Raw genomic sequence first — 288,358 nt, 5'->3', positions numbered from 1 at the left:
AGTGCAGTGGACTTGTGTGTCTGCAACTGGGAGCAATGAAGAGCTGCAGTTTAGATGGAGTACATTTAGCTCACTCAGTCTAGGAACGGTAGACAGAAGCCCTTAGAATAGATCGTACCAGGCTTACGTAAACAGTGTTGTGAGGATTTGGGCTGTGTTTGATGTCTCTTCCTCTCCTCTCCTCTCCTTTCTTTTTTTTCTGTTCACTCTCTCCTTTCAGAGAGGAGAGATAGCAGGTTGTGTTTCCGTGGATACTAGGCCTCTGTGGACGTGTTTCTGGTAGTAAGCTACTGATCGATGTGCTCTGGTGAGGAAATTCTGCTCAGTAACTCGTCGTCATGGCAGAGACCCTGCGTAGTGATTGGAGGAGAGCCGTCGCCTGGGGGGCTCACTCTGTGATTGCAGTGCATTTTTTATTTTCTCCCCCCCTCCCCTACCCTCCCCAGCCAGACCAAACAGAGCTAGCGCTGTGGAGGGAGCCGCCGTTGCATAACAGTCCCAGTTTCATCCCTTCCTCAGTCTTTCTTTCTTTCTCCTCACCTCTCTCTTTTTTCTGTATATTTTCCTCTCTCTCTCTCTCTCTCTCTCTCTCTCTCTCTCTCTCTGCCTCGACTCTCATTTCTCTCTCCCGTCTTTCGCTCTCCATTTCACATCTCTCCTCCAGTCTCTGCCCTGTCTTTCTCTCTCTCCCTCCTCATCCCTCTCTCTCCTCTCTTTCCATTCTTGCGGTGTCCTCAGGGGTCGTCCAGCGGAGACTTTTATACAATTACCGGTAGTGGAGCAGTATAATTTCATCGGGAGAGGGGGAGGATGGAGGGAGGAAGGAGACGAAAGTAAAGGGGGCACGACAGCTCGAGAATACATAATGGATCAAAGGGAGAGGAGGATAAAAATAGAAAGGATGGGGGTAGGTGGCGGAGGAGGGGAGGAGAGAGAAAGGACGGAGGTAGGTGGCGGAGGAGGGGAGGAGAGAGAAAGGGAGTGAGGGAGGTAGGGATAAAGATAAGGGACGACAGGGAGACATAAAAAGGGAGAAATCCTTAGTTATGGCTAGGTTGTTGCACCGGTTTATTTTAGTCTTATAAACCACCAGTCCGCCACAGAAGTGTTTTTGGACGGTGGTTCATCCTGGTAGCCATTACTAAAAGCTCACTGTTGGCTACCTTACGAAAACATCACAGAGCTTAGAAGCACTACCTCATGTTGAAACCAGATGTGGTTTGAAGATCTTTGCCGAGGCCAAATATACAATCAAGTTACCTCAACCACTTCAACCGAAGTTGATACAGAATTAACTATGTCAACGTACTGTATGAATCGACATTGGGATACAGAATGTTCTTAGAAAGCTGCTACTTAAAGTGTCGAAATTCAGTATGCTAGCTTGTAGGCTACATACTGGCCTTAAGCAGGGTGAGACATATTTTATGCAAAGAAGACATGGATATATATCATAGTTTGTGTCAAAGGTTTGAGCCACCACTGTTAGTCAATGTCTGTAAAAATACAGTTTCAACTCAAGCCTAATTAAAAATAGCCCTTAAAAAGATTTATTTCATTAACCTACTGGATTTTGACTCGTTTCCTGAGTTTTCACTTGAAATGGAATTGATCCCAACCCTGCACCAAATATCAATAATCAAATATTCTCTGTCCTCCAATGGTATTGTTAATAACAACATTTCTCAGTAGCAAGAGGATTTCTGAGTGATTTGGGTTCGCCTCATTTTTATTTATGCTATCATTTTCCAAAGTAACAGAAAAAGGTGAGTTGATGGTACAGGATTATAGAATGGAGGCTTGTTGAAGAGCGGATGATGAGAGCTGGCAAGGGAATAGCTAACACCATTCTATTTTTTGAACTGCCTCATTAGCGAGCGCTGGATTCCACGTCACAAATGACTGAGTGTTAATGATGGTGAAATTTGAAGTGACACATTTCTAAAAGTAAAAGGTGGCCTATCTTTGAAACATATACAGTATATAGATTACAGTGAGGGAAAAAGTATTTGATCCCCTGCTGATTTTATACATTTGCCCACTGACAAAGAAATGATCAGTCTATAATTTTAATGGTAGGTTTATTTGATCAGTGAGAGACAGAATAACAACAACAAAATCCAGAAAACCGCATGTCAAAAATGTTATAAATTAATTTGCATTTTAATGAGAGAAATAAGTATTTGACCCCCTCTCAATCAGAAAGATTGTCATGATTAAACTGGATTTGAACCCAAATGCAGACAACTACACCGAGCCAGAGAAGGTTTAACAGGTTTATTTACAATGTTCAATTTGTCCAGGTTTCCAATAATAGGGGAAGAGCAAGTCCAGGTTACAGGGAGGGTAACAGATCCAGGTTCAGAGCAGGTGTGGTACCGTAATGTCCTAGTGTCCGTGGTGAGTCCAAAAGGGAGGTCCGGTAGTGGAAAGCAGGATGGTGGTGGCAGGAGTGAAGCGGAGGCAGGAGTCAGGTTCCAATAATCTGTGGCACAGGAGAAAAGTAAATAGAACAGGCCAAAAACACAAAGAGCGAAAACAAGCAGGTTGAGTCGGCAGCGAGACTAACATGGTCGTCTTGACTATGATCTGACGATGAGTGGTAAGTTTGACCGGGTCTTAAAGGCTGAGGTGATTATGGTAAATGAGCTGCAGCTGGAACCCTGACTCCCGCACACCAGACTTCACTCCTGCAATCAAAAACAGACAGAGGGGAGGGGGAGAGCAGAGAGAGAGCTACCTAGCAGCAGTATGCCTAACAGTACCCCCCCCTCTACGAACGCCACCCGGCGGCCGACGGAGTTTATCCGGATGTAACCTATGAAAATCACGGACCAGAGCAGGATCCACAATGAAGCTCCTGGGAACCCAGGAACGTTCCTCAGGACCATAACCCTCCCAATCCACCAGGTACTGGAAACCACGACCCCGGCGGCGAACATCCAGAAGTCGCCGGACAGTGTAGACAGGACCCCCACCCACGATCCTGGGCGGAGGAAGGGGACGAGAGGGCGGGCACAGAGGGCTGACAGACACAGGCTTGATCTGGGACACATGAAAAGTGGAGTGAACCCGTAGGGAGGCAGGAAGCTGTAGTTTAACCGCGCAGGGGTTAACAATAGACAGCATCTTGAACGGTCCTATAAAACGCGGCGCCATCTTCTTAGATTCTACTTTCAATGGAAGATCACGTGACTTAAGCCATACCTCTTGACCAGGAGAGTAACCGGGAGCCTGGGACCGGTGACGGTTGGCTTGCCTCTGCATGTACGATGAAGCTCGGGACAGAGCTACCCTGGCCTTCCTCCAGACCTTGAAGCAGCGGCGCATGTGGGACTGCACCGAGGGTACCGCCAGTTCCCTCTCTTGAGAAGGGAACAGGGGAGGTTGATAACCCAGAGCACACAGAAAGGGAGACAAACCAGAGGAAGCGTTAGTCAAGGTGTTATGAGCATATTCCACCCAGGGGAGCATGGAGCTCCAAGACCCAGGGTTAGACCCTGTGACACAGCGGAGAGCGGTCTCCATCTCCTGGTTCACTCTCTCGGCTTGCCCGTTGGTCTGGGGGTGATATCCAGAGGACAGGCTGGATGTGATGCCCAAAGCTTTGCAGAAAGCTTTCCATACCTGGGAGACAAACTGGGGACCCCTGTCAGAGACAATATCAGTGGGTAGACCATGAGAGCGGAACACATGTTCAACCAAAATATCAGCCGTCTCTCTGGCAGTGGGCAGTTTAGGTAGGGCCAAAAAATGAGCAAACTTAGAAAAACGATCAATCACAGTAAGAATGACAGTCTTTCCAGACGAGGGGGGAAGTCCAGTGACAAAATCCAATGCAATGTGGGACCAGGGCCGGCTGGGTATTGGCAGAGGTCCTAGATGACCAGCGCTGGCCTGGGTGGAGTTCTTACTTCGTGCACATACCGTACAAGCAGCAATGAAGGCTCGAGTGTCCGCCTCCATCCTGGGCCACCAGAACTTCCGTCGCACAAAGTCAAGGGTCCGAGTAACTCCAGGGTGACAGGTAAGGGGAGACGAGTGAGCCCACTGAAGTACCTGGGAGCGAACAGACTCAGGGACAAACAACCGGTTAGGAGGACCGCTCCCAGGGTCAGCTTGATGATGTTGAGCCTGTCTAACAATCCCTTCGATGTCACATGTAATGGCCGCAATACTGCAGGTAGGAGGCAAGATGGGTTCAGGGTTACTACCAGTATCAACAGCAGAATGAACACGAGACAGGGCGTCAGGCTTGACGTTACGTGACCCAGGACGGTAAGACAGAGAAAAATTGAATCTCCCAAAAAATAGTGCCCACCTGGCTTGACGGGGATTGAGCTGCTTAGCTGACTGGATGTATGCCAGATTCTTGTGATCCGTCCAAACGATGAAGGGTTGTTCCGCCCCTCCAACCAATGCCGCCACTCCTCGAGAGCCAGCTTAACGGCGAGCAGTTCACGATTTCCAACATCATAATTCCTCTCTGCCTGAGAAAGCTTCCGTGAAAGAAAAGCACAGGGATGCAGTTTGTTATCTTCAGGAGAACGTTGTGACAACACCGCACCTACCCCAGTGTCGGATGCATCCACCTCCACGACAAACTGGCGGTCGGGGTCCGGCTGCATCAGAATGGGAGCCGAGGCGAAGCAATGTTTCAGTTCTTCGAACGCTGATTCGGCCCCTTCATTCCAAGCGAACGGTAGTGAGATGGAGGTGAGAGCGGTGAGTGGTGCCGCAATGCGGCTGTAGTCCTTGATGAACCTCCTGTAGAAGTTCGCAAACCCCAGGAATCGTTGAAGTTGTTTGCGGGTGGAGGGGGCTGGCCAGTCCGTGACCGCGGAGATCTTAGCTGGGTCCATCCACAACTCTCCCTGAGCTATTATGTAACCCAAAAAAGAGGTCTCAGACACATGAAATTCACATTTCTCCATCTTCACAAATAGTTTGTTCTCCAACAACCTTTGCAACACCTGGCGCACATGCAGTTCATGTTCCTGGGAGGACTCTGAGAAAATCAGGATATCATCCAGATAGACAAAAACAAAACGATTCAACATGTCCCGAAGGACATCATTCACGAGTGCCTGAAAAACAGCAGGGGCATTAGACAAACCAAAAGGCATGACCAGATACTCAAAATGTCCCAAGGGTGTGTTGAAGGCAGTCTTCCATTCATCACCTTTACAAATGCGCACCAGGTGATACGCATTACGTAGATCCAGTTTCGTAAAGATGGTAGCACCATGAAGGAGGGGAAAAGCAGAATTAATCAAAGGCAGAGAATACTTGTTCTTAATGGTGATGTTGTTGAGTCCACGGTAATCAATACAGGGTCTGAGGGTTTTATCCTTCTTTCCAACAAAAAAGAATCCCGCTCCTACAGGTGACGAGGAAGGACGAATAATACCTGCCGCCAAGGAGTCCAGCATGTAGTTCTCCATAGCCTCCGTCTCCGGGCGGGAGAGATTGTACAGGCGACTGTTAGGGGGAGAGGCTCCTGGCTGGAGGTCAATGGCGCAGTCGTATGGCCGGTGAGGAGGAAGAGAAGTAGCTCTGTGTTTGCAGAAAACGGATGCCAGGTCATGATACACGTCAGGGACAGCAGAGAGATCCATGGACTCCAGTGGAGGTTGAGGCACAGTGCTGGCAGGGGTCTGAGCAGAACACAAACAGTTCACATGACAAAATGTGCTCCATGAAACAATTCTACCTGTCACCCAATCAATGTGTGGATTGTGTCTTATGAGCCAGGGAATACCAAGGACCAGGGGGGTCTGTGGGCAGTCAATTATGTGAAATTGAATGCTCTCCTGATGATTACCCGACACTCTGAGACAAACAGGGACAGTCTGATGAGTAATACGGGTCAACAATTGTCCATTTAGACCCTTAGCCTGCAGCGGACGGTCCATAGGAACAGTTTTTAACTCCATTTGTTGAGCCAACTCTCGATCCAAAAAGCTTTCATCGGCACCAGAGTCAACCAGCGCACTAACAGGGAAATCCTGGACCTGCCACTGGAGGGATGCCTGGAGCAGAATGCGGGGAGAAGAGGAAGAATCCGCTGTTCGGCTCACCAAAACTTCTCCCATTAATGATGAGCCGGCCCTTTTCCCGGACGAACTGGGCAGGAAGGAATGAAATGACCAGCTTCTCCACAATACAGGCAGGCCCGAACCTGAATACGACGTGCACGCTCCTCTGAGGACAACCGTGCACGTCTCACCTCCATGGCTTCGGGTTCAGTGCTCCTAGTATCGACTCGGGAAGACTCGGCCTTCTCCGTAGGGAAGAGGCGGGGAGGAGTTGGTTGACGACAGACAGGTTGCTTAGGACTAACACTCCTCTCCCGGCGGCGCTCCCAAATCCGATTATCCAACCAGATGGTGAGTGAAATAAGGTTATCCAGCGTAGGCAATTCATCATATGACACCAATTCATCCTTCAAAGTCTCAGACAAAGCATTAATGAACACTCCTTGTAATGCCTCGTCATTCCAACCACTCACTGCCGCTAACGTCCGAAACTCCACTGCCATCTCCGCCACACTGCGAGACCCCTGCCGAAGAGACAAAAACCGTTTAGCAGCCTCCTTGCCCCGTACGGGGTGGTCGAAAACCTTCCTCATCTCAGTGGTGAAGGCAATGTAAGCGTTGCAAATGTCCGACTGACTCTTCCAGACCGCGGATCCCCAGGAACGAGCGGAACCACTAGTAGAGTTGATAAGGTAGGCAATACGGGCTCTCTCTGAGGCGTAGCTGAGGGGCTGTTGTTCAAACACTAGCGAGCATTGAGTCAAAAAATCACCACAGGTTCCCATGTTCCCGTCATAGCGCTCTGGAGCAGGAACAAAAGGCTCTCTGATCTGGGCTGGAGGAGCAGTTTGTATGCCATGAACGAGGGGTGCATTATAAATTTGGGTAGTAAGGACAGACACTTGATGGGTGAGTAATTGAATCTGATTAAACAGCATCTGACTGTTCTCAGAAATAGTCTTAAACAAAGTATCATGTTGGCCAAGTAAAATGCCCTGATTGGCTATGACAGTCCGAATTTGAGTGCACTCTGGGTTGGTATCCGAGCTACAGTCTGCTGGGTTCATCATGGTCAGATCATACTGTCATGATTAAACTGGATTTGAACCCAAATGCAGACAACTACACCGAGCCAGAGAAGGTTTAACAGGTTTATTTACAATGTTCAATTTGTCCAGGTTTCCAATAATAGGGGAAGAGCAAGTCCAGGTTACAGGGAGGGTAACAGATCCAGGTTCAGAGCAGGTGTGGTACCGTAATGTCCTAGTGTCCGTGGTGAGTCCAAAAGGGAGGTCCGGTAGTGGAAAGCAGGATGGTGGTGGCAGGAGTGAAGCGGAGGCAGGAGTCAGGTTCCAATAATCTGTGGCACAGGAGAAAAGTAAATAGAACAGGCCAAAAACACAAAGAGCGAAAACAAGCAGGTTGAGTCGGCAGCGAGACTAACATGGTCGTCTTGACTATGATCTGACGATGAGTGGTAAGTTTGACCGGGTCTTAAAGGCTGAGGTGATTATGGTAAATGAGCTGCAGCTGGAACCCTGACTCCCGCACACCAGACTTCACTCCTGCAATCAAAAACAGACAGAGGGGAGGGGGAGAGCAGAGAGAGAGCTACCTAGCAGCAGTAGGCCTAACAAAGATTTCTGGCTCCCAGGTGTCTTTTATACAGGTAACGAGCTGAGATTAGGAGCACACTCTTAAAGGGAGTGCTCCTAATCTCAGCTTGTTACCTGTAAAAAAGACACCTGTCCACAGAAGCTATCAATCAATCAGATTCCAAACTCTCCACCATGGCCAAGACCAAAGAGCTCTCCAAGGATGTCAGGGACAATATTGTAGACCTGAACAAAGCCGGAAAGGCTATCGCCAAGCAGCTTGGTGAGAAGGTGACAACAGTTGGTGCGATTATTCGCAAATGGAAGAAACACAAAATAACTGTCAATCTCCCTCGGCCTGGGGCTCCATGCAAGATCTCACCTCGTGGAGTTGCAATGATCATGAGAACGGTGAGGAATCAGCCCAGAACTACACGGGAGGATCTTGTCAATGATCTCAAGGCAGCTGGGACCATAGTCACCAAGAAAACAATTGGTAACACACTACACCGTGAAGGACTGAAATCCTGCAGCGCCCGCAAGGTCCCCCTGCTCAAGAAAGCATATATACATGCCCGTCTGAAGTTTGCCAATGAACATCTGAATGATTCAGAGGAGAACTGGGTGAAAGTGTTGTGGTCAGATGAGACAAAAATCTAGCTCTTTGGCATCAACTCAACTCGCCATGTTTAGAGGAGGAGGAATGCTGCCTATGACCCCAAGAACACCATCCCCACCGTCAAACTTGGAGGTGGAAACATTATGCTTTGGGGGTATTTTTCTGCTAAGGGGACAGGACAACTTCACCGCATCAAAGGGACGATGGACGGGGCCATGTACCGTCAAATTTTGGGTGAGAACCTCCTTCCCTCAGCCAGGGCATTGAAAATGGGTCGTGGATGGGTATTCCAGCATGACAATGACCCAAAACACATGGCCAAGGCAACAAAGGAGTGGCTCAAGAAGAAGCACATGAAGGTCCTGGAGTGGCCTAGCCAGTCTCCAGACCTAAATCCCATAGAAAATCTGTGGAGGGAGCTGAAGGTTCGAGTTGCCAAACGTCAGCCTCGAAACCTTAATGACTTGGAGAAGATCTGCAAAGAGGAGTGGGACAAAATCCCTCCTGAGATGTGTGCAAACCTGGTGGCTAACTACAAGAAACGTCTGACCTCTGTGATTGCCAACAAGGGTTTTGCCACCAAGGACTAAGTCATGTTTTGCAGAGGGGTCAAATACACTGCTCATAACACATCCTAGATCTGAATGAATGAAATAATATTATTAAATACTTTTTTCTTTACATAGTTGAATGTGCTGACAACAAAATCACACAAAAATTATCAATGGAAATCAAATGTATCAACCCGTCTGTCACGTGCTCAGTGTGAACCTGCTTTCATCTGTGAAGAGCACAGGGCGCCAGTGGCGAATTTGCCAATCTTGGTGTTCTCTGGCAAATGCCAAACGTCCTGCACGGTGTTGGGCTGTAAGTACAACCCCCACCTGTGGCTGTCGGGCCCTCATACCACCCTCATGGAGTCTGTTTCTGACCGTTTGAGCAGACACATGCACATTTTTGGCCTGCTGGAGATCATTTTGCAGGGCTCTGGTAGTGCTCCTCCTGCTCCTCCTTGCACAAAGGCGGAGGTAGCAGTCCTGCTGCTGGGTTGTTGCCCTCCTACGGCCTCCGCCACGTCTCCTGATGTACTGGCCTGTCTCCTGGTAGCGCCTCCATGCTCTGGACACTACGCTGACAGACACAGCAAACCTTCTTGCCACAGCTCGCATTGATGTGCCATCCTGGATGAGCTGCACTACCTGAGCCACTTGTGTGGGTTGTAGACTCCGTCTCATGCTACCACTAGAGTGAAAGCACCGCCAGCATTCAAAAGTGACCAAAACATCAGCCAGGAAGCATTGGAACTGACAAGTGGTCTGTGGTCACCAACTGCAAAACCAGTCCTTTATTGGGGGTGTCTTGCTAATTGCCTATAATTTCCACCTGTTGTCTATTCTATTTGCACAACAGCATGTGAAATTTATTGTCAATCAGTGTTGCTTCCTAAGTGGACAGTTTGATTTCACAGAAGTGTGAATGACTTGGAGTTACATTGTGTTGTGTAAGTGTTCCCTTTATTTTTTTGAGCAGTGTACTTATTTCCCTCATTAAAATGCAAATCAATTTATAACATTTTTGACATGCGTTTTTCTGGATTTTTTTGTTGTTATTCTGTCTCTCACTGTTCAAATAAACCTACCATTAAAATTATAGACTGATCATTTCTTTGTCAGTGGGTAAATGTACAAAATCAGCAGGGGATCAAATACTTTTTTCCCTCACTGTACACTGCTGTAAGAAGCCTGCTATGGTCCTTTCTACCAGTTCACGAAGCTGCTTTAGTCTGATAGTAGGATAGTAGAGAAGTAATTTCAGCAGAGTTTTCTCTAATAGTGTTATTGCTCAAAGGGGGATTTTTGTACAAGACTGGAACTTGGCATATCCCACATTGACTGGAGCAGCCTCAACCATAAAACCATAAACATTCTCATACGCCAACATAGCTCCCTCAGTCCAAATCCGAACTCTTTTCCCCCTTCTCTCTCATAAGTAATGGTTCACTTCTGGGTTTCATTTTTGTGTGGCCTCCAGTTCTCCATCATTTGGAATATAACAAAACGGGACAGACTGTGTAACCAGAGAAATTTGAGTATCCGCTCTGGTCATTAAAGCGGGCCAAATCAGAAACAAATGTTCCTCCTTAGCCATCTTTGGCCCGCTTCCCGGAGCCCTTGTCCTCCGGAGTCTGGCGTCCATTCCCTTAAGAAAAAAAGGAGCCGGTGAGAGCACTTCCGTTCACAACGTATCAGATGGCCCGTCTGGCTTTATCAGGTAGGACCCATCTCACTGACGGAGGTCGCTTGCCAAAAAAAGACTGTAGAGTGCAAGGTTTAGCGGAAGGGGGGAAAGTGGGGATGTCTCAGGTATTTTATCTCCTTGTAGCCTTTGGCCTTTTGTTTAGTGGGCTAAATTGAATTGGCTGTGCAGTGAGTTTCATTTGTCGGGGTGTAGTAGTGGCGCTTCTTCCAAAATGTTGAAAATGCCTGCAAGGGGGATTTGTGGGCGAAAGCCTATAAGAGGGTGAACTTTGTGTCAATTTTCAGTTCTGCAAAATTGAGATGAACTCAAACCGGTATACCAGATAAAGTTAAACAGTTATCAGTATTATCCAACGTTGGCCATTTTACACCGGGGTCGTGTTCAGGCACATTTTCCAAGTTCAAAACGCTGCACTCCCATTTCAAAATGTCTTCTCACTACAGAAGAACACAACCGTGATTTTTCCTCTAGGCAAAGCGTTTTCAAACCTTTCCCAAGTTCAAATAGTAAACCTTGTTTCACACCATTTCTAAACATTTTCACCATGCTGAACACAACCCTGATTTGTCTTGATTTATCTTGACTTTGCCACAACAGCCTCTTGACACGTACGCTGGCCTCTGACTGACTGACAGGGATGGGATTGGAGTTTAAGATCAATAGTCTTCTTATGGGCCGTGGTTAACTAAAGACAAAAGATGATTAGCCCGGGCTCCAGGTACCATCGGTCTGACATATTGGGAAAGGTCACCAAAGGTCAACGGTCACCATGTGATACGGCAGGTGAAGCATGTGACACAGGCTGGTAAATGGATTGTGATGTGGCCGTGGTGCGTGTGGGTTGTAAATGAGGACTATGAGGCTGGAATCCACCAGTCATGCACTCTAGAGAAGAGCCAAGACTTTAAATAGCAAACCCGGTGCACATGGCCCTTGGAATCAATTACGTACCCCATAGAAATAGAATGACTAGATTGACTATGTCTATGGGGAACATCATAGATTCCAATTATATTTCTATGGGGAACAACATGGATTCCAATGAAAGGGCTGTTAATGGGTTGGCACGTTAGTCTTCCCAGCTAGCACATAACATTCTGAGAACCATATGTTTCTTAGAGCTTGGTGAGAGCATGGTTGTCCTGTGTTTATTTTACATACAACCTTCTCACAACTTTCTGAGAATGGTGCCGGATAGTTGGTTGGCTTTGGAACATTCTCAGCACCTTTAAGACACTTGACAAAAAAATTTGATTTTCTTGGTATTTCATTACTTTATCAGAATGTTTCCTGAAAGTTCAAACATGATTACATTTAATTTCAATTTTGGTCATGTTCTAGGAACGTTCTCAAACTGGTTTGACATTGGGAATGTTCTCAAATAGTTCCGAAAACGTTAAGGAACAAGGAACAATTCTTCTGTGGGAATTTCAGTACTTTAGCATAACGTTTCCTACAGGTTTCCTCATGGTTCTATTTAAAGTAATGTTCTCAAATTGTTCTGAGAATGTTAAGGAAACTTTCCATAAGAAACACTTGAAAACTTTAGTAACATTTAAAGAACATTCTAAGAATACCGTTCTCAGCGTCAACAAAACTCTATCCTCTAGTTTGTTAAGTGTGTTCAGGTGTGTTGGCCGCGCCCACTAATTGATCTTAATGAGTGCTTGTTTCCTTTAAAATGAGGTCTGTTTGACTAGACAAAAATTAACAGGTTTGTATAATAAATAAATAAAACATGCCATGCTTGCTCCATCCTGGTGGCACAGTGGACTAATTCCATGGATAGAGAACAGACGAGCGGTGCCATAATATAAAATAAATGTGTTTGCGTGATTTAATGAATTTCCATGTGTTCTATCTGTGCTTGGAGTTCAAAACAGTTAACCCAAACTAAGCTAGCAGTGTTATTAAAAGTCTTATTGAAACATTTTCTCAGAACGTTATTTAATTACCTTCAAATAAACTATAATTTTTGTTCTCAGAACGTTAATAAAACCTCCAAGGAAAATATTCAAAGGTTTTCAGAACCTCCCTGCAACTTTAAAATGAATGTTCCCAGAACAAGCAAACTTTCAATTTTATCAGTCAGGAAACATATGGCTTCGTTCCCAGAACCAATGGAAAACCAAAAATGTACGTTCACACAACTTCCAAGGAACTAAAGGTGCTAGATGGGTTTTCTCTCCTATAGTGCATGAAATACAATCCAGTGATTCTATATCTGTGATGTTCCCACCGTCAAGGAGTCTCTGTAACAAAAACAAAAATATGATTTAATTCATGACGCATTGTAGGGTCATTTGGGACAGGAAACTGAACAAAAGACCTAAAGTAAGAGGAAATGGACTCTTCACGGGAGGCCCCACCTTTCTTCGGCCGACACGAAGTGAAAGTTCAACCGTCCTACTGTCCCTTGATATCTCAGAGAAAACTGGATTCGCTATCTTAGCCTAATTCTGTTTCTCTAACCCCGAAACGAAAGGAAGTGTGTGATAAGCGAACCCAAGACTCTTTCATCTATTTGGGTCCGTGCTCGCCCCTACTGTGATCGCCTGGCAGCAGAACAAAGTCTTCGCTCCTCTCTCCTGGGAAACGGCATCAGGAGGATTACTGGGAAACGGCTCTGCCCCGCCGTTTCCCAGTAATCTTCCTAGTGCAGTCAGTGGCGGCTGGTGGCTGGCTGGTCCATTTGCAACGGGCCACTGGGGTTTATCGATTCACTGTTTGCCACAGGGTATTACTATTACCCAAGATTACTTAGTGGGCTATGGCCTACTTAGACGCTCATGTGGCGTGTGGCCATTCATGTTCTTGACTGTTTGCGATGGCAGGAAGAGGAGGAGGAGGTTTCAACCATCCTGTTCTCTCTCTCTCTCTTTTCCTTTCTCTCTGTCTCTCTTATTAAGAGCTTAGCCTACCTATCCTGATCTTTAACCCCTTAACGAGCACAATCCCTTGAAGGCAGTCTGGTAAACATACTGTAGGTGTAAAGATGCTTACGGTCGCCACTTACGCTCGTACCCGTATACGGGTTGAAAATGACAGATTTGGGCACTAATAAGTGCCTCAATTAAACGTAGTGGCTGTACACGATGTTAAAGCCCTGGCTCTGCACTTCACAGCACTGTATAGGTTTTGACTGACAGCAGGTGCACGACAAGAAGTTGCCCCCATCCCTCCAGGTAATTGGGCAACTTTAGCAAATGTTTTGTTGTCTGAGTGAGGTAAATTATGTAAAATAAAATGTCTCAATGTATTTTAAAAGATGAGACATGAGGATTATAATAAATACCGCTTTGATGTCATACAAGCAAGCCAAACACCCAAATGTGCACTTCACATCTCCAAATCATAAAACGGATGTCATATACAGTGTCAACATTTATGATCACTATATTTGATGTACAGTCACAAGATGACATGTCGTCATACCCTAGGTTGTTCTGAACAGAATGAGCCTATGTTTGTTTATTGTGTAGAGAATTTGCCGCTGCACACACACCTGAATGCACTCATGACTCCTTTCTATGCGTACCAAAATTACGATCTGTTTCTCTGAATTGCTTTGTGAAAGCCTAACACTGTAAGATCGTATTTTATAACTTAGCTAGTTATGTTGGCAATAGAACAAGCTTTCAAATCATGCCCACCTGACCCAGATTGGCATTTATAATGCACCGTCTTTGGATTACGTAAACAACAACAGCAATTGTGTGAGGGTGGGTATGCAGGGTTGTGATCTAAACGAAATAACTACAAGTGTGCTTGCTCTAGTTCCTCAACGGCACAGCTAGGAGAGCTCAAAAAAGCATCTTATAGCTCAAGACTCTTCTTTGAGTCATAAAAGTGCATTGAAATTGCTTAGGAACTGTGCACACTTTAGAGAGGTGTGTGGCCACTTGGAGACACTAGTTAGTCCTCTCACTCAAACCCTTGTCATTTCTTTGTCTTGTGTTGCACCTACCTCACGTTTTCCAGGAATAGTCTTCTCAAGTTACTCAATATATCCACAATGTATTTTCAGATTTCGTTATCAATAACTGCAGCGAAAAGTAAAGTAAATGTAAAATGCAGATAAAGTCAACAGTGTAATGGTTGGATTCAGTCTTGTGTCAGGTGAACTGTTGTGTACTCACCTTTGGTCTAATAATTTTCCCATAATCTCCAAACTGTTCCCTTTCAATTGCTACCATGGTTATGCATATGCTTTCATATTTCTTCTGTATAAACATTTCAATTTAGTCCTATCCATATAGGTCAATTCCCACGACTCAAGTTCAAGGGCCGGTTCACCTATAACTACAAAATGACCTATACTGTATGTTTTCATTAGCTGTGAGAGTTGTCTATGGGCCTGGGGAATTGTTATTCACACTCTTTGGGTTTGTAAACATAACACAGTCACTTCATGCTAACATGCTAACATTAGCATCTAGCTAGCATTGACGATGGGAATGAATTAACCTACGTTTCAAATCACTTTAAAGAGTGTGTGCAGCTACTTAATGTAGTGATTGGAATCTTTTACCTTTTTTTATAAATAAACTACACCACACAGAGGGACAGATACTTCCTATATAGACTGATACTGATTCAAAATCATTAAATAAATTAAACAATCTGCAAAAAGTGCCTGTCAAACATCACAAGCAAAAATCAGTTCAAATCTCTGTTTTCACCATAAGGCTTGACCTCTGCTTGCTTGCACAAAAGAAAACAACACTTCTGTCAGTCTCCCAAGTAAGTCCCTCTACATAAAAATGAAAATGCAGAATTTGTTCAGGTCCCAGATGATATTGACTGCAGGGGGCCCGAAGAGGTAAAGTAAAAGCAATAGTGTTGTAGGTTGCGTCCCAAATGGCACCCTATTCCCAACATAGTGCACTACTTTTGACCAGGGCTATGTTGGGAATAGGGTGCCATTTGGAATGTACGCTTAGACTTTAATCGCTGCTCTGGGTTTGTGGTCAGCCAAAGCCCTGAAGAAAATGTAGCGTGCGTGAGAAAGATTACACGGGCCGCTGTTGTGGCTTGTTTCTTAGCGTGACCCTCCATGCACCATGGATTAGCTCCAGTTACCATTAATGGAAAGTAGAGCAGACTCCTGGCTGGACTGTCTGTGTGTGAGAGGCCTCTCTCACTCTCTCTCTCTCTCTCTCTCTCTCTCTCTCTCTCTCTCTCTCTCTCTCTCTCTCTCTCTCTCTCTCTCTCTCTCTCTCTCTCTCTCTCTCTCTCTCTCTCTCTCTCTCTCTCTCTCTCTCTCTCTCTCTCTCTCTCTCTCTCTCTCTCTCTCTCTCTCGCTCTGAGTGTCCCCCCTTCTTCTCCTACCTCATGTACTCAGTGTGTGTATGTATGTGTGTGTGTGTGAGTGTGTGAGTGTGTGGGGCTGTGTGTGTGTGTGTGATTGTGTGGGTCTGTGTGTGTGTGTGTGTGTGTGAGTGTGTGGGTCTGTGTGTGTGGGTGTGTGTGTGTGTGTGTGTTGGATGACGGGGGGCCCATTTAACATCACATTTCCTCTAATCTGGGCTCTGTTTGGAGAGGGGTGATGTGGCTGGAAAACAACCTCTCAGACACCTTGCTCAGCTCTGTCTTACCGACTAACTGGGACCTTGACTGGGGGGCACATGTTCTGTTGTGCTAGCAGTTATAGCATTACGTGTGCGTTCTGGTGGTGGGAGGGGGAAGCTAGTGTGTGTGTGTTAGTGTGTGTGTGTGTGTGTGTGTGTGTGTGTGTGTGTATGTGTGTGTGTGTGAGTTGGGGGCTAGGGAGTGCATGTGTGTGTGTAGACTGTGTCCATGTCTGTGGCCCCCAGACAAAGTCCAAATGAAATACCAACACAGATCACCAGGGAGAAAAGTAAATGTACAATTTCCTGGAGACACACATTTTCAAAATCCCCAAAAGCCTTAGCCGCAGACTGTGTGTGTGTGTGTTGTTGAAAAAGCAGTTATATCAGAGCAGCTGAAAAGGGCAGATATGCAGACACAGCCACACACACACCAGACACGCAAACACACGCACATTAACCCCCCCCACACACACACACAAAAACACATTAAACCCGTCTCACCCCACCCCCCGACAAACACAACACATACCATGAGGCTTGTCTTTTGAACCAGGGCCTCAATTAATGCTATCCTGCCTCCAAGAAACTCCCTCTCAGCACCAGAAACCCAATGCCCTCAGGAATGGACGGATGTGGAGAATGTGTGTTTGTTGGGGAAGGAGGGAGAAGAGAGGTGGAGGGAAGGAGGGAAAGAGGGGTGGAGGAGTAAGGGAGGCCCATTGAGAAGTAAGCCCCAAACAAGGGCATCCTTTGTGCGAGCTAGAGGCTCATGTGATGAATTAGCACTAGCTCGCTGCTGCTGGAGAACATTTTTCCCCTCCCTCTCTCTCTCTCTCTCTCTCTCTCTCTCTCTCTCTTGCTCTCTCTCTCCCTCTCTCTTTCTCTCCCGCCATCTTCTCTCTTTCTCTCTCTCTCTCTTTCTCTCCCTCTCTTTCTCTCTCTCTCTTCTCTCCCTCTCTCTCTAAACTGTGTGTTTCTGATAACTAAGAACTTGTGTTTTGCTTTACGGTGAATGAATGTGGCTCCCCATTGATGACTATGGTAAATTATGAGAGTACAGTGTGTACACACACACACACAGTACACACAAGGTACACACAGTAGTACTGTGTGTACCTTGTGTGTACTGTGTGTGTGTGTGTGTGTGTGTGTGTACTGTGACAGTACACACACACACACACACACACACACACACACACACACACTGTGTATGGTACACACACACAGTTTTGTATTGTTGTCCTTGTGGGGACCAAATAATTGATTCCCATCCAAATTTCTATTTTCCCTAACCCCTAACCCTAAATCTAACCCTAACCTTAAACCTAAGCCTAAAATAGCACTTTTCCTCGTGGGGATGATAGCACTTTTCCAAAATGTCCCCACTTGTCTGAATTTTCCTTATTTTATTGTCCTTGTGAGGCCTTCTGGTACCCACAAGGATAGTTAAATAAAACACACACACACAAGGAATAGAAACCAATGCTGGTACAGGCACCCCAATCTTTTAGACCGACACCTGACTTGTCAATTTCGCAACAAACATCCTGACTCGTGGGGCCTTGATTGGGTGAGGGGGAAACACGAACTGTGACCTAAATCCTCCAATGACATTCCTGGAATAGCATTTACAACCATGTCGTTTTTCAGGGGATGCGGGCCAAATGGCACCCTGTTCCCTATATAGTGCACTACTTTTGACCAGGGCTTTTCCAATATAGGGCCTATGGGCCCTGGTCAAAAGTAGCTCATATGGAATATTGTGCCATTTGGGACATAACCACAGCCTATTTAGGCGAAACAAAACCTCTCTCACTCCCATGACATACCGTCGACACTATGAATACGCAGTAGCATTTTGTGTTGTGATATGATAGACAAATATCACAGGGATTAGGTTTAGGCTTAAGCGTATATGGTTGACACATGCAGCTTACTTTTATGTGTGTGAGTGTGTGAAAAAAGTATGGAAATGGATGCACTCTACTGTAAGTCGCTCTGGATAAGAGCGTCTGTTAAATGACTAAAATGTAAATGTAAATGTGTGTGGGTTTGTGTGTGGACCCCTTTTGTTTGTGTGGGCGAATATTGCTTAGCTTTCCGTTGACATAATCTCTTTGCCAAGCCCTTCGTGAAACAAATCCACAGATCGGGATTCCACAGAGAATGTCTTAGAGATGTTTCTTTTTCAGGCATCTGCCATGCATGTCTGATTAGACAATTATGGGTATTTTGCATCATTGATGTGGGCCCAACCAGGGGAAGGGTACAGCTTGCGTTGCTGTGTGCTGGCAGGAGTAACGGCTCTACTTTTGTTTGTGTGTGTGTGTTAGTGTTGTCACGATACCAGAATTTTGACTTACCGATACCGATACCAGGTTTAGTATCACGATACTCGATACCATCACAACACTTGACACCAAAATGATACCAAAATGATACCACGGCAAAAAAAAGAAGGCGTATTAGTCAAAGTCACAGAATGGTACTTGACAGATCGTTTGAGTTCGATATCATTACATTGAGTATTTTAGATTTTTGAATGTACGCATTAATTAATCAATTATAGAATCATACAATAAATTAGACTAACTACATAAAAACATAATGGTAATCTTTTATTTGAATGGTGAATCTCTATTGATAAACTGGGTAAATCAAGATGTAGCCTAGGCCTATTCACAATACAGGTGAATGCATATTCAATGTGTGTGCATGCATGAGTTATTGAGCTAGTTTTGGCTGATTTCATGAGGCAACAAAACATTTTGACCTGTTTACCTTCTATTTGGGATGCAGTTTTTGTTACTAATTTTATACAAAAGCTGGATCCCTTCTTTATTTAACTAGGCAAGTCTTATTTACAATGACGGCCTACCAAGAGGCAAAAGGTCTCCTGCAGGGATGGGTGCTGGGATAAAAAAAAGTAGGACAAAACACAAGACAACAACACAACATGACAGCAACACATGACAACACAGCATGGTAGCAACACAACATAACAACAACACGGTAGCAATACAACATGGCAGCAGCACAACATGGTACAAACATTGTTAGGCACAGACAACCGCACAAAGGGCAAAAAGGTAGAGACAACAATACATCACGCGAAGCAGCCACAAGTGTCAGTAAAGAGTGTCCATAATTGAGTCTTTGAATGTAGAGATGGAGATAAAACTGTCAAGTTTGAGTGTTTTTTGCAGCTCGTTCCAGTCGCTAGCTGCAGCGAACTGAAAAGAGGAGCGACCCAGGGATGTGTGTGCTTTGGGGACCTTTAACAGAATGTGACTGTATGTGGAGGATGAGGGTTGCAGTAGGTATCTCAGATAGGGGGGAGTGAGGACTAAGAGGGATTTATAAATAAGCATCAACCAGATGGCCAGTCTACAGATTACAGATAGGTGGAAATTCTGATGGCTGAATGGTAAAGAACATCTAGCTGCTCGAGAGCACCCTTACCTGCCGATCTATAAATTATGTCTTCGTAATCTAGCATGGGTAGGATGGTCATCTGAATCAGGGTTAGTTTGGCAGCTGGGGTAGAAGAGGAGCGATTACGATAAGGCAAACCAACTCTAGATGTAACCTTAGCCTGCAGCTTGGATATGTGCTGAGAGAAGGACAGTGTACCATCTAGCCATACACCCAAGAACTTGTATGAGGTGACTACCTCAAGCTCTAAACCCTCAGAGGTAATAATTATACTGTTGGGGGGGTCATTCTTATTACCAAACCACATTACCTTTGTTTTGGAGGTGTTCAGAACAAGGTTAATGGCAGAGAAAGCTTGTTGGACACTAAGAAAGCTTTGTTGTAGAGTGTTTAACACAAATTCCGGGGAGGGGCCAGTTGCGTATAACACTGTATCATCTGCATATACTGTAAATGGATGAGAGAGCTTCCTACTTCCTGAGCTATGTTGTTGGTGTAAATTGAGAAGAGCGTGGGGCCTAGGATCGAGCCTTGGGGTACTCCCTTGGTGACAGGCAGTGGCTGAGACAGCAGATGTTCTGACTTTACACATTGCACTCTTTGAGCGAGGTAGTTAGCAAACCAGCCCAAAGACCCCTCAGAGACGCCAATACTCCTTAGCCGACCCACAAGAATGGAATGGTCTACCGTATCAAAAGCTTTGGCCAAGTCAATAAAAATAGCACCAGATGGAGGCCACTGTGTTCTTGGGGACCTTCAATGCTGCAGAAATTGTTTGGTACCCTTCCCCAGATCTGTGCCTCGACACAATCCTGTCTCGGAGCTCTACGGACAATTCCTTCGACCTCATGGCTTGGTTTTTGCTCTGACATGCACTGTCAACTGTGGGACCTTATATAGACAGGTGTGTGCCTTTCCAAATCATGTCCAATCAATTGAATTTACCACAGGTGGACTCCAATCAAGTTGTAGAAACATCTCAAGGATGAGCAATGGAAACAGGATGCACCTGAGCTGAAGTTTGAGTCTCATAGCAAAGGGTCTGAATACTTATGTAAATAAGGTATTTATGTTTTTTATGTTTAATACATTTGCAAAATGTTCTAAAACCTGTATTTAGATTGATGAGATGTTTTATTTTTTAAATCAATTTCAGAATAATGTTGTAACGGTAACAAAATGTGGAAAAAGTCAAGGGGTTTGAATACTTTCTGAATGCACTATGTAGGCTATGCCATATTTATTGGTTAATATGCTTATGCAGCTGTTGTTTTTAAACCTCCATTCTAGCATACATGACACACATCTTTCTATCTACATGCTTTTATTTGGGTTTCTATGCGAAGTATATGATTTAATGTTTCTTTAAGCCTGCAGCTAGTTACTTGAAATGAGACATATAATCATGCCAAAACATGATTAAAAAAATGCAATTCACTGACAGAGAGATAGCTATTGAAACACTAATTTGCATTTACAGTAGCTGGCTAGGCTAGTCAAACCGTAACATTGTCTAGCTTTCAATAAATTGGCTAAATGGTCTCTCTTCATACGATCAAAACCATTCATATTGCATACTTCATATTTCAAGTGCACTCGAAAACAGATACATTATGTATCTTATATCAGTCTTTGGGAGCTAGATATATCTGTATATCTTCATCAGACAGCAGCTCGCGTTTTCACAACAGGCTGTGTTTACATTGTAGATAGAAGCAGGCCATTGGCTGCCTTCATCACGAGGGGTATGTACGGAAGTTCTGATTGTTTCCAAGTTTAGCAGTTTGTCAAATTTGCCTGAGCAGATAGTGTTGAAATATACTTTTTATGAGAAAATGTGCAAGAATTTAAGGTGCCAACAAATTTTAGAGTCATCATAAGAATGTTTTACTGTCATATACAAAAAATCTGCTCCTCCCTCGACGGGGATCGTTCAACTTCACTATTTTCGGCTACGGCTGGCCACCTATCAAGCAAAGATGATCTTGACTGGGAGAGATGTGAGGCGTGGGAGATGAAGTGAATGAATAACGGTTTTGCTGACAATCAGCCATGTAATCAGCAATATTTTGCAGTATTGTTTTCATATTATCACAAACAAGGTACTAGGGTAGTGAAAATGATGTTGGCTTGAACTGTAGCTAGCAAGGAAAGTTAGCCTACAAAGCTGAAAGCTACCGGTATCATCTTGCATTGTAATGTTCTAGCCTGTACTGGACATTGTTTTGGAAACAGTAATTAGCAATTTCAACATTTCTACATGCCGTGTTGCATTATTCAAGTGCGTTAACTTCTGTGAGTTCAGTGGTTCCTCATGGCAGGCTAGAGCTAGGAATGAGTAAGCGGAGCAGGCACGGTGCTCTCGCGCTATTAGGGGACATTGACTGTGCTGATAGAAAGACTTGATCCTCTCTCAATCAGTAGACGATGTGAGATACATTTGACAGAACTAAGTACCGAAAGTAACACAAATTTAGAAAAAGTAAAAAAAAGTTTTTCATGTTCTAGTATCAAAAAAGTACAGAAGTTTTGGTATACCGTGCAACACTAGTGTGTGTGTGTGTATCCATCTCTGTTGTTCTTGTGTGTGTTTGTGCAAGTGTTTATGTTTGTGTGTGCATGTGTGTGTGTGCGTATCAATGCATGCATCTGTGTGTACATGCCAGCAGGGCTTTCACTTGGCCGTGGGGCATGCCGGGCCTGGAGGATCATGGGAAGCATTGTGAACTCAGGATGATTCAATTAAACACTGTAAATAATTGAGCTAATGGAGAAACTCTAGCCGGCGACTGCATGGGAGAGCTGACATCATGAGGTAAAGAGAAACCATACACCCCCTCTAACCGGAGACATAGCAGTCTGTTTGTCTCCCGATCAAACCACCCGATCTGATTACTCACACACATGCACACACACGCACACACACATACACACAGTGGTATATCCCCATCCCAAGTCAAAATAAAAGTAAAAGGACAGTGTACAATCGCTACACTGACTGAAATAGCAGGGTTTATTTCGGGACCTGTACAGAGGGCAGGTCAGGCTCCAGGGATGGAACTCTCTGATCCTCACAAACAACATGAAACCCTAACATGAGTCCCATATCAATAAATTATCATTCACTTTACATAATCATTATGAAAAGCTTGACATCTCATCCAAATGATGTAAGCTCATATAATATATGATATGTTGTAATTATTAAATTCAACTATTTCCCAGAAATCTAAAAGCATTGGATTGATGGAGGTATGGGCTAGAGCAGGGGTATCAAACTAATTTAGCCCCGGGGATCATATTCGGATTTCACTGAGGTCAGGAGGGCTGCATTTAAAATGTATTATATTTCCTTACGTCAAAAATAGTCATCTATCCATTGCTTTTTTTCGATGCTCCCTGACTGTCTAGCTTTCATTTTGATGACTGTTAGCAAGCTGGACATAGTGAAGAGACTATACATGTAGGCCATTATCATTTCTACCCTGTTTCAAATTGATTTTTGTCATTTCATTGTCGATTGAGATCATTCATTTACTCAAACCACTCCCTGGCCGGATTGAATGGGATCGTGGGCTCATGTGTTACAAATTTTCCAACATATATTCCATCTGAAATTCCCCATCTTTTGATGTTTCTCCTCCCCGCACATGTGATGTTGGAAGCGGTGGCCCGGTCATCTTGAATCCACCGAAGCTCCCCTTTAAGTCTGGGGTAACCACCAGAGCCCTCCTTTAATGCGGTGGGTAATCATTGTCATGTGCTAACGGGAGGTCGGAGGGCACGGGAAATGTTAGCGCACTCAAGGCGGCCATGAGGAAAGGATAGAGAGATGGTGGAGGGAGGGATGGGGGTGACTGTCTGAGAAGAAGGTATTTTCTTTATTGTGGAGGAGGGGATGTGAGTGGAAGGGAAATGTGGTTAGGGGAGGCTGGGCTTTGCTGGGATGTAGAAGTCAACCAATGACTTCTACAGAGACCATGTGACAGTCAAATGAAAGGTGTCAAGATCAAAAGAGAGGCGGACCAGTCCAATTGTTTTCTTTCTTTCTTTTGAGCACTCACTGGCTGGCGGTGCCCCTTTCAAAAAAGGTCACTGTCCCAACCTTTAAAGTAGGTCTACCTCCTTGGTATGTACTCTACACCTCTCAAGCTCTCTCTTCTTCTCTTCTCCCACTTTTTCACAGGAGTCCCGTCATGCTCCCATAAAGCCTCTTTTCTTTTCTTCCCCACGATCCCGATAAATCAGAGTGGGAGGTTAGGGGTCAGACTCTGACATTCCTGAGCCCCTGGTTAACCCCTCTATTCTACCCCCCCCCCTCCCCCTACCACTTCATTGCTACATATCCCAAGCTATGACTGGGCTATTACACATGTTAGACATATACATTCATTTCTATTGGCCACAAATGTAGTCAGATGACCCATTTCTATTGGCCATCGGTGGACGCTATTGCTCACATATCACTCTGAATCGAATCATGTCTACACTATTCTGAATCATACTTATGGGTACGGTGAAAATGACCTTGCATTCGGAAAGGGGGTTGGGGGCGGGGGGGGGGAGCATGACACTGGCTCTGCAATATCCTTTTGCAACAAACCATGTAAAAGCTTTGCATTCCTGTCACCAGTAAATGAACACATGCCCATGACTAAGGTAAATAACATTATATGACCCCAAGCAATATGGCCGCCTCCGTCACTACACAGCCACAACCATGTTTACATTTTTCTCCTGCCACTGAATCCCACAGAAAAGAGAGCGAAAAACAGTTGCTGGGGAATCCAAACAACAGCTTGGCATGTGTGTTGAGAAAGCCCAGAGGTCCGTCATAATTTCCTGAACACAGCCCCTCTTTAACACCCCTCTAGCACTCCTCCCCCTCCTTTCTCCTGGTTCAGTGTGCTAAACTAAAGGCAACGTGTCTGGCTACATCCTTGACGACAGGAAACTCCGCTAAAAGCTCACAGACAACCTCATTAATCCCCCCAACGACTTATCCCGGAGGAGTGCAGAGATTCGCTGCAAGTGACTGCATGGTGGGTTTCCCACGGCGATGCTAAGGCCTACTCTGGTTTTAAATAGTCATCTACTGATCCTTCTGCTTGTTTGTTTGGTTTACCTGCCTCCAGGCAGGCTGGGACAGGTCACCTTTTCAACCAGACTGCTACATGCCAAGCTTCCCGACACACTTCCTCCTCTTGTGCCCAAATTATTTCCTTTGTTTGACGACTTCTCGACACAGAGAGAAGGAGGACATTTGTGGACAAAACATTTGTGGACGTCGACCTATACTCAGTATTCTCACCACAAAGCAAAGAGGTTGAATTTAAAGAAGATTCCCTCTTAGCCATGTGCATTTATTCAACCCTTCCTTTCAAATATGGCTGATGACCCGACAAAAACAACAATTATATGTTCAACCGCTAAGACAAAAATAACACTATAGCTACATTATATAGCGACAACACGATAGCTATATTTCAAAGAAGAGTGGGACCTCCCAGGCCAATTGGTATGCTGAGAGAAGAGCCTCCATGTAAATGGATGTCTATCTCTTTCAAAGAGGGTCTAATCATCAGAGGCATCTAAGGCGGAGGCGTCACACTGAGCTGCCATCCCCGGCCATCTGCACAGACAGCGGACACTGCCAAGGCCTTCCTACGGGCGTGCTTGGCCAGGCAGCTGTGATGGCAGAGAGACAATATAGCTAGCTAGCTTGCTAACCAGGCTACAGCAGACAGGGACGTTATAGCTAGCTAGCACGACTAACCAGGTGCCGCAGAATAGGGTTGAGGGTAGATGTATGCTGCCACCCAAGAGCAGATCTAGGAACAACTTACCAGGACCCAATCTTTGTTCTGACCATAGGAGATGAAAACTAAAATGACCATAGATCAGTGCTTAGGAGAACTGTCTCCCTATATGTCCTGCAACTGCAGTAGGCTGTCATGGAATAGACAGCCAAGAAAACAAACAAACATACACAGATTGACACTGAAAGTGGCTTTATAGGTTGACCTGTGCTAGATTGCAATTACCCAAGTGTAAGAATCTGTATTTTGTACTAAACTGCAGCAATGACAGAAAATAATCTACTGTATACAAGGAATACAATCCTGTTTAGTTAGCAACACTAACTTGCAAAGCCTTGTTTTGTCCACTCTTACACTTCCCACTGGGCAAAAACGGGTTGAATCAACGTTGTTTCCACTTCATTTCAACCAAAAGATTCTATGTGATGACGTTGAATCAAGATGGAAAACTGATTGGATTTGCAAAAGTCAACTTAAGGACATTTTTAACCTAAATCCAATGACATGGTAAAATGTTTTGTTGATTTCACGTTGAATTCATGTTAGTTGACAACTCAACCAAAACTAGACGTTGAACTGACATCTGTTCCCAGTGGGTTGTGTGTATTGATATAACCTACTCGTAGACTACTACTTTTTTAGTGTCATTCACCCATTACTTCAGCTGAAAGTTATTTTGTTTTGGGAGAGTGTGTGTTTCTCTGAGTGTGGGTGTGTGTTAGTGTTTGAGTGAGCGAGTGTGTTTTTCTGTGTGTGTGGGGTGCTGTGAATGTTGTGCTGGAGCAGCAGCTACCCCTACTGAAAGCCAAATGGTGGTGGGCTGTCTGCCTCAGCTCAGCAGCCTCTTAATAATAATATAATATAATAATAATATGCCATTTAGCAGACGCTTTTATCCAAAGCGACTTACAGTCTTCTCTCTCACTGTGCCAAATAGCTCCCTCCATCTTCCACTCTTTTATCAAATCCCTCTCTTCCTCCCTGGCTCCCTCACAGCTCAAACCCTAAACTATGTCTCAAGTTCTACAACCAAATTATAATCCTTGAGCTAACTCAGAATATAGAGGTAATTCTGCCAACCTAATGTTTGAAGATAAAATGCTAAATAGCCTGAAAGCTAACTCTTGGTACTGGAACTAACTCAGCTAACTTTTGGAGATAAAATGGTAGCCAACTCTCACTGGCCAGAACTCTGTTGCACTCATATCCATCCAGAGATTCCACTCACCCAGAAGGGTGGAGGAAAAGGGAAGGAAACTGGCTGGAGCTGTAGCCAGCCACCACCGCCGGTGCTTACTTTCCCCTTACTGACCCCAGAGGGAGGGAGTGGTGATTTCAACATGGAGGACTAGTTGGAGCACTGCAGGGAGGGAGACATGGTTCACTTACAGCCGCCGATAAAACCTCCACCGCCAATGCCGATGCCAAGAGCTGAAGAGAGAGCTAGCTAATGGGGTCCTGGGGCGCAACGCCATGCTAACACAAGCGGTCCTCTTTACCTCTCTCTCTCACTTCCCTCTCTCTCTTACTTTCCATTCCTTTTCAGTCAGCACTCTCTCCCCCATTCAGACAACCTAAACAGAAAAGTCTCTCTCTTTCTCCACTTGGCTCAGATACTTGTCAAGCCTGGCATCCTACCTCCTCCCTCCATTCCTGGTTCCACTACGTGTTTCTCGCTTGAAAACACATCTAATGACATAGCCTTTGGAATGGGGAGAGCACAGGGTTCATGGAAAATACAGGGTAGGCCTGCCATTTCCAGTTTTATGGGACGTTCCTGGGCCGGGATTCAAAACGTTCTGTATTTTATTCCAATGGTAAGAGAGGGGGATTTTTTCAGCTCCTGTCTCCTGGCCTGTCTCTCTGCTGCTGGAGCCAGGGCTGCCAAGACACACAGAAAAACAGCTGCAGCCAGGGTAAAAATAATTACTTCTCTGTTTGTCCCTGCAAGCTTTCTTTCACTGGAGCCCTTGTGCAAATCTCCACTCAAAACACTTGCTTGGTCTGTGTGTGTGTGTGTGTGTGTGTGTGTGTGTTTGTGTGTGTGTGTGTGTGTGTAGGTGTGTGTGTGTAGGTGTGGGTGGGTGTGAGCATGCGTGTGTGTGAAGCATCAGTGGGAAAGACCTGTGGCAGTGTGTGCATATCTGCCTTCTTCAGCTGCTCTGAAATAACCGCTTTTTTAAAATCCTGTCATGTTTGAACAGCTTTCTCTCTCTCCTTCTCTCCCCCTCTCAACAAGCCCCCCCCAATTGGGGAATACCAACAGTGTTGCCATGGTTACCTCGCTGATCCGAAACCATGGCAACGGAGGAGTACGAGCACCATTCCAAGGAAGATGATAGGGCAGAAGAAGATAATTGCTTTTGCACTCACAGACGCAAGTCGCCGTGACAGGTTTTACAGTAAATGTGCCGAGTCAGCATGGCTGCAAACGTCATATAGCAATGAGCTCACCGTGCAGCATCATACACACTGATTGGATTATGAGCCCAAGCATGCTAATTACCTAGCCTTTATGGAGCATGCTTAATTAATTTAATACTGCTATGTGCACAGCCAATAAAGGTATACAGTATGGCTCGTATACTGCACAATAAGCAACTGCAGGGTGTCTCCTGTCTTTTTGCCAACCTTAGCACACCCAGGAGAACAGTAAAAGTTATACCCATATAAATGGTTTTAAGAGAGATATGTAGGAATCAGTCGGTAAAGCATCCGCATCGGTTGGTTCTCTTTATAAACCCTAAAGTCTTACATAATACTACTATCTGATTGAAAGATAGTTTTGCAACAACCATTATTTGTACAACACCCCTAAACAGTCTCTGATGAGTGTGTCATAGTCTCTCTATCCAAACCTCCAACCCACATTGACACAAGGACATGAGATCTGTCTGAGTCCCAACAAATGACAAGTGTACTTGTTTTCTAGGGAATTGCTACCGACATGTATAATGTGGCCTGGGATGACAGCATGGATTAGAAGACCTCCAAACACACACGCACTGGGATCACATTCAGTAGGGCTTCCAAAGCAGCTTCCAGGAACGATTGAGTAATGGTAATAATACCCCACCGCCGCGAGACGACGAGCCTTTGGCTAAGCCGCCTCACATCATGCCCGGGCACCGGCGAAGCTAGATGTCCCTGAGGGGCGGATTCTTTGCCAACCCCCAGCCAGCTGCATGCCAGGTGCGAGCTGCTAAGACGCTGGCGAGAGAGACGACAGGGCAGACGGATAATCCTCCTACCATGTAAACTGTCCACAGACAAGTGTACACACGTACGCACATACACATACATGCCAGTGGAGGCTGCTGAGGGGAGGACGGCTCATACTAATGGCTGGAATGGAGTGTAATGGCTGGAATGGAGTGAATGGAATGGTATCAAACACATGAAAAGCATGTGTTTGATACCATTCCATTCACTCCATTCCGGCCATTATTATGAGTCGTCCTCCCCTCAGCAGCCTCCACTGATACATGCACACACACACACACGTAAGTTTGAAGAAGAACACATGCAATGCATGCTCACATTCACACACATAGAGACATAAATAAGGGTATGAAGGTGTACACACACTTGTTCAAACACATTTGGACACACACAACCACACACCCACAGCTTAACTGGAAACCCCCCAAAAGCACACACACCCTTCCAAAACCCTGTCAACCGGCGACGTGTGGTCAGTGACGCCACTCTCTAAGGTTCAGTTATCCCTTTAATAAACTGTAACCACAACAACCACCCACAGAAATTGTGCAAGGGTGCAGAATGGCTCGGTTGCCATTTAAAGGCAAAGGTGCACGTAATACCAGACGCAGTCTGGTGATGATGTAATCCATGCAAGGATGTGCATGCCTGATGGTTTGCATTACTGCAGGTCTGAGCATGTGCCCTCAGAAGCCTAATAGTCAAGGTGGTATATTTTTGCAGCAGTCTGGCCTTGCACATGTAATGCAGTCGACCATCTGTTCTGTTGAGCAGCACTTCTAGGGATTAGCTATCATCTGGGAGATGAGAAGTGCCAACTAAGGCCAGACAGGCATATGAGCAAGGCTCAGAGCAACTTGCATAATTTTTGGTAAATGAATTGGTCATAGCGAAAGCAAAATTGTACATGTTTTCTTACTAGTCTAGATGATTGTGCCACCCACCATGTATCCTAATGTTCTATATTTCACTTGGCCATTGTTTGCTGCTGTGTGGTCTACCCCAGATAGTCAAAATACCTAGAATTGTAGCTAAATTCTTTCTATTTTTGTTACTTTGGGGAAAATACTGTTAAATTGTATCAAACGTTATCACTAGCCTGCTGCTTCTTTTTTTAATGAATTGCTACTGCCCCCTTGTGGCACTTACATTTCAATGCGATAGACTACTACTTACATTGATTTGAAGAAATATGAATACATTTCTTTTTTCCGATCTGAGTTCAACAACATCCAACATATGCACTCAAAATACATACGTTATCGGAGATATCATGTGATTGGAATTAAAGTTTTATTATTTTTATCAGGCGATCAATGCGGACACCCTAGCTGTCAAATTTGCCAGTGGTCCTACTGGTCCTTTTTGCTGCGAATTTGCGCCTGTGTGAGGTCATGTACCGTCGCTGATATAAACCAACATTGAAATATACTCTTTGTTAATACAGAAATATCAACCATTTCGGAAGTGATGATGGGCGGTAAATCGAGCACGATAGCCGCCGGTGTTTGCGGGGCTCTGTTCGTCGGCTACTGCATCTACTTCGACAGGAAAAGACGGAGTGACCCCAACTTCAAGAACAGGCTACGAGAACGTGAGTGTTGTCCGAGTCCTGGCTGTACACCCTGCTCCGGTCTCTGTTTTGGAGACCTGAGGTGCAACAAAGTGCCCGAGACAGGCCGAACTCGTTTAACTATTCCCAATTGGCGAAATATGAAAGCTTGAATGGTAATGGTTTGTGCAATAGATCTAATTAATTCATTGTCAGTGCACTGCTAACCCATAAAGCCTTGAAGCTAACTAGCCAGTGCCAGCTCCTAGCGGAGGACCGTTCAACTCTGTTCGATTATATCGAGGAGTTGAGCGTTTCTCAGCTAACTCGCTCCTATATCATGTATTAATGTACTGCATACTCACTCACAGCAAGCGTTCTGTCAGTTGAATTCAGACATGGAAAGCTGCACCTACCCTGATTCATTCATGATAGTGTGTTTTCATCTGTTATGTAACCAAAACCAACCATTCTAGGCTACTAGCCATATCAGACATAGAGCTTGCCAAGCAGGATTAAAAGCAACCTGGATATCCCTGCTGTTCATAATCATAGTAGGATTGCCTAATGAGAAACTAAGTTGTCTAAGTACAAACAGGAGCAGTCCCCAAAGCTATTTATGTTAACAGTGATTGTGTTTACCTCTGCCCTAGGGAGGGGAAATCAGGCAGTTGCAAAACAGGGGACAGGACTGTCAAAGGTGAGTAAAATCCCCTCAAGGTACTATTGAAATTCTTCCTCAATGAACACATGTCTAAAGAAGTCATGTCTAGTACACGTCAGATGGAACCATGTGGAAAATAATCTTCAATGACCTCCAGTGTAATAAACAAATGAGACTGATCACTTCACTCGCACAAGAAAGGTTCTGTGATGAACAAGCCATAGTTTCCCAATGGAGGAAGTGCAAACTCAGCAAGAACTGCGGTGCGCACCACAGCGCTTTGGGTTCAGCACCGTTGCACTAAAAGTTCACTTAAATTGAACTCTGACCTTGCACCTGACGAAGTGGCACGCTTCGGCGGATTGCCCGAATCATGTGAATAGGCCTTTTATTCCTCCAGGAGCATAAGCCATCTACAACAGCTTTTCCACCAGTCTATTATGTTTTACTTATTTCTTTACCTATGGAAAGTAAAGTGTGTGTTGTGGGACTCTTGCAGCTCCCAGACCTGAAGGATGCTGAGGCGGTCCAGAAGTTCTTCCTGGAGGAGATTCAGCTGGGAGAGGAGCTGTTGGCTCAGGGTAAACCAGTCTTGCTTACATTGACATCACTTAGGCTGTGTGTGACACTCTATGCCCTATATAGGCCTGCTAGTGCACTACTTTTTACCAAGCGATGACCCCCTATTCCCCATATAGTGCACTACTTTTTACCAAACGATGACACCAAATTCCCTGTGTAATGCACTACCTGTACTAGTCTTACTTTTACTGGCATAGACTGTTTCAAATTACACCCTATTTCCCATATAGTGCACTACTTTGGACCAAAGCATTGACATCCTCCCCCACTACTTTCGACCAGTGCAACAACACCTTGTGCCCCAGATAATGCACTACCTAATTTACTTTTGACCAGAGTAACGACGCTGTTCTCCATATAATGTACTACTCGTTTTGTCGATCTAAACCTCTTTGCGCTTGGTGTTCCGGTATAGGAGACTACGAGAATGGCGTGGAGCACCTGACCAACGCCATCGCTGTGTGCGGCCAGCCCCAGCAGCTGCTCCAGGTGCTGCAGCAGACCCTCCCGCCACCAGTCTTCCAGATGCTACTCACCAAACTGCCCACCATCAGCCAGGTACAGTCCTTTTCTCCACTTCAAGGTCATTTAGCAGACACTCCTACCCTGGGCTGCTTACAGTAAGTGCATACAAGCAAGGAAGCTAATGTATGTAATATGTAATGTATCTAATATGTAGTCAGAACTGCAATCCTATTCAAAATTGGGCTTATGCAACAACCCCAACACTAACCATCAACCAGGTACAGTGCCTCTCTTACATTTCAGGATCAGTTGCAGGTACTGAAAAGTTATGTTGCGCTGTGCTATTAGCAGAACCATTGCCACAATGTGTATGCAACACTGCGCTCTGTCTCCAACAGATAGTTTTTGTGACAAACGTTTTAGTGTCCGCAACTGCAGCAGGTGCGCTTCTATTCAGAGCAACTTACAGTAAGTGTATTCAAGCAAGAAAGCGGAAACAAACTAGGGTTGGTTGATATGGCCTAAAAATCATATCTTTATTTTTAAACATGGGCGATTCACAATATACCTAGATTTTATTTTTAAACATTTTCACTAATAAGCTTTTTTGCACAGTTAAAGGTCAATACACTGCATTTAAAACGGTCAGCAATAATCTAATGAATTCAGGGCTTGTAAAATTATACCTAGGCTAAATATAAGCCTTCCACAACCATAAGACTGACTAATAATTACTTTTTTTGATCAAAATAGTTTAACCTGCTTTTTTGAAATTATCATTGATCTGGCTTTCAAGTCTGGCTCTGAAAATGCAATTTTTGTTACAAATTTAACCAGAACCATGCACAATGACCAACTTCTTGTAGCAGGCATTATAGAAAATTAACACAGGTCTCATAAACAATCTCTCAAGCACAAACCCATGTGCTAGTGAGTAGTCAGCTAATGTTTATATTTCAGGTCTAGCCAACTTGGATCTATTTGCTAGCGAACAAGGTAGAACAGTTGAACTGTTATGAATAGACCCTCCAAATCAGTCTCCAACTGTTTGAACAACAGCCTGTCCACTTTATTTAGATATATAAACCAATGCTTATTTCTCAGAATGTGAACGAGTTGCCAATTCCTAATATAAATGCGTCTTATGCTCATTGCACATTTATAAAAAAACAGACTAGACAGCTAGCACATAAGTCTGTGGCAAAAATGCTGCAAGCGGTCCACAATCATGTTCATTGATACTCTCGTTGTAGTAGGATCTGCTCTTTATTGCATTTTGGGAGTTGACACATAAAGGGTATCATTAGAAAGGTTAAGTTCTCGTCTATTATAGTAAAAATTAGAACAAAATATTAAACGTAGATTCTTGCAATACAGGCATTTGAACATTGCACAAAAAAACCAAATTCAAATTAATTATTAGATATCGCCCAGCCCTAAAACCAATTGTATAATATGCTAGACAGAAGTAAAATCTGGTTCAAGAATGAGTTTAGGTAACAAACATGTCAATATGAGACTGAGACACCGCTCATGACTTTGGTGTAGCTGTAGGTGCCTCAAAGTACAGATCCAGGATCATTTTTTACAAGGCAACCATCTTCAGTCCGTTCAGGGGCTGCATGTCTCTACCATAGAGTAGGAGTGCTGATTTTGGATCAGTTTTTACCTTGAGTAAGATAACATGGACAGGTGACCTGAGCCTGTATTCATAAAGCATCTGAGTAGGAGAAGATGCTTTTTGAATACGGGCCCTGATCCTAGATCAGCACTCTCAGGGTTCATGAACTCCTGAGTGGTCTAAGGCACTGCATCGCAGTGCTAACTGTGCCACTAGAGATCCTGGTTCGAATCCAGGCTCTGTCGCAGCCGGCCGCGACCGGGAGACTCATGGGCGGCGCACAATTGGCCCAGCGTCGTCCAGGGTAGGGGAGGGAATGGCCGGCAGGGATGTAGCTCAGTTGATAGAGCATGGCGTTTGCAACGCCAGGGTTGTGGGTTCGATTCCCACGGGGGGCCAGTATAAAAAAATAAAAAATGTATTCACTAACTGTAAGTCGCTCTGGATAAGAGCGTCTGCTAAATGACTAAAATGTAAATGAGTATGGGCCCAGATCAAATGGGACACATTTCTAAAGCATGTTTATGGCTTTAGAATTTGACTATTTCCCTCTCTTTCCTGCAGCGTATTGTGAGCGCACAAGGTAGCTTGAATGAAGACGACTTAGAATGAGGATCGTCGATGGAAATTTCCCCTCGGAACGCTCTTCCTCTGGACACTCCTATAACAGAGTAGGGTGAAGTTGCCCCTAGATGCTGATCTTGGGTCAGTTCTGTATTTTCCCCACTAATGGTTAAGGTTAGGATTGGGGGAGGAGAAGGTGATCCTAGATCGGTATCTAGAGGAAAGTTCATTCCGGAGCTCCTGTAACCCATTATCCTGACTAGTCTAGAAAATTGGTAAACTTTTTTTTATTCACTTTTTGGAGGGTATTGAAGATTCTTTCGCTTCTGTCCAAATGAAAGAAAGAAACATGAACCCGTCCAATTCCCACACGTTGTGTGTAGTTATTGGTCGCATCAAATGACCATATAATCTTGATTTGCAGCCAAGCTGCGGTAACGGCAACCAATCAAAAATGCCTATCGGCAGCATTTTATTGGATTCATGTGCAGTTAGAAAAATGTATTGTTTTGCTTCTCTTAATGTCTGTCTCTGAAAGGTGTAGCAAAACATTTCTCAGCATTTACAATACCATCCCTGCAATCACTCCCACGTTTACACAAAGCTCTGGGACCATATGTATTAAGCGTCTTGAGTAGGAGTGCTGATCAAGGATGAATGTTTAGTTAGGTCATTAAGAGGTTGTTCCTCTTTGTAAGAAATCTAAATAAAAGGTAAATGACTCAAGACTGTTGCTTCTTCTAAAAGTTTATTTAGACTCAGATGTTGGATGTCCAGAATAGTTAATGAACAATGTTTTCCCTACCATTAGGTGGGACCATAGACATACAGTGAGGGAAGAAAGTATTTGATCCCCTGCTGATTTTGTACGTTTGCCCACTGACAAAGACATGATCAGTCTATAATTTTTCTGGTAAGTTTATTTGAACAGTGAGAGACAGAATAACAACAACAAAAATCCAGAAAAACATGTCAAATTTTATAAATTGATTTGCATTTTAATGAGGGAAATAAGTATTTGACCCCTCTGCATAACATGACTTAGTACTTGGTGGCAAAACCCTTGTTGGCAATCAGAGGTCAGACGTTTCTTGTAGTTGGCCACCAGGTTTGCACACATCTCAGGAGGGATTTTGTTCCACTCCTCTTTGCAGATCTTCTCCAAGTCATTAAGGTTTCGAGGCTGACGTTTGGCAACTCGAACCTTCAGCTCCCTCCACTGATTTTCTATGGGATTAAGGTCTGGAGACTGGCTAGGCCACTCCAGGACCTTCATGTGCTTCTTCTTGAGCCACTCCTTCGTTGCCTTGGCTGTGTGTTTGGGTCATTGTCATGCTGGAAACCCATCCACGGCCCATTTTCAATGCCCTGGCTGAGGGAAGGAGGTTCTCACCCAAGATTTGACGGTACATGGCCCCGTCCATCATCCCTTTGATGCAGTGAAGTTGTCCTGTCCCCTTAGCAGAAAAACACTCCCAAAGCATAATGTTTCCACCTCCATGTTTGACGGCGAGTTGAGTTGATGCCAAAGAGCTCCATTTTGGTATCATCTGACCACAACACTTTCACACAGTTCTCCTCTGAATCATTCAGATGTTCATCGGCAAACTTCAGACGGCCCTGTAAATGTGCTTTCTTGAGCAGGGGGACCTTGCGGGCGCTGCAGGATTTCAGTCCTTCACGGCGTAGTGTGTTACCAATTGTTTTCTTGGTGACTATGGTCCCAGCTGCCTTGAGGTCATTGACAAGATCCTCCTGTGTAGTTCTGGGCTGATTCCACACCGTTCTCATGATCATTGCAACTCCACGAGGTGAGATCTTGCATGGAGCCCCAGGCAGAGGGAGATTGACAGTTATTTTGTGTTTCTTCCATTTGCAAATAATCGCACCAACTGTTGTCACCTTCTCACCAAGCTGCTTGGCGATGGTCTTGTAGCCCATTCCAGCCTTGTGTAGGTCTACAATCTTGTCCCTGACATCCTTGGAGAGCTCTTTGGTCTTGGCCATGGTGGAGAGTTTGGAATCTGATTGATTGATTGCTTCTGTGGACAGGTGTCTTTTATACAGGTAACAAACTGAGATTAGGAGCACTCCCTTTAAGAGTGTGCTTCTAATCTCAGCTCGTTACCTGTATAAAAGACACCTGGGAGCCAGAAATCTGTCTGATTGAGAGGGGGTCAAATACTTATTTCCCTCAGTAAAATACAAATCAATTCATAACATTTTTGACATGCATTTTTCTGGATTTTTTTTATTGTTATTCTGTCTCTCACTGTTCAAATAAACCTACCATTAAAATTATAGACTGATCATTTCTTTGTCAGTGGGCAAACGTACAAAATCAGCAGGGGATCAAATACTTTTTTCCCTCACTGTACATATTTACATACATCATTGGGTGGGACAGCCCCAACCTAAAACAACCATGTTTCAACTGGAAATTATGAGGGTAGGCCTGGATGTTACGTCAGGAACGTTTACCCACCATCTCATGATATAGCTCCACTCACATTTTAATTGTACAACTGTTATCTGCTTGTGAACGATATGAAATACATTTACATTACACAACAGTCGAAAGGCGCAAAGCACAGACCATCAAATGTGTACAACCTGATTCCTTTTCCTCGGTTTGAGTTTCTTCTTCAGTGCTTTCGCCTTTGCTTTTTTGCTGTTCGGGTCAGCCATCTCACCTTTGAAGGAAGCGGGGCCTGTGGTGGCTTTCGATGCCTCGCCTGGACTTTTCTTGAATGGCTTCCCCATCGATTTCATTTGGGGCCCCTTCCCCTGCGGCCTCCCGAAAGATTTGTTTTGGGGAACGCCCTGGCCCGGTCTCCCCTTAAAGCCCCCTTTGGTAGGCCCCTTCTCCTTCCCTGCACCCTTAGTCTCTCTTTCTTTCCCTCTGGGACCTCTGTGCACCACTTTCTTCTTCTCTTTCTCCTTCTTCACTGACCTCTTCACCCGGACCGACCTGCCAAGGAGTTTGGAGCTGTCTAGTTTCAAGGCCAGCTGGACAGAATCGATGCTCTACAACAAAAACGTTAGCCGTTAGCGATGATGCAGGTATGGATGGAGGGGTGTAGTTAGGAAAGAGGTGTCGTAATACTATAATACGGATTAGTAGTAGTCTACGGCCAAACTGTGTGTTGTTGCTATGCAACGCGTTGGCTGCAGTATGGGACTTGGCCAGCTCAGTAGTAGGAAGCCTGCTGAAAAGCATACATAACTGCTTCACATGAAATGTGTGTTCTTTTTCCTCACCTCGAATAAGATGTAGCCGAAACCCTTGCCCATTCCAGAGTTCTTGTCCCGCACCAACCGCACCCCCTCCACCTTGCCACACTCCTCAAAGTGCTGTCGCAGTGGCAATTCGTTTATATCTACAAGTTAATACAGTATGAAATGTTGTTTTCCTTTTGACTGACAAGTTCACAGTAAAGTAAACCCTCTTAAATAGTTACTCACCGAATGGTAGATTTCCAATGAATATTGACCTCTTGTGATCGTGCTGAAAGACGAAACAATGTTATTCAATAGATGTGTAGCAGCATCCTTGCTCAAACAAGTTTATACAAAATCAAAAGATTAAGCAAATGTCAATTTATCACCGTAACTTTCTCAAACTGTCAGCATGTGCATTCTATTGCCACCAAGTATACCGGTCTTAACGCTAGGCAGGTGCTTTGTAAAATATCAAGTGTCATGGGAAACTTACCGATGAACTTTTGGAGATCCTGTCCACCCGGATGTGAAAGTCTTTCTCAATCTCCATGCCGTTCCTGCAAGAATTAAAGTAATACATATTAATCCACAAGGGCCTAAAGATAACACTTGATATATTCATCTCTCGGACAGACGCACGTAACACATGGTATCGTAGTGTCTGTCAACAGACTGTGGGATGTAACGACTAATGAGGAACTTTGTTCTGGTACGCTGATTTTTTGACTGATCATTTGATCAAATCACAATTTTGCAGGTGCTCACATCTTTAGAATTTCTGAAGGGAAATGTAATAGAGCATCTGACGCAATTAAGCAAGACTTTAGTTCTGGGTTTACGAGATTATGATATATAATTTAAAACAGTCACGGTAAAATTCAAGTTGAACGCTTGCCAGTTGCTGTACCTTTCCAATGCCTTCTCGGCTCCTTCTTCAGCTTTGAACACCACGTAGGCATTGATGCTCTGCTTCTTGGGGTGAACCTTACGTCTGGAGAGGGAAAGCAAAAAAACAAAAAAAGTACTCTAATGCATGCGTCATGTTACCATGGATAAACTCCCATTCAACCAGTGTTAGCATTTCTCATGGTAAAAAAAAAATCTGGGAAACTTACTGAATAGCTGCTACTTTGCGTGACATAGATGGATCCTCTCTTACCTGCAAGAAAAATGACATGTTTTAGCTTCACCGATCAGGGTTGAGTCTTCAGAAAGCGTTGTATCACTAAGATCATCTTTCATCCATTACTATGAAGCATTCAGGAAGCTCAACCCTAGTGGAAATGAGCACTCACATTGTCTGATGATGGGAATTAGATTAATCTAATACAGTGAATGGAGTACTTACCACTGATCGAAATCGAATGCTTTCAATGGCTCCCTGATCCTTGAAGACAAGCTGTAGTGTCTGAAAAACCACACACAAACAACATATAAGCAACATAACAGGAATATTTGCTATTTGAACCCAGGTCTGCTTTCTACATACCTAATCAATGAGATTATGTTCACTGCTTATAACACAACTGGGGCTGCTGTTACCTTCTTTGTGCAGCTGGCAGGTAGGTTGCCGACAAACACTGTTCGTTTCTGTTTTACTCTCTCCTCTGCCATTTGGGCTCCAGTCCTCTTTTTTGTCTGCCTCTCCTCCTCCTCTGTTGCACCCCCTTCTTCCATCTCAACAGCTTTCCTTTTAGACTTCTTGCGCATCTTTGGGACCTGTTCATCTTCGTCAGCATTTTGTAATGCACTTTCTCTGAAAGCGGGAGAGCGAGAATGGGAGAGGGAGAGAGAGAGAAATAAAGCTTTGTTATCTATCAATCTACATCTCTTGCATCACAGCACTCTTTTGCATGTCACAAATATTGTTTAATTTTTATCGCTCACCTGTTTTCTAGATTTAGGTCTGCAGCTGATTTGTCCTTTGCTGCTTTGTTTGTTTGTTTCTGGTTGTTCAGGCCTTTTGTGACCGCGCCTTCCTTCACCTCCACGCTCCTCGGTTCAAGCTATGCAGGGAAGAACCACACAGAAAATAACAAACGTAATTTCACTCAGTTGGCAAATAGATTCTAGCAAGGGTACACGACTCAGGCCCTCAAGCTCTGTAGTCCGGTTGGTTTTGCAAGTAATACCTCCCGATTTCAAAACATTATCTCCCAACTGGACACTGATTACTGTTTCTTAGTGGACGGGTAGAAACTCCCCGTTTCACATTATTTCTAAACCTTTTCTCTACTGAACATGGCCTTGGTTTCCTGGAAAACAAAAATAAGCTGGGCTGCACCATTAAAAGACCCGAGCTGAGCATCCTTGCCTTGGACTAATGGGCTTACCTTGGGAGCAGGAACAAAGAACAGAGTGTCAACTACTGGTGCAGCTTGGAACAAGGCTGATAATGATCCGGAGCTGGATGCAGACTCCTTTGGAAACAAGCTGCCTGATACTGATCCCACTACATAGTCCATGGACTGTTTGTCCACAGATGGCCCCTCCTCACTAAGGAAAAACAAATACATTGTTAGACTTATAGTAGATACAGCAGCAGTTTGTTCACTACAACAGTGCTGTGTTAGGTAGCTAGATGTGCATGAATGCCATGGTATGTGTAATATTTATTGCTACAAAGACATCACATAAGGGCAGCAAGCTATCTTCATAAGCATTTCCTCAACATCCATAGAGGTAACACACAATCAAAGGCAGGCTATCCAGTGCCAATGAGCTGCCAACCTAATTGGTTGCTAACAACCAGAAGCAATTTACTGAACAAAAATAGAAAACGCAACATGCTAAAATGTCTACGATTTCACTGAGTTACAGTTCATATAATGATAGTCAATTGAAATAAATGTATTAGGCCCTACTCTACGGATTGCACATGACTGGGAATACAGATATGCATCTGTTGGTCACAGGTAGGGGCGTGGATCAGAATACCAGTCAGTATCTGGTGTGACCACCATTTGCCTCATGCAACGCGACACATCTCCTTCGCATAGAGTTGATCAGGCTGTTGATTGTGGTCTGTGGAATGTTGTCCCACTCCAATTCAATGGCTGTGCGAAGTTGCTGAATATTGCGGGACCTGGAACACGCTGTCAGAGACTGCTCAATTGGTGACATGTCTGGTGAGTATGCAGGCCATGGAAGAACTGGGACAATTTCAGCTTCCAGGAATTGTGTACAGAGCCTTGCGACATGGTGCCGTGCATTATCATGCTGAAACATGAGGTGATGGTGGCGGATGAATGTCACGACAATGGGCCTCTCGTCATGGTATCTCTGTGCATTCAAATCGCCATCGATAAAATGCAATTGTGTTCATTGTCCGTAGTTTATGCCTGTTCACAACGTTGACATCAGCAAACTGCTCTCCCACACGATGCCATTCATGTGGTCTGCGGTTGTGAGGCCGGTTGGACATGCTGCCAAATTCTGTAAAACGACGTTGGAGGCAGCTTATGGTAGACAAATTAACATTCAATTCTCTGGCAACAGCTCTGGTGGACATTCCTGCAGTCAGCATGTCAATTGCACGCTCCCTCAAAACTTCAGACATCTGTGGCATTGTGTTATGTGACAAAACTGCACATTTTAGTGGCCTTTTATTGTCCCCAGCACAAGGTGCACCTGTGTAATGATCATGCTGTTTAATCATCTTCTTGATATACACCTGTAAGGTGGATGGACTATTTTGGCAAAGGAGAAATATTCAATAACAGGGATGTAAACAAATTTGTGCACACAATTTGAGATAAATAAGCTTTTTGTGCATATGGAACATTTCTGGGATCTTTTATTTCAGCTCATGAAACATGGGACCAACACTTTACATGTTGCGTTTACATTTTTGTTCAGTGTAATACACGGTGTGCGTTTCCCCAACTACCTTGTATTTCCAACAATGTACAAATTCAACATAATTATTATTAGTTACATGCCGATACTCGTGTGAAGGGCGACTAACCTCTCTCCAAAACGTTTATTTTTCATGGTCAGTTCACTTCAATATTCTCGATAGTCGATTCCAGCTGGTTTAAATGATGAGACAATCTTATAAAAACGTGCTTTTTATCATGGAAATAATTAATCAAATAAGTTGGACGCGAAGTTATATTGAACACATCTCATTAGAACAATTTGTTGATGCCAAAAATAAATGTAGTTATTTACTCACGTTTTACTCCATGAAGACCTGTCCTTCACCTAATTATGTCCTACCATGCACAACGCAATTGTAAATAGTTCCTAGCTTTAACATACGAATGGGCTTTCATCCAGGGATCTAAATATAGATGCATTGATTGTTACTTGTTAATAACGATGATAGCTATTTAAATAATTATACTAAAATAAAGTTTATTGCTGATAACTTCATCATTAATAATCTATCAAACTTGTACGGCAAACGTGTGCATCATCATATTCGGTTACTTCCTGTCAGGGTGTGTGAACTGTGGTTATTTACGCTGCTGCGAAATATGACCAAAACTCTCTGATTTAAGGTAACTTTCAAAGCAATATTTGGAAATAACAGCATATACATTCTGTGGATACGTGGTCCTCGTGTTTAGTTGACAGTGAATATATTTGTTGTAGCTCATCTAGCTAGCCAAGCAAATAAAGCTAAACAACATCATCGTTTCTTGGGAGTTGACATGACAGCAAATATTTTAGCTAGCTATTACCTAACGCTTTCTTAAGTAGCACTGTCAAAGTACAGTAAGTACAGAAGGCTTTAGCTGCTCATTATTTTTCATTGTCAATATATAGGTAGACTTATAGCCAACGTTATAGATACAGTGAGTTCAATGAGAGTCCCTGACCAGACACAACCCACCACCATGGACGAGGGCCTTACATCAGACGCAGTGGGCAGACGTGTGGCTTGTGAGGGGGAGCGTGGCACGGTACGGTTTGTTGGCTCTGTACCACCAACTGCAGGTAAGCTATTTAGCTAACTAGCTACAGACCGCGTGGGATATGGATATAATAGGCAAAATAACATAAGCGTTATCCACAGTGGGTGTGGCAGCACTGTTTGAGTGAAATTCTCCAATATTCTTGGTGATGCACTATAACCAAGTACTTATTCAATGCCTGTACTTACCAATGCCTCTGTGCTTAGGGTTGTGGCTTGGTGTGGAGTGGGACAACCCTGAGCGTGGCAAACACGATGGCATCCATGAAGGTGTCCACTACTTCACGTGCAGGTAAAGTAAACCCTATCTAGTATCTCCATGATGGTAGCATGAAATGAATCTTGCGTAATTTGGTCAGCTGCGTGATTACATTCTGTGTTCATACGTGTTAGAAATTGAGAGTTCTGGCAAAAATGAAGTCTCCACCCTCGCAGAAGGAAACCCCCCCCGCCTTCACCCAATCCTAATGCGTCCAAATAATCAGTGATGAAAACCCCAAAACCGGAACTAATGCTGCTCCGATCTCACGCATCCCATTCCGCCCAGGCAGATTCTCTTGGTCTACATGCAGAATCTGCGCACGGGAGATTAGTGTCATCCTTCCTCTGGAGATCCTCAGGTCCAGATCTACACCAGGCAGCAGGTTGTTTTTTGCAGTGAGGGGGAATCATCAAGGAGGAACGGGGAGACGTTTTTAGTTTGGAATCTGGCCATTATGAGTACTTCAAGTGCTGCTCTCAGACCAAGGACATAGGAAAAGGGGACACATTTTAAATTTGGAATGTGTCCTTAAAGTGCTGCTCTCAGACCAAGAACATACGGAAAGGGGGGGACATTTTTTAGTTTGGAATGTGGCCATTAGGCCTATGTGTTCTGCTGCTCTCAGACCAAGAACATAGGAAAAGGGGGAGAATTTTTTTTGTTTGGAATGTGGCCATTATGTGTTTTGCTGATCTCAGTCCAAGGTTCTCTACCCCCTCCACCCCGCCTAAGGCACCCGAAGGGAGGCTCTTTCGTCCGGCCCAAGAAGGCCAGCTTTGGGGTGGACTACCTGACGGCCATCAGGCGGCGTTACGAAACAGAGGTCCAGCAGGTCTTGGGAGAGGAGATCCAGATCTCCACGAGGACAGTGGAGATGGTGGGCTTCGAGGCCATCTCAGAGAAACAGAAGTAAGGGGACAACAAGGCTTTGGAGCCCGAGAGTGAGAGTGCATTTTAGTCCAGGACTAGGCTTTTGACTCAGGGAATCTGTCCCAAGGTGTGCTTATTTGTACGGTCAACTCCGTATGTACTGTTTGAAATAGTTAAGGAATATTGTGAAAGCATGCCACGTAAACCAGAGGATGCCAGTATCAGGTCCCCCTCGCAAAAGAGGTTTCTAACCTAAAGGTTATTCCCTGGTTAAATAAAGGTTAAATAAATAAATATTTAGTAAAGAATGGTTACAAAATAGGCTAATGCACTTGAATTGGGACTGTTGAACTGCACCACACTCCAACAGAGTTTGCACAATGCCGATGTGCAGTCATCTGTACTTATTCAGTGATGCGTTGTTGTCATCTGTGCTTCTCCGCAGGGTGGAAAACCTCACCGATGTTTCACTGAGGTTGCGTGAGGTTTCCAGCCCGGGCCCTGCAAACGAAATCCGAAACACCACTCCCCGTATTCTTTCATTTAGTAGCTTTTAATTAGTTAAATAAGTGCCCATGTAAAAAAAATATACTATCAATCATATGAAATTGTTCATGTTAATAATACTTGACTGCACTTCTCTGACCTGGAGTTAATGTGATATGTAGCTACATTACACCATGGTTGCGTCCCAAATGGCACCCCTTTTCCCTATATAGTGCACTACTTTTGAATAGGGCTCTGGTCAAAAGTAGTGTACTTTATGGAATATGTGTGTTATTTGGGGCACAGCCCATGTGTCTTGTTAGTAAATGTACGGTCCAGCCACCCGATTGAATTAGCTTGGGGGAAGCGTTGATTGGACATTTAGCTGATGGTGCTCTACTACTACATCCTTAATGGCCACTGTCAGACGTGCTGATGCTGGACCTGTGTGGGAACCTGCTGTGCTGCTGGGACGACGTGATGGCCATCACGGAGCAGATGGAGAAACTCAAAGAACTTCAGCTCAGGTAGATCACACTGAATAATGGTGTGTGTGTGTTTGTGCCTCACTTTTCTCAAACTCTGATCCCCTCACTGACTGTCTCTCGTCCTCTGTCCCCTCAGCCACAACAGACTGCGTGTGCCCTCCAACCCTACGGTGCGACCCCGGGCCTTCTCCTGCCTCAGGGTCCTCTCCCTCACCAACTGTGCCCTTACGTGGCTTCAGGTGACAGCCACCACACTGTACCCTTCCCTTAGGCATTATGGGGCTCTTTCTCAATTAATCTTTCCTCAATTCCTCGCATCCTCTATCCTTCCATCCTTCTCAAAACCCATTGGAGAAGAAGGCTGGAGGGGATGAACCTTGGACCTTATCCTCCAATATGGTTGAGAAGGAGGCGAGGCGATAAGATGCGAGGAATTGATGAAAGATTAATTGAGAAAGAGCCCCAATTTTGTAGGGTGATTTAATTTTAAAGTTGTTTTTGTACCAGTTAATATGGTAATAGATAATTAAGTTGCAGTGCACAATATGTTAATTAATGAGCTGGTGCAAACCTATGAATGCCTAATGAAATGAGAAGAACTTATGTAGATGCTGACTCTCTTTACATTTCTCCCCTCTCCATTTGGTGTTGGTCTGTTAGCTGCTTGAGTGCGCCCCCATGTGGCCACTGCTGGAAGAGCTCTACGTCTCTGAGAACGATATCACTGAACTGCAGAGGTAAGGTTTTAGCCATTTTGGGTCTAAGTTCCGATTGAGTTATTTTATTTCTAAAACAACATATAGAACTGACTTGTATTTCCGCCTCTTTCGCGCAGGCCAAACAATGTCTTACAGTCCTTGACAGTTTTGGATCTCTCAACAAACCCTCTGGTTGATGGAACCGTACTGAGTATTGCCGAACTGCCTAGGTAAGTACGGGCATAACCGTATCAACAAATACACTTTTCATAACCGTTCACTACGTCTTATGACATAGCCCTGTCGTTAGCTTCGACTTGTGCGTTGATAGTGTAAACACTACTGTTCTTGGGAGTACTTTACTTTCATGAGCACTAATCGACAACAACAAAAAATTGGATACATACTATTATCCTAATAAATAAATCTAAACATTATTAGCGTTTCAATGAATAAGCATTTGTAACATTTATAATAACTTATGTAGCACTTACAAGCATTTATAGTGGAATTTACCAAAAGTGTAAGCTTTTACATCCATGCTTTTCTTGAATTTCAGACTGGAGAATCTAAATATGTCTAAGACTGGTTTGTCAACCTTGCGGTTTGATGATGCGCTGCCTGGTAAAGTTTACGTCCGACATTGTTTTGAAAACGTTACATTTAAAAAAAAAATGTTTGTTAATGGAGGTCAAGTTGAATTAACATATCAGTAGAGGTAGTTGAACAAGATTTCAGAATGTGGATATGTGTTTTGATGACAGGCATTTCACAATGTGTAAAACTGTAAGAGCAAATGATCGGCATTGAGTATACTGGTAAGAGTCTGTAAATGATTATTTTCTCACGTCTTCTGTAGGTTGCAAAACAGCAATGTTTCCTGCCCTGAAAATTCTCGCAGTTAATAGCAACAACATTTCAGAGGTGAATATTGTCTGTGAGTAAGGTCTCTCTTCTAAGAGAGATTTTATCTTAATGAAATGTATCTGGATATATAAATGATGAATTACTAAACAAATTTGATGAATATCACTAGTCTGCAAAAAGTTAATACTTGTTCTTTAAAAATAGATAGTAGGGGAGAATATGTGAAAGCTTTCTTCTAACTCAACCCTTTATCTCTCTCTCTCTTTCTCTAAACCCTACACAAACACTCACTTGTGCTTACATACAAACACACTGACACGGCAATACATACAACAATAACAATCGCACACAAACACACACTCACTGACACACACTCTTACAATCTCATTCACTCACTGACACGCTCACTCACACACAGTGGTGGGTAATAAACGAGCTAGAGAAGCTGCAGAGCCTGGTCCGGTTGTCGTGTCGGCAGAACCCCCTGCTGAGCCGGGAGAGGAACCCCAACACGGCCGTGCAGTTGCTCATTGCCAGGGTTGGCCGGCTGGAGGCCCTCAACAGGTGCACGGTGAGGCCCCGTCCTCTGTTTAACGCTACCGCCAAACCTGGGTGTGTTCATTAAGCTTCGTTTTAATTCACCCGGGTCTGAACGACAGACCCAGCTGCTTACAGTTGATCCCCACATGGCCGACATGCAATTTATACTGGTGCGATTAATGGTCAGCCACTGCGCGCGCAAACGTAAAGTGATAGCAGTGGTAGATCCAGCTATATGCCTCCATCCCAAATAAATGGAAAAGATATGCACCAAAGAAAACCAGGAAATTAGACGGTGCTTACTGTTATCTTCATTCCAGATTGAGGCGTATAGTAGCTGGATCTACACAACTGATGTCGTGGGACGTGGTTCCATCTAGACATTGTGAAATGTTCCTTTAAAGCTATATATGTTTTCTTCTCACCCTATGAATACATCAATGTTTGCAGATGCGCTTGCTGTAATCCTCCATTCTCTTACCCTATTACCATGGTTACCTGTAGATCCTGCCCGAGGATAGGAGGGGGGCAGAGCTGGACTACTGCAAGATGTTCGGGCTAGAGTGGCTGGCATCCGGGGGACACCGAGACCCCCAGCAGAACCGCCCCAGTGCCGAATTCACCGCACAGCACCCCCGCTATCAGAGTCTCATACAGAGTGAGTCAAGAGTGGTACATTCCTCCTGAGGTTTCCCCGGCACTCTGCTGCAACACCCTATTTCAGACTGAGAAGTGGTACAGCCCATCCTATATCTACTCCACTATAGGCATTTCTGAAGAGAAAAAAAAAAGAAAAAACATTTAATGCCTCATTATCTGCCATACTACTACACAGGGCAGGTTAAAAAAAATCTGATGCCACCACAACATAACCATATCCCGAGAAATAAGTGATACAACGCAACCCATGTCACCATGCCATCAATCTTACAAAGAGACAATGGCAATCCTAATTCCTGCCCTGTAGTCATTATGAGTTCAATGAATCGACAGAGGCTCGATTTCTTTTTTGTTTTTCAGAATACGGAGCTCCAGAAGACAGCGAACTGAAGAAGCAGGAGCCGTTTGCACTGAAAAATCAGCTCTTAAGTGAGTCCTCCTCACTTCTCTTAAGCCTAATTGATACTGTACGCAACGCAATTAGCTAAGAGAAATGGTGATCCTGTGTAGTTGCGTCAAGTTACAAATTCCGGGGCTGCACACATTTGCGTAAGGCAGTGTTTCTTAGTCCTGGTCCTGGGGATCCAAAGGCGTGTCCATTTTGAATTTTTGCCCTAGCACTACACACCTTGTTCCACTAATCAACTAATCATCAAACATTTAATAAGTGTAATCAGGTGTCTAGGGCAACAAAAAATATGTGCACCCCTTTGGGCCCTCAAGACCAGGATTAAGAAACAGTTAAGGAATGAATTTGAGAGTTTTGTAATGATTTGCTACTAACCTATAATAATCTCTTTCCCAGAACTGCATGTGCTGTGAACACATATACATATTTACTCAGGAGATGAGTCAGAGTATATACATTTCATTAGTTCTTAAGAGTAATATAGAATTTCAAACCTTTCCTCCCACCAGGCATAACATTTGTTTGTCCGGATGAGACAGACCGAAAATCTGTGGTGAAGAAACTCCCAGGTAAAGGCTCCCACCTGGCTTCATCAGCTAGTCAGATGGTATATAATATTATTATAATATTATAATATGTTCAGTAGCTAAGCAAATGATTTGAGATGTGCATGGATGTTAGATGACTTTTCACATGTGCCGGACTCAGACTCCAGACAGACCACATATACCACCTGGCAAATTTCTGTCCCTCATAATGTTTCTCCCTCTGTCATTTCTGACTGTGCTTTCAAATAACAATACAAAATAAGTAAGGAGGTTAGGACCCTTAAATCTCCTTAAATAAAATAAAATAAAAAAATACTTTTCGCAATACTGAACCAAGCTGAGCCAAACCAAGCTGTACTGAGCTGGCCTGGTTACTCATCTCCATCGTAGTTGCTGGAACCGTACTGAAAAGGACAATGTGAAAAGAAAATATCAGAGCCAGCGCAGTCTGGTTCCATTCAGCACGATAGTGTGAAAAGGATATACATGTGCCAAAGTCTTTTCTCATTGAGCGGCTGGAAATGAAAGAAAATCTAGATAACACCCTCGATACCTGTGTTGAATTATAGTAGATAATTTACTAGGCAATAGGACACGTGTTGGACGTGTTTGAACAGTGTGTTTTGGCCTCTACAACCAACAACTGCAGACTTTGGAATGTTTGCACTTGTCAGGCAATGTTTTGGGCAGCATGTACACTGCATAAAGTTGTCTGCTGTTGACCACAGGCCCACATGTGAAAATGGCATGCCAAATCATGAAGTGTGGTTTGGATAAGGAGTTACACTTATCAACTGTTTTCATACTCTTCAATCATGTTGTGCCAATGGGAGATCATGCATGTAAGATGTTAATGAAATGGCACAATCTGTGTGTGACCTGTGTAAGGGCAATTGAAGTGACGGTAACCTATTGCATTTTACAAAAGATATTCAGCGGTCCCTCCACTCTTTTGATGTGTTTTAGATTCCATGATCGTTCAGAAAGTGAAGGGGCTGCTCTACAGACTGCTAAAGATACCGGGTGCTGAGTTGAAACTCTCCTACACTAGCTCAAAGGTAAAGGCGTTTACTGACAACAGCAACTGCTCTATACTACCTCAAAGGTAAAGAGGTCTAAATAGGCTAGGTGAAATGGTCTTACTCACCTAGCCTTGCCCACAGGCTAGTTTTATTTCTGTGTTGGTGTAGCCATACTCGTCCACTGCCACTCCTAGGTGAATGTTAAATAGACCAATGGTACAGTCCCACTTTCTTAGCAGTGGAAGGGACTCCCTAAAATGGCATTTGTCTTTCCACAGATGGAGGGCAAAGAGATTGAGATAGACAACGACCTGAAACCGCTGCAGTTCTACTCCATCGAAGATGGAGACAAGGTCCTTGTCCGCTGGTTGTGATCCGCAAAGGTCCGGATTGGTTGCCTGATGACTCAAACTGAATTCTTCCGCTTCCGTGGCGTAGCGTTTGGCCGGAGCAAGGAGTTTGGGTAGCCAGGCAACCGGATTGGAAGTTTAAGCAATATTCTGAAATGCATGAGAAAAATGTACAGCACTAAGACTGGGACGAAAACACAGTGCACCCCCTATTCAGCCAGAGGAGACCAATCGATGTATGAGAAGGAAACAGGGTTGTGTTCATTTGGCACGAAACGTAAGATAACTGCCCAAAATGGAGTGAAATGGGACGGGAACATCTGAACTTGTCCAATAAGAGATGCTAGTGTCGTGTGCCCTAATGAACACAACCCAAGTGTGCACTATGTGAACAATTTGTGTGTTTGTATTTATTAGGATCGTATCAACAGCTTACATCATAAATAAAACAATTCATCATACAAGACATTATTACAAAATTACTCTTATTACTCTCACTCAATGAGGCACCAGGCAAAAGAGAACTAGGAGACATTTAGGCCCACGATGGGTGGAGTTTCCCCATCCCTGATCTATGGTACCTTTCATAGCTTGGCCTTTAGTGAATTAGCAGCAGATAAGGTGGCAGGTGGGGTCAAATTAACCTAAAACTTTCCAGCAAATATAGCTCTGAATATGTGGATATGATCCTACACTTGGGCTGACCCCATTTAGTCGATTGTTTGGTCGATAGGCTGTTGGTCGACCAAGATGTTTTTAGTCGAGCAGTCGCAAATATATTACTTTTTTTCATGCCACATGAGACATCTGTATGATTGCCGCCTGTCTCAGTGGACTAATCCATTGAGGAGGCCACAGGGATGCCACGGTCCAAGAAGAAAAGGAATGTGGCTAAGATGCACAATGTACATCTCTCTCTATAATGCGCTCTCTCCCACCATTTCATGCGCATTCATTGTGTGAATTGATTGCCCTTTGATTGTTAGTGTCTATCAATTCCCCATTACATATCAGCAGTAGTAGCCTACATTTACTGTTAATTCCCATAATTTCTAATCTACAATGTTTCTTTGGTTACTGTAATTTCTGTTAATGCATTCAATATATTATTTTTACAGTCGTTTACCGTTCTCATTGTTGGAGTGGACACGTTTGCATCCCCAGTGCCACTCCCAATCCCATGGAGATGTCCTCCGGCTCTTCAGTGAGTAGCGCCTCTCCATCCAGGAAGAGTTGGATTTGGCTCTCATCCGCAAACGGTTTTCCCCTCTATTCTTATGGTAGGTGATGGAAACTTTACACACTGTAAGAAGTAAAAATATATATAATTAAAGTTACTCAAGTCGTATTTCAAACAGTACGTTAACTGAGCACAGCACACCTTACACGGTACTACTAACTTTGCATTTATTTGTCTGCTGGGAAATACATATCCTGTCTGTGACGTACAGCTCACTTGGATCTTCTTTGAAGAGGTAGGGGAGGGGCAAAATGGCTGCAGTGACCTTGAGACACTGGCTGGATTATTTTTTTTAATTTTTTTTATTTCACCTTTATTTAACCAGGTAAACCAGTTGAGAACAGGTTCTTATTTACAACTGCGACCTGGCAGTTGATTAGAGTCAATAGAATTAGAGTGGCTGCATAATGTAAAGGGTACATTTTACATTGGAGAAAAAAAATCTTTCTGAGCCTCATCTGTGTGTGAGAGAAGTGCCGTCTTGTAGAGATTCAGCAACTCAGTTTCTGCAATGATTTTGTCGGCCATTGTGCCGAATCCGGACAGAATGTTTCTGTCCACATCCATACTGAATTTGCTTCCCATCTCTGAGAATCTAAAAGACAATTTGTTTGTAATGCATCATCAATATATCTTGGATTCAGATTACAGCACTTGGCTATGCTACATTAGTTGTGCTTTTTACCATTTATTTCTGTTAGACTTTACAATGGCTGACAAATGGAGTGCTGGGTACTGTTTTAAGATGTCCTTGGTGCCTTGTTCATTAAAAAGTTATCTATTTTTCAGTCCTTTTCATTTTGTCTTGTAGGGAACTTATGTTCACTCTTTTTTGGCACTCCTGCATCTTTTCAACATGGAACTTCTGACTGAAGGAATCCTCACCAGTCTCAATCTAAAAATCTAATATAAATATCAAATATTGATACATACAGCATCAAACACGAGTTCTGATCTAGGATCAGGTCCCCCACCTGTACAATCTTATTGATCATCTTAAAAACTGATCTGGGATCAGCGGTTCGACTGACTATGGACCATTCTTTTTATGCAGATACCTTGGCTATTTTGGTCGGGTCTTCATTTTCGGTGTCATCTGGATTTATTTTTTCCCTTGCCTCCCAAACCTCTTCTGCATTTTCTCTACTTCTTTTTTGTATTCATTCTTTAAAAAATTTACTCCTTCAATAATAAAATATGGAGAGGATAAATGTCATGATGGATTATTGGGATTTACTGAGGTCAGAAGAGAAGACTGGAGATGGGCTTGTTACGCTGCTGGAAATGTGATGGAATAACAATGTGAGAAGAATAATATATCCAAGCCAGCACATTATGGTCTGGGTAGGCACAATGATGTAAAAAGGTTATTAGTGTGTGAATTAATGTGAGTAGGAAATTTGAAGAATTCTTACATATCCCTTCCCTGTGTGGTCTCGCAACGAGGGCTACTTTTGAATGAGCGCTGTGCACACATCCATGTATTGCCAGGTAATGGATTACATAAAGCAAAAGAGAAACAATTTACAAGATTACATTTAGACTAACAATTCTGTTTGTAATACAAATGACAGTGATTGATGGCGTTGATTATCATCATATAAAAGTTGAGTATGTGCTATGCGATCAGCTGCAGTGATGAAGACAGTATGGAGAAGGAGACAGGAGAAGGGCTCAGGGTGACACACACACAAGCATTATGATTCATAACTGAGGAACTTATATCAATAACATTGAGCTAAGATCAGTTCACTACATAACTATACTCACCAAGTGTACAGTTGAAGTCGGAAGTTTACATACACCTTAGCCAAATACATTTAAACTCAGTTTTTCACAATTCCTGACATTTAATCCTAGTAAACATTCCCTGTCTTAGGTCAGTTAGGATCACCACTTTATTTTAAGAATGTGAAATGTCAGAATAATAGTAGAGAGAATGATTTATTTCAGCTTTTATTTATTTCATTACATTCCCAGTGGGTCAGAAGTTTACATACACTCAATTAGTATTTGGTAGCATTGCCTTTAAATTGTTTAACTTGGGTCAAACGTTTCAGGTAGCCTTCAACAAGCTTCGCACAATAAGTTGGGTGAATTTTGGCCCATTCCTCCTGACAGAGCTGAGTCAGATTTGTAGGCCTCCTTGCTCGCACACGCTTTTTCAGTTCTGCCCACAAACTTTCTATAGGATTGAGGTCAGGGCTTTGTGATGGCCACTCCAATACCTTGACTTTGTTGACCTTTAGACATTTTGCCACAACTTTGGAAGTATGCTTGGAGTCATTGTCCATTTGGGAGACCCATTTGCGACCAAGCTTTAACTTCCTGACTGATGTCTTGAGATGTTGCTTCAATATATCCACATACTTGGCACCAGCTGAGAGCATCAGCAATATCCCCGGTGAATGCGCATATTCACTGTTTATCATTTTTGGGTCAGTGCTACTTAAGTTAGTTTTTTGACAATATTTTCCTCCCCCAGTTTAGATGGACGTCATATTATACTTGTGTCACCCCTTCTCGGGGTGTCAGCAGAGTAGGCTACCCTGTAATTTGTCATATTAAAAAAGATTCTGCTAATGTCTCTAGTCATATATATATATACAGGTAAAAGTCAGTAAATTAGAATATTTTGAAAAACTTGATTTATTTCAGTAATTGCATTCAAAAGGTGTAACTTGTACATTATATTTATTCATTGCACACAGACTGATGCATTCAAATGTTTATTTCATTTAATTTTGATGATTTGAAGTGGCAACAAATGAAAATCCAAAATTCCGTGTGTCACAAAATTAGAATATTGTGTAAGGGTTACATTTTGAAGACACCTGGTGCCACAAACTAATCAGCTGATTAACTCAAAACACCTGCAAAGGGCTTTAAATGGTCTCTCAGTCCAGTTCTGAAGCCTACACAAACATGGGGGAAGACTTCAGATTTGACAGCTGTCCAAAAGGCGACCATCGACACATTGCACAAGGAGGGAAAGACACAAAAGGTTATTGCAGAAGAGGCTGGCTGTTCTCAGAGCTCTGTGTCCAAACACATTAATAGAGAGGCAAAGGGAAGGAAAAACTGTGGTCAGAAAAAAGTGTACAAGCGATAGGGATCACCGCGCCCTAGTCAAGATTGTGAAAAAAAACCCATTCAAAAATGTGGGGGAGATTCACAAGGAGTGGACAGCTGCTGGAGTCAGGGCTTCAAGATCCACCACCAAGAGACGCTTGAAAGACATGGGTTTCAACTGCCGCATACCTCGTGTCAAGCCACTGTTGACCAAGAAACAGCGCAAGCGTCTCACCTGGGCTAAGGAAAAAAAGAGCTGGACTGCTGCTGAGTGGTCTAAAGTCATGTTTTCTGACGAAAGCAAATTTTGCATTTCCTTTGGAAATCGAGGTCCCAGAGTCTGGAGGAAGACAGGAGAGGCACAGGATCCACGTTGCCTGAAGTCTAGTGTAAAGTTTCCACCATCAGTGATGGTTTGGGGTGCCATGTCATCTGCTGGTGTCGGTCCACTCTGTTTCCTGAGATCCAGGGTCAACGCAGCCGTCTACCAGCAAGTTTTAGAGCACTTCATGCTTCCTGCTGCTGACCTGCTCTATGGAGATGGAGATTTCAGGTTCCAACAGGACTTGGCGCCTGCACACAGCGCAAAATCTACCCGTGCCTGGTTTACGGACCATGGTATTTCTGTTCTAAATTGGCCAGCCAACTCCCTGACCTTAGCCCCATAGAAAATCTGTGGGGTATTGTGAAAAAAGGAAGATGCAGAATGCCAGACCCAACAACGCAGAAGAGTTGAAGGCCACTATCAGAGCAACCTGGGCTCTCATAACACCTGAGCAGTGCCAGAAACTCATCGACTCCATGCCACGCCGCATTAATGCAGTAATTGAGGCAAAAGGAGCTCCAACCAAGTATTGAGTATTGTACATGCTCATATTTTTCATTTTCATACTTTTCAGTTGGCCAACATTTCTAAAAAATCCCTTTTTTGTATTAGCCTTAAGTAATATTCTAATTTTGTGACACACGGAATTTTGGATTTTCATTTGTTGCCACTTCAAATCATCAAAATTAAATGAAATAAACATTTGAATGCATCAGTCTGTGTGCAATGAATAAATATAATGTACAAGTTACACCTTTTGAATGCAATTACTGAAATAAATCAAGTTTTTCAAAATATTCTAATTTACTGACTTTTACCTGTATATATATATATATACAGTGGGGAAAAAAAGTATTTAGTCAGCCACAAATTGTGAAAGTTCTCCCACTTAAAAAGATGAGAGAGGCCTGTAATTTTCATCATAGGTACACGTCAACTATGACAGACAAAATGAGAATTTTTTTTCCAGAAAATCACATTGTAGGTTTTTTTATGAATTTATTTGCAAATTATGGTGGAAAATAAGTATTTGGTCATAACAAAAGTTTCTCAATACTTTGTTATATACCCTTTGTTGGCAATGACACAGGTCAAACATTTTCTGTAAGTCTTCACAAGGTTTTCACACACTGTTGCTGGTATTTTGGCCCATTCCTCCATGCAGATCTCCTCTAGAGCAGTGATGTTTTGGGGCTGTCGCTGGGCAACACAGACTTTCAACTCCCTCCAAAGATTTTCTATGGGGTAGAGATCTGGAGACTGGCTAGGCCACTCCAGGACCTTGAAATGCTTCTTACGAAGCCACTCCTTCGTTGCCCGGGCGGTGTGTTTGGGATCATTGTCATGCTGAAAGACCCAGCCACGTTTCATCTTCAATGCCCTTGCTGATGGAAGGAGGTTTTCACTCAAAATCTCACGATACATGGCCCCATTCATTCTTTCCTTTACACGGATCAGTCGTCCCTGGTCCCTTTGCAGAAAAACAGCCCCAAAGCATGATGTTTCCACCCCCATGCTTCACAGTAGGTATGGTGTTCTTTGGATGCAACTCAGCATTCTTTGTCCTCCAAACACGACGAGTTGAGTTTTTACCAAAAAGTTCTATTTTGGTTTCATCTGACCATATGACATTCTCCCAATCCTCTTCTGGATCATCCAAATGCACTCTAGCAAACTTCAGACGGGCCTGGACATGTACTGGCTGAAGCAGGGGGACACGTCTGGCACTGCAGGATTTGAGTCCCTGGCGGCGTAGTGTGTTACTGATGGTAGGCTTTGTTACTTTGGTCCCAGCTCTCTGCAGGTCATTGACTAGGTCCCCCCGTGTGGTTCTGGGATTTTTGCTCACCGTTCTTGTGATCATTTTGACCCCACGGGGTGAGATCTTGTGTGGAGCCCCAGATCGAGGGAGATTATCAGTGGTCTTGCATGTCTTCCATTTCCTAATAATTGCTCCCACTGTTGATTTCTTCAAACCAAGCTGCTTACCTATTGCAGATTCAGTCTTCCCAGCCTGGTGCAGGTATACAATTTTGATTCTGGTGTCTTTTGACAGCTCTTTGGTCTTGGCCATAGTGGAGTTTGGAGTGTGACTGTTTGAGGTTGTGGACCAAATACTTATTTTCCACCATAATTTGCAAATAAATTCATTAAAAATCCTACAGTGTGATTTTCTGGATTTTTTTCTTCTCATTTTGTCTGTCATAGTTGTCTCATTTAGTCTCATTTTGTCTGTCAACGTAAATGTAAATATAGTTGACGTGTACCTATGATGGAAATTACAGGCCTCTCTCATCTTTTTAAGTGGGAGAACTTGCACAATTGGTGGCTGACTAAATACTTTTTTTCCCCCACTGTGTATGTGTATATATATATATATATATATATATTGTTAACATATAGACTAATATGTTATAAATTGTGTTCTTACACTGGTACAGTTATGCCCTATGAGAGATGTACAACTGCGCATGTGCGAAAAAAAAAAAAAAAAAAAGGCAATTTTCCCGCGTTCTGGTTGAAACACCAACGATGAACATGTGTGTTTATTCCTCCGTTAAGTAAGCCGGTATTCCTGTCCTGAAGATGACAGAACCAACATATATAAAATGTATGCACTCACTATGTCACGCCCTGGCTCTAGGGACTCTTTTATGTTGAGCCAGGGTGTGTAGAGTCTATGTTTTGTGTTCATTGTTTCAGTTTCTAGTTCATGTGTTTCTATGTTGGCCGGGGTGGTTCTTGATCAGAGGCAACGTGAATCAGCTGTTGCTTGTTGTCTCTGATTGGGAACCATACTTAGGCAGCCGTTTGGCACTTGTGTTTTGTGGGATCTTGTTCCGTGTTGGTTTGTGTATGTACCCAAGGACTTCACGTATCGTTTTGTTGTTTTTGTTCGTGTGGTGAATAATATAAAAGATGTTCGCATTCCACGCTGCGCATTGGTCCACTCCTTTTGACGCTCGTGACAGAAGATCCCACCAAAACTGGACCAAGCAGCGTGTGTCGGAGCAAACGCCGGGTAGGGAGCTGGAGAAGTTGGCGATGGCCCAGGTGGGCCAATGGTGGTCCTGGGAGGACATGTTCGAGGGCAGAGGACCATGGGCAAGGGTTAAAGCCCTGGCGAGAGAGGAGGTACGGCGCCAACAGTGTCGTCGTCGGACAGACGAGAGGCACCCCCAATAAATGTTTAGGGGGGGGCACATGGCATGGGCGACGGGGCTGCTGGAGGCAGAAAAAGGGCGAGTTAGTGGACGAGGACAGAAGATCCCACCATAACAGGACCAAGCAGCGTGTCCAGGAGCAAACAGCCTGGACTTGGGAGGAGATATTGGACGGGAAAGGGTCCTGGACTTGGGAGGAGATCCAGGCCGGTATGGATCGCCGTCCGTGGGAGGAGACGGTGGAGGCGCGCCGCAGAGAGGAGCAGCGGCGCCAACCGGGCCGACGTCGGACACGCAAGAGGCAACCCCAATAAATTTTTAGGGGGAGGCACACGGCATGGACGACGGGGCTGCTGGAGGCAGCTACAGGGCGAGTTTGGGGATTAGGAGAGGAGGCCACCGTGTTTGGGGGGCAGAAGGGAGGTTGGCGGAGCCTAGAGGTAGAGCAGAGCCAACTCCCCGTACTCAGGCTAGGCAGCGTGAGACTGGGCAGGTTCCGAGATATGCGGAGCTGCGTACTGTGCCGCGAGTGGTCCGGCACAGTCTGGTACGTCCTGTGCGAGCACCACGCACGTGTCGTGCTAAGGTGGGCATGCAGCCAGGACGGAGTGTGCCGGCTCAACGCTCGTGGCCTCCAGTACCCCTCCTCGGTCCCGGATATCCTGCGCCAGTGTCACGTGCTGTTGTGCCAGTACGTGTACACAGCCCTGTACGTCCTGTGCTGATGCCTCACACAGAGTGTTTTAAGATAGGCATTCAGCCAGGACGGGTTGTGTTAGCTCTTCGCTCCAGACCTCCAGTCCGTCTCCACAGCCCGGTCGGGCCTGTTCCTGCCCCTCGCACCAAGCCAATGGTGCGCGTCGCTAGCCCGGTCCGGCCTGTTCCTGCCCCTCGCACCAAGCCAATGGTGCGCGTCGCCAGCCCGGCCTGTTCCTGCTCCCCGCACCAAGCCAATGGTGCCCGTTGCCAGCCCGGCCCGGCCTGTTCCTGCCCCTCGCACCAAGCCTATGGTGCGCGTCGCCAGCCCGGTCCGGCCTGTTCCTGCTCCCCGCACCAAGCCTATGGTGCGCGTCGCCAGCCCGGCCCGGCCCGTTCCTGCTCCCCGCACCAAGTCAGCGGTGCGCGTCGTCAGCCCGGCCCGGCCCGTTCCTGCTCCCCGCACCAAGCCAGTGGTGCGCTTCGTCAGCCCGGCCCGTTCCTGCTCCCCGCACCAAGCCTGTGGTGCGCATCGTCAGCCCGGTCCGGCCCATTCCTGCTCCCCGCACCAAGCCAAGGATGCGCGTCGTCAGCCCGGTCCGGCCCGTTCCTACTCCCCGCACCAAGCCAGGGGTGCGCGTCGTCAGCCCGGTCCGGCCCATTCCTGCTCCCCGCACCAAGCCTGTGGTGCGATTCGTCAGTCCGGCACAGCCCGTGCCCGTTTCACCGGTGCCTGGTCAGGTACCGGTCAGCTGCTCCACACCGGAGCCTAAGCAATCCGCTACACCGATGTCCAGTCCAGCTCCAGCCAGCAGGACCAGACCAGGGGCACTACGGGGGGGTTGTTAGAGGGTGGTGGTCACGCCCGGAGACGGATCCGCCTCCGAGGAGGAATGCCCACCCGGCCCTCCCCAGTTCGGTTTATGTTGGCGCGGTCGCAGTCCGCGTCTTTGGGGGGGGGGGGTACTGTCACGCCCTGGCTCTAGGGACTCTTTTATGTTGAGCCAGGGTGTGTAGAGTCTATGTTTTGTGTTCATTGTTTCAGTTTCTAGTTCATGTGTTTCTATGTTGGCCGGGGTGGTTCTCGATCAGAGGCAACGTGAATCAGCTGTTGCTTGTTGTCTCTGATTGGGAACCATACTTAGGCAGCCGTTTGGCACTTGTGTTTTGTGGGATCTTGTTCCGTGTTGGTTTGTGTATGTACCCAAGGACTTCACGTATCGTTTTTTTGTTTTTGTTCGTGTGGTGAATAATATAAAAGATGTTCGCATTCCACGCTGCGCATTGGTCCACTCCTTTTGACGCTCGTGACACACTAACTGTAAGTCGCTCTGGATAAGAGCGTCTGCTAAATGACTAAAATGTAAAATGTAATTATTTTCCTTCCTCATGATTCCATCTATTTTGTGAAGTGCAACAGTCCCTCCTGCAGCAAAGCACCCCCACAGCATGATGCTGCCACCCCCGTGCTTCACGGTTGGGATGGTGTTCTTCGGCTTGCAAGGTACCCCCTTTTTCCTCCAAACGATGGTCATTATGGCCAAACAGTTATATTTTTGTTTCATCAGACCAGAGGACATTTCTCCAAAAAGTACGAACTTTGTCCCCATGTGCAGTTGCAAACCGTAGTCTGGCTTTTTTTTATGGCGGTTTTGGAGCAGTGGCCTCTTCCTTGCTGAGTGGCCTTTCAGGTTATGTCGCTATAGGACTTGTTTTACTGTGGATATAGATAATTTGGTACCTGTTTCCTCCAGCATCTTCACAATGTCCTTTGCTGCTGTTCTGGGATTGATTTGCACTTTTCGCACCAAAGTACGTTCATCTTAGGAGACAGAACGTGTCTCCTTCCTGAGCGATATGACGGCTGCGTGGTCCCATGGTGTTTATACTTGCGTACTATTTTTTGTACAGATGAACGTGGTACCTTCAGGCGTTTGGAAATTGCTCCCAAGGATGAACCAGACTTGTGGAGGTCAATTTTTTTTTTACTGAGGTCTTGGCTGATTTCTTTTGATATTCCCATGATGTCAAGCAAAGAGGCACTGAGTTTGAAGGTAGGCCTTGAAATACATCCACAGGTACACCTCCAATTGACTCAAATGATGTCAATTAGCCTATCAGAAGCTTCTAAAGCCATGACATCATTTTCTGGAATTTTCCAAGCTGTTTAAAGTCACAGTCAACTTAGTGTATGTAAACTTCTGACCCACTGGAATTGTGATACAGTGAATTATAAGTGAAATAATCTGTCTGTAAACAATTGTTGGAAAAATTACTTGTGTCATGCACAAAGTAGATGTCCTAACCGAATTGCCAAAACTATAGTTTGTTAACAAGACATTTGTGGAGTGGTTGAAAAACGAGCTTTAATGACTGCAACCTAAGTGTATGTAAACTTCCGACTTCAACTGTAGGTACACATGAAGTCGAACAACACCTGCACAAACTGAGACCTCCACTTTGAGCGCACAGTAGAGTGATGAGATCGTCACGTTTTTTTTATTTTAATACGTCTGGAAATTCTGGATGTCTAAACAGACTCTTTGACTGATTGGTGTGTCCTGTTGCTGGCCAGTTGATATGTTATGCTGAAGGCCAATTGGGTGTGACATTTTGCTGGACAGATGCTAGGTCATTTTGCTGGGCCGTTTGCTGCAGCTGTGAACTAACAATAATGTTTTTTTTTTGCTTTCAGGCTCAGAAAGAAAGAAAAAAAAAGTGCAGAGAATTGGAATAGGATCAATTTGATAAAATCAATGATGCAGATAACAGTCATACATTGACACCTATTTACAGCTTTTAGATTCTCCATTCATTTTGTGAATTTGATTCGAACTTTGATTATTGGAACAAGTTGCTCCACCATTCTTTGGTCCAATGACAATGTCTCTTCATCAATTTGGTGTTCTGTGGGAAAAAAATATACAAAAGAACATGTCAGTGTTCTGGTCAGGGCATATCATAATAGGAAAAGCATATGAAAATGTGAAATCAAAAGTGCGTTGTGCTTAATAAGTTAGTCAATTAATTTTAACTAACTGCAATCCAGTAGCGGAGTGGAATGGACACTCTTCCCTCTGGGTCCTTGTATCCATCTAACCCATAGAAATCTATCTCCTCACCAGGCCTTATAGCAATCCATTGTTGACTGTGTTGAACCATGTATGCGTGTTGATGGCTGTTGAAACTGGCTGGTAGTAGTATTTTACCACACAAGCACCAAGGAAACTGTATATTCCGCACATTTCCATGAACACGGGGATCTCTTCTGAATGGACAGTGTTGATGACCAGATAGTCTCTTACATTGTATCGCTCATTGTTCACTGCAATGGACTTTGTCTTGGTGACACATTTTGCTCTGATGGCTTCTTCGAATTTGGCACTTAATACTGCACGGCAGAGTTTAGAAGTGCATGCAGTTGGATGTCTCTTGTGTCCGCACAGTGTGTTGTTGTGCTGCCAAGGCAGTTGTTGTTGGTTTGCTCCCAGCTTTGTCTGAGCTGATGAATTTTTGCCAGGGTCTTCGTTATATTTTGTACGTTTCCCACAACTGCTGAGAGCTTCTTGAAAGATTGGTGTTCAAATCGCATGGTGGGACTGGTGGATCAAAGGTCCATAGGCAAGTAGCAGGCTAGGATAATAGACGAGGTAGTGCATCTTTGGGATTGTCTTCCCTGGAAACAGCTCCTGGAAATTTAGTGATTTTTCTTCTGCCATATATTGGATCCAGAATCTTCTTAAAACTGGGGCCAAGATGATGTCTGATATCTCTCGAAGCAGAAGATAGATGTCCCAAGTGCTGCCATTTTGTATTTGACTAACAGTCATTTGGGGGAGTAAACGTAAAAGTGTAAATTTTTCTGATGCACTTCTGGATAGATGGCCATTCTTCCTTAGGACTCTCTCGGATAGTGGCACAGGTTTAGAAGACATATCTTGTTTGCCATAAAACAAGTTCTCAATCTCAGAGTTGATCTGGGCAAGAGTAATTTGCCTCTCTTGAACCAGTTGTTGCAGCACTAGTCCGAGCACTGTGGGTATGATGCCCTCGTGAAGGTCATGCATGACGTCTGGTGGAAACAGCTAGGTAATTGGAGATGGCACATGATTCAGCTAAGAGAATCAACATGCTTTTTTGATGCCATACATCAATGCATTGTCTAGATTTCCTTCCACAGCTTGCAGATGGTACTTGTAGTTGTCTAGGTCACGCATGGTGAATTCCTTTTTTGATTTTTTTTTTAGCAAATGTCCCCCTTGGTAGCCAAGCAGAAGCGACAAATGTGACCAGAGGAAAAGTTTTTGCTCAACCCTGCAACTGCATGTGCGGAGAGGTTACCTGCTGAGATTGCTGTGATTGTGCCTCGGAAGGTTTTGTTTTCACCATTGCCTGTTAACTTCACACCCTGTGTTTCCAATTCCTGGATGTCACGTACAGTATCAAAGGCTCTAATACTTCTTCGTAAGTGGTAACTTGATTTTGAATGAGGCGGTGATAAAGCAGTGTGGAGAGGTATTTATTTTGGAGTTGGGAAGTATCCTTGTGGTCAAGATTTCCTAATCTTAAGTACACTGTGATCAATTTGTGCTTGCCTTTTTTAGAAACCAGTGGATTGACAACTTCAAATTAATCTACATAGAACTGCAGACGGAGGCTCTGCTTTGTTAGGTTGGGATTTGATTTTAACAATTTACCGTCAGTAAAGCATTCCAGAATTTCATCATTATGTGGCTTTTGGTCTTGATTCAAGATGGCCCAGACCTCTTAATTACTTGCTATTCTTTGCAGTATGCTGACCAATGGGATGTATTGAAATGACCTTGTTTTATAACCTTCTTTGTTGCTCAGGGGCACACTCCAACACACAGACATAATTTACAAATGAAGCATTTGTCTTTAGTGAGTCAATCAGATCAGAGGCAGTAGGGATGACCAGGGATGTTCTCTTGAGTGCATGAATTGGACCATTTTCCTATCCTGCTAAGCATTCGAAATTTAGCGAGTACTTTTGGGTGTCAGGGAAAATGTATGGAATAAAAAGTACAATATTTTCTTTAGGAATGTAGTACAGATACCCCAAAAAACGACTTAAAAGTATTTTTACTTAAGTACTTTACACCACTGCTCACAGCCAAGGTAAAAACCCTCGATTCCAACATTGATTGTACAAACCAAAGCATGCGTGAAAATCTAATATTTTCACGGGGAGACAATCCATAATATAAATCAGCTGCCCTCAAGAGATACTCTGGCAACTCCTGCTCCTGCACCTCCATGAAGACCCTGTTTCCACTACGGTAGCCTACATGAGGAAGCTCTCTCGACCCCTTCTCCAGTAGCTTCTTTCTCTTTGCAGAATCCATACAGTCACATTTACATTTACATTTAAGTCATTTAGCAGACGCTCTTATCCAGAGCGACTTAAAAATTGGTGCATTCAACTTAGGATAGCCAGTGGGACAACCACCACTGGGGGAGGGGGGGTGTAGAATGATTACTGTTAGACTATTCCAGGTATTCCTTAAAGAGATAGGGTTTCAAGTGTCTCTGGAAGGTGGTCAGTGACTCCGCTGTCCTGGCGTCGTGGGGGAGCTTGTTCCACCATTGGGGTGCCAAAGCAGCGAATAGCTTTGACTGGGCTGAGCGGGAACTGTGCTTCCGTAGAGGTAGGGGGGCTAGCAGGCCAGAGGTGGATGAACGTAGTGCCCTTGTTTGGGTGTAGGGTCTGATCAGAGCCTGAAGGTAAGGAGGTGCCGTTCCCCTCACAGCTCCGTATGCAAGCACCATGGTTTTGTAGTAGATGCGAGCTTCAACTGGAAGCCAGTGGAGTGTGCGGAGGAGCGGGGTGACATGAGAGAACTTGGTAAGGTTGAACACCAGACGGGCTGCAGCGTTCTGGATAAGTTGTAGGGGTTTAATGGCACAGGCAGGGAGCCCAGCCAACAGCGAGTTGCAGTAATCCAGACGGGAGATGACAAGTGCCTGGATTAGGACCTGTGCCGCTTTCTGTGTAAGGTAGGGTCGTACTCTACGAATGTTGTAGAGCATGAACCTGCAGGATCGGGTCACCGCTTTGATGTTAGCGGAGAACGACAGGGTGTTGTCCAGGGTCACACCAAGGTTCTTTGCACTCTGGGAGGAGGACACAATGGAGTTGTCAACCGTGATGGCGAGATCATGGAGCGGGCAGTCCTTCCCCGGGAGGAAGAGCAGCTTCGTCTTGCCGAGGTTTAGCTTGAGGTGGTGATCCGACATCCACACTGATATGTCTGCCAGACATGCAGAGATGCGATTCGCCACCTGGTTAAGGGGGAAAGGAGAAAATGAATTGTGTGTAGTCTGCGTAGCAATGATAGGAGAGACCATGTGAGGATATGACAGAGCCAAGTGACTTGGTGTATAGAGAGAATAGGAGAGGGCCTAGAACTGAGCCCTGGGGGACACCAGTGGTGAGAGCACGTGGTGCGGAGACAGATTCTCACCACGCCACCTGGTAGGAGCGACCTGTCAGGTAGGACGCAATCCAAGAGTGAGCAGCGCTGGAGATGCCCAACTCGGAGAGGGTGGAGAGGAGGATCTGATGGTTCACAGTATCAAAGGCAGCAGATAGGTCTAGAAGGATAAGAGCAGAGGAGAGAGAGTTAGCTTTAGCAGTGCGGAGAGCCTCCGTGACACAGAGAAGAGCAGTCTCAGTTGAATGACCAGTCTTGAAACCTGACTGGTTTGGATCAAGAAGGTCATTCTGAGAGAGATAGCAGGAGAGTTGGCTAGAGACGGCACGCTCAAGAGTTTTGGAGAGAAAAGAAAGAAGGGATACTGGTCTGTAGTTGTTGACATCGGAGGGATCGAGTGTAGGTTTTTTGAGGAGGGATGCAACTCTCGCTCTCTTGAAGACGGAAGGGACATAGCCAGCGGTCACGACATATGCCATACAACTGATCTGATTGACTTCCCCTGCTCTGCTACATCATTTGACACTCTTTTTAAAGTGTGGAGAGGTACTCCTGTCTTTATTTTCCATGATCTAGGCATGCTACAGTATGGTTGCAAGCATCCTCAGTCATGGGATGAGACTCTATGGCGTGAGCAGACTGGTTCTCATCTTACCTAAAGCGGCACCCTACTCTCTCCATTAGGAGTGCTGAAGCAACTAGTCTGTCACTGGCCACAAGTTTCAACAGAACAAATGTGGCAGAGTTTTTCAGCAAACTAGGAGAGGTGATAAATAAATACAGCTTTGATGGCAATGACATATGGAATGTTGACGAGACAGGAATAACCACAGTACAAACACTTGATAGAGTGGTCGCGAAACGTGACACCAAACAGCTTGGAGCAATCACCTCAGCAGAAATGGGTACACTAGTGTCAATGGCATGTGCTATAAATTAATTAGGAAACTCAATCCCCCCAACTTGTGTTTTCCCATGATAAAGAGACCACGATCAATTTGGTGATTTGGACCAATTATGGAAGTGGAAATGGCTCTGGCTGGATGCAGGAGGATGACTTCCTAATTTTCCTTGAACACTTCGCCATACATACCAAGGTCAGCCTGGAAAAGAAGTTGGTCCTTCTTCTTGACAACCACAGCTCACACCTGTCTATCAGGGCCATTGATTTCTGTAGGCAATCTGGCATAGTCTTGCTTTCTTTCCACCCACACTGTTCACACAAGCTCCAGCCCCTGGACAGGAGTGTGTATGGGCCATTGAAGAAAATTGTGAACTCTGCCAGTAATGCCTGGATGAGGATGAACCCCGGAAAGACCATGACCATATATGACATTCCAGGCCATGTCAAACAGCACTTCCAGAAACGTTCAGGTGTTTAGTTTAGCCTAGTTGTTGTTTGGTTGAGAAAGACCGGTAAAATGGAGGGTAAAATAATAAACATTTTATTATTTCTATTTATTATTATTTCTGCCAAACAAAATGTTAAACATGGCAATGTTGCTCTCATGGTCTCAATAAAGGCATTCAATAACTAGTTGGATGTCATGATTTATGCACTTTTTCATTCTGTTAAAATTCACGCCAAGCACTGTTACAACTAACCCAGACCATGGGTTAAAATGTAACACTTCACTCCATGTATTTAAGACAACACCATGATTTGCACTTTGATTTACATACGGTGCATTCGGAAAGTATTCAGACCCCTTGACCTTTTTCCACATTTTGTTACGTTACAGCCTTATTCTAAAATGTATTACATTGTTTTTTCCCCTCATCAATCTACACACAGTACCCCATAATGACAAAGCAAAAACTGGTTTTTAGAATTTTTTGCAAATGTATTCAAAATAAAAAACGTAAATATTAGATTTACATAAGTATTCAGACCCTTTTCTCAGTATTTTATTGAAGCATCTTTGGTAGCGACTACTGCCTCAAGTCTTCTTGGGTATGGCGCTACAAGCTTGGCACACCTGTATTTGGGGAATTTCTCCCATTCTTCTCTGCAGATCCTCTCAAGCTCTGTCAGGTTGGATGGGGAGCGTAGCTGCACAGCTACTTTCAGGTATCTCCAGAGATGTTTGACCGGGTTCAAGTCCGGGCTCTGGCTGGGCCACTCAAGGACATTCAGAGACTTGACCCAAAGCCACTCCTGCATTGTCTTGGCTGTGTGCTTAGGGTCGTTGTCCTGTTGGAAGGTGAACCTTCGCCCCAGTCTGAGGTCCTGAGCGCTCTGGAGCAGGTTTTCATCAAGGATCTCTATGTACTTTGCTCTGTTCATCTTTCCCTCGATCCTGACTTGTCTCTCAATTTCGGTGAGTCTCTTATTCAATGGGTAAAAGTAGTGTATTGCAACCCCAGGTGTAAAATAGTAAATAGCGGATACTTCTCAGATAATTTTGAACTGTCAAGAGGAGTTAAACAAGGGTGCCCGCTGTCACTATATCTATTCGTTATGGCCATCAAAATGCTAGCTATTAAAATCAGATCAAAAAACAACAATAGAGGATCAGAAATCCAAGGTTTAAAAACAAAGGTGTCCATGTATGCCGATGACTCAAATGTTATATTAAGTCTGCAAGCTAGATCCCTGCAATGTGTCATTGAAGATCTAGACATCTTTTCTGGCCTCTCTGGACTAAAACCTAATTATGTGTATTAAGTGTACCATATTATGTCTTGGATCTTTAAAAAACACAACCTTTACATTACCCTGCAGTTTACCTATAAAATGGGCTGACGGTGAAGTAGACATAGTTGGTATTCATATCACAAAATATATAAATGAGCTCTCCACAATTAATTTCAATAGAAAACTAGTAAAAATAGACAAGATCCTGCAACCGTCTATTTATGGAAAAATTATTAACTCCTTAGTCATATCTCAGTTTAACCACTTACTTATGGCGCTGCCTACTCCTGATGATTCGTTTTTCAAATCATATGAGCAAAAAATGTCGCTTTATCTGGGATGCTAAACCAGACAAGATAAAGCGTGCCTACCTATATAATAAATATGAACTGGGTGGGTTGAGATTATTAAATATAAAAGCGCTAAACCTCTCTCTAAAAGCTTCACATATACACAAGTTTCACTTGAACCCAAAATGGTTCTCAAGTAGATTGCTAAGAAAATCTCATCACTTGTTTAAAAATGGCCTTTTTGCCTTTGTGCAGATTGCCATGTCTCATTTTTGATGAATTGAAAAAGAAACCTTGTTCAAAGTACAGTATCTCTCTTTTTCAAACAGACAATGCAGAAGTGGTTTTGTTGCGAGGATACAGAATCAGTAGACCATTTGTTCTGGTATTGCCCTCAGGTAGCCTGTTCCCACTCTTTCCAGACAACTACCTGTCCTCCTAATGTTTATTTATGGTTGTTCCATAACGAAGCAGAGCTTGTCAGGAAAGGTGAAGATGTCTCTCTTATGTATCTGACGCCATATTTCTTAGTATGGGACATTATGGGATTCTGCAGTCCCACATTTAAGTGTTGACTCAGATAATATGATGCTCCAAATGCGGAATTAAGTTATTCTTCCATGTTAACCCACATTGGTCTATTAGAGTTCTCAATAAAGAGAGAGCCTATTTGGACAGTTATAAAGGCTTATTTTTTGTCTAAGAAGTTGTACTTTTAACTCATCTGTCCATATAACATTCTTCCAAGAGTCTTGATGACCATCCAGGTGCTTCCAGGTGCTTTTGGGCAAACTTCAGTCAACTTTTTGGACATTTTACATTTTAGTCATTTAGCAGACGCTCTTATCCAGAGCGACTTACAGTTAGTGAGTGCATACATGTATTTTTCATTTTTCATACTGGCCCCCCGTGGGAATCGAACCCACAACCCTGGTGTTTCAAACGCCATGCTCTACCAACTGAGCTACATCCCTGCCGGCCATTCCCTCCCCTACCCTGGACGATGCTGGGCCAATTGTGCGCCGCCCCATGGGTCTCCCGGTCGCGGCCGGCTACGACAGAGCCTGGATTCGAACCAGGATCTCTAGTGACGCCGCAACACTGCGATGCAGTGCCTTAGACCGCTGCGACACTCGGGAGGCGAGATGGGTCCCATTATGTCTGGTGAAGACCAGTGGTGTAAAGTGCTTAAGTAAGAACACTTTAAAGTACTACTTAAGTAGTTTTTTGGGGTATCTGTACTTTACTTTACTATTTATATTTTTGACAACATTTACTTCCCTACATTCCTAATGAAAATAATTTACTTTTTACTCCATACATTTTCGCTGACACCCAAAAGTACTCATTACATTTTGAATGTTTAGCAGGACAGGAAAAGGGTCCAATTCACACAATTATCAAGAGAACATCCCTGGTCATCCCTACTGCCTCTGATCTGGCGGACTCACTAAACACAAATGCTTTGTTTGTAAATTATGTCTGAGTGTTGGAGTGTGCCCCTGGCTTTCCGTAAATTAAAAAAACAAGAATATGGCGCCATCTGGTTTGCTTAATATAAGGAATTTGAAATGATTTATACTTTTACTTTTGATACTTAAGTATATTTTAGTAATTACATTTACTTTTGATAGTAGTATTTTAATCAGTGATTTTCACTTTTACTTGAGTAAATTTCTATTAGGGTAACTTTACTTTTACTAAAGTATGACAATTGCGTACTTATTCCAACACTGGCGAAAACCAAACACTGCATTCCACAGTAAGAACCTCATACCAACGGTCAAGCTTGGTGGTGGTAGTGTGATGGTTTGGGGATGCTTTGCTGCCTTTGGACCTGGACGACTTGCCTTAATAGAAGGAACCATCAATTCTGCTCTGTATCAGAGAATTCTACAGAAGAATGTCAGGCCATCCGTCTGTGAGCTGAAGCTGAAGCGCAGCTGGGTCATGCAGAAAGACAATAATCCAAAACACACAATCAAGTCTACATGAAAATGGTTAAAAAGCAACAAATTTGAAGTTTTGGAATGGCCTAGTCAAAGTCCAGACCTAATCCCAATTGAGATGTTGTGGCAGGACTTGAAATGCGCAGTTCATGCTTGAAAACTCACAAATGTTGCTGAGTTAAAGCAGTTCTGCAAGATTGGGACAAAATTCCTCTGATCAACAACTACAGGAAGCGTTTGGTTGCAGTCATTGCAGCTAAAGGTGGCACAACCAGTTGTTGAGTGTAAGGGGGCAATTACTTTTTCACACAGGGGAATTGAGTGTTGCATAACTTTGTTAATTAAATAAAATAAGTATAGTTTTTTGTTGTTATTTTTAAAACCAGGTTCCCTTTATCTAATATTAGGTTTTGGTTGAGTATCAAAAATAGAGAAAATCAGAAAGGGGGCAAATACTTGTTCACAGCACTGTATAATTACATGTTAGGGAGCTTTAATCTTCCCTTCTTTGCCTGTAATCTAGCTAGGTTCATCCTTGCACTTTTAATAGTTCAAATAAACTGAGTAATCAATTGGTCTATGGTGTTAAAGGTGTAGGCAGGTATGGACAGTGGAAACATGCTGATGACATAATTGAGTTTAGGAGCTATAACCATCTTTATAACATGTGGCCAGCCCCACAAGGAGATTTGTAGCTTATCCCAGTTCTTAAACTGGAGTTGAATTTAGTTCAAATATACAGAATGGAAAAGAAACATGTCCCTTCCCTTTCCCCTATGAAACAACTTCTATTCTCACATACAACAAGAAGACAAAATGACACAAGACATTCACCATTCAGTTAGTATTGGAAAAGACAAAGGAATTACACGGAACACACAATAATCACACTGGATTGATTGATCGATTGACTGTAAATACATTCATTCACCATTCAGGTAGTATTGGAAAAGATAAAGGAATTACACAGAAGACACAATAATCAAAATGTATTGATTGACTGATTGATTGATTGATTGACTGTAAATACATTCATTCACCATTCAGTTATTATTGGAAAAGACAAAGGAATTACACAGAACACACAATAATCAAAATGTATGTATTGATTTATTGATTGATTGACTGTAAATACATTGTCACCATTCAGTTAGTATTGGAAAAGACAGACATCGTACTAACAGAACAAATAATAATAATATGCCATTTAGCAGACGCTTTTTTTAATCCATACATTTTTACGTATGGGTGGTCCCGGGGATCGAACCCACTACCCTGGCGTTACAAGCGCCATGCTCTACCAATTGAGCTACAGAGGACCACAAACAATCACACTGTAACTACACTGAACAAAAATATAAACACAACCTGCAACAATTTCAAAGTTTTGACTGAGTTACTGTTCATATATGGATATCAGTCAATTGAAATAAAATCATTAGGCCCTAATCTATGGCTGGGAATACCTTAAAAAACACGTAGCTCCAGAGCATCCCAAACATGCTCAATGGGTGACATGTCTGGTGAGTATGCAAGCCATGGAAGAAGTGGGACATTTTCAGCTTCAAGGAATTGCGACATAGGGCTGTGCATTATCATACTGAAACATGAGGTGATGACAATGGGCCTCAGCGATCTCGTCACGGTATCTCTGTGCATTCAAATTGCCATTGATAAAATGGAATTGTGTTCGTTGTCCGTAGCTTATGCCTGCCCATACCATAACCCCACCGGCCACCATGGGGCACTCTGTTCACAACTTGACATCAGCCAACCGCTCGCCCACACAACGCCATGCACGCCATCTGCCCGGTACAGTTGAAACTGGGATTCATCAATGAAGAGCACACTTCTCCAGCGTGCCAATGGCCATCGAAGGTGAGCATCTGCCCACTGAAGTTGGTTACGACACCAAACTACAGTCAGATCAAGACCCTGGTGAGGACAACGAGCACGCAGATGAGCTTCCCTGACACTGTTTCTGACAGTTTGTGCAGAAATTCTTCGGTTGTGCAAACCCACAGTTTCATCAGCTGTCCGGGTGGCTGGTCTCAGACAATCCCGCAGGTGAAGAAGCCGGCTGTGGAGGTCCTGGGATGGCATGGTTACATGGGGTCTGCAGTTGTGAGGCTGGTTGGACGTACTGCCAAATTCTCTAAAACGACATTGGAGGCGGATTATATTAGAGAAATGAACATTAAATTATCTGGCAACAGCTCTGGTGGAGATTCCTGCAGTCAGCATGCCAATTAAACGCTCCCTCAAAACTTGAGACATCTGTGGCATTGTGATGTGACAAAATTGCACATTTTAGAGTGGCCTTTTATTGTCCCCAGCACAAGGTGCACCTGTGTAATGATCATGCTGTTTAATCAGCTTCTTGATATGCCACACCTGTCAGGTGGATGGATTATCTTGGCAAAGGAGAAATGCTCACTAACAGGGATGTAAACAAATGTGTCGCCTAAATTTGAGAGAAATAAGCTTTTTGTGGGTTTGTAAATATTTTATTTGGGATCTTTTATTTCAGCTCATGAAACATGGGACCAACACTTTACATGTTGCGTTTATATTTTTTTTCAGTATAGTTTGTTAACACCATCTGCCGTAATTTGCTCTTGAAACAGTAATTCAAGAAGATCTAAATGCATATTCCAATGAACCTGATTGAGATCAAATTATTAGCATGCTGACGCAATTTAGACATCTCACTGGTAAAACGTGAACTATTATCATTCATGATTGACTGTAATGATGCCATGGCCTATTTTGAAATTAGGTATGCCTAACTTGGTGTTTGAGGGTATTAAAAATTGTGTGGGCATTGGCAGATGTAATTGGAGGATGTATTTTATGCATATTCTATAATGATAATCAATAGGGTACATCTGTCGGTACACACTTTGAGAAATGATGACGACATTTACATTTGTATTGCTCTCCGGCAACTAAACAATTAGCACTACACCATGAACGGAAGGGGGATTGTTGTTTGTGTGTGTCCCGCAAAATCATCCTGTTGTCCTCTATTTGGGTATTTTAAATGTGGTCACCCAACTGCCATCAACCATTAATATTAGTATTTCCTGTGCAGAGCCTTGGTGTAGTGGTAACACTCCCCGGCACATGTCGCTTACAACTTTCCACCTGAGAACAGGGATCAATCCCTGCTTCCAACCTTCCCACTGTTTCTCCCATTTCCCTGTCTCATTTCATTACAGTCTGAAAAAAGTGTCAAACCACCTAATAAAAAAGTTATTAGCATACTTAAAATGTAATCTCCCCCAAATCTTGAATTAACAAAGTTGTTTAATTTTTGGTGTTAATTTCATGTTCAAAGCATCCTGAATACACATGACCTGTGGTTTTTTTAAATAAATTGTCCACCCTGGTCATAGGCCTAAGCCATGCCAAAATACATAGAAGTGCAGGGGTTGTGCAAGAGGGCAATGAAATTCACATAGCAAATCTCACTCCAAGGTTTCTTCAAAAGTTGCCAGCCCTGATTTTGGTAGCCTTGTGAAACCAGACTGACCGTTGCATTCACGTTTCGTAACAGTTCATGTGAGATGAGGCTGGTTTAACATTTACGAGGCTAACATTTTGGCAATGTTCATTGGCTTTCACACGACTCTGTTCAAAATGTATATTGACGAAACCAGTTGATTGGTTTGGTCCCCAGGTATAAGTCTCCAAAATGGAAGCTTCTCCAACACTGTCCCTTCCTTCCTGGCAGTAAATCACAAGCCTGCTTAACGTGTCTACTGCAGACCTGGGTCAAATAAGTATTTGTTTTCTTTCGATTAGCCAAGGTTTGTTTGATTTCGCTGACTGGGCAAGCAAAATTACCTAACAAACACTGATGTTTGGAGAGATAAGAGCTGCTGGGAAATTTGGTTTAAATGATCGATCAGTTATACTAACACAACACACACACACACACACACACACAAATCAGCTAAATCCCAGGTATTGGTATTCCCAGGTATTATTAGGTAAGAAGGGCTCAATCTTCTGTTTGATCGAGGTTGATAGTTAAAATAGACATTTTGCATCTATCAACAACCTATGTATCCTATTGTTTTTCTCTTAAAGATGATCCCAGTTGAATGTCCAGTGTGCTGGGTCCATAGTAAGGCTTCTACAATAGCAGGATAGCTCATTTGTATTGCATGTGCACTGAATAAAGGTACACAATTGCTGTGTCAACATTTTTGTTTGGATTTGTGTCTTTCAACGTATGGGAGGTCGTCGTCGGGTGAGGTCGTCAGGTAAGCTTGGCTTTATACATAGTTTGGGCTTTGTCGAGTAAGGCTAAAACTATGTATTTAGATTGTAGTTAGGTATTGTAGGAAGTTATCGTGGGTTGTTGTATGTAATTATTGTAGGTTAGTATTGTATTCGGCTGAGCACGAAGCTAGCTGTATTCGGCTGAAGCTAGAAGCTAGCTGGCTAACCCACCACCTGGACTAGCTGGCGGATAGCTACTGGCAACTATTAGCAACGGTATAGTTGTTTCACGCCTGAGAGTGCCTGTAATTACGCCAGCTGGCTGCCTACAATAGTTACATACAATAATTGCCTACCATTCAGCTGTTTTCTAACCTCATTGTCTGAACCGTTAACGCTAACTGGTAAACAATAGCTGGAACGACCGAGCGAGTCAATTCAGTGGCTAGCTTTGCACTTGGCTAGCTAACAGTAGCTGCTAGGGGTAAGTCATAACCTACATATGTATTTAGATTGTAGTTAGGTATTGTTGGTAGTTATCGTGGGTTGTTGTATGTAATTATTGTAGGTTAGTATTGTATTCGGCGGCGCCGGGCGTAGCACGAAGCTAGCTGGCTAACCCTCCACCTGGACTAGCTGGCGAGTAGCTATTAGCAACGATATTGTTATTTCACGCCTGGGAGTGCCTGTGGTTACGCCAGCTGGCTGCCTACAATGATTACATACAATAATTGCCTACCATTCAGCTGTTTTCTAACCTCATGTCTGAACCGTTAACGTTAGGTAGCAAGTGGCTACTGTGCTTGAAATTTAGCTAGCTTGTTGCTACCTGGATAGCTACTAGTAAACAATAGCTGGAACGACCTAGCGAACAGACGCGAACTGGCTGAGTCAATTCAGTGGCTAGCTTTGCACTTGGCTAGCTAACAGTAGCTGCTAGGGGTAAGTCATAACCTACATCTGTGTTTTGTTTTTTACATATTGATAGCCCGAGTCGTTCAGGGAATTCGGGACATGGGTGGCTAGTTAACGTTAGTTTGGCTCTCTCTGTGTGTTCGTGCCGTTCGTGCTGCGCCTAGTTAGCTAGCTGAGTTAGTCTATTCCTAGAAAACATTGAACCGCTGTAGTTTACAACAATTATAGTTTCTGAGGTGGAAGTTGGGAGAGTTATATTTGGGAGTTGTGGTGAGGGAAGCCCCCCTCTCTCCTTTCCCAGATGTTTAGTTCATTTCATTCCGATCTCCTCTGCATTATTGTAGCCATTTGCTGCAGCCTGTCAACTATGCCTCTGCCTATCCCTGTTCTCTCCTCTCCGCACAGGCTACACAAACGCCTCACACCGCGTGGCTGCTGCCTCTCTAACCTGGTGGTCCCTGCACGCACCACTCACCTGGAGTTCCAGGTCTCAGGCAGCCTCTGGAACTGCCGTTCTGCTGCCAACAAGGCAGACTTCATCCCAGCCTATGCTACCCTCCAATCCCTCGACTTCTTGGCGCTGACGGAAACATGGATTACCACTGAAAACACTGCTACTCCTACTGCTCTCTCCTCGTCTGACCATGTGTTCTCGCATACCCCGAGAGCATCTGGTCAGCGGGGTGGTGGCACAGGAATCCCTCATATCTCCCAAGTGGACATTCTCAATTTTTCCCCTAACCCATCTGTCTATCTCCTCATTTGAATTCCATGCTGTCACAGTCACTAGCCCATTTAAGCTTAATATCCTTGTCATCTATCGCCCTCCAGGTTCCCTTGGAGAGTTCATCAATGAGCTTGACGCCTTGATAAGCTCCTTTCCTGAGGATGGCTCACCCCTCACAGTTCTGGGGGATTTCAACCTCCCCTATGTCTACATTTGACTCATTTCTCTCTGCCTCCTTCTTTCCACTCCTCTCCTCTTTTGACCTCACCCTCTCACCGTCCCCCCCTACTCACAAGGCAGGCAATACGCTTGACCTCATTTTTACTAGATGCTGTTCTTCTACTAATCTCACTGCAACTCCCCTCCATGTCTCCGACCACTACTTTGTATCCTTCTCTCTCTCGCTCTCCTCCAACACTACTCACTCTGCCCCTACACAGATGGTAATGCGCCGTCGCAACCTTCGCTCTCTCTCTCCCGCTACTCTCTCCTCTTCCATCCTATCATCTCTTCCCTCTGCTCAATCCTTCTCCCTCCAATCTCCTGATTCTGCCTCCTCAACCCTCCTCTCCTCCCTTTCTGCATCCTTTGACTCTCTATGTCCCCTATCCTCCCGGCCGGCTCGGTCCTCCCCTCCAGCTCCGTGGCTTGATGACTCATTACGAGCTCACAGAACAGAGCTCCGGGCAGCTGAGCGGAAGTGGAAGAAAACTAGACTCCCTGCGGACCTGGCATCTTTTCACTCCCTCCTCTCTACATTTTCTTCAACTGTTTCTGCTGCTAAGGCCACTTTCTACCACTCTAAATTCCAAGCATCTGCCTCTAACCCTAGGAAGCTCTTTGCCACATTCTCCTCCCTGCTGAATCCTCCCCCCCTCCTCCCTCTCTGTGGATGACTTCGTCAACCACTTTGAAAAAAAGGTTGACGACATCCGATCCTCGTTTGTTAAGCCAAATGACACTGCTGGTCCTGCTCACACTGCCCTACCCTATGCTTTGACTTCTTTCTCCCCTCTCTCTCCAGATAAAATCATGCGACTTGTGACGGCAGGCCGCCCAACAACCTGCCCGCTTGACCCTATCCCCTCCTCTCTTCTCCAGACCATCTCCGGTGACCTTCTCCCCTACCTCACCTCGCTGATCAACTCATCCTTGACCGCTGGCTATGTCCCTTCCGTCTTCAAGAGAGCGAGAGTTGCACCCCTTCTCAAAAAAACCAACACTCGATCCCTCTGATGTCAACAACTACAGACCAGTATCCCTTCTTTCTTTTCTCTCCAAAACTATTGAGCGTGCCGTCTGTAGCCAACTCTCTTGCTATCTCTCTCAGAATGACCTTCTTGATCCAAACCAGTCAGGTTTCAAGACTGGTCATTCAACTGAGACTGCTCTTCTCTGTGTCACGGAGGCTCTCCGCACTGCTAAAGCTAACTCTCTCTCCTCTGCTCTTATCCTTCTAGACCTGTCTGCTGCCTTTGATACTGTGAACCATCAGATCCTCCTCTCCACCCTCTCCGAGCTGGGCATCTCCAGCGCGGCTCACTCTTGGATTGCGTCCTACCTGACCGGTCGCTCCTACCAAGTGGCGTGGCGAGAAGCTGTCTCCGCACGACGTGCTCTCACCACTGGCGTCCCCCAGGGCTCAGTTCTAGGCCCTCTCCTATTCTCGCTATACACCAAGTCACTTGGCTCTGTCATATCCTCACATGGCCTCTCCTATCATTGCTACGCTGACGATACACAACTAATCTTCTCCTTTCCCCCTTCTGATAACCAGGTGGCGAATCGCATCTCTGCATGTCTGGCAGACATATCAGTATGGATGACGGATCACCACCTCAAGCTAAACCTTGGCAAGACGGAGCTGCTCTTCCTCCCGGGGAAGGACTGCCCGTTCCATGATCTCGCCATCACGGTTGACAACTCCGTTGTGTCCTCCTCCCAGAGTGCGAAGAGCCTTGGCGTGACCCTGGACAACACCCTGTCGTTCTCTGCTAACATCAAGGCGGTGACCCGATCCTGTAGGTTCATGCTCTACAACATTCGGAGAGTACGACCCTGCCTTACACAGGAAGCGGCACAGGTCCTAATCCAGGCACTTGTCATCTCCCGTCTGGATTACTGCAACTCGCTGTTGGCTGGGCTCCCTGCCTGTGCCATTAAACCCCTACAACTCATCCAGAATGCCGCAGCCCGCCTGGTGTTCAACCTTCCCAAGTTCTCTCACGTCACCCCGCTCCTCCGCACACTCCACTGGCTTCCAGTTGAAGCTCGCATCTGTTACAAGACCATGGTGCTTGCCTATGGAGCTGTGAGGGGAACGGCACCTCCGTACCTTCAGGCTCTGATCAGTTCCTACACCCAAACGAGGGCATTGCGTTCATCCACCTCTGGCCTGCTGGCTCCCCTTCCTCTGCGGAAGCATAGTTCCCGCTCAGCCCAATCAAAACTGTTCGCTGCTCTGGCACCCCAATGGTGGAACAAGCTCCCCCACGACGCCAGGACAGCGGAGTCACTCACCACCTTCCGGAGACATTTGAAACCCCACCTCTTTAAGGAATACCTGGGATAGGATAAAGTAATCCTTCTACCCCCCTTACCCCCAACCCACCCCCACCCCCCCCGCCCCCCACAAAAAAAAAATAATAAAAAATAAAAAATACATTGTAAAGTGGTTGTACTACTGGCTATAAGGTGAATGCACCTATTTGTAAGTCGCTCTGGATAAGAGCATCTGCTAAATGACGTAAATGTAAATGTAAATGTATGGGAATTTATGTGGAAAAGTGGCGACTTGATTTTAGCTTTGTAGTGTGGTGTGCGTGTTAATATACTCTTGAACTTTGTGTATTTAATCATCAAAATCAATAGTGGTGATCGTGTTCGGAATAACCTGACAACCCTCTGCAGCACCCTGGCCTGCACCCCTGCCTCACTACTTTCTGAAACCAGGAGTTGCTACTACTGTACTTAGGCCAGGATTCAATCTGAGCCGCGTTATAACGCAGCTGCTCTAGACAGCCAACAATTTGCCTTTTAAAGCTAATTTCCCCTGCTTTCACTCAATTTGCATTCATGGTAATCGCTGTGGATGTCGGCTTAAGTTTACATTTCCTTTAATACATGCATTGTCGGCTGCCTAACGCAGCTGTGCTGTAGTGCGGCTTGGTTAGAATCCCGGCCTTACACTTACTAGGCTAATGGCCAATCAAAAAAGGGCTTTAGTTTTTTGAGATACCCCTACCCGAGGTAGAACAAAACACAACCATGTCTCTTATTTCTCCCATTTATGAGATGGATGGTTGTGTAAAACACCCCCTAAACAAAAAAAGTGCTTAATAAGCTCTTTTAACCCAATATTGCAAGCTCTGATATTGCTCAAATGTGGAATACAAGTATTGTAATCTGCTATAAGGAAAACAAGTGGGCTCAGACATCAGAATTAGATTTATTGGGGGTTCAAGGTTCCTTGAAGGATTTTGTATTTTCTTTGGGGCCAACATGGTTAAACCATGTGTAAATATGAATTTGTACAACTCATGCCCAGAAAGACTGTTTTGGTGTAAATAACATTTATTCTGAATCAAATATGGCCAACATAATTACACTTGATTACAACATGATTACACTTGTTTATTTTGTATTGTGTATTCTGTCTTTAAAAGGGTTTCATAAGGCTCTTGGTATTACTAGGACCATGAGTGGCACTGTCATGCCTCTGGTCTGCTTGAATAGCTGAAGCCAACTAGCTTTTCAGTGTGTATTCATGTTTAAATCTCATTCACACACTTACAGCATATCAACAATGGGCAATTCCGCAAAATATAATAACAACCTTTAACAACACAAGCACATACAGTGCCTTCAGGAAGTATTCATATGCCTTACTTTTGTTGTGTTAAAGCCTGAATTCAAAATGGGGTTTTCTCACCCATCTCCACGCAATACCCCATAATAAGTGAAAACATGTTGTTAGGAATTTTTGCAAATAAATTAAATAAATAAATATCTCATTTACAAATAAATGTTAGAATCACCTTTGGCAGTGATCTTTCTGGGTAAGTCGCTAAGAGCTTTGCACACCTGGTTTGTACAATATTTGCACATTAGCCTTTTTTTAATTCTTCAAGCTCTGTCAAATTGGTTGTTGATCATTGCTAGACAGTCATTTTCAAGTCTTGTCATAGATTTTCAAGGCGATTTAAGTCAAAACTGTAACTGAGCCACTCATGAACATTCAATGTCATCTTGGTAAGCAACTCCAGTGTATATTTGGCCTTGTCTTTTAGGTTATTGTCCTGTGAAAGGAGAATTTGTCTCCCAGTGTGTAACGTATACACTGGGAGTCAGGAAGCAGGTGAAGAAGGTGAGTTTAATGATAAGAATAAGGCAGATTAACAAAACAGTAGAAGCGTACTGAACGTGACTAAAACCAATACTGACTGAGGCTACTGAGGGCTAAATAGAGGGAGAGTAATCAATGTGATGATGAGGTCCAGGTGTGCGTAATGATGGGGAGCAGGTGTGTGTAATGATGGTTGCCAGGACCGGTGGTTAGTAGACCGGTGACACCGCGCGCTTGAGCGAAGGAGCGGGAGTAAGCATGACAGTACCACCCCCGACGCGCAGCTCCAGCCGCAGGACAACGCCGGCCAGGAGGACGGCCGCCGGGACCCAACAGCACTCCTCTGGGCCGTACCCCTTCCAGTCCAACAGGTACTGGAGTCGACCCCCACGACATCGGGACTCCAGGACGGACCTGACGGCATAGGCGGGGTCCCATCGATGTCCAGGGGAGGCGGAGGGGTGTCGCGGGGGACGGCACCAGCCAGGGGACCAGGAACCACTGGCCTGAGGAGGGAAACATGAAAAGAGGGTGAGATCCGGTAGTTGGTGGGGAGTTGTAATCGATATGTTACCTTGTTGACCCTCCGGAGGACCTTGAAGGGCCCCACAAACCGGGGGCTCAGCTTCCGGCAGGGCAGGCGAAGTGGGAGGTTCCTGGTGGAGAGCCAGACGCGATCACCAGGATGGAACACGGGAGCCTCACTGTGATGGCAGTCCGCCTGCTCCTTCTGGCAGCGGACAGAACCACTCGTCCACCGCAAGGGCTTCGGTCTGGCTCGGGGTCCATGGGGCCGGCTGATATCCCAGGACGCACTGGAAGGGAGTCAGCCTGGTGGAGGAGTACTCCGCCCAGGGAAGGAACTGGGCCCACTTCCCCTGCCGGTCCTCGCAGTGACTCATGGGGACTGGCCATGACCTGACTACCTCGACCTTCCTTTCATCCATCATCACTCCCTGCGGGCTGATCTGGTATCCCAGAAAGGAGACAGTGACCTGATGGAACTGGCACTTCTCCGCTTTAACATACAGGCGATTCTCCAGGAGGCGTCCCAGGACTACGTGGGCGATGTGATCCTCCAAGGTGACCGAGCAGACCAGGATGTTGTCGATATACATGACTACCTGGCGTCCGAGCATGTCTCGAAACACCTCGTTCACAAACGCCTGGAACACAGACGGAGCATTGGCTGATCCATAAGGCATCACCAAGTACTGATAGTGCCCAGACATCGTGCTGAAGGCCATTTTCCATTAATTTTAATTTTTTTTATTTCACCTTTATTCAACCAGGTAAGCCAGTTGAGAACAAGTTCTCATTTACAACTGCGACCTGGCCAAGATAAAGCAAAGCAGTGCGATAAAAACAACAACACAGAGTTACATATGGGGTAAAACAAAACATAAAGTAAAAAAATACAACAGAAAAATATATGTACAGTGTGTGCAAATGTAGCAAGTTATGGAGGTAAGGCAATAAATAGGCTATAGTGCAAAATAATTACAATTAGTATTAACACTGGAATGATAGATGTGCAAGAGAGTATGTGCAAATAGAGATACTGGGGTGCAAATGAGCAAAATAAATAACAATATAGGGATAAGGTAGATCATACCCCTCCCGGTTACGGATCAGATTGTAGGCACACCGCAGGTCCAGTTTAGTTTTTTTAAACGGGCCCTGCGGAGCTGTTCGACAGCGGCCGGCACCAACGGGATAGGATAGCGGTACTTGGTGGTGATGGAAGTGAGGCCTCTGTAATCGATGCACGGACGTAGACCTCCGCCCTTCTTTGCTGACGTAGAGGAGGTGAATGGGCGGATGAAACCCTGTTGGAGAGCCTCCTGGACGTCCCAGCACGCCAACTCCGTCTATACCTCCTCGCGCAGTCCTCTTCGGAATAGGGTGTAGAGTGCCGGCTCATTCCATCCTCTGGAGGCTGCCATGGTCCGGAAGGTGAGGGCGTAATCCGCAGCGGTCTGGGCACCCTGCCGGAGTTGGAGTAATCACTCACCTCCCTTTCTGCCCTCCGGTGGATGGTCGAAGACTGCCATGAACAGAGCCATGAACATCTCGTAGGAACCCAGCTCTTCCTCTCCTCTCTCCAAGACGGCCGTAGCCCACTCCAACCCTCACCCAGTCAGCAGGGAAATGACCGTGGCAACCTTGGACCTGTCGGTGGTGGGGACTCCCGTCTGATGTGCGAAACAGAGGGAGCACTGGAGTAGGATGGAGTCCCGTCATAGGGACAGTCGGGCATCGCTGACCTAGGCGGACTGCTGTCTAGGCTGGGGGGCTGGTTCGCTGGGATGACTCGTGGTAGGAGGCCCTCCGCTAGTTGGAGGTAAATCCTCTCGGGTGGTGTCGAGGCGGTGGAGGATGCAGAAGACCTCATCCATAGCCACACCTAGTTGCACCAGCTGATCGTGGTGTTGACGGAGTAGGTGTCCCTGTTCGCCAGTCGTCTGGGAGATGTCTTTCTCTTCTTCTGCATCCATATTTTGGGAGCAGGAAGCAGGTGCAGAAGGTGAGTTTAATGATAAGAATAAGGCAGATTAACAAAACAGGAGAAGCTTACTGAACGTGACCAAAACCAATACTGCCTGAGGCTACTGAGGGCTAAATAAAGGGAGAGTAATCAAGGTGATGATGAGGTCCAGGTGTGCGTAACGATGGTTGCCAGGTCCGGTGGTTAGTAGACCGGCGACATTGAGCGCTGGAGCGGGGGAGTGGGAGTAGGCATGATACAGACTGTTGGAAAGCAGACTGAACCAGGTTTTCCTCAAGGATTTTGCCTGTGCTTGGATCTATTCCGTTTCTTTTTCTCCTACAAAACTCCCTAGTCATTGCCGATGACAAGCATACCCATCATGATACAGCCACCACCATGCTTGAAAATATAAAGAGTGGTACTCAGTGATGTGTTGTGTTGGATTTGACACAAACATAACGCTCTGTATTCAGGGAAAAAAAAGTAATTTCTTTGCCACATTTATGCAGTTTTTATGCAGATGAGGTAGTCATTCAAAAATCATGTTAAACACTATTATTGCACACAGACTGAATCCATGCAACTTATTATGTGACTTGTTAAGCACATTTTTACTCATTAACTTATTTAGGCTTGCCATAACAAAGCGGTTGAATACTTATTGACTCAAGACATTTCAGCTTTTCATTTGTAATTACACTGAACAAAAATATAAATGCAACATGCAACAATTTCAAAGATTTTACTGAGTTACAGTTCATATAAGGAAATCATTCAATTTAAATAAATTCATTATGCCCTAATCTATGGATTTCATGACTGGAAATACAGATATGCATCTGTTGGTCAATGATACCTTTAAAAAAAAGGTATGGGCATGGATCAGAAAACCAGTCAGTATCTGGTTTGACCACCATTTGCCTCATGCAGCGCGATACAGTACATCTCCTTCGCATATAGTTGATCAGGCTGTTGATTGTGGCCTGTGGAATGTTGACCCACTCCTCTTCAATGGCTGTGCGAAGTTTATGGATATTGGCGGGAACTGGAACACGATGTCGAACACGTCAATCCAGAGCATCCGAAACATGCTCAATGGGTGACATGTCTGTTGAGTACGCAGGCCATGGAAGAACTGGGACATTTTCAGCTTCCAGGAATTGTGTACAGATGATCCTTGTCACATGGGGCCGTGCATTATCATGCTTAAACATGAGGTGATGGCGGTGGATGAATGACAATGGGCCTCAGGATCTCCTCATGGTATCTTTGTGCATTCAAATTGCTATCGATTAAAATGCAGTTGTCTTCATTGTCCGTAGTTTATGCCTGCCCATACCATAATCCCACTGCCACCATGGGGCACTCTGTTTACAATGTTGACATCAGCCAACCGCTCGCCCACACTACGCCATCTGCCCAGTACAGTTTAAACTGGAATTCATCCATAAAGAGCACACTTCTCCAGCATGCCAGTGACCATCCAAGGTGAGCATTTGCCCACTAAAGTCAGTTACGACGCCAAACTGCAGTCAGGTCAAGACCCAGGTGAGGACGACGAGCACGCAGACGAGCTTCCCTGAGATGGTTACTGACAGTTTGTGCAATTATTCCTCGGTTGTGCAAACCCACAGTTTCATTAGATATCCGGGTGGCTCGTCTCGCAGGTGAAGAAGCCGGATATCAAGGTACTGGGCTGGCGTGGTTACACTTCGTCTGCAGTTGTGAGGCCGGTTGGACGTGCTGACAAATTCTCTAAAACGACATCGGAGGCGGATTATATTAGAGAAATGAACATTAAATTCTCTGGCAACAGCTCTGGTGGAGATTCCTGCAGTCAGCATGCGAATTAAACGCTCCCTCAAAACTTGACACATCTGTGGCATTGTGATGTGACAAAACTGCACATTGTCGAGGGGCCTTTTATTGTCCACAGCAAACGGTGCACCTGTGTAATGATCATGCTGTTTAATCAGCTTCTTGATTTGCCACACTTGTCAGGTGGATGGATTATCTTGTCAAATGAGAAATGTTCACTAAGAGGGATGTAAACAAATTTGTGCACAAAATTTGAGAGAAATAAGCTTTTTGTGCATATGGAAAATTTCTGCTATCTTTTATTTCAGCTCATGAAACATGGGACCAACACTTGACATGACATTGCGTTTATATTTTTGTTCAGTATAATGTGTAAAAATGTCTAAAATCACAATTCCACTTTGACATTATGGGCTATTGTGTGTAGGCCAGAGACACAATATATCAATTGAATACATTTTTTATTCAGGCTGTAACACAACAACATTTGGAAAAGGTCAAGGGGTGTGAATACTTTCTGAAGGCACTCTAGTAGCATAACTAAGTTACAGGAAAGCAACCTACTCTTGTACTAAGTGAGCCAAGTTGATTCAAAGTCTTTGAGGTGACCAGGACATGAGTGTGTCCTAACAGGGTGAGGAGACAAAGTAGCCAGTGGTGGTTGTATTTCTGGGGCCTGACCAGCTTGCACAGCTAACTGGTCATTTTGGGCAAGCTGCAGCGACAAGGCCAGTATCCTTCCTGTATGACTGGCGGGTTATTGGGGCTGTGTGGTGATCAGTTTCAAATTCTACAACAGTTGGGTGCAGGCACTCAGCAGATGCAGCTTGCATGCCAACGATACCCTTTGACTAACTGGAATGTCAACTCAGCCTGAATGATGCTGGAGATTCTCCAGTAGTGCAGTGGTGGAAAAAGTACCCAATTGTCATACTTGAGTAAAAGTAAAGTTACCGTAATAGAAAATGACTCAAGTAAAAGTGACCCAGTAAAATGCTACTTGAGTAAATGTCTAAAATTATTTGGTTTTAAATATTCTTAAGTATCAAAAGTAAATGTAATTGCTAAAATATATTTAAGTATCAAAAGCAAAAGTATAAATTATTTCACAATCCTTTAATTAAGCAAACCAGACAGCAAGATTTTCTTGTTTTTTAAATTTACCGATAGCCAGCACACTCCAACACTCTAAACGAAGCATTTGTGTTTAGTGAATCCGCCAGATCAGAGGCAGTAGGGAATACCAGGGATGTTCTCTTGATAAGTGTGTGAATTGGACAATTTTCCTGTCCTGTAAATGGTGTCAGAGAAAATGTATGGAGTTAAAAGTACATTATTTTCTTTAGGAATGTTGTGGAGTAAAAGTAAATGTTGTCAAAATATAAATAGTAAATTAAAGTACAGATACCCCAAAAAACTACTTAAATAGTGCTTTAAAGTATTTTTACTTGGGTACTTTACACCATTGCAGTAGTGGAATTGTTGGTGGTAGTGGAATGGTTTTGAAGGAGACTATCACAACAGACCTGTCCTTAGATATTTCCAATGCCTAATTTACCTGTGGGTGGTGATTTTTGTTGAATGTGGCAAAAGGTCCTGCAGGTCACGTCCTACATATCTCTTTATATTCCTTTGGAAGTCGGGTAGGATGATAATTTGGCTGATATTAACTGTGGGAGGTTGGCTGTGATACCGGTCTGGGGCCGACCCAATAGAAGATGAGGGGAGTGACAGAACCAGCGAGCTGTTCTTGCCATAATATGGACTTGGTCTTTTACCAAATAGGGCTATCTTCTGTATACCACCCCTACCTTGTCACAAGAAGCATTAAGAAGGAAATAATTTCCACAAATCAACTTTTAACAAGGCACACCTGTTAATTAAAATGCATTCCAGGTGACTACCTCATGAAGCTGGTTGAGAGAATGCCAATTCTGATAAGAAAAAATACAGGGTGGGAGCGTGTTGTGTGGCACCCGTTCCAATGTGGAGGTTCAAGAGCAGAACTGAGTTAAGGTCAGGAAAATGCAACTATAAAAGCTTGAGCCTGGGTGAAGCTATTTAAATTGGACTTGAATCAGACTGCCATGATGCGGGTGGAGCTGGTGTTGCTGGCCGCTGTGGCTCTGTCTCTCCCTATGCTCTCCAATGGTGAAGCGCTGTGAGTACATCATAAATAAGATAGTTTACAATGTGGTAGAACATTTGGTCCCACAATTGTAAAGGCAATACATCAGCCATCATTCCTAGAATTGTCATGGTTAACGTGTCATAGAAACATTGATAAATAATAAATATTACTCCTAAAATTTGTAGTATTAATAGCTAGGTTTCCATCCAATTGGCGACAGATTTTCATTTGAATATTCTAGAATCCGCATAACGGATTTGTTGCGGATAAAATTGACTTGTACCAAATCAAAATCTAAGGTTCAATATGTTTCCATCGCATTTTCAACTCTACCAATAGTTTTGTCACAAAAACTGTTGCGTTAAATAGCAAATGTGCCTACTCTGGTCTTGGCACGTCCGCTCTAGCCAACAGCTCCCAGATACAGTGCGGGTAGGATAGTCTAGATGATGAGATTATTATGGATATAAGAGCGAGAATATTTGTATTTGTCAAACGGCAGTCAAGCATCGATCATCATATCGCCAGAATAAGACCCTCAATATTTATTGGAAAGGAGCATCAAGATCACTGTGCATTTTTAACCACCCTGTGAAGTTCATCATAACTTCATAACTGAATCTGTAGCCTAATAAACTGCATGGTTTCCCGGATCGTAGTGGGAGGACCACACACCATATCATTGCGTGACTCCAAGTTTAGTTCGATATGATGGTTATTATATCAGTATTTGTGCATAAAGGCGTTTCCACCGCCATTTCTCGCATAACTAATTTTACCGATACAAAAAGATCAAACAATCATGTCAAACGAACAAATGATTTGTCGGCATTTATAAAATTGTACCGAAACTTTCAGTTTACATCACAGCTGTCGTGATTTTATTTTATTTTATATGATAACTTTACTGTGGATGGAAACATGGTTAGTGCTATACAATTTATTGTTTACCAGTTACTGTGCATGCGTTGTGGATTTATTCATGTTTTGTTTGCATGGTCACTGCAGGTACCATAATGTTATGACACACCAATTGAATTTTTTAACCCTTGCAATTACACAAAAAAGTCAATATATATTTTTTAAAAGGATGGGGGAAATCCTTAAAGGGATTGTTCACTTTTTAAATCAAAGAGGAAGTTCAGGATTTTACAACTTGATGTTAAGAAGTTCCTCACCCTGAAAGTAGTCTATTGGCCAGGAGAAACTGTAATCTATGGTTTGGTTTTCTTTAAACAATCTCTACAAACATCAGCTTCCTTTAGCCACCATCTCCACCTCTGCTGTCACCACCTCTGAATGCTCTGCTATGGAAAGCCAACTGACATTTAGGATACTAGGGGGTAACTAGCCACCCCTAAGAACAATGTCTAATTGCTGACACAAAAAAGCAACCTTCGGAAAAAAATTGGTATGTGAATGAAAGTCATGCTTATGTGAATAAACTATAAAGGGAAATAAATGGCTACAGTTACACTTCTTTTAGTTATTTCATGAAATGTTGTTTATAGTAAAGGGGCGTTTTTTTTAAAGTACCTGTCACGCCCTGGCTCTAGGGACTCTTTTATGTTGAGCCAGGGTGTGTAGTGTCTATGTGTTGTGTTCTATGTTCACGATCTAGTTTATGTGTTTCTATGTTGGCCGGGGTGGTTCTCAATCAGAGGCAACGTGAATCAGCTGTTGCTTGTTGTCTCTGATTGGGAACCATACTTAGGCAGCCTATTGTGCAATTGTCTTTTGTGGGATCTTGTTCTGTATAGGTTTGTGTTGGTGAACCTTTTGACTTCACTTGTTGTTTTGTTGCATTGTATAAAGTACTCATTAAAAGATGTACGCCTATCACGCTGCGCCTTGGTCCGGTTCTTACGACGATCGTGACAGTACCGGGGTAATATTCATTGAAATATAATATTGGAATGGAATATAACATTGGAATTAGGGCTGTCAAATGATTAAAATTTTTAATCAAATTAATCAGAATTTTCAGTGGATTAATCATGATTAATCACTATTTGCAATTACACCTGAATCCTAACCATTTTTTTTCTGAAATGCATACCAAAAGATAAATAACAGGACACAGATACATAATTTTCATATTATGTCTGTTTATTAACACAGCCAAATAATGGTGTTTTAAATCAAGCTGAAACATACTACACACCATAATATTTGTCTTTGGCTGTGGCTCTTGACGGTGGCTTATAGAATGAGTCTTGAGACGCCACTTGCAAAACATCAAGGAAACCTGAGTCTTCTACAATGCTAATGGGTCTACAATCCTTTGCAATCCATTTTGCTATTGTGTTGGTCAAATTATCTGAGGTTGATTTTGTTAATTGCCTGCAAACATTCAGCGTGGTCTGGCGCAAACCACTTGCTGAATCTGACGGCCCAGCAAACGCATGTTTGGCGTTGACATGGTACTTCAAGCTTGAACAGCTCCGGTGAAATTGAAACTCCTTCTTACAAATCTTGCAAATAACCTTGTACTTGTTAACTGTACCATCATCATTCTTTTTATATTTGAATCCGTCAATAGGCCCACCTTGCTCCATCTCGCCTCTAGCTCCCAACCACTTTCCTGACCTGAATAATTTGTCACACTGCGCATGCGTGAAATGCGTTAAAAAAATTGACGTAATTAACAGCAAACAACTAATTAACGTCGTTAACGCGCTATTTTTGACAGCCCTAATTGGAATATAACATTTAATAACAATAACTTAACTAATTAATTCAGTGTAACATTGATGTGGCAATTGTCTTATGCTCTGCTATTGCACAATTCTAATTTGTACATAGCCTACTAGAACCTTGTTCAGGGAGTAATACATTTCTAACACACAATGATGTTCTCTGCAGTTTACTAAATGTTGCTATACTTTATGAATGGCGTGAGAAATGGGAACTAAAAAATTATAATTATGCTGCTCCAAACACAGCATGTTTCTGCAGACAGATGCCCAATAAACACACATGCAGACAGATGCATGTACACATTGATCAGATGTCAGTCATTCCATAACAAAAAGGTCTAGGCCGTGATTCAGTGCAAGGTGTGTTATAGTGTGGTGCACTATACAGCCAACAATATGCCTTTTAAAGGCATTTTCCCCAACGTTCACAGAGATCACATTCATGGTAAACGCTGTACATTTCAGCTCAACTGTAAATTACCTTTAAAGTCTGTTATAGTGTATTGTGCTATGACGTGCCTTGAATTAAATCCCAACCTTAGTCAAATACAAATCAATCTTCCACCCTCCATATTTTTCATCTTCCTTTCTCCTCTCTTCACCACTGCAGGTATGTCATGTCTGCTCCTAACCTTCTACGGGTGGGTGGCATAGAGAGGGTCTTTGTTGAAGCACAAGATTACTCAGGGGCTGACTTCGATGTCCAAATCATGGTGAAGAACTTCCCTGCGCAAGATAAATTGCTCGCATCCACACGTGTGTCCCTGAATTCAGTGAACAAATACCAGGCACTTAAGGATGTTAAAGTAAGTATTTATACATACTGTATTCCCTCGCATAAATTAAATGTACAGTGGCTTCAGAAAGTATTTACACCCCTTGACTTTTTCCACATTTTGTTGTATTACAGACTGAATTTAAAATGTATTACATTTGATGTTTTGTCACTGGCCTACACACAATACCCCATAATATCAAAGTGGAATTATGTTTTTTAGAAATTTTTACAAATTAAAAGCTGAAATGTCTTGAGTCAATAAGTATTAAATCCCTTTGTTATTGCAAGCCTATATAAGATCAGGAATAAAAATGTGCTTAACTACTCACATAATACGTTGCATGCACTCACTCTGTGTGCAATAAAAGTGTTGAAAATTATTTTTGAATGACTACCTCATCTCTGTACCCCACACATACAATTATCTTTAAGGTCCCTCAGTCAAGCAGTGAATTTCAAACTCAGATTCAACCACAAAGACCAATGAGGTTTTCCAGTGCCTCGCAAAGAAGGACACCTATTGGTAGATAGGTGAGAATAAAAAAAGCAGACATTGAATATCTCTTTGAGCATGGTGAAGTTACAACTTACACTTTGGATGGTACAGATGAAGTCGGAAGTTTACATACACTTAGGTTGGAGTCATTAAAACTCGTTTTTCAACCACTCCACAAATTACTTGTTAACAAACTATAGTTTTGGCAAGTCGGTTAGGACATCTACTTTGTGCATGACACAAGTAATTTTTCAAACAATTGTTTACAGACAGATTGTTTCACTTATAATTCACTGTATCACAATTCCAGTGGGTCAGAAGTTTACATACACTAAGTTGCCTGTGCCTTTAAACAGCTTGGAAAATTCCAGAAAATGATGTCATGGCTTTAGAAGCTTCTGATAGGCTAATTGACATCATTTGAGTCAATTGGAGGTGTACCTGTGGATATTTTTCAAGGCTTACCTTCAAACTCAGTGCCTCTTTGCTTGACATCATGGGAAAATCAAAAGAAATCAGCCAAGACCTCAGAAAAAAAATTGTAGACCTCCACAAGTCTGGTTCATCCTTGGGAGCAATTTCCAAACGTCTGAAGGTACCACGTTCATCTGTACAAACAATAGCATGCAAGTGTAAACACCATGGGACCACGCAGCCGTCATACCAACTCAGGAAGGAGACGTGTTCTGTCTCCTAGTGATGAACGTACTTTGGTGTGATATGTGCAAATCAATCCCAGAACAACAGCAAAGGACCTTGTGAAGATGCTGGAGGAAACAGGTACAAAAGTATTTATATCCACAGTAAAACGAGTCCTAGATCGACATAACCTGAAAGGCCGCTCAGCAAGGAAGAAGCCACTGCTCCAAAACCGCCATAAAAAAAGGCAGACTAAGGTTTGCAAATGCACATGAGGACAAAGATCGTACTTTTTGGAGAAATGTCTGGTCTGATGAAACAAAAATAGAACTGTTTGGCCACAATGACCATCGTTATGTTTGGAGGAAAAAGGGGGTTGCTTGCAAGCCGAAGAGCACCATCTCAACCATGAAGCACGGGGGTGGCAGCATCATGCTGTGGGAGTGCTTTGCTGCAGGAGGGACTGGTGCACTTCACAAAATAGATGGCATCATGAGGAAGGAAAATTATGTGGATATATTGAAGCAATGTCTCAAGACATCAGTCAGGAAGTTAAAGCTTGGTCGCAAATGGGTGTTCCAAAAGGACAATGACCCCAAGCATACTTCCAAAGTTGTGGCAAAATGGCTTAAGGACAACAAAGTCAAGGTATTGGATTGGCCATCACAAAGCCCTGACCTCAATCCTATAGAACATTTGTGGGCAGAACTGAAAAAGCGTGTGCGAGCAAGGAGGCCTACAAACCTAACTCAGTTACACCAGCTCTGTCAGGAGGAATGGGCCAAAATTCACCCAACTTATTGTGGGAAGCTTGTGAAAGGCTACCTGAAATGTTTGACCCAAGTTAAACAATTTAAAGGCAATGCTACCAAATACTAATTGAGTGTGTGTAATCTTCTGACCCACTGGGAATGTGATGAAAGAAATAAAAGCTGAAATAATTCATTCTCTCTACTATTATTCTGACATTTCACATTCTTAAAATAAAGTGGTGATCCTAACTGACCTAAGACAGTGAATGTTCCTGAGTGGCCGAGTTTCAATTTTGACTTAAATCTACTTGAAAATCTATGGCAAGACCTGAAAATAGTTGTCTAGCAATGATCAACAACCAATTTGACAGAGCTTGAAGACTTTTGAAAAGAATAATGGGCAAATGTTGCACAATCCAGGTGTAGAAATCTGGAGACTTACCCAGAAAGACTCACAGCTGTAATCATTGCCAAAGGTGCTTCTACAAAGTATTGACTCATGAGTGTGAATACTTGTGTAAATGAGATATTTCTGCATTTAATTTCCAAAACATTTACACATGTTTTCACTTTGTCATTATGGGGTACTGTGTGTAGATGGGTGAGAATTTGTTTGTTGTTGATCAATTTTGAATTCAGGCTGTATTACAAAATGTGGAATAAGTCAAGGGGTATGAATACTCTCTGAAGGCACTGTATCTGAGATCACTTTATATAAGATATTAAATTCACTATTTTACCAGTGGTTGTGTACTTTGCACAAAAAATCCTCATCACTTGTGTTTTCTCAAACTTGTCAGATCCTGCAGGGACGTGGCTTCTTTGATGAGGACTACACAGGGAACCAGTATGTGTACCTGCAAGCCGTGTTCCCAGGCCTCATGCTTGAAAAAGTAGTCCTAGTCTCCTTTCAAACCGGCTACATATTTGTACAGACGGACAAAACCATTTACACGCCAGAAAGTGAAGGTATGGTTTAGCCCACTGACCTAAAGCCTTCGAATTAGCATCGCTCAGCAACCACCTCTGCTCAGGGGCGGACTGGGACCAGAAATCGGCCCTGGTATTTCTAACACCCCGGACCATTTTTTTTACTTGAGGCCCCCACACGGTCATGTTTTCTTCTTGGGTACCCCAATATTAGCCAAATAATGATCATTTAGTGCAAAAACAACTAGTTAGACCGGCCGGAAATGCCAGACGGCCAGTCTGCCCATGTGAATCAATTTGATTCATTTGGGGTCAGGTCGAAACTCACATGAAACATTCATGGACATTTAGCTAGCTAGCTGGGAGATGAACATTGGGGTGCTATTTTACCTGAAATACATATGGTTCTTTTTTTGCCAGATCTTTGTAGAATTTTGACCCAGAGTCAAAATCGTGTTTCTCTACTTAATCCACAGATAAAAGGGTGTTACTCTATATAAACCTAACATCTTAAACTACATTCTTAGTGTATTAATTCAGTAATATATGTTTCAGTTAAATACAGAGTCTTCGCCTTAAACGCCGGTCTAGAGCCTGTAACAGATATCATCAACGTGGAAATTATGGTAAGTAGTCCTCATAAAAAATTAAACTGCATTGACAATGCTTCCTTAGTAGTGGTTGATGCATATGGCCAGTTGACAAAATAGGTATTTTCTGACATCACTCATGTTTACTACTGTCAGTCCTGAGTAGTAACAGATTCATTATCTGTGATCCATCCATGTTAGTCTTTCACATTTCATGTATATTATTTATTTATAGACCCCTGATGGAATCACCTTACTGCAGCAAGATGACAAACCAGATAATGGGATGAAATCTGGAGTCTTCGCTGTCCCAGAAATCACCAGGTTTGTTTTTGTTATTCTATCATCCTAACACACTTATCAGGAAAACTTTTTCCTGTGAACTCTTCTGCTCTCATTCTCTCTTTATATAGCTTTGGAAACTGGAAAGTGGTGGCCAAGTTCAAGAATAACCCACATAAGAACTTCACGGCAGATTTCGAGGTGAAAGAATATGGTAAGAAGGGTATTGGTTTGGGTGGACTTTTATTAAAGGACAATTCCGCCACTTTTCAACCTCATATTCATTATCTCCAGAACCATACTGTACCAGTCTAGATATGTGAAAACGGCACGTTTCTATGATCTGTGGTTAAAAGGATAAGAAGAAAGGTCCAATAAAATGCTTCTCTGTGACATCACAGGGTATGATTAAAAGTAAGAAAAACAGTGATTTTCAAAACCTGCAACGAGTTTCTAGCCAGAGGGAGGGTATTTTCTTTCTCCCCACGTCAATGCAAATCTCATAATGTTTGAAAATTACTCTTTGTTTAATGTTTTAATCTCTGACAATGTCATTGGGTAGAACATTTTAGTTTATATATTTTTTCTATAAAACATAGAAATGCGCCATTTTCAATGAGATGAAAAGTGGTGGAATTGCCCTTTAAGAGCAGGCTTCACTAGTCTAGGACTTGGAGTGTTTGTACAGTGTTTGTACTGAATAAATAAGGCTTATATAAACTACATAAACTGAAAAAATATATAAATGCAACATGCAACAATTTAAAATATTTTACTTAGTTACAATTCATATAAGGAAATCAGTCGATTGAAATAAATTCATTAGGCCCTCATCTATGGATTTCACATGACTGGGAATGCAGATATGCATCTGTGACCAACCTTAAAAAAAAGGTAGGGGCATGGATGAGAAAACCAGTTAGTATCTGGTGTGACCAACATTTGCAGCGCGACACATCTCCTTTGCATAGAGTTGATCAGGCTGTTGATTGTCGCCCGTGGAGTGTTGTCCCACTCCTCTTCAATGGCTGTGCGAAGTTGCTGGATATTGGCGGGAACTAGAACATGCTGTCATACACATCGATCTGGAGCATCCCAAATATGCTCAACGGGTGACATGTGTAGTGAGTATGCAGGCCATGGAAGAACTGGGACATTTTCAGTTTCCAGGAATTGTGTACAGATCCTTGCAACATGGGGCCGATGGCAGCGGATGAATGGCACGACAATGGACCTCAGGATCTTGTCACCGTATCTCTGTGCATTCAAATTGCCATCTATACATTTTACATTTAAGTCATTTAGCAGACGCTCTTATCCAGAGCGACTTACAGTTAGTGAATACATATTATTATTTATTTTTTATATATACTGGCCCCCCGTGGGAATCAAACCCACAACCCTGGCATTGCAAACGCCATGCTCTATCAACTGAGCTACATCCCTGCCAGCCATTCCCTCCCCTACCCTGGACGACGCTGGGCCAATTGTGCGCCGCCCATGAGTCTCCCGGTCGCGGCCGGCTGCGACAGAGCCTGGATTCGAACCAGGATCTCTAGTGGCACAGTTAGCACTGCGATGCAGTGCCTTAGACCACTGCGCCACTCACACGACGCAATACATGCGGTCTGTCATCTACCCGGTACACGGGGATTAATCCGTGAAGAGCACACTTCTCCAGCATGCCAGTGGCCATCGAAGGGGAGCATTTGCCCACTGAAGTCGGTTATGACGCCAAACTGCAGTCAGTTCAGGACCCTGGTGAGGGCGACGAGCATGCAGATGATTTTCCCTGAGACGGTTTCTGACAGTTTTGCAGAAATTCTTCAGCAAACCCACAGTTTCATCAGCTGTCTGGGTGGCTGGTCTCAGACGATCCCGCAGGTGAAGAAGCCGTATGTGGAGGTCCTGGGCTGGTGTGGTTACATGTGGTCTGCGGTTGTGAGGCCGGTTGGGCGTACTGCCAAATTCTCTAAAATGACGTAGAGAAATGAACATTACATTCTCTGGCAACAGCTCTGGTGTACATTCCTGCAGTGCAACGCACCCTCAAAACTTGAGACATCTGTGGCATTTTGTTGTGTGACAAAACTGCACATTTTAGAGTTACTTTTTATTGTCCCCAGCACAAGGTTCTTGATATGCCACACCTGTCAGGTGGATGTATTATCTTGGCAAATGAGAAATGCTCACTAAATTTGTGCACAACATTTGAGAGAAATAAGCTTTTTGTGCCTTTGGAAAATGTTGAGGATCTTTTATTTCAGCTCAAGAAACATGAAACCAACACTTTACATGTTGCATCTATATTTATGTTCAGTATATTAATTCATAACTAACTTCCTATCTAGTTCTACCCAGCTTTGAAGTCAAATTGAAAGTGAGCAAGTCCTTCTTCTACGTTGACGATGATAACCTAACGGTCAACATTGATGCCAGGTTGGAGCCATTGTAGAATATCAAAATATATTTATAGTTCTTATTTCCATGGTAACTAGTGGTAGAATTGCTACTTACAGTGGGGGGAAAAAGTATTTAGTCAGCCACCAATTGTGCAAGTTCTCCCACTTAAAAAGATGAGAGAGGCCTGTAATTTTCATCATAGGTACACGTCAACTATGACAGACAAATTGAGAAGAAAAAAATCCTGAAAATCACATTGTAGGATTTTTTTATGAATTGATTTGCAAATTATGGTGGAAAATAAGTATTTGGTCACCTACAAACAAGCAAGATTTCTGGCTCTCACAGACCTGTAACTTCTTCTTTAATAGGCTCCTCTGTCCTCCACTCGTTATCTGTATTAATAGCACCTGTTTGAACTTGTTATCAGTATAAAAGACACCTGTCCACAACCTCAAACAGTCACACTCCAAACTCCACTATGGCCAAGACCAAAGAGCTGTCAAAGGACACCAGAAACAAAATTGTAGACCTGCACCAGGCTGGGAAGACTTAATCTGCAATAGGTAAGCAGCTTGGTTTGAAGAAATCAACTGTGGGAGCAATTATTAGGAAATGGAAGTCATACAAGACCACTGATAATCTCCCTCGATCTGGGGCTCCACGCAAGATCTCACCCCGTGGGGTCAAAATGATCACAAGAACGGTGAGCAAAAATCCCAGAACCACACGGGGGGACCTAGTGAATGACCTGCAGAGAGCTGGGACCAAAGTAACAAAGCCTACCATCAGTAACACACTACGCTGCCAGGGACTCAAATCCTGCAGTGCCAGACGTGTCCCCCTGCTTAAGCCAGTACATGTCCAGGCCCGTCTAAAGTTTGCTAGAGTGCATTTGGATGATCCAGAAGAGGATTGGGAGAATGTCATATGGTCAGATGAAACCAAAATAGAACTTTTTGGTAAAAACTCAACTCGTCGTGTTTGGAGGACAAAGAATGCTGAGTTGCATCCAAAGAACACCATACCTACTGTGAAGCATGGGGGTGGAAACATCATGCTTTGGGGCTGTTTTTCTGCAAAGGGACCAGGACGACTGATCCGTGTAAAGGAAAGAATGAATGGGGCCATGTATCGTGAGATTTTGAGTGAAAACCTCCTTCCATCAGCAAGGGCATTGAAGATGAAACGTGGCTGGGTCTTTCAGCATGACAATGATCCCAAACACACCGCCCGGGCAATGAAGGAGTGGCTTGGTAAGAAGCATTTCAAGGTCCTGGAGTGGCCTAGCCAGTCTCCAGATCTCAACCCCATAGAAAATCTTTGGAGGGAGTTGAAAGTCCGTGTTGCCCAGCGACAGCCCCAAAACATCACTGCTCTAGAGGAGATCTGCATGGAGGAATGGGCCAAAATACCAGAAACAGTGTGTGAAAACCTTGTGAAGACTTACAGAAAACGTTTGACCTGTGTCATTGCCAACAAAGGGTATATAACAAAGTATTGAGAAACTTTTGATATTGACCAAATACTTATTTTCCACCATAATTTGCAAATAAATTCATAAAAAATCCTACAATGTGATTTTCTGGATTTTCTTTTCTCATTTTGTCTGTCATAGTTGACGTGTACCTATGATGAAAATTACAGGCCTCTCTCATCTTTTTAAGTGGGAGAACTTGCACAATTGGTGGCTGACTAAATACTTTTTTTCCCCACTGTAACATGTCATCTCATTTACAGTACTCCTCTATATTTCCCCCTCCCCCTCAATTCTCTGTGTTGATATTGCTGTATGGTTTGGGTCTGAAGGTACCTGTTTGGGGAGCCTGTGAGAGGATTAGGTTTTGTGGTGTTCGGGGTGATCCAAGGAGATGACAGGACGAGTTTTCCTAGCTCTCTCCAGAGAGTGGAGGTTTGTGCATGTAATATGGGAGGGAGTTTATTTGTATGATTCGGTACACATACAGGTATTCACAAACATTCACCATGGGTAGTCTATATTTCATGAGCTTTATAGCTAGAATAACACAAGAAGTCTGACAGACGGACATCTTTGCTTTGTTTCTTATGAATGCAGCTTATGGAAGGAGTTGGCAACGCGGTACTGAAGATGCAGCACATTAAAGCAACTTTTCCAGACATCAATAACCTATTGCAGAAATCCCTATACATATCAGTCAATGTGTTAACAGACACAGGTAAGTAGTGTCTGTTTGTGGTACGCGCATACTTTTGCATCTTATGAAGTGTGTGTTTGTGTTCAGTCTCAAAACAGGGAAGGTGTTGGTTTTATCCCTCAGGTAGTGAGATGGTAAAAGCAGAGAAAAGGGGAATCTACATAGTCAAGTCACCGTATAGCATTCACTTCAAGAAGACCCCACCGTACTTCAAACCAGGAATGCCGTATGATGTCTCGGTACGTTTAAGAACATTCAATCACAGTGTTCTACATTCTACATTAACTCAAATTCTATGCTAATCCAAAGTGTTGCCCAGTTCTTTTAAACATGGAAACCAACCAGCTAACTGTGGTCAAGGGGTAGGATGGTATATTGGGATTGCACTGTCTTTCCCACCTATTGGTCTAATTGTACCTCTTTCCATTTGTACCATTAGGTGTATGTGACCAATCCAGATGATTCTCCAGCCAAAGGTATCGATGTGGAGTTTTTACACAAAGACGAAAAAGTGCAGAGGAAGACCCATGACAATGGTATTGCCAAAATGACCATTAACACGGAGGCAGGCACTGCTGAGCTGCCAATCATGGCAAGTTCAAAACCAAAACTTGGTTTTTAATTGTGTCAAGAACAGTGTTGAAGCCTTGTAGTCATTCATTTTGTTGCTCCATTTCAACACAGGTGAAAACCAACGTCAGTGGACTTGGAGATGACAGGCAGGGTACACAGAAGATGACTGCCAAGCCCTATCAAACAAAAGACAACTCAAAAAACTACATTCACATAAGCATCCATTCTGCAGAGGTCAAAATCGAAGATCAACTCAAAGTAGACCTAAGCCTCGGCAGCAGACCTGTGATCCAAAATGACAAACATGAGATAACCTTCCTGGTGTGTACCAGTCAACTTTAATCACTTAGACTTGTGCATTTGACCTAGCTGGGGTGCATTGGTTGGCAACATTACAGGGCAAAAATTATGCATGGTGTGTATGTATTTTACTCGAGTGTGGTATGTAAAAAAAAATATATATATATATTTTTTTTTTTTTGAAAAACTTAAAAGTGCAGAGGTGCCGCTTTGAGCAAGGAACAATAACCCTGGGTCTTGATCCTTACTTAAACCTGGAACTCTCTGACTCCACCAATCACTGGCTGGCACTCTTTTCCAGTTGGAGCCCGTTTGTCGTCCCCGTAGGGATGAATACTGACAATTACCGGTCTCTGTGTTCACAGACCTTGAGCAAAGGACAGCTCATTTACTCCCAAAAGTTAGAGTGGAAGGGAAATGAACTGATGTCACTGCAACTGACGGTGAACAAGGATATGATCCCCTCCTTCCGTGTCGTGGCGTATTACCACGTGGGCCAGACAGAGGTTGTGTCTGACTCTGTATGGGTCGACGTCAAGGACACGTGCATGGGATCGGTAAGAATGTTGCCTTACTGTGCAGAGCCCATCGTCTAGTGGTAACACTCTGCTCTAGTCACATCGTCCACTCTCCACTGGAGATCGGGGTTCAATTCCCGTGTCCACCCTTTCTACTGTTATACCCATTTGCCTGTCTCCCCCTCTTAAAACTGTTGCCTTACTGTGTTAGTATTTCTATGTGAGGTATTGCATTCAAGACTTCTCAAACATTACCTCCGTCTGTGTCCCACAGCTAAATGTGGAGGCTGTCAGACCCAGTGCTAGTTATGCACCTGGGGAAGTAGTCACCCTGTCTATCATTGGTGATCCAGGGGCCAGGGTGGGACTTGTGGCCGTGGATAAGGGGGTCTACATCCTGAATGACAAAAGCCGACTTACTCAGACTAAGGTGAAGATCTGTAGACTAAACATTCCCTACTTCTGCCACCTAATTAATATTCTCATCTAAATTGTGCATAATTGTTTATTTATTGATGTTAGTCCATACCTACAGTGAGTCCGACATTATTGACACGCGTGAAAAAGATGTGAAATAATGACTGTATAAAAGAAATACTGAGCTACAGTGGGGGAAAAAAGTATTTAGTCAGCCACCAATTGTGCAAGTTCTCCCACTTAAAAAGATGAGAGAGGCCTGTAATTTTCATCATAGGTACACGTCAACTATGACAGACAAATTGAGATTTTTTTTCTCCAGAAAATCACATTGTAGGATTTTTTATGAATTTATTTTCAAATTATGGTGGAAAATAAGTATTTGGTCACCTACAAACAAGCAAGATTTCTGGCTCTCATAGACCTGTAACTTCTTCTTTAAGAGGCTCCTCTGTCCTCCACTCATTACCTGTATTAATGGCACCTGCTTGAACTTGTTATCAGTATAAAAGACACCTGTCCACAACCTCAAACAGTCACACTCCAAACTCCACTATGGCCAAGACCAAAGAGCTGTCAAAGGACACCAGAAACAAAATTGTAGACCTGCACCAGGCTGGGAAGACTGAATCTGCAATAGGTAAGCAGCTTGGTTTGAAGAAATCAACTGTGGGAGCAATTATTAGAAATGGAAGACATACAAGACCACTGATAATCTCCCTCGATCTGGGGCTCCACGCAAGATCTCACCTCGTGGGGTCAAAATGATCACAAGAACGGTGAGCAAAAATCACAGAACCACACGGGGGGACCTAGTGAATGACCTGCAGAGAGCTGGGACCAAAGTAACAAAGCCTACCATCAGTAACACACTACGCCGCCAGGGACTCAAATCCTGCAGTGCCAGACGTGTCCCCCTGCTTAAGCCAGTACATGTCCAGGCCCGTCTCAAGTTTGCTAGAGTGCATTTGGATGATCCAGAAGAGGATTGGGAGAATGTCATATGGTCAGATGAAACCAAAATATAACTTTTTGGTAAAAACTCAACTCGTCGTGTTTGGAGGACAAAGAATGCTGAGTTGCATCCAAAGAACACCATGCCTACTGTGAAGCATGGGGGTGGAAACATCATGCTTTGGGGCTGTTTTTCTGCAAAGGGACCAGGACGACTGATCCGTGTAAAGGAAAGAATGAATGGGGCCATGTATCGTGAGATTTTGAGTGAAAACCTCCTTCCATCAGCAAGGGCATTGAAGATGAAACGTGGCTGGGTCTTTCAGCATGACAATGATCCCAAACACACCGCCCGGGCAACGAAGGAGTGGCTTGGTAAGAAGCATTTCAAGGTCCTGGAGTGGCCTAGCCAGTCTCCAGATCTCAACCCCATAGAAAATCTTTGGAGGGAGTTGAAAGTCTGTGTTGCCCAGCGACAGCCCCAAAACATCACTGCTCTAGAGGAGATCTGCATGGAGGAATGGGCCAAAATACCAGCAACAGTGTGTGAAAACCTTGTGAAGACTTACAGAAAACGTTTGACCTGTGTCATTGCCAACAAAGGGTATATAACAAAGTATTGAGAAACTTTTGTTATTGACCAAATACTTATTTTCCACCATAATTTGCAAATAAATTCATAAAAAATCCCAATCTCATTTTGTCTGTCATAGTTGACGTGTACCTATGATAAAAATTACAGGCCTCTCTCATCTTTTTAAGTGGGAGAACTTGCACAATTGGTGGCTGACTAAATACTTTTTTCCCCCACTGTATATTGCGTGTCCCAAAAAATTGGGAAATTATATTATTTTATACTAATACAATTGCTCAGAGAAAGAGATTTTGTTTAACAACTAATAAAAATAAGGTAGGGGTCAAAAGTATTGACACCCCTAAAGATTCTTATAAATAAAATAGTCAAATGTTTAGTATACATTAGTTGATTTATTATTTTATACAGTCATTATTGCTAATCTTTATCAATGGTGTCAATTATTTCAGACCCCACGGAATGTATTTCATGTGGGTATAAAAAAAGTGACGTGCTTTTTAAAATGCATTTAAAAAAAGAATTCCCATGTGGGTACAGTGCATTCAGAAAGTATTCAGACCCCTTGACTTTTTCCACATTTTTCTACGATACAGCGTTATTCTAACATGGATTAAATAGTTTTTTTCCCTCATCAATCTACACACAATACCCCATAATGACAAAGCAAAAACAGGTTTTTAGAATTTTGGGCATATTTACATATATATAAAAAAACGGAAATATCACATTTAAATAAGTATTCAGACCCTTTACTCAGTACTTTGTTGAAGCATCTTTGGCAGCGATTACAGGCTCAAGTATTGTTAGGTATGACACTGCAAGCTTGGCACACCTGTATTTGGGGAGTTTCTCCCATTTTTCTCTGCAGATCCTCTCAAGCTCTGTCAGGTTGGATGGGGAGCGTCGCTGCACAGCTATTTTCAGGTCTCTCCTTCGATCGGGTTCAAGTCCGGGCTCTGGCTGGGCCACTCAAGGACTTTCAGAGACTTGTCCCGAAGCCACTCCTGCATTGTCTTGGCTGTGTGCGTAGGGTCGTTGTCCTGTTGGAAGGTGAACCTTCGCCCCAGTCTGAAGTCCTGAGCGCTCTGGAGCAGGTTTACATCAAGGATCTCTCTGTAGTTTGCTCCGTTCATCTTTCCCTCGATCCTGTGGAACCTTATATAGACAGGTGTGTGCCTTTCCAAATCATGTTCAATCAAGTGAATTTACCACAGGTGGACATCTCAACATCTCAAGGATGATAAATGGAAACAGGATGCACCTGAGCTCCATTTCAAGTATTATAGCAAAGGGTCTGAATAGTGATGTATGTTTTTTTTATATACAGTGGGGAGAACAAGTATTTGATACACTACCGATTTTGCAGGTTTTCCTACTTACAAAGCATGTAGAGGTCTGTAATTTTTATCATAGGTACACTTCAACTGTGAGAGACGGAATCTAAAACAAAAATCCAGAAAATCACATTGTATGATTTTTAAGTAATGAATTTGCATTTTATTGCATGACATAAGTATTTGATCACCTACCAATCAGTAAGAATTCCGGCTCTCACAGACATGTTCATTTTTCTTTAAGAAGCCCTCCTGTTCTCCACTCATTACCTGTATTAACTGCACCTGTTTGAACTCGTTACCTGTATAAATGACACCTGTCCACACACTCAATCAAACAGACTCCAACCTCTCCACAATGGCCAAGACCAGAGAGCTGTGTAAGGACATCAGGGATACAATTGTAGACCTGCAAAAGGCTGGGATGAGCTACAGGACAATAGGCAAGCAGCTTGGTGAGAAGGCAACAACTGTTGGCGCAATTATTAGAAAATGGAAGAAGTTAAAGATGACGGTCAATCACCCTCGGTCTGGGGCTCCATGCAAGATCTCACCTTGTGGGGCATCAATGATCATGAGGAAGGTGAGGGATCAGCCCAGAACTACACGGCAGGACCTGGTCAATGACCTGAAGAGAGCTGGGACCACAGTCTCAAAGAAAACCATTAGTAACACACTACGCCGTCATGGATTAAAATCCTGCAGCGCACGCAAGGTCCCCCTGCTCAAGCCAGCGCATGTCCAGGCCCGTCTGAAGTTTGCCAATGACCATCTGGATGATCCAGAGGAGGAATGGGAGAAGGTCATGTGGTCTGATGAGACAAATATAGAGCTTTCTGGTCTAAACTCCACTCGCCGTGTTTGGAGGAAGAAGAAGGATGAGTACAACCCCAAGAACACCATCCCAACCATGAAGCATGGAGGTGGAAACATCATTCTTTGGGGATGCTTTTCTGCAAAGGGGACAGGACGACTGCACCGTATTGAGGGGAGGATGGATGGGGCCATGTATCATGAGATCTTGGCCAACAACCTCCTTCCCTCAGTAAGAGCATTGAAGATGGGTCGTGGCTGGGTCTTCCAGCATGACAACGACCTGAAACACACAGCCAGGGCAACTAAGGAGTGGCTCCATAAGAAGCATCTCAAGGTCCTGGAGTGGCCTAGCCAGTCTCCAGACCTGAACCCAATAGAAAATATTTGGAGGGAGCTGACAGTCTGTATTGCCCAGCGACAGCCCCGAAACCTGAAGAATCTGGAGAAGGTCTGTATGGAGGAGTGGGCCAAAATCCCTGCTGCAGTGTGTGCAAACCTGGTCAAGACCTACAGGAAACGTATGATCTCTGTAATTGCAAACAAAGGTTTCTGTACCAAATATTAAGTTCTGCTTTTCTGATGTATCAAATACTTATGTCATGCAATAAAATGCAAATTAATTACTTAAAAATCATACAATGTGATTTTCTGGATTTTTGTTTTAGATTCCGTCTCTCACAGTTGAAGTGTACCTATGATAAAAATTACAGACCTCTACATGCTTTGTAAGTAGGAAAACCTGCAAAATCGGCAGTGTATCAAATACTTGTTCTCCCCACTGTATACCTTTGCAAAAAAAATCCTAAACCTTTTTTCGCTTTGCCATTATGGGGTATTGTGTATAGATTGATGAGGATTTAAAAAAAATATCGGATTTAGAACAAGGCTGTAACGTAACAAAATGTGGAAAAAGGGAAGGGGTCTGAAAACTTTCCAAATGCACTGTATTTAACAAAATTGTACTTGGGAAACTGGTTGGCTTGATAAATCAAATTAATGTATGATGAAATTCAGCTTGGAGAATCTTTCAAATAAAAACAATATGCTAAATGGGTTTTTGATAGATGCAACATTTCCGTTCGTATTATGTCCTCTTAGACTTAAATACATTTGGACAAAAGATAGCACCCTCCTTGCCCACCAACACTTGCGAATGTTTTGGGACTTAGCTGATTTGTGTGTATGTGTGTTTTTGGTTTTACTATCCTTGTGCGGACCAGAAGTCCTCACAAGGATAGTAAAATAGGAAAGTGGGGACATTTCGCAGGTCCCCACACGGAAAAGGTTATTTTAGGCTTAGGGGTTAGGGTTAGAATTAGGGTTAGAGGTTTAGGTTTAGCGTTAAGGTTAGGGTTAGGGTTGGGTTAGTGATTAGGGAAAATAGGATTTTGAATGGGAATCAATTGTTTTGTCCATACAAGGATAGTAAAATGTGTGTGTGTGTGTGTGTGTGTGTGTGTGTGTGTGTGTGTGTGTGTGTGTGTGTGTACATGGCATGGGTATGTACATGAATCCATCCTTAGATCTGGGACATAATAGAGAAACATGACACAGGCTGCACTGCAGGGAGTGGAAAGGACAGTATGGGGGTTTTCTACGATGCTGGGCTGGTGTTTGCATCCAACACTGCAGGGGGCACCCCTCAGAGGACAGGTATGTGAAGCATAAGGCCTCTACATAAAAGCTGCAATACACATTCAGGCCTGCCTGGTCTTGTGTGGCCAGCCTTCCAAAATCCTTTCTCGTTCACTTGACTATTGGAAGTCAGGCGAACTTCACATTTGGATTTCTAGTTTGAATGGGAACGGTCGGAGTCAATTGCATTCAGCGCTCTGATTTTATTGCCTTAGTAGAGGCATTTCCTTGTATTTCGTTTTTTTCCTTGTTTTGTCCGTGTCTCTGTTATGGTAGCCTATGCGGCATTTGTTTTGTATCTTATGCATTCTAGCTTGTTGCAAGTCAGAGGTATTTTTTAAAACTCAATGTCTCTTTGGAACTGCACCTATTCAAAATACTTTATTGGTTTGATAGAAGCAATGCGTCACTACCAACTGGGCACAAACTGGTTGAATCAATGTTGTTTCAACATCATTTGTAAACATATTGTAATGTTGAATCAGTCCCCTCCTGTACTCTCTGTTCACCCATGGCTGCATGGCCAGGCACGACTCCAACACCATCATTAAGTTTGCCGACGACACAACAGTGGTAGGCCTGATCACCGACAACGATGAGACAGCCTATAGGGAGGAGGTCAGAGATCTGGCCGTGTGGTGCCAGGACAACAACCTCTCCCTCAACGTGACCAAGACAAAGGAGATGATTGTGGACTACAGGGAAAAAAAGAGGACTGAGCACGCCCCCCATTCTCATCGACGGGGCTGTAGTGGAACAGGTTGAGAGCTTCAAGTTCCTTGGTGTCCACATCACCAACGAACTATCATGGTCCAAACACACCAAGACAGTCGTGAAGAGGGCACGACAAAGCCTATTCCCCCTCAGGAGACTAAAAAGATTTGGCATGGGTCCTCAGATCCTCAAAAAATTATACAGCTGCACCATCGAGAGCATCCTGACTGGTTGCATCACCGCCTGGTATGGCAACTGCTTGGCCTCTGACCGCAAGGCACTACAGAGGGTAGTGCGTACGGCCCAGTACATCACTGGGGCAAAGCTTCCTGCCATCCAGGACCTCTATACCAGGCGGTGTCAGAGGAAGGCCCTCAAAATTGTCAAAGACTCCAGCCACCCTAGTCATAGACTGTTCTCTCTGCTACCGCACGGCAAGCGGTACCGAGTGCCAAGTCTAGGTCCAAAAGACTTCTCAACAGCTTCTACCCCCAAGCCATAAGACTCCTGAACAGCTAATCATGGCTACCCGGACTATTTGCACTGCCCCCCCACCCCCTCCTTTTTACGCTGCTGCTACTCTGTTAAGTATTTATGCATAGTCACTTTAACTCTACCCACATGTACATATTACCTCAACTACCTCAACTAGCCGGTGCCCCCGCACATTGACTCTGCAACGGTACCCCCCTGTATATATAGCCTCCCTACTGTCACTTTATTTTACTTCTGCTCTTTTTTTCTCAACACTTTTTTTGTTGTTATTTTATTCTTACTTTTTTTGTTTAAAATAAATGCACTGTTGGTTAAGGGCTGTAAGTAAGCATTTCACTGTAATGTCTGCACCTGTTGTATTCGGCGCATGTGACCAATAAAATTTGATTTGATTTGATTTTGATTTGATTTGATTTGATTTGAATCTATGTGGAAAATACATTGGATTTGAAAAAAAGTAATCAACGTAAACTGTTGTTTTGAGGGTGAAATTTCAACCACAGGATTATGTCATCATGGTGACCAAATTTCAACATAGACAAACCTTTGAATTTGTACCTTTAAAACAACGTCAGATCTTCAACGTTATATCCAGTATCAGAAAAAAAAACTATAGGCTGGGCAGCACCTCCAACTGGAGACTTGATCTATCAACAGCTACCCTTTGGTCTCCCATCTAGGGTTTTAACCAAGCCCTGCTTAGCTATGATATGTGGCACTTACTATTACTATGTATTTTATTTTTATATAACTAGGGAAGTCAGTTAAGAACAAATTCTTATTTACAATGACGGCCTACCCCGGCAAAACCCTCCCCTAACCCGGACGACGCTGGGCCAATTGTGCGCCGCTAGCACATTAGACCGCTCCGCCACTCGGGAGCCCAATTATTACTAATGTGCTATCATGAGAATGATTGTTGTAAGAGCTCCACTTAAAAACGAAATAGATTCACTTTTGCTATCGAAGTCATTCCAATGGGTAGTTTTAACAGAGCAAATGAAATGTGACCATACTTTATCACTCATATACAGTGCATTTTGTTATGTTACAGCCTTATTCTAAAATTGACACACACAATACCCCATAATGACAAAGTGAAAACATGTGTTTAGAAATGTTTGCAAATTAATAAAAAATAAAATACAGAAATACCTTATTTACATAAGTATTCAGACTATTTGCTATGAGACCCGAAATGTATCTCAGGTGCATCCTGTTTCCATTGATCATCCTTGAGATGTTTCTACAACTTGATTGGAATCCACCTGTGGTAAATGTAATTGATTGAACATGATTTGGAAAGGCACACAACTGACCTGTCTATATAAGGTCCCACAGTTCACAGTGCATGTCAGAGCAAAAACCAAGCCATTAGGTCGAAGGAATTAACAAAATGTGGAAAAAGTCAAGGGGTCTGAATACTTTCTGAATGCACTGTATCATGAATTTGCAAAGTCATCAACAGCTATTGTTTCAATTCAACACAGGATTTAACAACAATTATAAACTGGGTCGTTCGAGCCCTGAATGCTGATTGACTGACAGCCATGGTATATCAGACCGTAAGGCACCTCAGGGGTTTGTGGTATATGGCCAATATACCATGGCTAAGGGCTGTATCCAAGCACTCCGTGTTGCGTCGTGCTTAAGAACAGCCCTTAGCCTTGGATATTGGCTATATACCACACCCCCTCAGGCCTTATTGCTTAAATAGACAATACATATTGTAGGACTAGGGTTTCAAGCTCTGGTTGATTTCAAAATTAATTATATTTATTGATATTGAATTATGTTTGGTGGTCAACGCTGTATCTTCTGCTTGGTAGTTCCATCTTTGCCACTGACTTAGTCTGTCTTTAATTCCAGTTTGTCTACAAATTAATAATATAAATATTGGATTCACGCCTCCTTCTCAACCAAAAATCAAAGATGAAGAATAGGACTAAATCAAATCAAACTTTATTTAAAGTGCAAATTAAGTTTGATTTGATTTAGTCCTATTCTTTCATTTAGATTTTTGTTTGGGATGGAGACCGTAAATTGTCTAAAGGTAAGGCTATTTTACAAACTAATGTAACATTCAACCTTAAAATGAGTAACACATCCATGGCCACATATTGAGGTTACTGTAACTATAAATGTCTTCTTATGTAATCATATAAAGCATGCATGTTCAAGATAGCATGCATAGGTCGTCGCAGCTCTGTGGAGATCTTCACATTGCTGTAATAATCTGCGCAGAATCTCAAACAGCAATAATCATTTGGACCATGTACTTTTAACCTTTATTTAACTAGGCAAGTCAGTTAAGAACAAATTCTTATTTTCAATGACGGCCTACCCCGGCGACACTGGGCCAATTATGCACCGCCCTATGGGACTCCCAATCACGGCCAAATTGTGATACAGTCTGGAATCGAACTAGGGTCTGTAGTGACGCCTCTAGCACTAAAATGCAGTGCCTTAGACTGCTGCGCCACTCGGGAGCCCTAGTAATCTCAACTGCAATCCAGGTGATTTGGTTCTGCTATTAGATGAAGCACAGTGATAACGCATTAATCTGTTGTATAAATAAACAAAATATCTGACATTGTATTCCCATTTGAACTTTGCTATGTTTTTAAATGGTTGAAAGCGCAGTGATAGACATTTGGGTGACAACTAAACCAAAAATCGGACATTGTTTTTCCATTGGAATTTTGCTTTTAGATGTTTGAAAGCATAGTGATAACACATTAGAAATTCAATAACTGTCGGCTGTTTTTTTGAGTGGGTGAATATAGGTTGTAATCTCATTGATCAATGCTAGCAATTTCCTTCAAACTGCACGCAGAGACATAAAAATGGTATCCTTGAGTTAATCTGAACATTGACAAATTGACAATCTCTTTAACCTGATCTGAATGTGTGCAAAAGATGTGTTGGCCGAAAATTGGATGTTGTGTGTCTCCCAAAACCACAGGCAGTCAGCTTAATTCTACTTCTGACCTCATAAGGGTTGATACCTTGGTTGGCCACGCAGAGTTGTTAGCATTTCTAGACATTTTGTAAAAGTCTTACAACATAGTGTCACGGTTTCGGCCGAGGCTGCTCCTCCTGTGCAGTAAAGTCGGTTTGACTTAGCTTCTGTGTCCTGCGTGTGACTCCTCCACCACATCCACATCAGCCGGTTCTGACACATAGCAAAAAGATACCAAGGACTACTAAGCGTTTGTTTTCGGACACACACAACACCTGCTCACTCATTCGTACACTGATACATCACTCTCTTTCCCTTCGTTGAGCCCTCCCTTTACTTTGTTTCATGCTTTTGTTTAGTCTGGCTTTGTTTTGTTTTGATTACTGTTTTTTTTTTTCATTTCTACAATTGTAAAGCGACTTTGGTTCTTTGCAAAGCGCTATATAATCCTATGTATTATTATTATAATTGTTATTATTACTTAAGTTAAAAAATACACTATTGGCAGATTACAATATCACATTTCAGCAGGTTATCAGCTGATGTATCATATATCACTTCACCATTGTATCTGAGTTTGGTTGATGTAGGCCTAATACATTTGTCCTTAATATTGTCTTGCCAAGTTTTCCAGGTATGTTTTGTGCATTGAAATCAGTCTTGTTCTTCGTGTGCTTTAGTCTCCGGCTGCCCTGTCAACTCAAGGAGACGACAAGCAGTGACTATAAATGATGTCGTAACCACACTGGGTAGGACAAGAGTTTCTCTGCTTTCGATGCCTGATCATAAAACTGGATGTTTTTGTTTTAACTATGTACTGTATGTATCTATGTACGCATGTACATATGTATTTATTAGTAGAACTTAGTACTACTTTCTTACCAAATAGACATATGTTGCAAGGATGTCAAATAGTGTTTTATTGTTTATGTTTTCAACCTCTGGGAATGAGAACCAATTGTGAAATAGGAAGACCGCTGTCCAGATTGGCCACTAAACAAACTTCAAATGATGTTCAGATGTTCGTATTTTTATTCATTGAATTGTATTCATTTAAAATTCCTTTAACTCTCAGCAATGGGTTTCCCCAAAGCTTTTGCAGATCACTCTGCCATCCCACTGACAATGCACTTCTCTCTGTCCTAGCGAGCCAGTACACAGGCATGGAGAGACAGTGCTGCATGGACGGTATAAGGAAGAACATTCTAGATTACACTTGCGAGCGGCGTGCCCAATACATCAGCGATGGAACAGATTGTGTGGAAGCCTTCCTGAAATGTTGTAGAGAAATGGCCACCAAACGCGAAGAGACCAGGACTGACCAGCTCATATTAGCCCGCAGTAAGTAAAACAACTGTAGTGGACTGGAACACTATGGAAATCCAGTGTGATAAACAAAACCAGTGTGAATGTATAAAATATTCTGGTATTCCCTTCTATGTAAAAGAGAAATACATTCACAGTGATGTGAACTGTCTGACTTTTTGTCACTCTTGGTAAGGTGAGGATAACGATGACGATTTTGAAAGTTTTTACAACATCATTTCCCGTTCCTTCTTCCCTGAGAGTTGGCTATGGAATGAGGAGAGTCTGCCACAGTGTCCTAACAAAAAGCAGTGGTAAGATCAGTATTTAGTGAGATCGTTCAATGCACTACAGTAAAATGCCTTCTTATGCATATCCCTTTTCCCTTGTAAAAAAAATCCTACCTATTTTCTTTCTCTTTTTACCATTTAGTGCTAAACAGAAAAATATAAACTTACCGGAATCCATCACCACCTGGCAGATCACTGCCATTGGCCTGTCCAAAACACATGGTACTGTCACTTATTTGTGCCCCTCTTTCTATGTTGATGCCTACTCTTTCTACATCTTATGGCAACTCTTGCTCTTGCTCAATAGGAATCTGTGTGTCTGCACCCTTTCCGCTGACTGTTTGGAAGAAGTTCTTCCTTGATCTGAAGCTGCCCTACTCTGCCGTACGCAATGAGCAGCTGGAAATCAAAGCCATTCTTCACAACTACAGGGAGGACACTATAACGGTAAACTTATTGTAATTTAAAAGCAGGCACGCAACCCAGACCGTCTTGAGTTGAACCTGCAGATGCAGGTATACAGAGTAAATGGCTAGATTGCCCAAATATTTCATTCTAAAATCAGTATGACCCCTTCTGTGCCTGATTATTATTATTATACCATTCAGTGTGGTATTTATCAGATTAGATGCACGGTGATGTGACTACACCCTCTCCACCTTAATGGCAGGTCCGTGTAGAACTGAGGAAGACATCAGACGTTTGCAGCTCTGCCAGCAAGAAAGGGAAGTATATTGTTACTGTTATGGTGGACGCCAGGTCCACACGAAGTGTCCCCTTTGTCATCATCCCCATGAAGCTGGGCCTCCATACCATCGAGGTGAAGGCCTCCGTCCGAGGTTCGGATAGTCAAGACGGTGTTAAGAAGGAGCTACGTGTGGTGGTAAGGCAAACCATCGCTTCTTGACAGATGAATCTAGTATCTACCCTGAGGATGATATGGAATTTATATATGAACATGTGTCGATCAGTGTGAATCTGATTGATTGAGTCTGAAATCCCAGTCCTTGAAAAATAAGGGCAGCCATCTTACCGTTATGCTAATAGGTAAAACCTGGAGAAGAGTAGAAGGCGCTCAACCAATTTGAGATGAGGTGCCACATAAAAAAATTATAATCCAATTGTAACCAATAAGTGGGGTTCTCTGGGCCAACATAGGGAAGAGGCCCTTGCCCTTCACAGAAACATCCTGTAGTCAATGTAGCCGTTTTCAAATGACTAAGTTATTGAAACAAGGTTTTGACTCATTAAGAATGTGACCTTTCCCAACCTATCCGAGGTGCAGGTTGGCAATATTTGGTGCCATCCATGTAACCTTCAGTCGAACTACACTGTAAGAGGGCGTCAAACTTAAAATAATTAGTGTTGCAGGAAAAGAGGAAGGTAGACTGGTATCAGTTCTTAAATCAAGATGTTCTGGTACCTTGAAGTTACCTGTCTTTATGATAAGATGGCAGAGTAGAAAGCTCCCAATATCAAACACAATGGGTCTGCCTGTCCAGGCCCTTGTGGATCTTCAGTTACGTGTAGAAGAGGGGGATGTTGGACATACAGGAATACTCTCATTTTCTCCTCAGTGATTTAACGCTTCCACCAATGTCTCCTTTGACCCCTTTTTCGTGATATCCAATTGGTAGTTACGATCTTGTCTCATCGCTGCAACTCCCAACGGGCTCGGGAGAGGCGAAGGTCGAGTCATGCGTCCTCTGAAACATGAACCGCCAAGCCGTGCTGCATCATAACACACTGCTCGCTTAACCCGGAAGCCAGCCGCACCATTCAACTCACACACAAGGAGACGCTAGAGCGCGATGAGCCAAGGAAAGCCCTCCAGACAAACCCTCCCCTAACCTGGACGGCACTGGGCCAATTGTGTGCTGCCCTATGGAGTCCCCGGCGGGCTGTGACACAGCCTGGGATGGAACCCCAGACTGTAGTGGCGCGTCAGCACTGCCAGTATCCATAATCACTGTCGCCCACCCTGGTCCACTTGATGAAAATATTGAGGGTAGGATCAGACTGTAGTTTTTTCAGGCACTCCTATTGGCTCAGATTTTTTGTTTTTGTTTTGTTTATTCTGCTCACACCAGACTTTTACCTCGTCTTCCACAAGGTATTAATGGGTTTGAACTGCATCTCTTCAAGACAGGTGGATTGGGTAACACTTGTGAGGGTAAAAAACACATACTCTGGTAGTGCTGAACATTTTCTGGTCAATAGAAATGTTAAAGTCAATAATAGGTGTTTTGTAACAAAATATGAATCTTGATTAAGAAGGGAGATTTCAGCTGGTGCAAGGTGCTTTTCGAAGAGGTTGACTATTTGGCTCGTCTGGCGTTGTACTGGTGCGTCAAAACCTGTCAGCAAATACAGTAAGCTCTTCTTTAATGTAAAATATACCCAATGGGACTCCTTGTACTAACATCTGATGGTCCATGAGACCATTGTCCTCATTTTTGATACCAAAGTAATGTGGCGGTTCTTGAACCATGAATCTTTGGTAACTGGAAAGCCCAGCTATTTTACTATGATTCCAGACTATTCCCATAAGACGTAGGCCTATTTGTTGTTCAAGTAAATACTTTATCGCCCCTATTTGGATAACCTAGGCCACCAGGTGAATTGTTGTAATTCAAGCAAAAAACATGTATGTTGAGTTGATAAATAAGCATAAGGGCAAATTACAGTGTTTTCATTCTAACAATGACAGGCCGAAGGGGTGCTGACAAGGCTTCTGGTGAAGAATGTGGAACTGGATCCCGCAAGACATGGTAAGTGTAGCATATACAGATGTAGATCATCTATAGTTCCAGTGACAATGTTGCCATTCGTTGCACTGATGAGTATCATGATGGTTGATAATATACAATTTCCTCTCTTAATATGCAAGTCAAATTGTATGGCTCTACCTGTAGGTGAGACTGAATGGAAAAACTCGTAACAACTGTTTACATTGTTTGCTCTCTCTCTCTCTCTCTCTCACTCTCACTCTCACGCTCTCTCTCTCTCTCTCTCTCTCTGTCTCTCTCTCTGTCTTTGTCTCTGTCTCTCTCCGGTTAAAAGGGGGGACTGATACTGTGCGTGTTAGGAGTGGTGCACTGACTAACCAGGTTCCAAATACACCTGCCAGAACACACATAAGTGTGACAGGTGAGACAGCATGATCTGACACACACATGGACCATTTAGAAATGTACTGTGAATACGTGTTAACAACATTACTTGAATAAGCTAGAGTTGCCCTAGGCTCACTAGTCTCGTCTGGATTCACAAAGCTAGATGACCACAGAGTGGCAAATGTATCTGCCATGGCTATTAAGATCATCAGTAGGTCTATAGAATAAAACATTTTGTGGAGCTTCGGAAGCTTACACTCTTAGAAAATGGGTTCTTCAGCCTCTGGGGAAAGGGTTCTAACCTGTAACCAAAAGGGTTATTCTATGAGGACAGCCGAAGAACCCTTTTAGGTTCTAGATAGCACCTTTTTTCTAAGAGTGTAGTGTAGGGATAAGTCGAGATCCGTAATAATGCTGTTGTAGTGTAGGTCTATTGCTCATTTTCTGCTATGAAAATATCTTTGTCATGTTGTCACTGACCATTGAGTAAGTCATATTCCAGTTATTATTATGTTTAATTGTCTGTATTTATAATGTTTTAATGTCTGCATTTGTTATATTTTACTGTCTGCAGATATTATTATGTTTTACTATCTGCATCTTTTTAGGTGAGCAGTTGGCCCAGACGATAGAGGCTGCCATCAGTGGTTCACCCCTGGGCGACCTCCTTCGCCAACCAGGTGGCTGTGGGGAGCAGAACATGATAGGCATGACTTTACCTCTCATCGCCACACATTACCTGGACAAGACCAAACAGTGGGATAAGGTGGGATTAGAACGCAGAAAGGAAGCAGTCAACTACATTGAAAAAGGTGAGAAAGTTATGAATGGAGTATTTAGCATTGATAACATTGATTGGAGTATTTGCATTATAGTTATGCTATTGGCCTAATGTTACAGTGAAGTTTTAGCAATTCATGTTTTTGTTTATCACATTTGATTTGGTTAACAACAACACAAAAAGCAATAGTTAGATTTTGGAAGTTTTTTTATTTTTATGCTTGAACAGATCAGGGGTGGGTTTCCTAGACTTTGTAGCGAACTTGGTACTTTATCTCTCGACAATCAGTGATGTAGGTGTAAATTAAAATAGGTGGGTAAATGCCCACTTTGGGGTGAGTAACGCGCCCTATATTTTCAATGCATTTTTCCGCGATTCGTGGGTAAACGCCCACTCAAAATAAGTGGGTTTACTTCCACTACACTACTGTCGACAACCCAGGCTGTACGCTACTAGTACAAAAGAAAATTGCTTCATTTGTCGACGTTTGTTTGTAAACGCACAGAAGATTGCCAGTTAAACATAGATTTGTATCATTGTTACTCTCACACTGCTTTGTGACTGAGTTGTGGAACGAAATAACTTAACACGTTAGCTACAAAGGCTTTGGGAAACTCACCACACTGCCTGTGGTGTTATCAGCACAAATTCTTTCTTATCAACACAAAACCAATCAGCTTTGATTATCTTCATGGTTCTTGGTTTTCTTTTGTTATATCAAGGTTATAATCAGGAACTGGCCTATCGGAAAAATGATGGATCATATGCTGCCTTTGACCATGAGCGTAGTGGTACCTGGTGAGCCACACCTTCCCCCACTCCCACTCAAACGTTCTCTATATCCTCCAATGTTCCACAATACCAGGGACACAACATTAGATATACAACAGATAGGCCTAGGTCTAATGTATGTTAAAGCAACAGTCTGCGATTGGTACATCAATTTGTTTTACAAAATTAATGACATTGCCATTGATTCAAGAAGAATTTAACAGCTGTTTTACCCCATTAGAACCCAAAATATAAGCTCATTTTTACTAAATTGTTTGTAAAAATGTTTACTGTTTTTTATATCATGAATGGTCAGTCCTTGCATCCACTGTTCCCCGGATGCCGATGACGTGGATGTCGATTAAGGCAGCCCTCCGCACCTCTCTGATTCAGAGGGGTTGGGTTAAATGCAGAAGACACATTTCAGTTGAATGCATTCAGTTGTACAACTGACTAGGTATCCCCCTTTCCTTTTCCCTTTCATAACTCTGTCTGCAAATTTGAGAGTGGTCAGTCCTTGCATCCCTCAGCTGTTTACCAAAACAAGTAACAGCCATTTTGTTGTTTTTCGAATTGCAGACTGCAGCTTTAACTGAATTGTAAATATAAACAAAAAAGATGTGAAAATGTTAAATGTTTGTTCATACGACTCTAACCTATAATTGAGTTAAAATTGTTCAGAGAAAAAAATCTTGAAATTATTATTTTATTCAAAAACATGTGTGTCACAGTTGTTGGCAGCCCAAGAAATTCTTATGAACAAAATCTAATTTATATATATTCCGATTAAAGATTTTATTTTTTAAAGTTCATCTGAGTCTTTGGGAACTCTTAAGTGGTCAATGACTTCCTGTTTCACTGGGGTATAAATATGAAGTGACACACAGGCTAAACTCCCTTAGTCATCCATCAGTGTGGGAAAGACCAGAAAACAGATAAATGAAATAAGACAAAAGGATGTTGGCCTTCACAAATCAGGCAATGGCTATAAAATAGATAGCTAAATGCCTGTTGTCTCCACTGTTAAGGCAATAATTAAGAAATGTAAAATAACTGGAGCTGTGATGAACATGCCTGGAAGAGGACGCAAGTGTATTTTGCCCCCACGCACAGTGAGAAAGATGGTTCAAGTGGCAAAACAATCTCCTAAGATCACAGTTGGAGAATTGAAGAAGTTGGTTACATCTTGGGGTCACCAAGTCTTCAAAACTACAATTAGACGCCACCTTCATGCCAACAAGTTATTTGTAAGAGTTGCCAGAAGAAAGCCTCTGCTGTCACCAAACCACACATTTAAGCACCTGGAGTTTCCTAAATGTCATTGGAACTTTGATTGGAACCAGGTTCTGTGGTCTGATGAGACTAAAATATAGCTTTTTGGCAACAAACACCAGAGGTGGGTTTGGCGTAAAAAGAGCCATGTTCATGCAGAAAATAACCTAATCCCCACTGTGAAGTATAGTGGCGGATTTGTGATGTTGTGGGGCTGTTTTACTTCCAAAGGCCCTGGCAACCTTGTTAGGATACATGGCATCATGGACTCCATCAAGTATCAGGAGATTTTAGGCCAAAACCTGTCTGCCTTTGCCAGGAGGCTAAAACTGGGTTGTTGTTGGATCTTCCAGCAGGACAACGATGCAAAGCATACCCCCAAATCCACACGAAAATGGTTCACTGACCATAGAATCAAGCTTTTGCAATGGCCATCCCAGTCCCCTGACCTAAACCACATTGAAAACCTGTGTTGTGAGCTGAAGAGGAGAGTCCACAAGTGAGGACCAAGGAATCTGAAGGATCTGGAGAGTTTCTCTATGGAGGAATGGTCTCAAATCCCATCCTATGTGTTCTCCCACCTCATCAAACATTATAGAAGTTGACTCAGAGCTGTTATCTTGGCAAAGGAAGGGTGCACAAGGGACTAAATGCAGGGGTGCCAATAATTGCGAAATGCATGTTTTTGAATAAAATTATTATTTCTTGATGACGATTTATTTTATTTTCGTAACAATTTTAACTCAATTAAAGGTTAGATTCATATGATAGTTTAGTGTAAGATCAAGCTGATAAACAACAAATACATTTTTCACAGCCTTTTTGGTTCATATTTACCTAGGGTGCCTATAATTCAAGACAATAAGACCTCATAATGGTGAGAAAAGACCAGAAGCAGGTTACACTGTGAGGAATCCACTTTAAGGAATCACAAATTAAGGCAATTTACAGTGCCTTCGGAAAGTATTCATACCCCTTGACTTATTCTCAATTTTGTTGCGTTACAGCCTGAATTCAAAATGTAATCAATATTTTTAAAAATCTCACCCATCTACACATAATACCCCATATTGACAAAGTGAAAACATGTTTTTTGAAATTTTAGCAAATATATTGAAAATGAAATATTGAAATATCTAATTTACATACACTACCAGTCAAAAGTTTGGACACACCTACTCATACAAGGGTTTTTCTTTATTTTTACTATTTTCTACATTGTAGAATAATAGTGAAGATATCAAAACTACGAAATAACACATATGGAATCATGTAGTAACCAAAAAACTGTTGGAACCAGGTTCTGTGGTCTGATGAGACTAAAAAATAGCTTTTTGGCAACAAACACCAGAGGTGGGTTTGGCGTAAAAAGAGCCATGTTCATGCAGAAAATAACCTAATCCCCACTGGGGGCAGCGGCGTCAGGAAGTCCAGGACCCAGTTGCACAGGGCGGGGTTCAGACCCAGGGCCTCGAGCTTAATGATGAGCTTGGAGGGTACTATGGTGTTGAATGCTGAGCTATAGTCAATGAACAGCATTCTTACATAGGTATTCCTCTTGTCCAGATGGGATGCAGCAGAGGTAACTCTGGGTCTTCCATTCCTGTGGTGGTCCTCATGAGAGCCAGTTTCATCATAACGCTTGATGGTTTTTGCGACTGAACTTGAAGAAACTTTGGACTTATTTGAGCTGTTCTTGCCATATTATGGACTTGGTCTTTTACCAACTAAAAGCGGTGAAGTTGTCCTGTCCCCTTAGCAGAAAAACACCCCCAAAGCATAATGTTTCCACCTCCATGTTTGACGGAGGGGATGGTGTTCTTGGGGTCATAGGCAGCATTCCTCCTCCTCCAAACACGGCGAGTTGAGTTGATGCCAAAGAGCTCGAATTTGGTCTCATCTGACCACAACACTTTCACCCAGTTCACCTCTGAATCATTCAGATGTTCATGGGCAAACTTCAGACGGCCCTGTATATGTGCTTTCTTGAGCAGGGGGACCTTGCGGGCGCTGCAGGATTTCAGTCCTTCACGGCGTAGTGTGTTACCAATTGTTTTCTTGGTGACTATGGTCCCAGCTGCCTTGAGATCATTGACAAGATCCTCCCGTGTAGTTCTGGGCTGATTCATCACCATTCTCATGATCATTGCAACTCCACGAGGTGAGATCTTGCATGGAGCCCCAGGCCGAGGGAGATTGACAGTTCTTTTGTGTTTCTTCCATTTGCGAATAATCGCACCAACTGTTGTCACCTTCTCACCAAGCTGCTTGGCGATGGTCTTGTAGCCCATTCCAGCCTTGTGTAGGTCTACAATCTTGTCCCTGACATCCTTGGAGAGCTCTTTGGTCTTGGCCATGGTGGAGAGTTTGGAATCTGATTGATTGATCGCTTCTGTGGACAGGTGTCTTTCATACAGGTAGCAAGCTGAGATTAGGAGCACTCCCTTTAAGAGTGTGCTCCTAATCTCAGCTCTTTACCTGTATAAAAGACACCTGGGAGCCAGAAATCTTTCTGATTGAGAGGGGGTCAAATACTTATTTCCCTCATTAAAATGCAAATCAATTTATAACATTTTTTACATGCGTTTTTCTGGATTTTTGTTGTTGTTATTCTGTCTCTCACTGTTCAAATAAACCTACCATTAAAATTATAGACTGATCATTTCTTTGTCAGTGGGCAAACGTACAAAATCAGCAGGGGATCAAATACTTTTTTCCCTCACTGTATGTATGGCAGGACCAAATCAGAGAGATAGGTAGGAGAAAGTCCATGTAATGCTTTGTAGGTCAGCAGTAAAACCTTGACCTCATTGACTCAAGATGTTTCAGCTTTTAATTTTGTTATTCATTTGTAAAAAGAAATAAAAATAAATTTAAAAAAAAGAAATACATAATTCCACTTTGACATTATGGGGTATTGTGGGTAGACACGTGACAACCCCCCCGCAATTGTATTAATTTTATCTTCATGCTGTAACACAACAAAATATGGAAAATGCCAAGGGGTGTGAATACTTTCTGAAGGCACTGTACGTGTTGACATTTAATTCAAGGCAGGGCAAATGATACCTAACTGTACCTAAATCTCATCCTTCCATCTAGGCTCACAGCTTATGTTGCTAAGGTATTTGCCATGTCAAACTCATTCATCGTTATTTCGGATGATGTCCTGTGCAGTGCAGTCAAGTGGCTTGTCATGGAAAGACAGCGTCCCAATGGCATTTTCGAGGAATCTGGCAAACTCCTACATCCCACCATGATGGTACTGTTTGTGTTGTTGGCAGAAATTCTATTTTAAAAAATAATAAACATTTTATTAATCATATTTTATTTCAGCTCATAAAACATGGGGCAGACACTTTATATGTTGCCTTTATATATTTTTTCAGTGTATTTCTCTGTTGTATCTTGGGTTTTTGAGAATGTAAAATATTCAACAACAAACCCAGATATCTACTTAGATATGGTCATTTCTGTCTGTGCCTGTCTACAGGGAGATGTACTGGGGAAAGACGTGGATGACACACTGACAGCGTTCGTGCTCATAGCCATGCAGGAAGCACACACAATATGTGAACATTACGATGGTATCAATGTAAGTGAAATGTATACATTCTCATGTTTTCCTATTCATTCTTTCATACCCATGTTTTCTATGGCCATGCATAGTCGAACAACAAAGGCAGTATTTTAAGAAGTCTATTGAGTAGTTTTTGAATGCCTTTTAGGATACTTTAAGAAGTTAGCAATTGCCTCTCTTCCTCTCTCTCCAGAACCTGCCAGACAGCATGAAAAAGGCTAAGCAATACCTGGAATCTCGGAATCAATACCTGACCAACCCTTATTCAGTGGCTATGACCTCATACGCCCTGGCTAACGAGGGCAAGCTTAACAAGGATATCCTATTCAAACACTCATCTACAGGTGACAGGATACATCCTCCTTTACACCAGTATAGTAGGAAATATTGAGCAATTGAAACCTATGATGGACAGTATTATGTAGCCTAACCCATTTCTGACTCTTATAGCCCGGTGCTCTCTGCATCAAAGAGCTACATTTTGCCAGTGTAGCAGATGTGTTTTTGTACATTTTGGTTTTGTAATAATAAATAATGTTTGTGTTTCCCCCACAGACCGTACCCACTGGTCTGTTTCAGACAATCACCTTCTCACACTGGAGGCCACAGCTTACGCCCTGTTGGCCCTGGTGAAGGCTGATGCCTTTGAGGAAGCTGGTCCCATCGTCAGATGGCTCAAAAGCCAGGGGTTTCAAAGAGGAGGTGACTCATCCACTCAGGTACAGCCAGACACATGTAACACGTAACATCAAGCATCCAACAAGGGCAAACAGGCTGGCTAACTAACCTTGGCTAAGATGGGCTAATGTCCATACATCATTTGAAACAGGCTGCTTCGGGGTCATGCAACATTATAATACAATATATGGAAATATGCCGTGTGGAATGCATAATGTTGGAGAAAGCTGCATTTAGGATACAACAAACACAACACTTAAGAGCCATTTTGTTTTAAGTATAAATTTTTTTCTAAAAAAGGTAGGGGTCAAAACAGGGGAGGTTAGCAAATAAAATCAAGTCAAATCAAATTTTATTTGTCACATACACGTGTTTAGCAGATGTTATTGCGGGTGTAGCAAAATGCTTGTCTTAGGGATATGATCTTTGACCCTCAGTAACTTTCTCACTCATTGTGATTCATGATTAATCCAGGATTATCCGTAATCATGGTAGCATCCCCATTAATGTAGAAGTGTTTAGAAATATATTATATTCTTATTTACAATAAAAGTGACTCCAAAATGAGACCAAACATTATGTACCATTCATTTCTATTGGGCACAAAATAATCTGAAACACAACCAAAACTAACTGAAAATACATCCAACAAGTTTGTAGAGTCCCAACAAGTTTGATGTAGTCATTACGTGCTAGGACTATGGGACCAAATACTAAACTTTATTTATAAGAATCTTTAGGGGTGTCAATAATTTTGACCCCTACCTTTTTGAGAAAAAAAAGTATTACTTGTAAAAACAAAAATCTCTTTTTCTGAGCAATGGTATTACAGTGGGGAAAAAAAGTATTTAGTCAGCCACCAATTGTGCAAGTTCTCCCACTTAAAAAGATGAGAGAGGCCTGTAAATTTCATCATAGGTACACGTCAACTATGACAGACAAATTGAGAGAAAAAAATCCAGAAAATCACATTGTAGGATTTTTAATGAATTTATTTGCAAATTATGGTGGAAAATAAGTATTTGGTCACCTACAAACAAGCAAGATTTCTGGCTCTCACAGACCTGTAACTTCTTCTTTAAGAGGCTCCTCTGTCCTCCACTCGTTACCTGTATTAATGGCACCTGTTTGAACTTGTTATCAGTATAAAAGACACCTGTCCACAACCTCAAACAGTCACACTCCAAACTCCACTATGGCCAAGACCAAAGAGCTGTCAAAGGACACCAGAAACAAAATTGTAGACCTGCACCAGGCTGGGAAGACTGAATCTGCAATAGGTAAGCAGCTTGGTTTGAAGAAATCAACTGTGGGAGCAATTATTAGGAAATGGAAGACATACAAGACCACTGATAATCTCCCTCGATCTGGGGATCCATGCAAGATCTCACCCCGTGGGGTCAAAATGATCACAAGAACGGTGAAATCCCAGAACCACACGGGGGGACCTAGTGAATGACCTGCAGAGAGCTGGGACCAAAGTAGCAAAGCCTACCATCAGTAACACACTACGCCGCCAGGGACTCAAATCCTGCAGTGCCCTGCTTAAGCCAGTACATGTCCAGGCCCGTCTGAAGTTTGCTAGAGTGCATTTGTATGATCCAGAAGAGGATTGGGAGAATGTCATATGGTCAGATGAAACCAAAATATAACTTTTTGGTAAAAACTCAACTCGTCGTGTTTGGAGGACAAAGAATGCTGAGTTGCATCCAAAGAACACCATACCTACTGTGAAGCATGGGGGTGGAAACATCATGCTTTGGGGCTGTTTTTCTGCAAAGGGACCAGGACGACTGATCCGTGAAAAGGAAAGAATGAATGGGGCCATGTATCGTGAGATTTTGAGTGAAAACCTCCTTCCGTCAGCAAGGGCATTGAAGATGAAACGTGGCTGGGTCTTTCAGCATGACAATGATCCCAAACACACCGCCCGGGCAACGAAGGAGTGGCTTCATAAGAAGCATTTCAAGGTCCTGGAGTGGCCTAGCCAGTCTCCAGATCTCAACCCCATAGAAAATCTTTGGAGGGAGTTGAAAGTTCGTGTTGCCCAGCGATAGCCCCAAAACATCACGGCTCTAGAGGAGATCTGCATGGAGGAATGGGCCAAAATACCAGCAACAGTGTGTGAAACCTTGTGAAGACTTACAGAAAACGTTTGACCTGTGTCATTGCCAACAAAGGGTATATAACAAAGTATTGAGAAACTTTTGTTATTGACCAAATACTTATTTGCCACCATAATTTGCAAATAAATTCATAAAAAATCCTACAATTTGATTTTCTGGATTTCTTTTCTCATTTTGTCTGTCATAGTTGACGTGTACCTATGATGAAAATTACAGGCCTCTCATCTTTTTAAGTGGGAGAACTTGCACAATTGGTGGCTGACTAAATACTTTTTTTCCCCACTGTATACTTAACAAAAATATAAACGCAACATGCAACAATTTCAAAGATTTTACTGAGTTACAGTTCATCTAAGGAAATCAGTCAAATGAAATAAATTCATTAGGCCCTAATCTATCGATTTCACGTGATTGGGAATAAAGATAATTTCAAAGCAATTTGCAGCATACAATATGGCTCAGTATTTGAATTCTTTATTTTATACAGTCATTATTGCTCATCTTTATCAAGGGTGTCATTCATTTCGGACCCGACTGTATATAGGTGTGGTACACTTTTAACCCCCTCCTTCTGTTTCTTCCAAAATAGGCCACTATCATGGTGTTCCAGGCTGTGGCAGAATACATGACGAAAGCAGGAAAAGTAAAAGACATTGATCTGAATGTGGATATTGATATCTCAGGGAGAGCTCAAGTCATCAAGTTGTCATTTAACAAGGGTAACGCCTTACTCACACGCACCAACAAGGTAAGGACCTATGTACACATAAGCCCCTTTGTAACACGTGACAAGTACAAACCTATTGTCCACGAGCCTAGAACACAGTATTGCCAAACTTTTGGGTCACTCGAATCACCCTTCTCAGTCAAAATGTTGTGGGTGTGAACATGGTTCCCTGAGGAAAGGAACAAAGCAACCTGCATCACATAAATGTATGTTAGAGGAAGTGAATTAAAAGAATAGTTGATCACAGTGAGAGACAAAGGAAGGCTATTTTGTCTGTTAGGCAGGTCTTAAATGAAAGTTTGTATTCTGTATAGGTCCAACTGCATGAGAACTTCACAGTAACTGCCAAAGGAACTGGTCAGGGGGAATTATTGGTAAGAATAATGTTTGAAAACATTTGATTGATAACATAAAGATAAAATGAGTACCCAAGGCTAACCAAGTAACACCAACCCTCTCCTTGCCTATCCGTGTCAAGGTTACAACCTTATACTATGCCATGCCCAAGGAGAAGAACCAAGACTGCAAAAACTTTGTGCTTAATGTGGAACTAGTAAAGCAGGCTAAAGGTAGGCTACTTGTCATGGCTATTGTATTTGAACTTGTTTCCACTCAACAGTGATAATTGAAGTTTTGTTTGTTTTGTTTTATTTCATTGAAATGGGGAAGTGCTAATAGTGGCAGATTTAAGTTTTGTGGTTGTTGATATCTGCAAGGCTTTAGTTGCCCCACTGTGTATGATGATGTCATATTGCTAAATCTACCTTCAAAATTACATCTCTTGTTTTTTAAGTTTCACTCAATGGAGCTAAAGAGACATATAAACTCTACATTGACGTGTTGTAAGTAAAAGAAAAACCTGAATTCTCAGGATATACTGTAATCACTGTCATACTGCCATAGGCCAATATTGTTATATTTGATTCTTATCTAGTGAGGAATAGGAAATACATCCAAAAATGAAATCAGCTAAAATCAAGTCTTCCTTATGGACACTCCCATTCTCTCCTAAGGTTTAACTCTGACAGAAAGGCCACCATGACCATTTTAGACATCGGCTTGCTGACTGGCTTTGTAGTTGACTTTGAGGATCTGAAAGAGGTGAGTGATCAATGTTGATATAGCAGATGGCTTGTGGTGCATCGCTACTGCCTTTCTGAGGCCTAGAAGTACTGTTGCCCAGGCCTGTATCCAGAAAACGCATTGGCATGTACTGGGTCAGTAGTATTGACTGTGCTTCTTGCAGATAGCCTCGACTCCAGGCATTCCAGCAGGTTTCTCCAGAACGCCTGGATTCATTGGATGTCAGAGAGGGATCACAGTGCTCCTTTTGGCTGAACAATTTCTGTGATACATACCTAGCAAAACAGCTTGCAGATATGCTATCTTAATTTGATCGCTCCGTTGTCGCAGAGAAATGCAAATTGTACTGTATTTGAGGTTTAAAAAGGCTTCTAAAGTTTCCACAAATCAGACTTGATTTGCCCTAATGAAAAATTTATCAACCCCTACAAAAATGTTCAGTAGTTATAATCCACATGATAATTCACATTTCTTGTTGCTACAGGATTATCTTCCTGCTGTGAGAAACATGGTCAAATTAAGATAGCAGATCTGTACAGTGGGGAAAAAAAGTATTTAGTCAGCCACCAATTGTGCAAGTTCTCCCACTTAAAAAGATGAGAGAGGCCTGTAATTTTCATCATAGGTACACGTCAACTATGACAGACAAATTGAGAAAAAAAATCCAGAAAATCACATTGTAGGATTTTTAATGAATTTATTTGCAAATTATGGTGGAAAATAAGTATTTGGTCACCTACAAACAAGCAAGATTTCTGGCTCTCACAGACCTGTAACTTCTTCTTTAAGAGGCTCCTCTGTCCTCCACTCGTTACCTTGAAAACAGAGTGGCAAAAAGTAAAGCTTAGATACCGTACTATTAACACATACTGGGTCCATCTTTATGAACATTTATTTTCTGTCTCAAAATACACATCAGGCAATTCAAATCATCAATGTAGTTGCACGTGATACATGTACATTTTAGTCAGTTATCCAGAGCGACTTACAGGAGCAATTAGGGTTAAGGGTATATCAACAGATTTTTCACCTAGTTGGCTCAGGGATTTGAACCAGTGACCTTTCGGTTACTGGCCCAACGGTCTTAGCTGCTAGGTTACCTTCCGCCCTGTATAGCTGTTCCCATAAGATAACCTGGCACATTTAGCCCTATGCTAACCTGACAAGCTCGCCGGTGATTATTTCCTGTGACAAATTCTTAGACTTTATATCCACCAACCAATGGCATTTCTTAAAATAGGTCGATTTGGCCACCAGAGGGATATTTTAAACCTCCAAATGTAAGGTTAACTTTTGTTTCACTTGGTTTGTAAAGTGTAGTGTCCCAATATTGTATGATCCTTGACCAGGCTACTAGCTACTAACGTTAGACAAAACTAAAAAGGCATGTTTTTTCCCAAATATGACAAAATCGCACATTTTTGCTTATCCGTTTCACACACATCCATGTGCTTTTACAGGGAAAAGATAAAGGAGGTCTATACAACATTTAAGTTTATCGTACATAGTAAAAAAAAAGTCTAAGAGCCTTATAGTCTTGTTAAATAGCTGTCATGTACCTCCATTACAATCGCTGCCAGGTGGCATACACGCTAAACCGGTTCACTGTGAATCTGCGGGGTACAGTATCAGTGGGTTCGAGGCCCCCTTGTGTCAAGCTTTTTTGTTAAGGAAAACATTGTTCTCTGCTGGTCCTCAATGATCGATTCAAATATGTGACGAAATAGATGATTATAATAATGCATGTAAAACGTTGTACATGTACAGTGGGGAAAAAAAGTATTTAGTCAGCCACCAATTGTGCAAGTTCTCCCACTTAAAAAGATGAGAGAGGCCTGTAATTTTCATCATAGGTACACGTCAACTATGACAGACAAATTGAGAATTTCTTTCTCCAGAAAATCACATTGTAGGATTTTTAATGAAGTTATTTGCAAATTATGGTGGAAAATAAGTATTTGGTCACCTACAAACAAGCAGGATTTCTGGCTCTCACAGACCTGTAACTTCTTCTTTAAGAGGCTCCTCTGTCCTCCACTCGTTACCTGTATTAATGGCACCTGTTTGAACTTGTTATCAGTATAAAAGACACCTGTCCACAACCTCAAACAGTCACACTCCAAACTCCACTATGGCCAAGACCAAAGAGCTGTCAAAGGACACCAGAAACAAAATTGTAGACCTGCACCAGGCTGGGAAGACTGAATCTGCAATAGGTAAGCAGCTTGGTTTGAAGAAATCAACTGTGGGAGCAATTATTAGGAAATGGAAGACATACAAGACCACTGATAATCTCCCTCGATCTGGGGCTCCACGCAAGATCTCACCCCCGTGGGGTCAAAATTATCACAAGAACGGTGAGCAAAAATCCCAGAACCACACGGGGGGACGTAGTGAATGACCTGCAGAGAGCTGGGACCAAAGTAACAAAGCCTACCATCAGTAACACACTACGCCGCCAGGGACTCAAATTCTGCAGTGCCAGACGTGTCCCCCCTGCTTAAGCCAGTACATGTCCAGGCCCGTCTGAAGTTTGCTAGAGTGCATTTGGATGATCCAGAAGAGGATTGGGGAGAATGTCATATGGTCAGATGAAACCAAAATAGAACTTTTTGGTAAAAACTCAACTCGTCGTGTTTGGAGGACAAAGAATGCTGAGTTGCATCCAAAGAACACCATACCTACTGTGAAGCATGGGGGGTGGAAACATCATGCTTTGGGGCTGTTTTTCTGCAAAGGGACCAGGACGACTGATCTGTGTAAAGGAAAGAATGAATGGGGCCATGTATCATGAGATTTTGAGTGAAAACCTCCTTCCATCAGCAAGGGCATTGAAGATGAAACGTGGCTGGGTCTTTCAGCATGACAATGATCCCAAACACACCGCCCGGGCAACGAAGGAGTGGCTTCGTAAGAAGCATTTCAAGGTCCTGGGTTGGCCTAGCCAGTCTCCAGATCTCAACCCCATAGAAAATCTTTGGAGGGAGTTGAAAGTCCGTGTTGCCCAGCGACAGCCCCAAAACATCACTGCTCTAGAGGAGATCTGCATGGAGGAATGGGCCAAAATACCAGCAACAGTGTGTGAAAACCTTGTGAAGACTTACAGAAAACGTTTGACCTGTGTCATTGCCAACAAAGGGTATATAACAAAGTATTGAGAAACTTTTGTCATTGACCAAATACTTATTTTCCACCATAGTTTGCAAATAAATTCATTAAAAATCCTACAATGTGATTTTCTGGATTTCATTTTCTCATTTTGTCTGTCATAGTTGACGTGTACCTATGATGAAAATTACAGGCCTCTCTCATCTTTTTAAGTGGGAGAACTTGCGCAATTGATGGCTGACTAAATACTTTTTTCCCCACTGTATGTACTCTTATCCTTAGTAGTCTTTCATTAGCCTAACTGTAATATTTCCCTGTAAAATCAATTGGGTCCATACTTGCGAACATAAAAAAAAGTGTTTGTTTAAGATTAAGCATCAACCAATTAAAATCGTTGATGTAGTTGCACGTGATCAAAGGCTACATGTTAGCTGTTCCCATGACATAACCTGGCATATTTAGCCCTATGCTAACCTCACTATATGGCCATGATTATATCCTGTTCAAATTCCATATTAGCCAATTAAAATCGTTGACGTAGTTGGACGTGATATTACACTTTTCCTTAACAGCAGTCAAACGGCACCATCTTCTAATCAGTTACTAAAACGCTCACCAATTTCTAACTGGACAATTAGCTCACCTGGTGAGGTTAGCATAGGGCTAACGTGCGCCAGGTTATCTGATGGGACCAGCTACAATGTAGCGTTCTATCACGTGACACTACATCAACGATTTTAATTGGCTGATGCTTAACCTTAACCTTGAACTGAAACTTTTATGAATGTTCGTAAGTATGGTCCTACGTATTTCTATTTCACATAATATAAACATGTAGCTATACATACAGATGAGAGGAGGCTGGTGGGAGGAGCTATAGGAGGATGGGCTCTTTGTAATGGCTGGAATGGAATAAATGGAACTGAGTCAAACACATCAAACATATGGAAACCACGTTTGACTCTGTTCTAATTATTCCATTCCAGCCATTACAATGAGCCCGTCCTCCTATAGCTCCTCCCACCAGCATCCACTGATACAGAAAGAAACAACTGAGTGTGGCAGAATATGGCCAAAATGCATAAAACTGTTAAACATTACATTCAGCGTCACCAGATTATATAAACCATTAAATTGTGTCTATAGTCTTCTGCAACCATACCGTCTGCACTAAAGTCCCTTTGTAGCAGACAACCATACCGTCTGCACTAAAGTCCCTTCGTAGCAGTTAAGTACCTTACTCTTATAGTTTCCCATTAAAATGGTCAAAAATAAGATTATTTTTTTTAGCATTTGAGCAAAAAATAATTTCCCAAGCAAGGATTTTGCTAGGACTATCTGGGAGTGGTCTGAGTGAGGGGCCTAATTGGAGTGGCCTAATAGGAGGGATATGTAACCTGAAAACTAGCTGTTATTTATTAATGGTTTATTAACTTATATATAAGCCAAAACTCCACCCATGCAAAACCTCTTGATTACAAGGTCCTGTGTACATTTTATTTTCAACCAGCAACTACAGTGGGGGAAAAAAGTATTTAGTCAGCCACCAATTGTGCAAGTTCTCCCACTTAAAAAGATGAGAGAGGCCTGTAATTTTCATCATAGGTACACGTCAACTATGACAGACAAAATGAGGAAAAAAATTACAGAAAATCACATTGTAGGATTTTTAATGAATTTATTTGCAAATTATGGTGGAAAATAAGTATTTGGTCAATAACAAAAGTTTCTCAATACTTTGTTATATACCCTTTGTTGGCAATGACACAGGTCAAACGTTTTCTGTAAGTCTTCACAAGGTTTTCACACACTGTTGCTGGTATTTTGGCCCATTCCTCCATGCAGATCTCCTCTAGAGCAGTGATGTTTTGGGGCTGTCGCTGGGCAACACGGACTTTCAACTCCCTCCAAAGATTTTCTATGGGGTTGAGATCTGGAGACTGGCTAGGCCACTCCAGGACCTTGAAATGCTTCTTACGAAGCCACTCCTTCGTTGCCCGGGCGGTGTGTTTGGGATCATTGTCATGCTGAAAGACCCAGCCGCGTTTCATCTTCAATGCCCTTGCTGATGGAAGGAGGTTTTCACTCAAAATCTCACGATACATGGCCCCATTCATTCTTTCCTTTACACGGATCAGTCGTCCTGGTCCCTTTGCAGAAAAACAGCCCCAAAGCATGATGTTTCCACCCCCATGCGTCACAGTAGGTATGGTGTTCTTTGGATGCAACTCAGTATTCTTTGTCCTCCAAACACGACGAGTTGAGTTTTTACCAAAAAGTTCTATTTTGGTTTCATCTGACCATATGACATTCTCCCAATCCTCTTCTGGATCATCCAAATGCACTCTAGCAAACTTCAGACGGGCCTGGACATGTACTGGCTTAAGCAGGGGGACACGTCTGGCACTGCAGGATTTGAGTCCCTGGCGGCGTAGTGTGTTACTGATGGTAGGCTTTGTTACTTTGGTCCCAGCTCTCTGCAGGTCATTCACTAGGTCCCCCCGTGTCGTTCTGGGATTTTTTGCTCACCGTTCTTGTGATCATTTTGACCCCACGGGGTGAGATCTTGCGTGGAGCCCCCAGATCGAGGGGAGATTATCAGTGGTCTTGTATGTCTTCCATTTCCTAATAATTGCTCCCACAGTTGATTTCTTCAAACCAAGCTGCTTACCTATTGCAGATTCAGTCTTCCCAGCCTGGTGCAGGTCTACAATTTTGTTTCTGGTGTCCTTTGACAGCTCTTTGGTCTTGGCCATAGTGGAGTTTGGAGTGTGACTGTTTGAGGTTGTGGACAGGTGTCTTTTATACTGATAACAAGTTCAAACAGGTGCCATTAATACAGATAACGAGTGGAGGACAGAGGAGCCTCTTAAAGAAGAAGTTACAGGTCTGTGAGAGCCAGAAATCTTGCTTGTTTGTAGGTGACCAAATACTTATTTTCCACCATAATTTGCAAATAAATTCATTAAAAATCCTACAATGTGATTTTCTGGATTTTTTTTCCTCAATTTGTCTGTCATAGTTGACGTGTACCTATGATGAAAATGACAGGCCTCTCTCATCTTTTTAAGTGGGAGAACTTGCACAATTGGTGGCTGACTAAATACTTTTTTCCCCCACTGTATCAGGTATAACACAGATCAATTTGTTTCACACTTTTACAGTGTCAATTTCATCAGCTGTTGTACAATAGAATACAAAACACAGGAAAAACATAATTTTGAGTGCACTGGGCCTTACACGTGATTACACCTTTGACGGAATTGTTACTGAGGAAATTATAACATATTGTTTTTATATACATGCTTTTACATACCTGTAGTAGTCGATAACCGGACACAAAAGTTACTGTGTTTGCAGTTCTGGCGCATTCTTTATTCTGAAGAATCTCGTGCGTGGCCAGATCTTCTTCCATCCCTACTACCGCTACAGAGTAACAGCGGTATCTATTGGATTTATGGTAGAACTACAGCTACAGCTTGAAGGAGATAAATACGAAATTGATTAGACAGCTTAACTTTAGGTTTAAAAAATATCAAAAGCGTGTCTCTTTTTCTAGTATCTAATTTTTCAACCATTGCAACTGCTTAATGCAGCTCTGGTGTAGTTATGGCAATACTCTTAATCACTCCTAAGAACACAGTTTTTCTTCATTTCAGATTTTTTTGTGGATAATACAATAAACATTAATGGTTCAAAGTTCACTCTTGTGTTTCTGCTTGCAGTTGTCAACCGGGAGGGAAAGGTACATTCAGAAATTTGAAATGGACAAAAAGTTGTCTGACAGGGGCTCCCTCATCATCTATCTTGACCAGGTATCTGTTTGTGACTGCATGCCACACTGGTATTGAAATGGATTTATTCTTCTCAGTGACATGTATACAATGACGTAACTTCATTTTATTATTCAACTTTCACTATATCTCCGGTATTCATTAAGGTATCTAATAAACTAGCAGACAAGGTGGCGTTCAGAATACACAAGGTACAAGATGTAGGTCTGCTTCAACCTGTTGGGGTCACCGTTTATGAATACTATGCTCAAGGTATGCTTTTTTGAGAGGGAATATGAACCAGACCTGGTTTAAATAGAATTCACATTTGTTTAAAATACTTAACCTGTGCTTGATTCAGCTTGTCTGGTGGAATGGAACCAATGGAATAGTCCCAAAAGTATAAACCCTGCCCATCTAGCATTCCAGGCAGGCTCAATCAAACACTCAAAGTATTTAAAAGAAAACAAATACTATTTGAACCCAGGTCTGATATATGCACACACACTCACATGTACCTCATAGACTACAATGCATTCACTAGAAATGCCAACACACAGAAGAAATAGTCTTGAATAGGGACTTTTGTCATTTTAGAGAACCGCTGTGTGAAGTTCTACCACCCAATGAAGAAGGATGGAACCCTGAAAAGGCTTTGTCAAGATGATGTGTGTCGTTGTGCTGAAGGTACCATGCCTCGGTTGCCAAATTGCTGCCAAAAAGTAGTTGCAGTTATAGGATGAGCTTACCCTACTCTGATCCTTTTACCATTGTCAACAATCCCTCCATCATCCATTCAAATATCATGTTCTATTTTCACATGGAATTATCACTTTGCCTGTACAATAATATGTTAATGTAGCCTGGGTACCAGTCTGTTTCTGCCATCAATCCACGCCAAACAATGACACAGAGTACAAGGAGTGGAATGTTTGTACAAAACAGGTTCTGAATTTCAGCCTAATGTTAATATACTGTATGCCAAAGTAATGCTGTTCTCACTATATAGATTGGCTGGTTACTTTGACATTTTCATACTCACACATGATCTTTCTTTCATAGAGAGCTGTAGCTACCAGAAGAAATTTGGAGACGTGAGTGAAGTGAAACTGTTGGACAAAGCCTGCGAAGCTGCTATGGATTATGGTAAGTCTCTAGTCTTTTGAGACAAACAATTGTGTTCAGTAGTATGGCACAGCGATGCAAAGTGCTTTGCAATGGAAAATGTGTGTTTTCTCCCTACTGGACATGACTCAGGTATTATTAAAGTGAACAAAATTATATGTTTACTTATTCATATGACTTTGTATTTTTCACAGTTTTCAAAGTCTCCTTGGTTAATGCAACACTGGAGTCCTACATCGATACATACCGCATGAAAATAGAAAGGATTATCAAAGAAGGTAGGATAAGTCCTTAATGTTTAGTCATGAGTTTCCACACGATAATCATTCATTGCTGGATTATATGGAGTAGGACTATGAATATCAACAGTGACTGTTGATATTTTGTTAACATTTTCAAATGCTCCTCTCACTTTAACGCAAATGTGTCATTCCACAAATAGAGTGCCTATTGAGTAGTGTAATTTGTCAAAAATATATTTTTTGAATTTTTCACCTAATTTTCACATTCTGTTCAACTTTTAAAAAATAACATGTTTCCCCATCTCAAGGTTTAATTAAGAAAAATAACTATAAAAGTAACAGGGTTGATCGTAACAGTGTTCACGATTTCATCTTGAATCAGCCATAACTTCCCTTGTGACAGGGCAAATGGAAGCTTGTTGTGTGCAACAGGGAGGGGCAATTTAAATCAAGCTTAATAAAAATATTTTACTTGTTTATCGATGGGTAACAGTGTTGACTTGTTATGTTCAACGTGCTCAGTTTTCCACCATTAAACACCAGAAAATGGCCAACTCACATGCTTTTACACTTTGATTTGACTATTAGACATTCTTTTGAAAAAATATTAGTTTTACCAGGTTAAAACGAGACTTCAGTTCACATTACAGGGTTGACCTTAAAACTGAGGGACAAATGTTAATGAATCACTAATCACATGAAATAAGTAAACATCTTCAGAAATGACTTTCCCAAAGCAACAAAATAAATAGGGCTTTACACTTATGGTGAAAACTTGTGAAAATCTTGGGGTGATGTGGGTTAAAATTGGACAAACATGATGTGGGACATGCCAAAATGGTGATTTTCAGAGAAAACAAATCACTTATTTGAATAAAAACACATTGCTATTGGAATTTTTAACATTGTTAAGTTAGAGCATAGATGTTTGTGATCCAACTGGTAAATTGAGTGTTTTATCAACATTTACACACATAATGTCTGAAGTACATAAAAGGCAATCTATTCATAGAGCGACCTAAATATTTCCTAGACGGTTTTGCACACACATGCAAATGTTTTTGTTTTTCCAGAAAGTTTAAAACCAAGTTCTTTAGAAATGAGATCAATGTTAATGTTCAATTTCTCTTTAGGCACTGACCATGTGTTGGACGGGGGAAAGCGTTTGTTCCTGGCCCACCCCTCCTGTAGAAATGCACTGGATCTGAAAGAAGGCCAGAGCTACCTGCTCATGGGAGACACTGCAGATCTTATCCAGAGTGGTGACAGGTAAGAAATGTCTCTCATCATTTCAGCACTTTGAGTCATTTAGAACCTTTTTACACTACGCTAGTTTCAAAACGGTTTTGAAGAGAAATCTTGCCCACAACTCATATTTTTGCGGTGTTAAAGAGTAACTTTCATGAAGAAAAAAACTATTAATCGAAAACCAGATGTTTTAGGCTCAGTTACAGTGGGGGAAAAAAGTATTTAGTCAGCCACCAATTGTGCAAGTTCTCCCACTTAAAAAGATGAGAGAGGCCTGTAATTTTCATCATAGGTACACGTCAACTATGACAGACAAATTGAGATTTTTTTCTCTCCAGAAAATCACATTGTAGGATTTTTTATGAATTTATTTTCAAATTATGGTGGAAAATAAGTATTTGGTCACCTACAAACAAGCAAGATTTCTGGCTCTCACAGACCTGTAACTTCTTCTTTGGCCCACTATGGCCAAGACCAAAGAGCTGTCAAAGGACACCAGAAACAAAATTGTAGACCTGCACCAGGCTGGGAAGACTGAATCTGCAATAGGTAAGCAGCTTGGTTTGAAGAAATCAACTGTGGGAGCAATTATTAGGAAATGGAAGACATACAAGACCACTGATAATCTCCCTCGATCTGGGGCTCCACGCAAGATCTCACCCCGTGGGGTCAAAATGATCACAAGAACGGTGAGCAAAAATCCCAGAACCACACGGGGGGACCTAGTGAATGACCTGCAGAGAGCTGGGACCAAAGTAACAAAGCCTACCATCAGTAACACACTACGCCGCCAGGGACTCAAATCCTGCAGTGCCAGACGTGTCCCCCTGCTTAAGCCAGTACATGTCCAGGCCCGTCTGAAATTTGCTAGAGTGCATTTGGATGATCCAGAAGAGGATTGGGAGAATGTCATATGGTCAGATTAAACCAAAATAGAACTTTTTGGTAAAAACTCAACTCGTCGTGTTTGGAGGACAAAGAATGCTGAGTTGCATCCAAAGAACACCATACCTACTGTGAAGCATGGGGGTGGAAACATCATGCTTTGGGGCTGTGTATCGTGAGATTTTGAGTGAAAACCTCCTTCCATCAGCAAGGGCATTGAAGATGAAACGTGGCTGGGTCTTTCAGCATGACAATGATCCCAAACACACCGCCCGGGCAACGAAGGAGTGGCTTCGTAAGAAGCATTTCAAGGTCCTGGAGTGGCCTAGCCAGTCTCCAGATCTCAACCCCATAGAAAATCTTTGGAGGGAGTTGAAAGTCCGTGTTGCCCAGCGACAGCCCCAAAACATCACTGCTCTAGAGGAGATCTGCATGGAGGAATGGGTCAAAATACCAGCAACAGTGTGTGAAAACCTTGTGAAGACTTACAGAAAACATTTGACCTGTGTCATTGCCAACAAAGGGTATATAACAAAGTATTGAGAAACTTTTGATATTGACCAAATACTTATTTTCCACCATAATTTGCAAATAAATTCATTAAAAATCCTACAATGTGATTTTCTGGATTTTTTTTTCTCATTTTGTCTGTCATAGTTGACGTGTACCTATGATGAAAATTACAGGCCTCTCTCATCTTTTTAAGTGGGAGAACTTGCACAATTGGTGGCTGACTAAATACTTTTTTCCCCCATTGTATCTGCAATATTAAAGCTGATCTACCCACACAAAAAAAAATAAAAAAAAAGAATAGATAAAAAAAAAAAAAATTAAGAATACAAAATAAACATCAAGCCAAATATGGAGTTGATTGTAATTGATTTCAGGTGATTTGGAGAAATAATTTTTTTACATGCTCACATGCCCCCATCACTTTCAATGTTTTTTTGCTAGCGGTGCCTAAATTTGTAGTGACTGTTTAAAGAAAACTGAACCATGGATTACAGTTTCTCCTGGCATATAGAATACTTTCATCTAACATCAAGTTGTAAAATCCTGAACTACTCCTTTAAGTAAAAGCTATAAATGAACCATTTCATTATTTGTAACTATATTTCCTCACACTACTAGACGGCACCCTGCTAAGAGCTATGTCTTTGTTTCTAGATTCGAGTATGTTTTGGGTGAGCGGACATGGCTTGAATACTGGCCCACAAGTGATGAGTGCAATAGCCGGGGTCCGATCAGGAGAAGATGTTTGGAAATCGAGGAATTTCTTAACGAAATGGAAAGCGTGGGATGTGTAAACTAGAGTGAACATGTGTTATTCTGTTGTTTTCATTTTTCACAGTACATTTTTTCCTTGCAAAATAATGTATTTGCACCAAATTTAGCCTATATTAGCACTACAGTTGTCAATCAAATGCTTTGTTAGTTATACTGGAAGATGCTTGCAAAGAAATCATGAATAAAGATGTTATACACATTTTCTGGGTTGACAGCAGTCTCAGTCCAGGGGTTAAACCAGGGTCATCCATGTCCCTACCTGTCCCATGTGGTCCTGTGTGGCTAAGTTGGTAAAGCAATTGACTTGCAACGTCTGGGCCCACCCATACGAAAATGTATGCATGCACCAGTTAAGAGTAAAGACATATATCCATGAAGGCCTGGCTGGTTGGTGTTGTAATGCCATGCAGTACTTTTTGAAAACCAACTTTTAAATAGATCCAAAAAACAAACTCTACCAGTAGGTGGCCCACTTCCACAGACGGACGAAATCACTTTGTGCTTAAAGCTGAGGTTATAACGAGTCTGCACACATTTTAATGGTGTCTCTTCGCTGCTCAGTGGACGTTTAGGAGAAAATGATGTCGTCAGTTATATGAAATGGTGCCAATATTATACTGTCACTAAGTATGATCATATTTATTTTACATTTATAAAGTGAAATCTTATAGTAAGTCATTTATAATTTGATTGTTGTTATATTTAGAAAGCATTAGTCCCACTTTTGTTGAATAGGAAAATCATACGATTTTTTATTATATGTGTACTATGTACTTGAGATTGTGTCCTCAAAAGTGTGTACACCTCAGCAATTTATAACAATTTTTACCAGAAAGATGAGTTCCAGACCTTCTAAAACTATGCAACATTACCAGTTATTGTTTATGGCCATCCCATGACAAATAATTACGTTTAGGTATGTCTATGTAGGCGGAAATCAACATTTTGCCCTATCATACAGTGCATTCGGAAAGTATTCAAACCTCTGGACTTTATCCATATTTTGTTATGTTACAGCCTTATTCTCAAATGGATTAAATCGTTTTTTTCCCCCACTCATCAATCTACACACAATACCCCATAATGACAAAGCAAAAACAGGTTTTAGAAATTTCTGCACATTTATAAAAATTTACATAAGTCTTCAGACCCTTTATTCAGTCCTTTGTTGAAGCACCTTTGGCAGAGATTACAGCTTCGAGACTTCTTGGATATGACGCTACAAGCTTGGCACACCTGTATTTGGGGAGTTTCTCCCATTCTTCTCTGCAGATCCTCTCATGCTCTTTCAGGTTGGAAGGGGAGGGTCGCTGCACAGCTATTTTCAGGTCACTCCAGAGATGTTCGATCCGGTTCAAGTCCGGGCTCTGGCTGGGCCACTCAAGGACATTCAGAGACTTGTCCCGAAGCCACTCCTGCGTTGTCTTGGCTGTGTGCTTAGGGTGGTTGTCCTGTTGGAAGGTGAACCTTCACCCCAGTCTGAGGTCCTGAGCGCTCTGGAGCAGGTTTTCATCAAGGATCTCTCTGTACTTTGCTCCGTTCATCTTTCCTTCCACCCTAACTAGTCTTCCAGTCCCTGCCGCTGAAAAACATCCCCACAGCATGATGCTTTCACCACTGTGCTTCACCGTAGGGATGGTACCAGGTTTCCTCCAGACGTGACGCTTGGCATTCAGACCAGAGAATCTTGTTTTCATGGTCTGGGAGTCCTTTTAGGTTCCTTTTGGCAAACTCCAAGCGGGCTGTCATGTGCTTTTACTGAGGAGTGGTTTCCGTCTGGCCACTCTACCATAAAGGCCTGATTGGTGGAGGGCTGCAGAGATGGTTGTCCTTCTGGAAGGTTCTCCCATCTCTACAGAGGAACTCTGGAGCTCTGTCAGAGTGACCATGGGGTTCTTGGTCACCTCCCTGAGTCTAAACTTCTTCCATTTATGAATGATGGACGCCACTGTGTTCTTGGGGACCTTAAATGCTGCAGAATTTTTTTGTACCCTTCCCCAGATCTGTGCCTCGACACAATCCTGTCTCGGAGCTCTACAGAAAATTCCTTCGACCTCATGGCTTGGTTTTTGCTCTGACATGCACTGTCAACTGTCTGACTTTATATAGACAGGTGTGTGCTTTTCCAAATCATGTCCAATCAATTGAATTTACCATAGGTGGACTCCAATCAAGTTGTAGAAACATCTCAAGGATGATCAATGGAAACAGGATGCACCTGAGCTCAATTTCGAGGTCTCATAGCAAAGGGTCTGAATACTTATGTAAATAAGGTATTTCCGTTTCTAAAAACCTGTTTTTGCTTTGTCACTATGGGGTATTGTGTGTGGATGGATGAGGATTTTTAAAAAAATCAATTTTAGGCTGTAACGTAACAAAATGTGGAAAATGTCAAGGGGTCTGAATACTTTCCGAATGCACTGTATAAGAGGATAACTGGCCAACTCAGTGGCCTCGTTGTTAGTGTCTCCTCTGAGATTGGAAGTTTAGGGGTTCAATCCCCTGTTGAGTCATACCAAAGACTTACAGTGGCTTGCGAAAGTATTCACCCCCCTTGGCATTTTTCCTATTTTGTTGCCTTACAACCTGGAATTAAAATTGATTTTTGGGGGCTTTGTATCATTTGATTTACACAACATGCCTACCACTTTGAAGATGCAAAATATTTTTTCTTGTGAAACAAACAAGAAATAAGACACAAAGACAGAAAACTTGTGTGTGCATAACTATTCACCCCCCCATGTCAATACTTTGTAGAGCCACCTTTTGCAGCAATTACATCTGCAAGTTTCTTGGGGTATGTCTCTATAAGCTTGGCACATCTAGCCACTGGAATTTTTACCCATTCTTCAAGGCAAAACTGCTCCAGCTCCGTCAAGTTGGATGGGTTCCACTGGTGTACAGCAATCTTGAAGTCATACCACAGATTCTCAATGGATTGAGGTCTGGGCTTTGACTAGGCCATTCCAAGACATTTAAATGTTTCCCCTTAAACCACTCGAGTGTTGCTTTAGCAGTATGCTTAGGGTCATTGTCCTGCTGGAAGGTGAACCTCCATCCCAGTCTCAAATCCCTGGAAGACTGAAACAGGTTTCCCTCAAGAATTTCCCTGTATTTAGCGCCATCCAACATTCCTTCAAATTCTGACCAGTTTCCCAGTCCCTGCCGATGAAAAACATCCCCACAGCATGATGCTGCCACCACCATGCTTCACTGTGGGGATGGTGTTCTCGGGGTGAGGAGAAGTGTTGGGTTTGTGCAAGACATAGCGTTTTCCTTGATGGCCAAAAAGCTAAATTTGAGTGTCATCTGATCAGAGTACCTTCTTCCATATGTTTGGGGAGTCTCCCACATGGCTTTTGGCGAACACCAAACGTGTTTGCTTATTTTTTTCTTTAAGCAATGGTTTTTTTCTGGCCACTCTTCCGTAAAGCCCAGCTCTGTGGAGTGTACGGCTTAAAGTGGTCCTATGGACAGATACTCCAATCTTCACTGTGGAGCTTTGCAGCTCCTTCAGGGTTATCTTTGGTGTCTTCGTTGACTCTCTGATTAATGCCTTGTCCGTGAGTTTTGGTGGGCGGCCCTCTCTTGGCAGGTTTGTTATGGTGCCATATTCTTTCCATTTTTTAATAATGGATTTAATGGTGCTCCGTGGGATGTTAAAAGTTTGGGATATTGTTTTTATAACCCAACCCTGATCTGTACTTCTCCACAACTTTGTCCCTGACCTGTTTGGAGAGCTTCTTGGTCTTCATGGTGTCGCTTGCTTGGTGGTGCCCCTTGCTTAGTTGTGTTGCAGACTCTGGGACCTTTCAGAACAGGTGTATATCTACTGAGATCATGTGACAGATCATGTGACACAGATTGCAGACAGGTGGACTTTATTTAACTAATTATGTGACTTCTGAAGGTAATTGGTTCACCAGACCTTATTTAGGGGCTTCATAGCAAAGGGGGTGAATACAAATGCACGCACCACTTTTCCGTTATTTATTCTTTTGAATTTTTTTAAACAAGTAATTTTTTTCATTTCACTTCACCAATTTGGACTATTTTGTGTATGTCCATTACATGAAATAAAAATAAAAATCAATTTCAATTACAGGTTGTAATGCAACAAAATAGGAAAAACACCAAGGGGGATGAATACTTTTGCAAGGCACTGTACAAAATGGGACCGATGCCTCTGCTTGGCACTCAGAATTAAGGAGCTGGATTGATGGTATAGCCCTTTGATAGACTAATGACGTGTGATTTCACAAACCTCAAACTGGTATTATAGTTACTGTATGCTTTAAAAAAATACAAATAGCTTTCTGATAACTAACATGTTACTGTACTAACAAGAAATAAGACACAATGTACACCAAACTTGTAAAAAAAAAAGTTTAATAGGACAGCTGTACAGAATGTAAATGTTCTTGTTTTTTCTCTGTCACCGCACAGCTGCACACACAGTACATGCATTAACCTTATGTAAAACTCCTATGGTGGGCTGTCAACCCTCTTATGGGGAGAATGAGGTCATCAAAAGGCGCTGGGCCAACTTCTCTCCAGGTGGGCTTGTGGCTACCAAACACCAACAACCTGGCGTTATGCCCAACAACCTGTACACCTTCACAGTAATAATCAGCTATAACTGGTCATCAAGAGCACCACTGGAAACCTGTACTTCAGATAATACGTCTATATTTCAGGTATTTATTTACAATACAAAAAAATAAAATGTTACTTTTTTTCAAATGTATCAGAAATCAGTAAAATAATTTGGGAGGTTTCTAATACACACCGTAACAGTAACAAGGTCAAAGGACTAGATGTGTAAGCGATAGGATAACAACTCCACCTAACCAACCAGAGAACTACAGTAGAGATCACCATCATATCTTTACAAACTACCCAATCCTCTCAGATCTGCCAGAGGGGAACTGAGCAGTAGAGGCCTAGCAATCTGAATGGATTTGGCCACAGAGTAACCCCCAGCCGGATGCAGCTTATCATTCTTCCTTTAAAGAGGAAGTTGGAAGGCACACGTGTCACAACCCCTTTGTGCAGTTAGCAGGAGAATCTACTGTTCTTTCTTCCGTCCTTACAAGTTCCTCTCCACACAGCTTCCGTCCACCACGTCTGGACACCGGCACGTGAAGCCGCCGCGGCGAGGTAGACAAAGGTGTGAACAGCCTCCGTTGTTCGAGCAGTAGTTATATGCTGCGGGAGACATTTGGATAACATTACCATCATTTACAGGAGTTTCTAGTCATTTGGCACAATTGTACTTTGAAATCAAATAAAATGTTTTTCATATGATCTGAATAAGAATAAGAGCAAACCCCACCAAAAGCAGTAGTAGGGATATTCAGTGCTATAACAACATACAGGCCCTCCTGTAGCTCAGTTGGTAGAGCATGGCGCTTGCAACGCCAGGGTTGTGGGATCGATTCCCATGGGGGGCCAGTATGAAAAATGTATACACTCACTAACTGTAAGTCGCTCTGGATAAGAGCGTCTGCTAAATGACTAAAATGTAAAATGTAATACACAGCTACATACACTTACACTAAAAAGTGTTTAATTGATAACATGGGACATTTCACACACCCAAAAAACATTCACTGTATGCTTTGGGAGGGATTCAGGCTCCCAGAGTACTTTGAAAAAGACAGTCAGGACAGATCTACGCTGTTCATATATCTAAAATTGGATCTGCGGTCTTGGTTCTGCAGTAACGTAAACCAGACTGAGGGATTCAATCAAATCAAATTGTATTTATCACATGACTTTACAGTGAAATGCTTGCTTACAAACCTTTCCCAACGATGCAGAGTTTTAAAAAATATAATCAAATATGAAATAGTAACTTACACAAGGAATTAAATAAAATACACAAGAATGGAGCTATATACAGGGAGTACCAGTGCCAGATCAATGTGCAGAGGTTTGAGGTAATTATGTACATGAAGGCAGGGTAAAGTGTCTAGGCATCCTGATAGATAATAATAAGAGTCAGATAAAGAACAGTAGCAGCAGCAAGTGTTGTGTCTGTTATGTGTATGTGTGCATATGTAGTGTTTGAATGTGTGGGAGTGACAGTGTAGTGTGTGTGGGTGTGTATATATAGTGCGTAGAGTCAGTGCAAATAGTTTGGGTACCATTAATTAACAATTTAGCTGAAGCGTTACAGAATGCAGTCTCCGCTAACGTGGGAACATTGCCTTTAAATTTCAATCACACTGTAACGCTGAACTTCCGCGATACGGATTAAATAGAGCCCTGAGAGAGTCTTTCACAGGGCTAAGTACAGTCCAATCAAACCATTTGTACCTCTACATTAGCTTTAATGTAAGGCAGGGACTGCTGTATGTTTAAACCTAAAACACCTTGAATCCAAATGAAAACAGACTGTCTTGATGAATGGTTAAAAGCAGTTGGCCGACGGTTGGCTGTCCTAAAGCCTTTGATCACACAACATCGGCTGTCATTTTCTGTTCATTTCCCGACAATTCTGCATGTTGAATGGCCACCGTTCGTCGACACTCAACAGGCGATCTACTGCACACAGCCGACTATCTATACTATAAGTACTTACTGTACTACTCATACTGTACACAAAATAAGAACAGCCCCCCATGGTGGATTGGACCAGACCAGATAAATCCAGCGGGAGCGCAGATGTACGAATATGGCAGGCGGTGCACATTCCACCAGACCCGAGTAATTGCATCCAGACAATGTGAGGATATATATGTAGGAAGGGGGGGTGGGGAAATCGGAGGTTGCTGAGTAAAGTGAATCTCTGCATAGCCAGCTGTAACATTACGATTATGAGACTCTCAGCTGTACCCTTGTACAGCTGTGTATTTAAAGCTATGTATCCAACTTCACTGATTCTGCTTCAGTGCTATATAACTAGTCTAGAACCACAACCATTAGAGTTGGGATCAATTCCCTGTCAATACAGGAATAGAATTGGACATACATTCAGAACACATAAGTATGTGTTTATTGTATAGACCTAGACCAGTGGTCACCAACCGGTCGATCTTCAAGGCATTCTTAGTCGATCACCAAACATTCTGTAGAAAAACCGAAGATAAATGCATAAAGGATTGCGGTCCCTTTGTTTTGTGTTGGCTGTTGGTGCACATGATTTAGAAGCCCTGCGCACCAGTTTGAACCATTTAATTTGTCTGAAAAGATCAACTCTGCCTACCCGGCGGACCAGGAGATCTTTGCCTAAATTGGATAGCTCAATTCACCGTGCCTACCTACAGCTTCCACAACCCCGGACACAGCAAAGGTTGATACTAGCCTATAAGAGATTTCATAACTTTTAAAACCATGTCTGAAACTGTTAAAGACTACAGAAAATCGCTGCTGTTTTTATGAGTGAGTTCATGTCTAAGTTTTATTCAGCACTGTCAACAGTTTTTATTCAACACTATTACAAAACATAAAATGCGTTTTTCTCTACTTCCACTCGCTTTGCAGCTGCAATGAATGAGTAGCCAAGTGTATCGATAGCCCTGCGTTTTTATTATTATTAGCAGCTTGTCGTGTCTATTTTAATATCGAATAATATTTCACTTTCTCTGGTCATGGGAACAAGATGAATTTGTGCCTGAGGTGACTCTAGTTTCGCCATCAGCTGGAAGACTGTGTCCCCGCTCTCTGGACAGCCTCACCGGAGGAAAGAAAAGAGAGAGCAGTGACCGTGAGAGGCAGACCCTCTGCTGCTCTCTCCCTCCCTCCACTGAGACTAATGCTGTGTTCAAAACAACTGGGAACTCGGAAATCTCAGACTTCCGACTTCAGTGCGTTCACGACAACTGGGAACTCTGAAAAAAACTAGATCCGACTGGGGAAAATTTGTTTTGATCCGTCATCCAACTCGGCATCATTCTAGAGCTCCGACTTTCCAACCTGATGTTCACTGACGTCATAATTTGACCTAGTTTTTTCCGAGTTCCCAGTTGTATTGAAAGCACTATGACCATCAGATGCAGGTACCTACCATCAGTCCAGTAAAATAAAAAAGCAAATTATTTCAATTTATGCTCAGCTGTGCCTCGCAAGTGCTACACCAACTGATCTATTTTGTTATCAAAGCTCGTGTTTTGAAATATAATATGGTCAGAGAAGAACAATATTGGCAGGCCAAGCATATAGCCAATATGCTTTGATAATGTATTAGGCCTACTGCACAAACCTCATTCCTACAGAACTGTTTTTATTAGGTTAATGTAAAAAAAATTAAGTCACGTTTTTTTTTTTTTATCTGAGCGGCAGATCTCGGCTTCCTTTTTGACTACAAAAGTGATCTTGACTCAGAAAAGGTTGGTGACCACTGACCTAGACAACGTCCCAAATGGCACCCTATTCCCTTTATAGTGTACTTATTTTGACCAGAGCCTATAGGGTGCCATTTGGGATGCAAACCAAGGCTATTGAGAGAACTAGGAAGTGTGAGGAGGCTTACCTTGTGGGCATTGAGTTGGGGTCGTGGCAATGCCATACACTCGCGAACGCTTCTGTGGCAGAAACTCGTCCGTCTCTCTGTCCGTTGTGCGGTCCACGGCTACCACCGCTTCCCTGGCAACAGAAAACGACATTATTAGAACATTCTCTAAACATTCGCTGGGACCCCCAGGACCACACACCAATGTTTGAGCCACGTCAAATAAACATTGGCATTAAACAAACTCACGTTTTTAAATAAATAGTACAGTTTCAAATGGCTACTACTATTCTTATGAAGGCTCTTACTCTATTGACTACCATGAAAAAATTAATTCTACATGAAAATAATCCTTTCTATCATTCATTGCCAAGGTTATTGATATATTTTCATGAATCTATTGAAAATGGGGCAATATACTGACCTGGTGTATACAAACCTGTGCATTTTAAGTAATGGGAAATGTATGCATGCTCATGAAATAGGTGTGTATGAATTAATTAATCAAATCAAATTGTATTAGTCACGTACACAGCTTACAACAGGTATGAAAGGTGCAGTGAAATGCTTATTGTTACACATCATGAAATATATTTAGGCACAAATTACAGACAGTAGCCGACAATTAGCTAATTAGAACTCAAATAATTGATCATGGAATGTATTTTAATATGATTTAAATATATAGGGATATGTAGCCTATAGTTCTAGGCCTACTGTATTTCTATTTTAATGCAGTCATCTCTGTTTTTATTTGAAGCATATTTTTATCCTTCGCTTGTTTGTAACAATTGCAAAGACATTGGCGACTTTGTATTTGTAGTCAACTTCGTTCTGCAGTTATCGTCAGTCACAGAGAGAAAGATAGGCCTAAACATCTTGATTCTATGTATATATAGCAGAGATTTTCTGTGTATAGTAGGAGAATCTACGGAAGGGCAAAAAAACGACGCACTTAGCTGTTCTACGAGTGGTCTGAGGCAGTCTGTAAATAACAAGCATTTTCAAGTGCAACTTAGTAACAATAGTTTTAGGAAACAGCTCGGAGATTTAACGATGCTCCTACGAAGGTTCAAACAATGAACTTATTAGCCTTAAGATGCTTTTAGGAAACCGTGCCCAGGTGATCATACCTTCTCCAGTCAGTGTAGTAAAGGTTCCTCCCATGGGATACGATGGCGAAAGGATACTGAATCCCCTCCACAATGGTCCTACGGTTCCTACCGTTGGGGTCCATACACTGTACCTTACGAGTACCTGGAAAGGTAAAAAAAAAACATGCAGGAGTCAAACCAACATCCCTGCTGCTAGCACCATGCTCCAACTATCTGAGTCATCTGAACTGCCTCAGTACAGTGGGATTTTCCCATGGATTGCTACATAGCATGTTTAGCTAACGATATCAATAGTGTTAGCATGTTTAGTGTAGTGTCTTTACCGGCATTGATAGGGTTAGCATGTTTAGCATAGCTTCTTACCAGCATCACTAGTGTTAGCATGTTTAGCATACCTTCATAACAACATCAATAGTGTAAGCACGTTTAGCATAGCTTTTTACAGATAGTGTTAGCATGTTTTATAACTTTTTACCAGCATCGATAGTGTTAGCATGTTTAGCGTAGCCTCTTACCAGCATCGGCCCAGCACAACTGCTGGCTCTCAGGGTCGTATGTCAGGCCGTTGGGCAACCCCAGGTCGTCCTTAACCAAGACTGTCCTGTCGGTTCCGTCCATGTTGGACATCTCGATTTTGGGCCCATCTCTGTTCCAGTCTGCCCAGTAGAGTCGTCTGGACAACAAGCCAGAGAAAACATGTTCCTGTCATGATGTTTAGAACCATATTTTTAAACCAACAGCTTTAAAATGAACACAGCACTGGGGATTTCGAAATCGTTCCAGGCCTTAGCGGTTAAGGACAATACATCTTCAGCACAAAGAACTAACTGCTTATTTAATCACAAATTTGCATCAAAGGAATCAAAGTCAGACATTGTCCAAAGACACTTACCCATAGGAGGGGTCAGCGACAATGGGCCGAGGGTTTACCAGGTCGGTGTCGAATAGGACACGGCGCTGGCTTCCGTCCAGTCTGGCCACCTCAATCCTGTCCTTCATGGAGTCCGTCCAGAACATTAGCCGGGCCAGGTGGTCGATAGCCAAACCCTCTGGGCTCTCCAGGTCTAAGGAAGAGAGAAGGAGGACATCATTACGCCTAGTTCAGACAGAAACTACTGATTTTCTATGGGGGTCATCAGGGATGGAACTTAAGGATTTTGGGCTCTGGCCAGCTGGGCTAGTAGACTGCAATTCCTACAAGCCCGGGTCCAAAATCTGTGGGATATTTAAGAAGACAAAATGTCACTAGCCAGCAAGCAGCAAGCTAGCGTTATTTCCATCCCTGGGGGTTATACACTACATTACCAAAAGTATGTGGACACCTGATCGTCGAACATCTCATTCCAAAATCATGGGCATTAATATGGTGTTTTTTTGGAACATTGCAGCGGGTACTTGCTTCCATTCAGCCACAAGAGCATTAGTGAGGTCGAGCACTGATGTTGGGCGATTAGGCCTGGCTCGCAGTCGGCATTCCAATTCATCCCAAAGGGGTTTGATGGGGTTGAGGTCAGGGCTCTGTGCAGGCCAGTCAAGTTCTTCCACACCGATCTCAACAAATAATTTCTGTATGGACCTTGCTTTCTGCATGGGAGCATTGTCATGCTGAAACAGGAAAGCGCCTCCCCCAAACTGTTGCCACAAAGTTGGAAGCACAGAATCGTCTACAATGTTATTGTATGCTGTAGCTTTAAGATTTCCCTTCACTGGAACTAAAGGGCCTAGCCCAAACCATGAAAAACAGCCCCAGACCATTAGTCCTCCTCCACCAAACTTTACAGTTGGCACTATGCATTCGGGAAGGTATTCGTCCGTCCGACTGCCAGATGGTGAAGTGTGATTCATCACTCCAGAGAACGCGTTTCCACTGCTCCAGAGTCCAATGGCGGCGAGCTTTACACAACTTCAGCCGACGCTTGGCATTGCGCATGGTGATCTTAGGCTTGTGTGCGGCTGGCTGCTTGGCCATGGAAACGCATTTCATGCAGTTCCCGATTAACAGTTATTGTGCTGATGTTGCTTCCAGAGGCAGTTTGGAACTCGGTAGTGAGTATTACGTGCTACGTGCTTCAGCACTCGGCGGACTCGTTCTGTGAGCTTGTGTGGCCTACCACTTCACAGCTGAGCCTTTGTTGCTACTAGAGCTGACCGGGGCAGCTCTAGCAGGGCAGAAATTTGACAAACTTACTTGTTGGAAAGGTGGCATCCTATGACGGTGCCACGTTCAAAGTCAATGAGCTCTTCAGTAAGGCCATTCTACTGCCAATGTTTGTCTATGGAGATTGCATGGCTGTGTGCCCGATTGTATACACCTGTCAGCAACGGGTGTGGCTGAAATAGCCAAATCCACTAATTTGAAGGGGTGTCCACATACTTTTGTATATATAGTGTACATTGAAAGACTACAATGAATGGCAATCCGTCATTTGTCCGTCTTGTTTCACACATGTCAAAAGATGGTGTCTCCTTCCTCCAGGCTGACCTGAGACCTGTGTACTGCTCACCTGTTGTGACGAGAGAAATTATGTCTCCTCCCTCCAGGCTGGCCTTGCTGATGGAGGGCCCTGTGATGTCCGTCCAGTACACCATCTTCTCCACACAGTCGTAGGCCACAGCAATCGCCACTCTGTCCTGGGAGCAACACATAGAGACGGTTTTATTGATTTATTGATTAATGGTTTATTTAGATCGGGACAGATACAAACACATTGAAACATTCAATAGACCAATCATCTGATGCACAGTCCTTGTGCTTTCCCTACTTAACTGCTAATTGGAAACCATGCGAGCGTCAGAATATAGGATGTCACACACACTCAATAGAGCCCCTGTTCAAAGCAAGAGAACATTGCAGTAATGTTATACTACTTTAATAGTGTTAATGTTAATATCTCACCCCATTCATTTCACAGATGGGTTCAACCAAATTACATAAGATGTACACAATGTTACATTACATTTCAAAATGGCAGAATGCGGCTAGCCAAACAATTGAAGCTTTTATTGGGAAGAATCCCTCTGTATGTCCAGTTACATGTTCTGCCAGACCATTCCACGCTAGTGAGAAGAAAGAAGAAAAGCCTGGGGACGAGTATGGATGGTCAACTCACACAATCAGGAGATTGTTCAAGTGGCATTTGGGACATTCCAGAGAGTGGATGCGTGGACCCACAACACCCATCAACGCACTCTCAGTCCGGCCAAAGGAAATATCTGACATGCGACGAAGAGATGATCAAATCCCCCTCTTTTCATTCAACCTAAGACTGGGGGTCTGAGAAGACAGCTCTGGCCATCTGGTGAGCGGCCATCTTGACAAAGCGTGGTAGGCCAGGGCTTACAGAGGAGTGAGTTACTGACTGAGTGAATCATTAACTCGAGAAGAGAGTGAGTGAGTTAAAGTTTGTGAGTCAATAAGTAACTTCCCACAGTGCTTGTAACAAGTGATGTGCAGTGCTTGACTGATTAACTGACTGACTGTCTGTCTGACTGAGAATGTGAGGTGAGTTGAGGTGCGTCAATGTGAAGCCTCACAGGCAGGTGGAGCAGGGCTTTGGCCTCCCCTTTGTTCATGCTGTATCCGTCCAGGGGGATGTGCTCGATCTTCCCGCTCTGGGCAAACAGCAAGTGGGTCCCTGGGGCCACAGGAGAGACATCCGGCCTGGTGGTGGGTCCAATCGGGGGAGGAATCACTCCCTGGTCAATACCTGTCAAGGGAGGACAACTGAAGTTACAATGTCATTTCCCACTGGGCACAGATGTCCTATCAGCGTCTAGTTTTGATTTATCTATGATTGAGTTTTCAACTAACCTGAATTAAATGTGAAATCAACAAAACTTTCAACCATGCCATTGAATTTAGGTTAAAAAGTTCCTTTACTTTGATTACTTTTTGCAAATCCAATAAGTTTTTCACGTTGATTTAAACACATATAATTTTGGGGTTGAAATGACATGGAAACAATGTTGATTCAACCAGTTTGTGCCCAGTGGGTTCCTACAGTATTTTTATTTAGCATGCAGGGGCAAATGTTGAATGTAATGGAATAGACATGAGTGCTATGAATGCATGAATATGTTGAATATGAATATTAAGGTACAAGCCAAGGATGACCGATCGGCCCCTCCATCTTTTGAGGCAGTCACTCACACAAAGGTTTTTGGCCGGGGCCAATTCTAGTGTTGGGGATCTCCTGACCATTGCCGTCCACACACCAGCACTGTCCAATGCTACCGTGGCACTGGGTGGGCTCGTAGGCACCATGCTGGTCGCAGGTAGGAACGTACTGACTGACGGTGGGGCGTGGGCGGAAGAAGGAAAACGAGCCTGTGTTGGAGGAGACCTGGATGCTTTCTCTGTCTCGCTCGCACTGCGTCTTCTCACGCTCTGGAATAAAACAGAAAGACGACATGAGGAGTAATAAAAGTAATAGAGGAAATTAAGAAAGGTTTCTAAGAAATTGCTCTTTCTTTTTAAAGTGCTGTTTAGCTTTGGTTTAAATATAATTGCCTTAATGTACGACATGGCACATGGCAGTTCAAAACTAAAGTTACTTGTCCACTACTAATATGGAAAACATGGATTCAATGTAGAGTATTTCATTTTTGCGGTCACGTAAATCTGACATAAGGGACACGGTGACATCTGGAATATAGTGTCTCACTGAAAGACTTATCCCCAGGGTATCTGTCTGGTTAACCACAGACTAGTCATAACAATCTCAAACAGCCGCAACATACAATCTGCGCTATGCACAACGTCTGGCCGCAACAATCAACAAAAGCCACCAAAAAAAGACAACTAGTCAACATTGGGAACTGTTGTCTCTGAGGAGGCAAAGATCAAAGCAGTTTTTATCAGACAGTCATCAACCATCGAAAAGCAAGGAAGATAACCAGGTCAACTCTCACAAGGTCCAGACACTACAGTGTCTACTACAAGTACAAGTTCAGACAAAGGAGGACAAAATGATGCCCCTTTTCAGACAGCTTGTTGAAAATATGACAAAACTGTGGAGGCAGAGGAGAAGGAGCTATAATTAGCGTGGTGGAGTAAATACATGCAGTTGACACCTGGATTGGACTTGAACAAAGAGGTAACGGCTGAGAAAGATGCCAACTCACAAACACCCAAGGCTCCAGTACATGACACTCTCCCGAGTGGCGCAGTGGTCTAAGGCACTGCATCGCAGTGCTAGCTGTGCCACTAGAGATCCTGGTTCGAATCCAGGCTCTGTCGTAGCCGGCCGCGACCGGGAGACCCATGGGGTGGCGCAAAATTGGCCCAGCGTGGCCGGCAGGGATGTAGCTCAGTTGGTAGAGCATGGCATTTGCAATGCCAGGGTTGTGGGTTAGATTCCCACGGGGGGCCAGTATGAAAAAAAAAATATATATATATATGTATTCACTCACTAACTGTAAGTCGCTCTGGATAAGAGCGTCTGCTAAATGACTAAAATGTAAATGTAAAATGAAAGCTGAAGCCTATACAGTGAGGTAAAAAAGTATTTGATCCCCTGCTGATTTTGTACGTTTGCCCACTGACAAAGACATGATCAGTCTATAATTTTAATCGTAGGTTTATTTGAACAGTGAGAGACAGAATAACAAAAAAAAAATCCTGAAAAACGCATGTCAAAAATGTTATAAATTGATTTGCATTTTAAATGAGGGAAATAAGTATTTGACCCTTCTGCAAAACATGACTTAGAACTTCGTTGCAAAACCCTTGTTAGCAATCACAGAGGTCAGACGTTTCTTGTTTGCACACATCTCAGGAGGGATTTTGTCCCACTCCTCTTTGCAGATCTTCTCCAAGTCATTAAGGTTTCGAGGCTGATGTTTGGCAACTCGAACCTTCAGCTCCCTCCACAGATTTTCTATGGGATTAAGGCCTCTTCTTGAGCCACTCCTTTGTTGCCTTGGCCGTGTGTTTTGGGTCATTGTCATGCTGGAATACCCATCCACAACCCATTTTCAATGCCCTGGCTGAGGGAAGGAGGTTCTCACCCAAGATTTGAAGTTGTCCTGTCCCCTTAGCAGAAAAACACCCCCAAAGCATAATGTTTCCACCTCCAAGTTTGATGGTGGGGGTGGTGTTCTTGGGGTCATAGGCAGCATTCCTCCTCCTCCAAACACGGCGAGTTGAGTTGATGCCAAAGAGCTCGATTTTGGTCTCATCTAACCACAACACTTTCACCCAGTTCTCCTCTGAATCATTCAGATGTTCATTGGCAAACTTCAGACGGGCCTGTATATGTGCTTTCTTGAGCAGGGGGACCTTGCGGGCACTACAGGATTTCAGTCCTTCACGGCGTAGTGTGTTACCAATTGTTTTCTTGGTGACTATGGTCCCAGCTGCCTTGAGATCATTGACAGGATCCTCCCGTGTAGTTCTGGGCTGATTCCTCACCATTCTCATGATCATTGCAACTCCACGAGGTGAGATCTTGCATGGAGCCCCAGGCCGAGGGAGATTGACAGTTCTTTTGTGTTTCTTCCATTTGCGAATAATCGCACCAACTGTTGTCACCTTCTCACCAAGCTGCTTGGCGATGGTCTTGTAGCCCATTCCAGCCTTGTGTAGGTCTACAATCTTGTCCCTGACATCCTTGGAGAGCTCTTTGGTCTTGGCCATGGTGGAGAGTTTGGAATCTGATTGATTGATTGCTTCTGTGGACAGGTGTCTTTTATACAGGTAACAAGCTGAGATTAGGAGCACTCCCCTTTAAGAGTGTGCTCCTAATCTCAGCTCTTACCTGTATAAAAGACACCTGGGAGCCAGAAATCTTTCTGATTGAGAGGGGGTCAAATACTTATTTCCCTCATTAAAATGCAAATCAATTTATAACATTTTTGACATGTGTTTTTATGGATTTTTTTGTTATTATTCTGTCTCTCACTGTTCAAATAAACCTACTATTAAAATTATAGACGGATCATTTCTTTGTCAGTGGGCAAACGTACAAAATCAGCTCGGGATCAAATACTTTTTCCCCCTCACTGTAGAATAATAATTTATAGTATGGAACACTTGAATACACATACCCTATATTCCCAAATATACAGTGGTGAAGGGGAACTAGTAGAGTTGAATCAAAGAGAAAATTGATTGGTTGTTAAGTCAATAGGGGCAAGTCCTACTTTTTCCTAATACTTCAGTTGTTGTTGTTTATTAAATGTTTCAATTCCTGGTTGTAACTCCAGGGTACCTTTACCTTTATGTTCAACTAACTTGGACTATGGGCCCTGCCCCAAAGTAGTGCACTATCTAGGCCATTAGGGATGCAGCCCAGGAGTCTGTATTCGCGAGTGTAGGAGCATTGGCTCTGTTCCAGCACATCCATGTGACATGTTCCAGGCATTTGGCCCTAATTGCATGGAGAATGAGCAGCTATGTTGATCTTTTTCGACGGGGATCGTATGTTGTGTCAACACCAACCTCCGTTTCCATTCCTTTATCCTCCCTGCGTAACATCTGTGTGTTGTTATACCCATCCCCGCGCAGGAAGGATGCACAGTTTCAAATGTCAACCTTCAAATGTCTTTCAAGGGGGAAGAGGGAGACATTTGGTCAAGGCACAACAGAAACCAACAGACACTCAGTTCAGAGTGAGTTTCAGAACCCCGAAGCACACACACACGCACACACCCGTCATCCATCCTCCCTCCCCCTAACAGTTCCATATTTTAGCACGCAGTCTCATGGAGTCTTATATCAGGCTTATGGAAGTACACACTGTTCAGGCCTTCGCCTCAGTCCATGTTCTACCATGGGTGGCAGGTAGCGTAGTGGGTAAGAGCGTTGTGCCAGTAACCGAAAGGTCACTGGTTATAATCCCCGAGCCGACTAGGTGAAAAATCTGTCGATGTGCCCTTCAGCAAGGCACTTAACCCTAATTGCTCCTGTAAGTCGCTCTGGATAAGAGCGTCTGCTAAATGACTAAAATGTAAAAAAAAGTTTAAAAAATTATATCAGTGCCAGGTGATGACGCAACACTGATAGACTTGTTTAACTTAGCGAACAGACCTCCATTAGTAAAATGCACTGTATATACTGTTTAGTCCACTATGGCTTGTGTGGACGTTCAATATAAACAGTTAGTCTCTGGTATATTATGCTTTCCTTTGATGACAAATCTGTCTCACTCCCCCGCCTCCCCCTCCCTCTCTCTCTAAACCAAACTAAACTGTTAGGAGCTTCACATGTTCCAGCTGGGGGCACTAAGACAGAACAAGTATAGCTACGCGAATCCTAACGTTTTGAGTGGAAGAAGACGCCTGATGAGAGCTCTAACTATCCCCATGCAATGTACAGTATTTACATACTTCCGGACATAGCCGTACAATTTAGAGGTTCCTTCTGAATGCATTTCTCTTGCCTTCCCTTGCACATTTTGGACTACACTGCCTCTGGCTGCTGTTTAACTTATAAATATCAGTAGCCTTGTCTGAGACAGAATGGCCCATAGGGTAGGAGCCTATATCCTGTTTCTGCAGCGTGAGCCAGCCCCCTGTCCATTTCCTTAAAGGGCCAATCTGTACAACACAACTTATATTATAAATGTTTCATGAACTTATTTAAACTGCCGTACCCCATCAGAACCCAAAATATAAGCTTATTTTACTCCAATGGTTGTAAACGTTGTAATTGTAAACAAACAATGTATAGCTTTAAAACATGATTAAAACTATCATTTTGATGTCATGGATGGTCTGTTCTTGCATCCATAGCTCCATCTATAAATTTGAGAATGGTTACATTTCTCCAGCCCCATCCCTGAGATATTTACCAAAACACTGGCCGGGTGCCCACTTTGTTATTGTTCGAACTGCAGATTCCCCCATTTTTTGAGTCATTGGTATGACTTGACCGGGGATCAAACTTCTGTTTGGTTCCAAATGAACATGACCCCGAGAAGAACTCCTCTCACACAACTTGCGGTTTGGAAAGGTGATTTATTTACACAGAAAAGCACAGGGGTTACATACCCGGGGAGCCAGAGGCACACTGGAAGCCATCGCCATGGAAACCAGGGTGGCACTGACAGGTGAAGGAGCCCTGAGAGTTATAACAGACGGCGTCCCGGTGACAGCGACCTTGCTCGCACTCGTCAATGTCTGTGTGTGTGAGAAACAACAGTCAATAAGAAACAATAGGGACACAGATGCTAAGTTCAAATGAAAGCAATGTATAAAAATCTTTCAATATATAGCTGAAATATACACAGTCAATAGGAATGTGAATATTAAATCCTGCTATGGAGATATACAAAAAATACACAGTTGTTATTAGTATTGGTAGTGCACTAGACTGTATGCCTATATAAAGTATCTAAATGTGAAATATACATTCATGAAATGTCACATCCTGTGTTATGTGATGATGTTAGATGGGGAAAGAAACATAATTCTGTAGAAAAGTACAGTCAATAAAACATAGCAGCTGCATAACTAAAGTACTGTGTACACATGTTGAAGCTTAGCGTTCGATAGGGATAGGGATACCATTTGCAACTTGTATGTAACACACCCAGCTCACTACCCCAGCTCACTACTATCTCTAAGGACAACAAATGAAAAAGGACTTATACAAATCCTACATGGAAATTCATACGGCTTTCGTTTGGTGGCTGGCCAAGTCGCATTGGATGAGGGAAAATAAGAAATACAGGGATGGATGGATGGATGAATAAAACGCATGACCAATGAGCTCCCCAGCTGTAGGGCCGGGTTGTGTTTGCATTTCCTGTCCAGGTGGACACATTTCCTCTCGCAGGGGCCTCGGTGTGGGTGCATTACAACGAGGAGGACTCAGAGGGTTCAACATAGAGAGAACCAGTGGAGAGTTTAGAGAGAAGACATGGTCTGGGGTTTTTTTAAGCTGAAGGGTGTGTGGGTTTCTGTGGTGTCCGGGGGGGTTCTGAGAAAAGCAAAAGACAACTTTATTTTGCATGTTGGACAGTAAAGTTATTCTAATATGGCCTAGTAACTAGACAAGTGCTGCAAAGGCAAGACATATCACCTGACGACAAATGCCATGAGTGAGTTCAGATCATTTAAGTCAACGGATATGGAATGGATGGATATGGATTAATTGTATTAGTAAAGAGGATTATCGACTTCTTTTAGCTTTTTTCTGTAAAGATAAAAAAAAGTCCTTCAACCTCCGAAAACAGGACGTCAACACCATTCAGTCGAATAAGTTATTAATGGTTCTCTCTCCGCTGGTGTCTGCCGCCACCACACACACTCACACACACACACACACACACAGAACTGTTTAAGTGTCACCCTACCCTGGCAAGTATGACCATCACCCACGAAGCCGGGCAGACAGGAGCAGATATAGGCGGACGCCCCCGTGTAGCTACAACGTGCCCGCTCTGGGATGTCGCAGTTATTGGTGCCCCTCTGGCAGTGGTCTATGGGACGGTCCACTTCTACAAGCGATAGGGGGGAAAGGGGGAGGCAGATTTTAGACTTGGTGGAGATAGAAATCCCCTTTGTTTGATGAAACTAAAACCCTAAAAATGAGTAGCAAATGTGAGAAAGTTCTCAGTAGACGGTTTTTCTCAGTAGACGGTTTGATAGACAAATGAAAACAACAGATTAATAGACTGATATGGCCTAGAAACTCTTAAATTGGAGTTTAAGATGAATCTATAAATGCTATGAAAAATCTGTAAACGGTTAGTGTATTTAAGTGTGTATTAATGTTGTGTGAACTGCAACAGTTATATTGGGGGCCATCCAAACAAAGAACAACACAGCTGCAAACACACTTTTTCAGCACTACATACCGACACAGGTCTTGCCATCGCTGGCAAACTGGAAACCATCCACACACTCGCAGCGGAATGTTCCCGGTTGGTTGTTGCATATGGCGTGAGAACCACAGATCTCGGGCGTCTCTCTGCACTCGTCAATGTCTACAAAATGAGCACATTCAATTAAATTAAACTCAACTCAATTAAATTCAAACAACTTTATTTGTCCCCTGAGGGCAATTCTGTTGCACCAGATTCATGTTTACTGCAAGTCATATCAACAGCCATAATAATAATTACATTATTTCATTGCATATTTGTAATAAATTATTTAATGTGATTATTTGTGTCATTTGTAGTTTATGTAGCAATATACTGTACATTACAGTATATTAATAATATGAATTATTAGTGATGAGAATTTCTGATGACATTGCTTGTTTTCATATGCTACAGTCTGTCTCAGTCCTCTCTTTGTGCGGTCTTGCCCTTTACTAATGTAAAGCGTCTTTGAGTTCTTAGAAAGTGCAAAATAAGTCAAATGTAATATCATGACCACTACTATGAAGATGCCATCTTACTAATATTACCTATTTTAGGAAGATCAGTCATGAAAGGTCATGAGCTGTTTTCACACCAAACATACAGATCTAGGATCAGCTCGCCCAATCCTAACCTTCCCCCAATCCTTAGTGGGGAAAATGCTAAACTGACCCAAGATCACTGTCTAAGTTTATTAGATAATAATGTAATAAAGTTATTACCATGCATCCTTTAATGAATTACCAGGTAAATATGTAAAATAAAGTATAACCCAAACTTCAATAGACTTTTCCCCATGTCCATTATGCATCAGCTGCTGTAGGTTTAAGCTGGTATGTATAGTGTGCAGGGCCCCTACCATAGCATTGACGTCCGTCCCCAGTGAAACTAGTGGAACACTCGCAGGTGAACTGGATGCCTTCTCCGGGTCTGCAGGCAGCGTTGGTGTCGCAGCCGTGTCTGCCGGTGAAACATGGGTTCTGCTCTGGTGGGCCACCTGTCAATCAAAGCAAACGTCCATTCTCTTGAGAGGCAGCAGTGGGATCCGTGTTAGTGGGTGATGCCATCAATGACTAGTTCAGGGTTAGTTCTGATGTTATAGCTAGAATTTAAGTGAAATAATTGCAGTAAACATGGTAGGGACCAATTGGTTGGACAAACAGCAATTCACTTATAGGCTACATGTAGTCCTTCAGTAAGGCTTTTGTGAGGCTGTTTTCAGATTATGGATTTTGTAAATCAAGGGATCAGGGGAGTTCTACTTTGGTGTTACTTATGTCTTTGGATACTTCAAGTCTGAAAAATCACAGTTTAGTACTACAACCTGAAATGAATAGATTCCTAGAAACCCTCACATTAGTTATTGTTGAAAATGGCTGTTGAATAGCTGGACAAGATGTTGTGACATCACACACACCAACACACACACAATGTCTCCGTTTTGTAGACACAGGCATGTAAGACACCTCTCCCGGCTGTTAGAGGGGACGTGCCGACCGCTTATCAGACAGCTGCTTATTAGGGGGGTTGGGGGGCACGTTTGAAGTCCCTGCTCCTCCAGACCCCATTGCGTCCTCACAGGAAACTCGGCACAGATGTTACACTTTTGCCAATAAACTCCAGCTGAGTCAAGTTTGCTTGCATAACCTACCACCGGCCCCCTGACCGCCACACCCGGCCATCCCCTATGTAACTTTACCCCTCTCCCGGTGCCTTCCTCTTGCCCTCCCCCACTCTCCCCCTTCTTCTTACACCTCCTACCTGCAGTAAATAACCTTGTGTGAACTGAAGCACGGCCCCTTGTTTACCTTAGCCGCTATCCTTTACCCTGTCAAGGGTTTGGGTGTCTTTGAAGGGCCAGCTGAGGAAATACAACAACACTAGGTTTTTGGTTTACCTACGGATAATGTTACACTATAGATAATTACTATTCATTTGGCTCGCATTCCATACTGTGTATAGTCAGGAATTCAAACGCTCTTGAAGATAAATGTATGTAATACGATGGTCCATTGAGACAACAAATGAGTGGTAACAACATCCCCCAGATGTCTAAAGAAGACACACTTATGAGTAGAGACAGAATAATCTGTTGGGGAAATGTATACATGGACAAACTACGGCCCGCAGGTCGAATTCGGCCTAGCACCGTCACTCTTCCTGCCCCGCGGGCCATAGTTTGCCCATGTATGATTAACACTGTTGTTTGCATGTTTCATAGATATAGCTATCAATGTTTGTGGAAGAATTTGAGTTGATTCTAAATGATTGCCCAAGTATTTTGGAAGGCTTCATAGTCATATAATGAGGCATAGAGATTTAGTATATTTAGTATTTTAGTAGGATCCCCATTAGCTACAGCCAAAGCTGCAGCTACTCTTCCTAGGATCCACACAAAACATAAAACATGGTATAATAATATATAACATTAATAGACAATTACAGCTGAAGGACATAACTACATAACATGACATAATACATAATGTTAATAGACATGTACAGAACTACATACATGTAAAATAAGAATACACACTTTCATATTCTTATGCCTTAGCAATCCATGTAACAGGTGCTCATTCTAATGGCTACACTGCAGTTATCCATTTCGTTACAGATGCTTACTGTTACAATTGCAGGTCCTGATCCTAATCTCTTAGAACCAGCTGTTCTGTAAACACCAGCAAGAATCTCACAACATTAGGAACCACCAGTGTCCTTGGTTTTCCCGTTTGACGTCAACGAAAACGACAATGGAAATGCTACAATTCTTCCAGTTAAGGCTTCAATCACAGTTTTCACCCTGGCAACCATGCCATTCAGCTCATAAATGAGCTATGGATGGAGTTTCCTCCTCGCTTCAATTTAATCCTTCATCTCAGCAACCGTATTGGAGTTTCCTACAGCTAAAGTTTAAATGTAATCCTTCACTTTAGCTACATATGTGGACTTTTTAGAGATCCATCCCTCCACTCCGTTCAATAAATTGAACAGAGTCATCATCAGATTGGGGCTTCTACGAAGTATTTCACCCCCTGATCATAGCAATGAGCTACAGATGGAGTTTCCTCCCCGCTAAGGCTTCAATTTAATCCTTCACCTCAGCAACAGTGTTGGAGTTTCCAACCGTGTTGGAGTTTCCTTTTAATCCTTCACTTTAGCTACATACGTGGACTTTTTAGAGATCCATCACTCCACTCCGTTCAATAAATTGAACAGTCATCATTATCATCAGATGGGCTTCACATACGTCCATCGCCCGGTCTAGTGCATAGAAATGAACTAAACCAAACATTTGCCATGTTACAGTCTATCCGCCCATAAAGGGTTAGCTAAGGTATAGTGCGTGGCCTTTGGACATAAAATGAATAAAGTCCCCTTGATATGGAGTTTCGTCCGAGTCTCTTATGGAGTTTCGTCTGGTTCTCATAAACTTGTTTTGCATTTCCATTTTCATTCCCCGCGCCACACTCACACACAGCAGCATCCACCAGTCACAAAATAAGAATACACTTTCATACACTTCAATAAAACTTGGCTCTACTGACTAACATCAGTAAGCTGACCAAACCAGTAAGTCCTTACTCTACTGAGGTTTTGCTTACAATTGCTTTCTCTGAGCAGTCCTTGATATCCTGATGCCAAGGGCACATCTGATCTTTAACTTTAACTCAAATACCAGATGTGCTAGGGAGGGAGATGCTACAGCTATTTAGGTCAGAGGGTTTGTGATGTGCGGTTTAAATAATTTCTTTAAACTACTTTTTGCTTGCTTGAGTGATTTGAGATGGGAGGGAGTTCCATGTTATCATTGCCTTGAATTTGTTTTGGCTTTAGGGACTATGAAGAGACCTTTAGTTGCATGCCTTGTGGAATATTAATGTCTGTCAGAGCTGTATGTTAGTTGATTGAATAGATGTTTTGGAGTTTTTAATACATGAATATTTCTAACAAAATTGAGAAGTGATGCAGACAATGTCTCCTGTACTTTGAGCCAGGAAAGGTCAACATGCATTTTGTTGACATTAGCTCTCTTGGAACATTGCAAGGCAAGACATGCTGTTCTGTTTTGAGCCAGCTTTAGCTTTATTATGTCTTTCTTTGCAGCACCTGACCATATTACTGGGCAATAGTCAAGATATGATACGACTACAGCCTGTATGACTTGTTTGGTTAGTTGTGGTGTTAAGAATGCTGAGCATCTCCTTATCACAGACAGGCCGCTCCCCATCTTGTCAACAATTTAATCAATATACATTGACCATGACCATTTACAGTCTAAGGTGACACCAAGAAGTTTAGTTTCCTCAACTATAGTCACATCTTTCATAACCAGAACCATCTTAGGTCTAGAGCTTAAAGGGATACTTTGGGATTTATCTACTTCCGCAGAGTCAGAGTTAGAGTTGCAGTGATTTCACTAGCTGTAGCCGCTGATGTGTATAGGGTTGAATCATCAGCATACATAGATACACAGGCTTTGTTTAAGGCTAGAAAACAGTAACGGGCCTTGTGGAATTCCATACTTTACATGTATTACGTTAGAGAGGCTTCCATTGAAGAAATCCCTCTGAGTTCTATTAGATAGATAGCTTTTAATCCACGATATGCGTGTAAAACCATAACACATACGTTTTTCCACTAACAGATTATGGTCAATAATATCAAAGGCTGCACTGCAATCTAACAGTACAGCTCCCACCATCTTCTTATTATCAATTTCTTTCAGCCAATCATCAGTAATGTGTGCCAATGCAGTACATGTAGAATGCCCTTCTCTATAAGCATGCTGAAAGTCTGTTGTTAGTTTGTTCATAAAGAAATCACATTGGATCTGGTCAAAAACGAATTATTTCCAAAAGTTTGCTAAAGCCAGCAGTAGACTTATTGATCTGCTGTTAGAACCAGAAAAGGGCGCTTTACCATTCTCGGGTAGCGGAATGACTTTAGCTTCCCACCAGGTCTGAGAATTGTTTTTCTCTCCAAGCTCATATTGAAGATGTGAGAAATAAGAGCGGCAACATATTCCGCTACTATCCTCAGTCGCTTTCCATCTAAGTTGTCAATACCAGGTGGTTTCTCATTATTGATGGCCAGCAACAATTTTTTCACCTCTTCCACGCTAAGTTTATGACATTTAAATGTACCTTGCTTTTCTTTCATAATAGGTATTTTATGCATGAATATGATGGCTCACAGTTTGTTGTTGGCATTTCATTCCTGAATTTGCCCACTTTGCCAATGAAGTAGTTGTTGATATAATTGACCACATCAAAGGGTTTTGTGATGAATGAGCCATCTGATTCAATAAAAGACGGTGTTGAAAGTCTTTCTGCCCATAATTTAATGTTCTCCAAAGCTTTTTTTTCATCATATTCTATTTATCTATCTTTTATCATAGTTTCATAATACAGTTTCTTCTTCTTTTTGTTTAGTTTAGTCACATAATTTCTAAATTTACAGTAGGTTTGCCAATCAGATGTGCAACTAGACTTACTAGCCACTCCACTCTTTTTTTCAGTTCCTCATCAGTCCACGGCGCCTTAGCAGTTCTAACAGTCAGTTTCTTAATAGGTGCATGTTTTTCAATAACTGGAAGGAGCAATTTCATAAATGTATTGCAGCATCTGGATGCTCCCCATTACACACATTTGACCAATCAATCTTTACATCTTCAGCATAGGAATCACTACAAAAATGTGTATGATCTCTTAAACACTATTTTAGGCCCTGCCTTTGGAACTTTGGCTTTTCTGGATACAGCTATTATATTGTGGTCACTACATCCAATGGGTGTTTATGCACCTTTAGAACAAAGTTCTGCAGCATTACAAAAAATATAATCAATACACGTGGATGATATACAGTAGTTCCTGTACTGTTTGTAAACACCCTGGTAGCTTGATTAATAACCTGAAGCAGATTACACTTGATGAAAACCTATATTTTTAGGTCACCTGGAAAATAGAACTCTGTTAACATCATATACACTATCAAGCATTGCACACATATTATCCGGATAATGAATGTTAGTACTTGGCGGCCAATAGCAGCACCCCAAAAGAAGAGGCTTTAGATGAGGCAGGTGAACCTGCAACCACAACACTAGAACAACCTTTGGCATGAGATCCTCTCTGAGCTTCACAGGAATTTGGCTCTGAACATACAGCGCATTCAGAAAGTATTCAGACCCCTTGACTTTTTCCACATGTTGTTACGTTACAGCCTTATTCTAAAATGGATTATTAAAAAAAAAAATCCCTCATCAAATCTACACACAATACCCCATAATGACGAAGCAAAAACAGGTTAAACTATTTTTTTGGCAAATATATAAAAAAGAACAATCTGAAATATCACATTTACATAAGTATTCAGACCCTTTACTCAGTAGTTTGTTGAAGCACCTTTGGCAGAGATTACAGCCTTGAGTCTTCTTGGGTATGGTGCTACAAGCTTGGCACACCTATATTTGGGGAGTTTCTCCCATTCTTCTCTGCAGATCCTCTCAAGCTCTGTCAGGTTGGATGGGAAGCGTCACAACACAACTATTTTCAGGTCTCTCCAGAGATGTTCGATTGGGTTCAAGTCTGGGCTCTGGCTGGGCCACTCATTCAGAGACTTGTCCTCAAGACATTCAGAGACTTGTCCTGAAGCCACTCCTGCATTGTCTTGGCTGTGTGCTTAGGGTTGGTGTCCTGTTGGAAGGTGAACATTCGCCCCAGTCTGAGGTCCTGAGTGCTCTGGAGCAGATTTTCATCAAGGATCTCTCTGTATTTTGCTCCATTCATCTTTCCCTTGATCCTGACTAGTCTCCCAGTCCCTGCCGCTGAAAAACTTCCCCACAGCATGATGCTGTCACCACTGTGCTTCACCGTAAGGATGGTGCCAGGTTTCCTCCAGGCGTGACGCTTGGCATTCAGGCCAAAGAGTTCAATCTTGGTTTCATCAGACCAGAGAATCGTATTTCTCATGGTCTGAGTGTCCTTTAGGTGACTTTTGGCAAACTCCAAGCGGGCTGTCATGTGCCTTTTACTGAGGAGTCGCTTCCGTCTGGCCACCCTCCATAAAGGCCTGATTGGTGGAGTGCTGCAGAGATGGTTGTCCTTCTGGAAGGTTCTCCCATCTCCACAGAGGAACTCTGGACCTCTGTCAGAGTGACCATGGGGTTCTTGGTCACCTCTCTGACCAAGGCCCTTCTCCCCCGATTGCTCAGTTTGGCCAGGCGGCCAGCTCTAGGAAGAGTCTTGGTTGTTCCAAACTTCTTCCATTTAAGAATGATGGAGGCCACTGTGTTCTTGGGGAACTTCAATGCTGCAGATATTTTTTGGTACCCTTCCCCAGATCTGTGCCTTGACACAATCCTGTCTCTGAGCTCTACGGACAATTCCTTCGACCTCATGGCTTGGGTTTTGCTCTGATATGCATTGTCAACTGTGGGACCTTATATAGACAGGTGTGTGCCTTTCCAAATCATATCCAATCAATTGAATTTACCACATGTGGACTCCAATCAAGTTGTAGAAATATCTCAAGGATGATCAATGGAAACAGGATGCACCGGAGCTCAATTTCGAGTGTCATAGCAAAGGGTCTGACTACTTATGTAAATAAGGTAATTCTGTTTTTTAGTTTTTAATACATTTGCAAACATTTCTAAAAACCTGTTTTCGCTTTGTCATTATTGGGTATTGTATGTAGATTGATGACGAATTTTTTTTATTTGATCTATTTTAGAATAATGCTGTAACGTAACAAAATGTGGAAAAAGGGAAGGGGTCTGAATACTTTACGAATGCACTGTATACAGAGACACTGCCCCCATATTTATTCCTGTCTCTTCTATGGATGTTATATCCCTGTATTGCTACTGCTGTGTTGTCAAATTAATTATCTAAGTGAGTCTCAGTGATGGCTAATATACACTATATATACAAAAGTATGTGGACAACCCTTCAAATTAGTGGATTCGGCTATTTCAGCCACACCCGACTTTCAACGTGGCACCGTCAATGGACGCCACTTTTCCAACAAATTTCTGCCCTGCTAGAGCTGCCCCGGTCAAGTGCAAGTGCTGTTATTGTAAAGTGGAAACGTCTAGGAGCAACAACGGCTCAGCCGTGAAGTGGTAGGCCACACAGGCTCACAGAACGGGACCGCCGAGTGCTTACATTTTTTTTTACATTTTAGTCATTTAGCAGACACACTTATCCAGATCGACTTACAGTTAGTGAGTGCATACATTATTTTTTTCAATATATTTTGATTTGTTTAACACTTTGTTGGTTACCACATGTCTCCATATGTGCCACTGCATAGCTGATGTCTCCACTATCACTCCACAATGTAGAAAACAGCAAAAATTAAATAAAAACCCATGAATGAGTTGGCGTCCAAACTTTTGACTGGTACTGTATGTGAACAAATTTGACTAGTACTAAAGACATTGTGTTATCATAGGTAGATTCCGTGATATGGAGTTACTATACATAGTAGGGGTACATTGTTTGCATCTGTTGTCAAGCATAGATCACTGAAGGGAACGAATACCCCTCTTATTCATTCATAGGTTTAACTCTTTAGCTTTAGCTTTAGCTGAAGCGCGTAAAAATCGTCTGTCCTCGGTTGCAACACTCACTACCAAGTTCCAAACTGCCTCTGGAAGAAACGTCAGCACAATAACTGTTCGTCGGGAGCTTCATGAAATGGGTTTCCATGGCCGAGCAGCCGCACACAAGCCTAAGATCACCATGCGCAATGCCAAGCGTTGGCTGGAGTAGTGTAAAGCTCGCCGCCATTGGACTCTGGAGCAGTGGAAATGCGTTCTCTGGAGTGATGAATCATGCTTCATCATCTGGCAGTCCGACGGACTAATCTGTTTTTGGTGGATGTCAGGAGAAGGAGAACACTACCTGCCCAAATGCATAGTGCCAAATGTAAAGTTTGGTGGAGGAGGAATAATGGTCTGGGGCTGTTTTTTATGGTTCGGGTTAGGCCCCTTAGTTCGAGTTAAGTGAAATCTTAACGCTACAGCATACAATGACATTCTAGACGATTCTGTGCTTCCAACTTTGTGGCAACAGTTTGGTGAAGGCCCTTTGCTGTTCCAGCATGACAATGCCCCCGTGCACATAGCGAGGTCCATACAGAAATGGTTTGTCGAGATCGGTGTGGAAGAACTTGACTGGCCTGCACAAAGCCTTAACCCTTTGGGATGAATTGGAACGCCGACTGCGAGCCAAGCCTAATCGCCCAACATCAGTGCCCAACCTCACTAATGCTCTTGTGGCTGAATGGAAGCAAGTCCCTGCAGCAATGTTCCAACATCTAGTGGAAAGCCTTCCCAGAACAGTGGAGGCTGTTATAACAGCAAAGGGGGGACCAACTCCATATTAATGCCCATGATTTTGGAATGGGATTTTCGACGAGCAGGTGTCCAGATACTTTTGGTCATGTAGTGTATGAATGCTACCTGAGGTTAGCAAGTTATTGATTTCATTAACCTTATTTCTTAGGCTGCATATATTAATATGGACTATTTTTTGCCCTTTCCTGGGTATCTTATTAGAGATAGACATAATATGGGAAACCACAAACAAAGCATGCCATCAATCAGGGTGCAGGGGTTAGGCTATGAACCCATCTGCTTGGTTCTCTCACCCCTTCCAGGCTTTTGGGTGGGAGGGCGGATAATGAGCCTGTCGTTACGGATGTGAGCAATGTCCCCACGCTCTCTGGCAGCTTTCATAGCTGGGATCAGTTTCAGAGTAGTCCTTGTTGAGGAAGATGTTGGTTCCTCAAGTTCTTGGCTCTCTCCATAACAGCCACCTTGTCCTTGTACCGCAGTACCTTTACCACTATCAACCTGGGTCTGTCACCTGGGCCAGATATAGGTTTTCCAATCCTATGGGCGCACTCCACCTCACTCTTCTTATGATCTATCTGCAGCTTTTCATCAATAATTTTTCTCACTTTCTCCTCAGACTCCGTCCAGGTCTTGTGTGGAGATTGGGATTCCACCCACAACAATGTTATTTTGCCTTGATTGTCCTTCTTGGTACTCCTTTTTGCCTGTCATTATTAACATCGATCATACAATCTTGTTGCAAATCCACACATGGCTTCCACCACCATTTAAATGTAAGCATCAGGTGTCTGTCTTACAGCCACATCCAGCCAAACATAGAGGATAAGCCATATGTAGCCGGAAAGTTAGTAGAAAGATAGCAGAACATTAGCACAACGTTAGCTGAAGATGATCAGTATTTACACGATAGGCTATACTCACTGAGGATGGGCCCAATCCTGTTAGCAGAGGGTTAGCAAAACATTAGCAGAATATTAGCAGAAGGTTAACACAACTAGCAGAACTTTAGCGGAACATTAGAAGAATGTGAACACAACTAGCAGAACATAAGCACAAGGTTAGCATAACATTATAGGAGAACATGAACAAAGATTAGCTGTAACACAAGAGGTTCTACTCACTGTGGATGGAGCCGATCTTGTTGCTCATAGCGTAGCGGATCAGCTGGTTGCCCGAGTCGTACATGACGAAGACCTGGTCGACGCTGAGCTGCTGGGTAGGCTGCACGGCCCTGACCGCCTCGTCATGGGGACAGCTCTGGTAGGTGATGGTCTGACGCCACTGGTAGGTCTTGGTCTGGACGCTGCCGTCCGGTAGGCTCACGGTGTAGTCGCGGTTGGAGGAGGAAGTGATCACTGAAGAAATGGAGTGTTACTACATTGAACATCCATATACAGTTGGTATCATAAGTATTCACCCCCTTGGCTTTTTTTCACAGTTTGTTGCGTTACAAAGTGGGATTTAAAAATATTTCATTTGGATGTGTTGTCATTGATCTAGACAAAATAGTCCATAATGTCAAAGTGAAAAGAAAATTCAACAAATGTTTTCAAATTAATACAAATTCTATAACTAGAATATAGTTGTTGCATAAGATTTCACCGTTTTTGTTTAGGCAAGCCTAAATTAGTTCAGGAGTCAAATTTGGCTTAACAAATCACATTGTGTGAAATAATACGGGTTGACATGAATATTTTACCCATACATACAATATCTGTAAGGTCCCACAGTCAAGTGTTGAATTTCAAGCACAGATTCAACTACAAAGACCAGAGAGCTTTTCCAAAGCCTTATAAAGAAGGGCTGTGATTGGTAGATGGGTAACAATCACAAATCAGTAATTGAATATCTCTTTAAGCATGATCTAGTTAATAATTATGCTGTGGATGATGTATTGAACCACCCAGACAGTCGTCCTTCTGAACTTAGCTGCAGGACAGGAAGGAAACTGCTCAGGGATTTCACCATGAGGCCATTGGTGATTTTAAAACCGTTACAGAGTTAAATGGCTGTGATGGGAGAAAACTGAGGATGGAGCAACAACATTGTAGTGACTCCACAATAATGACCTAAATGAAGAATAAACATTTGCAGAATATATACAGAATAGTCCAAAACATGCATCCTGCATGCAACCAGGCAAAAAAAACTACTGCAATAAAACCACACAAAGGAATAAACTTTTTGGCCTAAATGTTTGGGGCAAATCCAACACAACACATCACTGAGTATTTGCCTCCTTATTGTCAAGCATAGTGGTGGCTGCATCATGGTATGGGTATGCTTGAGGCAAAGACTGGAGTTTTTCAGGATAAATAGAAACGGGATGGAGCTAATCACAGGCAAAATCCTAGAGGAGACCAAATCTGCACTGGAGTTGCTTACCAAGTTACAGTTTTGACTTAAATCTGCTTGAAAATCTATGGCAAGACTTGAATATTTCTGTCGAGCCATGATCCCCAACACCTTGACAGAGCTTGAATAATTTTTAAAAGAATAATGGGCAAATATTGCAACAATCCAGGTGTGCAGAGCTCTTAGAGCATTTACCCAAGAAGACTCGCAGCTGTAATTGCTGCCAAAAGTGTTTCTAAGACTATGTGTCTCGTGAAAAGAATAGGATAGACTTCTATCTGGTCGCACGTAAGAGCACTTTGAGTAATAACAACATTGGGATGAATGCTGACCTTTCTTATGTGATTTGATGTACTACAAACTGTGACAGTGTCGAGTTCCAGGATTGGGGTCAATTCCATTTAAATTCAGGAGATCAAAATAATTTTAGTTTACTTCCTGAATTGACTCAATTGAAATGGAATTGACCCCAAGTCTGCATTCCAAGTTATATTGGTGTGGTCGTAACTTACGGTTGCTGCCATACTGGTAGATCTCCTTGTAGGGGTCGATCTGGACAGTGGAGCCGCGGGGGACCTCGGGGAGACGGCCCTCCAGATTGGTGCTCACCACCAGGTGGTCGTGCTCGTCGATGCCCTTGAACTCCTGCTTGATAGTCAGCCTCTCGTTGCCCGGTAAGAAGGTCACCTCGGCCTGCCTGGAGAACACGCCACCTGGAGGGGGAGCAGGGGGGTTGAGGGTATTTGTGTGCGTGTGCGTGTGTGAGCAGAGATGGGGGTGGGAGAAGGAAAGAGAGAGACAACTAAATCTCAGAGGTTCTCTTCAGCTCCTGAGCACAGATCTAGGATCATCTTACCTTGCCCAAAAGCTAACCTCAACCATTATGTGATGAAACACAAAACCTAGCCGTACCTAAGATCAGCATTTAGGGGCAACTCCATTCTGCATCCACACCCATACCCTTGAGTGTATCCTCCCACTTTCAGTTCTCCCTGGAGCCAAGAATATTACACATCAAAGGGGAACATTTTGAAGGAACTGAAGCCAGCTGGAAGCAATGACCTGGAGCAACATTTTGAGGCCGAAAAGCAGAAAAATTCACAGAAAACAGGAACACAGAACAAATTCCCCATAATTTTCCCCATTATCGTTCTACCAACAAATCATGTCCAAGTGGAAGACTAAAGTGGAGTTCAACTTGTTGAGGAGTGCCACTTGGCACAATTCACTCAGACTTCCACGTATACCACTCAAAAGCCCAGTAGAGCATCTACTTTCCCTGAGCAAAGAGATTGGCAGAGTCCAAATACCCTTACTTGCGTTCGAAATAGTAGACATTTTGGGTATGCAAATAAATACAGTTTGATAGTATGTACACTACAGGTCAAATGTTTTAGAACACCTACTCATTCAAGGGTTTTTCTTCATTTTTACTATTTTCTACATTGTAGAATAATAGTGAAGACATCAAAAATATCAAATAACACATATGGAATCATGTAGTAACCAAAAAAGTGTTAAACAAATCTAAATATATTAAATAGCCACCCTTTGCCTTGATGACAGCTTTGCACACTCTTGGTATTCTCTCAACCAGCTTCACCTGGAATGCTTTTCCAACAGTCTTGAAGGAGTTCCCACATATGCTTAGCACTTGTTGGCTGCTTTTCCTTCACTTTGCCGTCCGACTCATCCCAAACCATCTCAATTGAGTTGAGGTCAGGAGATTGTGGAGGGCAGGTAATCTGATGCAGCACTCCATCACTCTCCTTCTTGGTAAAATAGCCCTTACATAGCCTGGAGGTGTGTTGGGTCATTGTCCTGTTGAAAAACAAATGATAGTCCCACTAAGCCCAAACCAGATGGGATGGCATATCGCTGCAGAATGCTGTGGTAGCCATGCTGGTTAAGTGTGAATTCTAAATAAATAACGGACAGTGTCACCAGCAAAGCACCCCACACCATAACACCTCCTCCTCCATGCTTTATGGTGTGAAATACACATGCGGAGGTCATCCGTTCACCCACACCACGTCTCACAAAGACACCAAAAATCTCAAATTTGGACCCCAGACCAAAGGACACATTTCCACCGGTCTAATGTCCATTGCTCATGTTTCTTGGCCCAAGCAAGTCTCTTCTTATTATTGGTGTCCTTTGGTAGTGGTTTCTTTGCAGCAATTCGACCATGAAGGCCTGATTCACACAGTCTCCTCTGAACAGTTGATGTTGATATGTGTCTGTTACTTGAACTCTGTGAAGCATTTATTTGGGCTGCAATTTCTGAGGCTGGTAACTCTAATGAACGTATCCTCTGCAGCAGAGGAAACTCTTTGCTTATTTGAGTTGTTCTTGCCATAATATGTACTTGGTCTTTTACCAAATAGGGCTATCTTCTGTATACCCCCCTTACCTTGTCACAACACAACTGATTGGCTCAAACGCATTAAGAAGGAAATAAATTCCACAAACTCCAGGTGACTATCTCATGAAGCTGGTTGAGAGAATGCCAAGAGTGTGCAAAGCTGTTATCAAGGCAAAGGGTGGCTATTTGAATAATCTCAAATATAAATAATTCCTACAATGTAGAAAATAGTAAAAAATAAAGAAAAACTCTTGAATGAGTAGGTGTTCTAAATCTTTTGACCGGTAGTGTATGTGAAATGTCCAAAAAAAAGTATGCTTTAAATGCCAGGATGTCATACTCATTTCGGCTTTTAATCTAGTAGAATTCGCTGCACACTATTGAGGAATAGAATCGTCTTTCGAGACCAACGTGTGTTTGACAATAATAATAATAATAATAATAATAATATGCCATTTAGCAGACGCTTTTATCCAAAGCGACTTACAGTCATGCGTGCATAATTTATTTTTATTTTTTTGTGTATGGATGGTCCCGGGGATCGAACCCACTACCTTGGCGTTACATGCGCCGTGCTCTACAAGCTGAGGTACAGAGGACAACAGCTGATAATCAGCTGAGGGGACACGCTGTACCAAAATGAACGAATGGCGGGAATCAATGCAATTGTGCATTAGATTACACATTCTCAGTATGGATGAGCCTAGTATGCTGATATTTGTTGCTTACTGCATTCATTTTTGCTAAACAGTATGTTCTTAATAGTATGTAGTACTATTAATACACAGTATGCAGTTTAGGTAAGTAGTAGGCAAGCCAGATTTCGGACATGGCCTCTGACTATACAAAAAATATGTAATTCAAAGAGTGCAAATAAATCAAGCTAATTAAACTTAACTTGAAAAAATGTTGACCTAAGCAGCAATCCCACAGCGGTCATTCACACCTCAATCTTTGGAGGACATCTCATTAGACCACAGCAAACAAAGCCCCAAGCCCCAGGTGCCTTTGCTACAATGGAAGGAGCAGTAAAACCAAATGCAACCCAATACACATGAGAAAAGCCAAATGTATTCAAATCAACTGCTGCCTTTTTAATGACACTATGGCACTTTCTCAACTGTTTTTCCTTGATTCCTTGATGATTCGTCGCCTCTTTCTCCAAAAGCATTTTAGCAGAAGATCCCTTCTCATGGACATTCTCGGGGGCAAGGAAGTCTTGAGAAAGACGCTATGAATCAAGGAAGCGAGGAATCACTTTTGTGATTCACCCAATGTCAGCTCTTACCTTAAAATAACTCTTAATGACACAACAATGTGCAAGACAATCGGCGACCAGCTCTTACCGATGACGCTGAAGCCGTTCTCGTAGCCGGGCTGCTCCAGAGCGAAGGCCCAGCCGATGACCCCTCCCAGGGAAGAGAGGGGCTGCAGGGAGGGTCCCAGGCCGGCCGGGATGGTGCTGATGGCCACGTAGGCGCGGCCATCATTGGCCACCACGTACGAGTGCAGGTCGTTGTTGGAAAACTCCAGCGGCGAGGGCGAGTTGCCCACGAACACCCGGCCGTTCACTTTGCCGTTCATCCGCTGGGGCTTACCTGCGTGTGGAATGTGAGGAAATGAACTTAATTTAATTAGATTTTAATTAATGTAACTTCAAATGTAACTGATGTGTGACTGTGTGTCAAGCATTATCAGGTTTTCAATTTCTTTATAAAATATGGAATCATTCTAAAACTTTATTTCATATATTTCATTAATGAATGTAGCAAGCTAACCCTAATTACACAAATACTGTATGTATTTGGGGTATGAGGTTACTCCTACCTTCAGCCACACAATCCTTGCCATTGCCATAGAAACCAGGCCTACAGTGGCAGCAGTAGCCATTGGTGTAGTCCTTACAGTCGGCGAAGGACGAGCACTTCTGCCTGTTATTGGTGCATGTTTCAGAATTGTACGCAAACACTGCCGAAAAAGAAGACAAAACCACATTCTTAGAAAAAATACAATTTTAGAAAAAAAGGTGCTATCTATAACCTAAAAGGGTTATCTGGCTGTCCCCATAGGAGAACCCTTTGAAGAACCCTACATGAAACCCAAAAGGGTTCTACCTGGAACCAAAAAGGGTTCTAACTAGAATCAAAAAGGATTATTCTATGGGGACAGTCAAAGAATCCTTTTGGAACCCTTTTTTTCTAAGAGTGTAATTTCATTGGAGCTCTTGTTTGCTACAAAATACTTTAGCAGGCCAGTTAAACAAAGCAGCATGGCTCAAAACAAAGAAGCTCAAAACAAAGCAGCACGCCTTGCCCTAACTGCACACACAGAACTAACATCAACAACATGCATGATAGTCTTTCATGGTTGAGGAGAAATTGATAACTTCTGCTCTAGTCTTTTTAAGAAACGTGTTTGTTGAAAATGCCTAACCACTTGTATAATCTATTTGCACACTTCAAAACAGACATACAAACCCCACCAGACACACCACTATGGGTTTCTTCACGGTACCCAAACCAAAAACAGATTTAATGCATCGCTCAGTTATGTATAGAGCCACGTCATCGTGGAATGCTCTGCCTCCAGAGGTTACTCAGGCAAAAAGCAAGTTTAGCTTTAAAAAACGGATAAAAAAAACATATTTTATCACAGCGCCTCTCCTCTTTCTGAAGATCTAATTTAACTGTATATAAGAATATGAATATGTATCTATGAATAGTGTGTAAATAGTATTTTTGTTGTCTCTTGGTGTCTTTCCTATATATAACTTTTTTTATTTTTTTGAATTGAATATAATATCTTATGTTGTTCTTGTCTATAACTGTTCGGTACTTTGTCATGTATTTGGACGTTTTATGTGGACCCCAGGAAGAGTAGCTGCTGCATGTGCAGTAGCTAATGCAGATCCTTATAAACTAAACTAAACCAATGTTTCTCTCATGGCAATCTTGACTAGAATTCTATTTCCGTCCACAATTTTCAGACACAGATTCAATTGTTGTTGTTTCTTTCATGGCTTACCATCAACATCAAGGTCATCATCTTCGTCCACGACCACCACCTGTGGGGTTTGGGGCTGGTAGCGGGGTGGCTGCGGCTGGGCCGGCTGGACAGGCTCAGGGTATCTGGGCTGGACCGGCTCAGGGTATCTGGGCTGGACCGTCTCAGGGTATCTGGACTGAGGCGGCTCAGGGACAACAGGGTATCTGGGCTGGTACTGGACCGTGTGGACAGTTGGGGGCAGCTCCGGCTCAGGTGTCTCCTCTTCCTCCTCGCGCTCATAGGGAGGGAATTCAATCTCCTGTTGTTCTCCAGTGTTTCTGGGTGGAAACTCTGGCACCGGCTCCACCTGCCCACCTGCCACGCCCTCCTCCGGGGATAGGTTGGTGACCTGGCCTGGGGTGATGGAGGAGAAGAACGGGGAGGTGCCGATCTCGTACACCCACACACCACGCCTACCTGAGTTGGTCTCCCTAGCGGAAGACAGAATGGATCATTAGGAGACCTACCTCTATGAAGAAGCTTTATGCATATGTCAGGTTATATGTAATCATTACATAATTATCATAATGCAATGTAACTATGCAAATACAAGGTCAAAACATAATGACAGAAGCATAACCAAGTTTTCTATGAACATCACTTAGTAAGCCTATGTAAAAAACTTGCAGCATCTGGAAGCGCACTATAGAAATCCAATCAATCAACCAACCCAACCAACCCACCCACCAACCAATCAACTTACTCAGAGAGCTGTCTGACGGACGCCTCGTCGTCGGTAGTGATGCGGTAGTAGGACCCCTGGCTGCTGCCCCAGCTGAACCAGGCCTGGACCAGGCCCTGGCTGAAACCGGCGTGGACTGGCTCGCTCTGGCCCGCCACAGACGTGGAGATGTACTGCAGCCCCTCCCTGGGGTAGAACAAGATGGCGTAGGAGGCGGACGCCATGGACGCCACCACCAGCTGGAACGTGTTTCTCTACATTGTAGAAAGAAAAAATAGAAGAGGGAAACTCTTACTTCTTTAGTGCACTACCTTTGGCCTTGAGTTTGGCTTGGTAGAGTGAACTGAATATAGAACAAAACAATCTATGTAGCCCACCACAAAAACTGCAAACAGGTAACACAGTTGGAAGGACTATGTAACCATGAGTAACATCACTAATTATACTGTATCTGCATACCTGTAACTACATTGTAAAATGTATGGGTTTTAGGCAACTTCATATTAGGTGGATAGAAAAGATGGTGTAAAATTATAATTTCAACTGCTATCCATATCAATGTGGCATTAAAACAAGTTTATCAACAGTTCAATATATCCAATGACATTTTTTAAAAGACTTGTATCAAAATGAAAATGACCCCTATCTAGGCCAAGCTATGAGGGTCCTCCATACCTTTCTGTCCAGCCCATCTCCTCGACCAGGCGCGCCGTGGGCCGCCACGTTCTCCCATGTGATGATTAAGGCGTGGGTGGGCTCGATCTCGTCGTCCTGAGGGAATGCCTGGCTGATGTGGTCAATGGTCCGGAGAAGCACAGAAGGCCTGCTGTCCTGTCGGTAGTACACCTTCCCCACTCCGTCGCTGTTGTCCAGATCTCCGAGGAAAGCCGCTATCATTCCGAAGCTGGCAGGCATCTTTCCCAGGTACTCAGACTCAACCTTAGGTTCTTCTACTGCCAGAAAGCCATTGGTGTTGATCTGGGATTGGAATATCACAAACTTGATATCATCAGCAAAGACATGGATGATCATTTACAGCCTACAGTTCAAATAGCTTTTTGGATAATTATGTTTTTGAACCACAATGTGGTTGATGTCACAATTGTCAATGTCCATGATACAATCAGAGATCCTGTCACTTTTTACCCAACAGCTGCTGTGAATGACCGGCTGACAGCATGGCATTTGTGGGGTTCAGAAATGTAATTTTATCATGATGACTTCAACTAGAATTGAAATCTTAGGAATTTTGACAACGGTAAGCGATTGTAGCTTTGAAAACATGCTCAAGAGAACCCTCTCCTGCTGCAAACTCGGTTAAGTAAATATCCGGTTTTACAGCACGGTCAGGGTCCTCGCGAAAATAGTTGCCCAATAAATCTTAACATGCCATGACCCCTCCTTCACATAAGTTAAGGCTTCCTCCCCTCCCCCCAGGGAAAATGGGATATCTCTCTCCCCCTATTGTGAAAGATGTCTGAGGTTCCCCCTACTGATCTAGGATCAGTTTATCCTAGAGCAGACCTTATACATGTGATATGGTTCTCCTACTGATCTAGGAACAGTTCAACCTTGACAAGGCCTGAATGCCTTATTTATACACTACATGACCAAAAGTATGTGGACACCTGCTCGTCGAACATCTCATTCCAAAATCATGGGCATTAATATGGAGTTGGTCCGCCCTTTGCTGCTATAACAGCCTCCACTCTTCTGGGAAGGCTTTCCACTAGATGTTGGAACATTGCTGTGGGGATTTGCTTCCAGTCAGCCACAAGAGCATTAGTGAGGTCGGGCACTGATGTTGGGCGAATAGGCCTGGCTCACAGTCGGCGTTCCAATTCATCCCAAAGGTGTTAAATGGGGTTGAGGTCAGGGCTCTGTGCAGACCAGTCAAGTTCTTCCACGCCGATCTCGACAACCATTTCTGTATGGACCTCGCATTGTGCATAGGGCATTGTCATGCTGAAACAGGAAAGGGCCTTCCCCAAACTGTTGCCACAAAGTTGGAAGCACAGAATCATTTAGAAAGTCATTGTATGCTGTAGTTTTAAGATTTCCATTCACTGCATTCCATAGATTAGGCACAAATTAATTTATTTCAATTGACTGATTTCCTTAAATTAACTGTAACTTAGTGAAATCTTTGAAATTGTTGCATGTTGCATTTATATTTTTGTTCAGTGTAGTTACCTGTCCACATTTCTTATCAGTAACATAACTTTTGGATTACCCAAACTCAGTAATGTAATGTGATTACTTTCAGTTACTTTTAGATTACTTTCCCCTTAAGAGGCGCAGGTTAGTAGTTGGCACAGCTACAAACCCTTACCAAAAAAAAACAGGCTTCCGGCAAACATTTGTGGCAAACCTTTGGCCAATTTGTCACAAATTTGCGGCAAGCTCAGATTTGAGTTTTTTGGCAAACTGTTCCGGTAAATTTTCCTAGCCCAAACCATGAAAAACAGCCCCAGACCATTATTCCACCTCCACCAAACTTTACAGTTGGCACTATGCATTCCGGCAGGTAGCGTTCTCCTGGCATCCGCCAAACCCAGATTTGTCCATTTAATTGCCAGATGGTGAAGCGTGATTCATCACTCCAGAGAACGCGTTTCTATTGCTCCAGAGTCCAACGGCGGCAAGCTTTACACCACTCCAGCCGACGCATGGCATTGCGCACGGTGATCTTAGGCTTGTGTGTGGCTGCTCAGCCATTGAAACCCATTTTTGTACTGACGTTGCTTCCAGAGGCATTTTGGAACGATTTTTACATGCTACACGCTTCATTTTTTTTTTTTTTTTTTTTGTCATTTAGCAGACGCTCTTATCCAGAGCGACTTACAGGAGCAATTAGGGTTAAGTGCCTTGCTCAAGGGCACATCGACAGATTTTTCACCTAGTCAGCTCGGGGATTAGAACCAGCGACCTTTCGGTTACTGGCACAACGCTCTTACCCACTAAGCTACCTGCCACCCATCACTCGGCGGTCCTGTTCAGTGAGCTTGTGTGGTCTATCACTGCGCGGCTGAGCCGTTGTTGCTCCTAGACGTTTCCGCTTCACAATAACAGCACTTACAGTTGACCGTGGCAGCTCTAGCAGGGCAGAAATTTGATGTATTGACTTGTTGGAAAGGTGGCATCCTATGACGGTTCCACATTGAAAGTCACTGAGCTCTTCAGTAAGGCCATTCTACTGCCAATGTTTATCTATGGAAATGTCATGGCTATGTGCTCAATTTTATACACCTGTCAGCAACAGGTGTGGCTGAAATAGCCGAATCTACTCATTTGAAGGGGTGTCCACATACTTTTGTATATATAGTGTAGTCAAAACGTAATAAAGAACAGAGAAGAAAAACTGGTCTAAGGTCAATGCTTGGGAACTTCATCCTATACTGTGAATGGATATGGATATATATACACAGTGCATTCGCAAAGTATTCAGACCCCTTGACTTTTTCCACATTTTGTTACATTACAGCCTTATTCTAAAATTGATTAAATAGTTTTTTCCCCTCATCAATCTACACACAATACCCCACAACGACAAAGCAAAAACTGTTATAAATGTTTTGTGTGCAAATGTATTAAAAATCTAAAACTGAAATATTACATTTATATAAGAATTTAGACCCTTTAATTAGTACTTTGTTGAAACACCTTTGTCAGCGATTACAGCCTCGAGTCTTGGGTATGACGCTACAAGCTTGGCACACCTGTATTTGGGGAGTTTCTCCCATTCTTCTCTGCAGATCCTCTCAAGCTCTGTCAGGTTGGATGGGGAGCGTCGCTGCACAGCTATTTTCAGGTATCTCCAGAAATGTTCGATCGGGTTCAAGTCCGAGCTCTGGCTGGGCCACTCAAGGACATTCAGAGACCTGTCCCGAAGCCACTCCTGCATTGTCTTGGCTGTGTGCTTAGTGTCGTTGTCCTGTTGGAAGGTGAACCTCCACTCCTGTTCAGAGGTCCTGAGCGCTCTGGAACAGGTTTTCATCAAGGATCTCTCTGTACTTTGCTCCGTTTATCTTTCCCTCAATCCTGACTAGTCTCCCAGTCGCTGTCGCTGAAAAACATCCCCACAGCATGATGCTGCCACCACCATGCTTCACAGTAGGGATGGTGCCAGGTTTCCTCCAGACGTGACGCTTGGCATTCAGGCCAAAGAGTTCAAACTTGGTTTAATCAGACCAGAGAATCTTGTTTCTCATGGTCTGAGAGTCCTTTATGTGCCTTTTGGCAAACTCCAAGCGGGCTGTCATGTGCCTTTTCTGAGCAGTGGCTTTTGTCTGGCCACTTTACCATAAAGCCCTGATTGATGGAGTGCTGCAGAGATGGTTGTCCTTCTGGAAGGTTCTCCCATCTCCACAGAGGAACTCTGGAGCACTGTCAGAGTGACCATCGGGTTCTTGGTCACCTCCCTGAGCAAGGCCCTTCTTCCCCGATTGCTCAGTTACAACCCCTGAAGGTCACAAACTGTACTATAGTGTCGTGTTTCACGGCTCTCAGTCAAGGCTTATCTTGAAGACAGGTCAGTTAGAATAATTACTCCCAGCTAAAAGTTAAGCTCTTTTTAGTGAACCAGTAAATCTCAACGTTTATGCAGGTTAAAGGAGAAGTTTGCTTCTTTACAACCAAATCTCTTGTTTTTGAGAAACTTAGCCCAACCAGCGATTCACTTCCTCATCCTCGTTGTGCAGTATGGGGGCTCTGTAAAAACATGAACTATTTGGGTGTTGTTGGAGCCTTTGTTCATGTTTTTACAGAGCCCCCATACTGCACAACGAGGATGAGGAAGTGAATCGCTGGTTGGGCTAAGTTTCTCAAAAACAAGAGATTTGGTTGTAAAGAAGCACTTAGCCCAACCAGCGATTCACTTCCTCATCCTCGTTGTGCAGTATGGGGGCTCTGTAAAAACATGAACAAAGGCTCCAACAACACCCAAATAGTTCATGTTTTTTCAGAGCCCCCGTACTGCACAATGAGGAACTCAATCGCTGTTTGGGGGAAGTTTTTAAGAAAGTGTCTGTACCCTTCCAAAACATGCCATTTACATCAGAAAATTAAACTTTTATTGTAAAAAAGCTACATTCTCCTTTAACTCGTTAACCTGCTCAACCTACTTTAATTAAATATCCCCCACACTGAGTAGCTCTCTCTTCAAAACTATGCACAAGAATGAAAACAACAACAATGTATGTTAAAACTCAAGCTATAACGCTCTTATCAAGAGCGACTTACAGGAGCAATTAGGGTTAAGTGCCTTGCTTAAGGGCACATCGACAGATTTTTTACCTAGTCGGCTCGGGGATTAGAACCAGCGACCTTTCGGTTACTGGCACAACGCTTACCCACTAAGCTACCTGCCGCCCGTATAATTGCCTCATCAACACAGGCTCAACACTATACACGTCAGCTACCACAGTGACTGAAATGACAGCAACACTTAACAAAGAGCTGCAGTTAGTTTCAGAATAGGTAGCAAGGAATAAGTTAGTCCTAAATATTTCAAAAACTAAAAGCATTGTATTTGGGACAAATCATTTACTAAACCTCAACTAAATCTTGTAATGAATAATGGAAATTGGGCAAGTTGAGGAGACTAAATTGCTTAAAGTAACCCTGGATTGTAAACTGTCATGGTAAAAACATATTGATACAACAGTAGCTAGGAAGGGGAGGCAACAGCTAATGGGGATCCATGATAAATACAAATACAGTAGGTGAACTTGACACTGTGGACAGACCTAGCTGAAATAAAAACACCCAATTAAGGCAGTGTCTCCCACCCATTGTCTGCAAAGTCTGCAAAAACACTACAGTGAATACTGTAGTACTTCTTGTAGTATACTGTAGTATTTACAGTTAACTATAGTATAAATACTGTAGTAAAAAACCTGTAGTATATACTATAGTAATTATTAATGTAGTGTTTTTGCGGATTGTAGTATACTGTAGTATTTACTGTAGTGTTTTTGCGGACTGTACTATACTGTAGTATTTACTGTAGTGTTTTTGCAGACTGTAGTATTTACTGTAGTGTTTTTGCGGAAATTACTGTAGTACAGTGCCTTCAGAAAGTATTCACACCCCTTGACTTTTTACACATTTTGTTGTGTTACAGCCTGTATTTAAAATGTATTTTGTGTCACTGGCCTACACACAATACTCCATAATGTAAAAGCGGAATTATGTTTTAATACATTTTTACAAATTAATAAAAAATGAAAAGCTGAAATGTCTTGAGTCAATAAGTATTCAACCCCTTTGTTATGGCAAGCCTAAATAAGTTCAGGAATAAATATTTGCTTAACAAATCACATAATGAGTTGCATGGACTCACTGTGTGCAATAATGTTTTTGTTTTGTTTTTCAATAATAGTGTTTAACATGATTTCTGAATGACTACCTCATCTCTGTACCCCACACATACAATTATCTGTATGGTCCCTCAGCCGGGCAGTGAATTTCAAACACAGATTCAACCACAAAGACCAGGGAGGTTTTCAAATGCCTCGCAAAGAAGAACACCTATTGGTAGATGGGTAAAAATGAAAATATAATAATAATAAGCCATTTAGCAGACACCTTTATCCAAAGCGACTTAGTCATGCGTGCATACATTTTTGTGTATGGGTGGTCCCAGGGATCGAACCCACTACCGTGGCGCTACAAGCGCCGTGCTCTACCAGCTGAGCTATAGAGGACCCCTAAAATATCCCTTTGAGCATGGTGAATTTATTAATTACACTTTGGCTGGTGTATCAATACACCCAGTCACAACAAAGATACAGGTGTCCTTCCTAACTCAGTTGCCGGAGAGGAAGGAAACTGCTCAGGGATTTCACCATAAGGCCAAAGTTGACTTTAAAGTTTAATGGCTGTGATAGGAGAAAACTGAGAATGAATCAACAACATTGTAGTTACTAAAAATACTAACCTAAAATGACAGAGTGAAAAGAAGGAAGCATGTACAGAATAAAAATATTCCAAAACGTTCATCATGTTTGCAAAAAAGACACTTAAGTAAAACTGCAAAACAATGTGCAAAAAAAGTAACTTTATATCCTGAATTTGAAGCGTTATGTTTGGGCCAAATCCAACACATCACTGAGTACCACTTTTCATATTTTCAAGCATGGAGGTGGCAGCATCATGTTATGGGTACGCTTGTCATCGGCAAGGACTAGGGATTTGTTTTGGGATAAAAAATAAACGGAATAGAGCTAAGCAAAGGCAAAGTCCTAGAGGAAAACCTGGTTCAGTCTGCTTTCCAACAGACACTGCGAGCCACATTTCACCTTTCAGCAGGTCAATAACCTAAAACACAAGGCCATATCTACACTGGAGTTGCTTACCAAGACAACATTGAAAGTTCCTGAGTGGCCTAGTTGCAGTTTTGACTTAAATCTGCTTGAAAATCTATGCAAGACTTGAAAATGGCTGTCTAGCAATGATCAACAACCAACTTGACAGAGATTGAAGAATTCTTAAAAAGAATGTGCAAATATTGTACAATCCACGTGTGCAATGCTCTTGGAGACTTAACCAGAAATGTAATCAATATATATTAGTGTTTTCTTTTTCATATTTTATGTTTTACAAATGTTAGAATTTTTCTTCTACTTTGGCATTAGAGTATTTTGTGTAGATCATTGCAAAAAAAAATCTAAATTAAATCCATTTGAATTCCACTTTGTAACACAACAAAATTTGGAAAAGGTCAAGGGGTGTGAATACTTTCTGAAGGCACAGTATTTATTACAGTGTTTTCGTTTTATTATCTTTGACATAGAAGAGGAGGCTTTCTCCTTCAGGAAACCTGCTGGAGAAATACTCAAAGAGCGCAATTGCCATAACCTGTAGGTAGGTAAGGCTGGGGTCTGAACGGATCGTTCAGAGCTTCTGCTCTTTTCAATAACCTGTAGGGAACACAATATATGGTCTATACTTTATACTAGCTACCAGCCAACAAAACCATAAGACTCAGGTGCCTTTGCTACAAAGGAAGAAGCAATGCGACCCAATACACATCCGACAAGTCTCGTGTATTTAAATCAACAGCGTTTAGCCTAAAGACAAATAGTTCAAATAGTATCTGACATCTTTCAAATAGTTTAGCTGTCCTTGAAAAATCTTTAAAATCCTTTATCTGTGCTTGACTGAGCTTGCCTGGCACAATGGAACCAATTTAGTAGTCTCAAAAGTGCACATGGCAGGCGCAAGCAAACACACATACAGTACCAGTAAAAAGTTTGGACACACCTACTCATTCCAGGTTTTTTCTTTATTTTTCTATTTTCTACATTGTAGAATAATAGTGAAGACATCAAAACTATGAAATAACACATATGGAATCATGTAGTAACCAAAAAAGTGTTAAACATATCAAAATATATGTTATATTTGAGATTCTTCAAAGTAGCCACCCTTTGCCTTGATGACAGCTTTGCACACTCTTGGCATTCTCTCAACCATCTTCATGAGGTAGTCACCTGGAATGCATTTCAATTAACAGGTGTGCCTTGTTAAATTTGTGGAATTTATTTCCTTCTTAATGCGTTTGACCCAATCAGTTGTGTTGTTACAAGGAAGGGGGGGTATACAGAAGATAGCCCTATTTGGTAAAAGACCAAGTCCATATTATGGCAAGAACAGCTCAAATAAGCAAAGAAAAACGGCAGTCCATCATTACTTTAAGACATGAAGGTCAGTCAATATGGACAATTTCAAGTGCAGTCGCAAAAACCATCAAGCGCCATGATGAAACTGGCTCTCATGAGGTCCGCCACAGGAAAGGAAGACCCAGAGTTACCTCTGGTGCAGAGGATAAGTTCATTAGAGTTACCAGCCTCAGAAATTGCCTCAGAATCTGGTTTGCGTTTAGTGGGACTATCATTTGTTTTTCAACAGGACAATGACCAAACATACCTCCAGGCTGTGTAAGGGCTATTTGACCAAGAAGGAGAGTGATGGAGTGCTGCATCAGATGACCTGGCCTCCACAATCACCCGACCTCAACCCAATTGAGATGGTTTGGAATGAGTCGGACCGCAGAGTGAAGGAAAAGCAGCCAACACGTGCTCAGCATACGTGGGTACTCCTTCAAGACTGTTGGAAAAGCATTCCAGGTGAAGCTGGTTGAGAGAATGCTAAGCGTGTGCAAACCTGTCATCAAGGCAAAGGGTGGCTACTTTGAAGAAACTAAAATCTAAAATACATTTTGATTTGTTTAACACTTTTTTGGTTACTACATGATTTCATATGTGTTATTTCATAGTTTTGACGTCTTCACTATTATTCTACAATGTAGAAAATAGTACAAATGTAAAACCCTTGAATGAGTAGGTGTGTCCAAACTTTTGAGTGGAACTACCTGGAGGAAACGGAGGATAACAACTACATAGAGCACAAAGAGAAAGAGCGGAACTAAACCAATGTTAAGTCCATTCTCCCATCCGGTTGAATGACTTTGAAAAGCCGGAGGGATTTAGCTGGCTAAACTATCTGAAAGATTTCAAATACTATTTTCACTATTTGTCTTTAGGCTACCGTTGACACCGTTGATTTAAATACATGAGAGTTGTATACACACATGACTGAAAGTCGCTTTGGATAAAAGCGTTTGCTAAATACCATAGATTATTATTTTATTATTATTATTAGCTGGCGATAGCCTTTGGCTTGGACCAAAGTAGAATCTACAGTCCAGTACTACATATGGTTCAGGCTCTCAGGCTCAGCCCTCGCCTCTACACGACACTTCCTCCAAAGGAATGCATGAATAGCCGCCCTCACAGCAGGTATTTGACTTGAAGAAAATGCCTGCAGTGCAAGAGTCGCTTGCTATAAAATAGTTTCTTACATTTTTACATTTTAGTCATTTAGCAGATGCTCTTATCCAGAGCAACTTACAGTTAGTGAGTACATACATTTTTCATACTGGCCCCCCGTGGGAATCGAACCCACAACCCTGGCGTTGCAAGCGCCATGCTCTACCAACTGAGCTACAGGAGGCCCTAAATAATAGCTATCAGAATCTGGTTTAAAGTCCTCCAGGGATTGAAAAGCGAGGAAGCCCTTCTCTTTGGTTCGGTTATGGTCTCAGACATCAAGCTAAAGCCGCCCGGAGGCATTACCAATATCACTTTAAGAGACGGTTTCCATGTACGCTGTAAAGTTATCTTTGAGAACGCTTTCCTGAGAGGTACGAACAGGAACAACATCTTGGTTACATCATACAGACGCCTGGGATCATAATTATCAGTTGAGGGGAAAAACAAGCAGAGAGAGAGAGAGAGAGAAGCAGTCTTGCCTCCTGTCAAACTTTCCAGATATGTTAGTCTAATAATGGCATTGTTCGTGGATATATCCTTAAGATTCCCACTGAAGAAATGCGTACTTGGGTCATTCCACGAAAAGAGTGCCTTTTGCGTCCCTTTGATATTTTAAGCAGAAATCGTCCACCAATATTGCATTTTAAAAGCCTGTTATATTAAATAAGGTGCACTTTAATATACACTGAGTGTACAAAACATTAAGAACCTCGTCTTTCCATGATATAGACTGACCAGGTGAATCCAGGTGAAAGCTATGATCCCTTATTGATGTCACTTTTTAAATACACTTAAATCAGTGTAGATGAAGGGGAGGAGACAGGTTAAAGCATTGAGACAATTGAGACATCGATTGTGTATGTGTACCATTCAGAGGGTGAATGGGCAACACAAAAAATGTAAGTGTCTTTGAACGGGGTATGGTAGTAGGTGCCAGGCGCACCGGTTTGTGTCAAGAACTGCAACACTGCTGGGTTTTTCACGCTCAAAAGTTTACCATGTGTATCAAGAATATATAATAATATAATATGCCATTTAGCAGACGCTTTTATCCAAAGCTACTTACAGTCATGCGTGCATACATAATTTTTTTGTGTATGGGTGGTCCCGGGGATCGAACCCACTACCTTGGCGTTACAAGCGCCGTGCTCTACCAGCTGAGCTACAGAGGACCACCACTCAGAATGGTCCACCACTCAAAGGACATCCAGCCAACTTGACACAACTGTGGGAAGCATTGGAGTCAACATGGGCCAGCATCTCTGTGGAACACTTACGACAGCTTTTAGAGTCCATGCCCTGACGAATTGAGGCTGTTAGGAGGACAAAAAGGAGGGGTGCAACTCAATATTTGGAAGGTGTTCTTAATGTTTTGTACACTCAGTGTACAGTATGAACTGTATGTTACAGAACTGTCCTTTTTTTCTAAAGATAACATTATATAGTTCGTCAGAAGTTCACGGAGTTAGAGAATCAACACTGATCATCTCAATGCACTTTAACACCCAGAATATAACAAGTCGCAAATCACCTAAATATATTTGTTTCTTCCTGAACAAACACACTAATGGATAAATACACTCTTCTCCCACTCCTACGGAGCACTGAAAGTATTCAACTCCCCGACCCCCCACTCACACACATCCACCCCTCTGCCAACCTCTAAACATTCCCTCCCGGAGGTGTGTGTGTGTGTGTGTGTGTGTGTGTGTGTGTGTGTGTGTGTGTGTGTGTGTGTGTGTGTGTGTGTGTGTGTGTGTGTGTGTCGGGGGCAATATTAAAGACAGCTGCTGGGACTGCTGGAAAGGCACTGACTATAGCAACACAGCCTCGACCTGCGGATCAGAGGAGGGGGAGAGGGAAAGAGGGAAGAAACAGAGGGAGAGAGGGAGCGAAGGTTGGAGGGAGGGGTGGCTCTCAGCATCTGCTGAAGCTCTACAGACCGCGATTGAGAGTGAAGGGGAAATCCCACATGCACAACGGGTGTGGGAGCAGAGTTTGGTGGGAGGAAAGCAGACTTTAGAACTCGTTGCTTAAGCTTCCAGATGATGACACGCAACAGACCGTGACTGTGAAGGGCAGCAGGAAAACGTCATTCTGATTTATCTTAAACAAACTCACACCAGTGACCATACAACATTTGCAACAGTTTGTTCTTCCGTCTGCAGTCGTGCATTGAAATATTCTGGGCTTTTTGTGGGGGGTTTAGAAGGAAATTCCATTAAAACTGTACAGAAAAAAACATGCAATGCATGATTCCATTGTAATCCCAAAAATATATATATATACAGTATATACACACACAGTGCCTTCGGAAAGTACCCCTTTACTTTTTCCACATTTTGTTACGTTACAGCCTTATTCTGAAATGGATTTACAAAAATGTTTCCCTCATCAATCTACACACAATACCCCATAATGACAAATATGAGACTCGAAATTGAGCTCAGGTGCATCCTGTTTCCATTGATCATCCTTGAGATGTTTCTACAACTTCATTGGAGTCCACCTGTGGTAAATTCAATTGATTGGATATGATTGGAAAGGCACACATGTCTATATAAGGTCCCATAGTTGACAGTGCATGTCAGAGCAAAAACCAAGACATGAGGTCAAAGGAATTGTCCGTAGAGCTCTGAGACAGGATTGTGTCAAGGCACAGATCTGGGGAAGTGTACCAAAAAATGTCTGCAGCAATGAAGGTCCCCAAGAACACAGTGGCCTCCATCATTCTTAAATGGAAGAAGTTTGGAACCACCAAGACTCTTCCTAGAGCTGGCTGCCCGGCCAAACTGAGCAATCTGGGGAGAAGGGCCTTGGTCAGGGAGGTGACCAAGAACCCGATGGTCACTGACAGAGCTCTAGAGTTCCTCTATGGAGATGGGAGAACATTCCAGAAGGACAATCATCTCTGCATCACTCCACCAATCAGGCTTTTATGGTAGCGTGGCCAGACGGAAGCCACTCCTCAGTAAAATACACATGACAGCCCGCTTGGAGACTCTCTGGCCATGAGAAACAAGATTCTCTGGTCTGATGAAATCAAGATTGAACTCTTTGGCCTGAATGCCAAGAGTCACATCTGGAGGAAACCTGGCACCATTCTTACGGTGAAGCATGGTCGTGGCAGCATCATGCTGTGGAGATGTTTTTCAGCGGCAGGGACTGGGAGACTAGTCAGGATCGAGGGAAAGATGAACAGAGCAAAGTACAGAGAGATCCTTGATGAAAACCTGCTCCAGAGCTCTCAGGACCTCAGACTGGGGCAAAGGTTCACCTTACAACAGAACAACAACCCTGAGCACACAGCCAAGACAATGCAGGATTGGCTTCGGGACAAGTCTCTGAATGTTCTTGAGTGGCCCAGCCAGACACCAGACTTGAACCCGATCGAACATCTCTGGATAGACCTGAAAATAGCTGTGCAGCGACGCTCCCCATCCTACCTGACAGAGCTTGAGAGGATTTGCAAAGAATAATGTGAGAAACTCCCCAAATACAGGTGTGTCAAGCTTGTAGCAACATACCCAAGAAGGTGCTTCAACAAAGTACTGAGTAAAGGGTCTGAATACTTATGTAAATGTAATATTTCCTTATATATATATATATATATATATATATATATATATGCAAAAATGTCTAAAAACCTGTTTTTGCTTTGTCTTTATGGGGTATTGTGTGTAGATTGATGAGGGGGGAAAAAACAATTTAATCAATTTTAGACTAAGGCTGTAACGTAACAAAATGTGGAAAAAGTCAAGGGGTCTGAATACTTTCCGAATGCACTGTATATAACAGCTTCTGCTAAATGACTATAATGTAAATGTAAAATGAACAGTAAGACTTGATGAAAAAACGTGATCAATGTGATTGTTCCCTTCCGCAATTCCATTTAAGTACAATGTAGCTCTGATTGCTTCTAGCCCTTGGGGTCGTTCTGCAATTAGTGGGTGGTATATTATCTGGCAATCTAGTTGGAAGGGGTTCAAGTAGCACTGGGAATATTACTAAACTACATTTTGACTCTAATTGTAAACATTTTTTATCTGAGCCAGACAGGATGTTGGGAGGGGTGGAAGATGTTCTGGACACTTAAAAGCAGCCTTTTTTTCAGGAAACGTGTGGTTTGTATGGAAGATGTTGTTTTAGTGAATTTTATGTCAACAAAAGGAAAAGAGATAGATGTGGTGAGAATTGAGAACAACAACAAGCGTGTTGGAATCTCTTGGTTTGCAAAAGGGGATATTTGCAAAGCACACCTCTATGTCAAAAGAAGAAAAATCTGTCTGAGCAGTTGAATGGTCCCAAAAGACAGAATGTTAACTGACTTAGCTATGTAATTGATTACCAAAAAAGCTTGATATGCAGAGACAAATTCCCTACTAATATCCCTAAACAATGACAAACAATGCACAAAAAAAATCTGATTTAGGGTAGAGAAAAATAATCTTAAATCGAATCAAGTCAAGTCAATATGGTAAGCATCAGGATTGGCTATCAGTTGGAGTTGAGTTCGCATAGAGCATGAAACACACCGAGAATCTCACTGCCTATAGACTGCCGATAGGTACTTATCAAAGTGGGAGGACATTCCTTCTCTTGCTTGAACAAAAGCGGTACCTGCTGCGTGCTAACCCGGTAGCGATGAAGCAATGCTTGTCAGTGGCCAACAACTTGACTTCAAGCCAATCAGAGCGCACAAACCCCCACGTGGGTAGCCAACAAAAAAAATGGAAAAAATATTTTCTCCTTACATCCACGAATGAGACAGTCACACTTCATATGCAATGTAGGCTATGGGATGGTAGCTAGCTAAGTGCATATATGCAATGCACACAACACTAAATACTTCCTCCAAGCTAGCTAACCACTGTAGCTAGTATTGACATTATAATAAAATCACAATGGATTAGCTAGTTTCCATGAAACAGCTGCCTGTGTTAGCCGCCGAGTTAGTGCAGTGTCCTTAGCTAGCTAGCTATGTTGTGCTAGCTAGCAAATATGCTAACGTTAGCTAGGTAGCTGAACATTTTGCCATGGGCTGTTACTGGCAGTATGGGATTATGGAGAGTAAATTAAATAGTTTCTTCATCATCTTGCTAGGTACTGTAGTTATCTAGCTGTGGCCATCTGGCTAGTATTTAGTTTAGTTTATTAGGATCCCCATTAGCTACTGCACATTCAGCAGCTACTCTTCCTGGGGTCCACATAAAATGTACAAATACATGACAAAGTATAGAACAGTAATAAACAAGAACAACATACAGTAGTATCAACAAGGGCTTTCTACAAAATAGCAACATTAGCACAGATAGCTTCGAATCTAGGCCATAAGCAATACACACGGATATGCATTGCCAAACAATGCTACTGCCACCGTCTGGTTTGGAGTATTTTAACAAGGCTGAGTGGCTGACGACTTCCAAGGTCTTTGCTGTGTGAACACGAAAGAGATTGACTGCCGACACTCTGTTCAGAGGTGCTAAGTACTGTCGGCAGGCAAACGTTTGACAATCATACCGGTGTGTCTGAGCTTTAAGGTCACTCTGGAGCCTCTTTGGAGATAAGTCACACAATAGGCCTGCTGTGTGGCGACCTCATCATTTCTCTGTGCCGTCTCTGTCTTTTGATCCAACAAAAGGTGGGTCACATCACAGACAAAGCTGCTTTCTAATGGGGCACGGGGATGAGCTTGCCTGGGCCTTCTGGGGTTAATGTTTTGTCAATCTACAAGAATGGGGATAAGTGCTTTTTAATGAACAGACTAGTTATTGTTAGGGTTAATTAACCCTTATACTGCACCGTCTGGGGTCCATAGCTAAAGGGGGAATTAATTTATAATGCAGTAGATACATCATACACAGATGTAGGTGAGAGCGAGAGAGAGAGAGAGAGAGAGAGAGAGAGAGAGAGAGAGAGAGAGAGAGAGAGAGAGAGAGAGATTTAGAGACAACAGGGGTGACAATTGTCAATGTGACATCTTGGGCAACTTTCAGGTGCTTGGGATGATCTGAAACATTCTAAACTAAATACATATGTGGATCAATGAATGTATCATTCTCTATCAACCATCATCACATGATTTGTTGGTATGTGATATTCTACAGTATAAGGAGGTACAGAGCCAAGCCAGTGTTTATGAAGGTGGGCATTGATAGCCTTATCAGTCACATAATGAATTTATTGACATTCCAAACCCTCCTAGCAACATTCCACATAGCCTTTCATCACCCCAAATCATGGGATTTGAGCAATTTATGCTAATTTGATTATCATCAAACAGTACTTTCATTTGTGAACAGATTTTGAATTATGTGATAAGTGGCATATGCATGAGGTGGTAAACTAATTGAGAACATAGGATGTAATTGTTTTGTTAGCTACCTTTCATGGATAAAATAGCCTATCACAATGCATGCATAGGAAGGGGTTCTCAACAGTCAACATGCATGTGAATATCATAATTGATGGATGTGCATGTTTGCCATTGATATATTTGGCAGCTATTCTCGTGCATAATTAAGATACTATTTGCGCATGTGCATAAAACATAATTACTCACATAAACAGTGTCATATGCGCCATCGAAGAAGAACATTGACTGGTCCAAAATAAGTTTTTGAGTTTGGTCGGTACCCTGCTCCAACAGTTGGTCTCCAGCTTGCTCTCCGTAATCAAACATGTCGCGTTTGCTCAAACTGTTCACTGATAACGCAATGGCAAAAAGAGTTGCCCATTCTAACCAAAGTCGTTGATGAAGATCCATGTTTAAATACGTCTATGCCCAGAACTGTTATTAGTTTTGACCTATAGGCTTGGCTACCCAGTTTGCCAAAGCGGTTCCGATGCGGTGCACACCTCAGGTAGCACAATAGCGGAATGAATCGGCGTTAGCAAAAGCCCATATAAAGGGTGGGTGGAGTTGGAGGCGGAGAAATATGCATGAAACACTTACGCGGGGTTGCCTGCCTCAAATGCCGCTTTCCAGTCTTTACAATCGTGCATCTGTCCCGACGGTTTAACCTTCTCGCTTCTAGATATGCTAGATAAATTAAACATGAAACATTTTATTTAAGTGCCTTTGCCTTTACTCGCAGTCTTTCACCAAACAAACTGAACCTTGTTCTTTCATGAATTGATAACAACATATTTAAGCAATTTATGAGTGATGATTTTGGGTGCAGAATTGCAGATCATTCTATATAAGAAATCATTCTGTAATGTTTGTCCAACAACATTCTGGTGGTTAAAAAGTTTGAAATGTATAATTAACCAAGCTACAGCAACTAACGTTACAGCGGCAGGTAGCGTAGAGGTTAAGAGCATTGGGCCGAAATATTGCTGGTTCGAAATCCCGAGCCGACTATAATAATAATAATATGCCATTTAGCAGACGCTTTTATCCAAAGCGACTTACAGTCATGCGTGCATACATTTTTGTGTATGGGTGGTCCCGGGGATCGAACCCACTACCTTGGCGTTACAAGCGCCGTGTTCTACCAGCTGAGCTACAGAGGACCACTAGGTGAAATATCTGTCGATGAGCCCTTGAGCAAGGCACTTAACCCTAATTGCTCCTGTAAGTCGCTCTGGATAAGAGATTCTGCTGAATGTTAAAATGTAAACAACAACGCTGTTGAGTAGAGCTTCATGCAAATATATTTAGCTGCTGAAAAGTGTTGCCTTTGTTCAACTTCAACCCACATTTTGTTCCAAGTTAAGTAACAGATTGTAAACAATTGCAAACGATTGCAAAATAACTATATAATATGTGTGCAACATAGAGTAGTGTTGCAATGGTAGGTCGCCATTTTCTTTTTCCAAACCAGATTAACTAGTTTAGCAAATTAATAACAAGGGAGAGAATAAAAATATAAACTACTTGAAACATAGCCAATTGCTTGTAGTTGCCTTCTTTTTTAACTTTATTTTTCATTTGAAGACACTGCCACCTGCTGACTTGTGTCTGAAATGTGATGTCAAAGAGAATTTAACAATCCATTTTTAATGGATGAGGAGGATTTCATAATCTCTTTTTTTGTGTGATATATTTGCTTTTTGATTTAAATGAAAGCTACATTTACCTGTTTTACAAATGTAGTCACTACATTCAGAGGTAGTATTGTACAACCCTATTGCTATCAGGGCCTGGTCAGTTTGATGTACAGTGCTCCTAGTCTTTACTGACAGACGTTAACTTTAACTCAAATGTAAATGGTGAATAAAAACAATTCACTGACTGATTGTTTGCTAATTAAAATATGTAATAAAATATTTATGATGCAGCAATCATCAAGACGCATTCTTGTGTGTGTGTGTGTGTGTGTGTGTGTGTGTGTGTGTGTGCCTTTGTATACGTGTGCCAGGGTTGGAGTCAATTCCTTTAAAATTCTCTCAATTTAGGAAGTAAACTGACTTTCTACTTCCCGTTCCAATATTCCTCAATGCCTCCCTTTGAGAATTTGTTTTAATGGCAACTGGGATTTCAGCTTACTTTCTGATTTGACTTTGGCCTTGCACCGGTCAGCAGCTCTGACTTTGGAGCCAAGAGATTGGGTCTGTAGTCAGGCTGTTGGAGAACAAAAACTTGACCTGTAGGCCACTGTCACTATGAAAACTGGGGTTCTCCTCAGAGTTGAATCCTATGTACCGCAGTGCAGCTCTCTAGGCCCTCTACTCTTTTCTATTTTTACCAATGACTTGCCACTGGCATTAAACAAAGCATGTGTGTCCATGTATTCTGATGATTCAACCATATACAGTACCAGTCAAAAGTTTGGACACACCTACTCATTCAAGGGTTTTTCTTTATTTTTACTATTTTTTACAATGTAGAATAATAGTGAAAACATCAAAACTATGACACAACACATGTGGAATCATATAGTAACCAAAAAAGTGTTAAACAAATCAAATTTTATTTTATATTTGAGATTCTTCAAATAGCCACCATTTGCCTTGATGACAGCTTTGCACACTATTGGCATTCTCTCAACCAGCTTAATTAGGTAGTCACCTGTAATGCATTTCAATTAACAGGTGTGCCTTGTTAAAAGTTAATTTGTGGAATTTCTTTCCTTCTTAATGCGTTTGAGCCAATCAATTGTGTTGTGTTGTCCCCCCCTTTACTCCAACCCCCCCAAAAAAAAAAAAGTTTGTAAAGTGGTTATCCCACTGGCTATAAGGTGAATGCACCTATTTGTAAGTCGCTCTGGATAAGAGCGTCTGCTAAATGACGTAAATGTAAATGTAAATGTTGTGACAAGGAAGGGGGGGTATACAGAAGATAGCCCTATTAGGTAAAAGACCAAGTCCATATTATGGCAAGAACAGCTCAAATAAGCAAAGAGAAACTACAGTCCATCATTACTTTAAGACATGAAGGTCAGTCAATCCGGAAAATTTCAAGAACTTTGAAAGTTTCTTCAAGTGCAGTCGCAAAAACGATCAAGCGTTATGATGAAACTGGCTCTCATGAGGTCCACCACAGGAATGGAAGACCCAGCGTTACCTCTGCTGCAGAGGATACGTTCATTAGAGTTACCAGCCTCAGAAATTGCAGCCCAAATAAATGCTTCACAGAGTTCTAGTCACAGACACATCTCAACATCAACTGTTCAGAGGGGACTGTGTGAATCAGGCCTTAATGGTCGAAATGCTGCAAAGAAACCACTACTAGAGGACACTAATAATAAGAAGAGACCTGGCTTGGGCCAAGAAACACGAGCAATGGACATTAGACAGGTGGAAATTTGTCCTTTGGTCTGGAGTCCAAATTGGAGATTTTAGGTTCCAACCGCCGTGTCTTTGTGAGACGTGGTGTGGGTGAACGGATGATCTCCGCATGTGTATGAAAAAATATATAAATAATGTATGCACTCACTAATTGTAAGTCGCTCTGGATAAGAGCGTCTGCTAAATGACTAAAATGTAAAATGTAAAAATGTGTAGTTCCCACCGTAAAGCATGGAGGAGGAGGTGTTATGGTGTGGGGGTGCTTTGCTGGTGACACTGTCTCTGATTTATTTAGAATTCAAGGCACACTTAACCAGTATGGATAACACAACATTCTGCAGCGTTATGCCATCCCATCTGGTTTGGGCTTAGTGGGACTATCGTTTGTTTTTCAACAGGACAATGACCCAACACTCCTCCAGGCTGTGTAAGGGCTATTTTACAAAGAAGGAGAGTGATGGAGTGCTGCATCAGATGACCTGGCCTCCACAATCCCCCAACCTCAACCCAATTGAGATGGTTTGGGATGAGTCGGATGGCAAAGTGAAGGAAAGGCAGCCAACAAGTGCTAAGCATATGTGGGAACTCCTTCAAGACTGTTGGAAAAGCATTCCAGGTGAAGCTGGTTGAGAGAATGCCAAGAGTGTGCAAAGCTGTCATCAAGGCAAAGGGTGGCTATATGAAGAATCTCAGATATAAAATATATTTGGATTAGTTTAACACTTTTCTGGTTACTACATGATTCCCTATGTGTTATTTCATAGTTTTGATGTCTTCACTATTATTCTACAATGTAGAAAATAGTAAAAATTAAGAAAAGCCCTTGAATGTGTAGGTGTGTCCAAACTTTTGACTGGTACTGTACGTATCAGCAACCACAGCTAATGAAGTCACTGAACCCTTAACGAGTTGCAGTCTGTTTTGGAATGGGTGGCCAGTAGTAAACTGATCCTGAACATCTCTAAAACTAACAGCATTGTATTTGGTACAAATTATTCCTTAAGTTCAAGACCTCAGCTGAATCTGGTAATGAATTGTGTGGCTGTTGAACAAGTTGAGGAGATTAAATTAATTGGTGTTACCTTAGATTGTAAACAGTCATGGTTAAAACAAAACATATAGATTCAATGGTTGTAAAAATGGAGAGAGGTCTGTCCGTAATAAAGAGATGCTCTGCTTTTTTGACACCACACTCCACAAAGCAAGTCCTGCAGGCTCTACTTTTATCTTATCTTAATTATTGTCCAGTCATATGGTCAAGTGCTGCAAAGAAAGAGTGGCACGTCTTGCTCTTCATTGTAATCAGGGGGCTAATATTAAGGTGAGGAAAGACTGACTGCGTCACATCTTGTTTTTATAAGAAACATTAATGTGTTGGAAATTCCAAATTGTTTGCATAGTCAACTTACACACAGCACTGACACACACACTTAACCCACCAGACATGCCATGTCATGTCTTTTCACAGTCCCCAGGTCCAGAACAAATTCAAGGAAATGTATAGTTTTATACAGAACCATGAGTGCATGGAACTCCCTTCCATCTTATATGTCAAAAAAATAGTATTAAGTCCTGAATCAAGGCTGTAAACCTACTAGTCTCCCATAGGCAGACAGGTTACCTCCCACATTAACTGTTGCCCTAGATCTGGGATTTCCCGAAACTAGGCTTACTGTAAACTTAGAGTCAGCAAATATCCCTCTGATAAACCTCTGCTGCCTAGTGTTCAAAACAAAGTCCACAATTTGTGTGGGTGACAACCGGCATCTTTAAATCAGCCAGCTTTAAATCGTTAAGTAGCCTAGCATACAGCATACACATTTCCTGAAGCCCAGTCGCCATGCTAGGGTCGGTGGTGTTGTTGTGGCTCTTTATCCTCCTTCTATTCTTCTTCATCAGGGTCCGCCGACCTAAAAACTTCCCACCAGGACCCCATCCCCTGCCCATCCTCGGCAATCTGCTACAGCTGGATCCTGTCAACCCCCTCAAAGACCTGGAAAGGGTAAAGTGGGCTATACGTTGTAGGCTAGGGTTACATACTGACTAGACCAGGCGCCGTCGCACGCATGTTGATTTTGTACACCCACACCAGACACAATCAGGACACACAGGTTGAAATATCAAAACCAACTCTGAACCAACTATATTAATTTGGGGACAGGTTGAAAAGTATTAAACATTTATGGCAATTTAGCTAGCTAGCTTGCTGTTGATAGCTAATTTGTCCTGGGATATAAACATTGGGTTGTTATTTTACCTGAAATGCACATGGTCCTCTACCTTGACAATAAAGCCACTGATAAAAGGGTAAACAGAGTTCGTTTCTAGTAATCTCTCCTCCTTCAGGCTTCTTCCTCTTCTTTGGATTTTATATGGCGGTTGGCAACCAACTTTAATGTGTTTACGCTTTTCGACCTGGTGTAGGTAGACAAAATCAACATGCGCACGCAGACGCACCTGCGCCCTGGTCTAGACAGCATGCAAGACCTACTCTCGCTCGACCTACTCTCGAGACCTGCTACGATAACCCTGCTGGAAATCACCTTTTTTTGGTGACGCTAATATTTTGGATAAAGCTTTCTACAAGCAACCCGTAATATAAGTCAACGGATTCCTATTATTCTGTATAGTAAATCCGAGACACTCCATTTAGTATGTATGATATGTTACGTTTCGTATGGTATGTATTATGGATGTCCATCACCCATTTCTTATGATATGTTACGAATTACAATTTGTATTATATGTCACGAATTTGCAAAATGTACAATATGTATTGAATTTGCCGCGCCCTCCCTGCGCGCACACACCACGTCTATTTCTATGGGCACAAGCACTGGTCATGACACAAACTGTTCACACCCTCTTGTTGGTGGAGAGAATTTTGCAGGTTTAAAGCTATTTTTCTTGCAATTCAATAAATTTTGCCATGGCTAATGTGTATTCATGTGATATTTGAGTGACAAAAAAATTACAACAACATCTATGGGTTAAAAACCTAAATAAAAAATGGTAGCTGACATGGGCTAGTTGATCTGATTTCTGACAAGTTATAAATAGCTCTCTAAGGTATGCAATGACTAACATGACAAGAGGAACTGATGATGCACTACCCAATTTCGAAATTGCACTACTATTACAACCTTCAAGAGTAAGTTTAAAGCCGGAGAGTTCATTAAAAAAATAATTGGGGAACCACTGCCTTAAGTAACCATCTGTCTCATGTAACCATACCAAAGGTAACATATCATACTAATTTGAGTGTCTCGGATCTACATTTACTATGTTACGTCTAGTCTATGAGACCAGGCTGACTGTATGGGTATTAAGTGTGATGTAGGCTAAAGTTCTAGGACAATGAGCAGCAATAGTGGAATCAGTGGTTCGCCTTCAAAATAAAGGTCTCGCATTGAAACTGATGCAAACGGATACAAAGAGTGGAATCATGCTACAATTGGACTAGAAAATTCTCAAAAAGGTTGTAATGTCATAACACAATTTCAACAAAACACAATGTTTTATTAATTTGACAATAAACAGAAATAATGATATAATTTAGTGTAAAGTTTTGAAAGAATGAGTGAAAATTGTGGATAAGAACCACGCTTTCCATTATTTCTAAACCGACATTTTTTATGGGATTTATAAACAAGGAAAAAATATTTAATTTTAAAAAAGGGAAACACTTTATTATCCTGGGTAGAAATTGTGTAATTACACACTAACAACACTGTGTAGATATGTTGTGAATAAGGTTGAGCTTTTTTGTTATTACACATAAGAATGGAAACCAGGGACACTGAGACTCAATGTTTAATATCAGAGTGCTACGCAACTTGTAAAGGGACAAAATAATAGTAGTCAGCCAAGAGTTACTCCTGTAACCACTCTAAAACTCAAGACTGAAAGCTTATCCATCAACCCTTGCGTTTTCTCCCAAGTGCCTGAATAACATTTCAAAATAAAATTCCCACATTATATTCTCACAATAAATATTTACTGTCTCTCTCCTTCTGTGCTTCAGCTGAAGAGGCGCTATGGTAATGTGTTCAGTATATACATCGGCTCACGGCCTGCAGTGGTTCTGAATGGCCTAGAGGTGGTTCATGAGGCACTGGTGACACACGCAGCGGAATATGCTGGACGACCAACCCATCTTCTGATCAGCCACCTCTTCGAAGGCAAAGGTAGTAGGTTCTTGACCCCTTTTATAATATGTGGTATAATAATGGGTACTGTGTGTGTGCCAGTCGGCGGTATCTGAGCCCTGGTCTCCCACGGGAGAAACCAACATCTTAAGAATTAGCCCAATAGGAAATCCCCCCTTGGGCTGAGGGTGACACAATAGCAGGCATGAGACCGTGAGCCCAACCCATGTCCGCTCCGTGTGTGTTTGTATGTGTGTGTGCCGATCAGGGATCGTCATGGCCAATTATGGCTCCAGCTGGAGGGACCACCGGCGCTTTGCTCTGACCACGCTGAGGAACTTTGGCCTTGGCAAACACTCCATGGAAGAGCGCATCCTAGAGGAGGTGTCCCACATTTGCACTGAGCTGGAGAGCAGTGCTGGTACAGTCCCACACACACAACGTCCTAGTAATCATAGTCATCAACGTACATATTCATGTCATTATCGGCACTTAGTATTCACCCCAAAGATCCTCCAATACTGTATCAAATAATTACACTATTAACTATTAGTTGTAATAAACTTCCAAAACCACACATACTTGTCAGAAATAAGATACTCTCAGTAATACTCCCAGTATGACAATATTTACTATACTGTTTTAATATTAGGTATAAAGACTGTGGGGGTTGTTACTTTATCTATCCTGTCAGTTTGTTCAATTCAGTAGCTCTGTGATCGTCGTTCTTACCTTGTCTGTGTGTATTGCCTTGTGCTGTGATTGGTAGGTGGTTCGATGGACCCTCAGCACCTGTTCCATCTGGCTGCGTCTAACATCATCTGCTCCCTGATTTTCGGAGAGAGGTTTGAATACGACGACCCGGTCATCCTCACCCTCATCCAGAGGTTAGGGGAGTTGACCAAGGAAGCTCTCGGACTTTGGGCCATGGTACAGTCTAAGCCCTGTGCCACTCCATGCTTACTAAAAAAGGGTTCCAAAAGGGTTCTTTGGCTGTCCCCAGGTAGAACCCTTTTGGGTTCTAGGTAGAACCCTCTGGGGAAAGGGTTCTACACTGAACCCAAAAGTGTTCTTCAAAAGTGTTCTTCAAAGTGTTCTCCCATGGGGACAGCCAAAGAATCCTTTTAGGTACCAGATGGAACCTTTTTTTATAAGAGTGTACATGATCCTCACTGACCTCTCTGTGCTAGACATGACACACTGATCCACATTCCCCTCTGTTTTACATCCATTTCCTCCAATCTATCTTTTGTAGCTCTATGAAATCATACCGGTCTTGAGGCCCCTCCCTTTGCCCTTCAGGAACGTTTTCCACAAATTTAATCAAATGAAAGAACATATCAAGAAGGTTGTGACCAAGCACAAAAGTTCAAGGGTCGCAGGAGAGCCCAGAGACCTCCTTGACTGCTACCTGGACCAGATTGACAAGGTAGGAGAAGGTCATGAGCCTATCTCCTGTTTCTGTAGCATTAAGCAGCTTGATGTACAAGTACACCCCTGGATAGGACACTAGTCTGTTGCAGGGCTTTACCCTGAATCCATCTGCCAATCAGAGAGGCATCGGATCCCATTTTTAGAGTCTTTGGTATGACTTCCGTAAACAGGGCAAACATTTTCATTGGGCTGGTGGAAGAGGAGGAAGTACTTTACAGGATGGCGCAGGGTGGAATGCAGAATTTAATTCAGAGGCCTTTGGTGTGTGTGTGTGTGTGTCTGCGTGCATGTGTGTGTGTGTGTTTGCGTCCATGTGTGTGTGTGTGTGTGTGTGTCTGCGTGCATGTGTCTGTTTCAGACAGCTGATGGAGACTCCACATTTAATGACACTCAGATGGTGTCTCTACTACTTGATCTGTTCCTTGCTGGGACAGACACGACTTCCAACACCCTCCGCTCTGCCATGCTACACCTGATGACCAACCAACATGTACAGGGTGAGGAAATATACACACACTGGCATACATTTAATTCAATTTGATGGCGCTTGTAGACAATGTGTCCGCATTCACGGTAAACACTGCATATGTCGGCTCAATAGGACATTTGCTTTGAATATCAAACGATCTACAAACCTTTATTGGATTGAATCCCAGCCAAAGAGTGTATGTTTGTCCCAGATCACTGTCACCGAGAGATCACCGATGTTCTTGAGGGACGTGCAGACGCTTCGTTTGAGGACAGACATGCCATGCCGTATGTTCAAGCCACGATCCACGAGGCACAGCGCATGAGTGACACCATTCCTCTTAGCGTGTTCCATACTACCTGCAGCGACACGCAACTACATAGCTACCAGCTTCCCCAGGTGAGCATTACCATGACGACTGATATGCTGCCTGTTGGTGACCTTTGAACTATAAAGATCTCCTGGGCTAGAGTGGTCATTATGGGTGCTGTCTCAGTCTTTAGTGTACCTCTCCACCTCTCCTTCTCACCCTTAATCCCTCTCTCCCTCGTCTGTTCCAGGGCACGATGGTGATTCCTAACCTGTCTTCGGTGCTGCATGAAGAGGGCCAGTGGAAATTCCCTCACGAGTTCAACCCTGAGAACTTCCTCAACGAGGTCGGAGAGTTTGTGAAACCAGAAGCCTTTCTGCCATTCTCAGCAGGTGCCTTTTTGCAAAAGCATCAATATCTGAGGCTTATCAATGATACTATGTTGTACAGCGACAGGAGAATATGTTGACATAAAATACCTGGCTGCATGCACATGAAGGTATGAGTGAAATGTTGTTCTCATTGATAACCGTGTGTGTGTTTCCCAGGACCTCGTGTGTGTCTGGGGGAGGGGTTAGCGCGAATGGAGCTCTTCCTGGTTCTAGTGACATTGCTTCGGCGTTTCCGATTCGTCTGGCCTGAGGATGGAGGTGTCCCAGATTTCAGCCTCATCTTTGGTGGGACACAGTCTCAAAAGCCCTACCGCCTGGGAGTGCGCCTGAGGAGCAGTGAGAGAGGGTGAACTACCTACAGTCTCCACGAGAGCACTAGTTCTGTCAGACAGCTAGAGATCTTATTCTGTAATAATTCACCTTCATCTCAGTAAGTCATCAGATGACAAGTAGTTTTTCAACAATGTGTAACCCACCATTAATTGCCTTATAATCTGTGTCAGCTTCTGTAAGGATCAGATATTGGAATGCTCATTCACAAACTAGATCATTCAGTATGCTTGCATGTATTTTGTAATACATGTTACTGACAACTAATTGTATTTTCTTTTCAAGTGTTTGTAAGTAAAATAACAATTACTAAAAACGTGATTTTGATTCAAAATGTGGACCTCTGATTTTATGCCCTCCCATTCCCTTACCTGCATCTATAACTCTTATGTTTGAGGTCAAAACTCCTGCACCAAACAAAAAATGTAGATTAAGCTCTATATGAGCTGCAATGCTTAGCCTACTCACAAAAGTACTGCAGAAGCTATCTGCCTCCTAGATAGCATATGGTGAATTTAATATAAAATAGTTTCTTACATTTTTACATTTTAGTCATTTAGCAGACGTTCTTATCCAGAGCAATTTACAGTTAGTGAGTGCATACATGTTTTTTTCATACTGGTCCCCCGTGGGAAACTAATAGTAATGTTAAATAGTAATGTTAAATAATACACTTTGGCTGTTAAGCGAATTATATTATATGACTGTTGCCTCCTGTTTAAGTTTATTGTGATGGTTTGTTTTTTATGATAATTGTTAGGTGGGGGTTGCTAGCTACAATGGTACAGTATCTTCAACCTAGCCTAGCTTTTAGCTAGCTGCTCTGCAGCGCAAGCTAGCTCGACTTGCAATAAAGTTAGAGAAACAAGTTGAGGAAAAGGTAACTTAACAAAATATGTTTTATTATCATTGAACAAAAATATAAACGCAACATGCAACAATTTCAACAATTTTACTGAGTTACTGTTCATTTAAGGAAGTCTTTCAATTGAAATAAATTAATTAGGCCCTAATCTATGGATTTCACAAGACTGGGAATACAGATATGCATCTGTTGGTCACAGACACCTTTAAAAAAAAGGTAGGGGCGTGGATCAGAAAACCAGTCAGTATCTGGTGTGACCACCATTTGCCTCATGTAGTGCAACACATCTCTTTCGCATAGAGTTGATCAGGCTGTTTATTGTGGCCTGTGGAATGCTGTCTCACTCCTCTTCAATGGCTGTGCGGAGTTGCTGGATTGGCGGGAACTGGAACACGCTGTCGTACACGTCGATCCAGAGCATCCCAAACATGTCTGGTGAGTATGCAGGCCATGGAAGAACTGGGACATTTTCAGCTTCCAGGAATTGTGTACAGATCCTTGCGACATGGGGCCATGCATTATCACGCTGAAACATGAGGTGATGGCGGCGGATGAATGGCACGACAATGGACCTCAGGATCTCGTCACGGTATCTCTGTGCATTCAAATTGCCATCGATAAAATGCAATTGTGTTCGTTGTCCATAGCTTATGCCTGCCCATACCATAACCCCACCGCCACCACAGGGCACTCTGTTCACAACGTTGACATCAGCAAACTGCTCACCCAATATGACGCCATACACGTGGTCTGCAGTTGTGAGGCCGGTTGGACGTACTGCTAAATTCTCTAAAATGACATTGGAGGCTGCTTATGGTAGAGAAATGAACATTCCATTCTCTGGCAACAGCTCTGGTGGACATTCCTGCAGTCAGCATGCCAAGTGCCACGCTCCCTCAAAACTTGAGACATTTGTGGCATTGTGTTGTGTGACAAAACTGCACATTTAAGAGTGGCCTTTTGTCCACAGCACAAGGTGCACCTGTGTAATGATCATGCTATTTAATCAGCTTCTTGATATGCCACACCTGTCAGGTGGATGGATTATCTTGGCAAAGGAGAAAGGCTCACTAACAGGGATGTAAACACATTTGTGCACAAAATTTGATACGAATACGTTTTTTTGCGCTTATGGAACATTTCTGTGATCTTTTATTTCAGCTCATGAAACATGGGACCAACACTTTACATGTTGCCTTTATATTTTTATTCAGTGTATTTATCCTGTCTCGAATGAAAAGTTCATACTTAGCAATCTCCCCAAATAAATGCAATCTCAGACGAGAGACAGGCTCCCCTCCATCTTGCATTAAACACTACACCGAAGATTTTTATAACTAACCCAAGACAGACCAGAACCTGTCGTTTTCAATGGGAGCAAATGAACCATTTTTGGCAGAACAAGCAAGGAGGTGGGAAGAGCCAAGCACGAGCTAGTGAGATCCTATCCTACTCTGTGAAGTGCGAGTGTGTAATAACTCAATTCGCCCTTGCACTCCTTCTAAATAACGACATTTTTTAAAACTTTGGCAAAGGGTAAAGTCTACAAAACGCAGTCCACTTTGGAAACAGAAAACTGTATGGAGATCAAATGTTTCATCAATGAGAAAATTAGCAGAATGTTGGCCAAAATCTATCTCGCTCCATCTTCTCCCACTGTCGGCCACTGGGCTCCTCTCATCACCATATTTGGTAGTGAGTGGAAACACCAACTGGATACTTCACATTTATACATCTGGTGAAATATCCGGTTAAATACCCGGTCTGATCTGCGACTACACTTGTATGTTCAGTAGCGGGGCAAGACTCCGTGAAGATGACGTATAGCGTAATGAAATATGTCACGATGTGAACGGGGCATCAGAAGTAGGTTTGGATGTACTAGACTCCATGACCACTTTACTTTTTCTTTTTTGTTCGCCACTGTAATCAATTCCTTCTCACTCTTGTCTTCACTCGACGCGCCATCAGTATCAAACAAAACATCAGTTTCCGCCATCTTGTGAAAATGTATGCACTCACTAACTGTAAATCGCTCTGGATAAGAGCGTCTGCTAAATGACTAAAATGTAAATGTAAATCTTCACGTTCGCCTCCGCTTCTGTAGCTGCGACATCCCGGGTCACGGATTTTTGGAATCCTTGATAAGAGTCCCGTCCTGTATACTTTGTAAATTAATAATTAAGGATTAAGGAAAATTATGGAAAATGTGCACACTCATAGTCGCGGTAAGTAGAGGTGCTGAAGCACCCACTGATAAATTGAAATGTACTTTTTAAAATTGTTAATTAACATAAACACCTTTAGCATCTCCAGGCCTCCATGCATACAAGCCACATACAAGCTGCTGATGCACGCTTTTGGAACATCTACATAAAAAAAAGTAAATTAATATATACCATCACAATAAATCCATTATTTATTTTAGGCAGGTGTTGGGATTTGTTTTCTAATAATTGGATTGAAGTGATGAATAGCTTAGAAGGAATGCATTAATGAGGAGCATAGGTTTGTACTATACTGATATAAATTGTTTCACATAACAGGCTGTGATTCATGTGTGGAACGTTAGGGGAAGGACAGATAAGACTTGTATTTCTTACAGATACGAACACTGCCTCTTTGTTGTCTGTGAACCGTCCTTGGATGTAGGAACGTACAGTCTTTTGGGTGCTGACTCTACAGGTTGTTATGATAAACTTATGCCTGGGAACGGTGGAGCGCCAAGGGGTGGGACTAACCCGTGCGCCAACGGATTGGCTGAGTAAAGTCTAAACCACACTCAGTCCTTTACTCTGATTGGCCAACAGAAGAGGTGGGAACTCTCTGTCAGAGTATTTGAGAAATAACCTGTAAACAATGGATCAGTTCTCTGAGTGCCCTGCGAGGTATTTCAGTGGACCCGTATATACGAACCTTCATACTTATCATACATACATTTTGCATATAATAAATTAAGCTTGGATTGAAGATCTCTTGATTCTTATTCCAATACCAGATTTGAATTACGCAATTTCTAACACAGGTCTAAAGAAACATAATATGAAGAAAATGTATTTCAGAAGAACAGAATAGGAGTTGGCCTACTGTATGTTACAGTGGGGGAAAAAAGTATTTAGTCAGCCACCAATTGTGCAAGTTCTCCCACTTAAAAAGATGAGAGGCCTGTAATTTTCATCATAGGTACACGTCAACTCTGACAGACAAAATGAGAAAAAAAAATCCAGAAAATCACATTGTAGGATTTTTCATGAATTTATTTGCAAATTATGGTGGAAAATAAGTATTTGGTCAATAACAAAAGTTTCTCAATACTTTGTTATATACCCTTTGTTGGCAATGACACAGGTGAAACGTTTTCTGTAAGTCTTCACAAGGTTTTCACACACTGTTGCTGGTATTTTGGCCCATTCCTCCATGCAGATCTCCTCTAGAGCAGTGATGTTTTGGGGCTGTCGCTGGGCAACACAGACTTTCAACTCCCTCCAAAGATTTTCTATGGGGTTGAGATCTGGAGACTGGCTAGGCCACTCCAGGACCTTGAAATGCTTCTTACGAAGCCACTCCTTCGTTGCCCGGGTGGTGTGTTTGGGATCATTGTCATGCTGAAAGACCCAGCCACGTTTCATCTTCAATGCCCTTGCTGATGGAAGGAGGTTTTCACTCAAAATCTCACGATACATGGCCCCATTCATTCTTTCCTTTACACGGATCAGTCATCCTGGTCCCTTTGCAGAAAAACAGCCCCAAAGCATGATGTTTCCACCCCCATGCTTCACAGTAGGTATGGTGTTCTTTGGCTGCAACTCAGCATTCTTTGTCCTCCAAACACGACGAGTTGAGTTTTTACCAAAAAGTTCTATTTTGGTTTCATCTGACCATATGACATTCTCCCAATCCTCTTCTGGATCATCCAAATGCACTCTAGCAAACTTCAGACGGGCCTGGACATGTACTGGCTTAAGCAGGGGGACACGTCTTGCACTGCAGGATTTGAGTCCCTGGCGGCGTAGTGTGTTACTGATGGTAGGCTTTGTTACTTTGGTCCCAGTTCTCTGCAGGTCATTCACTAGGTCCCCCCGTGTGGTTCTGGGATTTTTGCTCACCGTTCTTGTGATCATTTTGACCCCACGGGGTGAGATCTTGCGTGGAGCCCCAGATCGAGGGAGATTATCAGTGTCACGATCGTCATGAAAAGTGGACCAAGGCGCAGCGTGATATGAGTACATACTTTAATAGGTACTTACACAAATACAAAACAACAAAACGAAACGTGAAGTCCTCGGTCAATAACACAAACCTACACGGAACAAGATCCCACAAACGACAAGTGCACAAAAGGCTGCCTAAGTATGGTTCCCAATCAGAGACAACAAGCAACAGCTGATTCTCGTTGCCTCTGATTGAGAACCACCCCGGCCAACATAGAAACACATAACCTAGAACAGAACATAGAAAACAGAACATAGACACTACACAAAGAAACGAACACCCTGGCTCAACATACAAGAGTCCCTAGAGCCAGGGCGTGACAATCAGTGGTCTTGTATGTCTTCCATTTCCTAATAATTGCTCCCACAGTTGATTTCTTCAAACCAAGCTGCTTACCTATTGCAGATTCAGTCTTCCCAGCCTGGTGCAGGTCTACAATTTTGTTTCTGGTGTCCTTTGACAGCTCTTTGGTCTTGGCCATAGTGGAGTTTGGAGTGTGACTGTTTGAGGTTGTGGACAGGTGTCTTTTATACTGATAACAAGTTCAAACAGGTGCCATTAATACAGGTAACGAGTGGAGGACAGAGGAGCCTCTTAAAGAAGAAGTTACAGGTCTGTGAGAGCCAGAAATCTTGCTTGTTTGTAGGTGACCAAATACTTATTTTCCACCATAATTTGCAAATAAATTCATAAAAAATCCTACAATGTGACTTTCTGGAAAAAAATATCTCAATTTGTCTGTCATAGTTGACGTGTACCTATGATGAAAATTACAGGCCTCTCTCATCTTTTTAAGTGGGAGAACTTGCACAATTGGTGGCTGACTAAATACTATTTTTACCCATTGTATCTGGCTATGTGCCATGCCATAGGCTGTAGGCTTGTTCATTTAGCAGACAAGATATGCGTATGATTTTATAGTAAGAAGAATATAACTGAACTTAAAATAGAAAGGATATTTTGCCCATTCTGGAGCGTAAGTGATCATTTGAAACAGGTTATATACGCTAGATTTAGAGTTATTTAGCAACTTTAGTTGTGAATGATACAAACTTTAGAATGTCTTAGAAAACAAAACATATATAGGCTGTATGATGCGACTATAGGCTATTGATGATTTGAGAAAGTTGCAAAAAAAACATGCGCTCTGTTCCTTTCCTCAGGCTGCACTGTGATGAGTGTGAGTAGAAGGAGTCAGGCGCAGGAGGGTAAATCACCGAATACAGAGTTTATTCCATCGTACACAGTTCCGCTGGATAGTGACAACAAAATACAGGCACAAGGGAACAATCTACCCCGGCAATACAAGGTACGGGTAGCTCTAACAAAATACAGGCACAGGGGAATAATCTACCCCGGCAATACAAGGTACGAGTAGCTCCACCGAGCTACACTCAACTCACATAAAACAATCACCCACAAGGACAAGGGGGCAGAGGGAACACTTATACACGGACTAATGAGGGGATATGAACCAGGTGTGTGTAATTGACAAGACAAGACAAATGGAATGATGATATATGGAGCGGCAGTAAGCCGGTGACAACGAACGCCGAAGCCTGCCCGAACAAGGAGGGGAGGCAGCCTCGGCGGAAGTCGTGACAGTACCCCTCCCCCCCCCTTGACGCGCAGCTCCAGCAGGGAGGGATCGAGGATATCCCTCACCGGGACCCAGCACTGTTCCTCCGGACCGTACCCCTTCCACTCCACGAGGTACTGAAGGTTCCCCACCCGACGCCTCAAATCCAGGATGGAACGGACAGAGTATGCCGGAGCCCCCTGGATGTCCAGAGGAGGTGGAGGGACTTCCCGCACCTCAGACTCCTGAAGCGGACCAGCCACCACCGGCCTGAAGAGAGACACATGAAACGAGGGGTTAATACGGTAATCAAGGGGAAGTAATAACCTATAGGTGACCTCGTTAATTCTCCTCAGGACTTTGAACGGCCCCACAAACCGCGGGCTCAGCTTCCGGCAGGGCAGGCAGAGGGGCAGATTCCGGGTCGGGGCTTCACTGCAGTGGCGGTCAGCGTTGGCCTTCTCACGACGCACGACGTGTTGGAAGTGAACGTGGGCAGCTTCCCACGTCTCCTCCGCGCACCGAAACCAGTCATCCACCGCAGGAGCCTCGGTCTGGCTCTGGTGCTGCGGTGCCAGAAAGTAACTTACCTGCTGGGAGGTGCCTAGGTGCCTTACTCTGGGCACACACCGAGCAGGAGGAGACATACACCCTCACGTCCTTAGCCAAGGTAGGCCACCAGTACTTTCCGGTCAGGCAGCGCACTGTACGACCGATACCTGGGTGACCAGAGGAGATCAGCCGATCACGGATAAGAGCAGGCACGTACCGCAGCCCAGCTGGACACTGAGGTGGAGATGGATCTGTGCATAATGCCTGCTCTATATCCGCGTCCATCGTCCATACTACCGGCGCCACAATGCAGGAGGCAGGGAGTATGGGGGTGTTGTCTCTGGGCCTCTCCTCTGTGTCATACAGCCGTGACAATGCGTCTGCCTTCACATTCTTCGTACCCGGCATGTATGACAGTGTAAAATCGAACCGGGTGAAGAATAGGGCCCACCTGGCCTTTCGAGGATTCAGCCTCCTCACTGCCCGGATGTACTCCAGGTTACGGTGGTCCGTCCAGACGAGGAAAGGGTGTTTTGCCCCTTTGAGCCAATGCCTCTACACGGTCAAGGCTCGGACAACAGCCAACAGCTCCCGATCACCAACGTTGTAGTTCTGCCCCGCCGGGCTGAGCTTCTTAGAGAAGAAGGCACAGGGGCGGAGCTTGGGTGGTGTGCACGAGCGTTGAGACGGATGGAGCATTCATCAAACCGTAGGGCATCACCAGGTATTCATAATGCCCGGTGGTTGTGCTGAATGCTGTCTTCCACTCATCCCCCTCTCAGATAGGCACCAGGTTGTACGCACTCCTAATTTGGTGAAGAAGCACGCCCCATGCATTGACTCAATCACTGAAGGAATGAGGGGGTAGGATAACTCAATCTTATCGTCTCCTTGATCAGTGGTTGATAATCAATGCAAGGGCACAGACCGCCGTCTTTCGTCTTCACAAAGAAGAAACTCGAGGAGGCGGGTGAAGTGTAGGGACGTCTATACCCCTGGCGCAGAGACTCGGTGACGTATGTTTCCATAGCCTCCGTTTCAGCCTGCGACAGGGGGTACACATGACTCCTGGGAGGTACAGCATCTACCCAGAGGTTTATCGCGCAATCCCCCGCCCGATGAGGTGGTAACTTGGTAGCCTGCGTTTTTGAGAATGCGTGCACCAAATCGAGGTATTCGGGGGGAATGCGAACGGTGGAGGTACTGTCTGGACTTTCCACCGTGGTTGCACCAATGGAAACACCTAGACACCTACCCTGACACTCTCGCGACCACCCTGTGATAACCCTCTGCGGCCATAAGAAGGTGGGGTTGTGGAGTGCTAACCAAGGGATCCCTAATACCACAGGGAAAGCAGGGGTTTCAATAATTTAAAAAAAGTGATCTGCTCACAATGAGTCTTCTGGGTAATCATGGTGACTGGTGCAGGAACTTCCTGAACAAACCCCGACCCTAATGGTCGACTATCAAGTGCTCTGATGGGGAGCGGAATGGATAGGGGAACCAATGAAATGCCTAGACAGCGTGAGAATGCCCTGTCCATAAAGTTCCTCTCCTGCTGACTCCATAGCGGGTGGGTGATTCTGTGATGAGTGTGATTAGAAGGAGTCAGGCGCAGGAGGGTGTTTAAATATAATGTGGAGAATCTTTACCCTACTAAAGTGAAACTTATGCTATCTATGTGTATTTTATAACAATTACTTCCTACACTTCATGTTTAAAGTCAGATTTTGAGTGGTAAAATGGTAAAAAGGTGGTAAACAAGCGTACCTGTGGTAGGTAGGTGGGAGGGAGGGAGGCACAGCTGGCACTTACTGCTGCCTTTCCCTTGGCTAGGAGGAGGAGAGAGAAGTGAGGGAGAAACAAGTTAATTAATTGTCCTCTTATTTAATGCTTTGGCAGCATGGGATTACTCACATCACACTAATTAAACTATTCACTAATGAAGGAACTTTGCAAGAGTGAGTTAGAAAGAGAAAGAGAGAGAGTGAGTTAGAAAGAGAAAGAGAGAAAGTGTATTCTGACCTGTAGGTGTGGAGGGCAGGTCAGGGTCGTGGGGGACTTGCTGTCCCAGGGGGGCGGAGTAGGGAGGAGGGGGCATGTAGGCCTCAGGGTCATCAAACGCTGCAGGGTTGGGGTAGAATTCACCTGGAAAGAAACAACAGACAGTGGTTAGATATGAGATGCAATAATACATGAACTGTTTTTTGTGATTAAACAATTTTTCAATGTTCAATTAGACAAGTACAAAACATTAAAGGAAGACAACAGTAGTCTTCATGTCTGGTCAGTACCTGGTGGAGTGGGGTTGGGGTAGGAGTACCCAGGTGGGGGTCCCGCCAGGTACCCATTGGCTGGAGGAGGGACAGCCCCCAAAAGCCAACACTCACAGGCTGTCCTCTCGACGCAGCAAAGGGGAAGAGGAGAGGGGGAAACACATCCATTTAAACTAGCTATTTCAAACGAGCTAGTCATTGGGTAAAATGGTAACAGAATCCGTTCCAAAAGTCCTTTACCTTGTGCACTGACCTGTAACATGTACTGCCCAAACACTATGGCTCCTCCAGCAGCAAACACCAGCTTAAAGGTGGCATAGACTCGCTGCTCATTTTGCGCCCCTTAAAGAGTTGGCAATCAGCATTACGTTTTTAATATTGGCATGCATATTGCACCATACATAATCGATTGTGTGTCGATAAAATGTACAGTTATGAATATAACTACTAGTCCCTGAAGGAGGGAACGAGGCATAACATACTATAGGGAGTCAACGACCATTCATATTCATCTCAAGAAAACTGAAATCACGCCCAACGGGTCATCGACTTTTGTTCGACAGGCCGGTGAAACAAAGGAATAGCTCGGTCGAGGGGAGCATGGGTTTTGTTGGGACGGTCGAGTGGAAAAAGGATACAGAGACAAGCGGGAACCACAGGAATTTCGGTTATGAGTGTGGGAACATACTGCCTCTACCTAAACTGCAGGAGACAGTCTTCTGTTTCAGCTGTGATGAATGGAAGAGAAAAAATAGGAAGAAGGCGTCGAAGAGAATGAGGACAGCAGAGGTTGAGGTTGAATTTGATGAAGATGGCGATAGAAAAGGAGATGGGGGTGGCGAAGAAGACTGGTGGCAAGTACAGGGCGAGCAGTACGCCAGGTTGAGTGCTGTGGTGAAATGGAAGTGAGTGAGGACGAGTTAAGTGAGGCGGAAGGTGTGGTGAAGGTAACCCGTAGTGGGCTTGTTATATTTTGTGCGTAGGATGGAGGTTCATATGTGTGAGAAGTGTGCAGAAGGGCATGAGACAAAATAATGTGTAGTTTTGGGAAAATAAGCGGTATGTGCTAATTATAGGGGTGGCCATGGTGCTGGGGATCAGACGTGTCTGAAAGGCAGGATGAAGTTACCAGGGTTAGAGTAGTCGTATGCTGAGGCATTGAAAAAAGTAGAGGAAGATGGGTCAAGGGTAAGGGATCCTGAGAGGATCCCCGTTAGGGTTGAATATTTTCCCGGTATTTTACAAATTGTCAAAGTTGCGTCAATTCAAATCTGGCATTAGGAACAAAAGAGGTCAACACGACTTCTAAGATATACTAGTTATTTTAATTAATGCAAAAACCTTCAATGGTAAATATGATGTTTCGTATATACGGGCTCTTTGAAATACCTCGCAGGGCACTTCAGAGAACTAATCCATTGTTCCAGATTGTTGCTCAAATACTCTGACAGAGAGAGTTTCCCACCTCTCTGTTGGCCAGTCAGAGCAAAGACTTGAGCGTGGTTTAGACTTACTCAGCCTATCCGTTGGCCTACTGGCTGTTCCCCACCTCTTCTGTTACCAGGCATACGTTTATCATAACAACCTGTCATAGTGAGAAGAGCCAGCTCCCTTAGACACCATTCCTACGTCCAAGGATGGTTCACAGATCACAAAGAACCAGTGTTCGTATCTGTGAGAAATACAAGTCTTATCTATAAGAAATACAAGTTTTATCTCATCCTAGCCCCTAACGTTCCTCACATGAATCACAGCCTGTTATGTGAAACAATTTATATCAGTATAGTTCAAACCTATGCTCCTCATTAATGCATTCCTTCTAAGCTATTCATCACTTCAATCCAATTATTAGAAAATAGAACCCAACAAAATGTATTTTACAAATGTTCCATCCTGAGAATAAATAACTTTTCTCTCCTGGGTAACACAGTATTTCCCGCCAAAACCGGAAGTGTCATTCAAAAAAAAAAAGCATATAAAGCATATAAATAGGCCTATGTCTGGATTTGATTAGAGCTTTAATTGAAAATTCAAGCCTGATGCTACCTGAGCCTGATGAGCCGTGCATTAAATACATTTTATGAGCCATACATTAAAGATATTTTATGAGCCCATGAACCAAAAAAAACAAATGATTGTGCCGTTATCCAATACATACAGTGGGGAGAACAAGTATTTGATACACTGCCGATTTTGCAGGTTTTCCTACTTACAAAGCATGTAGAGGTCTGTAATTTTTATCATAGGTACACTTCAACTGTGAGAGACTGAATCTAAAACAAAAATCCAGAAAATCACATTGTATGATTTTTAAGTAATTAATTTGCATTTTATTGCATGACATAAGTATTTGATACATCAGAAAAGCAGAACTTAATATTTGGTACAGAAACCTTTGTTTGCAATTACAGAGATCATACGTTTCCTGTAGGTCTTGACCAGGTTTGCACACACTGCAGCAGGGATTTTGGCCCACTCCTCCATACAGACCTTCTCCAGATCCTTCAGGTTTCGGGGCTGTCGCTGGGCAATACAGACTTTCAGCTCCCTCCAAAGATTTTCCATTGGGTTCAGGTCTGGAGACTGGCTAGGCCACTCCAGGACCTTGAGATGCTTCTTACGGAGTCACTCCTTAGTTGTCCTGGCTGTGTGTTTCGGGTCGTTGTCATGCTGGAAGACCCAGCCACGACCCATCTTCAATGCTCTTACTGAGGGAAGGAGGTTGTTGGCCAAGATCTCGCGATACATGGCCCCATCCATCCTTCACTCAATACGGTGCAGTCTTCCTGTCCCCTTTGCAGAAAAGCGTCCCCAAAGAATGATGTTTCCACCTCCATGCTTCACGGTTGGGATGGTGTTCTTGGGGTGGTACTCATCCTTCTTCTTCCTCCAAACACGGCGAGTGCAGTTTAGACCAAAAAGCTATATTTTTGTCTCATCAGACCACATGACCTTCTCCCATTCCTCCTCTGGATCATCCAGATGGTCATTGGCAAACTTCAGACGGGCCTGGACATGCGCTGGCTTGAGCAGGGGGACCTTGCGTGCGCTGCAGGATTTTAATCCATGACGGCGTAGCTTGTTACTAATGGTTTTCTTTGAGACTGTGGTCCCAGCTCTCTTCAGGTCATTGACCAGGTCCTGCCATGTAGTTCTGGGCTGATCCCTCACCTTCCTCATGATCATTGATGCCCCACGAGGTGAGATCTTGCATGGAGCCCCAGACCGAGGGTGATTGACCGTCATCTTGAACTTCTTCCATTTTCTAATAATTGTGCCAACAGTTGTTGCCTTCTCACCAAGCTGCTTGCTTATTGTCCTGTAGCTCATCCCAGCCTTGTGCAGGTCTACAATTTTATCCCTGATGTCCTTACACAGCTCTCTGGTCTTGGCCATTGTGGAGAGGTTGGAGTCTGTTTGATTGAGTGTGTGGACAGGTGTCTTTTATACAGGTAACGAGTTCAAACAGGTGCAGTTAATACAGGTAATGAGTGGAGAACAGGAGGGCTTCTTAAAGAAAAACTAACAGGTCTGTGAGAGCCGGAATTCTTACTGGTTGGTAGGTGATCAAATACTTATGTCATGCAATAAAATGCAAATGAATTACTTAAAAATCATACAATGTAATTTTCTGGGTTTTTGTTTTAGATTCCGTCTCTCACAGTTGAAGTGTACCTATGATAAGAATTACAGACCTCTACATGCTTTGTAAGTAGGAAAACCTGCAAAATCGGCAGTGTATCAAATACTTGTTCTCCCCACTGTATATGATATATAGGCTACTACACATTACGCACGACAGAAAAACATATAAGCCCACAGATGTAGCTAGCTATATTCTCTCTTGGGTAAATAAATTATACAAGCTCCAGTAGGCTAATCTTTTTGAGTGTGAACTGTATTACTGCACTGTATTGTATTATACTGTACTACATGGACTGGAATTACGCAGCTTGTTCAAACCATGATAAAGCTGTGAGATTCTGGTGTAGCACATGCGGCCTACAAAGTTACAAGTGTAGGCTAGCGAATTTTGAAATATAATAGGGCTGATTTGTAAAATTAGTAGGCTGACGCATACTGGAAATACCTTTCATAATATTTCCCCTAATGTTATTAGCCTACCTCCTCTTTCTCTCTCTATTGTTGCTTCATTCCTTCCTCGTTTTTAACAGTTAAATGAAATACATTTTGTTGTCCTCATCTTCATCATTCTAATGACATGCTTGAATAATATAATACTAGAATTAGATGCAGACAGCTTTCACTTCTCCACGAAGATTGAATGGTTATCGGTGTAAAAATGGCTAGCTGGACCATGTAAAAACAGCTAGCTGGAGCTCGTCTGAGCGGTCGGCTGTGAATGCCCTCACCCGCTGATCGCATAGGTTCTGCTCACTACAGTGTTATCCGGTTAGAACACGATATTGAGGCCCATTACTCTCTTAATTGTCACCACCACACACACACACAAATCTTAAATGTACATAGGGTGGCCTTGTGGTTCTGAAAGGTAAGAACAAATATACAATGATGTAAGTTATGCAATAGGAATATATACACAGGAAAGAATGGCATAGCATGTGTTTATTTTTAATTCACAATCTGTAGAAGCAATGAGAATAGAAAGGTTCAGAACTTTTGTAAAACATCACAGTACGGTTGAAATATATATGGCAAATAGAAATCCTATATGGATGGTGTTAAGAGATAGATGGGAGGTATTGAATAGAGTTGAAGGATGGGACTAATAACAAATAACAACAAATAATAACAAAGATAGCTAATAATGTAAGCATACTGTGTCCATAATAAGTATATAGGTTGTATGTTGGGAGCTTTTGGGAAAGAGCACAGTTAGAAAGATATGGCATATAGAAGCAAACCGGACATCATGAAAATTATCGGAGAGGTTGAGAGTAGAAGAAGTTCAGGATATATATATATATATATATATATATAATATAATTATTGTAAAATTAACTCTGTCCATAAGGTGTAGATAGTAAGTATAGACCGGAAGTAGAGGCCTGGGCATTGTTGTTCACTAATTTACTCCAAGTAGGGAAAGGATGGTGGGGTTGAAAAGTAATAAAGGGGAGTATATATATAAAAATAAAAAATAAAAATAAAACATGGGGGATTGGAAGTGATGCAGACAATTACATTGATAGAAGATACAATATATCTGCAATATTAAGCTGATCCATTCCCCCCCCCAAAAAAATAATAATAATAATAAAAAAATAAAAATAAATAAAGAGTCTCCCGAGTGGCGCAGTGGTCTAAAGCACTGCATCGCAGTGCTAGCTGTGCCACTAGAGATCCTGGTTCAAATCCAGGCTCTGTTATAGCCGGCCGCAACCGGGAGACCCATGGGGCGGCGCACAATTGGCCCAGGGTAGGGGAGGGAATGGCCGGCAGGGATGTAGCTCAGTTGGTAGAGCATGGCGTTTGCAACGCCAGGGTTGTGGGTTCGATTCCCGCGGGGGGCCAGTATGAATTTTTTTTTTTTATGTATGCACTCACTAACTGTAAGTCGCTCTGGATAAGAGCGTCTGCTAAAATGACTAAAATGTAAAAAAATACAAAATTTAAAAAAAGAATGGCATAGCATCTATACAGGGATATTCACATAACAGCATACACATTTACAGCAGTATCTGAAATATACATAAACTGCAGCAGTACTCTACAGCTACAAATGTAACAAGGTTATTAGGCCTAAGGTAATTGCTTGCAGTCAATCACCATAACGTAGCATTAACCCTCCCGACAATAAACCCCACAACGCAAAATCTTTCTAAAATAAACACACTGATAACTTTGTCGGCAACCTAAGTGCGTCTTCATCTGCCGACAATGATAGCCACTCTGACCTGGAGAGGGAGGGGTCAGAGTCCAAATGTGCATTCGGGCACTCTGATTGGTGAACCAAGAGGCTATGACAGACAGCTGAGAAGGGTAGAACTCACCCCACCGGACTGTGGGGAAAGTCGTGTTCACAGGCATGGCCTTTTTTTACAATGGGACTGAATAAATAACTACAATAGCCTAACACCGTCGCGTGTTCGTTCTTCTTTCAAACTACCCGTGAGTTGTATTGGCTGCTGTACTTAACATTCAGCAAACAAGAGCTTGCATTCCTCTTCAAATAGTCTATTAGTATAAGAAATGCTACAATCTTTTTTACGGCAAGCTATTCTAGTCTAGTTTTTACTGCATGGAACTCCAAGTGCTAAGGAGCGTTTTTTAAGGAGCGAGGCCAGCGGAGCACAGGTGCGTGCTTATTGCGTAAGAGACAGAGGCTATAAATTAGAAGCTTAATATGCACAGTGGCGACCCGTCATTCAGGGGCAGAGCCCCACCTGTTTTTTCCCCCCCACATTTCTGTAAGAACGGCCCATGTTCTGAATTCTGTCGCTGTACATTTTCAAAGTGCTGAACAAATAGTTATATTGACTACGTCCGTCCTAGCTCGCTCATTAATGTCTTAATCGAAATTACGGATTGCCTCTTATCCACTTGTCGTCCCCTTATGCCATAGTTTGTACATCTCAATTGTCAGTAGAAACCACATTTGTTTAAGCAAGTCAGTCATATCAGCTACAGTATGTTTTTTTAAAGGCAGTAAATTAGGCTGAATGAACTGTTTCGCTGCCAGACAAGGCTCTGCTGATATTTAGATGTAGCAGTGTTGGGACTGCTGTTGGGACTCTGCTGTTGGGACAGCTTTATGTAGGGCACCGTTTGTCACCGTTATAGTGCAATTCATGTATTGTTTAGAGTTGTGTTGTGTTGTGTAGTGGCTGTACTGGCACACATCCCAATTTGTTTTTGTTTTTTGACCCACCAAGATATACATGCTAAAATCGCCACTGATTATGCATAACCCATCATTCATTAGCTAAAGATAACGTTAATAATGCATTGAATGTATTACCTGAAAGAGGTAGGCTATATAATCTTGAACAGGATTATCTACACTTTTGTGGGGAAAAACTTATTCTGATTGGCTGGGCCTGGCTCTCCAGTGGGTGGGCCTGGCTGCCAAGTGGATGGGCCTATGCCCTCCAAGGCACCCATGGCTGCACCCCTGCCCAGTAATGTGAAATCCATAGATTAGGGCCTAATTAATTTATTACAATTGACTGATTTCCTTATATGAACTCTAACTCAGTAAAATCTTTAAAATTATTGCATGTTGCGGTAATATTTTTGTTCAGTATATTTTGGATGCAATTTGAATGGAATTGATGGAGAGAAAGACTGCGAGAGAGTGCTTGCGCATGCATTGATTTAATGCAACTATATTTGAGTGATAGGCTGTTTTAAAACTCTGCAGCTGCAATAAATAAATATCTTTACAATTCAAAAATACGGTGACCCCCAAAAGACAGATGGAGATGTGTAAATTAGACATGCATTCGGTCCTTATACAGTGGGGAAAAAAAGTATTTAGTCAGCCACCAATTGTGCAAGTTCTCCCACTTAAAAAGATGAGAGAGGCCTGTAATTTTCATCATAGGTACACGTCAACTATGGTTTTCACACACTGTTGCTGGTATTTTGGCCCATTCCTCCATGCAGATCTCCTCTAGAGCAGTGATGTTTTGGGGCTGTCGCTGGGCAACACAGACTTTGAACTCCCTCCAAAGATTTTCTATGGGGTTGAGATCTGGAGACTGGCTAGGCCACTCCTGGACCTTGAAATGCTTCTTACGAAGCCACTCCTTCGTTGCCCGGGCGGTGTGTTTGGGATCATTGTCATGCTGAAAGACCCAGCCACGTTTCATCTTCAATGCCCTTGCTGATGGAAGGAGGTTTTCACTCAAAATCTCACGATACATGGCCCCATTCATTCTTTCCTTTACACGGATCAGTCGTCCTGGTCCCTTTGCAGAAAAACAGCCCCAAAGCATGATGTTTCCACCCCCATGCTTCACAGTAGGTATGGTGTTCTTTGGATGCAACTCAGCATTCTTTGTCCTCCAAACATGACGAGTTGAGTTTTTACCAAAAAGTTATATTTTGGTTTCATCTGACCATATGACATTCTCCCAATCCTCTTCTGGATCATCCAAATGCACTCTAGCAAACTTCAGACGGGCCTGGACATGTACTGCCTTAAGCAGGGGGACACGTCTGGCACTGCAGGATTTGAGTCCCTGGCGGCGTAGTGTGTTACTGATGGTAGGCTTTGTTACTTTGGTCCCAGCTCTCTGCAGGTCATTCACTAGGTCCCCCCGTGTGGTTCTGGGATTTTTTGCTCACCGTTCTTGTGATCATTTTGACCCCACGGGGTGAGATCTTGCGTGGAGCCCCAGATCGAGGGAGATTATCTGTGGTCTTGTATGTCTTCCATTTCCTAATAATTGCTCCCACAGTTGATTTCTTCAAACCAAGCTGCTTACCTATTGCAGATTCAGTCTTCCCAGCCTGGTGCAGGTCTACAATTTTGTTTCTGGTGTCCTTTGACAGCTCTTTGGTCTTGGCCATAGTGGAGTTTGGAGTGTGACTGTTTGAGGTTGTGGACAGGTGTCTTTTATACTGATAACAAGTTCAAACAGGTGCCATTAATACAGGTAATGAGTGGAGGACAGAGGAGCCTATTAAAGAAGAAGTTACAGGTCTGTGAGAGCCAGAAATCTTGCTTGTTTGTAGGTGACTGTCACGATCGTCGGAAGGAGCGGACCAATACGCAGCGCGTGGAGTGAACATGATGACTTTATTTATAAAGCAACCACGTAAAAAAACAACAAATGACGATAATGAAGTCCTCAGTGACACGACTGAACACGGAACAATAACCCACAAAACACAGGAGAAAACACACAGAATATATATGGCTCCCAATCAGAGATAACGAGCCGACAGCTGACACTCGTTACCTCCGATTGGGAGTCATTAACCAATCACCAAAAACACAAACAAATGAAACTCACCCAACCCAACACCACCAAATGAAATACACCCTGGCTCTAACACACAGTCCTTGGAGCCAGAGTGTGACAGTACCCCCCCCTAAAGGTGCGCACTCCGGGCGCACCAGCATACAGTCTAGGGGAGGGTCTGGGTGGGCGTCTGTCCCCGGTGGCGGCTCTGGCCCCGGTCGTGATCCCCACCCCACCGCAGTCACAACCTGCTTCGGTAGCCTCCTCCCAATGACCACCCTCCAACTAACCCCACCTGGACTAAGGGGCAACACCGGACTAAGGGGCAGCATCGGACTAAGGGGCAGTACCGGACTACGGGGCAGTACCGGACTAAGGGGCAGTACCGGACTAAGGGGCAGTACCAGGCTAAGGGACAGCACCAGGATAAGGGACAGCACCAGGATAAGGAGCAACACCGAGCTAAGGGACAGCACCTGACTAAATGGCGGATCCTGGCTGGCTGGCTCATGGCTGGCTGACGGATCTGGCTGCTCATGGCTGGCTGACGGATCTGGCTGCTCATGGCTGGCTGACGGATCTGGCTGCTCATGGCCGACTGACGGATCTGGCTGATCCTGTCTGGCAGAAGGCTCTGGCTGATCCTGTCTGGCAGAAGGCTCTGGCTGATCCTGTCTGGCAGAAGGCTCTGGCTGATCCTGTCTGGCAGAAGGCTCTGGCTGATCCTGTCTGGCGGAAGGCTCTGGCTGATCCTGTCTGGCGGAAGGCTCTGGCTGATCCTGTCTGGCAGACGGCTCTGGCTGATCCTGTCTGGCGGAAGGCTCTGACGGCGTTGGGCAGACGGGCAGTTCAGACGGCGTTGGGCAGACGGACAGTTCAGGCCCCGTTGGGCAGACGGCAGACTCTGGCCGTCTGAGGCGCATCGTAGGCCTGGTGCGTGGTGCCGGAACAGGAGGTACCGGGCTGAGGACACGCATCTCAGGGCTAGTGCGGGGAGAAGCAACAGGGCATGCTGGACCCTGGGGACGCACCGTAGGCCTGATGCGTGGTGCCGGAACTGGAGGTACCGGGCTGAGGACACGCATCTCAGGGCTAGTGCGGGAAGCAGCAACAGGGCATGCTTGGCCCTGGGGACGCACCGTAGGCCTGATGCGTGGTGCCGGAACTGGAGGTACCGGGCTGAGGACACGCATCTCAGGGCTAGTGCGGGGAGTCGGAACAGGGCATGCTGGACCCTGGGGACTCCCATAACGCCTAGTGCGGGGAGCCGGAACAGGGCATGCTGGACCCTGGGGACTCACCTCACGCCTAGTGCGGAGAGCAGGAACAGGCCGGGCGGGGGCTGGCGACGCGCACCGTATCCCTGGTGCGAGTGGCCGGAACAGGCCGGGCCGGGCTGGCGAGCGCACCGTATCCCTGGTGCGTGGAGTAGGAACAGGCCGGGCTGGGCTGGCGAAGCGCACCGTATCCCTGGTGCGTGGAGTAGGAACAGGCCGGGCTGGGCTGGCGAAGCGCACCGTATCCCTGGTGCGTGAGTAGGAACAGGCCGGGCTGAGCTGGCGACGCGCACCGCATACTTGGTGCGTATGGCAGGAACAGGCCGAACCGGGCTGGCGACGCGCACCTTACACTTAGTGCGAGGGACCGGAACAGGCCGTACTGCACGGGGAACACACACTACTGGCTGCACCTCGGGACTAGGAACGGGCCGGACCGAACTGGTTACACACCCCAGTACCTCACGCCGTGCCTCAACACCTTCCTTCCCTGCTTTACCCAGTAGCCCCCTTGACCTGGTAGCCCACTGAATCCATCCCTTCTCTGCCTCCGTCAGCCCCCTTAACCTGGCAGCCCTCTGACTCTGCCTTGTGGCAGCCTCCTGCTGCTCCGTCGCCCAAGCCATGTGCCCCCCCCCAAAAATTTCTTGGGGTTGCCTCTCGTCCTTCCGACGATGATGGCCCTGCTGATGCCGTTGCTCCTCTCGCCGTCGCCTCTCCACCGTCTCGTTCCATGGTCGGCGATCCATACCATCTAGGATCTCCTCCCAAGTCCAGGACCCTTTACCTTCCACCAGTTCCTTCCATGTCCAGACCCTTTGTTCCTGGACGCGCTGCTTGGTTCCTTTATGGTGGGTTATTCTGTCACGATCGTCGGAAGGAGCGGACCAATACGCAGCGCGTGGAGTGAACATGATGACTTTATTTATAAAGCAACCACGTAAAAAAACAACAAATGACGATAATGAAGTCCTCAGTGACACGACTGAACACGGAACAATAACCCACAAAACACAGGAGAAAACACACAGAATATATATGGCTCCCAATCAGAGATAACGAGCCGACAGCTGACACTCGTTACCTCCGATTGGGAGTCATGAACCAATCACCAAAAACACAAACAAATGAAACTCACCCAACCCAACACCACCAAATGAAATACACCCTGGCTCTAACACACAGTCCTTGGAGCCAGAGTGTGACAGTGACCAAATACTTATTTTCCACCATCATTTGCAAATAAATTCATTAAAAATCCTACAATGTGATGTTCTGGATTTTTTTTTCTCATTTTGTCTGTCATAGTTGACGTGTACCTATGATGAAAATTACAGGCCTCTCTCATCTTTTTAAGTGGGAGAACTTGCACAATTGGTGGCTGACTAAATACTTTTTTTCCCCACTGTATATAACAAACCGTATTCAAAAACACCTTGTGTTATTTTGTAGGCTAATGGTACCCTCCTTCTACATTTTTATGTTTCTTTTCGTTGGTTTTATTATTTAAAATTTATTTTTTTACAAATTCATTTAAATTGATTTACTGAAATCAGTTGCCGTCCCTCAATTGTTCGCAGATTATGTGTCTCCTCCTGGGCAGCTCACAGTAAGGGTCCGGTCTGGGCGGGTCCTCGTCCTCTTTTGGTCAGATGGGAATTTCCCTCACGCTTCATGAAATGCGCCACCGGTTTTCCTCGCAGACCCCCACTGGAAAGCTCCGCAGGCAGAATCAATAATATATTTTGTGACGCCAAATTGTTGTGGAAATTCTATACCATGTCGTGGAAATTACCACTAGGGACACTCGAAGTCAGTCTTAAATGAATAATTGTTTATTGTCAGCGCACTGGAGAGGTTCCAACCAACTCAATGCACCATATGTACACGTCAACCATGAGCTCTGCTGGGGCAGTCCCAGCAGTTGTCTTACATATGGCTATACACAGACAAGTTATATTTGCATGATTTAGCATAATTAATTCATCATTAGCGTTTTGTTTCATTCATGTGACTGACCAATACTGGTTCATTAAATGTGACAGACCAATACCTCACAAGGCTTCTTCTCTCTAAGCTGAGACTTTGGAACTGAGATTTATTCTGTTCTCAAAACAAAGGTCTGGGCGTACTGCCAAATTGCAACTATTGATAGTTAGGATTCCTTCAGTCAGTCACTTGCATGAACACAGAAATTGGTTTATAGAAAAGCACAAACATAGAACATAGAAATGTATAGAATAGAAAAGCACAAACATTAAAATGTCCATCACAAAGGCTACTCACAACTGCTGTCCGGGACATTTTCATGATAATAAGTGTTTAAGACTTTCTCCCTGAATTTTTGACTAGCTGATTATAGCGAAGAAAATACATCTCCATTTCCCACTGTGTAAACACATAAATTCTCATGGCAAATAAACTCAAGATAAAGCCTGATAAACTTGTGGAATTGATATTCAGAGCTTAAACAGCAAAACATGTTCATCTTAAGCCTTTGACAGGAACCAGGACTAATAAATCCAATGCAACTGCATGTTTTACAAACGGTACCACATGGATGGGCACAGTGTTGTAAAAATACTTTCAAGTACTACTTAAGTCGTTTTTTGGGGTATCTGTACTTTACTACATTCCTAGACAAAATAATGTACTTTTTACTCCATGCATTTTCCCTGGCACCCAAAAGTACTCGTTACATTTTGAATGCTTAGCAGGACAGGAAAATGGTCCAATTGACACACTTATCTAGGGAACATCCCTGGTCATTCCTACTGCCTCTGATCTGGCAGACTCACTAAACACAACTGCTTTGTTTGTAAATTATGTCTGAGTGTTGGAGTGTGCCCCTTGCTATCCGTAAAAAAAAATTAAAACAAGAAAATTGTGTCCTCTGGTTTGCTTAATATAAGGAATGTGAAATGATTTATACTTTTACTTTTGATATATTTTTGCAATTACATTTACTTTTGAATCTTAAGTATATTTAAAACCAAATACTTTTAGACTTTTACTCAAGTAGTATTTTACTAGATGACTTTCACTTTTACTTGATTTATTTTCTATTAAGGTATCTTTACTTTTATTGGGTACTTTTTCCACCACTCTTCCAGACTTAGACCTGAGGGGGTATACAACAAAGCAGGATCAATGAGTTAGCCAGCTAACTTTTTTTGAAAGATAGGGGTGAAATGGGCATGGTCTGAATAAATCAACAACCACATTTGCATACCTATGTTTAGATTTCTTAATGAACCAGACAATCGATACATAGTTAATCCATGACTAAAGTATTGATCCTGCTTTGCAGTACACCCTTCTGAATATGAATAAATCGGCCTACAGTTAGTATATGAATTGTACATTTTTCTCAGTTATTTTTTCACATTCCCTAAAAGCCACACTCTGTAAGATACAGTGGGGAAAAAAAGTATTTAGTCAACCACCAATTGTGCAAGTTCTCCCACTTAAAAAGATGAGAGAGGCCTGTCATTTTCATCATAGGTACACGTCAACTGTGACAGACAAATTGAGAAAAAAAAATCCAGAAGATCACATTGTAGGATTGGTAATGAATTTATTTGCAAATTATGGTGGAAAATAAGTATTTGGTCACCTACAAACAAGCAAGATTTCTGGCTCTCACAGACCTGTAACTTCTTCTTTAAGAGGCTCCTCTGTCCTCCACTCGTTACCTGTATTAATGGCACCTGTTTGAACTTGTTATCAGTATAAAAGACACCTGTCCACAACCTCAAACAGTCACACTCCAAACTCCACTATGGCCAAGACCAAAGAGCTGTCAAAGGACACAAGAAACAAAATTGTAGACCTGCACCAGGCTGGGAAGACTGAATCTGCAATAGGTAAGCATCTTGGTTTGAAGAAATCAACTGTGGGAGCAATTATTAGGAAATGGAAGACATACAAGACCACTGATAATCTCCCTCGATCTGGGGCTCCACGCAAGATCTCACCCTGTGGGGTCAAAATGATCACAAGAACGGTGAGCAAAAATCCCAGAACCACACGGGGGGACCTAGTGAATGACCTGCAGAGAGCTGGGACCAAAGTAACAAAGCCTACCATCAGTAACACACTATGCCGCCAGGGACTCAAATCCTGCAGTGCCAGACGTGTCCCCCTGCTTAAGCCAGTACATGTCCAGGCCTGTCTGAAGTTTGCTATAGTGCATTTGGATGATCCAGAAGAGGATTGGGAGAATGTCATATGGTCAGATGAAACCAAAATATAACTTTTTGGTAAAAACTCAACTCGTCGTGTTTGGAGGACAAAGAATGCTGAGTTGCATCCAAAGAACACCATACTAACTGTGAAGCATGGGGGTGGAAACATCATGCTTTGGGGCTGTTTTTCTGCAAAGGGACCAGGACGACTGATCCGTGTAAAGGAAAGAATGAATGGGGCCATGTATCGTGAGATTTTGAGTGAAAACCTCCTTCCATCAGCAAGGGCATTGAAGATGAAACGTGGCTGGGTCTTTCAGCATGACAATGATCCCAAACACACCGCCCGGGCAACGAAGGAGTGGCTTCGTAAGAAGCATTTCAAGGTCCTGGAGTGGCCTAGCCAGTCTCCAGATCTCAACCCCATAGAAAATCTTTGGAGGGAGTTGAAAGTCTGTGTTGTCCAGCGACAGCCCCAAAACATCACTGCTCTAGAGGATATCTGCATGGAGGAATGGGCCAAAATACCAGCAACAGTGTGTGACAACCTTGTGAAGACTTACAGAAAACGTTTGACCTGTGTCATTGCCAACAAAGGGTATATAACAAAGTATTGAGAAACTTTTGTTATTGACCAAATACTTATTTTCCACCATAATTTGCAAATAAATTCATTAAAAATCCTACAATGTGATTTTCTGGATTATTTTTTCTCATTTTGTCTGTCATAGTTGACATGTACCTATGATGAAAATTACAGGCCTCTCTCATCTTTTTAAGTGGGAGAACTTGCACAATTGGTGGCTGACTAAATACTTTTTTTCCCCACTGTACATATGCAATGCAAACATAAACAACAGAGCAAATGCATCACATGCAAATAGCACTTGATTAACACACACAGTTTGAAAAAGTATAATTTAATCACAGAGCATTAAAACTTACTTACTCTATATTGAAATTGACTTACTCCAAGTTCAATTCGTGTTTTAAAACATACAAATGTATTTTTGTGTACACTTGTACAATTTGATTTCATGTGGTATAAACAAAAACACATTCTCAGGAAAAAGAATGTATAGGAGCATTGTGTGTAACTCATGAATGTTAAGTTTATGTGATGTGAAAGCGCTCACTGGGAGCAATGGTAAGGCAACTCCCCTGTTTCCTCATGGTCTTTCAAGTGCCCAAACTGGAAAATAGCTTTCCACACTGGGAGAAATATATATTTCTCTGCAGTGTGGATACTTTCAAGACTTCTCTGCAGAGTGTGTTTGCGCATGTTTTTTTCAAGTATCTTGACTAGGTGAAACTCTTTCCACAATGGGAGCAGCGGAAAGGCTTCTTCCCTGTGTGTCATCTCATGCATTGTAAGGTGTCCTAACCAGGTAAAAGCTTTTTCACACTAGGAGGATTGGAAAGGCTTATTTCCTGTGTGTGTCATCTCATGGGTTTTCAATCTCCTTAACCTGGTAAAACCCTTTCCACACTGAGAGCATTGGAATGGTTTTTCTCCTGTGTGTATTGTCGTGTGATCTTTTAGATGAGATGACTGGATGAATCTCTTTCCACACTGAGAGCATTGGAAAGGCCTCTTTCTCTCTACTAAGTGTGTTCTCTCATGTGATTTCCGGTCCCCTGATGAGAAAAATGTATTTTCACACTGGGAGCACTGATACGGCTTCTCGCCAGTGTGTGTTCTTTCATGTACTTTTAGATGCCCTGATCGCCCGAAACCCTTCCCACAATGAGAACAGTGGTATGTTTTCTCTTCCCCTGTATGTATTCTCTCATGCGCTTTCAGGCCCCTTAACTCAACAAAACCCCTTCCACACTGTGAGCAGAGGTGAGGCTTCTCTTCTGTGTGTGTCCACTCATGTGTTTTCAGGCTCCCTAACTGGGTAAAACTCTTTCCGCACAGGGAGCAGTGGAAAGGCTTCTCGCCTTTGTGTATTCTGTTATGTTTTTTCAGGCTCCCTAACTCAGTAAAACTCTTTCCACACAGGGAGCAGTGGAAAGGCTTCTCCCCTGTGTGTGTCCTCTCATGTGTTTTCAGGTGCCCTAACTGGGTAAAACTCTTTCCACACACGGAGCAGTGGTGAGGCTTCTCTCCTGTGTGTATTCTCTTGTGCATTTTTAGGTTCCCTAAATGGGTAAAACTTTTTCCACACTGGAAGCATTGGAAAGGCTTGTCTCCTGTGTGTGTTCTTTCATGGTCTTTCAGGGTCCATGACCAGGTAAAACCCTTTCCACACTGAGAACATTGGAATGGTTTTTCTCCTGTGTGTGTTCTCTTATGCTCTTTCAGATGTGTTGCCCGGATAAATCTCTTTCCACACTGAGCGCATTGGAAAGGCCTCTCTACACAGTGTGTGGTTTTTTTCCCAGTGTGTATTCTCTCATGCGCTCTCAGGTTCCCTGACTGGGTGAAACCCTTTCCACACTGAAAGCAGTGGTAAGGCTTCAACCCTTTGTGTGTTATCTTATGGTCTTTAAGGTGCCCTAACCGGGTAAAAGTCTTTCCACATTGGGAGCAGGGGTAAGGCTTTTCTCCTGTGTGTGTCCTCTCATGCGTTTTCAGGTGCCCTGACTGAGTAAAACTCTTTCCACATTGGGAGCAGTGGTAAGGCTTTTCTCCTGTGTGTATTCTTTCATGATCTTTTAGGTTCCGTAACTTAGTAAAACTCTTTCCACACTGCAAGCAGTGGTGTGGTCTCGCTGGTTTGGGCGTCTCTGGGTCTGGTTCCCCTGAAGTACACTTTCCGCTGTTCAATTGAGACTCTAGTCTCTCTCCTGCCAAAGACAAACAGAGTGTTTAGTTAAATACTAAACAGAGACCTGAATGAAACCTCCACATGATAAAACTGCCTTCCTATGAGGTTTAATCCAGACTAGATCCATCAATAAAAACAGCAGCGCCCGTCATCACAGAGTGGCTGTAGTGTTTTGTAGCCTAATAAAAACACTTTTGAACTTGACTGTTATGCATTTATTAGACCTAATGGATTACAATTACATTGTATACAAACAATGAAGTAAAACAAGCTTACATTTGGGGTTCTGAGGGGTATATTACAATGCTAGCTAGAGCTACTTATGGTATTTTAAAACTAGCCAGCTTCAGTTAGCTTCAGATTCCAGTTCAGGCTTCATCCATGTTACGATGGTCGATATTGATCCTGCAGCTGCCACTAACTCCAGCCAGGCATGTAACTGCTTGTCCATGTAGCACGTGGACAGCCTAGTGAGTCGAACGCCAAACTCTTTATTGAGACAAAACTGAAAACGGCGATCCATGGGCGAGACAGTGACACATTTTCATTTTTGACTAAATTAAAATAAAAGTTATCCTGCAAATTCAGCAGGCTATGGTGGGAAATATGCTATTAGAAGTGCCGTCTTTCTTTTATTACGCGTATCATAATGCCATTATTGGTGTGCTTATCAATACACAAGCACCTTCTTTCCCACTCATTTAATTTTATTCATACGAAAGTTTTAATGTGCATGAAGTTTCAAATGCATCCTGTCATTACTAAATGTGTAGTGTGATATGTATTAGAATGTTTTTTTACACAATAACATTTTACTAATCAAATATTTAATTGTCTAGAGAATGAAGGGGGTGATAACGCACTCTGAGCTCTATTTTATCAAACTTAACGCAATAGTAAATCTTAACACTGGCGGTAGCATTATAGGTTCGAGGGGGGGGGTCCGAAAAATGTTCTATTGTATAAATAGAAACGCAACATGCAACAATTTCAAAGATTTTACAGTTCATATAAGGAAATCAGTCAATTGAAATAAATTAATTAGGCCCTAATCTATGGATTTCACATGACTGGGAGTACAGATATGCATCTGTTGGTCACAGATACCTTTGAAAAAAGCTAGGAGCGTGGATCAGAAAACCAGTCAGTATCTGGTGTAACTACCAATTGCCTCATGCAGCGCGACATCTCCTTCGTATAGAGTTGATCAGGCTGTTTATTGTGGCCTGTGGAATGTTGTCCCACTCCTCTTCAACGGCTGTGCAAAGTTGCTGGATATTGGCGGGAACTTGACACACTGTCGTACACGTCGATTCAGAGCATCCCAAACATGCTCAATGGGTGACATGTCTGGTGAGTATGCAGGCCATGGAAAAACTGGGACGTTTTCAGCTTCTAGGAATTGTGTACAGATCCTTGCGACATGGGGCCGTGCTTTATCATGCTGAAACTTGAGGTGATGGTGGCGGATGAATGGCACGACAATGGGCCTCAGGATCTCGTCACGGTATCTCTGTGCATTCAAATTGCCATGGATAAAATGCAATTGTGATCTTTGTCCATATCTTATGCCTGCCATACCATAACCCCACTGTCACCATGAGGTACTCTGTCCACAACGTTGACATCAGCAAACCGCTCGTCCACATGTCTGCCATCTGCTCAGTACAGTTGAAACCGGGATTAATCTGTGAAGAGCACACTTCTCCAGCGTGCCAGTGGCCATTGAAGGTGGCGACGCTGAACTGCAGTCAGGTCAAGACCCTGGTGAGGACGACGAGCACGCTGATGAGCTTCCCTGAGACCGGTTCTGACAGTTTGTGCAGAACTTCTTCGGTTGTGCAAACCCACAGTTTCATCAGCTGTCCAACGTTGTTGGAGGCGGCTTATGCTAGAGAAATTAACATTAGATTCTCTGGAAACAGCTCTGGTGGACATTCCTGCAGTCAGCATGCAAATTGCATGCTCCCTCAAAACTTTAGACATCTCATCTGTGGCATTGTGCATCTGACAGAGAAAATAGCCAAACTGACTTGCGCAAGTTAGACAAATGTGTTACTGCGATAGGTTATCTCTCTTTTGACGAACATATCAAGACTGTTTCAAGGACAGCTTTTTTCCATCTACGTAACATTGCAAAAATTAGAAATTTTCTGTCCAAAAATGATGCAGAAAAATTAATCCATGCATTTGTTACTTCTAGGTTAGACTACTGCAATGCTCTATTTTCCGGCTACCCGGATAAAGCACTAAATAAACTTCAGTTAGTGCTAAATACGGCTGCTAGAATCCTGACTAGAACCAAGAAATTTGATCATATTACTCCAGTGCTAGCTTCCCTACACTGGCTTCCTGTTAAGGCAAGGGCTGATTTCAAGGTTTTACTGTTAACCTATAAAGCGTTACATGGGCTTGCTCCTACCTATCTTTCAGAGTTGGTCCTGCCGTACATACCAATACGTACGCTACGGTCGCAAGACGCAGGCCTCCTAATTGTCCCTAGAATTTCTAAGCAAACAGCGGGAGGCAGGGCTTTCTCCTATAGATCTCCATTTTTATGGAACAGTCTGCCTACCCATGTGAGAGACGCAGACTCGGTCTCAACCTTTAAGTCTTTACTGAAGACTTATCTCTTCAGTAGGTCATATGATTGAGTGTAGTCTGGCCCAGGAGTGTGAAGGTGAACGGAAAGGCTCTGGAGCAACGAACAGCCCTTGCTGTCTCTGCCGGGCCGGTTCCCCTCTCCACTGGGGTTCTCTGCCTCTAACCCTGTTGCAGGGGCTGAGTCACTGGCTTGCTGGTGCTCTTTCATGCCGTCCCTGGGAGGGGTGCGTCACTTGAGTGGGTTGAGTTACTGACGTGATCTTCCTGTCTGGGTTGGCGCCCCCCCTTGGTTTGTGCTGTGGTGGAGACCTCTGTGGGCTATACTCGGCCTTGTCTCAGGATTGTAAGTTGGTGGTTGAGGATATCCCTCTAGTGGTGCGGGGGCTGTGCTTTGGCAGAGTGGGTGGGGTTATATCCTTCCTGTTTGGCCCTGTCCGGGGTTTCTTCGGATGGGGCCACAGTGTCTCCGGGACCGCTCCTGTCTCAGCCTCCAGTATTTATGCTGCAGTAGTTTATGTGTCGGGGGGCTGGGGTTAGTTGGTTATACCTGGAGTACTTCTCCTGTCTTATCTAGTGTCCTGTGTGAATTTAAGTATGCTCTCTCTAATTCTCTCGTTCTCTCTTTCTCTCTGAGAACCTGAGCCCTAGGACCATACGTCAGGACTACCGGGCATGATGACACCTTGCTGTCCCCAGTCCGCCTGGCCTTGCTGCTATTCCAGTTTCAACTGTTCTGCCTGCGGTTCGAAACCCCTACCTGTCCCAGACCTGCTGTTTTCAACTCTTAATGATCGGCTATGAAAAGCCAACTGAGAGACCTGAGCCCTAGGACCATACGTCGGGACTACCGGCCGTGGTGACTCCTTGCTGTCCCCAGTCCGCCTGGCCTTGCTGCTATTCCAGTTTCAACTGTTCTGCCTGCGGTTATGGAACCCCTACCTGTCCCAGACCTGCTGTTTTCAACTCTTAATGATCGGCTATGAAAAGCCAACTGAGATTTATTCCTGATTATTATTTGACCATGCTTGTCACTTATGAACATTTTTGAACATCTTGGCATGGTTCTGTTATAATCTTCACCCGGCACAGCCAGAAGAGGACTGGCCACCCCTCATAGCCTGGTTCCTCTCTAGGTTTCTTCCTAGGTTTTCGCCTTTCTAGGGAGTTTTTCCTAGCCACCGTGCTTTTACACCTGCATTACTAGCTGTTTGGGGTTTTAGGCTGGGTTTCTGTACAGCACTTCGAGATATTAGCTGATGTAAGAAGGGCTATATAAAATAAAATTGATTGATTGATTGATTGATCTATCATCTCATCTGGTAGTGTCTGTCTTGACTGCATCAAATCGATGTAAAGAAGCTAGATAGCTACACTAGCCAGCTAAGTTATTTAGCCAGCTAGCTAGCTAGCAATTATTAAACAACAGTCTATCTGTTGGTTGATCATTGTAGCCTACTCCTTCTCATTTAGTCAACTTAATTCCCTTAATTGTAATTAAATGTTACATTGATTACAAATCTCCCACTTCGCTTGCTACACATGGAGCTTCTGACAGTAGTGCTGCTTTGATTGACCGACAATAACAAGCTACATGCGTGAAAAGTGTGTAGACTACCAGTACGTCTTTTTTATGGGGTGCACTCATAAAAACTGTCATACAACTGTTGTTTTATTAAGATGTCTAATGTCATGGTCAATCCTTGTATGTAGCAATGTCACATAGACAATTTAATACAATTTTGGACAAAGCCTTTTCATTAAAAGATGCCTATATTTTATTCCTTCTCAAAAATGAATACACGCAAGTAACGAATACTAACGTTCCTTCGGATATTCGTATAACCGTGCCCTTCCCTATTTTAATCCTACTCTGTGATGTCACAGCGAAGCATTTTTTAGGACCTTTCTTCTTATCTTTTTAACCACAGATCACATATGTAGAAACTGGTTTGGTGCTGGAGATAATGAATGAGGTTGAAAAGTGGTAGAATTGCCCTTTAACGCCAGAAAATAGAGCCTTCTGTGCTACAGGGAGGGAATCTGATTTGATTGGTCCTTAACTCACACCTCAAACACTTCATTCAGGTTACAGTGGAGTTAGCCTGCCCCGGAAAAACTTGACAAAAAAAACTGTATTGTCATTACTTTAACCCTTTACACTTGTACTTGTTTACAGGTTAAAAATGGCAGATTTGGGCGCTGATAAATGCCTAAATTGGAACGCAGTGGCTGTACAGTAACATGCTATACATGATGTCAGAGCTCTGGCTCTGCGCTCCACAGCGCTGTATTGGTTTTGACTGACAGCTGTTCTGAACATGAGCACCTCGCACAACAAGAAGGTTCCCCCCATCCCTCCCGCTAATTGGACAGCTTTTGCAAATGTTTTGTTGTCTGAGTGAGGGAAATGCTGTAAATTAAAGAGTATGTATTTGAAAGATGAGACGTTGAGGATTATAATAAATACTGCTTTGATGTCATACAAGCAAACCAAACACCCGTGAGTCCAAATGTGCACTTCACACTTCCATATCATACAACTCATGTCATATACACTGAGTGTACAAAACATTAAGGTTAGGGTTAGGGTTCTTTCCATGACACAGACTGACCAGCTGAATCCAGGTGAAAGCTATGATCCCTTATTGATGTCACCTGTTAAATCCACTTCAAATCAGTGTAGATGAAGGGGAGGAGACAGGTTAAAGAAGGATTTTAAAGCCTTGAGACATGGATTGTGTGCGTGTCTTTGAACGAGGTATGGTAGTAGGTGCCAGGCACACCGGTTTGAGTGTGTCAAGAACTGCAACACTGTTGGGTTTTTCACACTCAACGGTTTCCCATATGTATCAAGAATGGTCCACACCCAAAGGACATCCAGCCAACTTGACACAACTGTGGGAAGCATTAGAGTCAACATGGGCCAGCATCCCTGTGGAACGCTTTCAACACCTTGTAGAGTCCATGCCCCAACGAATTGAGGCTGTTTTGGGGACAAAAGGGGCTGCAACTCAATATTAGGAAGATGTTCCGAATGTTTTGTACACTCAGTGTACAGTGTCAACGTTTATGATCACTATGTTTGATGTGCAGTTACAAGATCACATGGCGTCATACCCTGGGTTGTTCTGAACAGAACGAGCCTATGTTTGTCTATTGTGAAGACAATTAGCATACGGAACACGCATTTGCTAAATATAGGCCTTTAATATGTTACATACATTCACTGATAAAATTCATTCTAAATTTGACTGCTGAAATATTTAACGTAAAATTGACTACGGAATGGTGGAGCTCAAGAGCTTTTGAAGGTGATTTGGTGGTTCCCGGAACAGAAAAGGTTAGGAACCGCTGACCTAGAGAGCTAACATCACTTGAAGCAAGGTCACCGATGTCCTTAACCCGTGAAACATACATTAGAATTCCCATTTTTAATAGCTTCCTATCCACATGTGGTATAGACATGTGAAGACAAGTACTGTGGGTTCCCTCTCCTTTGTTGTCCACGCTACACCAATTACTTTATCAAAAAGCGGCTCGTGAGTAGTTTTAGAATGGCCTGCGACATGGTTTATGAATGTAAAATGCAGTCCCGCCAATTTGCGATAGAAAGAAGAAAAAAAAAGCGTTGGTAATATGGGTCCTACATTTTGAATGGCTTGGGCTAGAAAGACGTGGTTTTCTCTGTAGTAATGGTGCAAGCATTCAGTGTACTCAGTGTATTCGCTATGGCACTCAGAGGCTGCAGTACAGAAAAGTAATCTGGGTGATTTTTTTTCTAAGCGTACTGGTGCTCCCAAATAAAAATTCTGGGTTGCACAGCAACATATTTAGGAGCATTTGAGACCAAAATGGTTGGGCTGTTGAGCCCTGACAGATGAGCTGCTAATCAACACTGAATAGCTACGTTTTGCAAATATGGGTCAATTAATAAATATTGATCAATCAATGAACTGTTACAGAAAAAGATTGTAGTCTAATCCACACACACCATTGTTCTTACTTGATGACATCGAATCTGAATCTCCCTTTCCTTTTTCCTCCTCTTCATCTCCTTCTCTCGCAGTTCCACTCAGCCCCGGTGTTTTCCTGCAATCGACCAGCCGCACAGACACCCTCTTCAGACCCCACAGTAAGGAACTAGCGGGAGAGGCACGACCTGGGAACTCCGGGAGAGGGGAGGGGGGTGGGAAAGACTTGTCCTGGAAAACACATACGTAAATAATGACAGAATCAATTTAGGGTGGGAAACAATCTCCTACCTGTCAAGGAATTTTGAATTCTCAAAAGTCTCAGCAGTCTTTCTTTGATTCTTCTCATTCTCTGGACCTCCTTCTCAAAATGCATTAAAAGAGAAAGTCCAATCACCTTTATTTGCCAAGCACATTTACATATATTTACATTCACATTTACATTTTAGTCATTTAGCAGACGCTAAGAGCGACTTACAGGAGCAATTAGGGTTAAGTGCCTTGCTCAAGGGCACATCGACAGATTTTTCACCTAGTCGGCTCGGGGATTAGAACCAGCGACCTTTCGGTTACTGGCACAACGCTCTTAACCACTAAGCTACCTGCTATATAGGACATTTGGAGGAACCTCAAATATTCTCCTCCAATGTATTTAAAGAAGGAGGTCGAAGAATCAAGAATGAGAGGAATCAAGGAAGGACTGTTGAGAACCAAAACACTAAATGACTGGGAAATACTCACGCCACTCTCCCTCTGCTCTGTTGTGTACCTCCCTGGAGCTGAGTCCACCTCCAGCCGGTTGCTAGGAAACCAATCCTTGTCCTCCACGTCCCATTCTTTGTTGCAGTGAATAGCATTGTCGTCACAATCAACAGTCTGGCTGGGACTCATGGGTGCCAACCTATATTCTTCCTGTATCTTTCTGATGTCCTCTTTCACTATAGAGCCCTGGGAGGGCCAGGAAACAGCATTTTGCCTTGGCTCTGTAAAGGGAAGAGTTTGACTATTGGTACAAACAAAGGGTGTCGCTTGCTCTCTACCTGATTCCAGGCATATCACTCTCTTCATCATAGGACCTTCAGTCGGAGAGCAATTGGCGAGCGAACTCTGAATACAAACTAAACGAAAACGAAAAACGAATTAATAAAAAACGGAGGTCAGTAGAATGCCTCTAAAACCACACATCGGTTCAACAACTGCACAGTTTGTGCCCCTGTTTTTAAGACAATACCAAAGATTTGTATAACTAACCCAAGATACACCACAGTCTGTTGTTTCCAATGGGATAAAATGAAGCATAGTGGGCAGAACAAGCAAGGAGGTGGACAGAGCCATTGGCGTGTTCTAACATGCATATTTCCATTATGGTATGCCTACTCGGTGAAGTGCGTCTGTGCAATAACTCTATTCGCCCTTGCACACCTAAACACCACCATTTTCTCCAACTTTGGCAAAGGGTAAAGTCCACAAAACGTACAACTCTGTTCGTAACATATTCTTGTTTTGGGAACAGAGAACTGTATTGAGATTAAATGTTTCGTCAATTTGGAAAATTAGCTGAATGTCGGCCCAGTTCCATCTCACTCCATACTCTCCCACTGCCGGACACTGGGCTTCCGTCCTCTCCTCACCATAATTTATGGGGAATGGAAATTCCAAACAGATGCTTCAGATTTATACATCTGGTGAAACATCTGGCTCATTGTTCTATAGTAATGTCTAGATGGGATACAGCTTTTGTCAGATTGACGTCAAAAGTAGATTTTCTGAGGCATTTTAGCTAACCCTAACCCTTTTCCTAACCTTAACCTGCTACATTAATTATCCTAACCTGCTGCATAAGTTCTCCTAAACCTGCTACGAAAAGTCAATTTTGACAAAAGCTGTATCCCTTCTAGACAACACCTTGTTCTATCTGTGACAATACTCACTGGTGTCTTCAGTCTCCTCTCCTTCCTCCTCTTTTATTGAGATCGCAATCTCTTCCTCTTTCTCTTCTTTCACTATACAATCCTCCTCTTCTTCTTTCAATGTGAGAGTCTCCACTTTCACTACAAAAGGTCCTTTCTCTTCGTTCACTATAACAGCCTCCTCTTTCACTACAAAAGGTCCTTTCTCTTCGTTCACTATAACAACCCCCTCTTCTTCTTTCAATGTGATTGGCTCCTCTTTCTCCTTTATCGTTCTGAAAGCTTCTTCCTCTCCTTTTACTGTATCGTCCTCTTCTTCTTTTACGACAATGTTCAGCCCCAGAGGTTCTTTCTCTGTCCAGCAGACCTCGTTTTTAGCAGGCGGGGAGTAGCTTTGAGAGCTCATGGTCGGGGATGTTAGCTAGCTAGCACGAGCGACTACCCTAGTGCTAGGCTCAGTATCAATCTTAAATAGCAAATTACGTTTAAATCAACTAGTACATACGTTATCAGAATTGTGTTTAAAACACTGATATTCATGTAGCTACACAAAAGAAAGTGTCTAAAAAGATGCAATGGGTCGGTTTTATGTTGGCTACAGAGGTGGTTGAATCAGTAGCCGTGGTGTTGTTGTTGTTGAAGAAGCGTCTTCTTCTACTAGTATTCTGCCAGCAGCACAATCCATGACGTCACGTTTGTATGGTAATGTCGAAACCTAAATAAAAGCGCGCATTTTAAAACATTGCAATGTGGATAACTCATTCACAAGATATTGAATTTTAATCAATGGCCACCCTTTGTGACAACAAGAAAATGAGTAATTTATTAAAACAAATCAAAAATATGGTTTTAAAAACCTTTTTGAACACCAATAATTTAAAAAAATACAATGTTGATACTGGGATGTTGAGAATATTCAGCTGTAGAGAGAACTTTTCTACCTGTCTCAGCTAAAGTGGGATGAAATATGGTTAGTTTTGGAGGGGGGCTAATGCTGGCTTTTCACTCCGCCCCATCTATAGTCCCCAATGCAATACAATGTAGACCTGTCTGCTGCCTTTGATACTGTGAACCATCAGATCCTCCTCTCCACCCTCTCCGAGCTGGGCATCTCCGGTGCGGCTCACTCTTGGATTGCGTCCTACCTGACCGGTCGCTCCTACCAAGTGGCGTGGCGAGAAGCTGTCTCCGCACCACGTGCTCTCACCACTGGTGTCCCCCAGGGCTCAGTTCTAGGCCCTCTCCTATTCTCGCTATACACCAAGTCACTTGGCTCTGTCATATCCTCACATGGCCTCTCCTATCATTGCTACGCTGATGATACACAACTAATCTTCTCCTTTCCCCCTTCTGATAACCAGGTGGCGAATCGCATCTCTGCATGTCTGGCAGACATATCAGTATGGATGACGGATCACCACCTCAAGCTGAACCTTGGCAAGACGGAGCTGCTCTTCCTCCCGGGGAAGGACTGCCTGTTCCATGATCTCGCCATCACGGTTGACAACTCCGTTGTGTCCTCCTCCCAGAGTGCGAAGAGCCTTGGCGTGACCCTGGACAACACCCTGTCGTTCTCCGCTAACATCAAGGCGGTGACCCGATCCTGTAGGTTCATGCTCTACAACATTCGGAGAGTACGACCCTGCCTTACACAGGAAGCGGCACAGGTCCTAATCCAGGCACTTGTCATCTCCCGTCTGGATTACTGCAACTCGCTGTTGGCCGGACTCCCTGCCTGTGCCATTAAACCCCTACAACTCATCCAGAATGCCGCAGCCCGTCTGGTGTTCAACCTTCCCAAGTTCTCTCACGTCACCCCGCTCCTCCGCACACTCCACTGGCTTCCAGTTGAAGCTCGCATCTGCTACAAGACCATGGTGCTTGCCTACGGAGCTGTGAGGGGAACGGCACCTCCGTACCTTCAGGCTCTGATCAGTCCCTACACCCAAACGAGGGCATTGCGTTCATCCACCTCTGGCCTGCTGGCTCCCCTACCTCTGCGGAAGCATAGTTCCCGCTCAGCCCAGTCAAAACTGTTCGCTGCTCTGGCACCCCAATGGTGGAACAAGCTCCCTCACGACGCCAGGACAGCGGAGTCACTCACCACCTTTCGGAGACATTTGAAACCCCACCTCTTTAAGGAATACCTGGGATAGGATAAAGTAATCATTCTACCCCCCCCCCCCATTCTACCCCCCCCCCAAAAAAAAGAAAACATTGTAAAGTGGTTATCCCACTGGCTATAAGGTGAATGCACCTATTTGTAAGTCGCTCTGGATAAGAGCGTCTGCTAAATGACGTAAATGTAAATGTAACAGTGGTCATCAACCTTTTCTGAGTCAAGATCACTTTCTGAGTCAAAATTCAAGCTGAGACCGACAACTCAGATTTTTTTTTTTTAAACATTACTTTAAACATGTAAGCCTATGCAACATTACAAATAATTCTGTAGCAATGAGGTTTGTGCGGTTCCCTACCAATGTTGTTCTTCTCAGACCATTTTGAAATTACATATACACTACCGGTCAAAAGTTTTAGAACACCTGCTCATTCAAGGGTTTTTCTTTATTTTTACTATTTTCTACATTGTAGAATAATAGTGAAGACATCAAAACTATGAAATAACACATATGGAATCCTGTAGGAACCAAAAAAGTGTTAAACAAATCAAATTATAGTTTATATTTGAGATTCTTCAAATAGCCACCCTTTGCCTTGATGACAGCTATAGCATGATCAAGCAAGTTAATGTTTTGGACAGTTTACCAAACAACTACTGATTTAGAACCACGGAGTTACCGCAAGTCAGCACAAAGACAACAGGAGCACTGCCTCCGCTATTCCAGCACCATTTCAACTATAACATTTAAACGTCATCAAATCAACTAGGCTATAATACAGTGAAAACTTCAAGATACTAAAAGCAATTTAATCCAATCAATGTTGCTAAATATCATGTGGCTGTCCATGGTCCTGATTTCTGTCTATGTATGTGTGTGTGCATGCACACACAAGTAAAACATAAATGTTTACTCACTCTACTTCTAGATTAGTTGAAAGCCTATGCCATCCTCCACTCTTTCATGTTGGCAAAACGGTCTAGGGCTCTGTCATACAGTACGCTTTTAGTTTTTGTTGTCATAGGCTCCCTAGCTTGCTAGCCTAACTTCCTGGCATGGACAACAATGAACCAGCTAAGTTAGCTAGCTAGTTAACGTGAGCCTACTAGGCTACATCTTGGCTACATATTGAACTTCAATCATCTCAGGCCGGTGGCACAATATCTGAATCAGAATCACTGTCATAATCATTGACCTGTACGGAGAATTAAGTCAAAACCATAAGTCCAAATCCCCATCTCCATCCATGGTTTAGGAAAAGGCTGATTTAGCAAGCTAGCTACTGCAGGACAACAACACAAGCAGACCAGAAACATGTTTTTCTGACAATTGCGTTTTGCGTTGGATGTGATTTGAGTGGTGTGGAGCCAAACTCGCCTCCCTTGAGGGGGCGTTTTGCTGTGCCAGGACAATCCACAGTTGAGCTCAGCTCAACGCTGATTGGATAATTATTTTATACTTTTTTTATGAAGGGAGGCCAAATGCTTTCTGGCATCAATCAATCAAATGCTACGGCGGCAACATGTTATACTCTTTTGGTCCAGACAGCATCAGATAGATGGGCTACACATATTGAGACAGAGGGGCGCTGTTTCCCTCGCTTGGATGATTTCTCCGGTGAGATTCAGCCACTTCCGAAATTATCTTATTATTTATTTATTTTTATTGGTCAAATATTTGGGGAAGCCTGGCTTCCCTTGGCATCCATGAATACATGCCACTATGTACCATATGGTCTGCTTTTACCTGTCTGTCACAAGTCTTAGGATGTATGGCATTGGCATAGTCTCCTTTAACAGTAAAACCTTTGCTTAATGGCTGCACTTGAACATGACATGCGTTGCGTTGCATAAATAAGTAACTGACTCAACATCTCTATAACTGTTTGCAGAAAGACCTACACAATCAAAGTGATAACAATTTGCATAGATATCACATGCTAGTATTGCTGGTTTACTGCTATTTGGTGATTTACACAAACAAAATAGTGTTTCGGGTTTCTTGTGCTGTGTGACAAACCAATAAGTATCCCAGGTACCGTGTATTGCGTTGCAGTGAATGGGGTGGGTGGAGTAAGGAGTCACCAGTACGCAGTATTAAACCCGTTGCCTAGACCAATTAAAGTTTTGCAGACTCTATTGAGTAATTCCAATAACATATATTTGTATTTTATTAAAAGTGTATTTCTTTAAATATAGTTCACACAATAGCTTTAATACCAGTATTTGTGTAAACTTTCAAAAGAAATGCTGGTATAAATAATACAATATAAAAAATAAAATACGTCAAATTATCCAATATTTTTTCAGCAGTGGTTGCAATGCTGTAAAAAAAAACTGTTGTACTGCACTAGAGTTCTAAAAAAAAATCTAGATTGCCAAAGTTGATCATGTCTTTGGGTGGGGACTCTTATTTTGAAAAAAAAAAGAAGATCTGAGCTCATGCTGCCAACATAATATCCCGCTTCTTCTTCTGCTTCTGCGTCTTGATTCTTCTTCTTCTTCTTCTTGTGGCTTTCCGGCAGACTAGATGATGTGCGTATTGCTGCCTTTCACAGGTCGGAGTGAGGATTGCACATTTTGGACACCCACATTTTTTGAAAAAGGGAATGGGAAAACCTTAAATTGCACCAGCATCTAACCCTGCACCTTTACACTATCCCCAAAAACCCACCACCCCATCCCACTACTTTGGCCCTAAATGATCCCACACCAGGCCGTCAGCCTGGGAGGATGGAATCCCTTCTCTCAAAACTTCTTGTATATCTTCTGCACTACAATCTCTCACACCCAAATGTTTATCTGCTGTGGCAACTACCACATCTATCTTCTGTGATTTCCCCTCTATCAGTGCAGTGCAGTTGATCACAATGGCTATAAATGCAAGAAATCCAACCTTACTAAAACTCATCCTCTCTGGCTCTCTCTCTTCAGGCCTACTCAATGGCGGCCTCCCAGTCGACTCACTCCCTCACCCTTGGGCTATCCTCTACTCTCTTCACTGCCTCAGCATAGGAAACTTTCTGCCCCACTCCAACTCTGGCAATCTCAACCTGTCTCTCTCTCACAGGGCACTTCGGATGCCCAGCTGCATGGGCAGTTGACACACAGTTCTTTCTCGATTCCAACTCTGACTATGCCCTCCTGCACATTTCTCACATCGTGGGATCTCCATTCTACATTGAAGAAGCGTCCCGTCCACTACATTATACGTCACGCAAGAAACATCACCTGAAAAAGAAATTGCCATGTACATACTGTATTACCTCAATTACCTTAACTACCTTGTACCCCTGCACATAGACTAAGTACTGGTACTCCTTGTATATAGCCTCATTATTGTTTTTATTGTGTTACTATTTCCTTTTTATTTAGCAAGTAGTTGTCTTACTTTTTAACCTCTGCATTGTTAGGAATGGGCTCGTAAGTAAGCATTTCACTGTAAAGTCTACACCTGTTGTATTCTGCGCATGTGACCAGTAAAATTGAATGATTTGATAACGTCACACAAACACAGTGCCTTCAGAAAGTATTCACACCCCTTGACTTTTCCCACATTTGTTTTGTGACAGAGTGAATTTAAAATGGATTTTAATCACTGGCCTACACACAATACCCCATAATGTCAAAGTGGAATGATTGCAGACATTTTTACTAAATAAAAAGGTGAAATGTCTTGAGTATTCAACCCCTTTGATATGGCAAGCCTAATAAGTTCAAGAGTAAAAAATGTGCTTAACAAGTCACAAAATAAGTTGCATAAGGTTTTCCAATGCCTCGCAAAAGAAGTGAACCTATTGTTAGATAGGTAAAAAGAAAAGAAGCAGACATTGAATATCCCTTTGAGCATGGTGAAGTTCTGCTGTATCAATACACCCAGTCACTACAAAGATACAGGCGTCCGTAATAACTCAGCTGCCAGAGAGGAAGGAAACCGCTCAGGATTTCACCATGAGGCCAAAGGTGAATTTAAAACATTTAATGGTTGTGATAGGAGAAAACTGAGGATGGATCAACAACTCTGTAGTTACTCCACATTACATTTTAGTAGACACTCTTATCCAGAGCGACTTACAGTTAGTGAGTGCATACATTTTATTTCATACTGGCCCCCCATGGGAATCGAACCCACAACCCTGGTGTTGCAAGCGCCATGCTCTACCAACTGAGCTACACGGGGCCACTAACCTAAATGGCAGAGTGAAAATAACGAAGCCTGTACAGATTACAAATATTCTAAAACATACATCCAGTTTGCAATAAGGCACTAAAATAAAAATAAATTAAACAAATGTGGCAAAGAAATTAACTTTATGTCCTGAATACAAAAGCGTTACATTTGGGGCAAATCCAACACATCGCTGAGTACCACGCTTCATATTTTCAAGCATGGTGGGGGCTGCATCATGTTATGGATATACTTGAATTTGAAAAATAATAATGTGCAAATATTGTACAATCCAGGTGTGTAAAGCTCTTAGATTTACCCAGAAAGACTCACAGTTGCTATAATCGCTGTAAAGGTGATTCTAACCCGTATTGACTCAGGGGGTTGAATACTTATCTAATCAAGATATATTAGTGTTTTATTTTTCATAGCATTTTTACAAATGCTATAATTTTTATTCAACTTTGATATTAGAGAAGTTTGTGTAGATTGTTGGGAAAAAAAGACTATTAAATAAATGTTAATCCCACTTTGTAACACAACAAAATGTGGAAAAACTCAAGGGGTGTAAAAAAAAAAAAAACGTCTATCAAACGCATTTGGTGTGTCATCATAGTGGTCTCTGACTTTTAACTGATGACATGTAATCAGTTACTCCCCAACCCTGACAAGAGAGCATATGCATCACATGGAAATAGCACTTGATCAACAACACACACACACACAGAGAGTGAAAACAAACAGAGACAGAGTGGGAAAAAGGATCATTTATTCACAGAGTTGAATCTGATGTAGTCTACATATTCAATTCACGTATTGAGATTTTGTATTTTTATATAATCATTTTGTGTAAAAAAACACAATGTTTGTTAGGCTTTATCCAATTTGATTCCATATGGCAACAATGGCATTAACAAAAGCACACATTTTCAATAAAAAATTTGAGGCAAGTGTGTGTTAACTCATTAATTTTAAGTTCATGTGATGTGAAATATCTCTTTCCCCACTGTGAGCAGTGGTAAGGCATCTCCCCTGTGTGTGTTCCTTGATGGTCTTTCAGATTCCCCTAACTCTGTCATGATTTAACTGGATTTGAACCCAAATGCAGACAACTACACCAAGCCAGAGAAGGTTTAACAGGTTTATTTACAATGTTCAATTAGTCCAGGTTTCCAATAATAGGAGAAGAGCAAGTCCAGGTTACAGGGAGGGTAACAGATCCAGGTCAGGGCAGGTGTGGTACCGTAATGTCCTAGTGTCCGTGGTGAGTCCAAAAGGGAGGTCCGGTAGTGGAAAGCAGGATGGTGGTGGCAGGAGTGAAGCGGAGGCAGGAGTCAGGTTCCAATAATCTGTGGCACAGGAGAAAAGTAAATAGAACAGGCCAAAAACACAAAGAGCGAAAACAAACAGGTTGAGTCGGCAGCGAGACTAACATGGTCGTCTTGACTATGATCTGACGATGAGTGGTAAGTTTGACCGGGTCTTAAAGGCTGAGGTGATTATGGTGAATGAGCTGCAGCTGGAACCCTGACTCCCGCACACCAGACTTCACTCCTGCAATCAAGGACAGACAGAGGGGAGGGGGAGAGCAGAGAGAGAGCTACCTAGTAGCAGTAGGCCTAACAAACTCATGAAGAGCATTCATAACATATTCTCTCCGGTGTGGATTCCATGTGATTTCTGTTGCCTTAACCAGGAAAATGTAATTCCACACTGGGAGCAGTTGGAGGGCTTTTCTCCTGTGTGTGTCCTCTAAAGTGATTTCAGGTTACCTAACCGGTTAAAACGCTTTCCACACAGGGAAAATTGGAAAGGCTTTTCTCCTGTGTGTATTCTTTCATGCTCTTTCAGGTTCCATACCCCCCTAAAACTCTTTCCACAGTGGGAACAAAGGTGTGGTCTTGCTGGTTTGGGCATCTCTAGGTCTACTTCCTCTGACAGACTATTCCGGCTGTCAGAGTGAGAGTCTAGTCTTTTTCCTGCCAAAGACAAACAGATTATTTAGCTTAACAGAGACCCTGAATGAAACCTCAGAAATATGTGGAGGGCGCTCAACCAACGTGAGTCGAGGTGCAACCCAACATTTTTATTATCATTGGAAAGGAACAGGCGCAACGCTCGCTCACTATTAAAAACATATTGTTTTATTTAAGCAAAGCTAAAAAACGTGACGTTTCGGCCATCAATGGCCCTCATCATAACCTTTAGAGGTACGAGTTGCCATACATGTATGGGAAAATCTACAGAGTTCCCTACAACTGGATGTACTGGTGACTCTTGGGTTCAAATTGTTGGTTGGGGACATATTTGCTGAGGAATGTCATTGTTTTTCTTGAGTGTGTTTATACTTTGTTATTATATTGTATGTTGTAATTTGTGTATATGAAGGGCTCCCTTGCAAAAGAGACCTTGATCTCAATGGGACTCCCTGTTAAAATAAAGGTAAAATACAAATCTGAACAATGGCACAAAGGGAATGGGGAAGACGATTAGGAAGAAAACTCTCTACAATACAAGTTGGTCCTCACGGTACGAGGCACTGTGGTCAATGGCTTCACCTACGATTGTAATGATAAAGGCCATCGATGGGCGAAAGTTATGCTTTTTAACTTTGCTTAAATTAAACAATTTGATTTTAATGGTGAGCGAGCATTGAGCCTTTTCCTTTCCTCCTGAATGAAACCTCCACATGATAAAACTATCTTCTTCTGAGGTTCAAACCAGACTAGATCCCTCAATAACCTAAGGCCACTTTTTCCGAATGTTTAATCCAAACAAAAAATGATCCTGCATTGTCTTAATTATGTTCCCTTTATCTTTTGAAAATAAACAGAATGCCAAGATTTCAACCAAATGTCATGAAATCAGACCTGAGTTGGTTGTAATTATAAGCTACATGATGTGGTATCATAGAGATTTTAATCAGATCTGTATGTCTTACCATATAGCTAAAATATTAAGGACCTAAAAACACTATTGACAATTTCAAAACAAATTATGTAGATCAGGGTTCCCCAATTGGCTGCCCTTGGACCAAATTTGGCCCTTGGGTGATTTTATTTGGGCCCCCAATGATTGTTTTTACCCCCTACTGCACATCGTTGCCTTCAGGCAACAGAAAACATTTTTGCCCCTCACACCACATTATTTTCTTATTCCTACACATAACAATATGTGATATTTATTTTTATGAAAAACCAAAATATGTGCAGTGGAGGATTAATTGTTGGACATAAAAGACTGTAAAACTCTGCAAATCAGCTCCAAGTGATTTTAATTTAGGAAATCTGTTCCAAAGTATGTCCATGCATAATAGAGAGATATATGTGATAGTATACAAATGTAAGCAAGATTTGAAATGATTATGTTTTGGTCAAATATATCTGTTTGGGCTTCTTGTGGTCAATGTGCAGTCTACAAATTATTTGTAATTATGTTCCGGCGCGGTGACCATCCACTCATGAAATAAATCCTCCCGCAGTTGATGATCTCTGATGTAGAGCTTAAAATCCTGTTTGCTCTCATGGGATGTCAAATATTTTAACTGAGCAAAGCATTACAGAAAGAGATATATTCAGAGACATCGGTTCAACAACTGCAGAGTTTGTAGCCCATGTATCTGATGCTATCTGGTTAAAAGACATGCCATACTCTTTTTGGCGGGACAGCATCAGATACATGAGGGGCACTGTTTCGCTCGCTCAGATGCTTTATCTGAGATTGATGCGTCTTTCTGTTTAAATAGTTAAATATTTTATTTGTAGGGGCAAGCAGGTATGGTAAGAAGAATACATCTTAAAGATTGTTGCATCCTACCATTTAAAATATATATACAGTACCATTCAAAAGTTTGGACACACCTACTCATTCAAGGGTTTTTCTTTATTTTTACTATTTATATGGAATCATGTGGAATCGTGTCGTAACCAAAAAAGTATTAAACAAATCAAAACGTATTTTAGATTTTACATTCTTCAAAGTAGCCACCCTTTGCCTTGATGACAGCTTTGCACACTCTTGGCATTCTCTCAACCAGCTTCATGAGGAATGCTTTTCCAATAGTCTTGAAGGATTTCCCACATATGCTAAGCACTTGATGGCTGCTTTTCCTTCACTCTGCGGTCCAACTCATCCCAAACCATCTCAATTTGGTTGAGGTTGGGTGATCGTGGAGGCCAGGTCATCTGATGCAGCACTCCATCCCTCTCATTGGTCAAATAGCCCTTACACAGCCTAGAGGTGTGTTTTGGGTCATTGTCTGGTTGAAAAACAAATGATAATCCCACAAATGATAGAACCACACATGCGGAGATCATCCGTTCACCTACTCTGCGTCTCACAAAGACACTGCGGCTAGAACCAAATATCTCAAATTTGGATTCATCAGAACAAAGGACAGATTTCCACTGGTCTAATGTCCATTTCTCATGTTTCTTGGCCCAAGCAAGTCTCTTCTTCTTATTGGTGTCCTTTAGTAGTGGTTTCTTTGCAGCTATTCGTCCATGAGGGCCTGAGTCTCCTCTGAACAGTTGATGTTGAGATGTGTCTGTTACTTGAACTCTGTAAAGCATTTATTTGTGCTGCAATCTGAGATGCAGTTAACTCCAATGAACTTATCCTCTGCAGCAGAGGTAACTCTGGGTCTTCCTGTCCAGTGGCGGTCCTCATGAGAGCCAGTTTCATCATAGGGCTCGATGGTTTTTGCGACTGCACTTGAAAAAGTTTTCAAGTTCTTGAAATGTTCCGTATTGACTGACCTTCATGTCTTAAAGTAATGATGGATTGTCATTTCTCTTTGCTTATTTGCGCTGTTCTTGCCATAATATGGACTTGGTATTTTACCAAATAGGGCTATCTTCTGTATATCACCTCTACCTTGTCACAACACAACTGATTGGCTCAAGCGCATTAAGAAGGAAATAAATTATGCAAAATAATTTAACAAGGCACACCTGTTAATTGAAATGCATTCCAGGTGACTACCTCATGAAGCTGGTTGAGAGTATGCCAAGAGTGTGCAAAGCTGTCTTCAAGGCAAAGGGTGACTACTTTGAAGAATCTCAAATATAAAATATATTTTGATTTGTTTAACACATTTCTGGTTACTACATGATTACATATGTGTTGTTTCATTGTTTTGATGTCTTCACTATTATTCTACAATGTAGAAAATAGTAAAAAAAAAAAAAAAAAAAAACTTCAATGAGTAGGTGTCCAAACCTGATAGGAATATGATGGTATGTTACTTCTGAATGTAGTGACTGTGTAAAATCCAATTAGCTTTCATTAAAGACAAATAATATAGGCTACATAAGAGCGATCATCATATGTCGCTTATCAATTGAAATTGTAGTTTTATTGTATTATTATTAAATGCTTGAGATGAACAGCGTATCTGGTTTGGTAATAGAAAACGATGATTTGCCATTTTACCACCACTTTTTTATACCCCAAAAAAATAGAACCCCTGCACTCTAAAAAGTAAAGGCTCCTGGAGGTTCCTTAAATTGAAACTGTGGGGGAACCCCTATAAGTTATTTGAAGAACTCTTTAAAAGGGTTCTTCAAATAACCCATTTTAATGGATTCTCGAATAACCTTTTGAAGAACCTATGGGGTAAATTTTTGAACTTCTCCCCCCTATTATTATTATTATTAGTAGTAATGCGTTAACAATAACAACAATAACACAATATTGAAGTTGTCAGTGTTTATTAGGATTTTAGTGGCAAAGCAGAATAAAAAAATCAAAATATGAGGTAAACTCACAGAAGAGCCCCAAATCCAATGGGTATATCCTCTGGCATGTTGATGTTAATGTGTTGATGTTCTCCGTATTCATAACCAGAATGATTTTGCAGTGCATGGTGATCGAACAGGTTTCCTGTTATATTCATCAGAGGTGTAGGGAGGGTCTGTGAATCCAAAAAAAAAAGAGGGTCTGTGAATCCAAAAAAAAAAGTTATTATACAGATTATTAACAAAACATACACATACAGTATTCAACACCCACCCGTAGTATGCGCTCCAGCAGGTATATCTCACTGGTCATCCCCAAAGCCAACACCTCCTTTGGCCGCCATTCCTTCCAGTTCTCTGCTGCCAATGACTGGAACAAATTGCAAAAATCTCTGAAGCTGGAGACACTTATCTCCCTCACTAACTTTAAGCATCAGTTGTCAGAGCACCTTACCGATCACTGCACCTGTACACAGCCCATCTGAAATTAGCCCGCCCAACTACCTCATCCCTATATTGTTATTTATTTTGCTAATTTGCACCCCAGTATCTCTATTTGCACATCATCTCTTGCACATCTATCATTCCAGTGTTAATACTAATTGTAATTATTTTGCACTATAGCCTATTTATTGCCTTACCTCCATAACTTGCTACATTTGCACACACAGTATATATATTTTCTGTTGTATTTTTGACTTTATGTTTTGTTTTACCCCATATGTAACTCTGTGTTGTTGTTTTTATCGCACTGCTTTGCTTTATCTTGGCCAGGTCGCAGTTGTAAATGAGAACTTGTTCTCAACTGGCTTACCTGGTTAAATAAAGGTGAAAAAAATAAATTATATACATGTTTTAAAAACATTACAAAACATACTTTATTTATCCATTATAAAAATCAACAGTGTACATTTAGTACAGGATATGAGAACAATGTAATGATAAAATGAAACTGACATTTGTCAGTGACCACAAGTTCAGATGTGTGAATCCAGCTATGAAAAATTGTGAATTGTCCAAAATAACATGGAAATTATATATTATTACAATGCAGTTATACAAGAAGAAAAAACTATATCAAGGCGTGAACGCCAAATGATAATGTACAATTTGTGCTTGAAAAGGAACCTCTATAATTACAGTGCATTCGGAAAGTATTCAGACCCATTGACTTTTTCCACATTTTGTTACGTTACAGCCTTATTCTAAAATGGATTAAATCGTTTTCCCCCCTCATCAATCTACACACAATACCCCATAATGACAAAGCAAAAACAGGTTTTTAGAAATGTTTGCAAATGTATTAAAAATAAAAACTGAAATATCACATTTACAAAAGTATTCAGACCCTTTACTCAGTACTTTGTTGAAGCACCTTTGGCAGCAATTACAGCCTTGAGTCTTGGGTATGACACTACAAGCTTGGCACATCTGTATTTGGTGAGTTTCTCCCATTCTTCTCTGCAAATTCTCTCAAGCTCTGTCAGATTGGATGGGGAGCGTCGCTGCACAGCTATTTTCAGGTCTTTCCAGAGATATTCGATCAGGTTCAAGTTCGGGCTCTGGCTGGGCCACTCAAGGACATTCAGAGACTTGTCCCGAAGCCACTCCTGCGTTGTCTTGGCTGTGTAGTTAGGGTCGTTGTCCTGTTGGAAGGTTAGCTGAAATTAGCCCGCCCAACTACCTCATCCCTATATTGTTATTTATTTTGCTAATTTGCACCCCAGTATCTCTATTTGCACATCATCTCTTGCACATCTATCATTCCAGTGTTAATACTAATTGTAATTATTTTGCACTATAGCCTATTTATTGCCTTACCTCCATAACTTGCTACATTTGCACACACTGTATATATATTTTCTGTTGTATTTTTGACTTTATGTTTTGTTTTACCCCATATGTAACTCTGTGTTGTTGTTTTTATCGCACTGCTTTGCTTTATCTTGGCCAGGTCGCAGTTGTAAATGAGAACTTGTTCTCAACTGGCTTACCTGGTTAAATAAAGGTAAATAAAAATAAAATAAAATACCTTGGTTTTTGTGGTAAATGTGAATGAAAAAAACTATTTTGATAATGGTTTTCATACACATACCTTGTCCATAATGTAGAGGCCTGTGGGATTTTCATTGAAGAGGTAAGGGAAGAGGATGGTACATGTGATCTGCAGAACATACCAATTTACATACCTTTGTATGCCTCCTCATCTGTAAACCTGCAGACACAAAAGTGAGCAGTTCAGTCATCTGCACCCAATACAGCTGGCCTTCAACATATTCTTATAGCATACATATTCTTACCTCTTTGTCGATTGATATCCATTGAATTGTATCCATTTTCTGTTTTAGAAAGATTTGCACAAACATGAAAAGTTAGATGGTATCATCATAAAACAATATCAATTGATATCAGACAAGGGACAACCCTTACCTTAAATTGAGATCTTTACATTTTTCAGTTAAGTGCCTGCACCTGCTGTCCTTTCAAATTCAAATCCAAATATTTCAGTTGGGCTGTTAGGTTCCTGCAAGAACCCACACCAACTAATGGGGTTCCTCAATGAAACCCACCTCCAATGGGGTTCATGGAATAACCTTTTGGAGGCAATTTTCAGTGCCAAGAACCCTAACGTTCTTCGAATAACTTTGAGGATCTTAGCAGAACCCTTGTTGAACGCTTAATTTTTAGTGTGGTATAGCTGTTGCACATGCAGCATACATGTCACGCAGTGGCGGCTGGTGAAAAATATTCTCGGTGGGGCTGTGCCATACTTTTTTTTTTCCTGTAACCATCGCGATATATTTTAACACAAACTGCAGGACAGCAGTGCTCAGTGAAACATTCAGTAATTATTTAATGCCAATATTAAAAAGTTGAGGCATTCTTACACAAAAACATATTACACAAACCCAAGCCTTTCATTTGCATTTAAAGTGAACTTTTTACCATTGGTAGTAAACAGGCAACGCAACAGGCATGCTGTCAGAACAGAGTGGAAAGTGGACAATAACATGAAATTATTATAAAGTTTATAGGAAATCTTACACTGTATAAAAGGATGTATAATATAGAAATGGATATCAAGTGGATGAACTCAAACCTTTGACTGGAAGAATAGCATACAGTATTTTATGATCATACTAAATGTGACTAATTGTTAATGTGCTCCAGAACTGCAACAATTAATTGATACAAAACAACATATATACAGTAATATTAGCAAAGACACTATTAAGACTTTCTAGAGTACCATATATAACTGGATTTTTTATGCTAAGGTCAACTATATACAAAGAAACATGCGGCCAGAGCTGCTCTGTGTGTGTGTGTCTGTCATCTTATTTGTACAGGAATTTTGCCCGTCTGTCCTTCTGAGTGGCAAACCTCTCAATGACCCTTTGATTAAAGTCAGGAATGTCCCTGACAAGTTTCTTCTCCATGGAGAGCATGGCCAGAGCGTTCAGGCGATCCTGTGTCATGCTGTTTCTCAGGAAGGTCTTGATCCTTTTCAGTGTAGAGAAGCACCTTTCTGACTCAGCAGTTGTCATGGGTGTGGTGATGAGGATCTTGAGGAGGCTGGCAGTCTCTGTGAAAGTGCTCTGAAGGTTGTTCTCCATGAAGAACTGGTACAGGGGCACTGCACCACTACAAGCCTTGAACTCACTGTTCTCATAGATGAGGGACAGTTCGGTTTGAGCTTGGCCTTGTTCAACATGGGGTACGCCTCCACGGTTGTTTCAAGCGCTGTATCGGGAACTTCACACTGTGTTGTGGGAACAACTCTCCGTGCAATAGTGTTGCGCTGATGAGGTGCTGGGTGAAGGAGAACCTCTCTTTGGCATGACTCAGGATGGTATCACATACCTGTAAAAGATACATCATCAGCTTTAATTTGCAATTAAGCTATTTTGATGCAAGTGATCCTGACTGACACATGCCTATGTCCAACTCAAGTATATGATTACCAAGGTGCTGATTGTTCAGGGTTTTGGCTACATACTACCAGGCCTGAAAAAAGTTCTATGGGGGAAACACTGACAATTACATCACAACTTACCTCTATAGCCAACCTCTGTTGTTCTCCTGGTCCCAGCATCCTCCGTCGCTTGATGGGCTGTTGCTGCTCGTCAGATGCGCTGTCCCCACACAAAGAGGGAATTGAGGCCCTGGGTCCAAAAATAAAGTTTAATTTGATAACTTGCAATCAGACTTCTTAGCTCACTGTAATTCCCCTCAACACACAACCAGTGACTTATATATATATATATATATATATATATATATATATATAGACAGACAGACAGACAGACAGATAGTGTGTATATACACACAAACTATGTCTAGTAACTGCTTTTAACCTGTGATGTACATAATTAACTGATGTTATTACGTTTTAAAGCCTTTTTCTATTACATTTGTGAGAGGGATGCAACATAATTTTGTTCTGCTGTGCACTTAGCAATAAAGTTAATCTTCAATAACAACTAGGCCTCTTCTAGAAATTGACCTGGTGGACACCTGAATAATTATTACAAACTGTGTAGTACTTTCCTGCATTATTATCAACGTCTGATTGTGTCTTTTTGGACAAACACTTGTTCTCGTGGTCGAGTAACAACAACTGCGCTCCTTGAGTGACGGGGTGGTACTTGGTGAGAGAGGGAGAGAGACGACCCAAATTGCGGAGTAAACTAGAAAAACGGACGTTACACATGGCGGAGTGGCATTACCACATTTAACAAACCAAACATTGAAATACCGTTATAGAAGGTAAAGTAAAAACCCAAACTGGTCTGTGCATCAATACCGGTATATAGTAATATATAGGCAACATACCGTAAATCTGTATCAATTATGTATCAGTTTTACATGTGACCCATATCAAATTTGCGCATTCACACTGAAGGAGCACACAAATGCAATGCTCATTTGGCGTGATTGTCGTGGTAACACAGGTGAAAAAAAAATCCTGAATGGTATCCTAATGGCAGCCATTTTGGTTAGGGGAGAAATACAAACAACTCTACTGCCATACATTCCAATTAGACTGAAGGCATACAGTTGTGTCCAAATATATTGGCACCCTTGGGCTTTTCTTAAATAATTCCCTATTTCTTCTAAAATCAGTTGAAATATGAGAGGAAAAAATGGGTCTCCACACCTTTAATTATATTTCTGTAAACTTAAGTTTACAATTGTAATTTAGAAAATATAGACAAATGTCATGGACTAAATTATTGGCACCCTGGAGCTAGTACTTGGTTGCACAGCTTTTGGCCAAGATAGCTGCCAACATATGCTTATTGTAGACATCAATGAGCTTGCTGCACCTTTTCTGCTGGCAATTTGGCCCATTCTTCAGCAGCAAACTGCTGTAATTCTTCAATGTTTGAGGGTTGCACTCCACCAACTTCTTTTTTCAGATCTTGCCAAAACTAATGTGGTCCCGTGTAGCTCAGTTGGTAGAGCATGGCGCTTGCAACGCCAGGGTTGTGGGTTCGTTTCCCACGGGGAAAAAAAAAAAAAAATGTATGCACTCTTAACTGTAAGTCGCTCTGGATAAGAGCGTCTGCTAAATGACTAAAATGTAATGTAAATGTCTTCTCTTTCCTTTTAAAATACTAAAACAAATATAATTGTGACGGCTCTATGATAATCACTCACTTTGATGACCAGACACATTTAGGCTTTTAAACTGTTGTAAGTGAACTATTCATCTTTCTAACAGCATCTTTATCAGCCAATAGTAAATATAGTTATTTACCTGATTGTTAGCATGCTTTCTGTGAACCTCTGGACAAGTGCTTTAATGAAGACAGGGTCGATGTTCCTCTTCTGCAGCTGGCTGAAAAGCATGTCCACATTTGGCATGATCTTGTGGAACAGTGCCAGGAAAAAACAGAAAGCCTCGTCTTCGAGCATCCTCACAAAGCCCCCCGCCTCTCTGACAGTCGGGGCATCAAAGTTCCCAGAGTCTCTGATGGTCTGGAAACACGTTAGGAGGTCATCCCTGTACTCGTACACAGTGTTGTGTAACGGTAGCTGTCTTCAGGTGCTCCTCCAGCACACTGTCGAGGGAGGCAACAAAATCCACTAAGCCCCGGAAAATGCCGGGGTTGTCCGAGGAGTCAGTCTCCTCGTGCCCACGCAAGGCCAACTCAAAAGCCCCACAGAACTTCACACAATCGATAATTTTGGATAGAATGTGCCTGTTTTTATCCACCTCCTCATTGTGTTTCCTCACCGCAATCCTGTGGCCGTCATCCAGCTGCGTAGCAATGTTCACCCCTTCCTAATACAGCTAGCTTTACAGAGTTGTCCATGTGTGCCCTGGTGTTCTCATGTTTCTTTACCTTCTCTGACAGGTGCTTCATATCCCTCACTCCGGTACCTGTCCATGCTGAATCTGACCCGTCGTGGTTTTAAAAAAGCAAGCACGGAAAGCAAAATAAAGCATTAGCATCAGTGCACCCAGCTAGCCAAGCCTTCCTGGTGTACCAGCTACGGGAGAAGCCGCGCATATACTGCTTCCCTTTCTCGCTAGCCTGCTGTCTGATTGAGAGGTCAGGTTGATCTGGGCCCAGCTCTTTCACCCGAACTTTCTCTGACAAAGTTCTCCTCTCAAACGGATCTTGGAGGAGAGATTTCACCGAGTTAGGGTTGGGTCTTGGAGGAGTAACGTTTGCGTTCGCCATTGTCGTCTAGTAAAAATGGCGCCACTGGAGCCCGGTCCTTATTTTATCAGGGGCGAGCTTGGGGCGATAAAATAATCGCCCTCCTTGGATTCAATTAAAATCGCTGATTAGCTACATTTTATGTCATACATTCATATCTTAAATTAGCAATTGGCTTAACTGCTACGTAGACCCGCCTCCTCGGGGCACTTTCTGTATCGCCCAGAGCTGACGAGGCGTTTGACAGGCAGAGGAAAGGTTGCGAATATGATTTTCTATCATATCTTACACATATTACTGTGTGCATTCCATATTTCAAACACACAAATATTGACATACTGATGTTTTTATTATTATTATTATTTTTAAAAAATAATAATTTTATTTAAGGGGGCGGCGCCCTAGCGCCCTCTATCGGCCAGCCGCCACTGATGTCACGACTTCCTCCGAGGCTGCCTCCTCTCCTTGTTCGGGCAGGCTTCGGCCTTCGTCGTCCCGGCCTTCAAGCCACTGCCGCTCCTCATCTCATCATTCCATTTGTTTTGTCTTGTTTATTACACACACCTGGTTCATATCCCCTCATCCGTTGCTGTATAAGTGTTCCCTCTGCCCCTTTGTCTTTGTGTGTGATTGTTTATTGTGAGGATAGTGAAGCTCCTAGTATTTTGTATCGCCGGGTTATTTTCCCCGTGCGCCTTGTTAATTCCAGTGCGCCTGTTTTGACGCATTACTGCTTAACTCTGTTTCCCCGGAATAAATCTTGTTATTCACCCTCCTGCGCCTGACTCCTTCAAATCACCCATCACAATACTCGTGTCATAGCCTAGCCTACATATTTATTTAGCAATTACTGTATGATAATAGGGTGTAATATTTTACTAAACGTGGTTGTAAATTGAAGAGGAATTACAGTACACTAAAACACCCGACTTTTCAGCAGTTACATGTGTTGGTATAATGCTTTAGTCACCAGTGTTGCTTTTAGTAAGGACACAATTCTAACATACTGGACATTACAAACGTATTTCTTATCCACTATCAAATAATATGCATTCAAAACTTGGTAATGACACATAAACACCACCATTTTATCGACTTTATGCATTTTATTTGTAACACACTTGACAGAATGCAAAACACAATGTTGAAATAAATGCATACAGGAGGATTAGTGGCAATATATCCATGCTATAACACATACTTGGTTGTTAATTCATTGGAGACAGTATCTTGCCCTCACCCGTGTCTTTGGGATATGTGCCTTTAGGCATGAATTCATCTCTCGTTGCATTTACATTTTAGTCATTTAGCAGACGCTCTTATCCAGAGCGACTTACAGTTAGTGAGTGCATACATTTTTTTTCATACTGGCCCCCCGTGGGAAAGGAACCCACAACCCTGGCGTTGCAAGCGCCATACTCTACCAACTGAGCTACACCGGGCACTATGCACAGCTTTCACGGGCCTTGTTCCTTGTCGATCTGCGCACCTGGCTCTGCGTCTTCATTTCACAGACTGTGTGCTGGATGGGTGCGAGGGGAGGAGGCGGTGCGGCCTTGGTCCTCATGTGGTTCTTACGAAGCTCCAATGCCAGATCCATGATGAAATCGCTCCTCGGCATGGTCTTGCCGGTGCATTGCGTGAATAAAACATGTGCGTTGATTGCAGCCAGGTCGAGAAGGTTGTAGAATACACCAACAGGCCAGCGGTGTGAACCTCCTTTCTCCAACCCGGTCACAACCTCCACCGTATACTGTCTTGCCATCTTATTTACATCAACCTATTGGATAGAATACAATTGATTAGCATTACATCCCCAAATGAAAAACCAACAACCCATTTGGTAGGCTGCAAATGCATGACAGGTGTATGTGATGATGTTTAAAATATCGTAATGTGAAATCTACCATGTTGCAATTATAGAACGTCACGGTCTCCGGTTCTCTCCTTCCGTCGTTCCCGATGGCGACAGTCGGATGTATAGTGCTCAGGATACAGACGTTCTTTCTTGGTTCACTTCTGTAAACCGTAAGTGTTGCTTTGTCATGCTTTAGCACCGTAGTGGAGTATAGCTTTGTCTGTGCCTGATTGCACATCACCGGAGGCAGCTCTCGTCCGCAATGGCTCACGGCCCCGACCATGTTGGTTTTGTTGGCAAGCAACTTATTTGCTAATGGCAGGGATGTGCAGAACTTGTCCGTGGTGACATTTCTCCCCGCGCCGAGGTAAGGTTCCACAAGCTTCAGTGCCAGATGTTCAGGCTTCTGAATTACATGAGGAATGACATTTAGCACGTACTTGCTGTCTACGTCAGCGGTCAACGAAAACTTGATGACCTCCCCACTTGTGAGGAACCATTGCTCCTCGACAGAAATGTTCAAACCTGGCTTGTAACATGCAACGCAGTTCTGTACAAACGCGTTCCAAACTTCTGAGACCACGGCGAATTTGTTCGAATTTGTCATGGGGCGTCTGATCTCTCTTGTGTCAAAACGCAGGTACCGCATGATTTCTGTGAAGCGGTCCATTGGCATGGTATCTCGAAAGAAATCCAACTTAGAACATGACCAGAAGACATCCAAAGACGCTAGTCTATTGCCGTATAGCCCACGGACATACAGGAACGCAATGAATGCTTGCAATTCCTCCACAGACAAGTCCCATGTTTTGTTTTTTCCTTGCACCCGGTGCGCCTCAGCCACAGTACAGTCCCTGATGCGTTGCAACATCTCCATGTCACATAAACAATGAAAGCTGCCGTATGCACTGTCGATTTTGTCTTTTGCATATGGTGTAGGGCCTGACTCCACTCTGGTTTCGTTCTGTGTTGATAATCGACCCGTGGCGTTACCAAGAGGCTGTTTCATCCAAACTGTGCCGTCCATCCCCGTGTTCTCTCTCTCCATCTCAGGTGGGGCTTTATTGCGCCCATGTTGACTATAGTGGCTGCCGGAGCTTTGCTGCTTGCGTTGTGGTGCCGCTGGCACCCTGGGAGGGGTCCCATACGTCTCACAGTCAGAATCGGAATCAGAATCTACTGAAAACATGCCATATTTATCATCATAGATCTCTTGATACATCTCATCAAGTTCCCCCCTTGCGTCTGAATCCATGTAATCCATCTCAAGCATCGCAAAACATTGTAGAACTTCCCTTCGCATTTGCCATTTCGCCATTGTAAATTACGCACGCTTCTTTTTTGCAGGTCACGTCTCCTCCAGCAGTACAACTCGTCTGAATTCGATCCCACCAGAGTGGCTTTTATATACCATTCCCAGACCCACTTCAGTTTGGAGATTATAATTAGGCTACTGCCCCCACTATATATTGCCCCGCCCACGTCTTCATTCACATTAAGGGTTGATAATTACATTTACATTTTACATTTTAGTCATTTAGCAGACGCTCTTATCCAGAGCGACTTACAGTTAGTGAGTGCATACATTATTTTTTAATTTTTCATACTGGCCCCACGTGGGGGGTATTGGATACTTAATTAGTAATGGATTGTTCATATTGTTAATCTCTCTCTCACCTATAGCCATCAGACAGTGGCCAGCACCCTTCAATGTGGTATTATTAGGTGTTGGGAGAAAGGCTGATATACTAACGCTAGAAAACGGTCAAATCAAAATGTATTTGTCACATGCGCCGAATACAACAGGTGTAGACCTTAGTGAAATGCTTACTTACAAGCCCTTTTGGGAAGATATTGCAATAGATTTTATCGCAATGATATTGTCTGTATGCCTACCACTCCTGAGTGGCGCAGTGGTCTAAGGCACTGCATCGCAGTGCCAACTGTGCCACTAGATCCTGGTTCGAATCCAGGCTCTGTCGCAGCCGGCCGCGACCGGGAGACTCATGGGCGGCGCACAATTGGCCCAGCGTCGTCCAGGGTAGGGGAGGGAATGGCCGGTAGGGATGTAGCTCAGTTGATAGAGCATGGCGTTTGCAACGCCAGGGTTGTGGGTTCGATTCCCACGGGGGGCCAGTATAAAAAAAATATGTATTCACTAACTGTAAGTCGCTCTGGATAAGAGCGTCTGCTAAATGACTAAAATGTAAATGTACTAAAACATATAGCCTAAATCAACGTTAAAGGAAAACTCCACGCAAAAACTATCTTTTGGTATTTTTTATCATTAGACCACTGTTGATACAGTCCCAAAATGTTTTGCATGTCAGCAGTCACGTTTTGCATATATTGTACTTTCAAGAAGCAAAGTGTCACTTGCCATATCACCATGACACTTTGCTTATGAAAATCCTATATCTTGAAAACGATAAAGGTAATTTGAGGTCCGTCCTCCCGAATTATTACCAACACATTGACTGTCCCACTGGTGTAAATTGCACGCTTGACCACTGCTCCACGTCTTTTAGACACAGGTATAAGGCTGTGTTCCGTCCTCCTTTCGGAAAATCTGACAACGACGTGATTTTGCAGATAACATCAATGAATATGCCAATTCAGTCAACGGTTTCATCAAAGAATGCATGGATGATGTGATACTGATAGTGACTTTCAAAACTTACCTGAATCAATAACCGCGGATTGATGGCAGCCTTGTAGGGAAACTGAAGGAGAGAGATGCTGCTTATTTTATTTATTTTACCTTTATTTAACTAGGCAAGTCAGTTAAGAACAAATTCTTATTTACAATGACGGCCTACACCGGCCAAACCCGGACGACACTGGGCCAATTGTGTGCCGCCCTATGGGCACTGCTAGGTGACCGGGGGCAATAGTATGGTTAAACAGTACAATTATGACCTACAGTGCCATCGACGAGACCCGCTACCAAGGACTGTGGGCTCTCCTTCTCCGTGGCCGACGTGAGTAAGACATTCAAGCGTGTTAACCCTCGCAAGGCTGCCGGCCCAGAAGGCATCCCTAGCCGCGTCCTCAGAGCATGCGCAGACCAGCTGGCTGGAGTGTTTATGGACATATTCAATCTCTCCCTATCCCAGTCTGCTGTCCCCACTTGTTTCAAGATGTCCACCATTGTTCCTATACCCAAGAAATCAAAGGTAACTGAACTAAGTGCTTTAAGAGTCTAGTTAAGGATCATATCACCTCTACCTTACCTGACACCCTAGACCCACTTCAATTGGCTTACCGCCCCAATAGATCCACAGACGATGCAATCACCATCGCCCTGCACACTGCCATATCCCATCTGGACAAGGGGAATACCTATGTAAGAATGCTGTTCACTGACTATAGCTCAGCATTCAACACCATAGTACCCTCCAAGCTCATCATTAAGCTCGAGGCCCCGGGTCTGAACCCCGCCCTGTGCAACTGGGTCCTGGACTTCCTGACCGCCACCTCCACTTCGCTGACCCTCAAGGGTGCGCGCTCAGCCCCCTCCTGTACTCCCTGTTCACCCATGACTGCCTGGCCACGCACGCCTCCAACTCAATCATCAAGTTTGCAGATGACACAACAGTAGTAGGCCAGATTACAAACAATGACGGGACAGCCTACACAGAGGAGGTGAGGGCCCTGGGAGTGTGGTGCCAGGAAAATAACATCTCACTCAACATCAACAAAACAAAAGAGCTGATTGTGGACTTCAGGAAACAGCAGAGGGAGCACCCCCCTATCCACATTGACGGGACCGCAGTGGAGAAGGTGAAAAGCTTCAAGTTTCTTGGCGTACACATCACTGACAAACTGGAATGGTCCACTCACAAAGACAGTGTGGTGAAGAAGGCTTAACAGTCACCTCTTCAACCTCAGAAGGCTGAAGAAATTTGGCTTGGCACCTAAAACCATCACAAACTTTTACAGATGCACAATTGAGAGCATCCTGTCGGGCTGTATCACCACCTGGTACGGCAACTGCACCACCCGCAGGGCTCTCCAGAGGGTGGTGCGGTCTGCCCAACTCATCACCGGGGGCAAACTAGCTGCCCTCCAGGACACCTACAGCACCCGATGTCACAGGAAGGCCAAAAAGATCATCAAGGACAACAACCACCCGAGCCACTGCCTGTTCACCCCGCTATCATCCAGAAGGCGAGGTCAGTACAGGTGCATCAAAGCTGGGACCGGGAGACTGAAAAACAGCTTCTATCTCAAGGCCATCAGACTGTTAAATAGCCATCACTAGCACATTAGAGGCTGCTGTCCTATATACATAGACTTGAAATCACTGGCCACTTTAATAATGGAACACTAGTCACTTTAATAATGTTTACATACTATGCATTACTCATGTGTATATTGTATTCTATTCTGTTCTACTGTATCATAGTCTATACCTCTCTGACATTGCTCGTCCAAATATTTATTTATATATATATATATATATATATATATATATATATATATATATATATATATATATATATGAAAATGTATGCACTCACTAACTGTAATTTGCTCTGGATAAGAGCGTCTGCTAAATGGCTAAAATGTAAATATATTCTTAATTCCATTCCTTTACTCTAGATTAGTGTGTATTGTTGTGAATTTATTAGATAATACTTGTTAGATATTACTGCATTTCGCTACACCCGCAATAACATCTGCTAAACACGTGTATGTGACCAATAAAATTTGATTTGATTCAAAAGTAGAGGAGCAATTCAGCGGGTCGGACACGGATTACAAAAAGAAAGCTAGCCAAGTCGCGGACATCAATGCCGCCCTACCGGACGAGCTAAACATATTTTTCTCACTCTTCGAGGACAATGACGACTCTGAGCTGCCAAGGAGAGCCCCAGACGACAATGAGGGCTGCGTGCTTATTGTCTCCACGGAGGACAAACGTGTCAACCAAGTTACAGCTAAAACCAGCTTTTGGTTTTGCTTGAAATTAGCACTTTGACAACTGTGCCCTACTCCATTGAATTTTGCAGTTGTGTCAAGATTTTTATTTTATTTTGCTCAAAATGTATTTGTTTACACTTTAGTGTGCTCACTTTACTTGTTTATATTTGCGTTTCAACAGTAAAAGTTCAAAAATAGCTGGAGGTGTCACACCCTGATTTGTTTCACCTGTCTTTGTGCTTTTCTCCACCCCCCTCCAGGTGTCACCCATCTTCCCCATTATCCCCAGTGCATTTATCCCTGTGTTCTCTGTTTGTCTGTTGCCAGTTCGTCTGGTCTCGTCAAGCCTACCAGCGTTTTTCCTGTACTCCCGAGTTTTTCTCTAGTCCCTGTTTTCTAGTTTTCCCGGTTTTGACCATTCTGCCTGCCCTGAGCCTGCCTGCTGTTCTGTACCTTGTGACACTGCCCTGCATTACTGACCTCTGCCTGCCCTAGACCTGTCGTTTGTCTGCCCCCTGTTTTGGTAATAAACTTTTGTTACTTCGAACTGTCTGCACCTGGGTCTTCTCCTGAGAGGTGATAGGAGGACCTCTTTAAAGATAAAGAAGAGGAGGAGAACATGGGGATTTAGTTAATAAGCAAGTTATACAGGTTTCATATAGATGGTTCAATGTTTACCTTTCTAATGAAAGCATAGACTACCACCTGCTGACTTTTGCTACATTCAGAGTTAAAACTGTACCCCCCCCCCACCCCCATTTACTATCAGGGCCTAGCCAGTTTGATGTACAGTGCTTCAACTGAGTCTCTCATTACAGACATTTACATATGCAACTCAAATATAAAGATGAATAAAAGAACACGACTGACTGATTGTATGCTAATTAAAGTATTTTTCCCCCCCAAAAGTATATGATGCTGCAAACCTCAAGAGGTACATGTGTTTCTGTGTGTGTGAAGGCACACAAACTTGTTTCTAAGAGTGTGTTTTCCTTTACTTATACCAACTAAACAGAATCTAGTTCTCTTATCAATTGATAACCATTCAAATTCCATCCATTCAAGCCATGTGTGGGCAGCTGAAATCATCTCCAATGGCTCTTTAACGCACTATAGTGGGATTGAATGAAGGAATGAATGGGAATCACCTCCCCTTCTCAACTGCCCTCTTCTTCCTCTCTTCCCTAACCCCCAGCCTTATCTCCACCACAGGAACCATCACATCAACACTGATTGTTCTGGTATGGACATGCTAATGACCACCATATGGCTTAAGTCTGAGATATACACCATCTACATATTTATTTGGATGTGAAGCTAAAACGTTTAATTTGGCTCTATACTCCAGCATTTTGGATTTGAGATCTTTTTTTTAAAATATGAGACTACATGAATGCAATTTAGAAATGAATGCAATTTAGTTCCATATTCCTGAGTGAGAAAGTTACTGATGCACAAAGATCATGCCCCCAAGACATGCTAACCTCTCACCATTACCAATAACAGGGGAGGTTAGCATTTTGATATTTGATACATAATATGCCATTTAGCAGACGCTTTTATCCAAAGCGACTTACAGTCATGCGTGCATACATTTTTGTGTATGGGTGGTCCCAGGGATCGAACCCACTACCTTGGCGTTACAAGCGCCGTGCTCTACCAGCTGAGCTACAGAGGACCACAATACATGATATTTATGCCTATGTAACTTTCTCACTCACCATTATTCACCATTCATGATTATCCGTAATCATGGTAGCATCCACATTACCGTAGAAGTGTTCAGAAACATATTAACTCTGAAGGTAGTAAAAGTCAGCATGTGGTAGTCTATGGTTTAATTAGAAAGGAGAACATTGAACTCTCTGGATGAACCCTGTATTTGCCATAACTTGCTTATTAATTAATCCCCAATGTTCTCCTCCTCCTCTTGAAATTTCACAATTGAAACGCAATATCCCAAGGATAAATACAGTAAAATGAGCACACTAAAGTGTAAAAAACAACATTTTGAGCAAAATAGTGTTTTTTAGACACAACTGCAAACTTCAATGGAGTAGGGCAGAGTTGTCAAACTCATTCTTCAGAGGGCCAAGTGCCTGAGGGTTTTCACTCCTCCCTTATACTTGACTGATGAATTAAGGTCAAAAATTAGTAACTTGAAATCCTGCAGACACTATGACCTCCATTGAATGAGTTTGACACCCCTGGAGTAGGGCATTCAAGGAGTTGGTCTGATGGGAATCCTGTGATATCATCGGCCTCCCTCCTAGCTTGAGGAACAATAGAGGAGCAATAGAGAACAAAAAAGCAAAGCCCCCACCCCCTTCTCCCCGCCACACACACACATACCTGGACCACCTATTGAGATGTACCTTTTGTTATGTAAACCAGGTGTTAAATGAGATGAAAAGGGGTCTGGAGAGTCACTTGACATTCAGCTCCATTGTTTGACTGAGTTCAACCTCTTGGTCCTCCCCTGTGCATGCCACACCCTCTCCCAATGTAGTGTACATGTGAACACATTTCAAACAATGGCTGCATTAAGTTCTATGGTGCTTAAACATAAAAGGAACAGTTGAGCCATCAAAGTTCACAGCTCTTTCATAAGGAGCATTTAGGTGATAATGTTGTACCCTGAAAAGGACCATTGATAAACAGCAGAGCTGTAAAAGATCTACATGTATTGCACAATCAACTGGGTCAAGGATTTCAATGCAGACTCACATTCAATTTGCGCAATAACATGCAAATGTCTGGCAGCAGATTTCAAAGCCAGTCAGGTGTCCTCAAATGCACAAAAGGCACAAAATCTACTTTTTGCATGTTATTGCATGAATTGAGTGTGAGACTGTGTTAATGGTTAACAGGGCTGATGTGTTATGCGCCATGTGCTTAGTTTTCCACTGCAAAACACCAGAGCAGAACCAGTTCACCTGCTTTTACAATATGTTCAATGTTTCTTTCGATATATATACATTTTTTTTAATAATAGTTTTACCATATTAAAACAAGAGTTCAGCTCATGTCACATGGTTGACCTTAACCCTGATGGACAAATGTAAATGTCTCAACCAGCTGCAGAACATGTTTTGACAGTGGATTTAGAAGTGGATATGATTTTTTTCTCTCGCTTTAACTTGATTGGTCAACTCCCCCAGCACTTCTGCATTAATTTACATTAGCAGCACCCTGCCCTTAAGGGCGGTATAAATCATTGGAAATTATTCATTTGATTCAATGCAATTCCCCTTCTGCAAATTAAAAATATGTTTATCTGTTTAGCTTTTTGGTCTCTGGATATAACAATATTTGTAAGCATTATACAAACTCCATAAGCCTATTTCATGTGGGATGGCACATGCTTTCTCTTTCAAAATTCAATGTTGTGACAGGCCAACAAAAACCCATGTTATCCATTTAAAACACATTATAAACTGGATGGTTCGAAGCCTGAATGCTGATTGGCTGAAAGCCATGGTATATGAGAACGTATAACACGCGTATGACAAAACATTTGTTTTTACTGTGCTAATTATGTTGGTAACCAGTTTATAATAGCAATAAGGCACCTCAGGTGTTCGTGGTATATGCCCAATATACCATGGCTAAGGGCTGTATCCAAGCACTCCGTTGCATCTTACATAAGAACAGCCCTTAGCGGTGGTATATTGGCCATATACCACACCCCCTCGAGCGTTATTGCTTAAGTAGAAAAATAGGGAATAATGTTTTAAAGTCATTCACAGTGCTCAGTTGGTAGAGCATGGTGCTTGCAACGCCAGGGTTGTGGGTTTGTTTCCCACCGGGGGGCCAGTATGAAAAATGTATGCACTCACTAACTGTAAATCAAATCAAATCAAATCACATTTTATTGGTCACATGCGCCGAATACAACAGGTGCAGACATTACAGTGAAATGCTTACTTACAGCCCTTAACCAACAGTGCATTTATTTTTAACAAAAAAAGTAAAAATAAAACAAAACAAAAAAAAGTGTTGAGAAAAAAAAGAGCAGAAGTAAAATAAAATAACAGTAGGGAGGCTATACATACAGGGGGGTACCGGTGCAGAGTCAATGTGCGGGGGCACCGGCTAGTTGAGGTAGTTGAAGTAATATGTACATGTGGGTAGAGTTAAAGTTACTATGCATAAATAATTAACAGAGTAGCAGCAGCGTAAAAGGATGGGGTGGGGGGGCAGTGCAAATAGTCTGGGTAGCCATGATTAGCTGTTCAGGAGTCTTATGGCTTGGGGGTAGAAGCTGTTGAGAAGTATTTTGGACCTAGACTTGGCACTCCGGTACCGCTTGCCGTGTGGTAGCAGAGAGAACAGTCTATGACTAGGGTGGCTGGAGTCTTTGACAATTTTGAGGGCCTTCCTCTGACACCGCCTGGTATAGAGGTCCTGGATGGCAGGAAGCTTGGCCCCAGTGATGTACTGGGCCGTACGCACTACCCTCTGTAGTACCTTGCGGTCGGAGGCCAAGCAGTTGCCATACCAGGCGGTGATGCAACCAGTCAGGATGCTCTCGATGGTGCAGCTGTAGAATTTTTTGAGGATCTGGGGACCCATGCCAAATCTTTTCAGTCTCCTGAGGAGGAATAGGCTTTGTCGTGCCCTCTTCACGACTGTCTTGGTGTGTTTGGACCATGATAGTTCGTTGGTGATGTGGACACCAAGGAACTTGAAGCTCTCAACCTGTTCCACTACAGCCCCGTCGATGAGAATCGCTCTGGATAAGAGCGTCTGCTAAATGACTAAAATGTAAATGTAAATGTTTGATTTAATAAATATGTTTCAGATAGGCCTATGTTTAATTTTAGATTTTTAAAAACATTTTAGTCATTTAGCAGACGCTCTTATCCAGAGCGATTTACAGTTAGTGAGTGCATACATTTTTCATACTAATCTAACATGTCCAAGCAGGAATGATGATAAATATATTTTTAGGTGCAACACTTAAACCAGTGATTGGCATACATTTTGGGTCGACAATTAGGCATTGTTGCTATAATTTTACAGTCCAGAATTGCAGCTTTATTTTTTGTGTACAAATATCTAATTATTTTGGGGCTAATTCACCATCTGAGGAAGTGGAAACTTAAAACACATTAGCTATATCGCTAAATATAATTTCCTGCTAGTTAGTGGTGTAATTTATTAATCTACAAGTAAATTATATGTCTTAAAATACTTTGCAGCATAGGATGTCGCCTCTATAAAGGCATAAGAATGCTGAACAGCTAATCAAATGAATACCCGGACATTTTGCATTGACCCCTCCTTTTTTTTACGGTGCTGCTACTCGCTGTTTATTATCTATGCATAGTCTTTTACCCCTACTTACATGTACATTACCTCAATTACTACGACTAACCTGTACCCCCGCACATTGACTCCGTACCGGCACCCCCTGTATATAGCCTCCTTATTGTTATTTTATTGTTACTTCTTTATGTTTTTACTTTAGTTTATTTTGTAAATATTTTCTTAACTCTTATTTTTCTTAAAACTGCATTGTTGGTCAAGGGCTTGTAAGTAAGCACTTCACGTTAAGTTCTACAGCTGTTGTATTCGGCGCATGGTTTTATTTGATATGCAACCACTTCGAATGGCAATTGCGCGCTTCCGGCGTTACGTAGCCTATATCACAAAGACGCTGAGACCTTCCTCTCTCCAAAAGTCAAAACAAAGGTTCGCAAAATGTGATGAATTGTAGTGGTATTATGTAGGCTCGGGCTGGTCCTGCATGCCCATTGCGCACGCCAAACATACACTACATCAGTGAGGCTGACTAATCTACCAGCTCACGTTTGTTGAATTAGGCTAGTATCTTATTTTAATGATTATGTACATTGTTTAATTTGACAGCATTATTTGAAAGTATTTGATAGTTAGTTTGAGTTTGGGAAAACAGGGCAATGAGTAATGAGATATACGGTTGGAGTTACGCACGGGCCCTCCTTAGACAGTAAGACAGCAGCGCAGTTGTTCTCAAATATACTGAACAAAAATATAAACGCAACATGCAATAATTTCAACGATTTTAATGAGTTACAGTTCATATAAGGAAATCAGTCAATTGAAATAAATAAATTAAGGCCTAATCTATTGATTTCACATGACTGGGCAGGGGCGCTGCCATGGGTTGGCCTGGGAGGGCATAGGCTCACCCACTGGGGAGCCAGGCCCAGCCAAACAAAATTATTTTCCCCCCACAATATGGCTTTATTATAGACAGAAATACTCCTCAGTTTCATCAGCTGTCCAGGTGGCTGGTCTCAGACTATCCCGCAGGTGATGTGGCATTGTGTTGTGTGACAAAACTGCATATTTTAGAGTGGCCTTTTATTGTATTGGTTGTTGCTGCCTGCTTGGCCAGGTCTCCCTTGAAAAAGAGAGTCTGGGTCTCAGTGGGCTTTTCCTGGTTAAATAAAGGTTAAATAAATAAATTGTCCCCAGCACAACTTGATACATCGGTGGCATTGTGTTGTGACAAAACTGCACATTTTAGTGCCCTTTTATTGTCCCATGGACCATGATAGTTTGTTGGACATCAAGGAACTTGAAGTTGTCAATCTGTTTCACTACAGCCCCGTTGATGAGAATGGGGGCGTGCTCAGTCCTCTTTTTTTTTCCTGTGGTCCACAATCATCTCCTTTGTCTTCATCACATTGAGGGAGAGGTTGTTATCCTGGCACCACACGGCCAGGTCTCCCTATAGGCTGTCTCATCGTTGTCGGTGATCAGCCCTACCACTGTTGTGTCATCGGCAAACTTAATGATGGTGTTGGAGTCATGCCTGGCCATGCAGTCATGGGTGAACAGGGAGTACAGGAGTGGACTGAGCACGCTCCCCTGAGGGGCCCCACAGTTGAGGATCAGCGTGGCAGATGTGTTGTTACCTACCCTTACCACCTGTGGGCGGCCCTTCAGGAAGTCCAGGATCCAGTTGCAGAGGGAGGTGTTTAGTCCCAGTTTCCTTAGATTAGTGATGAGCTTTGAGGGCACTATGGTGTTGAACGCTGAGCTGTAGTCAATGAATAGCATTCTCACGTAGGTGTTCCTCTTGTCCAGGTCGGAAAGGGCAGTGTGGAGTGCAATATCTGTATCATCTGTGGATCTGTTGGGGCGGTATGCAAATTGGAGTGGGTCTAGGGTTTCTGGGATAATGGTGTTGATGTGAGCCATGACCAGCCTTTCAAAGCACTCATAGTCATTTAGGCAGGTTATCTTAGTGTTCTTAAGCACAGGGACTATGGTGGTCTGCTTGAAACATGTTGGTATTACAGACTCAGTCAGGGACATGTTGAAAATGTCAGTGAAGACACTTGCCAGTTGGTACACGTCCTGGTAATCCATCTGGCCCTGCGGCCTTGTGAATGTTGACCTGTTTAAACGTCTTATTCACATCGGCTACGGAGAGCGTGATCACATAGTCATCCGGAACAGCTGATGCTCTCATGCATGCTTCGGAGCCGGTGTAGTACTTGTGTTTGTGATTTGTCACTGTGTCAGTGTGTGTGATGTGTCAGTGTGTGTGATGTGTCAGTGTGTTGTGCTCTTTGTATATCTGTGGTTAGATGTGTATCAAAGTTTATGATGAAATTCCAGTGTCTTGTTAGTGTATATCAATACTTCCTCTTGCCTGAGGTCGCTGACAACTGTGGGACCAGGTCACGTACGTGTCATCAGCTGGGGACCCTGGCAGGGCAATATATGTGTCATTATCCCGAGACGTAGGCGGGTGCTTAGTTTGACATCAGTGTTGCTAGCCTCGAAGTGATTTAGCTCATCTGGTAGGCTAGTGTGGGCCCAGGTCACGTACGTGTCATCAGCTGGGGACCCTGGCAGGGCAATATACAGTGGGGAGAACAAGTATTTGATACACTGCCGATTTTGCAGGTTTTCCTACTTACAAAGCATGTAGAGGTCTGTAATTGTTTATCATAGGTACACTTCAACTGTGAGAGACGGAATCTAAAACAAACAAAAATCCAGAAAATCACATTGTATGATTTTTAAGTAATTCATTTGCATTTTATTGTATGACATAAGTATTTGATACATCAGAAAAGCAGAACTTAATATTTGGTACAGAAACCTTTGTTTGCAATTACAGAGATCATACGTTTCCTGTAGGTCTTGACCAGGTTTGTACACACTGCAGCAGGGATTTTGGCCCACTCCTCCATACAGACCTTCTCCAGATCCTTCAGGTTTTGGGGCTGTCGCTGGGCAATACGGACTTTCAGCTCCCTCCAAAGATTTTCTATTGGGTTCAGGTCTGGAGACTGGCTAGGCCACTCCAGGACCTTGAGATGCTTCTTACGGAGCCACTCCTTAGTTGCCCTGGCTGTGTGTTTCGGGTCGTGCTGGAAGACCCAGCCACGACCCATCTTCAATGCTCTTACTGAGGGAAGGAGGTTGTTGGCCAAGATCTCGCGATACATGGCCCCATCCATCCTCCCCTCAATACGGTGCAGTCGTCCTCCATGCTTCACGGTTGGGATGGTGATCTTGGGGTTGTACTCATCCTTCTTCTTCCTCCAAACACGGCGAGAGGAGTTTAGACCAAAAAGCTCAACTTTTGTCTCATCAGACCACATGACCTTCTCCCATTCCACCTCTGGATCATCCAGATGGTCATTGGCAAACTTCAGACGGGCCTGGACATGCGCTGGCTTGAGCAGGGGGACCTTGCGTGCGCTGCAGGATTTTAATCCATGACGGCGTAGTGTGTTACTAATGGTTTTCTTTGAGACTGTGGTCCCAGCTCTCTTCAGGTCATTGACCAGGTCCTGCCATGTAGTTCTGGGATGATCCCTTCATCATGATCATTGATGCCCCACGAGGTGAGATCTTGCATGGAGCCCCAGACCAAGGGTGATTGACCGTCATCTTGAACTTCTTCAATTTTCTAATAATTGCGCCAACAGTTGTTGCCTTCTCACCAAGCTGCTTGCCTATTATAATATGCCATTTAGCAGACGCTTTTATCCAAAGCGACTTACAGTCATGCGTGCATACATTTTTGTGTATGGGTGGTCCCGGGGATCGAACCCACTACCTTGGCGTTACAAGCACCGTGCTCTACCAGCTGAGGTACAGATTTGTCCTGTAGCCCATCCCAGCCTTGTGCAGGTCTACAATTTTATCCCTGATGTCCTTACACAGCTCTCTGGTCTTGGCCATTGTGGAGAGGTTGGAGTCTGTTTTATTGAGTGTGTGGACAGGTGTCTTTTATACAGGTAACGAGTTCATGCTTTGTAAGTAGGAAAACCTGCAAAATCGGCAGTGTATCAAATACTTGTTCTCCCCACTGTATGTGTCATTATCCCGAGACGTAGGTGGGTGCTTAGTTTGACATCAGTGTTGTTAGCCTCGAAGCGAGCTTAGAAGTGATTTAGCTCATCTGGTAGGCTCGTGTCACTGGGCAGCTCGCGACTGTGCTTTCCTTTGTAGTCTGTAATAGTTTGCAAGCCCTGCCACATCCGACGAGCGTCGGAGCCGGTGTAGTACGATTCAATCTTAGGCCTGAATTGACTCTTAGCCTGTTTGATGGTTCGTCGGAGGGCATAGTGGGATTTCTTATAAGCGTTCGGGTTAGAGTCCCGCTCCTTGAAAGCAGCAGCTCTACCCTTTAGCTCAGTGCGGATGTTGCCTGTAATCCATGGCTTCTGGTTGGGGTATGTACGTACGGTCACTGTGGGGACGACATCATTGATGTACTTATTGATGAAGCCAATGACTGATGTTAATTTGTTGTACTTTTTCTTCCAATATTACCAATTATCTATTGAGAGCAAATTCAGAGCAATAGAGCACATGCAATTGATTTTCTCCCCACACCTGATAATTCCCCATTGAGTGCTACTGGCCACTGTCTGGTGGCTATGAGAGGGATTACATTGACATTTTAGTTATTTAGCAGACACTCTTATCCAGAGCGACTAGGATGTAGTGCATTGCTCAAGGGCACCTAGTCAGCTCTAGGATTTGAACCAGCAACCTTTCAATTACTGGCCCTACCTCTTAACCGCTAGGCTTCCTGACTTGCGCTAACACATGGTTTTCATTATGCCAAAGATGGTCTTTCAATTGGTATCAAAATGTGTCTGTCATCCACTGTGTCCTCATTGTGAACAGATTTCCTGGTCCCTCCAAGTATTATAATTATTTGAGAGATATTGTTTCAAAATAATAATTTATATTTCATGCTTAGACAATAATTGATGCCTTGAGTCAATGGTGCCATTGTCAATCATTTTACTGGGCGCTATAATGATGATTTAAATGGCTTCACCATCCGGATCTGTTTACACTTCCAGATATCCAGATACAATGTGTGCCTGTCTACCTCTGGAGGTGATCGGAAAGATCTGATTACAATCAATTCACAAATGTGTCTTTTGATTGTCTACACCTGTCTGAAATCAGAATGTGGACAAGATCACACCAGGATGCATTTTAACACCATGCAGGTATAAACTTCTATGAACAACCCATTCATAAATATTAATAATACATTTGAATGAAGACGTGGGCATGGCAATCAATTGCTGGGGCAGTATAATTATAATCTCTAAACTGAAGTGGGTCTGGGAATGGTATATAAAGTTCACTCTGGTGGGAACGAAAACAGATGAGTCTGCATTAATGAAGAAGAGAGGTGACCTGTAAATGGAAGCGTGTGTAATTTACATTGGCAAAACTTCTACTGTATTTAAATGGATAACATGGGTTTATGGTAGACCTGTCACAACATTGAATTTTGAAAGAGAAAGCATGTGCCATCCCACAGGAAATAGGCCTATGGAGTTTGTATAATGCCTACGAATATTGGTATATCCAGAGACCAAAAAGCTAAACAGATAAACATATTTTCAATTTGCAGAAAGGGGAATTGCATCAAATCAAATGAATAATTTCCAATGATTTAGACCGCCCATAAGGGCAGGGTGCCGCTAGTGTAAATTAATGCAGGAGTGCTGGGGGAGTTGACCAATCAAGTTCAAGTGAATAATTGTTTCATATCCACTTCTAAATCCACTCTCGAAACATGTTCTGCAGCTGGTTGAGAAAAGGGTTAATGTGATTAATGAGGAATTTACATTTGTCCATCAGGTTTAAGGTCAACCCTGTGGCATGAGCTGAACTCTCGTTTTAATATGGTACAACTTTTTTGTTGTTGAAAGAAACATTGAATATCTGGTCAAATCATATTGTAAAGGCAGGTGAACTGGTTCTGCTCTGGTGTTTTGCAGTGGAAAACTAAGCACATGGCGCATAACACATCAGCCCTGTTAACCATTAACGCAGTCTCACACTCAATTCGTGCAATAACATGCCAAATGTAGGAATTGTCCCTTTTTGTGCATTTGAGGACACCTAACTGTCTAAGAAATCTGCCGCAATACATTTGCATGTTATTGCACATATTGAGTGTGAGTCTGCATTGAAACCACTGACCCAGTTGATTGTGCAATACATGTAGATATTTTACAGCTCTGCTGTTTATCAATGGTCCTTTTCAGGGTAGAACATTATCACCTAAATGTTCCTTATGAAAGAGCCGTGAACTTAACTCTGATGGCTCAAGTCTACCACAACTGTTCCTTTTATGTTAAAGCACCTCAGAACTTAATGCAGCCATTGTTTGAAATGTGTTCACATGTACACTACATTGGGAGAGGGTGTGGCATGCATATGGGGAGGACCAAGAGGTTGAACTCAGTCAAACAATGGAGCTGAATGTCAATTGGCACTCCAGGCTCCTTTTCACCTCATTTACTTAACAAAATGTACATCTCATTAGATGGTCCAGGTATGTGGCAGGGAGAAGGATTTGCTTTGTATTGCTCCTCAAGCTAGGAGGGAGGCTGATGACATCACAGGATTCCCATCAGACATTTACAGTCATTTAGCAGACACTCTTATCCAGAGCAACTTACAGTTAGTAACTGGCCCCCTGTGGGAAACAAACCCACAACCCTGGCGTTGAAAGTACCATGCTCTACCAACTGAGCTACACGGGGAGCAAACTATGCCCTACTCATTCAATGGAGGGCATAGTGTCTTTCCTTTCAATTAAGCCCTAGACAACCAGGTGTGGGGAGTTACTAATTTGTGACCTTAATTCATCAGTCAAGTATAACACAGGAGCGGAAATAAACCTGCAGGAACTTGTCCCTCCGTTGAATGAGTTTGAACTATTTTGCTAAAACTTTTTTGCAAAAACTTTTTTACACTTTAGTGTGCTCAATTTACTGTATTTATACTTGGGATATTGCGTTTCAACAGTAACATTTCAAATATAGCTGGAGGACCTGTTTAAATATAAAGAGGAGGAGAACACAGGCCCTGTGTAGCTCAGTTGGTAGAGCATGGCGTTTGCAACGCCAGGGTTGTGGGTTCGTTTCCCACGGGGGGCCAGTATGAAAAAAAATGTATGCACTCACTTAACTGTAAGTTGCTCTGGATAAGAGCGTCTGCTAAAATGTAATTTAGTTAATAAGCAAGTTATGGCAAATACAGGTTTCATCCAGAGGGTTCAATGTTCTCCTTTCTAATTAAACCATAGACTACCACCTGCTGACTTCTACTACATTCAGAGTTAATATGTTTCTGAACACTTCTACATTAATGTGGATGCTTCCATGATTACGGATAATCATGAATAATGGTGAGTGAGAAAGTTACAGAGGCATAAATATCATACACCCACCAAAATGCTAACCTCCCCTGTTATTGGTAATGGTGAGAGGTTAGCATGTCTTGGGTTCATGATCTTTGTGCATCTGTAACTTTCTCACTCAGGTATATGGAACTAAATACTAAACTTTTGTCAAAATGTAATAAACTTAGTGAATGTGTCCTAGTAGCCTACTAGACACAATCAAATGGGGGGACTAGATACATGAATTGCATTCATTTCTAAATTGCATTCACGTAGCCTTATGTAAAAAAAACATGTGATATCAAATCCAAAATGCTAGAGTATAGAGCCAAATTAAAACGTTTTAGCTTCACATCCAAATAAATATGTAGATGGTGTATATCCCAGACTTAAGCCATATGGTGGTCATTAGCATGTCCATACCAGAACAATCAGTGTTGATGTGATGGTTCCTGTGGTGGAGATAAGGCTGGGGGTTAGGGAAGAGAAGAAGAAGAGTGGAGAAAGAGGGCAGATGTGAAGGGGAGGTGATAGGGGCAGTGATAACAACTCAGTAGGCTGATTCCCATTCATTAATTCAATCCCACTGTAGTCCATTAAAAAGCCTTTGGAGACCATTTCAGCTGCCCACACATGGCTTGAATGGATGGAATTTGAATGGTTATCAATTGATAAGAGAACTAGACTCTGTTTAGTTGGTATAAGTAAAGGAAAACATACTATTAGAAACAAGTTTGTGTGCCTTCACACACACAAAAACACACGTACCTCTTGAGGTTACCAGCATGATCTATTTTAGCCAAATCCACTATTTTGAAGGGGTGTCCACATACTTTTGTAAATATAGTTTAATTATGCTGTGGGTGATGTATGAAACAACCCTGAAACATCAAATATGCAGTCCTCCTTCTGAACAGAGCTACAGGACAGGAAGAAAACTGCTTAGGAATGTCATCATGAGGCTATTGGTGATTTTAAAACAGCTATTGAGTTCAATGGTCAGATCAACAATGGACAGATCAACAACATTGTAGTGACTCCACAATAATGACCTAAATGACAGAGTGAAAAGAAGAACACAAATATACAAAATATATTCCAAAACATACATATATATGCAACAAGGCACTAAGTAACTTTTTGGCCGAAATGTAAAGCACATCACTGAGTAACTGCCTCCTTATTTTCTAACATGGTGGTGGCTGCATCATGGTATGGGTGTGCTTGACATCAGCAAAGACTGGTGAAGGTTTTTAGGAAAACCTACCTCAATCTGCTTTACACCAGACCCTGGGAGAGGAATTCACCTTTCAGCAGGACAATAACCTACAACACAAAGCCAAATCGACACTGGAGTTGCTTACCAAAAGGACAGTGAATGTTCCTGAATGGCCAAATTACAGTTTTGACTTAAATCTGCTTCAAAATCTATGGCAAGTCTTGAAAATTGCTGTCTAGCCATGCTTGAAGAATTTAGAAAATAATAATGGGCAAATATTGCTGAATACTTATCTAATCAAGGTGTATTAGTGTTTTATTTTTCGTTCATATTTTTTTTTAAATATATAATGTTCTGCCACTTTGACATTACAGAGAATTTAGTGTAGATTGTTGACAAAAAAATGACAATTTTAATGCCACTTTGTAACACAATAAAATATGAAGAAATCCAAGGGGGGTGTAGACATTCTATAGGCACTGTAAATGCCAGCTGAAAGTAACAGTGGCCTGGCTCTGGCCCCATGTGAGAGCAGGTCCACTGGAGCCATGGCCCAGTGAGACATGGGTAGTGGCCCACGTAGATTGAAACAGAAAAGTATGTTGTGTAAAACACTGGGGTAACTCCTGTACTATTACAGACTACAAAGGGAAGCACAGCCGCGAGCTGCCCAGTGACACAAGCCTACCAGACGAGCTAAACCACTTCTATGCTCGCTTCGAGGCAAGCAACACTGAAGCATGCATGAGAGCACCAGCTGTTCCGGACGACTATGTGATCACGCTCTCCGTAGCCGATGTGAGTAAGACTTTTAAGCAGGTCAACATTCACAAGGCCGCAGGGCCAGACGGATTACCAGGACGTGTACTCCGAGCATGTGCTGACCAACTGGCAAGTGTCTTCACTGACATTTTCAACATGTCCCTGACTGAGTCTGTAATACCAACATGTTTCAAGCAGACCACCATAGTCCCCGTGCCCAAGAACTCTAAGATAACCTGCCTAAATGACTACCGACCCGTAGCACTGACGTCTGTAGCCATGAAGTGCTTTGAAAGACTGGTCATGGCTCACATCAACAGCATAATCCCAGAAACCCTAGACCCACTCCAATTTGCATACCGCCCCAACAGATCTACAGATGATGCAATCTCTATCGCACTCCACACTGCCCTTTCCCACCTGGACAAGAGGAACACCTACGTGAGAATGCTATTCATTGACTACAGCTCAGCATTCAACACCATAGTGCCCTCTAAGCTCATCATAAAGCTAAGGATCCTGGGACTAAACACCTCCCTCTGCAACTGGATCCTGGACTTCCTGACGGGCCGCCCCCAGGTGGTAAGGGTAGGTAACAACACATCTGCCACACTGATCCTCAACACGGGGGCCCCTCAGGGTGCGTGCTCAGTCCCCCTCCTGTACTCTCTGTTCACCCATGACTGCATGGCCAGGCACGACTCCAACACCATCATTAAGTTTGCCAACGACACAACAGTGGTAGGCCTGATCACCGACAACGATGAGACAGCCTATAGGGAGGAGGTCAGAGATCTGGCCGTGTGGTGCCAGGACAACAACCTCTCCCTCAACGTGACCAAGACAAAGGAGATGATTGTGGACTACAGGAAAAAAAAGAGGACTGAGCACGCCCCCATTCTCATCGACGGGGCTGTAGTGGAACAGGTTGAGAGCTTCAAGTTCCTTGGTGTCCACATCACCAACGAACTATCATGGTCCAAACACACCAAGACAGTCGTGAAGAGGGCACGACAAAGCCTATTCCCCCTCAGGAGACTAAAAAGATTTGGCATGGGTCCTCAGATCCTCAAAAAATTCTACAGCTGCACCATCGAGAGCATCCTGACTGGTTGCATCACCGCCTGGTATGGCAACTGCTTGGCCTCTGACCGCAAGGCACTACAGAGGGTAGTGCGTACGGCCCAGTACATCACTGGGGCAAAGCTCCCTGCCATCCAGGACCTCTATACCAGGCGGTGTCAGAGGAAGGCCCTCAAAATTGTCAAAGACTCCAGCCACCCTAGTCATAGACTGTTCTCTCTGCTACCGCACGGCAAGCGGTACCGGAGTGCCAAGTCTAGGTCCAAAAGACTTCTCAACAGCTTCTACCCCCAAGCCATAAGACTCCTGAACAGCTAATCATGGCTACCCGGACTATTTGCACTGCCCCCCCACCCCATCCTTTTTACGCTGCTGCTACTCTGTTAATTATTTATTTATGCATAGTCACTTTAACTCTACCCACATGTACATATTACCTCAACTACCTCAACTAGCCGGTGCCCCCGCACATTGACTATGCAACGGTACCCCCCTGTATATATAGCCTCCCTACTGTCACTTTATTTTATTGTATATATAGCCTCCCTACTGTCACTTTATTTTACTTCTGCTCTTTTTTTCTCAACACTTTTTTGTTGTTGTTTTATTCTTACTTTTTTGTTTAAAATAAATGCACTGTTGGTTAAGGGCTGTAAGTAAGCATTTCACTGTAATGTCTGCACCTGTTGTATTCGGCGCATGTGACCAATAAAATTTGATTTGATTTGATTTGATTTGTATGGAAATGGGCCATGGTGTCAGAGGAAGACAAATTGTCTAAGACTCCAGCCACACAAGTCATAGACTGTTCTCTCTGCTACCGCACAGCAAGCGGTATCGATGCACCAAGTCTGGAGCCAACAGGACCCTGAACAGCTTCTACAACAAAACTATAAATAGCTTTAACTAACTATTTAACTTCTTGGTATGACGCTACGAGCTTGGCACACCTGTATTTGGGGAGTTTCTCCCATTCTTCTCTGCAGATCCTCTCAAGCTCTGTCAGGTTGGATGGGGAGTATCGCTGCATAGCCATTTTCTGGTTTCTCCACAGATGTTCAATCTGGTTCAAGTCCGGGCTCTGGCTGGGCCACTCAAGGACATTCAGAGACTTGTCCCGAAGCCACTCTTGCGTTGTCTTGGCTGTGTGCTCAGGGTCGTTGTCCTGTTGGAAGATGAACCTTCGCCCCAGTCTGAGGTCCTGGGCGCTCTGAAGCAGGTTTTCATCAAGGATCTCTCTGTACTTTGCTCTGTTCATCTTTCCCTCGATCCTGACTAGTCTCCCAGTCCCTGACGCTGAAAACATCCCCACAGCATGATGCTGCCACCACCAAGCTTCACCCTCGGGATGGTGCCATGTTTCCTCCAGACGTGATGCTTGGCATTCAGGCCAAAGAGTTCAATCTTGGTTTCATCAGACCAGATAATCTTGTTTCTCATGGTCTGAGAGTCTTTATATGTGTGCACTCTTTGTAAATGTCTTGGAGAGCCTTTTGCTTTCTCCCTATAATCTTACCACTGACCTACATGACTCTCTCTATGGGTATTCTGACTTGCCCATGTGAGGGAGCTAAACAAGTAAACTACACTAAATGTGAAGACTGGCTCAATAAAACATCTGTAAAAGGATTGTAAAACAGATTGATTGACATTCAGCCTTCTAAGTTTATTACATTTACATTTACGCTCTTATCCAGAGCGACTTACAAATTGGTGCATTCACCTTATGATAGCCAGTGGGACAACTACTTTACAATAAATAAATAAAATATATATATTTTTTTGTTATTTGTAATAGTTATTTTATTTTATTTTTTTATTTCATTAGTTTTAGTTTTATCTTCCGGAGACATTTGAAACCCCACCTCTTTAAGGAACACCTGGGATAGGATAAAGTAATCCTTCTACCCCCCCTTACCCCCACCCCAAAGAAAGAAAGAAAGAAAGAAAGAAAGAAAGAAAGAAAGAAAGAAAGAAAGAAAGAAAGAAAGAAAGAAAGAAAGAAAGAAAGAAAGAAAGAAAGAAAGAAAGAACAACATTAAAAAAAAAAAAATTGTAAAGTGGTTATCCCACTGGCTATAAGGTGAATGGACCAATTTGTAAGTCGCTCTGGATAAGAGCGTTATTCCTTAAAGAGGTAGGGTTTCAAGTGTCTCCGCAAGGTGGTCAGTGACTCCGCTGTCCTGGCGTCGTGAGGGAGCTTGTTCCACCATTGGGGTGCCAGAGCAGCGAACAGTTTTAACTGGGCTGAGCGGGAACTGTTCTTATGAAGAAGAACAGGATTTACATTTATATAACATGCCCGCTGGTGGTTGCAAATTGCGGTGTCTTTATACTGCAATTTAACTGTGATAGTTTTTGTAAGAGCAAATTTTGAAAAATTGATTTTACATGATTTTGTCTGTGTGCCTTCTAAAAACATGTATAGCCTAAATCAGTGGTACTCATTGCGCGGACCGCAGGCCGAGCCCTTAATTTGACGCTGATTTTCCTATTTTTCATTCATAATACATAACAATGATACAATTTCAATTCAATGTGTTCAATGCAGGCCTGAATCACTTTATTGAATACATCTATTGTTCATTGGACGGCAGATAGATGGCAGTATAGCGCAGCTGTTGAACAGAAAGGCCGAAATAGAACGTTTGGCGAAATAGAACGCAACAGCTCAGCGACACATATCAGTTTGCTACTAGGTAATTTTGCAGTCTGGTCGACATGGATCGATTTATTGTAAAAAATAAATAAATAAACGTAAATCTATTGACAATGAAAATGAGGAGGAAAAGTTGGAGAACAACGTGAATTTGTTGCAAGCAAGGGGGGAGAGGAGCCAGAGCTGGATGATCCACAGTGGATATTAAAGCTGGCTTTTTTAACTGACATCACCTCGGCCACCTGAACACGGTGAGTCTCCTGCTCCAAGGGAAAGCTAACACTCCCGGCAAAATGCTGCCTGTGATCACAGCATTTCAAATTAATATCACCACGGTGTGCATGCCTCACAGACAGTTTGTTCATTTCCCAAAACTCAGAGCAGTCACCACATCCAACCCAGACATACTGCAACATTTTAGCTATGATGCATTTGTGCGTGTGTTGGAAGAGTTGAAGTTGGAGTTGGAGTCAAGATTTCAGGATATCATGGAGTACAAGGAGTTTTTCAACTTCATTGAGAACCCCTTTCATGTGCTAGTGTCATCTCTGACCCCAGTCATCACAGCCCTCTGTCCTGACCGTGCTGGAATAGAGAGTGAGATAGTGGCGCAGCATGCAAATGACACATTGCAAGGTGAACTAAGATAAGGTGTTACCCATTTATGGAGCCTTGTGTCAGACACAGGGTATCCACTTCTGAAGCAGTGTGTGCAAAAGGTGACATCATTTTTTGTCAGCACTTATTCATGTGAAGCAACATTTTCAACAATGAACATTGTGAAACAAAATCAGAGAAACAGACGGACCAATGTACACCTGGAGACTATACATTTAGAATGAATTCAGCCAAGGAGCAGAAGGGACATTTTCACTCATCCAACTACTGAGGTAACCCTTAATATGAGTCTTATACATGTGATGTAGCCTATTTGATGTGTGTATGTAGGCCTCCTGTAGCTCCGTTGGAAGAGCATGGTGCTTTGCAACGCCAGGGTTGTGGGTTCGATTCTCATGGGTGGCCAGTATGAAAAATGTATGCACTCACTAACTGTAAGTCGCTCTGGATAAGAGCGTCTGCTACAATGACTAAAATATACACCGCCAGTCAAAAGTTTGGGCACACCTACTCATTCAAGGGTTTTTCTTTATTTTTACTATTTTTTACATTGTAGAATAATAGTGAAGACTATAAAACTATGACATAACACATATGGAATCATGTAGTAACCAAAAAAGTGTTAAACAAATCAAAATATATTTTATATTTGAGATTCTTCAAATAGCCACCCTTTGCCTTGATGACAGCATTGCACACTCTTGTCATTCTCTCAACCAGCTTCATGCTGTAGTCACCTGGAATTCATTTCAATTAACAGGTGTGCCCTCTTAAAAGTTAATTTGTGGAATTTATTTCCTTCTTAATGCGTTTGAGACAATCAGTTGTGTTGTGGCAAGGTGGGAGGTTTTACAGAAGATGGCTCGATTTGGTAAAAGACGAAGTCCATATTATGGCAAGAACAGCTGAAATAAGCAAAGAGAAACGACATTCCATCATGACTTGAAGACATGTAGGTCAGTCAATACGGAAAATTTCAAGAACTTTTAAAGTTTATTCAAGTGCAGTCGCAAAAACCATCAAGCGCTATGATGAAACTGGCTCTCATGAGGACCACCGCAGGAATGGAAGACCCAGAGTTACCTCTGCTGCAGAGGATAAGTTCATTAGAGTTACCAGCGTCAGAAATTGCAGCCCAAATAAATGCTTCACAGAGTTCAATTAACAGACACCTCTCAACATCAACTATTCAGAGGAGACTGTGTGAATCCGGCCTTCATGGTCAAATTGCTGCAAAGAAACCACTACTAAAGTACACCAATAAGAATAAGAGACTTGCTTGGGCCAAGAAACACGAGCAATGGACATTAGACCGGTGGAAATGTGTCCTTTGGTCTGGAGTCCAAATTTGAGATTTTTGGTTTCAACCGCTGTGTCTTTGTGAGATGCGATGTGGGTGAACGGATGATCTCCGAATGTGTATTTCCCACCGTAAAGCATGGAGGAGGAGGTGTTATGGTGTGGGGGTGCTTTGCTGGTGACACTGTCTGTGATTTATTTAGAATTCAAGGCACACTTAACCAGCATGGCTACCACAGCATTCTGCAATGATACGCCATCCCATCTGGTTTGTGCTTAGAAGGACTATCACTTGTTTTTCAACAGAACAATGACACAACACACCTCCAGGCTGTGTAAGGGCTATTTTACCAAGAAGGAGAGTGATGGAGTGCTGCATCAGATGACCTGGCCTCCACAATCCCCCGACCTCAACCCAATTGAGATGGTTTGGGATGAGTCGGACTGCAGAGTGAAGGAAAAGCAGCCAACAAGTGCTCAGCATTTGTGGGAACTCCTTCAAAACTGTTGGAAAAGCATTCCAGGTGAAGCTGGTTGAGAGAATGCCAAGAGTGTGCAAAGCTGTCATCAAGGCAAAGCGTGGCTATTTGAAGAATCTCAAATATAAAATATATTTTGATTTGTTTAACACTTTTTTGGTTACTAAATGATTCCATATGTGTTATTTCATAGTTTTATGTCTTCATTATTATTCTACAATGTAGAAAATAGTAAAAAATAAAGAAAAAGCCTGGAATGAGTAGGTGTGTCCAAACTTTTGACTGGTACTGTATATATTTGTGATGTGCTGTACATCAAATCAGTTTTATGTACTCTATTACTCTGAATTTGCTCTCAATTGATAATTGATCATATTGGAAGAAAAAATTAAAGATCTGTGCGGCCCTCTGAATGATTGTCTCAACCCAAAGTGTCCCCCTTACAAAAAATAGTGAGTAACACTGGACTATACCAACGCTAGAAAACTGTCATTGTCGCTAGTGAGGAGTAAAAGGGCCTAATAATATATTTATTTGTTTATGATTATTTGAATTCTATAAATCAGCAGTGTCACATAAGAAAAGTATGAGACATGAAGATGTATTTCATAATGGCAGTTAGAAGTTTATGTTAATCCTACACATTTAACATTGATTTAGGCTATACATGTTTTTAGTAGGCACACAGAGAATATCATATAAAATCCATTTTTCCACAAAGATTACAGTTACATTGCAGTGTAAAGAAACACTGCAATTTGCAACCGTGTGTTATAGAAATGTCAACCTTGTACTTCCTGCGAGGTAATTGAGGTAGGTATGTATATATAGGTAGGGAGAAAGTGACTGTCACGGTTTCGGCCGAGGCTGCTCCTCCTCCTGGTTCGGGCAGGCTTCGGCGGTCGTCGTCCCCGGAGTACTAGCTGCCACCGATCTATGTTTCATGTTCGTTTGGTTTTGTCTTGATGTTGTACACCTGTGTCTTGTTAGTCCTCGTTAGTGTCCTATTTAGTTCTCGTTGTGTGTGTTTGTCTTTGTGTGTGATTGCGCTTCTGTTTCGTGTTGGAGCTACGTACTTCCCTCCAGTGTTTTGGAGAGGTTTTTCGCACATGTTAGTGCGCCGTTTGTTTGACGCCTGTGTGCGCCGTTATTTCGCCTTCGGGCTTATTGTGCTTATTTTCTACGTGAATATTGCACTAAAGTCTTTTGGACTGAGCTTCTGCGTCCTGCGCTTGATTCATGCACCACACCCACCTTCAGCACCCCTTGACAAGTGACTAGGCAACGGGATAGATAATAATCAGTAAGATCAGCATATGAGATGAGTCAAAAGAGTTAGTGCAAAAACGGTAAATACAAATATTCCGGGTAGCTATTGGTTGACTATTTAACTAACTATTTAGCAGTCTTATAGCTTGGGGGTAGAAGCTGTTCAGGGTCCTATTGGCTCCAGACTTGGTGCATCGGTACCGCTTGCTGTGCGGTAGCAGAGAGAACGGTCTATGTCTTGGGTGGCTGGAGTCTTAGACAATTTGCCTTCATCTGATACCATGGCCCATTTCCATACAGGATTTACCCCAGTGTTTTACACAACATACTTTTCTGTTTCAATCTATGTGGGCCACTACCCGTGTCTCACTGGGCCATGGCTCCGGTGGACCTGCTCTCACATGGGGCCAGAGCCAGGCCACTGGTACTTTCAGCTGGCATTTACAGTGCCTATAGAATGTCTACACCCCCCTTGGATTTCTTACAAAGTGGCATTAAAATTGTCATTTTTTTGTCAACAATCTACACTAAATTCTCTGTAATGTCAAAGTGGCAGAAAAGTTATATATTTTTTAAAAAGATGAACGAAAAATAAAACACTAATACACCTTGATTAGATAAGTATTCAGCAAAAATTGCCCATTATTATTTTCTAAATGCTTCAAGCTCTGTCAAGGATCATGGCTAGACAGACATTTTCAACACTTGCCATAGATTTTGAAGCAGATTTAAGTCAAAACTGTAATTTGGCCATTCAGGAACATTCACTGTCCTTTTGGTAAGCAACTCCAGTGTCGATTTGGCTTTGTGTTGTAGGTTATTGTCTTTCTGAAAGGTGAATATCTCTCCCAGGGTCTGGTGTAAAGCAGATTAAAACAGGTTTTCCTAAAAAAAACTTCACCAGTCTTTGCTGATGTCAAGCATACCTATACCATGATGCATCCACCACCATGTTAGAAAATAAGGAGGCAGTTACTCAGTGATGTGTTGTGTTGAGTTTGCCCCAAACATAAAGCTTTGCATTTAGGCCAAAAAGTGTATTACTTTTCCGTGTTTTTTTTCAGTATTACTTTAGTGCCTTGTTGCATACATGCAGTGGCTTACGAAAGTATTCACCCCCCTTGGCATTTTTCCTAATTGTTGCCTTACAACCTGGAATTAAAATGGATTCATACACCCACGTCAATACTTTGTAGAGCCACCTTTTGCAGCAATTACATTTCCGTCATCTAGCAGACGCTCTTATCCAGAGCAACTTACATAAAACAATTTTTACACTGGCCCCCCACAGGAAACGAACCCACAACCCTGGCATTGCAAGCGTCATGCTCTACCAACTGAGCTACACGTTGATACTTACAGCTGCAAGTCTCTTAGGGTATGTCTCTATAAGCTTGGCACATCTAGCCACTGGGATTTTTGCCCATTCTTCAAGGCAAAATTGCTCCAGCTCCTTCATGTTGGATGGGTACCGCTGGTGTACAGAAATCTTTAAGTTATACCACAGATTCTCAAATGGATTGAGGTCTGGGCTTTGACTAGGCCATTCCAAGACATTTAAATGTTTCCCCTTAAATCACTTGAGTGTTCCTTTAGCAGTAGGCTTAGGGTCATTGTCCTGCTGGAAGGTGAACCTCCATCCCATTCTCAAATCTCTGGAAGACTGAAACAGGTTTTCCTCAATAATTTCCCTGTATTTAGCGCCATCCATCCATCCTTCAATTTTGACCAGTTTCCCAGTCCATGATGGTGTTCTCGGGTGATGAAAGGTGTTGGGTTTGCGCCAGACATAGCGTTTTCCTTGATGGCCAAAAAGCTCAATTTTAGTCTCAACACCAAACGTGTTTGCTTATTTTTTTCTTCAAGCAATGGCTTTTTTCTGGCCACTCTTCCGTAAAGCCCAGCTCTGTGGCGTGTACGGCTTAAAGTGGTCCTATGGAGAGATACTTCAATCTCCGCTGTGGAGCTTTGCAGCTCCTTCAGGGTTATCTTTGGTCTCTTTGTTGCCTCTCTGATTAATGCCCTCCTTGCCTGGTCCGTGAGTTTTTGTGGGCGGCTCTCTCTTGGCAGGTTTGTTGTGGTGCTATATTCTTTCAATTTTTTAAATAATGGATTTAATGGTGCTCCATGGAATGTTCTAAGTTTTTGATATTTTTTTATAACCCAACTCTGATCTGTACTTCTCCACAACTTTGTCCCTGACCTGTTTGGAGAGCTCCTTGGTCTTCATGGTGCCGCTTGCTTGGTGGTGCCCCTTGCTTAGTGGTGTTGCAGACAGGTGGACTTTATTTAACTAATTATGTGACTTCTGAAGGTAATTGGTTGCACCATATCTTATTTAGGGGCTTCATAGCAAAGGGGGTGAATATATATGCACACACCACTTTTCCATTATTTATTTTACTCTGTAGCTGTTTTGAAATCACCAATAGCCTCAATATTGGCAGGCCAGGCATATAGCCAATATGCTGTGATAATGTAGGCCTATTCGGCCTGCCTACTGCACAAACCTCATTCCTATATAACTTTTTATTAGGTTAGTGTACATTTTTATCTGAGTGGTAGATCTTGGCTTGCTTTTTGACTGCAAAAGTGATCTTTACTCAGAAAAGTTTGGTGACCACTTGTGTAGATGAAGGGAAGAGACAGGTTAAAGGAGGTTAATAATTGAATATGTATTGTGAGATAATTGAAACATGTATTGTGTATGTGTGCCATTCAGAGGGTGAATGGGCAAGACAAAATATTTAAGTGCCTTTGAACGGGGTATGGTAGTAGGTGCCAGGCACACTGGTTTGTGTAAAGAACTGCAACAGTGCTTGGTTTTTCACGCTCAACAGTTTCCCGTGTGTATCAAGAATGCTCCATCATCCAAAGGACATCCAGCCAACTTGACATAACTGTGGGAAGAATTGCCTATTGGCCTATTAATGTTATTACATGTAGACCGTACTTGGCAGATAAAAGCTGAATTGCAACACACAGCACATACAAGTAATTTGAACAAAAAAAACAATACAACAATCAGTAAGTGAGTCAGTCAGGATGGGAGCGGAAGGATAAAGTTGAAACAGATCAGATGGTATTTAGATGGTATTGAGAGCTGAGAGATGGTATTGATTTATAGGATCACCCCACGACAGTAAACCTGTTAATTAAGCTAAATAAAAAGAACTACTCACGCTGCCCAACTAATCCTTGTTGAGAAGTTTGGAAAACATCTTATATTTTGCATTTGAGTGGACGTTTTCCGATAAAAGCTCCAGTTTTAAGTGTAGTCCGGCGCTCACCTTATCCAGCTTTCACTTGAGGTTTGCATAGAATTTGAAATATGTATACCAATAAATATAATTCCATGGGTTTAGGCCTTTGTGATATTTTATTAAAATCAAACCAAAATAAATAGTCTCAAAATAAGTGTTTTTGCACACAATCCATGTTGTTTTCTACAGAAGTGAATCATTTGTTTTAACTGTTGAGTTTATGTACTCTAGGCCTATGCCAAATGATTGACAATTCCACTATAATAAATATTTGATAAAGGAGTTGGGGAAGGTGGAGAAAATACGCACGGGACACTTACTTGCGCGGGGTTAGTCAATGAAGTCTAGTCATGCACCCATGTCTCTTCTAGATATGCTGGATAAATGATAAATGAAATCGTTTCTTAAAGTTCTTTGCCTTCACTCATATAGGAACACCAAACGGAATCTAGCTCTCTTATCAGTTGATAAGCATTCACATTGAATTCATTCAAGCCACGTAGTTACAGATGAAATCGTCCCCAATGATTCTATAGTAGTCTTTAGTGGGATTGAATGGATGGATGAATGAATGGGAATCAGCATAGCAAGCAATTTGAGTCGTTTTCACCTTTTAACTGTCCTATCAACACCCCCTCCTCCCCTCCCCTTCTCATCTGCCCTCTTCTTCCTCTCTTCCCTAACCCCCAGCCTTATCTCCACCACAGGAACCATCACATCAACACGGATTGTTCTGGTATGGACATGCTAGTTACAAGAACATGGCTTTGATCTGGGTTATAGATCAAAATGGGCAAAAGAGCTGAAGACAGAAAACTCACCTTTTTATTTTGTGAATATGGTTGATTTAGATAATAGTTTTTTCTTCCATTAGGGTTTACTTAGCCATTTACCAATACATGCCTGCATGTCAGCCATACTCCACATAGGCTAAGGTTACAGTATCCTACCACTAGAAGAGCTGTTTTGTTGGGTGGTGTTTTGTGTTTTATAAATTATTTAACACTTTAGAATAGGCTACCTTTATGCATAATTAATATTAAACTGTATATAGGCTAAACAATGTACATAGGCTGATAAAACATGAGTATTTTGTTATTTCTAAGCATTTACAGTGCTTTCAGAAAGTATTCATACCCCTTGACTTATTCCACATTTTGTTGTGTTACAGCCTGAATTCAAAATTGATTAAATATTTGTTTCTCACCCATCTACACACAATACCCCATAAAGTGAAAACATGTTTTTTTAGAAAATGTTTCTAATTTATTGAAAATTAAATACATAAATATCTCATTTACA

General features: G+C 42.8%; 7 protein-coding genes and 1 pseudogene across 9 annotated transcripts; 4 read left to right on the top strand and 4 right to left on the bottom strand.

Moving 5' to 3' along the window:
• The first annotated feature begins 29,910 nt into the window (after window positions 1-29,910).
• LOC123483079 (mitochondrial import receptor subunit TOM20 homolog) lies at window positions 29,911-34,734 on the top strand. Its single transcript, XM_045212531.1, has 5 exons — window positions 29,911-30,154; window positions 30,766-30,812; window positions 31,276-31,357; window positions 31,774-31,916; window positions 34,009-34,734. Exons 1-5 carry the CDS (start codon window positions 30,031-30,033, stop codon window positions 34,054-34,056), a joined length of 444 nt encoding a protein of 147 aa, XP_045068466.1. The 5' UTR covers window positions 29,911-30,030; the 3' UTR covers window positions 34,057-34,734.
• Window positions 34,735-36,318: 1,584 nt separating this feature from the next.
• LOC123483078 (RNA-binding protein 34-like) lies at window positions 36,319-41,449 on the bottom strand. 2 transcript variants are annotated; one of them, XM_045212529.1, is made up of 12 exons: window positions 41,408-41,449; window positions 41,198-41,261; window positions 39,564-39,726; window positions 39,118-39,236; window positions 38,773-38,986; window positions 38,579-38,638; window positions 38,346-38,389; window positions 38,138-38,221; window positions 37,724-37,787; window positions 37,474-37,516; window positions 37,270-37,388; window positions 36,319-37,035 (listed from the first exon to the last, which is right to left on the bottom strand). In XM_045212529.1, exons 2-12 carry the CDS (start codon window positions 41,221-41,223, stop codon window positions 36,607-36,609), a joined length of 1,365 nt encoding a protein of 454 aa, XP_045068464.1. In that variant the 5' UTR covers window positions 41,224-41,261; window positions 41,408-41,449; the 3' UTR covers window positions 36,319-36,606. The 2 variants fall into 2 exon arrangements, with proteins under 2 accessions (XP_045068464.1, XP_045068465.1); XM_045212530.1 differs by lacking the exon at window positions 41,408-41,449 and having other exon boundaries at window positions 41,198-41,401.
• A 198-nt stretch (window positions 41,450-41,647) lies between these two features.
• LOC123483066 (tubulin-specific chaperone E-like) lies at window positions 41,648-49,817 on the top strand. 2 transcript variants are annotated; one of them, XM_045212506.1, is made up of 17 exons: window positions 41,648-41,735; window positions 42,004-42,174; window positions 42,359-42,443; window positions 43,146-43,322; window positions 43,729-43,814; window positions 44,197-44,296; window positions 44,394-44,496; window positions 44,918-44,994; window positions 45,093-45,185; window positions 45,515-45,579; window positions 45,815-45,879; window positions 46,241-46,393; window positions 46,867-47,020; window positions 47,383-47,451; window positions 47,941-48,000; window positions 48,946-49,037; window positions 49,280-49,817. In XM_045212506.1, the coding sequence occupies exons 2-17, from the start codon at window positions 42,042-42,044 to the stop codon at window positions 49,373-49,375; spliced, it is 1,608 nt and encodes a 535-aa protein (XP_045068441.1). In that variant the 5' UTR covers window positions 41,648-41,735; window positions 42,004-42,041; the 3' UTR covers window positions 49,376-49,817. The 2 variants fall into 2 exon arrangements, with proteins under 2 accessions (XP_045068441.1, XP_045068442.1); XM_045212507.1 differs by lacking the exon at window positions 49,280-49,817 and having other exon boundaries at window positions 47,941-48,038; window positions 48,946-49,036.
• A 35,951-nt stretch (window positions 49,818-85,768) lies between these two features.
• LOC121572671 lies at window positions 85,769-136,492 on the top strand (annotated as a pseudogene).
• A 4,177-nt stretch (window positions 136,493-140,669) lies between these two features.
• LOC121572672 (nidogen-1-like) lies at window positions 140,670-191,185 on the bottom strand. Its single transcript, XM_045212505.1, has 20 exons — window positions 190,884-191,185; window positions 175,161-175,463; window positions 174,507-174,739; window positions 173,783-174,234; window positions 172,586-172,726; window positions 172,105-172,356; window positions 168,906-169,106; window positions 167,160-167,393; window positions 157,534-157,671; window positions 156,666-156,794; window positions 156,162-156,305; window positions 154,855-154,983; window positions 150,014-150,250; window positions 149,398-149,570; window positions 148,368-148,494; window positions 146,756-146,927; window positions 146,379-146,536; window positions 145,882-146,005; window positions 144,770-144,882; window positions 140,670-141,501 (listed from the first exon to the last, which is right to left on the bottom strand). The coding sequence occupies exons 1-20, from the start codon at window positions 191,085-191,087 to the stop codon at window positions 141,383-141,385; spliced, it is 3,783 nt and encodes a 1,260-aa protein (XP_045068440.1). The 5' UTR covers window positions 191,088-191,185; the 3' UTR covers window positions 140,670-141,382.
• Window positions 191,186-195,717: 4,532 nt separating this feature from the next.
• On the top strand, window positions 195,718-201,466 carry LOC121572397 (vitamin D(3) 25-hydroxylase-like). Its single transcript, XM_045212528.1, has 9 exons — window positions 195,718-196,058; window positions 198,081-198,243; window positions 198,473-198,625; window positions 198,974-199,134; window positions 199,460-199,633; window positions 199,997-200,135; window positions 200,319-200,506; window positions 200,668-200,809; window positions 200,966-201,466. The coding sequence occupies exons 1-9, from the start codon at window positions 195,897-195,899 to the stop codon at window positions 201,157-201,159; spliced, it is 1,476 nt and encodes a 491-aa protein (XP_045068463.1). The 5' UTR covers window positions 195,718-195,896; the 3' UTR covers window positions 201,160-201,466.
• Window positions 201,467-226,600: 25,134 nt separating this feature from the next.
• Window positions 226,601-236,881, bottom strand: LOC123483060 (zinc finger protein 660-like). The gene is made up of 5 exons (XM_045212477.1): window positions 236,262-236,881; window positions 235,072-235,313; window positions 234,363-234,561; window positions 227,048-227,774; window positions 226,601-226,619 (listed from the first exon to the last, which is right to left on the bottom strand). The coding sequence occupies exons 1-5, from the start codon at window positions 236,644-236,646 to the stop codon at window positions 226,601-226,603; spliced, it is 1,572 nt and encodes a 523-aa protein (XP_045068412.1). The 5' UTR covers window positions 236,647-236,881.
• A 19,423-nt stretch (window positions 236,882-256,304) lies between these two features.
• LOC123483077 lies at window positions 256,305-258,196 on the bottom strand. Its single transcript, XM_045212527.1, has 2 exons — window positions 256,847-258,196; window positions 256,305-256,719 (listed from the first exon to the last, which is right to left on the bottom strand). Exons 1-2 carry the CDS (start codon window positions 258,113-258,115, stop codon window positions 256,384-256,386), a joined length of 1,605 nt encoding a protein of 534 aa, XP_045068462.1. The 5' UTR covers window positions 258,116-258,196; the 3' UTR covers window positions 256,305-256,383.
• Window positions 258,197-288,358: the final 30,162 nt, after the last annotated feature.

The sequence above is a fragment of the Coregonus clupeaformis genome, unplaced genomic scaffold, assembly GCF_020615455.1.
Source record: "Coregonus clupeaformis isolate EN_2021a unplaced genomic scaffold, ASM2061545v1 scaf0018, whole genome shotgun sequence".
In the NCBI taxonomy this organism is placed as follows: domain Eukaryota; kingdom Metazoa; phylum Chordata; class Actinopteri; order Salmoniformes; family Salmonidae; genus Coregonus; species Coregonus clupeaformis.
This window is presented reverse-complemented; position numbering and strand designations above follow the sequence as displayed.

Bases quoted from the DNA above. Each gene is read 5' to 3' on its own strand.
- LOC123483079 (XM_045212531.1), top strand. From the start codon at position 30,031: ATGATGGGCGGTAAATCGAGCACGATAGCCGCCGGTGTTTGCGGGGCT. The intron at 30,813-31,275 runs GTGAGTAAAATC...GGACTCTTGCAG, and splicing joins AGGGGACAGGACTGTCAAAG to CTCCCAGACCTGAAGGATGC. The intron at 31,358-31,773 runs GTAAACCAGTCT...GTTCCGGTATAG, and splicing joins AGAGGAGCTGTTGGCTCAGG to GAGACTACGAGAATGGCGTG.
- LOC123483078 (XM_045212529.1), bottom strand. From the start codon at position 41,223: ATGAAAAATAAACGTTTTGGAGAGAG. The intron at 38,639-38,772 runs GTAACAGCAGCC...GTGGTTTTTCAG, and splicing joins CTGCCAGCTGCACAAAGAAG to ACACTACAGCTTGTCTTCAA. The intron at 37,517-37,723 runs GTAAGTTTCCCA...TTCGTCTTTCAG, and splicing joins GGATCTCCAAAAGTTCATCG to CACGATCACAAGAGGTCAAT.
- LOC123483066 (XM_045212506.1), top strand. From the start codon at position 42,042: ATGAGAGTCCCTGACCAGACACAACCCACCACCATGGACGAGGGCCTT. The intron at 43,323-43,728 runs GTAAGGGGACAA...GCTTCTCCGCAG, and splicing joins GCCATCTCAGAGAAACAGAA to GGTGGAAAACCTCACCGATG. The intron at 45,880-46,240 runs GTGAATATTGTC...ACTCACACACAG, and splicing joins ATAGCAACAACATTTCAGAG to TGGTGGGTAATAAACGAGCT.
- LOC121572672 (XM_045212505.1), bottom strand. From the start codon at position 191,087: ATGGATCTTCATCAACGACTTTGGTTAGAATGGGCAACTCTTTTTGCC. The intron at 172,727-173,782 runs GTAAGCCATGAA...CTTTTTCGGCAG, and splicing joins TGATGACCTTGATGTTGATG to TGTTTGCGTACAATTCTGAA. The intron at 146,537-146,755 runs GTAAGTGTCTTT...CTTGTTGTCCAG, and splicing joins GTCGCTGACCCCTCCTATGG to ACGACTCTACTGGGCAGACT.
- LOC121572397 (XM_045212528.1), top strand. From the start codon at position 195,897: ATGCTAGGGTCGGTGGTGTTGTTGTGGCTCTTTATCCTCCTTCTATTC. The intron at 196,059-198,080 runs GTAAAGTGGGCT...TCTGTGCTTCAG, and splicing joins CCCTCAAAGACCTGGAAAGG to CTGAAGAGGCGCTATGGTAA. The intron at 200,810-200,965 runs GTGCCTTTTTGC...TGTGTTTCCCAG, and splicing joins CTTTCTGCCATTCTCAGCAG to GACCTCGTGTGTGTCTGGGG.
- LOC123483060 (XM_045212477.1), bottom strand. From the start codon at position 236,646: ATGAGCTCTCAAAGCTACTCCCCGCCTGCTAAAAACGAGGTCTGCTGG. The intron at 235,314-236,261 runs GTGAGTATTGTC...TTCCCTTTACAG, and splicing joins AGAGGAGACTGAAGACACCA to AGCCAAGGCAAAATGCTGTT. The intron at 234,562-235,071 runs GTGAGTATTTCC...TGTGTTTTCCAG, and splicing joins CAGAGCAGAGGGAGAGTGGC to GACAAGTCTTTCCCACCCCC.
- LOC123483077 (XM_045212527.1), bottom strand. From the start codon at position 258,115: ATGGCGAAATGGCAAATGCGAAGGGAAGTTCTACAATGTTTTGCGATG. The intron at 256,720-256,846 runs GTAGATTTCACA...TCTATCCAATAG, and splicing joins CGTTCTATAATTGCAACATG to GTTGATGTAAATAAGATGGC.